The 274,241-nt window shown below is 41.1% G+C and overlaps 7 protein-coding genes and 3 long non-coding RNA genes across 23 annotated transcripts; 6 read left to right on the top strand and 4 right to left on the bottom strand.

Annotated features, from left to right (window-relative positions):
- Positions 1-33,244: 33,244 nt before the first annotated feature.
- LOC122845325 (basic proline-rich protein-like) lies at positions 33,245-35,379 on the top strand. The gene is made up of 2 exons (XM_044141530.1): positions 33,245-33,987; positions 34,077-35,379. The coding sequence occupies exons 1-2, from the start codon at positions 33,245-33,247 to the stop codon at positions 35,377-35,379; spliced, it is 2,046 nt and encodes a 681-aa protein (XP_043997465.1).
- Positions 35,380-44,794: 9,415 nt separating this feature from the next.
- Positions 44,795-67,919, top strand: fgfr4 (fibroblast growth factor receptor 4). Of its 4 annotated transcripts, none has more exons than XM_044140495.1 (21): positions 44,795-45,308; positions 50,023-50,213; positions 51,942-52,129; positions 52,223-52,373; positions 53,030-53,080; positions 54,145-54,414; positions 54,495-54,584; positions 55,054-55,220; positions 55,341-55,464; positions 55,963-56,153; positions 56,251-56,389; positions 57,294-57,487; positions 58,016-58,161; positions 58,455-58,576; positions 58,653-58,763; positions 58,888-59,078; positions 61,840-61,962; positions 62,351-62,421; positions 62,504-62,641; positions 62,994-63,099; positions 64,901-67,919. In XM_044140495.1, the coding sequence occupies exons 2-21, from the start codon at positions 50,129-50,131 to the stop codon at positions 65,075-65,077; spliced, it is 2,835 nt and encodes a 944-aa protein (XP_043996430.1). In that variant the 5' UTR covers positions 44,795-45,308; positions 50,023-50,128; the 3' UTR covers positions 65,078-67,919. The 4 variants fall into 4 exon arrangements, with proteins under 4 accessions (XP_043996430.1, XP_043996435.1, XP_043996434.1 ...); XM_044140499.1 differs by lacking the exon at positions 44,795-45,308 and adding an exon at positions 45,773-49,161; XM_044140498.1 differs by lacking the exon at positions 44,795-45,308 and adding an exon at positions 49,868-49,938.
- Positions 67,920-106,704: 38,785 nt separating this feature from the next.
- Positions 106,705-130,664, bottom strand: znf346 (zinc finger protein 346). 2 transcript variants are annotated; one of them, XM_044140491.1, is made up of 7 exons: positions 130,559-130,663; positions 127,852-127,955; positions 127,605-127,694; positions 123,956-124,103; positions 123,631-123,849; positions 119,283-119,382; positions 106,705-110,115 (listed from the first exon to the last, which is right to left on the bottom strand). In XM_044140491.1, exons 1-7 carry the CDS (start codon positions 130,614-130,616, stop codon positions 109,845-109,847), a joined length of 990 nt encoding a protein of 329 aa, XP_043996426.1. In that variant the 5' UTR covers positions 130,617-130,663; the 3' UTR covers positions 106,705-109,844. The 2 variants fall into 2 exon arrangements, with proteins under 2 accessions (XP_043996426.1, XP_043996427.1); XM_044140492.1 differs by lacking the exon at positions 119,283-119,382 and having other exon boundaries at positions 130,559-130,664.
- Positions 127,977-146,167, top strand: LOC122844755. The gene is made up of 3 exons (XR_006372930.1): positions 127,977-130,576; positions 137,175-137,259; positions 145,982-146,167. It is a non-coding gene; the product is annotated as an uncharacterized LOC122844755 (long non-coding RNA).
- On the bottom strand, positions 131,928-150,861 carry zgc:56585 (uncharacterized protein LOC393297 homolog). Of its 2 annotated transcripts, XM_044140493.1 has the most exons (7): positions 150,705-150,861; positions 146,036-146,159; positions 137,384-137,490; positions 137,187-137,283; positions 137,006-137,082; positions 133,086-133,243; positions 131,928-133,013 (listed from the first exon to the last, which is right to left on the bottom strand). In XM_044140493.1, the coding sequence occupies exons 1-7, from the start codon at positions 150,795-150,797 to the stop codon at positions 132,875-132,877; spliced, it is 795 nt and encodes a 264-aa protein (XP_043996428.1). In that variant the 5' UTR covers positions 150,798-150,861; the 3' UTR covers positions 131,928-132,874. The 2 variants fall into 2 exon arrangements, with proteins under 2 accessions (XP_043996428.1, XP_043996429.1); XM_044140494.1 differs by lacking the exons at positions 146,036-146,159; positions 150,705-150,861 and adding an exon at positions 140,471-141,228.
- Positions 150,862-158,900: 8,039 nt separating this feature from the next.
- larp1 (La ribonucleoprotein 1, translational regulator) lies at positions 158,901-192,673 on the top strand. 4 transcript variants are annotated; one of them, XM_044140480.1, is made up of 21 exons: positions 158,901-159,754; positions 171,449-171,513; positions 172,396-172,461; positions 175,753-175,824; positions 178,195-178,345; positions 179,874-180,008; positions 180,088-180,234; positions 180,993-181,155; positions 182,596-182,740; positions 183,245-183,413; positions 184,335-184,501; positions 184,855-184,950; positions 185,583-185,909; positions 187,225-187,348; positions 187,599-187,804; positions 187,875-187,981; positions 188,499-188,656; positions 188,728-188,872; positions 188,945-189,054; positions 189,582-189,709; positions 190,691-192,673. In XM_044140480.1, the coding sequence occupies exons 1-21, from the start codon at positions 158,986-158,988 to the stop codon at positions 190,910-190,912; spliced, it is 3,672 nt and encodes a 1,223-aa protein (XP_043996415.1). In that variant the 5' UTR covers positions 158,901-158,985; the 3' UTR covers positions 190,913-192,673. The 4 variants fall into 4 exon arrangements, with proteins under 4 accessions (XP_043996415.1, XP_043996414.1, XP_043996417.1 ...); XM_044140479.1 differs by having other exon boundaries at positions 158,904-159,754; positions 171,446-171,513; XM_044140482.1 differs by lacking the exon at positions 175,753-175,824 and having other exon boundaries at positions 158,908-159,754.
- An 825-nt stretch (positions 192,674-193,498) lies between these two features.
- Positions 193,499-211,616, bottom strand: faxdc2 (fatty acid hydroxylase domain containing 2). The gene is made up of 9 exons (XM_044140490.1): positions 211,506-211,616; positions 210,550-210,593; positions 203,175-203,272; positions 199,900-200,003; positions 198,744-198,865; positions 196,807-197,012; positions 195,961-196,066; positions 194,916-195,082; positions 193,499-193,756 (listed from the first exon to the last, which is right to left on the bottom strand). The coding sequence occupies exons 1-9, from the start codon at positions 211,522-211,524 to the stop codon at positions 193,600-193,602; spliced, it is 1,023 nt and encodes a 340-aa protein (XP_043996425.1). The 5' UTR covers positions 211,525-211,616; the 3' UTR covers positions 193,499-193,599.
- On the top strand, positions 211,234-214,728 carry LOC122844751. The gene is made up of 3 exons (XR_006372929.1): positions 211,234-211,273; positions 211,470-211,659; positions 214,680-214,728. It is a non-coding gene; the product is annotated as an uncharacterized LOC122844751 (long non-coding RNA).
- Positions 214,729-216,925: 2,197 nt separating this feature from the next.
- On the top strand, positions 216,926-231,796 carry LOC122844749 (core histone macro-H2A.1). Of its 6 annotated transcripts, none has more exons than XM_044140485.1 (9): positions 216,926-216,944; positions 219,587-219,787; positions 220,332-220,438; positions 220,527-220,718; positions 221,365-221,469; positions 222,847-223,018; positions 225,288-225,377; positions 229,536-229,710; positions 230,452-231,796. In XM_044140485.1, the coding sequence occupies exons 2-9, from the start codon at positions 219,616-219,618 to the stop codon at positions 230,615-230,617; spliced, it is 1,179 nt and encodes a 392-aa protein (XP_043996420.1). In that variant the 5' UTR covers positions 216,926-216,944; positions 219,587-219,615; the 3' UTR covers positions 230,618-231,796. The 6 variants fall into 6 exon arrangements, with proteins under 6 accessions (XP_043996420.1, XP_043996418.1, XP_043996423.1 ...); XM_044140483.1 differs by lacking the exon at positions 216,926-216,944 and adding an exon at positions 216,986-217,154; XM_044140486.1 differs by lacking the exon at positions 216,926-216,944 and adding an exon at positions 216,992-217,154 and having other exon boundaries at positions 222,919-223,018.
- A 13,343-nt stretch (positions 231,797-245,139) lies between these two features.
- LOC122844886 lies at positions 245,140-250,537 on the bottom strand. Its single transcript, XR_006372949.1, has 4 exons — positions 249,923-250,537; positions 249,700-249,788; positions 248,550-248,657; positions 245,140-245,543 (listed from the first exon to the last, which is right to left on the bottom strand). It is a non-coding gene; the product is annotated as an uncharacterized LOC122844886 (long non-coding RNA).
- Positions 250,538-274,241: the final 23,704 nt, after the last annotated feature.

Below are 274,241 nucleotides of genomic sequence, written 5' to 3'. Positions count from 1 at the left end.
GATCCAACAACAATGGAAGTTTTGTCCTGTTTCTGTTAAAACATTTACATGAAGACGTTCTAATTACAATCTTTGTTTACACAGTAACCGTACACATTGGAAACGTGTAATGCTCTCGCCACGCCACTAGTTGGTGCTAGGTTCTTTGACACTAAGTGCGCATGTATTTAAGAAAAAAGTTCTACTTGAAAGCACGTCGATTCACAATCCCCCATCAGGTACTGTTCCCCCATCAGGTACCGTTCTCCCATCAGGTACCGTTCCCCCATCCGGTACCGTTCCCCCATCCGGTACCGTTGCCCATCAGCTACCGTTCCCCCATCAGGTACTGTTCCCCCATCAGGTACCGTTCTCCCATCAGGTACTGTTCCCCCATCAGGTACCGTTCCCCACCTGGTACCATTCCCCCATCAGGTACCGTTCCCCCATCCGGTACCGTTGCCCATCAGCTACTGTTCCCCCATCAGGTACCGTTCCCCATCAGCTACTGTTGCCCCATCAGGTACCGTTCCCCATCTGGTACCATTCCCCCATCAGGTACCGTTCCCCCATCAGGTACCGTTCTCCCATCAGGTACCGTTCCCCCATCCGGTACCATTCCTCCATCAGGTACTGTTCCCCCATCAGGTACCGTTCCCCCATCAGGTACCGTTCCCCCATCCGGTACCGTTGCCCATCAGGTACTGTTCCCCCATCAGGTACCGTTCCCCCATCAGGTACTGTTCCCCCATCAGGTACCGTTCCCCCATCCGGTACCGTTCCCCCATCCGGTACCATTCCTCCATCAGGTACTGTTCCCCCATCAGGTACCGTTCCCCACCTGGTACCATTCCCCCATCAGGTACCGTTCCCCCATCCGGTACCGTTCCCCCATCCGGTACCGTTCCCCCATCCGGTACCGTTGCCCATCAGCTACTGTTCCCCCATCAGGTACCGTTCCCCATCAGCTACTGTTCCCCCATCAGGTACCGTTCCCCATCTGGTACCGTTCTCCCATCAGGTACTGTTCCCCCATCAGGTACCATTCCCCCATCAGGTACTGTTCCCCATCAGGTACCGTTCCCCCATCCGGTACCGTTCCGCCATCCGGTACCGTTGCCCATCAGCTACTGTTCCCCCATCAGGTACCAGTCACCCAAAAGGTACTGTTCCCCCATCAGGTACCGTTCCCCCATCAGGTACCGTTCCCCAACATGGTACTGTTCCCCATCCGATACCATTCCTCCATCAGGTACTGGTCCCCCATCCGGTACCGTTCTCCCATCATGTACCATTCCCCATCAGGTACGTTCCCCATCAGGTACTTGTTCCCCCATCAGGTACCGTTCCCCCATCCGGTACCTTTCCCCCATCAGGTACTGTTCACCCATCAGGTACTGTTCCCCCATCAGGTACCGTTCCCCCATCCGGTACCATTCCTCCATCAGGTACTGTTCCCCCATCCGGTACCGTTCCCCACCTGGTACCATTCCCCCATCAGGTACCGTTCCCCCATCAGGTACTGTTCCCCATCCGGTACCATTCCCCCATCAGGTACTGTTCCCCCATCCGGTAACATTCCCCCATCAGGTACTGTTCCCCATCCGGTACCATTCCCCCATCAGGTACTGTTCCCCCATCAGGTACCGTTCCCCCATCAGGTACCGTTCCCCCATCCGATACCATTCCTCCATCAGGTACTGTTCCCCCATCCGGTACCGTTCCCCACCTGGTACCATTCCCCCATCAGGTACCGTTCCCCCATCAGGTACTGTTCCCCCATCAGGTACTGTTCCCCATCCGGTACCATTCCCCACCTGGTACTGTTCCCCCATCAGGTACCGTTCCCCCATCCGGTACCATTCCCTCATCAGGTACTGTTCACCCATCAGGTACTGTTCCCCCATCCGGTACCGTTCTCCCATCAGGTACTGTTCCCCCATCAGGTACCGTTCCCCCATCCGGTACCGTTCCCCATCCGGTACCGTTCCCCAATCAGGTACTGTGCCCCATCAGGTACTGTTCCCCCATCATGTACCGTTCCCCCATCAGGTACTGTTCCCCATCCGGTACCATTCCCCCATGAGGTACCGTTCCCCCATCAGGTACTGTTCCCCATCCAGTACCATTCACCCATCAGGTACTGTTCCCCCATCAGGTACCGTTCCCCCATCCGGTACCGTTCCCCATCAGGTACCGTTCCCCATCAGGTACCGTTCCCCATCCGGTACCGTTCCCCCATCCGGTACCGTTCCCCATCTGGTACCATCCTCCCATCAGGTACCGTTCCCCCATCCGGTACCGTTCCCCATCAGGTACCGTTCCCCCATCCGGTACCGTTCCCCCATCAGGTAGTTCTCTAGATAAGAGCGCTGAACGACCAGGTGTGTGTTTTTGTATTTTGCCACCTGGACGGTGCGGAGCAGTGAAGAGACGCTGAGGGAACCGTATCTGATGGGGGAACACAAACTGTAGTAACAGCAGCATTGTGAGAAGTTTCTTCTTCTTCTGTGGTTTAGGAAGCAGCCGTGTTTTACGTCATGCTATGCATGAGCTAGAGATTCCCTGACAGAAAAGATCCATTTACTTTGTTTTCCAGACAACGGACACCGGTACGTTTCAGAACCAGTGCACTCTGGAACCCGTTTTCATTCTGTACCGTTTCAGAGGAAACATTTGGTGGTTTCATGTAAATGTACAGAACAAAACCAACAGAACTTCCATTGCCACCAGAAACTGTTGCCATGTAAACAGGGCCTAAATTAATGTTTTACTTGTACCTACAGGAAGTTCAGACTGAATCATTTTGTCATCTCTGCCAACATTTGGGTCTAAAATCAGCCAAAGCACTGTAAACGTCCAGCTGATTTCTGGTAATAACTTTATAATTACGATTTAAAACGTTTCAAAAAACTTCCAGATGATTCAATCAAATTTCACCAACACTAAGTCGTAACCTAACAACTCCAGCAGAGATTTCTGGTTTTACTGGAACGGTTTGAGTTTGTCCGTCTGTTAATTTTGGAGGGTCAGGGTCTGTGTTGTCCTGTCTACCCTTGATTGATCCCAGCTGTGTTCCCTTTGTCCCCTTGTGTATTTATACCCTCCTGTGTGTCTTGTTCTCTGTCAGGTCCTTGTCTAAACTGTCTGGTGTCTGGATTACTGTTTACCAGTTGCTACCAGAGATTAGCTCCTAGCTTTTGCTCCTCTGTGCTGCCTGGATTTTTGTCCTTTTTTCATCATTAAACCATCATCACCTCTCAACCACCTGGGTTCTCCGCTTTATCCTCACCATCTTCACCCCAACTTCACGACATTACCATTAAATCAGTTTCATTAAATTACATCCCAGATGTCTAAACCAGCATTTTCACTCTCCACAACTTAAGATATCAGTGTTTATCTTCTGGCTAGAATTATAATTCTAGATATCTTCAGTTATATTTCTTCCAGATATGTCAAACAATGGGTCACATAATAATTACATAGTGTGCCAGTCACAATATAATTATCTTAATTTACCATTATATCCATTTATATTCCAACTTTATAAAGCTGGAATAAAAGTGTGTTGAAGCTGATTAATCAATTATTGGAATTAGTATTAGTATTTAATTAATCATTACAGTTAACAGACAAAAATAGGTTATTTCCTGAAGGAGAAGAAATTAAACCAAAACTATAAAAAATAAAAACATTTTACATTGAAAATAATAAAAAAAATCCTCTTCCGTTGTGTTTAAATTAGTTTTACCCAGAATTCCTCTGGTGGCAGCTTTAGTTTCGTTTGGTTCAAATAAAAAAAAAATCTCCTACTTGGCTCCATTTGCTATAAAATTACTAATCAGCTCATCAATAAATAATCAATAGATCATCTCCACTCCGTGTTGATGTTAGTCCAGCAGAAAGGCCTGAACTTTTCTCACTATCAAATGTTAACTACATATTATCGTATTTTTAGAAAGAAATGTTCATTTTCTTTTTTAGAAATCCATCCATCCATCCATCCATCCATCCATCCATCCATCCATCCATCCATCCATCCATCCATCATCCATCCATCCATCATCCCTCCATCCATCCATCCATCCATCATCGTCCATCCATCCATCATCCAATCATCCATCCATCCATCCATCGTCCATCCATCCATCCATCCATCCATCCATCATCCCTCCATCCATCCATCATCCAAATCATCCATCCATCATCCATCCATCCATCATCATCCATCCATCCATCATCCATCATCCATCCATCCATCCATCCATCATCCAAATCCATCCATCCATCCAATCATCATCAAATCAATCGTTCATCAATCGTTCCGTCAAATCAATCCATCCATCATCCATCCATCTCCCATCAAATCCTCCATCAATCAATCGATCAAATCCAGATCCTCAAGATCGTCAGATCATCCATCCAAGTCAAGTCAAATCATCGTCCATCCATCCATCAATCATCAGATCCATCCATCCATCCATCCATCAGATCCAGTCCAAATCCATCAGTCAAATCCATCATCCTCATCAATCTCCATCGTCCTCATCAATCCATCCATCCATCAGATCCATCAATCAAATCATCCATCCATCCATCCATCCAAGTCCATCAGTCATCCAAGTCAAATCCGTCGATCCATCCGTCCGTCAATCCATCCATCAGGTCCATCAGTCATCCATCAGGTCCATCCGTCATCAAGTCAATCGTCCATCCAGGTCAGGTCATCAAATCAGGTCAGATCCAGTCCATCAGGTCAGATCATCAGGTCCGTCAAATCATCCATCCAGGTCATCCAGTCAGATCAAGTCCGTCCATCATCCATCCAGGTCAAGTCCAGGTTCATCCATCATCAGATCCAGGTCAGTCATCAAAGTCAAGTCATCCATCATCATCCGTCAAGTCGATCAGGTCATCTCATCCATCCGTCATCAGATCCATCAAATCGGATCAGTCAGGTCCATCAAGTCAAGTCATCCATCCGTCAGATCAAATCATCATCGTCCGTCATCCAGTCATCATCCGTCCAGTCATCCAAGTCCAGATCATCATCAGTCAAGTCAGGTCAAGTCATCCATCCATCAAGTCCATCAGATCCATCAGATCCATCAATCAGGTCAAGTCATCCATCCATCCGTCCATCCAGGTCCATCCATCATCCAGGTCAGGTCAATCATCCATCAAGTCATCATCAATCAGGTCCATCAGTCGTCAGTCCATCAGGTCAGATCCATCCAGATCAGGTCAGGTCAGATCCAGGTCAGGTCCATCATCCATCCAGGTCAATCAGGTCATCATCCATCCATCCATCCGTCATCATCCGTCCATCAATCAGGTCATCCAGGTCAAGTCATCCATCGTCCATCAGGTCCATCAAGTCCGTCGTCCATCCATCCATCCGTCCATCATCCGTCCATCCCATCCGTCATCCATCCGTCCATCCGTCAGTCCATCCATCATCCATCTCCATCAATCATCCATCCTCCATCGTCATCCATCCATCGTCCCTCCATCGTCATCCATCCATCCATCCATCCATCCATCATCCGTCCATCCGTCCATCCATCCATCATCCATCCATCCGTCCATCCGTCCATCCGTCATCATCCATCACCCTCCATCAATCCATCCATCCCTCCATCCATCCATCCATCATCCCTCATCCCACCATCCATCCATCCCTCCATCCAACCATCCATCAATACATACATCCATCCATCCATCCATCCATACATCCATTCCTCCATCCATCCATCCATCCATCCATTCCTCCATCCATCCATCCATCCATCATCCCTCCATCCATCCATCCATCCATCCCTCCATCCATCCCTCCATCCATCCATCCATCCATCCATCATCCCTCCATCCCTCCATCCATCATCCCTCCATCCATCCATCCCTCCATCCATCCATCACCCTCCATCCATCCATCCCTCCATCCATCCATCATCCCTCCATCCATCCATCCATCCCTCCATCCATCATCCCTCCATCCATCCATCCATCCATCCCTCCATCCATCATCCCTCCATCCATCCATCCATCCATCCATCCCTCTATCCATCATCCCTCCATCCATCCATTCATTTTCTGTTCACCCTTGACCCTAATGGGCTCAGGAGGGTTGCTGGTTCCTCTCCAGCTACGTTCTGGGCAAGAGGCGGGGTCATGGGGCATTTTTTAGAAATGGATTCAATTATTTGTTTGTTTGTATTTTTAATGTTTTTCTTAAGTATAAAAAGACTAAAGTGGTTATTCATCAGAATGATCGAGTTAAAAATTGTTAGCCGCAGCTCTAAATATTAATATGAGCTTTAGAAACAAGTTCTGAAACGTGACTAAAACCGTCCACAAGGGGGCAGCAGCTCGGAGGAAACGGACCGCTGCTTGTCCAGCAGAACCAGAAACTTATGTTTTCACACATTTGGACCTGAAAATCTCCAGCAGTAAAACATGAAGCTGAATCGACGCTGCAGTTCAGGCGGTTTGCTGATCTGAGCCGAAAGCTTCTCGGAGGTTTTCAGTTTGTGCAGATTGCATCACGTCCGCTTTAATAAGGTGTTTGATTAGACTTCCGGTGGAGCCGAGTGCCGTGAGAAACTAATAACTTCAAATGTGCTGAGGATCAAAAATTTTACTCAACTGCGAGTAAAAAGTATTTAGTATAAAGTTGACTAAAGTACTGAGTAAATGACCAAATTATCAATCATTCAATATTTAATACTTACATCATCGGACGGACAAAAACATAAAGTTAATGTGGAAATTTTGAACATATATATATATATATATATATATATATATATATATATATATATATATATATATATATATATATATATATATATATATATATATATATATATATATATATATATATATATATATATAATAAAATGTTTCATTTCTTTCAATAAAAAACTTGAATAAAACCTGCAGGCAGAAAACACCAGGCAGCCAAATGAATGCTTTAAAAATTATTTCTTCTGCTCAGAATTCATTACTCAGGTTATGTAATCATAATACTTTCACTTTTTAAAATTCTGCACCTAAAATGAACAAAATATAAAAAAACCCCTAAAACGAAACAATAATTAACTAATAATAAAAACTAGAAAACACACTGAAAAAAAAGAAAACTAACTAGACAATAAAATATTCCTGAACTATGAAAACTATTAAACCCTGGAACTGACTGGACTCATCATATTAATTATTATTTCAATGGTCTTCTGTATCATTTTTCTGAATTCACCTCGATGCCAAATAGTAGAAACTTAATCAGCTCCAGTCCAACAACACGAAGCAGGAAAAACGACACAAAGAAATCTAAACCTCTTCCAGTACGTGGAAAAGGTTTTTCTTTTCTCTGGCCTTTATGATGAAAACATGGAACTGTATCAGATTATTCAGATTATTCAGATTATTCACCAGGAGTTTCTAAAAAGCAAGAAAAACAAGAAACGTATCTGAGAGAATACAACCCTCCAAACCCAAACATTCATCTGTTCATCTGTCCAGCAGGGGGCGGCAGCACCACAAATGTGATGACAAAAAAACCATCAGAAATAAATGAGACGAAATATTCTGAATTACAGAAAGAGGGCCAAAGAGACTCAGTAAGAATAAAAAGTATTTAGTTAAAAGTCTACTCAAATACTGAGTAATCTACTAATCAAATTATAAAGCATTTAATATTAAAACATTACATCATCAGGTGTAATTTTTTAAATACCAAAATTAAGTGGACATTTTGGTATTTTAAGGACCAAAATGACAATAATTCATATAAGGAACAAAGAAAAGAAAATATTTATTTTCCAAATCGGTTTCTTTCAATAAAACACTTGTTAAATTTTAACAGAAGCTGCAGGTTTGAGTCTGGAGAGTTTCTGGTTAAAACATATTTGATTTTCATTCAATGGGAAGAAAATTCAGAAATTTGACTCAAGAGTAGAAATACTTTAGTATAAAGTTGACTAAAGTACTGAGTAAATGACCAAATTATCAATCATTCAATATTTAATACTTACCTCATCGGACGGACAAAAACATAAAGTTAATGTGGAAATTTTGTGGAAATTTTGAACATATATATATATATATATATATATATATATATATATATATATATATATATATATATATATATATATATATATATATATATATATATATATATATATATATATATATATATAATAAAATGTTTAATTTCTTTCAATAAAAAACTTGAATAAAACCTGCAGGCAGAAAACACCAGGCAGCCAAATGAATGCTTTAAAAATTATTTCTTCTGCTCAGAATTCATTACTCAGGTTATGTAATCATAATACTTTCACTTTTGAAAATTCTGCACCTAAAAATGAACAAAAATATAAAAAAAACCCCTAAAACGAAACAATAATTAACTAATAATAAAAACTAGAAAACACACTGAAAAAAAAGAAAACTAACTAGACAATAAAATATTCCTGAACTATGAAAACTATTAAACCCTGGAACTGACCGGACTCATCATATTAATTATTATTTCAATGGTCTTCTGTATCATTTTTCTGAATTCACCTCGATGCCAAATAGTAGAAACTTAATCAGCTCCAGTCCAACAACACGAAGCAGGAAAAACGACACAAAGAAATCTAAACCTCTTCCAGTACGTGGAAAAGGTTTTTCTTTTCTCTGGCCTTTATGATGAAAACATGGAACTGTATCAGATTATTCAGATTATTCAGATTATTCACCAGGAGTTTCTAAAAAGCAAGAAAAACAAGAAACGTATCTGAGAGAATACAACCCTCCAAACCCAAACATTCATCTGTTCATCTGTCCAGCAGGGGGCGGCAGCACCACAAATGTGATGACAAAAAAACCATCAGAAATAAATGAGACGAAATATTCTGAATTACAGAAAGAGGAGCCAAAAAGAGACTCAGTAAGAATAAAAAGTATTTAGTTAAAAGTCTACTCAAATACTGAGTAATCTACTAATCAAATTATAAAGCATTTAATATTAAAACATTACATCATCAGGTGTAATTTTTAAAATACCAAAATTAAGTGGACATTTTGGTATTTTAAGGACCAAAATGACAATAATTCATATAAGGAACAAAGAAAAGAAAATATTTATTTAAGAAAACATATTTGATTTTCATTCAATGGGAAGAAAATTCAGAAATTTGACTCAAGAGTAGAAATACTTTATAATAAAATTACTCAAGTACAGTGTGGTAAAATACTCCTGAAAGTACTTTAAAAATTACCCAAATAAATGTAATTTAGTAACTGTTACTGGTTACTACCAACTTAATCACAGACAAAACATTTACTGATTGCTACAAGCGAAAGCAACAAAATAAAATATTAAAGACATAAAATGTGTTAATAAATGAGAAACACAAGAGGAGATCATGTTTCATATCCTTAAATAAAACTAAACTATCATCAAACTTTGTTCACACGGAGAATAATATAAAGTTTTTAAATATCGGTCCGGTCCGGTCCAGTGGGTCGGTTCCAGTCGGGTCCAATGGTTCGAGTCCGGTCCGGTCCGGTCCGGTTGGGTTGGATCATTGTGTCTTTTTCCTGGATGCTTAAGCAGCGAAGCGGCCAATCAGGAAGAAGCAGGTAAACACATTTTCCTAACTGATATTTTATGATAATATTGGAAAACAGATTTGATTTCATTATGGAATATAAAACAGAGAGGATGTGAACACATTTATGTCACAGGAGATCCGGCGGCGCCTCGCGCTCCTTCCTGTTCTGGATTCCACGTTTCTCCCCCACCGCTGCCAATCTGTGACCTTTGACCTGCGGTGAGACCAGCTGTCAGCTGTCCTGGCCGGCAGTCGGAAATCTGAACGCAGCTTTTCCTGTCACATGACTCATCATGTTTAGTTATATAAAAAATTATTTTACCGGATTCAAACTGTAAAAATGGGATTGAATTTACTGAATAAACAAAATGTGGCAACTATTCATATCCTGAGATAAAAGTTAGCACACCCCAAGGTGTTTATAAAGGTGATTTATTCTGCTTCCTGTAAAAGGTTAGGATCGATCAACGGCCTAAACAAAGCCTGTCCGTCAAGCTTTTTACACTAAATCATTCTCAGATAATCAGGTTTCGGTCTGAGCTGTTTCAGGGTCTCTGTCACTTTAAATCCAAACAAGCTGCTGCTGGCCACGCCCCCAACTCAACATTTAACAAAATGGCTGCAAATGGATACACAATAATACAATTGTACATCTTTGAAAAGCATCAGTGGAGCCTCCTGCACAACCAACCAGAATGCAGCAAGTCAACAACAAAGCTTTTGACTTCCAGCAGCCATTGTACAAAGATCAAACCAGCTGATCAACCGCTGGAAATCAGCTGGGGTTGCTAGGTAACGACAAAGCATCTGCTGATTCTGGAGGTTTTTCAAATGGCTCGTTTTCCAGACACCAAAAAAAAACTGTGTTTTTTAAAACGTTTGATTTGATTTTAGAAACTCGGATAAAAGTATAAAAATGTGATAAATATGAATTTTATATCCCAGGTTTCCTTTAAATTACTGCTGGTAATTTATAAAATACCTTATATTTTATAATCAATATTTAGCTATTATTGGAAATATGCTGCTGAAAATGTTCCTGTAATTATTTATATTTTATTTCAAGTGGATTAAAATGTGGAGTAGAAACTAGACAGAAATATTTGGTCAGATTTAGTGATTTTCTGTGTTTTTCAGTGTAGTAATGTGATTCAAAGAATCAACATGATTTTCAGATTTTTATTGTTTAATATTTTAGTTGCAACTGAAATTTTTATTGAATCAGTTTTATTGTACTAAAACATTCATGGCTCAGATCAACATGTGAAGACAATCAGCAGGGAAAGTCATGCTGCCAAACCCTCTGACCATAAATATCCTCTCATTACGTCCTCATCTGCATAATCCTCGTTAATCCCACTGCAAAGTGTTCAAAAGAAAAAAATCTCTGAAACGAGATTCATTCAGGACAAAAACCTCAATTCCATCACACCTCTCTCTTTTCTCTGTTTGAGGATGCCACACACACACACACGCACACACACACACACACACACACACACACACACCCACACACACACACACACACACACTTGAGGAAAACGTGAGAGGAAAGAAGAGGAAGTGCAGAGGCCTTTGAAAACCTGATTGGGAGAAAGGAAAGACGGACAGATCTCAGAGAGAGAGAGAGAGACGCTACCGGGGGGTGCGGGGGGCCCGGGGCCCCGGGCAGCTCGGGACCCCAGGCTTAATTAGACATTCCTGGGGTTTAGAGGGGCGCAGAGGTCTCCATGTTCTCACTGCAGCCGTTTGGTTTGAGGCGGGATTTGAACCGGCGACCTCTGCAGAAACATGTCAACAGGTCGCTGAGAGCTGCACCTGCCGCCTTAACGAGGCAAAAACGTAACAACCTCATGCACCAAAATCTGTCATTAAACAAGCCAGAATTCCATCAATAATCAATGGATCCAGTTGATCAGCTCCTCTGAACCGGTTCAGTCGGTTCAGAACGGATCGGGTCCTGATCACGTCTTGCTTCGATGGTTTATTTGTTCTTCAAATTTATTTTGTGTGGTCAAAAAGTTTTTTCTCCTGGTTTAATTGCGGTTGGTGGTTGCCATGGTAACCAGTGACTGGTAGCTCCGCCCCTTTTGGGGGCTTTAGGAGCAGCTGTTTATATTTTATCTTTTATTTTAGATTAATTTAATCATATTCAGGGTTTTATTAAATAAGTTTAACCAAAGGAAGACAGAATGAAATTCCACAAACAGGCTCCCAACAACAACTGTATCAGTTATTGATCAATCTCTTGATTATTAATTAAAATAAAAACCAGACAGGTTAAATGTGCTTTTGTTAATTTTGCTGATTTTTTTATGTACGACTTTCATATAAAGTTGGAAATGCATAAAGAGGTGCAAATAAACAAATAAATTTTAAAATAAGAAAATAAAAGTCAATAACATTTAAATCCTTTTCACTTAAATAATTTTCTAACATTATGATGAAATAATAATTAAGCAGAATTAAGTCAATAATTCCTGAATATTCAGGAATTATTGACTTAAACTTGCAGAACTAGGAAGTTACTTTTTAAAAGATGATCTATGATAATTGCATTAGACAATAAACCAAACTATTTGCTCAGATTCAATGATTTTACAGTTTATCCAAACTTGGTGAATCTATTTTCCTGACAGTTAATCGTGAAGCGATCCAGAAGCAAAAGGATTCAGTTTTTTTCTGGCTAATTGGTTTGTTAGACGTGAGAGGAGGACAGAGATCCTCCTTTCTTTGCTCCAGACAGGTTAAATGTGCAGTTAAGCTCCAACAATGCGCCGCCTTTCACATGCAAAGTGGCGGTATGGAGCCGCCGGGTCCAGCCTCTGATTGAGAGGCAGCAAAGCGTAACGGTTTCCCTCCCTCCATCCTCTTTATTCTTTCCTCCATGTTTCCCTCTTGGCTCCGTCTCTCTGCCTTTCACAGCTTCATGTCCCACACAAATAATTTTATTTCAACATTTCTGCTCCACAGGTTCCAACACAGAAAGAGGACAACGCTTCAAACCTCAGATCCACCACATTAACAAAGTTACTGTAAAACATTTGGCAAACAAAACAGACACCAAGCGGACAGGACAGCAGATGATTCCGGCAAGACCAGAGGCAGAGGTTTGTGCATTTATATTAACAAAGCTTGGTGCACAGACTCTGCTACTACTGAGAGTCACTGCTCACAGAAAGTGGAGTTTTTAATGGTCAAATGCAGACCTTATTACCCATCCATCCATCTTCTTCTGCTTACCCAAGGTCGGGCTCATGACCATAGATGAAGGTGGGAACGTAGATCGACCGGTAAATCGAGAGCTTCGCTTTTTGGCTCAGCTCTCTCTTCACCACGACGGACCGGTACAGCGCCTGCTTGACGGCAGACGCTGCACCAATCCGCCTGTCGATCTCCCGCTCCCTTCTTCCCCCATTGGTGAACAAGATCCTGAGATACTTGAACTCCTCCACTTGGGGCAGGACACCCCCCCTGACCCAGAGAAGGCACTCTACCCTTTTCCGGCTCAAGACCATGGCCTCGGATTTGGAGGCACTGATCGCCATCCCAGCCGCTTCACACTCGGCAGCGAACCGCTCCAGCGAGAGCTGCAGATCACGACCCGATGAAGCCAAAAGGACCACATCATCCGCAAAAAGCAGAGATTTGATCCTAAGGCCACCAAAACGGATCCCCTCAACACCCTGGCTGGTCCAGAGATTCTGTCCATAAAAGTAATGAACAGAATCGGTGACAAAGGGCAGCCCTGGCAGAGTCCAACTCTCACCGGAAACGAGCCCGACTTACTGCCGGTAATGTGGACCAGACTCTGACACCGGTCCTACAGGGACCTGACAGCCCGTATCAAGGAGCCCGGTACCCCATACACCCGGAGAACCCCCACAGGGCTCCCCGAGGGACACGGTCGAACGCCTTCTCCAAGTCCACAGAACACATGTAGACTGGTTGGGCGAACTCCCAGAACCCTCCAGGACCTGCTGAGGGTGTAGAGCTGGTCCAGTGTTCCAGAACCAGAACCAGAACCACACTGCTCTTCCTGAATCCGAGGTTCAACAATCCAACGGACCCTCCTCTCCAGAACCCCCGAATAGACCTTGCCAAGGAGGCTTAAGAGTGTGACCCCCCTGTAATTGGAGCACACCCTCCGGTCCCCCTTTTTGAACAGGGGGACCACCACCCCAGTCTGCCAATCCAGGGGAACTGCCCCCGATGTCCATGCGATATTGAAGAGTCGCGTTAGCCAACACAACCCTACAACATCCAGAGCCTTGAGGAACTCCGGGCGGATCTCATCCACCCCCAGGGCCCTGCCACCGAGGAGCTTTTTGACCACCGAGGAACTTTTTGACCACCGAGATGCTTTTTGACCACCTCGGTGACCTTAGTTTGGTTAAGAATAATTATTGCACTGTCAATAAATGATTTCTAACAGATGTTCTATATATTCACCAGAGGAAAACAGGAACAGCTTCCTGAGCTCAGAGGGTCAAACTGATGAGTAAAGAGGACGGATGTCTCTGCTGAAATATTCCTGCCGTCTTCTATGTTCTTTCAGCAAACAGTTGAGACAGAGTTGTTTTTGGTTTCACTACCATTTACCTGACATTGAAAATATTCTTAAAAACTTGTCTGTTGTCCTGCAGCTCATGTTGCCAAACCAGCTGAAAAGTTGAAACACTCAGTTCGTCTGGTAGCTCTAGTTGGGTATCACCAAGATCACTACGTATTTTAAAAGATAGAGTCTAAATAACAGATTATTGCTGTTGATTTTTGACTGTGCAACTCGTGATGCTGCAGTTCCAATCCAAATGTTTTCCCACAATATTCTAAAGATGATTCCATGCCGTATTATTCTGTGTCTGATGTAGTTAAACTCCAACTGGCCCAAATTGCTACCTGGACGTTGTGCGCCATTAGCCGCCCTCTGCGGGGAAAGTGCAGGTTATAAAGCCGAAGTCTGACTGCGATATTCTGGGCTGGTGTCCGCTGACGCACATGCAGCTTAACGAGGTCCAATCAGCCACATCCCCCGGCTTCAACAATTACAGGCCTTCTCGGTGCAAATGCACAGTAATCGTTCACATCAGCTGGGAAACGTTCAAAAACCGTTTGAGCTTCTTCTCATTAGACCGGGGCGGTTTAAATAAAGTGTTTGCTTCTGCAGTTTGTTTGTGATCTGTTTAGGAAATCATTTGAATCAGTTCTGGCATGAAATTCAACTACAAAGTGAAGGCTAAAGGAAACCTGAGTGAAAGCTGGAGTTGTTCACTTTTCCTGAATGATTAGCAGCTGTAAGGCTTTTGGTATTCCTGGAAAACATGTCCAGCTTGTAATCTGTGACCCCGGGTCAATAATGGCACCACCGTTGATACAATTCATGCAGAAGATTTCTAATTTGTTTGAAGTCTGAATCGTCTTACAAAATAAAACGTTCAAAACAATGAATTTTCATAACCAATCTTTCATAATGAGTCGACCTGCTTCAGTTTCACTGATCATTTTTTAACAAAAAAATCATCATTTATTTCATCTGCTAACCTGATAAACATGGTGAGTCTTAAATAAATCAATCCTGCTCTCATGACTGAGACTCCATTTGAAATCTACAAGTATCTTAATAAAGCAAACATGCAAAATGCTTTTTATATTTTAGATCTGCAGAAGATGACACGTTGCTATCCTACAAAAAAAAGACTAGTTTAGTTAAAATATTTCCCATTTTCTTTATTGATGAGCAAGAAAAAAAACTGACTTCTCAACATCAGAACTAAAAGTTGCTGTCATTTCGGTTTTTTATTTTCTTGGACCATAAAAACTTTTGACACGAATAAACTTTTTGATTATAATTTTATCTTTTTAAATGTAAAATATTAGATTTAACACAAAATGTGTATGATTAATGTTTAGTGTTTCTGCTTTCATTTAGTATGACGGAAAACATACCAAATGAGATTTTAACATTTTAATGATGAACTTACTGTTCCGGCTAGCTAGCCAGCACTGTAGCATCTAGCTCTGTCATTTACCCAGGGTGCATTGCAATGTAAACAACATGGCAACGTCCATGTGGCAATATTTTATTTAAACGTATAGAAGCTAAACAAAAGTATTTTTAACAGCCTGACTTTACTGTTTTGTCTAAAACCCAGTCAAACCAGTAAAGAGTTTCCCACAGCATAAATTAGCCAGAAGCTAATTAAAAGGGAAGCACCAACAATCAGCATCAGTGAGAAAACTGCAGCGTCTGACACAAACATCCTGTTTCCTTAAAGGAATCTCTCTGCTATATTTGTCTTCCAGGAAGTGGTGGTTAGCCGGTGGAGGCGTCAGAGGCTCTTCTCTAAAACATTATTTATGAGTCCTCCATGTTCTCCCTTTGACTTTACAGCTGCGGTTCCTCTGGGCTCAGGAAGTCTCGGTTTCAGTCCAAGTCCTGGAGACACCTGCTGCTCAGAAACCAGACAAGAGCAACACACCAAGTATAACACTAATGCCAGTATCAACAGTAGGAGATAATGCTAATGTTAGCATCCACATTAGCAGCTAACACTAAAAACACTAACAGCAGCCACTACAGTAGCAGCAGATGCTAATGTTAGCATCAACAGTCCACATTTGTGAATCAGATTGGTCTAACAGCAGTTTGCACCAATTTGCACCAAGATAGAGAAAATAAATATTTTGTTGTTTATCCATGTTTATTCAGTGATTTAGCAACAGAAAAGCTTTTGGGGTTTAAAATGTTTTTATGTCAAAATGAGTTTTAATTAAAATGTGATTAATTACAATTAACTGAGTGAAAGTTCTGAATCCCAGCACTACAATATCCAGTTCTAGTTATTTCTTGACAGTAGAAGACAGATCCAGAGGTTTTATTGGAGAAGAGAAGGAACCAGCAGAATAAACCTCCGGCTCGTAGTGAGCTGCAGCTGAAGGCTCGCCGATCCCGGCAGTGAAAGAGCCACTGTCTCGCCGCCGGCCGCCTGGTTGGTGATTACAAGGACGCCGTTGGGTTTTACAGCAGAATAACACGGCCTCTGTTCGCGCTCTGCCGGAGCGGCGGGGGAGCCATTCAGATTTTAGGAAGCTGCCTGGCTGGTTCAGGGGTCAGAGGGCAAACACAGGGGATTTATTGGAGCCATAAATTAAACCCAGACGTCTCGCCCTCCGCACCACCTTCATTTAAAAATACATTCTTCTGCGGCCATTTCATCCTCAACACGAAGGATTGGATGAAAACATCACAGACCACTGAGACACTGAGGATCCACCGCAGTGGTTGTCGGTTCGAGTCCCGCTGTCCTTACAGACCCGACGTCTAAACGAGGTTTTCCTACAACATACTTTACAACTCGACTCATCGATGTGACAACGTCTCCAAGTTTCCTCCAAAACATTCACTTAGCACATGATGAGAAAATATGGAGCTAAAATTATAATATTTAGTTAAAACACAAGGATGAAGATGAGGATGAGGAGGAGGAGGAGGATGAAGAGGATGAGGAGGATGAAGAGGAGGATGATGAAGAGGATGAGGAGGATGAAGAGGAGGAGGATGAAGAGGAGGATGATGAAGAGGATGAGGAGGATGAAGAGGAAGATGATGAAGAGGAGGAGGATGAAGAGGAGGATGATGAAGAGGAGGATGATGAAGAGGAGGAGGATGAAGAGGAGGAGGATGAAGAGGAGGAGGATGAAGAGGAGGATGATGAAGAGGAGGAGGCAGACACATGGTCAGAAACGAGATCCAAAACAAACCGTCCAATCTGGAGACATTAAAACTTCTGTAATGGTCACATTGACGCAGAACACACACACACACACTGCATAGTGTGTGTGTGTGTGTGTGTGTGTGCAGTGTGTGTGTGTGTGTGTGTGTGTGTGTGTGTGTGTGTGTGTGTGTGTGTGTGTGTGTGTGTGTGTGTGTGCAGTGTGCAGTGTGTGTGTGTGTGTGTGTGTGTGTGTGTGTGTGCAGTGTGTGTGTGTGTGTGCAGTGTGTGTGTGTGTGTGTGTTCGCTCTCTGGCTGCGGTTCAGATCAGTTCGTTACAGAGCTGTAAATGGCTGGAGCAGGAAGTAGCATCTTCCTCACTTCCTGTTGGCTCCTTCCTGTTACCATCAAACACAGAACTGACCGTCTGGTTCTGGTTCTGGTTCTGGTTCTGGTTTGTCCTCCAGTGTTTGACCACACAGTCTGTCTTTTGGTTCCTTAGAGGCCCGTCAGAGAAACGAGCTGTGGACCAGTCAAAGCCCAGAAAGCCAGTGACTGGATCATGTTGTTCTGTTCCAACATATTTATTGCTGTTGGAGTTTTAGAGGAACGACCTGGCAGATTTTAACAGGTCAGGAAACGACTCTCAGAAAATAGATACCGGCGTAAACTTTGCTGAAGTTACAGTCGGCCATAAACTGCAGAAACACCGAGGCTGGTTTAGAGAAGTGCAACTAATATTTTATTAGCACTGGATTGACCTTTGACCTTTAGGCTGAAACAGTCAGTCAGTGTTTGGTCTCCTTTCTGTATCCATAACATCCACCCTCCTAAATACTCAGAGCGTATTAGTGAAACCAGATCTGTGTCAGAGGCAGAAAATGTTTCTGTGTCCAAACTGCTGGAAAGTCTCCAGGATTAAACGCCTCACTCATCAGACGGCCTCTGTTCCCAACCGGCAGCTCGATTAACGCGGCGCGGCGGCGCACACAGACCCGTGGTCAGCGCCAACACTCGGCCCTGTGTGCGCCGCCGCGCCGCGGCTCCACCGGAGGCGTTTCATCAACGTCAGGCCGCTCTGAGGCCGCCGCCCCTGGAGACCCGGCGGGTCTAAAGAGCTGCTGAAAGGACGCCTCAGTGTGGCCGGGGGACGGGGGGGGAAGGGGGGCGGGGGGGAGGGGGAGGTGGGCCTGGGAACATTTTACCTGTCAGCACGGAGCCAAAAGGAGGCAGAAACAGGCGCGATAAATCTTCTCTTATTAGCTAAACATTTAGATGAGCTTTCAGTGCTTATCAGGCTGATAATGTTTTTATTACTAAAACATGCAGAGCAAACAAGTGAAAATATTTCACATAAGCTAAATATTTTCTGAGGAATTAATGTTTATGACACCAGTTAACAGTTATGTTGTTATGTGCACACAATTGCACTGTAAAAACACAAAATCTGATCCACATCCAGATTCTAGAGCAAATGTCTTCGTCTGTCGTGAAATGAGACAAAACTTTCAACAAACATTTCAACGTTTTAAATCAATCATTTATTAATAATTATTAAAAACTTATTCAATTATTTCACAATCTTCTGCTGATGCACTGTTGCCTAGCAACCCAGCCACGCTGGGCCTGTTGCCTAGCAACGTAGATTTTTTCACTTATAGCAAAACATTTTCCACATGTTGACATGAAATAATCCGCTGGTGAAACTAAACGTTTTTCATCAAAATGAAGGGATTGTGACTTTAAACCAGTTAGTTGTAAATTAGTTTGTGTTGGTCTGAGCAGACTAAAATATTTGCACCTGGAAAGATTTGGTGTTTTTGCAGTTTAATAATGACTGTTGACTAAATGATCTGATTATAAAATGCAATGTTTACTTATTTTAACTGGATCTGTTGCTTCAAACTTGTTGGATAAACGTGTCAAAGTTAAAGGTGGTTGACAATTTATCTTAATTTTCTTATAATAAATTAGAAATCAGACCTTTAAAAACAGACTGAAGTCTTATCCTCTGACTTTTAGGATCAGATTTTGTATTGATTACTGATTGAAGCTTTCTGTGAATTTTCCACAGTTTCTATTTAAAGACGATAAAATCAGAAAAACTGACCGGTTCTGTTTGGTTCTGTTCTGTTTGGGTCGGTTTGGTTCCATCTTCCTCCTCCTCATCTTCGTCCTTGCACGCCTTCACATTTCCTCAAACTGGGATATAATTCATCTTTTACTAACAATTTATGGTTCAGTTTCTAGTCAAAGTTTCTCAGTTCATCTGAAGTGAGACGAAGCAACAACTTTCTGTGATTTGCAGTTTAATCTGCATTTTGTGTGTTTTGGGCAGGTTGAACGTTACCAGCAGCTGGATTTAGATCTTAGCTCATTTTTGTCTGCTCAGGTTGCTTCAGGCTTGAGGATTGAGTAAGCTGACGTAAAGCAGGGCTGTCAAACTCCAGTCCTCCAGGGCCCCGGTCCTCGAGGGCCCCAGTCCTGCAACTTTAAGATGTGCCTCTGCTGCACCTGAATAGAATAATTAAGTCCTGGAGAACTGATCTACACAAGGAGGAGGTAATTAAGACATTTTATTCCAGAGTTTTGTACCTGTGGCTCATCTAAAACCTGCGGCCCTCCAGGACTGGAGTTTGACAGCTGTAACGTAAAGCTTTGGTTGTTTCAGCCTTTTTTCTCTGTAGCTCAATGAAAGACCTTAAATTGTAGATTTAAGGTCTCCAGATCAGGGTGTCCAAACTTTTTACTAATAAAGTATTAGTTGCAGTAAATTACCAAATTACCAAAGCAGAAAAAGTTCCACACTGTCGCCTTATTAAAAGAAAAACAAATTCCACTTTTTTAGAGTCATCAGTTGTTCTCCATTTTGTTGAGAAAATTTTTACTGTTGTTGATTTGCCAAATGCCAAACAGAAGCATTTCAAGGGCCCCGAATGGCCCCGAATGGCCCCTGGGCCCCGAATGGCCCCAAGTGGCCCCTGGGCCCCGAATGGCCCCTGGGCCCCGAATGGCCCCTGGGCCCCGAAAGGCCCCGAATGGCCCCTGGGCCCCGAATGGCCCCAAGTGGCCCCTGGGCCCCGAAAGGCCCCGAATGGCCCCTGGGCCCCGAATGGCCCCTGGGCAACAGTTCACCTCTGCTCTAGTAACACTGCAGACGTAGTGAAGTCAGAGAACGACTTCCTTCCAGCTGAGTGAGGAGACGCCGGACGCTCACAGAGGCATCATCTTAACATCAGCCCAGGTTCATCCTCAGAGGTCAAAGGGTAACATCCCATTGGAAGTAAACACACAAACATATCTGTCCCCCTTTTCTCACTTTTGAGCGCAGCGTTCTCCATGGACTGTAAACCCAAACAACACAAACACGTTGCAAACTTTTAGAAGCATTTTGAGGAGCAGATAAAAGTTGTTATGTGACTAACCCTACCCTAACCCTAAACTTCCCAGCTCTCCTCTCTGCTAGGAACATCTGTCACTTGTTTTCAGCAAAAACAGGAAATCTCTTTCCACTTGGACAGGAAATGGAGAACAACTTAGAGCATTTATTGTGATTTCAATCTTCATAGATCTGATAAACATTTCTATCTGGCTGAAGGAAAGGCTTCAGGAGAACTAATGTTCTCCAGAAACCGTCCTGCTGCTTGGTTTTCACAGACAGGACAGTGGTACGTTTTTGTGATTCTTTCCCTCCAATATCTGAGATGTAACAATATAAAAACACCAAACTGTCAAAATAATTGCTGATTAGTAGTAATTAACATAATCAAATAATAAACTTCAAAATATCTGAAACATCTCATTCAGCTCACATTTTGGGGGGAGGGGCTAGTTGTACTATTGCTAGTTTTTACAAACATCTAAACAAAATCGGACATATTTTTCCTTCTGTATGACATAAAGCACCAATTTTATTAGGATCTCAAGAACCTATAACTTTTGACAAGCTAGCTCTGCTACTAAGCTAGCTTGAAAAGCATCTGCTAGCTTAGCAGTTTCCTTTCCTTTCTTTCTTTCTTTCTGTCATTTCCTAGCTACAGAGAAAGGATTTTGTTGAAACAGTGATTCATCTTACCGTTGCGTTTATTTTTTACTTCCTGCACTAGCCATGCTACCACTAGCTATGCTACCACTAGCCATGCTAATACTATCCATGCTACCACAAGCCATGCTACCACTAGCTATGCTTCCACTAGCCATGCTACTGTAACAAGCAACCCACAAAAACAGGTTAATTAATTTAGTATATATATATATATATATATATATATATATATATATATATATATATATATATATATATATATATATATATATATATATATATATATATATATAAGAAGTTGGGCCTAATCAGAAGATTTTAAATTCGAGAGAACCCAGGTGTGAGCAACAACAGAACACACAGTGTCTATAAGAAAAGAGCAAATATTTAATATAATAAACAATTGTGGATCCACATTTAAAACAGACAAACAAATACTGCGCGCTTTAAAAAAAAAAAATAAATAAATTGAATACTTCAGTCTCCTAGGAATCAAATGAGACTCCAATGAGTCTCAAAGTCTCTCAGCTGGTGACCAGTCGGGTCACTATCTACCCGTGCGCCTGGTCCTCTGGGCTGGGGCTCGCCATCCAGGTTCAGGAGAAGAGGGTCTTGGAATCTTTGGTCCTCCAGGCCAAAGATGTATCATACAAGCTCCATAAAAAAAAAACCTGACCGATGCTCCGACCTGTCAACGGCTATTTTTCGGGGTTCAGCTGTTTACAGGGGAAACTCTCCGAGATCTCCAGATTTGTCAATTTCTTTCTAGCTCTTTAAGGAAACAACCGTCAGCTGTTAGCTCTCAAGCCTGTCTGCTGCGCTCCGAACGAAACAACCGCCAGCTGTTGAAAGGGGCGGGACAATCAACCCCATTGGCCGACGCGAAACCAGACCGCGCCAGCCATTGGCTGCTCAAACCGCCAACAGAAGCTAACACTAAAGGCCTATTTCACTTTTTTTTTTTTTTTTTTTTTTTTGAAGATTTACGTAATTACCTTTTAGTTCTTTTGGTAGAATAAGACATTGAATCAACATCTATTTTTTTTTCTTGTGTTTTTAAACACTGGGTTACACTACCACTATCCATGCTACCACAAGCCATGCTACCACTGGCTATGCTACCACTAGCTATGCTACCACTAGCCATGCTACCACTAGCCATGCTACCACTGGCTATGCTACCACTAGCCATGCCACCACTATCCATGCTACCACTAGCTATGCTACCACTAGCTATGCTACCACTAGCCATGCTACCACTAGCCATGCTACCACTAGCCATGCTACCACTAGCTATGCTACCACTAGCCATGCCACCACTAGCTATGCCACCACTAGCCATGCTAACACTAGCTATGCTAACACTAGTTTATACCAAAACACAAACATGTAAATAAGATTTGGTCTGTGTTGTGTTACATCTACAATCACAATGAAGAACATTTGTCAGTTTTTCACCCATTCCATATTTTTTCCATTTCTTTAGCGTCTAAAGCAGGGGTCTCAAACTCCAGGCCTCGAGGGCCCCAGTCCTGCAACTTTGCTGCACCACCTGAATAGAATAATTCAGGCTCTGGAGAACTGATCTACACAAGTTGGAGGTAATTAAGACATTTCATTCCAGTGTTTTGTACCTGTGGCACATCTAAAAACTGTAGGACTGCGGCCCTGGAGGCCTGGAGTTTGAGACCCCTGATCTAAAGAAAGAAACAGTGTGGAGAGCTAATGCTAGCTTGTACATGAAGAACTTGACATGTTTCAGTTTTTTATTTCTGTCCTGTTCTGTGTTAAAGCTCACATTTATGGCTAGCACCCTTTGGTTTGTGCAGCTGCTTGTGTTGCTTCACTGTGAAGCTGTCATTTTTCTGACCCACCACAAGGCGAACCGGTTAAGGAGCCGTAGTTTGTCACAGGGAACCCACTTTTAAAGCATCAAGGCTCCTTTAAACATACTGCAGCTTTGGTTTACTCCCACATCTCACTTCCTGTGTGTCTCAAGAGCGTGATAAAGCTCGGCCAGCGCACTGGGGCCGCCGCTGCAGCCCTGATAACGGCCTGAAGGGCCACATCACAGAAACATGCGCCTTAGATAAGCCGGCCTGTTGTGGCAGCTGCAGACGCTCAGAGATCACAGGCTGGCAGCAGCTGCTGGGCTCCAAACACACACAGGGAGACATCAGCACCGCGTCTTCTGATGAGACGCTTTGCTGTCAAAAGCTGCTAAATTCAGACCTTTAATCAGTTTGTTACACTTAATGGGAAAGCTCATATTGATATAGTCTGCTTTTATCAAATAAAATGTCAGTTTTTATTAGTTTGGACTCTTTATTTGATAAATCATATATTAACTGGATAAAATATGCAACAAACTCACTACTTTTAAAACAAAATCTTAGGAAATATAGTGGAAATGTTTTTACAGACTTGAAATAAGAAACTTAACTTTCATCAAAATATAAGAGAGTATTTGGTAAGACTTTATTTTGACGGGTTGTGCATAAGACTAACATGACATGAATATTTATGACTCTTGTCCATCCATCCATTTTCTTCCTCCGATCCGGGGTCGGGTCCCGGGGCAGCAGCTTCCCCTCTGAAGGGAAATTACACTTTATTACTGTTGTCATAAAGTGTAATTTGGTAAATCATGATACTTTTAATGCAAAATTGACATTATTCAAAAAATATTTTATGACAACTTGACATTAACCAAGAATCCTCATCTGTCATAAATATGTCTTAATAATGTCATGAAGTGTTATTACACTGTGAAAAGCTTTAACAAAACAATAATTAATATTTTTCCCTACCTGAAATAAAGTGGAACAAATAGGACCAACAGTAAAGATTTCATTAAGCTTTATTATACTGTCGAATGATTTAATAACAGAGTTATTAATATTAACTCTGACCTCACACTGAACTACTAATAACTACCATCACAGCCTTAGAACCAACACTTTGTACATTGGAATAAAACAAAGGGTTCAAACAGAGGGTTTAACTTCTGGTCTCTTTATCGTAACTCTGAAATACTGATCAAAAACTAAAACAGAATCATTTATTCTTCACCTGAATAAAATCGGTTCTTCCATCAGTCCTGACAGGTTTTGCTCTGATGGTTACACTCTTCCTCTAACAGGAGATCTTCTTCTTGTCTTCGTTTACAGGAAGCAGATCTTCAAAGTGTCCAGAAATGTTCAGAAATTGTTACGGTCCGTCCAGTAAACCACAGGGACAAAGGCATAAAAAGAATACATTCTATTTATTTTCCCATTATTTCTTCAAAAAAAAGAACATCAAATTCCAAAATATGACAAAAATGGGCCCAAAAGAAAACAACTAAAGCATACCGAACTCAGGATAACAAACCAAAACTGACCTCCCACAATGAACACACAGGGGAATTTTAACACAAAGGCTAGCCTACACACACAAGAAGGGGTGGGAGATGAGACAAAGACAAACAATGTATAAACATAAACAATTAATTTAAACCAACATTTTAATTACAACACCACAACAAACACAAATCAAACCTAACATCAAAATATTTAAGGACTTATGCTATAACTAGAAAGAGGAAAGTTCTTTAACATCAGGTCTCCTGCTTCCAGCAGCCTGATGGTTTGTTCCACTTCCTGGTTTGCCTTTCAACCAGTCTTCTCCCTCAGCCAGTCCTTTCACTCAGCAAAACAAAATAGTTAATAATTACAATAAACAAAAGGTGTTTACTAAATGTGTGCACCCATAATAGTAAACAACCTAAAACAATAAACACACAAACAAATGAAATTATAAATGTATGGTATGAAACATTTAAATAAATACTAACACTGGGTTAATTGTGGAGGAACCTCCACAGAAATGATCGCTGTTCTTGCTTTGGTTGTGGTCAGTGTTAATCATGGTGAAAACCTTTTCATGAATTCAAACTTGGTGAGTCTCTTCTGGATGTTATATTCGTGTTTGATAATGACCAGGCCTCTTGTATTGCTCAGACACTTTTATTAAAGTCTCATCATGTGTCTGCTCACGCAGGTTCCTTACAGGTGTGTCACCCAAGACTAGACTCCTTCTGTTGTCCTGTTCTTTACATTTATGCATTCACATGAACTCATGATTGCCACCTAGTGGACATGAGCATAATTCAATCATCACACTGGACATTCTCATAGTGACTCAATTCAGTTCAATTGGCTTAAGAAATTTATTAAATAAATAGATTAAACACCAGTTTTTCATTTGACAACAATTACCGTAATTTCCGGACTATAAGCCGCGACTTTTGTCTCACGCTTTCGACCCCCCACAAGATGGAAGATTTCTTCTTCACCAACACACTGCACGCCTGTTCGTGCGCTGCTGCCTCTCACTGGTGGACATGGTGTACTGCACTACTTAAAACAGCCCTAAATAATGTTTCAAATGCAAAGTTCATAAGTGCTTTGCAGACATTTTGCTGTAAAACTTTAGGATCGATTAAATTAAGAAATCTAAGACATAAAGCTACATAAATTTATGAAAGATGATGATTCTTAGTTAATGTCAAATTGTCATAACAAAGACATTTTGAATCATGTCAACTTTGTATTAAAAGTGTCATTATTTACCGAATTACACTTTATGACAACAGTCATAAATATTCATGAAGACTTATTTGTGTTTCTGACAGATGTTATGTCAAATGAAGTGTTACTGATTATTTTCAGTCAATAATTTATTAATGTTGATGAAAATGTTATCACACTTATGATGTATTTCCTATTAAAGTGAAATAATCTGCTGGTAGAACTGGTACTGGGTTGCTAGGTAACGGGCGGGCTTGACGCGGGTTGCTAGGTAACGGGCGAGCTTGACGCGGGTTGCTAGGTAACAGGCGGGCTTGACGCGGGTTGCTAGGTAACGGGCGGGCTTGACGCGGGTTGCTAGGTAACGGTGCAGCGCCATAGATTGTGAAATAATCTGCCATTGTATCCAGAATTTTAAATTGATATTAAGCAACTTAAAGCAAACTCCTAAATTGTACTAACTGTAAGTTAGTTTTGTGCTATTTTAAGTGAACTAAGATATTTACAGAGAAATTTGACAAAAATATGTGGTAAGATTTAGTGTTTTTACAGTGTCCGTGTCACTCAGGGTGACTTTAACTTCAACGCAGTCTGGAAAAGTCTGGAAATGTACGTTTGTTTATGTCATTTTCCAGGCTTGCATTAAATGTGTGTCATTTCCATTTTTCAACAGAAAATTTTCACCCAATGTAAAGAGAAGGAAAAACCTTCATAGAAATATGGTCAGACTGAAATATCTGTTACTCAACCATCTGGTGAAGAAGGAAGTTGCTCTCAGAGTCTTCAGAGGTTTTTGTGTGGTTTCCTTCAGTGGTTCTTGGTGCAGCGCCCCCACAGGCCAGGAGGGGAACAGGTTGGTTTGATGGTTTGGTTGGTTCTACCAGACCATTAAGAGGAAAACATCCTGAGGGTTAGCATTTTAAAAACTTTGTATTGTTATGAAATCCTGCAGAGTGAATTAAGAAATTTTAATCCTGCTGAGTTCCTGATATAATTGTTGCTGTCAAGCAGCAAAGGCTCCTCTGGCTGTTTGCTTTGACGGATGAATTATCCTGTCAGCTTTGATCTCCTGACATCAGGAGTCTGATTGGAAAATCGAGCTGTTAGCAGGGACGCTTCAAATGTTTCATCTGATCTCCAGATCCCAGACAAACATTGTCGTCAGATAACCACAGCCTGCTAGAAACGGGCAAGTTGTCACAAAACAGACAGAGATTAATCTACCAGGAAAACCCAAAGTAGAGAAAATACAAACAAAGTCATAAACAGGCTTTGCACGTTTTAGCATTAAAATGTGAACAAATGTTGTTTTTACATAGACATATTTCTCAACCCCTCTCACTGAATATGAAGTTTGTTGGCAAAAGCTTTACATATTGTTCAGTTTAAATATTCCAACAAAAGCAACGTCACCAAGATTACTTCACCCAAACTCATCATTCTGTCATGAAACGGTGTGTATGAGGTGAGAGAGACGCAGCAGACCCAGATAAAGGGAGAAGAACGATGAGTTTAATGAGGAATAATCCAAAATACAGTCCACAAAAGCAGTCCAAAACACCTGGCAGCACGGCCGAGCAGAAGCCAGGGCTCGACGCCGGTAGCAACCGGTTACATGAAGGACTGACGGCAAACAGAGGAAACATCAGACAAGAAGTGACGTAGGACCCGACGAAGACAAAGACACACGGGTGACACTAAATACACGGGAGGTAATCAGGGAACGAGACACACCTGGGAACTAATCAAGGGGATGCAGAACAACACGGAGACTCAGAAACACAGAAAACTCGAAATAAACACACAGAGAACTCAAAAAACACAGATCACGACACATTCAGTACTTTGAATGACTACTGCTTCTCCACGTTATTTAACCTTCTACACAACTTCATAGAAACTCAAATTTGCAAATCAGGAATAATCTGATCCAAATCATCAAGTTTGTTTGAGATGGCGCGATGGAAACAGGACCTCCTTCTTAAAACATCAAATTTGCTGAGAATGTCTTTCTGTACCTATTTTCCACTTGCTTTGTGGCAGATGTTATTGGCAGGAAAGTTGAGGAAAGACGTCGCCTGAAACCCCAGCGAGCGGCGCGGCCAAGTGGAGACCTGCTGCTTATCGTCCTGCAGAGAAACACCGATAAAAATACCGACCGGTCAGGATCCTTCAGACGGATAACGGAGCGCCAGCGGAGCCAAACGTCCATCTGAAACACGGCTGGTCCTGGGAGCCTGGAACTCTCAGAACCAGGACAAACAGCACCCAGATCCAAGATTACTTTATTATTAATATGGTTTATTATTCAATAATAGCATTGCTTTGGTCCAACGCAAACGGCTCAATGAACCGCCACAACGCAAATTAACACCAGCTCAGTTTAATCTGCTCTAATCCAGCTCCTGTCCATTTTAATCCAGCTCCTGTCTGCTCTAATCCAGCTCTTTGTTTGAGATCAATCTTAAACTTTTTATTTTCTAGCAAATGTTTGTTTTTGAACTCAGAAATTCACTCTCTTTACTTTGTAATTCTAATATCTGTCCTAATTTTTGTCTGATAATGCATAAACAATTTAAACATTTCTGATTCTGAGTAACATTCCTTTTTAGTGGCACTAATTGTCAGGTTCCGTGTTTTTCTGTGTATTTATTTCAAGTTTCCTGTGTGTCTGAGTCTCCGTGTTGTCCTGTCTCCCCTTGATTAGTTCCCAGGTGTGTCTCGTTCCCTGATTACCCTCTGTGTATTTAGTGTCACCTGTGTGTCTGTGTCTTCGTCGGGTCCTACGTCTTCTAACGTCTGATGTCACTGCAGTCCCTGTCCATTCATATCACTTGTGCTACCTGTGTCGAGCCCTGGATTCAGCTCAGCAGTGCTGCCTTGTTTGTTGGACAATTGTGGATGATTTCTTTATTAAATACAATTATTCTTCAAATCCTGGTTCTCTCAAGCGTCTGCCTCACCACCTCACATCAAATTCATGACACTAATCTTCTTCCATATGCTTTTCATATCTTCATTTGAAATGGTCTAATATTAAAATTTGCTTGAATAGCAGAAACATTTATCTGCAACAAAAAAACAGAACCAGACGATTTCTGCAGATCGTAGCGAGAAACGTGAGAAAACGAGAACCTGCAGAGTCTGATAATGCATAAACAATTATCAGACAAATCCAGACGGACGGACGGACGGACGGACAGACGGAGCAAACCAAACCAAACTCCAAAGGCGCGGTTGGTGGAAAATGTCCGTCAGAGGAACTCGGTGAATGGGAGCCGCCACTGGGATGATCCATGAGGCCGGTCGTCATGGCGACAAAAACGTGTTCAGTGAACCCCCAGGAAAATGAACACGAACACCTGATCAACATCTACAGCCTCACTCGTCTCTGCTAAGGTCAAAGTTCATGTTTCAGCAAAAAGAAAGAGACTCAAATGTGACCGAAAAGCATCAATGAGCCCAAAGAGTTTTGGACAAAAATGAGAAAAGTAAAACTTTCTGCAGTTTGTTGCATCAAACAGTATTTTAAGAAACCAGCGGATATTGCAGATTTATATTATTATTGTCTGGCAAGTTTAAAATCTTTTATTTGTGGGGAACGGAGATCTGATCTGTCTAAACAGAAACCGTCCAGGACGCCGAGCGCACTCACATCTTTACCAAAAACAAACATGAAGGTAACACAGACGGTGCAACAGAAGTGAATAAATGTTAGTAAGTGTTAGTATTATAAATCCATCGTCTAAACAAAATCTGTTTCCATCAATGCGGCAGTAAAACACAGTGCTTACTTTTCTGAGCAACTTTAGAAGCTGATGAATTGTGGGAGTTTGGCGTCTTCCAATAAGGAAGAGGACAGATAGAACAGAAAATAATGGAAAAATGTCAAATAAAGAAGGTAAAACAAAGGCAGAGAACAGCTTTAACTGTTCACTGGTTTTGACCCCTGCTCCAAATAAATACTTAAAATGACCAACTACAATTAGCTAAACGGCTGACGAAAGACTCAAAAATGAAAATGTGCGGCAGGTTTATCTTTTCTGCTTCATACAGGAGGATTTCCCTCCTTATCAGTCACATCGGTGTGCTTTTTAATGAACTGAAGTATAAAATGTGCCAGACTGGATCCAGCAGGGCTGCGTCTGCCTCAGAGCCATTTCATAGGTAATTAAAGGACATAATGGCTGCTGATCCTGGGGGAAAGTGAGTCTGAACAAACCCACACATTTCTCATTCTTCCTTTTTAAATTTAAAGGTTTATAAAGACACTTCATATTCCTTGCAACCAAAATTGACAACAGTTCCTGTTTAAAGAGAAACTATTGAACCAAAGCACAAGCAATTCGCTATCACTTCCAACTTTACTATCACTTCCTGGACAAACCAGCAGGTGAACAATTTCCTCAAGCAAGATCTGCATCATGAGCCTGGAATCTGTTTGCTATGAGAAAACACGGATCAGTACGAGACAACTAGCCCTGTCACCATAGCAAATTTTACTGAACGATTAATTGTCTCAAAAATTATTGCGATAAACGATAATATTGTTTGAAGACCTTTTTACTCTGATTTAATGGAAATGACATAATAATTCATGTGATTTCCTGCCAAAGATAGATACACTTTATTTTCAAAAGAACATTTAACACTGGAACTGATAAAATAAACAATCAAACACTAAAATAAAATGGATTCTCAGTCTCCATTAACAAAAATGAATAAAAACACCAAAGTGTAAATAAATACTGGATTCAACCAAAAGAGTTCAGATTATGAAGTCTGTAAACCATATTGTCCTTCAGTAATCATTAGATTTAAATAGAGAAGATGGAACATCGACTACCTGATGCAATAGTTCACACTACGTTAGTTCACTCCTACATTTTCTTAAGACAATCTGAGAACGTTGATGTTCTCAGATTGTCTCTTGTGGTTTCATAACCGATCATCCTGTAGTGTGTGGTGTGTTACGGTAGATCGTTGTGGCGCTCCGATCTAAATCAGGGGTTTTCCCCACTGGGAGCTTAACGCAGCCTGTTGAATGTGACAGGTAGCCAATCAGAAAGCCGGATTCTCCTCCTGCTTTCTGAGGGGAAATTACAGAGGGGAATCCCAAACAGCTGACACGGAGCAACCCGAAGTCCAGCGGACATTGGAGATGATATGTGGAAACAACATTAATGTTTATAAAACATTTGGTGTAAAGAATATAGAAATGATGAGGGGAGGAGTTGGAGCCAAATTGGTACCAGTTGATGAACCCGGTAACTTTTCAGCTGTTCTTTGTTAACGTGACATAAAAAGGTTCTAATGATTTTCATTCAGTCAGGATGTTACGCTGACACTAGAGACACATGCACTGCAGGTAGATTGTAGTAAAGCATTGATTAATGCCTGGTTTTAAAATGACTTCACTGGACTTGGAGCCATTATTTTGTGCCCATTGTTGGACACCACACGGCCCGATGGAACCCGATGGAACCGTTCTACCTAGGATTTCTGTGGGCTAATGTGTGATCTCTCAGGTTTTGAAAATGGGCCGACAATCGGCCGACAGCTCTAAGATGGTGTAGTGTGAACTGGACATTACACTGAGGAAATGAGGAAGGGAGGGTCAGTGGAGAGCAGCGGAGTTGAACCTTTTTTCATTCAGTGTCATCAACAGAAAGAGAAAAAGGCTGGAAGAGACGATAATTAAAATGACCTCGATAGTTTAATTTATTGTACGATTAATTAATTTATTGTTGTTTGCGACAGACCTAGAAACAACACGGTTCATGTAAAACAACATGTAAACACTCCCATAATGACCAACTGATCCTGGTCAATCAGTTACTGAAATAATCATTCTTAGTGATCAATTCATCATACAAACTGAGAACAAGGCAGCAGCATAATTAAATTAAGCCAAAAGTTAAGGCTTAATGCCATTTTTTTTATCAGATTATTCATCAAAATTATCAACAGAATAATTGATTACCAAAGTATTGTTAAGTTGTTGATCTAGTTTAGCTGATATGTTTTCCTCAGCTGTAAAATACAAAGAGCCTATATTTATTTATTTCCAACATGATCGAAGTATAAAATCACACACATAAACATTAAATGCAAAAGACATATTTTTGTACTACAATAGTCTTAAGATGCTCAAAAAGGAGAAAGAAGAAACTAATGACCTCCTCCCTGTAAACTCAGATGAACTCTCATTATTAAATCAAATAGGTTAATTGATTCCCATTTTATCTGGGTTTACATATCTAAGTATATACATCCATACCCACACACTCATCTGCATTATCCTCAATTTACATAAACACATTAGTGCCATCACTCTTAGCCATATTTCTATATCTGGTGAAAGTAACCTCTTTATATTTCCTTTTAAATTGCATAAAATTTTGATTTGTTTTAACTTGTTCTATAATTTTACACCATGAATTGAAATACTAAATTACAGAACATTTATCTGTTTCTGTCTCCATCCGTTGAAGGCGGGTTCAACTCGTTAGCTAACGTTAGCTTCCTCTCATCTGTCAGGTCTCACTCTGGCCCAGGGGTCTTCAATCTGTGGCGCCGGGGCTGAAAGTGGTCCTTTGGAACATGCATAGTGGCTCAGCCATTGTTTTTAAATATAATACCTGTAAATTTTAACAGTTCTCAGTGAATAATCCACAGCTTTGACTCTACTAGGACCAGTAAAACTCATTTAAGATGTATTTTTTTTACATAATTTTCCACAAATAACACTTTGCAGAAAAAAACGTATTTATCCTCTTATTCCCAAATGTTTAATGTTTTTCTTTATTTGAAATAAAAATGTTGATTGTTTGGATACAAATAAGTGCAAACATTTCATTTAGACTGATAAACAGCCAAAATTCAAAAATAGTTTACTGACCCTACAGGGAAATGAAACTAAAATGTCAAACAGTTCAGATTGAACACACACACTCTATAAAATACTTATAAAAACATAAACAACATCATCTCATGTATAAAATAGAAGCCACCCTTTACTTGAATTAGACCAATAAGTCATTGCGCCATTAGGAATATTAAATATTCATTAGGTTAAATCAGTCCAAACATATTGTTTGAAGATAAATTACCTTCCTGCTCACATTAAATGCTTAAACACACAAAAGCTTAAAAGTATTCTCACTAAGTTTTATGGATTTGAGCAAATAGAAATAATTTTGTCAGTTCTAAACAAGATGTTTATTGTGATTTAACTTCAAACAGTGAGAGAATAATGTGTGTTTCATCAGCCTCCGGTTTTCTAGATTAATCAGACATTAGTTTGATGAAAACCTGAAACATTTGGTGATGAACTCCGCCCGTCCTCCGCCCGTCCTCCGCCCTCCCTCTGCCCGTCCTCCATCCTCCCTCCACCCTCCCTCCGCCCGTCCTCCGCCCGTCCTCCGCCCGTCCTCCGCCCTCCCTCTGCCCGTCCTCCATCCTCCCTCCGCCCGTCCTCCGCCCGTCCTCCGCTCCTCCCGTCCTCCGCCCTCCCTCCGCCTCCCTCCGCCCGTCCTCCGCCCTCCCTCTGCCCTTCCTCCCCCCTCCCTCCCCCCTCCCTCCGCCCGTCCTCCGCCCGTCCTCCGCCCTCCCTCCGCCCGTCCTCCCTCCTCCCTCCGCCCGTCCTCCGCCCGTCCTCCGCTCGTCCTCCGCCCGTCCTCCGCCCTCCCTCCGCCCGTCCTCCGCCCGTCCTCCGCCCTCCCTCTGCCCGTCCTCCATCCTCCCTCCACCCTCCCTCCGCCCGTCCTCCGCCTGTCCTCTGCCTGTCCTCCGCCCGTCCTCCGCCTGTCCTCTGCCTGTCCTCCGCCCGTCCTCCGTCCTCCCTCTGCCCGTCCTCCCATCCTCCCCTCCACCTCCCTCCTCCGCCCGTCCTCTGCCCGTCCTCCGCCCGTCCTCCGCCCTCCCTCCGTCCTCCCTCCGCCCGTCCTCCGCCTGTCCTCCATCCTCCCTCCGCCCTCCCTCCGCCCTCCCTCCGCCCGTCCTCCGCCTGTCCTCTGCCTGTCCTCCGCCCGTCCTCCATCCTCCCTCCGCCCTCCCTCCGCCCGTCCTCCGCGCGTCCTCCGCCCTTCCTCCGCCATCCCTCCGCCCGTCCTCCGCCCTTCCTCCGCCCGTCCTCTGCCCTCCCTCCGCCCGTCCTCAGCCCTCCCCTGTCCATCCTCCCTCCGCCCTCCCTCCGCCCGTCCTCCGCCTGTCCTCCATCCACCCTCCACCTCCCTCCACCCTCCCTCCGCCTCCTCCTCCCGTCCTCCGCCCATCCTCCCCGTCCTCCTCCGTCCTCTGCCCTCCCTCCGCCGTCCTCCGTCCTCCCTCCGCCCTCCCTCCGTCCTCCCTCCACCCTCCCTCCGCCCGTCCTCCGCCTGTCCTCTGCCTGTCCTCCGCCCGTCCTCCGCCTGTCCTCTGCCTGTCCTCCGCCCGTCCTCTGCCCTCCCTCTGTCCTCCCTCCGCCCTCCCTCCGCCTGTCCTCTGCCTGTCCTCCATCCTCCCTCCACCCTCCCTCCGCCCTCCCTCCGCCCGTCCTCCGCCCTCCCTCTGTCCTCCCTCCGCCTGTCCTCTGCCTGTCCTCCGTCCTCCCTCCGCCCTCCCTCCGCCCGTCCTCCGCCCTCCCTCCGTCCTCCCTCCTCTGTCCTCCTCCCTCCTCCCGTCCTCCGCCCTCCCTCCGTCCTCTCTGCCCTCCCTCCTCCGCCCTCCCTCCGCCTGTCCCTCCGTCCTCCATCCTCCCTCCAACCTCCCTCCGCCCTCCCTCCGCCCGTCCTCCGCCTGTCCTCTGCCCGTCCTCCGCCCGTCCTCCGCCCGTCCTCCTTCCTCCCTCCTCCCTCCCTCCGCCCGTCCTCCGCCCTCCCTCCGCCCGTCCTCCGCCCATCCTCCGCCCGTCCTCCGCCCGTCCTCCGCCCATCCTCCATCCTCCCTCCACCCTCCCTCCGCCCTCCTCCGCCCTCCCTCCGCCCGTCCCTCTGCCCTCCCCTCCGCCGTCCTCCATCCTCCCTCTGTCCTCCCTCCGCCCGTCCTCCGCCCATCCTCCATCCTCCCTCCACCCTCCCTCCGTCCTCCCTCCACCCTCCCTCCTCCCGCCCTCCGCCCTCCCTCCGCCCGTCCTCCGCCTGTCCTCCATCCTCCCTCCGCCCTCCCTCCGCCCGTCCTCCGCCTGTCCTCCATCCTCCCTCCACCCTCACTCCGCCCATCCTCCGCCCTCCCTCCCGCCCGTCCTCCTCCTCCCTCCTCCTTCCGTCCTCCGCCCGTCCTCCGCCCATCCTCCATCCTCCCTCCACCCTCCCTCCGCTTCGTCCTCCGCCCTCCGCCTCCCGCTCCCGTCCTCTCTGCCCTCCCTCCGCCCGTCCTCCGCCCTCCCTCCATCCTCCCTCCGCCCGTCCTCTGCCTGTCCTCCGCCTGTCCTCTGCCTGTCCTCCATCCTCCCTCCGCCGCGCTACGCTAGCCTCTCACCATAAACCAGTGACAAAATAGCAGCTCTAATTGTTGAGTTTAACGCCTGGTGATTACAGCGGCTTGTAAAACTTCCTCCGCTGCTCCGAGGCCACACAGGGCAGCGAGCAGCAGCTCCTTTTTAACGCTGTTTCTTTATTTTACAGCCAAAGCAGGGAGGAGAGGCCTGCTCTCATTTAGCTAACAGAGACCAATAAACTCACAGAGATTTAGATTAATTGAGCTTTTACAGCCAGAGGAGGCGGCGGCCCATCAGCTGAGCTCCACTTTGAACTTCTGGCCTCTTAATGGAAACCAAAGGCTGCCAGAGACAGCCGGCGTTTTGTTTCTGTTCATCAAAACAAGCTTTGTTGTGCCTGGCCACAGGCTGAGGTATTGCACGTTGATTAGCAGCAGAGAGCAAAACGCCTTCGGGATTTAACAGCCGGTTCCTGCCAACAATCAGGAGAAAACGCAGAAACCACAGCTTTTTATTTCAACTCTGATTTTCTCTTTTCAGATGAGATTCTACAGGATTTATGGTCCAACTTGATCATCTTGTCTGCATGAATCTGGAGGGAAGCAAAGCGTCCGTCTTCTCATTATTCTTATTGATCTGACAGAGATAAATAAATGTTCTGCAGCTGATAGAAGGATCTGCAGGCTCAGGTCAGAGGTCAGAGGTCAGCCTGAGCTCTAATTTAAACAGAATCTGACTCTGGATTCACCAGAAGCAGCTCCAACCAGATAAAGACTGGATTCAAAGGAAGTCAGTGTTTCAGCTGCTTTGCAGTTTTCTTAGTAATTGTTCCAGTTTTATCTCTGAACCAGAAACAATAAAACCACCGGAGACCCGATTGGGTCGGTTCTTGATTACACAACACTTCACTCTGAGGAAGAGGAGAAGATGAAGGAAGAAGAGGAAAAGTTTTCACAAAGTGCAGTGAACCATATGGGAGATTTCTGCAGATCCAGAGGAGAAACAATGAAGAACATCACAGGTTTTCCTCCCAATTGGATCAGAAACAAGCGGAGCTCAAGTTTGAGATGTTCAGAGTTTAGTTGGGAGTTATCAATCCAACCCTAATCTTCCTCCTCCTCCTTTCTAACTGGGATAATTTCTCATGAAGCTGCGGCTGTTGGAGCCTCATTGATGTGCTAATCAGGCACAGATGTGGAAACTCCAACTGTGGAAAATCATCCGAGCAGTTCTGACAGCAGACGCCTCTCAGGAGTTGAGGGGACTGGAACAGGGCGAGACGGGGCGAGACGGGGTGAGACGGGGTGCAAGGCGTTGGGCCTGCGGGGCGTTGGGTGTGCGGGGCGTTGGGTGTGCAAGGCGTTGGGCCTGCAGGGCGTTGGGTGTGTGGGGCGTTGGGCCTGCGGGGCGTTGGGTGTGCGGGGTTTAACCTGCAGGCGTTGGGTGTCGAGGCGTTGGTGTGCAAGCGTTGGGCCTGCAGGCGTTGGGTGTCTTGGGCGTTTGGCCTGTTGAGGCGTCTTGCAGGCGTTGGGTGTGCAGGCGTTGGGCCTGCAGGGCGTTGGGTGTGTGGGGCGTTGAGCCTATGAGGCGTTAGGTGTCGCGGGCGTTTAGCCTGCAGGCGTTATGGCGTGTGCGAGGCGTTAGTGTGCGCGTTGCTGCAGGCGTTGGGTGGCGTTGAGCCTGCGGCGTTAGGTGTGCAGATTTCAACAATCTGCTTTTTGAAATTGGGCCTCTGGAGAGTAAAAAAGGCTCAAACATGAAAAAAATCAAAGCAAATCTGCAGGTTTGATTCTGACGATGGAAAAAAATATCATAGTTTGGTTCGTTTTGTTTTATTTCAAGGGTATTGAGATATTTACACTGGAAAATAGACAGAAAAGTCTGGTTCAGATTTTGTGTTTTTACAGTGTGCAGCTTGGGAGATTATAAACACTGAATTTTAAAACGGCTCTTCGATAACTTTAGAAAAGTCTACAGGTTTCAGTGACAGACTGGGAAAAACATTCCAGTGACAAAAATGATCAATTTGCAAATCAGAAAAATATTTATATATTCCTCAGTTTATGGAAGATTTTGAAGTACATTTATTTATTTTATTTTTTTATTATTTACCAATTTGTGACTCAAGATCAGTGAATAAATTATCACTGATTTAATGGAATGGAAAATATAACTGAAAATCTGCCGTTTCTATAAAATAAAACCCAGTTTCTGCTTCTAATCCAGCCCCGTTAAATCTGGACATATTAAAGGATAAATCTGAATTTACTGTGAACTGATGCTTTTCTGTGCACCAGTGAATTGTGGGTATCTGTCTGTCATTGTTGGAACCGAAGCGAATGCCGTTTTGTCCTGGGCTCAGACCCAAAGAAAGACGTTAGCTTGATGGCACAGCGACGCTGCATTCCTCAGGGACTCTCAGTCTGTCTGGGAAAAGCAAAGAAACGTGTTAATCTCAACTCCCGGTTCACTCCCTCCATAATCTTAATCTGTGGATATTCTTAATCCCACACTCTGGAATGAAACGATGGTTTTAATCAGCAGGTTCACCAAACTGCTGATTCTGGTTATAATAAGGTGACCAGATTTCCAAAACTAAATCTGGGGACGTTTCTCGCTCGGCGATAAAGGAAAAGTAAATTTATCAAAATAAAATGAAGAAACTGGGACAGTTACAGTTTACATATTTATTAATATTTAAACATTAAAAATCAAATATAAAAGCAGGAGCGCATCTCTTCACACAGTAGTAATAATAATAACAGTAATAGAAAATTAAACCTGGAGCTATGGGGACAAACTGTGTCCATACTTTGTAAGTGAGCGTACATTAATACTTGGTATCTCTGTTGATGAACAAAAAGCACCACAGTGGTAACAGAAGTTAGTTGAAACTGACAAAAGTCGTAAAAAATTGTTTACTGACAAACTGATGAAAGTCAGATACAGATTTTAAATTGTGGCTCAATTAAAATGATGGCAGCTAAAACTTATTAGCATGTTTGTGTCTGTGACCAAAGAGCTGATGGACCTTTGGTCTCATCTCTCCCAGAACCTGTCTGGTAAATTCAGCCTCACTTTTTTATGATTTGCTTTCCTCCTTGATCATTTCACATCAAGTCCACCTTGACCTTGAAGTTCACCTTTACTTTCTGGACTTGGTTGTTCTGGACTTTTAGTAACCATTCATATCATAATTCTCTTGAATTTGTCCATTTTCTTCCTGCAGCCAGAGAGATCGACTCCAGTCCTGTGGACCTTAACTTTCAGAATAATCTGTACAACTGTAGTCATCTTGGTCTGTCATTTTATTATTCTGTTGAACCTCAATTAAAAACAATGTCTGATTTTATTGGTTAATTTTCAGTAAATTTTTATTTATTACTTTTGTTGGTTTCAGGTTGTTTCAGAGCCACTGTGGGTTTTTCAGTCATTAACAGAAGAAACCAACAACTTTGTCCACCTGTGAATGTTGTGCATGAATGGATACATAACTGTCCAAAAATACATGAGGTGTGTGTGTAAAGTTATGTAGCTGATATTTAAGGACACTGTGTGTGTTTGAGATGAGTGACCTCTGGTCAGGAAGTCCACCAACATGAGCTCATCTCTGGTTCTCCAAACCGTCCTCAGTCTGAAGAACCATCAGCCACATGATCATAGAGGTCTGGATAGAATAAGAGCAGAAAAGATTATGTGAAAAACTGAGGAACACCACATTTATGTTTAAACACTTAAAAGGCAATATATAAGATAATAAATAATAATATGTTTATATTTCATCTTTTCTTCAGCTTTGTCAGTTTTCCCATTTTCCTCATTCATTCAGTTTATCAGAATATTTTCATCAATCTGCCACTATTCTCAAACAGACAAATCACAATCACAATCTCCTCCAAAAACATTAGAATGTATATGACATACTGAAAATGTACAATTTAATAATAAATAAAATTAGATTTGTTTTCTTTTAGAATTTGGTTGTTTTGAGATGAGGAGCTGGATTCTTCCTAGTAAAGTCTTAGTAAAGGTACTGGTAATTTTATTTATATTGCACATTTTCAGCAACAAGGCAATACAAAGTGCTTTACAGGAATTAAAAGGAAATAAAACAAAATAACAAACCAGAAGAAAGAGCAAAAGAAGAAAAAGAATCTACGGGTAATAATGTTGATCTAAAATAAATAAACTAGATTCTCTTATTCAGGGTTGGTAGATAAAAATAACTAAATGTCCTCTGGTCTAATTCCTTTTCTGTGTTGGGAGAATAGGAGTCTAAAAAGTGTTTGCTAAAGGAGTTTTTCTGGGTTCCAAGTTCTAATCCCTGTTCTGTGATGCTAAATAACTGTAAGTAAGTAAGTTTCCTCTGGATTCTGGGTTGCCAGATACTGTAAATATAAGTATTCTCTGAACTTTCAAAGTGTTCTCTAAACTTGTAAAAGTAACGAGTTCTCCACAGTTTCTAAGTGATAATAAAAACTAAACGTTCCTGTTGTGGGAGAATTTTTTCTGGATTCTAAGTTTGTTGTAAATCCTTTTCTGGGTTGCAATAATAGGAGTCTTTCTGCATAATAATCTAATAAATAATCTAATATGGATCTACATAAGGAGTTCTACACTTTCTAAAATGTACTTTAAACAGTGAATAATAAACTAGAATCTGTATTCCAAGTTTGTTCTAATTCCTTTTCTGTCAGGTTAATTTGTCTCTCTAAATCCTCACTAGGTGTGTGTGTGAGTGTGTGTGTGTGAGTGTGTGTGTGTGTGTGAGTGTGTGTGTGAATGGTTGTGTGTCCTGTATGTCTCTGTGTTGCCCTGTGACAGACTGGCCACCTGTCCAGGGTGACCCCGTGACCTCGTGACCCCGCCTCTCGCCCAGAATGCAGCTGGATGCCTTGCTGCTGAAATGTGCTATACAAATAAATAAATAAAGCTGGAGAGGAACCAGCAACCCTCCTGACCCCATTAGGGACGAAGGGTGTATAGAAAATGGATGGATTTTCTATACACCCTTGTACCACCGGCAAATAACCGAAGTGGCTGACATCAGAAAGTCCTACCAATGGCTGGAAAAAGCTGGACTGAAGGACAGCACAGAGGCCCTCATCATGGCCGCCCAGGAACAGGCCCTAAACACCAGAGCAATTGAGGCCCAGATCTACCACACCAGACAAGACCCAAGGTGTAGGTTGTGCAAGGAGGCCCCTGAGACAGTCCAACACATAACAGCAGGGTGCAAGATACTGGCAGGGAAAGAATACATGGAACGACACAACCAAGTGGCAGGCATAGTGTACAGAAACATCTGTGCAGAATATGGACTGGAACCCCCAAGATCAAAGTGGGAAACACCCCCGAAGGTAGTGGAGAATGACCGAGCTAAGATCCTGTGGGACTTCCAGATCCAGACAGACAAAATGGTGAGGGCGAACCAACCAGACATAGTCGTGGTGGATAAACAACAGAGGAAAGCCGTTGTGGTGGATGTGGCAATACCAAGTGACTGCAACATCAGGAAAAAGGAGCATGAAAAACTAGAGAAATACCAGGGCCTAAGGGAGGAACTGGAGAGGGCCTGGAAGGTGAAGACCACAGTGGTGCCTGTGGTCATCAGGACCCTCGGGGCAGTCACCCCCAAACTGGAACAGTGGCTACAACAGATCCCAGGAACAACATCAGACATCTCAGTCCAGAAATGTGCAGTCCTAGGCACAGCCAAGATACTGCGCAGAACCCTCAAGCTCCCAGGCCTCTGGTAGAGGACCCGAGCTAAGAGGAAGAAGAATCACCACCCGCGGTGGGTGAGAAGGGAATTTATTTGTTTATAAATATATATATATATATATATATATATATATATATATATATATATATATATATATATATATATATATATACTGATATAAAGAGACAAACCTTGATTCACATATCTAAAGTTGTGCTTTCTTTTACTGTGGTATTTTTCTGACATCTGAAATGTGGACTTTATCCCCAAACTCCTTCTCTCGGTGCTCCAGTAATATTCCCTGACAAACACCCACCAAGGACAAAGCCTTCCCCTAAAACGCTCCTCGACAGCAACTTGTCATCATCCGTCTGGTGGAGAAAAATTTGTTTTTTGAAATTTGATGACAAAATATTGACAGCTATAAATATAAAGGTTGAGAAAAAGATGATCAGAAACATGAAAGTATAAATGAATAAAAACTCTGAAAGCATCGCCTTGGTTCCAACTGAGGCAATAAATTAACCACAATCTAAACTCCTTATTGGGTTTTACTTCAAGTGTTTCTCTGCTGAATCTGCTATACCTGTGAAGCAGAATTAATAAAATAAAAATTAAAGTTCATTAATTAGCTGTATATATTAGGATATTGTCACAATAACTGGTGGACTGCAGCATCTTGTAGCTCCAGGGAGTTTAGCCCTGAAGGTATGCGCTAAAATTTTAAATCCCTCATCGTCTAACATCCCATTGTTCTCCAAATCCAGCCGACCTTTAAAAAGAAACTTCTGTGAGCCTAGCAACAATGTGACCCGTGAGACCCCCTCCAGACAAAAACAAAGAAGATCTTCCCTCCTTCCCTCCCCCGACTCCCACTCCTCGGCTCAGTTTAAAGGTCTGATCCTCCGGGTGAGAAGCTCTTAATCAGGGGCCAAACAAAGGGCCCCGAACGGCTGCTCTCTGACAGAGGGCCTGATCTAATACGCAGCGGAGCGGTGGGCCAGGGATTACTGGGAGGATCTCCACTGGGTTACTGGGGTGGAGGAAGGGAAGACAGCGAGGAAATAAAGGTGAAGGAAAGAAATGATGCATCACCAATACAAGCAGAAATGAGAATCAAATCAGAAGCACAACAAAACTTTAAAAATAGCAACTCAAAGTCAAATTGAATAAAATAACAAATAAATAAATCTCAACCTCTGGGTTTCAGACACGTGACCCGGATGAGGCGCAAAATTCAGATGGAGCTGCAGACCTCATATTACACCAGGAGCCAGAAGAAAGTTTTCTGGAGCCTGGAGAATAAAATCATTTAGTTTTTGGGCCAAATTTAGGATCAAAACCAGCATTAAATGGCCGTCGACTTGTTTCTGCGGTAAGTAGTGAGTTGTGCTATTTTAAGTAATTATGCTAACGATGCTACCGCTAACAACAAGCTAACCCATGTTATCTCTATGAGCTCGGATCTCCTGGTAAATAACTTATTGAGCTTCTGTAAACCAAATTCATGCTGGAGTTGTACGTTAATGTTGAGTCGTTGCTGGATTCAGGTCCAATGCAGGTCAACGATCGGCTCCGATCTACAGAACCCGTGTTGGACTCGGACATGAACCGGAACAGTCACAGCTCACTGTCTGATTGGCTGGGGAGGCTACATTTCATTTATTTAGCTTTTTTAGCATCAATAAACATCATCTTTTCTGTCCGGGACTCGCCACTGAGCTAACTGCTAACAACGTTAGCGCTCCGAGCTGAGCTAACTGCTAACAACGTTAGCGCTCCGAGCTGAGCTAACTGCTAACAACGTTAGCGCTCCGAGGACAACCAGGCTAGGGCATAAAATCATATCTTACCTTACATATGAATGCTTGGCTTTCTAGGGAAGCTAACAGGAGCTAGCTACAGCCAGCCGCTAGGGAAGCTAACACCAGCTAGCTGCAGCTAGCCAAGAGGGAAGCTAACAGGAGCTAGCTGCAGCTAGCCACTACAGTAGCTAACAGGAGCTAGCTGCAGGCTCTCAGGTCGGACCCAAACACGCGGAGCCTCATGAAGATCTTATCTGGTTTATGACTTCGGTTGTTTGTGTACTTTGACTTTTGCTGTAAAGCTGCGTCGTGCCAAAGGTCAAACCTGGACTGTATTTTGCTGCTAGGATTTCAGGAGAAGAGATTTCTGGTTTTACCTCCATGAGCTGTTCACCAGTAACAGCACGCTGCAAAAAATACAATTGACCTGGACTTTTTCTCAACTTCCTGGAGTAAATATTTTCATACAAAACTGACTTACCATTAACTTTACAGAAAGAAACAGGAGTTTGTTTTAAGTAAATAATTCCTAAGTAATAATAAAAAATTCTTGTTCCACTGGCAGAGTATTCCTGTTACCTAGCAACACCCGTCAAGCCCCCCGTTACCTAGCAACCCAGTTCTGGTTGAAAAATGTTCATAACAAAACATTTTTTCATGCTATAATGACATAATCTGCCAGTGGAACCAGAACATTTCTTAATCAATTTTAAGGAATTATTGAGTTAAAAGCTGTAAAGCTTCTTTTTATTTGGTTTTGTTTTATTCTAAGTGTAGAAACTCGACCAAAATACTTGGTAAGATTTAGTTTTTGCAGTACAGATTCCCTCTCATACTTCCTGTTTCCCTTTTCACTGTAAAAACAGAGAATTGACTTTCTGAATGTATTTGGTGGCGTTAAACGAGCCGCTGACCTTCATCTGCTCTCACTGAAGAAGAAACTTTTCACCTTTCTGCTTATTTTCTTGGGATTCGCTGGCAGTTCAGCACAAAACAACCTAAAAGACAATCAATAATCATCATTTATTCTACCAAGTTTAAAATTAATTTCATAATTTGTTTTTGTCATTTTTTATTGTAAAAAAGCATTTTGGACTTCCTTGTTGCTGAAATATTGTTTGACAAAAAAACTTGATAATTGTGGGATCATAAAGGATATTTCTGTTTTGACTCTAAAAAACATGGTGGTGGTAGCATCATGCTGTGGGAAGCTTTTCACAGAAACCTGAAGCTGTAACAGCAGCAGATACGGCTCTATTATATTGATTCAGGTGGTCATTAAATGCACACCACACTTTTCAGGTTCTTGTGTTTATGTATTTATTTTGGCCTGATGAGTCGAGTCTTTTTGAAACCCAAAGACGTTTCTGGTTGTGATGTGACAGATCTTCAGAGTCAGTGAAAGGTTTGAGTTCAGACTGCAACATTTACAAACTTTGAAACGAAGTTCAGACGGTAGAAAGGATTCATCTGGACTCCAACAATGAAAACACAAAGTTTTTCTGTCCCATGAGATTCAGGCTCTTCGTTACGCTGCTGCTTTAAGGCCTGTGGTATAGTTCAAGTAACGTTTGGAGGAAGGGGAGGTTTAGAACCGTTTTAGATGGAAAAGAGAAACATTTCAGAAACTAGAAAAATATAAATTCCTAATTTAAAAAAAACCTTCAAAACAATTTTAACCTGTGAAACTGAAATTTACTCAATTTCCAAAGATCTTATTTCTGAAATATTTCAGAAAGTTTTAAATATTCAGTTTTTGAAACTCAGAAATGTTTTTTTTTTAGAGATTAATCTGTAAATGTCTGAGTGGGAGTGGATCCTTGGAGGGGGGGTACTCTTTCTCTCTGTCTCTCCCCTCCCCCCCCCCCCCCTCTCTCTCTCTCTCTCTCTCTCTCATTGTTGTTGTCATTCCGGCCAGCAGCCAGTCTTGTATCAGGTCTGCAGCCCGGAGGTCTCAGTCGTCTCTCTCTGATTCTCAGACTGACCGGATCCGCGGTTCGGCTGCAGACTGAGCTCCGACCCGGTTCCGGGAGCCGCTGATCCAGGGACGGAGCCTCCATGAGCGCTGCGTAAAGGCGCATAGTCACCAGGAGCCCAACGGATTAGTTTCTCTCCAGCTGTCCTCATATCGGAGCAGCAGGGAGGTTTTGTCCGGTTTCGGTTGCTGCTGCTTTTCTCTCCATGGATGGTTGAGCAGCCCGACACGCCGCGGACTTTGCTCCCGGGATCAGAGCTCCTTTCCCGGCCAGCAGCTCCCCGTTTCGGGAGCGTTTTTTCTTTTTCCTCTTGATTTGTCCAAAGTCGTCCGGTTGGGTTTGATTTGGATTCACGGACTCGCTTCTTGGAAGGAGATTCCCAATGAAGAGTTCACTGTTCCCCGGAGCGGATCGGGACTCGCAGTGATTTACCCCAACCCGCCTCTGCAGGGGCAAACCGGGAGCAGTGGTGGGTACAAACTGATTTCACTCCTTCATTCATTCATTCATTTTATACTAAAAGCTCATTTACCTTACATATTTATTTCTACTAACTCCTAAATCTGAGTTTTGGTTTTAGAGGAAATAACAAAAAGCTCCAGATATGGAATATTTATTAGCTAGTTTTTATTGTGAAGCGGAGAATGAAACTGGTTTTTCTACCTTAATTTACGCCAAACTGAGTCAGCTGACACTAAAACTTTTCACATGTTTGACAGAGAAGCGGAGTTTGAACTTTGTCACCACAGCTTCAAACCTGAAACAAAAACAACAAAACAGAAAATATGACTTTTTTTTTGTCTTCCCGGCGTTTCTGAGGCGATCTGATTAAAAGTTTAAAAAGGAAAACCTGAAGGTAATTCCAGAAACTCTGACTGCCTTCTGCTTTAAACTGATCACCGGACTGATCGAAGTTACTGATTGGCAGAAGCGCGCAGGTGTCACAGTGACTCCGAGTCATTTCGTTCCCGAATGTTTCCAGACTTGATCCTTTTCGTAGCTGCCAGCAAACCGCTGCGTGTAAATAAATAAGCCCCTACACACCGCTGAATTCTGGAGATAATCTTTGGATTTCGCTACAAACTATTAACGGATCACCATTGTTCTGGTTCAGTCCTATCTAATCCCGAATATGACCGAAATAAAATCATTTTTAAGCGACTTCAATATGTTTTTTTTTATTTTATTGGTGTCAAAAGCCGCGTTAAGTTACAGCAGAGGGAAGAAGAAGAGCACAAATCATGTGAACGAAGCAGGAAACTCAGAAACCAAACTGGAGGAATTAAGTTAGTAAGTCGATTTAATTATTTATAAACGAAGTGAAGAAAGTTTAACTTAACAGCAAAATAAATTACAAAAACTTTTACAATAATTTAAACTGGTAGTAGTTTTGTGATTAAGAAAAAAACATGTCTGAAATAGTAAAACAATATTTCCCTGCTCCAACAGCTAGGGTGCGCTGCTCATTCGAAAGTTTAGCTTGCTAGCAAACTTGAATTTAGCGCGTTGCTAAATTGGATTAAAAACATTTTAAATCTATTCAAAAATGTTGGAATGTAAGCTGTTAAATGAGAAGCTCGGATTGCTAGCATGTTTGAGTTTAGCTTTAGTAATACTAGCTGTCTTTATAAAAGTTTTAAAATCTACTTTATAGCTGTTGCATATAACTCTTTCTGAAAAATGACGCTAAGATTCGCCACTTATTGCAAACACTGGACCAAGGTTAACAAACTCAGCTTTGAAGCATGTTTGACTTCAGCATTATCTCTGGTGCTAATCTAGTTAAAGTTGGATGCAAGCTTTTTAAAATCTATTCCAACATGGTGGAATGTAAACCACTTCTCTTACAACAACCATCCCTTAACCACGAATACCTCGGGGATGAGGAGATTAGTTTGCTAGCAAGTTTAACTTTAGCATTAGCGCTGGAGCTAAACAAGTTAAAACTGGAGTAAAACACAAAACCTTTCCCAATCATGAGTCTTTTTTATTTTTTAGAAAGTTGATATTCATAATACAGTAGATAAATATTATTTCACAAAGTAATAAATCAGAATAACAGTTAACTGGATTAGCATCTTCTATTTTAATGTTTTAACGGGATTTATTATGATAATAAAGATGCTATTATTAGAGTTTCACCATTGTTAAATGATAATTAAAAAAACTTGGTACACTTCAGATAAATTCATTTTTTAGTGTAAGAATTGACACACGGTCGGTAAGAAATGACCAGCAGCCATAGGAAACGTTAGCTCTGGTATTTAAATAGAGGCTGACTAGTCGGGTTTATTAAGCGTGAATTATGTGGCAGAAACACGCCAGCGACGCCGCTTCCCTCCGGTTTTAGATGCGGATAATAAAAAGAAAGCAGAATACAGCGGAAGTGTTTTTGGCTCCAGCTGCATTTCAGCCGCCATCCGGAGGAATTAGCAGCAACAGGAGAAAGAGACAGACGGGGGGAAAGTTTTCCAGGCCCTAATTGAGAAAGAATACGTTTCATTCAGCAAAGCTTGTTCTCCTAGTGGCATGTGTGCGCGCCGCTTGGGTCTGGCGCCTGAGCTCAGCTGGCGCAGCATGCCGCAGAAAAACAAAAAAAAATAAAAATCCCTGCATTGCTCCGGTCTCTCCCTGACAGCCCACCGCCGGTCAGTCTGTCAGGACGATTTCACATCGCCTCGCTGCACAGCTAACAGGCTAACAGCCCCACAGCATGACACCTCCTACACCATGCCCAGCCGGAGACATGAGGAGTTTCTCCAAATATGCAACTGAGACTCAGAACTCATCTGAAGTGCTTGCTGCTGAACGATCTCAGCACAGGCCGGGCCAAGGCATACGCAAACATGGCTGCTGCTGCTACAGGCGTGCCAAACGGCATATCGTTTCCGATCTTCATTTTTAACAAAAATTGAGCAGGAAAAAAAAAAAAAAAAAAAAATCACTTTGAGCAAAAATTGACTTATTATTTTAGTAAGTTGACGATATTTTAGTATCAATCTGATGCCAAGTAAGCATAGGGCCAGTATCCCTGATTCACATACTGATATTTATTCATGACATATCATCAAATTCCAGGTGTTTTTGTGGTTATTTTTTTATTATTTTCTTCAAATATTGCATGGAACTTAGAAACAGTTTATAAAAAAATACTTTAATATCATATTAGCATTATAAACAGAACACCAGAAAAACAAAAAACTGTTTGTGTTCTCATAAAACTTTGGACACCAAATGACTAAATCAGAGAAATAAAACTTTTGACACTGAAAAAAAAATTATCGAGTATTTTGGTTCAGTTCCTAGTCCAAATATTTTAGTCCACCTTAAATAAGACAAACTAACTTACAGCAAACTTTGTATTTAGTCAATAATTAATTAATATTGACGAAAAAGGTCTAGTTCCACATGCAGATATTTTCACTAATAACTTGGGGAAAATCTCATGTTACTTCATAAAAGTATCACCTGGTGGAACCAGAACTGGGTTGCTAGGAAACGGTCCAGGCTTGGCTGGGGTTGCTAGGTAACGGCACGGTGCCTGCCAATTGTGAAATACGTGAGAGAATCTGTGTATCACTCAGGCTTGATCAATTTACTTAAACTGAGCTTTTACTTCTGCTGTAAGTTAGTTTTGTCTTATTTGAAGTGAACTAACTAGTTTGAGCTAGAAACTAAACCAAAAATACTTGGTAAGATTTTGTGTTTTTGCAGTGCACTATTTGTATTCTCACATTTATGTAATAAATAACAGTCATTTGCTTATTCGTTGAAATTAAAATCTGATCAGGGCCAAACGTTTCTCTATTTTGACTCTAATAGATTAAAATAAAACTAATAATTTAGTCAAAAAGAATATTTAAAATAAACAAAATTTCAGTCAAATTTGTGACTTTTATGGGAATTGTAAACAAAAGGATTTAAAGACATCTTCACATGTTAAAGGTGGAAACTGAGGTGGTCAATCAATAGGAAGACTCTATTGTGTTACTTTTATATTTATTCTAGTACCGTATTTTCCGGACTATAAGCCGCTACTTTTCTCCCAGGCTTTGAACCAGGCGGCTTGTAGCCCAGTGTGGCTTTTCTGTGGATTTTTCTTCCACCACCAGGGGGCTCTGTAGCCTGAAGTGAATCATTGGAAATCAAAATTGGAAATCAAAGAAGAAAAGTGCTAATTTCATTTAAAACAAGCACATGCTAGCAGTAGGCACGACGGAGAAATGTTTTCAGACCCATTTCCCCTCTTCATGGAAACCGCAGGAAGACGTTCATATGATGCAGCTTTTAAGTTGAAGGCTGCAGATGCGGCTAATTATGAGGTGAACTCTATAATCCGGAAAATACGGTATTTATTTTCTGAGTAAATAGTCCAGAGTGAGTCCGAAGACATGGCCACTGCGGCTCCCGGCTGGTTTCCAGTGTTTTCCCAGTTTGTACCGGCGGAGCGCCACCAACTGGCAAACAGGCAGAACATCACTCAGAGCTGGAACAGAAGCCAGACGGCCTGGGCTAAAAGTCCCACCACGACGTGAAACATTTCATCAGACAGAAAGTTAATCTACACTCCAAAACTAAAAAGAAGAAAGAAAAAACTTAGTGAGACAGAAACAGCCTGACGACGAAGAGGCTGGAGAATGTGAGACAGACAGGAGGACAGACAGGAGGACAGATGGACAGACAGGAGGACAGATGGACAGACAGGAGGACAGACAGGAGGACAGATGGACAGAAAGGAGGACAGATGGACAGACAGGAGGACAGATGGACAGAAAGGAGGACAGATGGACAGACAGGAGGACAGATGGACAGACAGGAGGACAGACAGGAGGACAGATGGACAGACAGGAGGACAGACAGGAGGACAGATGGACAGACAGGAGGACAGACAGGAGGACAGATGGACAGACAGGAGGACAGATGGACAGAAAGGAGGACAGATGGACAGACAGGAGGACAGATGGACAGACAGGAGGACAGATGGACAGACAGGAGGACAGACAGGAGGACAGATGGACAGACAGGAGGACAGATGGACAGACAGGAGGACATCTGTCAGGAATTTGTTTTTGACGTCTAGTTTTAAGGCGATCAGGACGGTTCGTGTCTCTCCTCAAAGCGTCTCTTTCAGAGGACAGACAGACAGACTCACTGTCTGTCCTCTGGTTGGTTTCTTCCTGCAGGATCCAGATTTAGAAACTTCCTGTGGCTTCCTGAGGTCCCGATGCGTGAGGCCCCTCGCAGGCTTCCTGCTTCTTCCCCGTGAAACTCAGGCGTTGCGTCGGGACGATGGAGCGCGGCCGCCTGCTGTGCGTCCTCCTGCTCTGCTTGGTGGACAGCGTGGCGGTCCGAAGCCCCCAGAGCAGAACCAAAGGTGAGACCAGTTTGGGTTTTATTTGGGGGTATCAGAGTAGAAAACCGTCTCCTGTTCAGTCACCATTTTGCACAACTTTGTATCAATCTATCTGTCATATAAAAATCTTAAAGTTTGTGGTTTTAATGTCATGAAACGTGGAGCGTCTGACCTCTAACGTCCTTGACAGAACTTTAGTCAAAATGTAAAATGATTGTTTACTCTGGTATATTCCATGTAGTGTATTTTTCTTGAGACTTTTCTGCCATGCTAAGAAACACGTTGTTAGTTTTTAGGTCTGATGACGAATTTGTAAGGAAACAGATGAAAAGATTTTTGAGCTTCTTACTGGAAATTTACTCCTGTTTTGTACAACGGCCCGGTTCCACCGCTGTTGACAGTCAAATAATTAAAATAAAACATCAACTAAAGCCCCTGTCTGAAATAAATGCACCTGAATTGAAGGCTGGATGCTGCTGAATTATTATTTATTAAAATCTTTATCAGAACTGTTTCCTGTCAGTCTTACTAACTCCTGAGGTTCTGGACCTTCACTGTTAAATTAAAGATTTCTTCTGTTTTCAAAGCCGGTCAGGAGCAGCGCTGAAGATCTTTATGCGCCGATGGTTGTGGTGCCGTTTCCGTGGGGACATGAAGGTCTCATTGTCCCAGCTGAGTCTCTTCCTGCCAGGCCGGCTGATTGGGCGGCTTGTTTGTGTTGCTTCTCTTGTTGTTTGCCCCCTCGCCTCTGGGTGACAATTCACACCCCACCGTAAGTTCAACTCCAGGGCAGCGGCCCGGTCTGGGCGAGTTCATTAACGCTGGGTGGTTCACATCTGAGACTTTTCAGACAGATTTGATCAGATTCTAGACGTCTGAGGAACATTCAGCAGCTTGTGTTGATCGTCTGGATCAATCAGTCTTTTCTTTGAGCTACAGGGAGCCAGTGGAGCGACTTTAAAACTGCTGTTATTGCTCTATCTTCCTGGTTTTAGTCAGCACTCGTGTGCAGGGTCGAGTTTGGTGGTTAATCCACTTCTATCCCAGACTTTTCAAAGTCTGTAGAAACCAGATGATTCTGGCTCCACTCTTCCCTTATAATTTGAACAAATGTCGTGTTTTGAATTCTTACTAAACATGCATAAAAAAACTATTTCTTTGAATGTGTTTTCCTGCATTTGACCAATCCTCCGTGTCTGATTTTCCACTTACAAGGTTGTAAACGTGTTCCTTGTTCCTGAAAGCATTACCTGCATGCACTCTGGGTGATTAGACAGAAAGGCAGCACTTCACTCCCAGAAGGGAACAGATTGCCCTTTCACTTAGTGCTCGCAGGATGCAATCAGACAGAAAATTGCTCTGGAAAATTGCTCGTCCTGAGTGAGTGAGCAGCGGCAGAGGGCTCCGGCCAGGCAGCAGATACGCTTCAGGACAAGCGGCCCCCTGTAGCTGATAGTGACACCATAGTGGCTGGGTTATCAGGGCACTCTATCACTGCTTCCTGGCAGCATTAAATGTCAGAGTTTTGTTAGCAACATGGCGCGTTTCTCTTCCTGGTAAAGGCAAATCTCCAGGTTGTCTTTTGTCACATTTTCTCTTGATGTTGGTGAGGTGATCAGTAGTCTGTAGCTGCTAATTCAGCCTGTGTTACAAACAGCCTGTCTTCAAAATCCCAACAAACTAATTAGAGCCAAAAATGTCCTCTAAATTTACTTCTGCTGTCCATTACCACCGCTTTGTGTTCTCCAGATCTTCGTGCATCCAGGCCTCTTATCATACCAGGGTATCCGGAAAACACCACAGTGGTGGTTGGTGGCCAAGTGAAACTCTTATGCAAAGTCCACAGGCCGGTATCTACCAAAGTGCAGTGGCTGAAAACAGATTCTAGCAGCTCCGGACAAACCGAAGCAGGACCGCCTCGCATCAAGGCCCTGACAGTAAGAACTCATCTACAGCAGAAGCTCTGCCATTTCATTTATAATGTTGGGCAAGAATAAAGCCCCTTCACTAAACTACCATTCCCTCTGCAGCCGCTGAAAGGTAATGGCTCCAAGGTCAGCACCCTCCATCTGCCCAATGTCACTATGGAGGATGCAGGCGAGTACGTCTGCATGGCCGAGAGCGTCCAGGGGGGGCGGACAGCTCAGGCCATGCAGTCAGCATGGTTGGAAGTCCTGCCTGGTGAGGAACTCTATCACTAAGAGCGAATTCACTCCAGATCAATCCAGTCTGCTTTTACCAAACTAGAGCTCATCTGTCTAGAAAGTCCAGCTCATTACTGAGGTGTAAATGCTAATCAAACCAAAAACTGCCCCTGGCGACGTCCTTGGAGGACCCAGAAACCTCCGTCTGTCTTCAGCTGAAGTGAACTCTTGCTTGGTTTGAATGTATATGTGAACGCCAAGCGGACCAGAGACCGCTCCAAAAGCAGGAAGTGTTCTACAGCGCAGGGCATTCTGGGTAAATCCAACCAAAGCTAACGTGTTAGCCTAGCGCTAGCAGCAGAAATGTGTCCTGGTCTTCAGCCAAAGACTAAAGAGATAAAATCTGACGCCTCCATCTTGTTTCCATCTGGTGAAGAAGGAAGTTGCTCTCAGTGTCTTCAGAGGTTTTGGTGTGGTTTCCTTCAGTGGTTGTTGGTGCAGCGCCCCCACAGGCCAGGAGGGGAACAGGTTGGTTTGGGTCAGAACCACAGCAGCTGCAGGTGGAGCAGATGTTCTGGTTCCAGTAGAACCGGGTCCATCAGAAAGGGAAACATCCTAAGTCTACATCTGGGTTCATCTACTGTTGTTTTGATGAAATTTTAATGTTTTAAATCACAGTATCTCCTTTCTTAGGTGCCATCAAATCCAAAACTGTAGAAGTGACTGCTGCTGAAGTCCAACCAGGTAACTTTTAATTTCATTTTTATTAACTGATTAGGACCAAGCTGCAGCAAGAAGGTCTTTGGTTTGAATTCTGGGTTCCTCATACGTGGAGTTTACATGTGTGGGTTCTCATTCTACAACTTCTGCATGTTGGTTAATCGGTGTCTGTAGATTGGCATGTGAGTGTATGATTGTTTGTCCTTCGTGTCTCTGTTGCCCTGGGATTGACTGGGGCGATGGTGGTATCGGTGGTAGGAGTTCATCTTGTTACCAGGTTGCCGGTTTGAGTCTTTGTGTCCTCGGGAAAAACTCTTCATCCTGCTGGTGGCGGTCAGAAGTGCTGCTGCTGCTTGGTAGCCTCGCTTGCCACCATCAGGGTGTGAATGTCTAATAACACGACAGAAAGACGATATGAAACGTCTACAGATTCCATGACTGCAGCGTTTTGTGGTCCTCTGGGCCTGATGATGAAACGCTATACAAGTACAGGCCGTGTACCATAGAGTCCTATCCAGAGTGTACTCTGCTTCTGATCCATTGGGTCAGACAGATAGGCAAATATAAAATCCTGTAAGAAATACGAGGCTAAAAAACCGACTGGCACAAACCCTTGAAAAATGATGTTTCTTGTGTCGATAGAGCGCCGGTTCTCTCTCTGTTGACTCCCTGTAACTCCACTGAAGCTTCACCAGCCCTCTCCATCCACTGTCACGTTGCAGCATGTTCATTAGCTTCAGCCGGTCCTCTTGCTTGTTTCTCTTCTTGACCTGTTTTCTGGAGTGACAAAGGGAGGGAGGAGGTTGCTGTGTTAGCCGTACGGCTCTCAGCCACCCAGTAAGTCGCTGAAGAGGAGGAGGGGCTGTGCTGAGGAGGGCCGGGTCATTAAGGCCTCGGTCTCCATGGTAGTCCCATTGTACTTATGCATATGTGGGGACAGAAAATGCTGAGGAGGTGCAAGGTCATAGCTGAGGGAATGGCTCACAGATTGAGCCAAGAGACTGGCTAATGCTGTGTGGCAGTGGATTAAAACTGTCAAAAGAAAAGTCCTGGACTGGCACTTCTAACACTTGTCTTGAATTTGACAGAGGTTCCTCAGGACCTTAGTGAGGACACCACTGAAAATCTCCTGCTGGAGCCAGGAAACATTGTGAAGCTGCGCTGCGATACGAACACCCGGCCGGGCGTGGCGCTCCACTGGTACAAGGAAGGGGTCAGGCTGCTGCCCACACCCCGCATCCAGGTGCGTGGTGTCGTCATGGAGATCACAAGTGTGACGTACGAGGATTCAGGATCGTATGCTTGTGTTCTTCGGGGAACTAAAAATCCTGTGAGGAAGTTCACAATCACTGTGGCAGGTAAGATGAAGCGACATTACAGAAAATCAGATTTGTATCCGGTCAGTGAATTCTCATATCGTCTTTCTGTCTTTTATTAGACATGCCAGGATCAGGAGACGATGATGAGGACGACGGCTTGGAGGATTCATCTGCTGAAACTGAAAAGGACCAAGTTTACTTCTCTAGAGGTGAGGAGTTGTTTTCACAATATTTGGTAAATCTAAAACAGAATGTGACTTACAGGCTTTGTTTTTGCAATCCAAGTTGTGAAAACAAAGACTTGATGGCTGACTGGGCCTCCACCTCAGTAAGGCTCAGCCCTCAGCATGGGCTTGTCCCTCAAAACCTGGGACTCAACGTAGATTAGCCCCTCAAAAACGTACAACTTATCTTGTCCCTCAAAACTTTAGATTTGAGTGGAACCTGTGCAAAAATAAGGTGTAAGCACCAGCACCCTAACCCCACATTGCATGTCCTGGTGTTTCATCAAGAACTTTGATTTAGTTCGATTCCCGGCGACGTTTGCCGCATGTCTTCCTCTCTCTCTCCCCCTTCCTGTCAGCCTGCTGTCATAAAAGGGACACTAGAGCCACAAAAGACCCCCTGCTGGGGAGGAAAAAAAAGAAAACTTTAATTTATTGGTCTTTGTCTCTGCAGGACCCTATTGGACCCACACCCATCGTATGGAGAAGAAGCTGTATGCCGTTCCTGCAGGAAACACTGTGAAGTTTCGCTGCCCTGCTATGGGGCGTCCGATGCCAGCGATCCGCTGGCTGAAAAACGGACGTGAATTCAGAGGAGAGCATCGCATCGGTGGGATTAAGGTGAGGCTTTGTGGAAGTCTTTGGTCTTCTTATGGCCAACGCTTTTATAGGGTAAGAGAGATTTAGGTTCTCTTATTCTTTTCACTCTTTATGATATTTGACGTGTTTTGTTTTGGCCAGCTAAGGCATCAGCACTGGAGCCTGGTGATGGAGAGCGTTGTGCCCTCCGACAGAGGGAACTACACCTGCCTGGTGGTGAACAGATATGGATCCATTACTCACAGCTATGTTCTGGATGTTTTGGGTAGGACATGGACGATTGCTCTTCAGATTGACCACAAAACACAGACAGGGAACAAAGTGCTGATTTATCTGGCTGATGGTACCCAGCACTAGTTAAAAGATTTAATTTGAGGGTTGAACAGAAGGTAGCCGGGGCGCCTGGGATTGACAATGACCGCCAGAACAAGGACGGTCAGGCGTCCAGTCCAGTTTTCTACCTGATTTGTGACAAGAAACTGAGGAGAGCTGCAAATCATTTGGTCACTTGTTTTGCTGGATGTTGAGCACAGGGTCAGTTTCTATCCCTGCTGACAGGAACAAGAGGTGGAAACTAACGAGAAAACTAACGAGATCAGAAAGTGACCGCAGATGAAAGAGGCCGCTGCCGGAGAGGCATGCTAATAGAACCAGTTTTGATCCTAAATTGACATTTCTCATTCTGTTCCCAACACACAAACACATTCAAAGAAGACATTTTGCTTCCTTTACTCAGTCCTTTTCCTGCTTTGTCTTCCCGCAGAGCGCTCCCCCCACAGGCCCATCCTGCAGGCTGGGCTGCCGGCCAACACCACAGCCGTGGTCGGCAACGACGTTCAGTTCCACTGCAAGGTTTACAGCGACGCCCAGCCTCACATTCAGTGGCTCAAACACGTTGAAAGGAACGGCAGCCGCTACGGTCCTGATGGGACTCCCTACGTTCAGGTCCTCAAGGTTTGGATCCACCGCTGGACGGACAGACATCAGTCACATAGGACCAAACATAGACACGGGATTTTGATGCTTCCCTTCTGTAATTCATGTCTGGTAGACTGGCAGTCTGAACATGTCTGAGGTCGAGGTGCTCTACCTGTCTAAAGTTACCCTGGAGGATGCAGGAGAATACACCTGCCTGGCCGGCAATTCAATCGGCTTTGCCTACCAGTCGGCCTGGCTCACCGTGCTGTCAGGTAACAACAGCACTAAATGGGTTTCCATTTCACTGAACTGCTCTGATTATGCTTATATAAACGGTCATCACGTGCTAATGGGGCATTGCACCAATAGAAGCAAGAAGATGCATGCTATCTTCACAATGTGGACTGCTGCAGGCCCAGCCTGGTCTTGTCCGGCCTCATGCTGGTGGAAAAGTCCTGATTGGTCCACATCCAGAACAGAAACCAGAGAAACAACTGGAGATGCTCCAAAAGCTGTTCTGTTTTGTTTTCATAAAAACCTGATGTTGGTCTTTCAACAGAGACATTAAATTGATTTTACATTTCCAGGCTACATTAAATCACGCCTCACATCACCAGAAATGATTAAATCATTAAACTGTGACAGCAGTCTGTTAGTTTGCACATCAAGTCAAAGATTTTCAGAAAATGTTTCCAAATGAGGCACCTGGCAGGACAGAAAGAGGTTCGGAGGATCAAACCTTCCTGCATAAACCACAGATGCAGCAGTTGCAGAAAACGCTGCTTTGTTTTCATTCACTTTTTTATCCTATAAGCAGAACTAACAGAGTCTTATTTACTCAAATGTTACCAACATGCTTCTGGTGCTGGGAACGTCACTGCAGTGTGGCTGTCCAGGACAAAATGAACAAGAGTCAGGTCAAAGGTCAATTTCCCAAAGAGACTCTTTCTCTATCCGAATGTAGCCAGAGGAGTCCAAACAACCAGATGTTTTATGGTCATAGTGATAACGTGTGTAGAATCCATAAAAGTCTCGTCTGCAGAGCAGATTGTTGTCATTTTACACTTTGAGAACAGGATCACCTCAGCAGCATGATGGCCTCCAGCTGGCTGAAATGACTTTCTCCACTTCATTAATTCCTCCTGCTGAAGTCCATCTATCTTCTTGTTCCTGCAGAAGAAGAAGCAGCCGAGTCCATGGAGACCCTGGAGACCAAGTACACCGACATCATCATCTACGCCTGTGGCTTCGTGGCTCTGATCATGGCCGCCATCATTGTGGTGTTGTGCCGGATGCAGGTTCACCCACGCAGGGAGCCTTTCGACGCACTTCCTGTCCAGAAGCTCTCCAAGTTCCCTCTGCGCAGACAGGTACAACGCTCCGTAATCACAGCGGAGGGAAGTCCGTCTCTACCGGTTCCAACGAGCCTGATCTGGACTTTTTATCTTTACTGGTTCAATCTGTACCGTTACTCAAATAAATAAAGAACTTGATGCATAATTAGGCTTATTAATCTTATGAACTCTGAAGGTTCATAGGGTATCCAGGGTGTCCCCTGGAAAACCTGCTAAGCCCAGTGGTAGGTGGCGCTAGAGCAGTCCTCCGTGTCTTTGTGTCAAATGTTTAATGCTACAAACATTTGGAGGAGACGGATCATAATCTGGAAATAATGTGAGGCCAACAGGCAGCGACACAATCAGCTAACCCTAGCTTAATCTGTCTTTACTGTTACTGGTGGATAAAAAATAATATCTAAACTAAACCGATGATGGTAAGTCTGGAGGGCCGCCAGGCTGATGATACACTGGGAGAAACTGGGATGTACTTGGGCTACGTCTGTAGAAACAAACGTATGATCCAAAAGGAAGGTTGTTAAACTTGAATCTGTTTTTGTAAAGTATTCAGTGGAGTCCAACTCGTCTGGAAAGTCCAGTGCATCTCTGATGAGGGTGGCTAGACTCTCGTCCGGCTGTTCGCCGATGCTAGCTGGCGTTATGGAGTTTGAGCTGCCGTACGATCCAGACTGGGAGTTCCCAAGGGAGAAGTAAGTCATCTGCACTTCTTTTCTCACGTAAAAATATTTGATATCCTGTAACAGTGAGGTGTCTGTGAAAGGTTGTGTCCTGAAATCCTAAAAGGTTTTGAGAACATTGAGGTTTCATTTGGTTTTGGGATCCAGACTCAGTAAAAGGTTTAGCTATCGAATCATGTGGGGACCTAAAATAAAAGGCCTGCAGGACATTTTTGGCTCTCTCCAACCTGTAGTTTAAGAAACCAAAGGTTCAAATTATGGATTTGTACAATTCTCATTTCAACATACTCATTTTCTCTCTCCAGCTTGACACTGGGAAAGCCTCTGGGAGAGGGCTGCTTTGGTCAGGTGGTCAGAGCCGAAGCTTTCGGCATCAACAAGGACTTCCTGGATCAGGCCACCACTGTTGCAGTCAAGATGCTCAAAGGTGAAAATAAAGGAATGAAAGTAATTGATGAGTTTTCTGCTTTCCGTCGGTGTAAACGACATGGCCTGTTCTTCAGATGACGCCACAGACAAAGACCTTGCAGACCTCATTTCAGAGATGGAGCTGATGAAAGTAATGGACAAACACAAGAACATCATCAACCTCCTGGGGGTCTGCACGCAGGACGGTGAGCTTCTAATAGTCTTCCTGCCTCCTAAAGCCTCATTTATTGTCTCAGGTTGAGTGATCCCAAACCCTGAGGCTGCAGTCACAACAAGTGGCCCTTCATCCCGTTTGATTCCTCTCCACAGGGCCCCTGTACGTGCTGGTGGAGTACGCCTCCAAAGGCAGTTTGAGGGAGTACCTGCGGGCCAGGCGGCCTCCAGGCATGGATTACACCTTTGATGTGACTAAAGTGCCTGAGGAGCAGCTCACCTTCAAAGACCTGCTGTCCTGTGCCTACCAGGTGGCCCGAGGGATGGAGTACCTGGCCTCCAAACGGGTGGGTTCAGTTGAAAGGTGGGAATGACGTCCGAGTGCTTGTAATTCCCTCAACAAGCACTTTAAGGATGCTAAACGTGAGCTATCAGGAGCTATCAGGAGCTATCAGGAGCTATCCCTGCTCCTGATTTATACTTGCATCTTTTATTTTGTTGCATATTCATAGTTTTGGTAAATTTGTGAAGACAGCCCAGCCAGCGGGTTGACTATTGTAGGAAGAACTCTCAGACTTTCAGCTTGTTTTGTTTTTCTTCAATAAGACGGTAAATCAGAAATTTAAGCTGGTTAAATGGAGGAGGAACTGTTTCCCTGCCAGGATATTGATTGACAGAATGAGCTTTGTGAGCGATTCCTGAGGTCTGTTGTTTTTCTATTTGACCTCCTGTCTAAACAGGTTTTAGCCAGTTTAGTTTTTCTGTCACTATAATCAAAGCATTGACATTATTTTGCCTAAACTTCTTGTTGTGAACATCATTTATTGATGCCACGAGGTGAAGAGACGGTGAGAGAGAGAGGTCTCTATTAAAATGACTTTAGCATGTTACATTGGCAATTAGCAACGTTAGCATTAGCAACTGAAAACATTATTCTCTGTGTGTGTATTATCTGGACTTTGTAGAGTTAGCCAACGATCCATGACAGAAAGAGGTTTGAAGATAAGAAGGATAATCCAGATTATCTTTGTGGTAATAAGTTTATTCTTCTTAAAATCTGCTGACCCTCTGATAGCTGCCTGAAAACATGACGGCAGCTAATCGTTTGCTTTTGAAAGGCTTCCTGCACACAATCTGGCTGCTAAAAACCAAAACACATTTTCTTTGTTGAGTAACAGGCTGCTGTGAGTGTAGCCTGTTAGCGCTTAGCTGTGTTAGCTACACCTGAGCTAACACTGGCCAAGGCAGGTGGAGCTAAAACGGGTCATTCTTGGGTCAGTTTCTCAGGGCATCTGTAGTTTGTTGTGGTTGTTATTCATGAGTCACAACTCTCCATGCAGTTCTAAGTTACATTTCAAAATGGCTGCTGCACAAATAACACTGCAAAAACACAAAATATTACCAAGTAACTTTAGCCTAGTTTATAGTGTCAATATCTTGAGAAACTAGAACTAAGACAGAATTAACTTTTCAGCAGGATACCAGAGTTTTACTCAAGTCAATAAAATTGATTAAAAATCTGATTATTTCACTTCTAAAAAGACATTTTCACCATGCTATAAGTGAAATAATCTGCCAAATATTTTTCATCATTAAAGAATTATTGACTTAAAATAATCTTCCACTTCTTACTGAAAACTTTCTTCTGAGTCACTTTTCTCGTATTTCAAATAAAATAAAACTCTTGTTGAGATTCAGAGTTTCTGCAGTTGGAATATTGTGAAACTTGCAAGACTCAACAGTTTTTACACAGTAATCTGATTACAATCTGTTCAATGACATTTCTCCTTCACAGTTGAACCCATAAGAAGTACATTGCTGTGGTTTGTGATGCTAACTGTGTTTAGCATCACTAATGGGTGTGAAGAGGTTTAACAGCCGATTGGTTTGCTGTTCCTTCATTAACAGATTTTGACTCTGAATCCCGCCGGCGGGACCAGCTGCTGTCCTCCCTTTCTCTTTCTACTCTTTGCCCCCTTCACCCCATTTTTTAGTTTCTTTCATTTTCCCAGCATGCACTCTGTCCGAGTGCGTCTTATCAACACGTCTCTTTGTGCCAGCCGGTTTCTCGGAGCGGCATTCCTGAGCAGCGAGCCGCCGCAGCTTCAGTCCTCTTTACTCTCCATCTGCCTGTCCCTTCGGCTTGCAGGGCTTTGTCCTTCCTAACGTCGCCATAAATCTGTTAGCAAACAGGCGAGCGGAGCAGAGCCGTCATCTGGCATCAAGTTTCTGGCTCTGCTGAATGCCAGAGTCTGAAACTAACCCACCATTATGGGGAGACCCACAAACCCAGAGCGCTTCGTTCTGCAGCTCCCCACAAATCCCATGACTATTTCCAATGAAAACCAAAATAAACTTAATGACATACGTTGAATGTGGGCAAACACTGCTTTCTTTTTTCCCCTCTTCCTGAAGGGTTGGTTTAAACTCCAGGATTTCTATATAAAGACAATTTTATTTTTGTGGAATTCACTACAATGAGGCCCTGTGAGCTGATTTTAGACGAGCAGTCTTCTCATTTGGGCAGAGAATGTGCAATTACATTTTACCGTATGCCTTGAAATAACAACCTAGATTTATCCAAAGCTTTCATGACTCTAAAAGCAGAAAGAAAAACATTTTTCTGCCTTCTTGTGAAGTCAGAACAGAATCAAAATCGGGGATTAGGCATCCCTGAATTAAGGCCTTAAAATGCCATAAATTCACAAAAAGAAAGTAAATTAGCCTTAATCCTTAATCACAGGATTTGTTTTTTGTTTTTTTTGTTAGAACAATTAAATCTAATATGTTGTAGTTTTTTTCTCATTGGACTTTTTTCAGTGACGTCTGAGAAAAGTCTGCATCGACGTCTTCATAGCATTCTGAAAGGCTACCGCTAACTAGCTGCTAATATAACCTTGCTAGCTACCTGGCTAGCTTCTTTGCATGTATCATTGGTAAGTGCAAATGTATTGCCGGTTGGCTGGACAAAGTTTATACATTTGTGTAGAAATGTAGGTCTTAAATGTTATTCAGAATGGTCTTAAGAAGTTTTCAATGTGAGCTGGTGAAACCTGCAGAACCCAGAGGCCATGAAGTCAAGTCTGTTTTCTGTCTGTGTTTTTGCAGTGCATCCACAGGGACTTGGCCGCCAGGAACGTCCTGGTGACGGGAGACAACGTGATGAAGATCGCAGACTTCGGCCTGGCCAGGGGTGTCCACCACATCGACTACTACAAGAAAACCACCAACGTGAGTTTCTGCTGCTGCATTTCTCACCAGGAAAAACTCCTGTAAGAAAAGACAGGTGGACTTGGTAAAGTTCATCGGGTTGGCTGAAAAGTTGTTGGTTATTTTGATGTGGATTCAAAGAAGCAAGTAAGAGGGAAAAAATGCAGAGATTTACTTCAATAAATTGGCTTCATTTTCCCGACACAAAAAGCAAAACAAAGGAAGGAACCTAGTTGGGATCCAAAGAAGGGAAGGCAGGAAACAAGCAAAGTCTGGATGTAGGGATGAAGGAAGGAAAGGAGAAATAAGGAGGTTTATGATGCAATATTTAGACAATGAGAGGAAAGTAAATCAGTCGTTGTAACCCTCCAAACCGATCCTGGCTGGTGAAACTGACGTGTCTCTGCAGGGCCGGCTGCCGGTGAAGTGGATGGCACCAGAAGCTTTGTTTGACAGAGTCTACACCCACCAAAGCGACGTGTGAGTTCATCTTGTCCTCTTCCAGAACCACTGGGTTCTGATGAAACCGGAGCTAATGTGGTGGTCTGACCGTCTCTCTCAGATGGTCGTTTGGCGTCCTGATGTGGGAGATTTTCACGCTGGGTGGTTCTCCGTACCCCGGCATCCCGGTGGAGGAGCTCTTCAAGCTGCTGAAGGAGGGACACCGCATGGACAAGCCGTCCAACTGCACACACGAACTGTAAGTCAGAAACTCTTCTGTCCTGACGCAACGGGGTTCCGGTCCACTAACCGACCTCTGACCTCTGACCTCTGGTCCTCCAAACCTCCGTCTGGTTCGGTTGGTCGACAAGATTTTTGCCGACAAAGTTTTTTTATTTTAGTCTTGGATGCAAAACGTTTATATCTTTTGTACTGTTTTGGGTTCATTTCTGCTCTGTGTTCTCTTAATAAAATGCCTTTTTTGACTCTTTCTACTCCAGTTATCGATGAATCGATTGCTAAATTAGTTGACAATAACATCAGTAATTAATTAATCTGGTTAACCGTTTCACTCCTAGTAATGTTGTGATGAAATGTTCCTTTCCCTGCAGCTACATGCTGATGCGTGAATGCTGGCACGCTGTTCCCACCCAGAGGCCGACGTTCAAGCAGCTGGTGGAGGAGCTGGACAAAGCGCTGCTCTCCATCTCTGACGAGGTGAGAGCCGCTACAACCTTTAACTGAGCCAATCCAAAACTCTTCAAATTATTCAGTGGTTTAAAACACTTAGGGGACTCATTTCTCACATGTAGTGGGGTGAAACCATTCAAAGTCTATGTCTGAGAACTGAAAAACACAAAAGCAGCAGAAAACTCTGCAAACTAAAAATGCTGTGATTTGGGCTGGCTGATATGCATTTAAAGTTTTATCAAGATATTTAGTAGGACTATTGTGACAACAGTAAAATTGATAAGAAAACTATTTATCACAGAAATTGCTGCAACCACAGGAAATAAAACCAAAAGGAAAAATCCTGCAAATCCATAAGAGCTCCAGACCACTAGGGGGAGTCTGGAGCATCTGATACTATCAATGTAAATATCCTGATGTTAAACAATACTGTCATAAACTGTGTGTCATATGACCAGTGATGGCATAGTTACTTTAAAAAAGTAACTTAGTTATATTACTGACAACTTGATTTGGAAAGTAACTAAGTTACATTGAAAGTAACTTTTTAGTTACTTTCAGCAGCTGCTGACAGCAACGCTGTGAAAATCACATTGATCTTTGTCAATATTTAATTGTCAGTTATTTTATAATGGTAACATCAACAATGTGTCTCCATAAGGCTGAACTGAAGAGGAGATTGTAGAAAAAACAGTACAAAAAATAAAAAACATGAGTAGTTTGTGTGGTCCACTGTTGTCTGGAAAACTCTAAGAAGGATTTTAAAGCCCCCCCCCCCCCCCCCAGCCCCCAGGTTCTGCGTTACGGCCCTGCGTTTGATGTCACAGCACACAGAGCTCCTCCTGCAGCTCCACTCAGATGGCTGCACAGATTTGTGACACTTATCTTAATATTAATAATTATAGTGGCGTTAAGTTGCCATTATAATTATTGCCAACTACGGACACGTTCATTCGTGGCTGTTTTCACGTTTATTGTGCTGTTCATATTGGTCTCGATGTTTGCAGTTTTCTGGAGCGCAACGCGAAACTCGACGTCATTCAGAGGTAATACATTAACTTGACATTAAAAACACAGCAGGACGGATCATCCAGGAAATGATGGACAGGAGAGACGGACTAAAACTACCTTAATGACGGACAAATTCTGGGATTTATTATGAGTCTCTGCTTATTTCCAAACCCAAATGAGTAACTTCATGTTCAAAAACGAGCCTAAAAAGCGCCGCTTATGAAATTTTCAAGCGACTTTTAAAAAATGAAGCCCAAAGCCGCTTATAATAATCGGACTTGTCGACAGAAACTCAAAATAGTTCCAGTTTTTCCACCAACAAAATGCGCATCTCCCTCCATTGTTTACATTTCTGTCGCATAGAGACGTCGGTCACTCGACAAGACGAGTAGAGGAAATAAGATTCAATAACAAAAGAAGATAGTAACGCAAAAATGATTTTGATAAGTAACTGTAGTCTGACTACTGGATTTGAAACAGCAACTCGTTAGATTACTGGTTACTGTAACGCGTTACATCTGTACTGTCTTCCATCGTTCCCCTGACTAAATGATCATATCCTGTCTTTACCATAAACAAATAGGATTTGTTGGTTGACTCCCCCTAGTGGTCTGGAGGACTTTTGTATTTCATAATTGGTGCATTTCCTGTTTGCAGCATTTAGTTTGAGATTTCAGGATTTTCATTTTGTTGTGTTTGCTTCTAGTTTCTGTTAGCAGTTTTTCTGTTGAGTTTATTTATTTTTTAAGTTGTGTTTTGGAATTTGCATCATTTATTGTTTATAGTTTTCACTCAGTTCTTCCTCTGACCCCCTCAGTACTTGGACCTGTCCACGCCGTTCGAACAGTACTCGCCGTCCTGTGAGGACACTTCCAGCTCCTGCTCCTCCGACAACGACTCGGTTTTTACGCACGACGCCCTGTCCACCGACCCCTGTCTCCTGGCCTACCAGGACGTCCGCTCTCGGATCGACCCCAAAGCGGCTCTCCGATAGACTCTGCTTCCCGCTGGCGCCTCACCGAAGGTGGAAGCTGCATTTCCCAACTTAAAGGTTTAATTCTCATTGGACTTTTCATGGGAGGTCTTAGATAGACGTAGGCATTTATACCCACAGAGAGCACTAAGGCCAGCTGAGGAAACGCATGTAGCGTTCAGGAGAACAAGCTGAACTCTGAAACCGGCTGCTGGCGGAGAAACAAGGCGGCGCTGCAGGAAAGACGCTGGAACTCAAAGTCATTAGCTGGACGGACAGAGACCTGCAAACCTGAAGACGGTTTAAAGAAAAATGATTATTTTGCTATGATAAAAAGTTAAGAAATTGATTGTTGATATAAATTGCTCTATATAATAATATTTTACGTTTATATTGCTTATTTAAAAAGGAAGAAGTCTTAAATCTCAGGATCTCTCACTGCTGTAGTGGCAGCAAAGTGCCTGAACTGATGATTTCCTGTGAATATATTAGAATAATAAAATATTTTATGTACATATCAGTGACAGAAAACAGCCGCCTTTCACAAATTATTCTGAATGACAGAAAAATGACATTATTGTTGGGAAAATGAGAGAAAATGTTGACCTCAAAGTGCTAAATGTAGCCAAAGTTATTTAGAAGTTGAGAAAGAAAAAAAGCTGGAGATGATTTGAGAGTTTTACTTGAGAACTCTTGAAATTAAATCTTTAATTTTTATTTTACCTGCAGCTCAAAGAAAATGGAAACATAAAAACAGTTGAGGTTTTGAGTCTTTTTGGATTTGAGATTCAGTTTAAGCAGTTACTATCTTACATGTAGCATATAACACTAGGAAACTTAATTTAGCTTTAATCCAGATTAGCTCACCTGAGGCTAAAGCTAACAGCTGACATGAGAAGGGCAGAAATAGACTGGAGTGAGTCAAAACAACTCATTTTGTGAAGATAACGTCTCGTATCCCAGGAAAAAACAGGATGATTGAAGTGGAGAATGTAGGTTGGAGGCGGTGCGCCATGACTGATCTTCCCCCGTGAAACAGTGACACCCATAAATAAATACTCATTCCTTTAGTTTGCATTTTTAATTTTGTTTAAGGCAACAACGTTCTGCTGCAAGAAGAAAGAAAATTAAAATAAAATACTTCTGACACTTCAAATGCAGTGCTCATAAATTTTAGCAGCACTGGAATCCCGTACACCCGTTAGTACAAGCAGTGGCAGCAGTCAGTCGAAATCAATCAAGTTTTCCACTTTTCTGATTGTCTGACTGATAAAAGCATAAATTGTTATGAGAAACTAAAACATTCCTGTGGTTGCAGTGGACTGTGTTTTATACATGTTTACTCTGTTCAAGTTTTGCACTAGACAATCACTCTGACAGGAAATGCTTCATTCTCAGTTTGTTTCACACAGGAAGACCAATGGTGGCGGAAACGCCTCCAGTGCAAATAATGATAAGCTACTTTCCTGCAAACATGAAGGATTTAAAGATATTTACTTGTTTTGTTTTGAGACGTCAGCTGTCTCCATCCATGTTTCACAAAGGATGATTATTGCTGGTGCACCACCTTCATCCTTCATTTTCTGTTAATTTTCAATTTCTTTGTAAACAAAAGTCCACTGTGACAAAAACACTAAATCTTACCAAGTAGTTTTGTACAGTGTCTAGCTCAAATATCATCGTTCACTTTAAATAAGTCAAAACTAACTTACAAGTTACTTCTCAGCAAGATATAGAAGCTTGTTTCAAATAAATATTTCCTTAATATTGATTAAAAAGTTTAGTTTTTAATTGTGGAAAACATGAAATAATCTGCCAGTGGAAACAGAATTAGTTTGTTTCGTTGTTTTAATTCCTTAATTCTGCTTTAAAAACCCCACCACTTCCACTGACAGATTATTTCACAATCTATGTGCGCTGCACTGTTACCTAGCAACCCCAGCTCAGCCAGTCCGTTACCTAGCAACCCAGTTCTAGTTCCACTGGCAAATTACTTCCCTTATGACGAGATATTTCTCACATTATTAGAGAAACATGAATAATGGCCAGTGGGACTAGAATTCAGCCACTACATGATGCTAAAATGTGACTTGTATGTTAGCTAGTCCATATTTTAAGTGAAGTGAGACGTCGGCACTAGAAACCAGAGCAGATCCTGGGTCAGATTTGGTGTTTTCCCAGTGAAGGAGGATGAACAGTTAACGGTGTGGGGCTCTGTGGGATCTGGCCCAAACCCACTGTCATGGCTGATGGGGGGCTGTGTGATTGATTTCAAATAGAGGAGGGGGGGGTGGGGGGGGGCTCCATTGTGTGACTGTAACCCTTCACCTGGTCCAATCTGGTTCTGAGGGCCGGCCGGGCCCACAGCCGGGCCCACAGCCGGGCCCACAGCCGGGCCGGACAATGGGGGCTTTGCCGGCTTAATGGGTGTGACCAGAGACTGAGCAGCTCTTTGCGTCGCTGGAGCTGCTGTGTAAATGAAGAGGCTCTTATTATGCTAATGTCTCCTTCAAAAGCCTCCTGTCTCTTTAAATTACAAATCTTAATTCGAAGCAGCTGTAGACATTTCTCCTGAGTCTGAAAAACAAACAGCAGAAAATAAAAATGGAAACTTTGATCCTCCCTCTTTCCACCATTTTGTTTGTTAGGATTCAACTATTTCTGGTATATTGTCTGTTTTTATCGACATTTCTCTCATATTGCCATTTAAATTCACCTGCATTTTTACATTCCTGTAAACTCTAAAGTACCAAATTTCTCCTCAAAGTCAGAGAATTATTTTAGAAATATCTAATTTATTTGTCTATTGTTTTGTTTTTATATGAAATAAAGTATAATTTAAAATAAAGCTGCTCTATCTTTCTCAGTTTGTCTGGTTTGATTATAAATCGATCAATAACTGTCAAAACTCCGTTTCCATGGTGACAAAATGGCAGAGGCTGAATGACCAGAATCCATTTTTTTTGCCAGTAAATCTGTTCACAGGTTGGAAATGATGGAAGTAAAGATGAGCAGAGCAGCAGGAGGATAAAGTTTCTGTGTTGGGCTGAACAATTAGTGACGGTTATTAATAAATCACTTTTCACAGACATCAAATCACAAAGAACTGTACAATAAAAAATAAAATAAATCAACCTTAAACTAAGCAAAAGCATAAAACAAACATAAAAGTCTGAGAAAATAAAAGTGTTTTCTGCTTTTTATCCTCCAACTTTCTGAACTATTACAGGTTAATATCAATAAAACAAACTTATAGTTTCACTGGCAGATTATTTCACTGATAACAGGAAAACGTCTTGCTAGGAGTCAAACAGTATTAAGGAATTATTGACTAAAAAGAAGTCCCGTATCTTTGTGAAACGTTACTTGGAAGTTAAGATTTGTGTTAGTTAAAATATTTGCACTAAAGATTTATTCATTAGTTGGTAAGATTTTGTGTTTTTACAGTGAAATGTAGTGAAAGTCACAAGTTTCCAAAACCAAACTTGGTTTTTGGGTGAAGCAGCTTCCCAGTCCTTGAATTCATCAGCCAGTCTGGAGAATTTCTTATTTTTATTTTCCTTTATGTAGGTGATTCAGATCCAACGTGATGATCACAGTCATCGGTCACCATGGAAACTAAAACATATACAAACATTAGAATACAAACATAAACTTATAATACAAACAACAAAACAAAACGTTCATCACTGGAGAACAACAAGTGTTGATTCCTTCATGCCAAACAATTTGACAGTTCAAGTCCTTCAGTGATTGGACCAGCTTCATAAGACCCGCCCTCATTAACTACGGCAGCCTGTGAGGTACATACAAAAAAAAACAAACATTACAAAGTGTAAATAACATTAAACGAAATATAAAACAACAACAATCAAAACAGACAAACATCCATAAACAACCTGCAATAAATTTTTATATAAAACATTCACTTTGAATAATTTACAATAAATAGTTTACAAAATATAATTATTTAGATAATTTATTTTAAACTATCCTTTATTAAATAAATCTATTCAGTTACTGTTTCTGGTAGAAAACTTTTCCTTTTTCTGTCATTTGTTCAGATTAATATTTAATCAATATTGATCCCAATCATTAGTTTGTAACTGTTTACTTGCATTTAGTGAGAAAAAGAGAATTACAACAAACCAAATGAATAAAACTACAGCAAACGACCATATAAGGACAGGAGAGGAAGATGAAAGAGACAAGAATGAAGAGAGGAGGTTAAAGGTCAAGAGGGCAGCAGTGATGTGACGGAGCGAGTCGCTGAGTGTGTCGGTGTGTGGGCTGTGAAGTTTGGACGTGTTTCCATCTCCAGGACCAACTGGGTCCGGATCCGACTCCATCAGGACGTTTGAAACGTGGTTCCACTTTACAAACATGTTAGACTCTAACTTTGGTCTCTAGGCTCGTTAATATCAGACATTTATCACAAAGAAACTAAAGTTTCAAATTATTTTCCTCCATTTAGAAAACTTCAAAACAAAACAGAGTTTAACTGCAAAAACACAAAACCTATCAGGTTAATCTGTAATTCCTCAAAATTGGTAAAAATGTCTAATTTCACTGGAAAATTATTTCACAACCAATGGGCATTGCACTGTTACCTAGCAACCCCGGCCAAGCCCGGCCCGTTACTCGGCAACCCCCAGTCACCCAGCTGGCAGATTTCATTCATAATGAGACTTTTTTCTAATGTTAGAAGTAAAATAATGCAGCAGTAGGAATCATTGACGTAAATAGATTCCTAAAACTAACTTCCAAGTTAGTTTTGTTTCACTTCAAGTGTATCAAGATATTTGAACTGGAAACCAGATAAAAATACTTTTAATATTTTGTGCTTTTGCAGTGTTCTGATTACTTCTGCTTTTTCTTAAGGTAGTATTTTCAGTTGATTGTGATTGGTTCTTTTCATAAGAGATACACTGACTGAATGAAAACGATCTGTCATCCACTGGTGGTTTATTAATTATCATTCGCCTTGCAGTTACTTGTGTGTTATCATAATTTTGTGTACAAAAGGCACATAAAACTTCACACCTTTTTGGCCTTGTTGGTGTTCCATACATAAGGAACAGGGGCCTCGAGCATAAAAGAGTGCGCAGTTTTCACACTAAACCTTGGTGTACGGAAAAATGAATAAAAATAAAAATAAAAACTTGGATGCATAAAGCTGCGACCTTTTCTTCATAAATCCTCATTTGTGGAAACAGAGCAGCTGTTGCTCCGCCCACCTCCACCCATAAATACATCTGAATGGGAATTAGCAGAAATACCCGGACGTCTGCCCCCACAGTAACCATGGCAACGTCCTGTTCGAAGAAGTGCAAGTATTAATAATGATTCTATATTTTATTTAAAAGGTGCTTTGAGGACACATAATGTCACCTCACAAAAATAAAAACACATTTTAAATAAAATAAACAGATTCTGGACGGATGTTGAACAGCAGAACCTTCAGCCGGATTTAAAAACCCATTTTATTTATTCTAAAACTGGATGATTTATGTCCACAAGGAGCATCACAGAGCGGACGGCTGGACTGAAGGAGGACTGCAGCTGGTACCGGTACCGGTACCGGTATCACATGGCTCTTCTGCTCAGAGCTCCAGGATGATCAATCTGATCGCTGATCAATCTGATCAATGGCTCCATGTTCTCCTCACCTGGATGCAGCTACTGATGGACCTGTGATTGTCTCCACACCTGATCAATAATCAAAGCTGTTGATTGGTTGGAGTTCCTGTGCTGATCATTTCTAGTGAGAACATTTCATTCCCTTCGGCGCGATGAGACAAAACCTGAGGAACCAGGTTTTCACAACCTTTTCTTTTTATTTTCTTTATTTTGTGTGCTTGTTAGCTTATTGTCTGTGGATCAAAACGGTTCAGTTTCATCGTTTACGTTTAAACAATAAAATATTAAAATTGTGAACAACATGGGGTTTGATGCTTCTTGGTCCAGATCCGTGTTTCCCAGCCCTGGCCCTCCATGTTTCAGACGTTTCTCTGCTTTAACGTCTTTAATGAATCCGACCTCAACTGGAATCAGCTGGACTGAAGCAGGAAAACACCTGAAACCTGCAGGCAGGGAGCCTGGAGGCCCAGGGTTGGAAACACTGGAATAAATATCTGAATGTCAACACATTTCAGGGATTTAGTGAGTTTTGACGCTTTGTAGTTCGATATTGTCCACAGAGAAACTTTGTGCGGCTGCTGCACATTTTCACACCGTAAAAAAGTGTGTGTGCATTTACACACACTTTGATGAAAAGTTCATTTTTATACATGCTGCCTTGTGGGTAAAATATGGCGGCGCACATTTTCTGTGCACACATCACTTCATGCATGAGGCCCCTGCAGCCTCACGGCTGATTCTTTGTTCACATCAGTTTCACTGGGAACTCAGACTGGTAATCCAAACACAGTTTGAGTAAAACTGTGTGAACAGTGAGGATGGAAACCGTCACCCCAGGAAAACTGTTGGTGTTTAACAGCCAAACCCCCCAGTGTGACAATCAGGGATCCATAAATACAGAAACAGAGAAACTTCTCTGTTTTAGAACAGATTAAAGTTTAACTCCTCTGCTGATCCCTGGACCCAGCCTGCAGAGTACAAGGCCCTCTGAATGTGTGTGTGCATGAAAAAAAGCAATATTTGTTAGTGTGTGTTATCTACTGACCTCAGGAAGTATTTGTGATTGTGTCTACACACACACGGCGTGATAAGGCCAGGAAGAGTGTGTGGACACAGGATGTTAACATGAGGGGGCTGATGGCAACAAGCTGCCACGTGGATCCAAAGTACCGACCCAGAGACCCGACACTATCTGCTTCCTGTGCCTATGTAAACACTGCAGCACCAAAATGCTGCAAAAACAACATTTTACCAACTTTGTCTGGTTTCCTCCAAGTGGCAGAACGGCCACTGAACCACAGTTTGATAGCAGCAATCTGATTAACAGCAGAGAAACTTTTTATTCCCAAGTTGACTAAAGACGTCAACGACACTTGATCATCCGACCCCCAGGAGGAGAACGAGGAACCAAACACTGAGTCATTACTGCTGCCGCTGCTTTATCTGTAAAGTTGACCTCAGGTGGACCGTGCGCGCCTCCTCTCACTCAAACTGGACACAGGCTGACCTGTGTGGATACTAGAACCTCCTGTATGTTTCTGAGTTATGTTTCTTTGGCGAACTCAAGGTAGGAGTCTAAAACCCGCCGCGTTAGCTCTGGTTGTGCAGCAATATGTGAACCGCAGGAATAACTTGCAGTCGTGCTTTCAGAGGTGAGGGTTGAGGGAGCTGAGAATGATTTATCTTTGTGAACAAAGAATTGTGTTTGGCTTTTCCATCTCAACTCGCTGCCCAGCGCCCGACTCTGTCTGTCCTGTAAAGTTCATGTCAGTGTCCCCGGTTGGTCGGAGCGTTAGCGGTTAGCGAACCAGCGCTAACCTCATCATGCAGGTTGAGCCGGTGAGGAGCTTTCGCTCGTAGTCTCGCTACACTCTGGTTTTATTATATTATTATTTTTCCGGTTACATAAAGAATCAAGCCATATTAAATGATTTGTCCACTTTGCCAGACAGAGTTAATGAAGGCTAACGGAGCCTGATGGAGCCGCTGACTTCATTTGGATTAAACAAAAGTGCAAATAATAAATATTCATTTTAATAGTATTTTGTCTTTGTGAGTTTATTTAGGTTTCTGTGTCTAATCCACCCCTGGATTGATCCCTGCTGTGTTTCCTTGTCTCGTCTGCTGCTATCAAACAGGTTGTTGAGTGAATGATGATGTTTAATATGACAAACACACTTCATGACACCTTTGTTGTTTTTAGACTAGTTGTGGGTTAAGGTTTGAATCTATGTGAAATGCTACCTCACCTGTAATTACCCAGAAATATTTTGACATCTCCTGTCAACTTAACATCTTTTAATATAAAAACACGGCAGACTGAGCAGGTTTTCTGGGGGAAACCCTGTAGATAGTAACTAGTTACTTAATTACATTTACTTGATTATTTTTTTAGAAAGATCTTTACTTTTAGGAGTATTTTTACCAAGCTGTACATTTATTCGGACGTATTTCTGGATTCACTTCATTGAATGAAGATCAAACTGGTTTCAAACAAATAAATCACCACAAACTCTCCTCCAGTTTTTGTTAAAGTTTCAAAGATTTTGTGTTAAAATGTTTCTTTTTCCTGATTTTGTTATTTTTGGCATTTAAATAAATTATTTTCATTTTGACCTTTAAAATAGCAACATTTCCACATACCTTCATATTATGATCTATTTGATGAGATAATTAAGAATATTACATACTTGATGTTTAACCAGTTATTTAATAGTTGAGACTTTTAACCAAATACTTTTTTATCCATCCATCCATCTTCTTCACTTTATCCTGGTCGGGTCGTGGGGTCAGCAGCTTCAGAATGGAGGCCCAGTCTTCCCTCTCCAGTTTCTTCTTCCAGCTCCTCCAGGAATCCCAAGGCGTTCCCAGGAATCCCAAGGCGTTCCCAGGAATCTCAAGGCGTTCCCAGGAATCCCAAGGCATTCCCAGGCCAGCAGAGAGACATCGTCCCTCCAGAGTGTCCTGGGTTTCCCCTCCTCCTGGTGGGACATGAACTCCTCACCAGGGAGGCGTCCAGGAGGCATCCTGACCAGATGCTCCTCAACTGGCCCCTCTCGATGTGAAGGAGCAGCAGCTCTACTCTGAGTCCCTCCTGGATGAATCTCAGTCATTCCTGGATGAGATTCAGGAATGACACCCTACAGAGAAAACCCATTTCGGCTGCTTGTATCCGCGATCTGGTTCTTTCGGTCATGACCCAAAGATCATGACCATAGATGAGGGTGGGAACGTAGATCAACCGGTAAATCGAGAGCTTTGCGTTTTGGCTCAGCTCTCTCTTCACCACGACGGACCGGTACAGCGCCTCTTGACAGGCGCTGCACCAATCTACCTGTTGATCTCCGCTCCTTCTTCCCAGGAATAATATATATATATATATATATATATATATATATATATATATATATATATGTATATATATATATATATATATATATATATACATATATATATATATATATATATATATATATATATATATATATTGTATTTATTTATTTTTTATGTATGTTTTGTATCTTGTGATGTTCTCTTAATTTTTCTTCTTTAAAATACATAGTATTGATCAGTTATTCTTTTGTATTGTTTTGTATTGATTACTGACAACAGCTCCAGTAGATGAATTTAGTCTTGTGATATCAGATGCTATCTAGTTCATTAAGTAGTGCTACAGATACATTTTACTTTTACTAGTTTACTATGCTGAAGTTGGACTACGATTAATTTTTAGGAGAGTCTACCCTCCTCTGTCCATCCAGACCATTTAACTACCACAGTGTGTAGTTTTACTAGTGTCCAATATTTTGCCGCTACCACAATATGAATGCCTGAACAAAACCTCCCGTTGGCTAATGAAGGAGTTAGCTAACGGTAGCATCAATAACGTCGCTAAACACATTTAGGTCACGTGTTTCCCAAAACGAAAACGGCAAAACAAAATTAAATTAAATATTTATATCCAAAGCATGCAGTTCAGAGGTTTATCCTTAAGAATGAAGCTAGCACAAAGCGCTAACAGAAGCTTAAGGCTCAATGCTGACCTAACCAATGACCGTTAGCTCTTTATTGACACTGAAAATTAATAACTGTAATTAGCTTTGCTGTCATTTTAGCGTTATTAGCAGATTACCTGTCATGAAATGCGGTACGGTGCAGGTGAGGCAGACGCTGAGACCCAGGTAAGACGAATGAACGATGATTTTAATGATGCAAAATAATCCAGAAGTCCAAACCCAAAGTCCAGGCAGCACAAAGGAGCGCAGGGCTAATGCTCACAACAGGAAGACTAGAGGAACACGACGAGGACCCGACAGGGACTCGGTGACACCAAATACACAGGAGGTAATCAGGGAACAAGACACACCTGGGAATAATCAAGGAGAGAAAGGACAAGACGAGACTCTGAGACCAAGAAATTAAAAAACAAACACACAGAAAACTCAAACTGCTGCGCCTCGTTTCCACTGGGAGAAAGAACCGACCCTCAATCAGACCAAGTCTTTGTGACCAGCAGGGGGGAACTTTTTAAACAAGATGCACCTGAACACAGAATAGTCCACAATATTTTATTGCCGGGACTCGCCACTGAGCTAACTGCTAACAACGTTAGCGCTCCGAGCTTAGCTAACTGCTAACAACGTTAGCGCTCCGAGCTGAGCTAACTGCTAACAACGTTAGCGCTCCGAGCTGAGCTAACTGCTAACAACGTTAGCGCTCCGAGCTGAGCTAACTGCTAACAACGTTAGCGCTCCGAGCTGAGCTAACTGCTAACAACGTTAGCGCTCCGAGCTGAGCTAACTGCTAACAACGTTAGCGCTCCGAGCTGAGCTAACTGCTAACAACGTTAGCGCTCCGAGCTGAGCTAACTGCTAACAACGTTAGCGCTCCGAGCTGAGCTAACTGCTAACAACGTTAGCGCTCCGAGGACAACCAGGCTAGGGCATAAAATCATATCTTACCTTACATATGAATGCTTGTCTTTCTAGGAAACTGTCCAATAAAACATCTGAAATACAATTTAAACCATGGATCGTTACCTGTTAGAAACTCGGCGCTGCAAATTCTGGCATTGTTAGTTTTCACGCCTCCTGTTTGTAGCCGTAGATTCTTGATCCTCTTTTTTCAGTAAGTTTTTTAAAATTAACTCCTTGTGACCGACTACCTTGGAAACCTAGAAATAAGGTTTATTTTTCTCTCTATTAGAACAGTTGGAACAACCGTACAGAACTCAGACTTCAGGCATTTTGATGCTGGATCAGCAGAAATAAATGGGCTGAATTTACTTCCTGCCCTCCATCTGCTCTGGGAGACGTCGGTGTTACGTTATCTGAAACCCAGCAATAGCGAATGGAGAAAACTGAACAGACTGAAAAGTATAATCCAAAAATAATATCTAAGCATCACTGGAGGAAATATATTCAGGGTTTTTTTGCACTTGTTGACAATCAATGTACAGAAAAATTATTATTTAAAGGCTGAAAAAGTGGATCTTGCATGATATGTTCCCTGTAATTCAAGTGTACTTAGATATGTGACCAAACTCTTGGTAAGATGTATTGTTTTGCAGTGTAAGGACCTGGTTATAGGTTGGTTTTCACTGCCTCAGGCTCTTCCAGGACCTGCAGTCAGGTGACGGGGTCAAAGTTTAGGCTTCTAAAATGCTTAAAGTTCAGTTAATGATTGACTGCTTCAGGGCTGCACTTTGTTCAGGGAATGATTTAGGTTTGTTTCTTCATGTACAGAAAAATATTTAATAGATGCAAAAATATTCATAACCCCTGGAACATTGTTTTTTCTTTTTTGTGTTTTCTTACTTCACAACCACAAACTTCAGGATGTTTTATTGGGGTTTTATTTGATAAAGTAAAACAAAACCGAGGGTAATTGAGAATTGGGTCAGTCTATAAGCTTTGCCACAGGCTGGACTTTGACTGGACCACTGTGGCTCTGCCATCCTGCTGGACGGCCGATCTCCATTCAGGGTTTTCTTCCATGATAACAAATGTTTCGGCCCCTGCCCAGGAAACGGATCCCCACTGGGGCTGAAACGATTACCGTAATCAGATTAATTGATTATAGATATTAATCATTAACTGGAGTGAACCAACTAAAAGAACCATTTGCTGAAAGAGTAACAACATGTTCAGAGCAGAAATCAGATCAAAACTACAAAAATAGAACCTTTTGCATAAAAACTAAACATTTCCCATATAAAACTCCTCATCAGACAGTTTTAACCTCAAATGGTTCAAATTCTATACAAATAATAAATTAAACACATTTGGTGTCCAGTTATTAATCAGTTACAGTTTTTCACAGGTTGATTTTTGGAGGATTGGTCCTCCATGTTTCAGACGTTTCTCTGCTTTAACGTCCCTGTGAATCCGACCTCAACTGGAATCAGCTGGACTGAAGCAGGAAAACACCTGAAACCTGCAGGCAGGGAGCCTGGAGGCCCAGGGTTGGAAACACTGGAATAAATATCTGAATGTCAACACATTTCAGGGATTTAGTGAGTTTTGACGCTTTGTAGTTCGATATTGTCCACAGAGAAACTTTGTGCGGCTGCCGCACATTTTCACACCGTAAAAAAGTGTGTGTGCATTTACACACACTTTGATGAAAAGTTAATTTTTATATATGCTGCCTTGTGGGTAAAATATGGCGGCGCACATTTTCTGTGCACACATCACTTCATGCATGAGGCCCCTGCAGCCTCACAGCTGATTCACAGCTGGGAGCCGTCAGGCTGGACTGACCAGAAACCCAAATAAAAACTCAAATGCTCACAGAATATGGACACTTTTACATCTGATTGGTTGCCAGAATAGTTGATTCATCACCAGATTATTAAATTAATCATCATAATAGTTGATTAATCAGCAGATGAATCGAAGAACGCTCCGTTCCGGCTCCCGTCAGCAGGACGGCGTGGAAACCCAGCAAAGCCAGAATCCCGTCGGCTTGTCTTGTTTATGGATCCGTCTTCTCTGCAGACGGACTGATGTGACTCTGAGGCGGACAGGAAGCCCAGAGGTCACAGCGCGCCGCTGAGAGGAACAGGAACATGAATCAACACCAACAAAACGCTGAACTTTGGAGAGTTTCTGGGTCAGGAAGGAGACGTGTGGAAATGATTCAACATCAAACCAAATGTCTTAATAAGATGATTTTATAGTCAAAGTAATAAAAACTGAAATAAAAACAAATAAAACGGACGAAGAAGTTCATCAATAAAACACAACGAGAGTTTTTAACAAATTAAAATAGTGAAAACATATCAATGTACAGAAAACAGACAAAACCTCCAGTCATCAGAGGTCAAAGGTCAACAGCTTAACATATGAGATCAAATCATGAGGTGCAGCTTGTCTGAACGCACATTTAGAAAAATGTGAAGTGCTTATCAATAATATCAATAATTATTTCTGCAAATGTGAGTTTATTCTCCCAGATGAATTATTATCTGATTTAAAAAGTTATAAAACTCAAGAAACAACAGCTGAGACTTTGTTTAAATGTTCTTCATGCTGATAGTTTTATCTACGAAATTATTCTAATCATTAACAGAAAGCAACATCTGTGTGTGTGTGTGTGTGTGTGTGTATCTGTGTGTGTATCTGTGTGTGTGTGTGCGTGTGTGTGTATCTGTGTGTGTATTTTGAAGGAAAACATTAAAATAATGTCGGCCTGTTCAGCTGGAATGTAAATGAAGCATAAATTACATGTAATTAGTTGTAAATGGCCTAAATCAGAACCTGAGCCAAACCAAGCAGCATTTCAATGTTTGCTTCTACAAATTACAGATCTATGTTCAGCATGTGAATCGCTGTCAGGTCAAAAGGTCAATCTAATTATCCAGAAAACGACTTTGAGGAAAAGGTCCGATCAACCAGCTGATTCTCCCTCTGGTTTCACTCAGTCGGGTCAAAGATTTAAATTCTCATATCGATCCAAAACAAACGAAACGGATTTGAAGATTTGAACCATGGAGACACATGAACATATTTTTTATCAAACAATGTCTCTACTTTTACATCAGTTTTCTTTGTTATTGTCTTTCAGTCCCTCCTTCAGTGGTGTTCTTTAAAAGGAAGTGATTCGTTCTACGGAAGCCCATTTCTGCCATGAAAGGAAAAATTAAAGCTCAAAAAGAGGCCGTAGTTATCAGCCGTAGAGTCCATTATGAGAAAAAAATCTAAATTATGAGATATAAAGTCAGAATAATGAGATTCAAATTCATAGTTATGAGATTTATTGTAGTTACTATGAGTTAAAGTCATAAATATGAAATATAAAGTCTGCTTCTCTAAGAATTCTTCTATAGAAGCTCATATCTCAAAATTATGACTTTATATCTTATTTACTTTCTATCTCATAATTTTGAGTTAGACTTTTCTTCTCATATTGAAGACTTTCTGCTGGGCTATTATTTTTTTATTTCATGGCAGTAATGGGCTTCTGTAGTTGCCACATGCTTGCTTTGGTTGTTTGATCAAATGTCATTTAAGCTAAACTGGATTCTATACAATCCGGTCTGAATCGTCTTGTAGAAAGTCATTCGTTGTGAATTAGTGTTTTCAAATATAAAATAAAGAGAATTTTACAGAAACAAAACGAGCAGCTTTTCAGATAATGCTCAGTTTTTCCATGAAGCTAGCTCTTTGGAAATGCTATGACTGCATCATTTGGAAATAAAAATGAAACTTATGGTTATGCTTTGACTTCCTTATAGAGCAACATGGCTATGCTAGCTTAAAATAGCATCTCAATGCTAGCATGTAGCAGCTAACGCTAATGTTAGCATCCACAGTCCAGATGAGCCATGACTGGTCAGAGACACAGAGATGAACTTTGCTCCAATCAGCTGAAGAACCTGAAGATCAAAAACTATAAATATTTATGATTTTTATGTCATCTGAGTTTTTATTCAATAATTTAGCTGCAAAAAGGGCTTTGGAATTGAAAATGTTGCTTATTTTGTTGATTTCAATGTGATTGGTTCATTACAGACTGACGTTTTATTTTAGCCCCAGTGCTCATGAAATGAAAAAGATTTTTTAAGAGAGAAAGTGAAAAAGTTCAAAGGATATGAACAGTTTTGCAGATCACAATAAACTCTCTTCTCTGCTTTAATAATAACAGTTATACTGCATATGAAGCAGTTTGTTTTTTAATGAATATTAAGTAAAGCTGTGCAGCAGCAGCTAGATACCAAAATCCTGCCACACATTAAACTTGTTAGTTTTTCTGGGATTTAATTGCAGCTGTAAAACAGAAAGCAAGTCTCTGCTGAAGCGCTCAGCAGTTTGGAAGGAACTGCGCCGCTAGTCACTTAGCGCTGCAGCGACCACATCACAGGCCCAGTCGTTCCTGCAGGACGCCGCCGCACAGATCGCTGCTGGGTGGCCATTTTCTTAGGCGTCGCCATGCGGGCGTGCTCCACGAATAAAACATGAGTGTGTCTCCACAGAGTCTGGAGCTGCTCTCAGGATCCCAGTGGACACTTCAGCAGAAACAAACAGCCTCGCCTCGTTCAGCCGTCTGCTGTCACTGAACAACAAGCACCGAAGTGACAGAAAATCACAGAATCAGGAGCGAAAACGTCTCGACTGTTTTATCTGCTTCTAACATTAAAGATGGAGTTTATTATAACATTATAAAAATGTTTTGACACATTTAATCAAACTGTCTTCATGGTTGTTATGACACAGATAATCTGTGAGCAGATGGACCTGCTGCATTTATTCTGAAGAAATGAACCAAACACAACCAATCAGAGCCAGGGGGCGGGGCTTGGCGCTGTCAATCAAGGAGGATGACTGACAGCTTTAAGACTGGCTCTGATTGGTTGTTTCTAGGTAGCAAGGTGAAAAAACAGAGGAGCTCGATTTGTCTCATTTTGTCTCAAACAAAATGTAGAAACACATTTTTTTATAAAAGCTACTGCAGCTTTTAGGATGTTTTCCTCCTTCGGTCCGGTCGACCCGGTTCTACTGGAACCAGAACATCTGCTCCACCTGCAGCTGCTGTGGTTCTGACCCAAACCAACCTGTTCCCCTCCTGGCCTGTGGGGGCGCTGCACCAACAACCACTGCAGGAAACGACACAAAAACCTCTGAAGACACTGAGAGCAACTTCCTTCTTCACCAGATGGAAACAAGATGGAGGCGTCAGATTTTAGTGTTGGAGGATTTCTCTTTAGTCTTTGGCTGAAGACCAGGAGACATTTCTGCTGCTAGCGCTAGGCTAGCATGTTAGCTTTGGTTGGATTTACACAGAATGCCCTGTGTTATAGTCCACTTCCTGCTTTTGGTGCAGTCTCTGGTCTGCTTGGCGTTCACATTCAAACTGAACCAGAGTTCACTTCAACCAGATGGAGGTTTGGAGGACCAGAGGTCAGAGGTCAGTTTTTTGCGAATTCACCATTAATCTTTTGGTCAAACACTGAAACTATCTTCATGTCTGCCAGGTTTCTTTTTATTCGCAGATGGATTAGAGATGATGATGTTGACTGAAAGAAAATCTAATTTAAAATGTTTAGGTAGCAGAATTGAACACGTTTAATCATCAAATATCACATTTACAGACCAAACCTGGAACAAAATCTACATAATCTTAGGGGTTTATATTTAGTACTATTCTAAATTAGTTTTTACAGGGTACATTTATTAGTCTGAACAATATCTGGCACTTCTTTCTGAGTCTCACGGGAAAAACATCTGTTTCCTCAGAAAGCCTCTTTTCCAGTCTAACTGGGTTGTTCCTTTGTTGTTTGCAGACGAAGCTGGGCCTTTAAATTTAAATGTGAGGAACAAAGACAATCTATATTTAGATTCTACAGTTTAGAGGGAAATAAAGCCATAAAGCGGAATTTGAAATTCAGCTGTATTTCCTGCTTTAACCTCCAGAAACTATTTCCTGCTTTCCAGCTGCTGCTTATAATCTACAGAATTAAATCAGCCAAAGGTGAAGGAAATACTGACCTTGATATTCAGTTTATGCCTCCAACATGGTTTCATGGTGGAAAAAATGAGCCTCACTGTCAATAAACGGTTTGAACTCTGCGTTAGTCAAACTAAACAAGCCGCCTGACTCACTCAGATTGTCCTTTAGTGGGTTTGGATTTCCTGAATGTGAAGCAAAAATCAGCCACAAACTGTTTTTGGGCTTTTCTCCCGATGTGGAAACGGCCTCCTGCGGTCGTATCGGCAAACACTGATGGATTCCCAAACGCATTTCTCTGTTTTAACATTTGTGAGAAATGTGGTGAACTCGGGCCAGCGTGTAACACAACTGCAGCAAAAACAGAGAGTTTGTGACAGAGTGGAGTTAAGAAACCGGCTCTGAGTTTCTGGACGTCAGCTGATCCCTCCGAAACATGAGGAGAAAAAGGTCGACCCCAACATGTCCGCCATCCACCGTCAAACACAGCAAAAGGTTTAAAAATGTAATTTCAATGAAAAGAGCTTCATATTAACACAATTTCAGACTGCTGTTGCAAAACGAGTTAGTTTGGACGGAGTCAAGAATGAAACGAAACATTTTCACCAAAAGGAGATTTTCAGGATGGGACAACGTTTCCACCAAAACACTCAGAAAGCTGAGCTCCTTGTAGCAGGAGCTCCTTATAGAGGAGCCATGTTGGGACCACTTCCTGGAGGCGGAGCTTAAGGAAGAGCAGGAGCTTCTTAAAGAGGCAGGAGTTAAATTTCTTTTAAGTTATGTTTTATTGGCTCGAGCAGCTTTTATTTGATAGTGATTTGACAGGAAAGAGGAAAAAGAGAGAAGGAGGAAGACATGCGGCAAAGGGAATCGAACCTGCGACAGCCGCATCAAGGACCAAGGCGTTGTGCTTAACCGCTGCACCACCACAGCACCCCAAGTCATGTCTGATATAATTAGCATTTTATATCATCTGGAAACAACATAGATGTTGATTCTACCACCAAAGGCTCAATGTGCCTGGAAAACACAGAACACTTTAAAAATCACAACGTCTTCTGGTTCCCGACGCAAATACCAAAACATGAGCAGCAGCCTGAAACTTTTGCACAGCAGGATGTTTTCTGGACATTTTGGTGGAAACGTGACGTTTGGTGTTGGATGTTTCAGGTGAAGCGGCTGCGGCTGCTATCGCTAATTATCTGATCGCCTCATTTCTTCTGCAAGAAAACAGGAAGGCAGGATTAGAGCGACGAGATCCGGAGAGCGGATGAGTCCCTGGGAGGAATGCACCGCACACACACACACACACACACGCACACACACACACACACACACGCACACACACACACACACACACACACACACACACACACACACACACAGGAGGATCCGAAACACACTGTTAACACACACTTTCTCTCCGCTTCTGCCACACACACACCCATTAAACTTATTAAGTGATCATGAGCAAACAAATGCACAAACAGCTCGAGGAAAAACTTTCAGGATTGTGAATCTAATAAAGAAAATCACGAGTTGAGGAAGACTTGGACTGAGCCAAGAAACAATAAGGAGCAGAAGCTGCAGCCAAGAAGCTGCAGCAAAGTTTACGAGCTGCATTAGGCCTCAGACTCAGTCATTATGAGGAAGAGCTACTCATTATGGCCATTTGTGGGAGGAAACAAATAGTCCTTTGAGACTACCACTTAGCAGAAATGTAAAAGTATAAAACCCCCAAAACACCAGAGTTATCTTGGACAGATATCTGTGACCTCGAAATGCGGTAATTGAGCGGAAAGAGGATGAAAAACATCCGCTGGTGGGTTTAGTGTGACTTTACACACACACACACACACACACACACACACACACACACACACACACACACACACACACACACACACAGCGCGGTGGCAGAGCCGGCTGGCCTCTGTCCGCCATTATCTCATAGCCTGAGCACTCCCGCTCTCTGCGCCGTTACGCGCATCTGCGTCGCATTATGCGGCAGATCGTGAAACGGCGCCAAGCGTCGCGGCTCGGTGAGGTTTCAACCCGGTTCGGGACGTCAGTGGTCAATTCGGTGCTGAACGGTGAAACAGGATGAAACTGGAGGATTAAATGACAAAGAACAAAACGTTTGTAGTTTCACAGCAGATGTTAAATTAATATGAATAATTTACAGAACCTGATCCAGAGCAGCGGGTTCTGTACCTCAATCTGACTGGGAATTATTAGCAACAAACACAAAACGATAAACACCAATTAAGCTGCCTGATGTTTGTTTTGTTTGTTGGTTTATATTTATAGAAGCAGAGCCCCGCCCCTTCATTACATTGTTATTTCTGAAAACGTTTTGTTGCTCCTGTTGCTTTGATTCCTTTCAGAAGCGATGGAACAATAAACTTAAATTGCACAAATGTGTCGAAGAAATGAATAAATTGATAAGTATACCTGCTACTGACGGACACAATTATACCGCTGACAGAAACAGTCCGCCTGCAGCATTCAGATTATTAATGTCAAAAATAACAAAAACAAACAATCAATGGACGTTAAGCCGAAATTGTTAAAAACAGTTAAAGCATTAACTGAAAAATTGAGCAGCCAAATATCAGAGCCTTAATCAGTTTTATATACAAACTTATCAAAAAGTCACTTTATTATAATCATAATAAAATCTAAAGTTCTGTGAGGGCGGGTGAAAACATCTCAGCAGTAAAATTAAAAATCCTCGATAAAATCACCCAAACAAGCTGAAAGTCCGTCAACTCACCGCTCAATCTATGAATGTTGAGTTTTCATGGAGTTTACAACAGCGCCCCCAGTGGCTGGATGGGTGAACCCGCTGGCCAAATGTGATCACATGATCAACAACCGCATGTTTCTACTTGCAGAAACCACGAAGAAGAAGAAGACAGGAAGTGGATGGAGTGTTTTTAAATGATTTATTACTTATCAAACTTATCCAAGTATCATTTTAATTTCATTTCTAACTTATAAGAAACATCACAAATTTTTTTAAAGTATGTTTTGTCAACATTAGTGGGATATTAACTCAGTTTGGAGCATATTTACCATGGAAACACAGCTAATGCCATGAAAGTCAGATAAACGTTGGACTGCTCAGACTGCAGACGCTCTGAAAACAATCAGGTTGATGTCAGAATTACTCCACATTTGGAAATGACAGACTAGAGATTTTTAGGGGTGAAACAATCGGAATCGTTCAGACTGCGGTGAAAAAGAGCATATTGTTGCAAATGTTTGCTTTCTGTGAATGTGGCTGAAAACATCTAAAGCGAGGCGTCACGTCCACGTTGGCTTGGTTCTCAGCTTTCAGAGCCATTTTTCAGTTTGATCTGACATGAGACCTCCGCTTCTCTCCGCTTCCTGCCGGCCGTCCCTCAGATATTTAGGTGGTGATTCAGCTCAGAAAGTTCTGCTTTAATTCAAACTGTGATTCAGTTCCTTGCAGAGGAACAGTGTGGCGGGACGCGCAGCGTGTCCCTGGTGTTAACTCGACTCGTCCTGCCATCGCTTCGATAAAACTAATTCAACTAAACAACGGAGCAACAAAATAAAACTAATTCAACTAAACAACGGAGCAACAAAATAAAACTAATTCAACTAAACAACGGAGCAACAAAATAAAACTAATTCAACTAAACAACGGAGCAACAAACATTTCTCCATGTTGGTGAAGCGAGTCGGTTTCTGCGTCTCGGCAACGCTTGTTGCCTGTTTCCTCCATGACGGTTTAATTTGGCTCGCTGAGCTGGAAGAGGGTCGCCCGCATCGCGTTCCCACAATCACCGTCGGTGTGGTAATGTGGCCTCGTTTTTCCTTTTGAGTTCAAGTTATGTTTTCTATATTTGTTGCTTAGGATTGTTGTTATGTTTTGAAGTGTTTGTTGTTGTGTTGCATGTTTTTGAGGTCGCGTGCCACGCGCACCCGGAGACGCCCACTGCATCAGCACAGGTGTTCCGCATTCTGATTAAGCAGCGTGCAGACTGGGACTGGAATAAAATCATCGATGGTGAGACATCTAGAGAGAAGAGGCAGATGGACTTGGGCTTTTTTTTGTGGAGGACGGCACGAGCAGGCTCAGGAACTAGCGACGAGAGGACGGGTTGCCAGGAAGCGCCATCCGTCGGGTTGCTGTTGGAAGCCGCGAGTTACTCGACTGGTCGCCGTTAAGAAGCGTGTGGCCGGCTGGAGGAGCCGTTGGGACCAGGGTGCGGCTGAGGTTCATCAGAGGCTGGAGCTAAGCATCTATTTTATAGACTCGTTTTGACTTGTTTGACAAGGACTGCCTGCGCCTCCTCTTTCTTTTGATTTCCTGTTTTTAAAATAAATTATTGGAACTTTTATTGGTTGTTGGAACTCTGTTCACAATCCCTGCTAGTTTATATTGGGTACTCCACTCGGGTGCCACATCTGCACACTATAAAAAATTAACTTAAGGGGTTATTACATTAACAAAAGAATATCATAAACTTTAACTAAATAATTTCATGTTTCAAACAAAAACATGATACAATCATGTTGGATAAACAAGAAATTCAACAACTTAATGTTTCTGAAATTTAATCATGTTGAGATAACATGATTCATTCTAGTCAGACTGATCTGGTGCTGAAGCCGAGTGAGATCACGTGATATCACGCGAGATAATGGGAAATCACGTGATATCACGCGAGATAATGGGAAATCACGTGATATCACGCGAAATAATGGGAAATCACGTGATATCACGCAAGTTCACGCGAGACAATCGTTTTTGTCTCAACTTGAATAGTATTCAAGTTGAGACAACGTGAACTTCCGGCAAGATGGCGATGTGGGCACACGCGCTATTCTGAGCTCCATCCGTGCAGCCCTCAACCAGTTACTTAAACTGGCCCTTTACTCATCATTTCATCCCCCAGGTGAACCCTGAACATCCACGCTCTAAAGTAAGTGAAGAAAATAAGAGTCTTATGAAAGATGTCGGCCGTTAATGAGAAAGATTTCCCTAGTCTGAAGAATGCTAACATTGCTAAGCTAAACATGCATAGCTATGCTGCCGCTGCTAGCGCTGAAACTCCGATGGAAACGTCAAGAAATACCTCCGGTACAAGACGGCAACTGAACGCAACTCCTACTAAGCTGCCACCTGCTAAAAAACAAGCCACTGAGACTGAGGTCTCCTTAGCTGCCGTCTTAGCAGCCATTAAAACTCTGGATGGCAAGGTTGATGACTTTGGAAAACAGCTAAGAGAAACTTCTGACTTGTTTGCCCGCATTACTCTCCAAGTGGAGCAGAACACAGTCGGCGTTGCTGAATGTAAATCTACGGTGGAAAACCTGGAACTGAGGTTTGCTGCAATGAATAAAGAAAACGCAGCTTTGAAAGAAAAACTCTTGGAGGCTGAAAGATACAAGCGTCGATGGAACCTGAGGCTGTCGGGCCTCAAAGAGCAAGAAGGAGAAAACCTCAGAGAAAAGGCAGAAGAACTTCTCTCAAAAATCTTACCACAGTGGGCGGACCAGATAGGAGATTTGATCGATACAATCCACCGATTAGGAAGAAAAGAAGAGGGACGGACCCGTCAGGTCATCCTGCAGTTCACCAGGAGGCGCCATCGAGACGCAGTCTGGAAAGTGACGAAGGATTCAGCGGTGTGCAAAGAGCAAGGTCTGCGTTTTGCTCAAGATTTTATCAAGGAAGATCGGCTGGCAAGAGAAGAACTGTGGCCTAAAATTACCAGGGCCAGATCCCAGGGTAAGGTGGCGTTTTACAGAGGTCACATCGCAGTGATCGACGGCAAGGTGATCAAAGCTTCAGCTCCCTTCTGAGATTACAGATTATTCTGTTTTTTTTACATCCTCCTATTACAGGGTTTAAAAAAAAAAAAATCCACACCGTTTTTTCCTTTTAATATTGAGATATATCTCTGAGTTGCCTGTCCGAGTAAAACTCTTATCTGCGCTCCAGAGGTTATTTCTGTTCTTGTTCCAATAAAAAAAGGAGCAGTTTTAAGTTTAGTGAAGGTTGTGGATGCAGGTTGTTTTTTTTTCATATCATAATGTAAAGGGTATTCTTAAACTTCCCAGGGGCTTGCCTTTAGTTCATTCTACTTTAACAAAACTTTTAGTATTAAGGTTTGTGTCTTTTATACTTATCTTTTATTTTGTTTTAATTTTTTATGTCTTTAAAATCTAATCTTAAGTTTTTGTCGTTAAATGTAAGGGGCCTGAGAGAAAATGTTAAAAGGAAGGCAATGTTTATGTATTGTAGAAACAAGAATCCACATTGTATTCTTCTGCAAGAAACTCATTCAACGGACTCTGATGAAAAATTTTGGTCAAATCAGTGGGGAGATCAGATTACTTATTCGCATGGCACTTCAAAATCTGCAGGTGTGGCTATATTACTGAATAACTTTCCAGGGAAAATAATTCATACAAAACATGATGGTGATGGCCATTGGTCTCTCTCCGTATTACATATTGAAGACTCGTTAATAATTCTAGGTAATATTTATGGTTACTGTAACATTTCGAAAAATAAAGAACTTCTTACTATTATTGAAGTAAATATCAAACAACTTAAACACAGATTTCCTACTAAATATGTTTTATTAGGTGGTGATTGGAATATGGTTATTGACGAATCTCTTGATAGATACCCAAACAAATTCGCAAATGCCCATCCAAACCGGATTCTGTCTGATTTCTGTAACAGTTTGGGTCTTATTGACTTATGGAGAGACAAACATATTAATGAAAAACAGTTTTCTTGGTTTAAGTCAGATGCTTCAAGCAGATCTAGAATAGATTTTTGGCTGGGAACAGATGATATTCTCAAACTAACATCAGACTGCAATATGTCTCCAACTCCTCTTACTGATCACTGCAGCATTAATTTATTTATTACTCCTCTTCCTGAGGGTTTGAGGCATGGAGGGTTTTGGAAATTCAATGCAAATCTCTTAAAATCTGATTTGTATTGCAAGGAAATCAAAAAACTAGTGAAAAAGATTCAGTTGGATGATTCTATAATAACCTACACCAAAAAATGGGAATACCTCAAATATAAGATACGGGCTTACTCTATCTCGTTTAGCAAAAACCTAAAAAGAAACAATGACCTGGAAGAAGTAAAGTTAGTTAAAGAGTTAAACCTTTTATGTGTTAAACAGATGTTGACTAATGCTGACAAAAATAACCTCCTGACCTTGCAAACTAAATTGGACTCAATCTATGAAAGAAAGGCCCGGGGTGCTTTTATCAGATCCAGAGCTAAGTGGATTGAGGAAGGGGAAAAAAACAGTTCATACTTTTGCAGACTGGAAAAGAGGAGGCAAGTTAAAAAACACATTCAATCCCTTATTATTAATAATAATGAATGTACGGACCAATCTCTAATTGCAAAAGAAATTAGCAACTTTTACCAAAACCTTTATTGTTCCTCTTTTTCAACCCCAGACTGCGACTTTCTGCTAAACCAAGTCAAAGACTTTGTCCCTCAAATCTCTGAGGATTTCAAGGAAATCTGCGACAAAGATATTAATATCGAAGAACTAGACAGCGCCATCATGTGCTTGAAACTGGATAAATCTCCTGGCTCTGATGGCCTTACTGCCAATTTCTATAGACACTTCTGGGATGATCTCAGAGAGTTTATATTCCAGGTTTTTATAGAGATCTTGAGTAATAATTCACTTCCACATACCATGAAGCAGGGCGTTATCATCCTTATACCCAAACCAGGAAGAGACAACAAAGTTCTCGACAATTACCGTCCGATCACCCTTCTAAACTGTGATTATAAACTATTAACGTATCTCTTTACGAATAGATTAAAGACTGGTCTTAAGGATATTATTTCTGAAACACAGACAGGTTTTATGTCCAAAAGATCTATACATGATAACATCAGGCTGGTGCAGGATTTACTAGAGTACAGTGACCTGATTGAGGATAAAGGTTTCATCCTTTTCCTAGACTTCTACAAAGCCTTCGATATGTTGGAACATCAGTTTCTTTTCAGAGTTTTACACATGTTTGGATTTGGACCAAACTTCTGCAGAATAATAAAAAGCTTTTATAACGGCACCACGAGTTCAGTCGCTCTGCCACACGGTACGTCTCCACGTTTCACCATTAATAGGGGAGTAAAACAGGGCTGCAATATTTCCCCCTTTCTCTTCATCTTGGCTGCTGAAATGATGAGTATTTTCATAAAAAACTCAAATATACCTAAATTGAATATTTTAGATGACCAAATTATAATCAGTCAACTAGCTGATGACACCACAATTTTTTTGAAGAATCTAGACCAAACCCCTAAAGTACTTGAGTTAATTAATACTTTCTCCAAAGCATCAGGATTAACATTAAACCTGCAGAAGTGTGAACTGATGGCGATTCATGGCTCTGATCTGACGGAAGCTTACAATATCCCCATTAAATCCTCAGTTAAATATCTTGGAATTTTAATAACTAAAGATGCTAAACTCAGTGAAACTGTTAACATAGAGCATAAAATACAGAACTGCAAATCTCAGTTAAATAGATGGCTCCAAAGAGATCTGACCCTGTTTGGGAGAACCTATTTAACCAAAATGGAGTCGTTGTCCCGATGCATATACCCAGCTTATTCTATGGCCATACCTAACAAATATATTAAAGCTATAAATCAGCTGAACTTCAATTTTATCTGGAAGAATCGAGTCCACTACTTAAAGAAAGCAATTATGGTTAAAGACTTTAAAGATGGAGGTTTACAAGCTATTGACTTTGAGTGTTTAAATGCGGTTTTAAAGGTAAACTGGTTGAAATCTTTTCTTATGAATGGAAATGGTATCTGGTATTGTCTCCCCAAAGGTTTGTTTAAAAAGATTGGTTGCATAGATTTTGTTCTTAGATGTGACTTTGATGTCAACAGACTTCCTGTTAAGTTATCTGCCTTTCACAAGCAGGTTTTGTTGTGTTGGAAACTAATGTACACACACAACTTTACTCCTCACCAAACTCCCATCTGGAACAACAGATATGTGTTACACAGGAATAAGTCTCTGTATTTGGATCACTGGATGGAAAAAGGTATTTGGTCCATAAGACATTTACTTAATAACAGTGGAGATTGGTTGTCTTATGACGAATTTTGCTTGTTGTACAATGTGAACTGCTTACGTACTCAATTTAACACAGTGAAGAACTCTATCCCCACTGCAGTCAAATATCTGGTTCAAAATATAAATATTCAATCAGCTAACCTTCAGTTACCATCTCTTCAACTGTTTGGAGTTAACCTTTTGGACAAAAGTAACTCTAACAAGCGGATGCGTCAGCATCTAACTAATTTTATATTTCCTGTCAAACCAAATAAAAACTCCATTTTAAATCTGTTTTCTGATTCAGAGGTTAATAAGTGGCGAACTGTTTACCTTAAATACCCTCTGAGTCCTAAAGTTAAAGAAGTTCACTTTAAAATTCTCAATAACATTTTTCCATCCAGGGAATTATTAAGACAAAGATTCAACTTTGATACCAACAGCTGTACCTTTTGTGACAATGACATTGAAACTACAGATCATCTCTTTTTCTATTGTGTGCAAACTGGAACATTTTGGAGAAACTTCCAGGACTGGATCTCATCAAAACTTTCCCTGCATTGTTCCTTAAAAAGAGAGGATATAATATTTGGAACCACCCACAGAGACAGAAGAATTGACCTCATTCTTAACAACCTGCTGATCCTCGCCAAATTCTTCATCCACTCCTGTAAATGGGGAAATAGAAATCCTGACTTTTCTGCCTTTAAAAACCTCCTTCTGGTCAACCACTTCAGAACCTTAAAACTGTTGAAAAACAAGCAGGGAATACAACTTTTGAACGCCTATATTGATCTAAATTTATTTGAGCTTTAATGCCCCTTTGTTTTGTTTTGTCTTGTTTTGTTTTTTTTTGTTTATTTCAGTCTCTGCTATCACTTTGTTTGATGTCTGACTATTTTAACTTATAATTTTATTTTACTTTCTTTATTTTTATGTTTTTTTATTTTTTATTTTTTTATTGTGTTATAATTATGTGTGCCATGAGCCTGTAGGTCTTGTTTTCTTCTTGCGTGTACATGCCTCGTGGTATTGTAAACTTGTTCAAACTGTTTAATAAAGTTAAAAAAAAAAAAAAAAAAAAAAAAAAAAAAAAAAAAAAAGTTGAGACAACGTGATTCAATTTAGTCAGATTCATTTCTCTCCCAAGACGGTCTCGTGAGATCAGGGGATCACGAGAGATTATGAGTCATCACTGTTTTGCGCCTGGGAAAACTTCAAAGCAGTTTTAGTTAGGCAAGGAAACTTTATTTCTATTGCACTTTTCAGCCGAGGACAATTCAAAGTGCTTGTACAAAAACAAGTTAAAAACAACATACAGCAAGAAGATAATAAAAAAAAGTAAATTAAAGATCAAGCAGATTAAAAATGAACAAAATAAACAATACAGTTTTGAATATAGTTAAAAAACAAACATTTCAGAATAGGCAACGTTAAATAAGAAGGTTTTAACCTCGTTTTAAATAAACTTAGTCTTACAGTGAGCAGGACATTTATTCCAGAGTGTTAAAAAACTAAAAGCTGCTTCACCGTGTTCAGTTCTGACTCTGAATAGCCAGAAGGTTTGATTCTGATGATCTTAAAGGTCTGAATGGTTTATAGGATTGAAGACGATCAGAAATGTAATCTGGGTTTCTATTATGAAGTGCTTTATAAACCATTAAGGTGATATTAAAGTCTATTCTTTGAGCAACAGGCAGCCAGTGCAGAGATCTTAGAACTGGACTGAAATGCTGATCTCTCTTTGTTTTAGTCAGGACTCTTGCAGCAGCATTCTGGAGCTGTCATTGCTTTTTTTTGATAACCCAGTAAAAATGTCTTTGCAGTAATCAAGTCTACTAAAAACAAAGATATGAAGTAATTTTTTAGAGTCGTCTAATATTAGCAATATTATTTAGATGGTAGTTTATGATGTTTTTATGATGGATTTGATTATTGATTATTGATTATTAAAGTTCAGGTCAGGATCAATGATCACCCCCAGATTCTTGGCTTCATCAGAACATTTTAATCCGATGGACTGAAGGTGGGGGATTATTTTTAATCTATGCTGTTTTGATCCAAACACTAATATTTCAGTTTTATTTTTATTTAGTTGGAGAAAATTTTGTCCCATCCAGAGATTAATCTACTTCATAGATTTAGTGAGTTTTTGAACCTGACTGTAATCTCCTGGTGAAAGACTAAAGTACAGCTGTGTGTCATCAGCATAGTTGTGGTATTCTATCTTATTATTTTGTATAATTTGAATTAATGGAAGCATATAGATATTGAAAAGAAGCGGCCCAGGATGGAGCCTTGGGGAACTCCATATGTAATTTCATTCAGTTCGGTTTTAAAGTTGTCTATGGACAGTAAAGGTTCTATTGGACAGGTAGGATTTAAACCAGCTGAGTACGGTACCAGAAATGTCAACCCAATTTTCTAATTGTGATAATAAAATGTCATGATGGACTGAATCGAATGCAGCAAAACTATACACATTAAACTATAGATATTTGTTTTTCTCTGCATGGCACTATTGGCATTTCAGCATTTAAGAACTGTAAAAAAAGTATTTTTTTAAAAAAACGTCTTTGAATTAATGTAATTAAATCATGGAAAGGATTTTCACATGATTAAATAGTTTTCTTTCAGCATGAAGCATGTTTGTTGAGCTAACTTAATGTTCATGCGTTGGATCAACTTAATAATTATTGTGAAGGTATCACTGTAACATCAGTTGGTTTCTCCAGTGTGATGTGGTGGTGCAGCGGTTTATCACACTGCACGTTTGGAGGCCTTAGTCCTTGATGCAGACGTCGCTGGTTCGACTCCTGGTAACCTTTGCCATGACCTCACCCTGTCTGCCTACTGTCTCAAAAATATATGAGCCACTAGCGCCGCAAAAACTCTGGAGAAAAAAAAAGTTGGTTTCAACTAAATTACCATTAATCTTAGTCAGTAAATTATTTGGTCCAAAGCGTTGCACATTAGTTGGGCTGGTTCTATTAAATTACATTGGATCCAACTATAGTAAATGAGTTGAATCAACCTTAATAAATGAAGTTGACCTAACGCATTTGTTTTAAATAGGAGTAACAGAATCACATGGTGCTGAAATAATAATAATAATATCCATCAATTCCCCAATTTCAACAAGATTCAATGTATCCAAACATTTCTGAACATAACCCTTTAGTCAATATTGCAGGCGGCCATCTTGTCCCTGTACCTCCAGCTGAGCTGGTGGATCCCTGCAGGAGGGAATAAAATGAATACCTTCAGAAACAGGTGGGGGCCAGGCCGGCTGCTGCAGCTGGTTGGTTTTGCCCTTCAGTTGGTTTCGTTGCTGAAGCTCAGCCGTCGTCTGCAGGTCAAAGATCTTCATCTGGACATTTTCAGGCCTTTTCCTGGCGACTGTTTTCATCGGATGGTAAAGTTTCTCTCTCCTGAGCAGCTGCTCTGAGCTCACAATCAGGAGCTATGAGCAAAACAAAACTCTGCAACAAAAATGATCATCACAGGGAAAATCTGAACATTGATGCTGAAATTCATTTCTAATTTCCTTATAATGGGAGAAACCAGAATATTTTACACAAACTAAAAATGACATCCAAAATGTTCTCCCCTTTGTTGAAAACGGAGCAAAGCAAGACAACCAGTCAACCACCAGTCAGTCAACCAGTAAAGTTCAGCCCGGTTAGCTCTGACAGTGAATCAGTTTGTTTTGACGAGTCGGGATTCTATGAATCCAGTGAACTTTTAACGGACATTAAAATAAAAGCAGAAATAAAGACACCATCAACTGTGTGTCTGGATCTACATGGTCAAATTTAGATATGTAAATAAAATACATGATTGAAATGGATAGAATATTAATAATAATATTAATAATAAAATAATAATAATAAACCTTATGAAACATTTCTCAGGCCAGTCTGTTTATTAATTATATTTCTATTCATTACGTTTCTGTTAACGTGTTTTTGTTCCTCCCATCTGATTAATTTCTCCCCAGGTCACCCAAAGGCAGCTAAACTCTGACCTTTGACCTGTGAGGAGAAGTCACATGTCTCTATAAGCTCAGGTCTGCTGAGAAGGATTTCCATGACTGAAGAAACTCGACCTTTGACCTCTGAGTTCCTAATAAAGTTGTTCACCTGTTTCTGCTGTTGGGAAACGTGACGCACTTTAGTTTTCATAATTGTTAAAAATGAGACGAGGGAACATGAAGGGTTGACATAAAACAAAGTTATGCAGAATTTAAATGTGAAAATATTTTGTTTCAAAAACACCAAAAACATCAAAGGAAAAAAAATTAATGGTCAATTTAACTTGATTTCTTTTGAAACTAGTCAAAGTTTTATAGGAATATGATTTATTCGGGACAACAAATCTGTTTATTTATATAATAGACACATTTTACCAAATATTTTTGTTTAAACTTTGGACTAAAGATCAAACAAATCACAACTCTGGAAAACAAACAACAATAAAATAAAGATTTTAATGATTTTAATTCTGTATTATTATTGTTGTTGTTGTTGTTCTCTGGGTCAGCTGCACTGTCTGATCCAGATGTGGGAACGTGAGAAATCTGTTTTCTGATTGTCTGGATGAGTTTTCTGCAGCTTCATGATGAAACCTGGAAACGTTTCCTGATGTTTCCAGGCTGGTTCTCCGTGAAACAGTTTCATCAAATCAACCAGAAAGACTGAACTTGGAGCACAACTCCAGGAATGATTTCAGTCCAGCAGAGGCGATAGAAACATTTTAACCACAATATAAAAACATCATAAAGACAAAAAGTATTTTCAAAGTTCCTCAGGGAAAAACCAGAGAGCAGATAAAAACAGATAAAAACAGAAATAGTCAGAAAAGAGCAAAAAAATGCTTTAAAAGAGAGAAAAACACTGAAAAGTAAAAAAAATAATTTTAACGTTAATGAATTAATAATAATGAATTTCACAAAATCTTCTTCATTGTCTCACATTTACGCCCACATAGCACAATCTTAAATATGCAATAATGTGAATGCTAATTGACCTCTGACCTCTGGTCCTCCAAACCTCCGTCTGGTTGGTTTGGTGTGAACACCAAGCGGACCAGAGACCGCTCCTAAAGCAGGAAGTGTTCTACATCACAGGGCATTCTGGGTAAATCCAACCAAAGCTAACATGTTAGCCTAGCGCTAGCAGCAGAAATGTCTCCTGGTCTTCAGCCAAAGACTAAAGAGAAATCCTCCAACACTAAAATCTGACGCCTCCATCTTGTTTCCATCTGGTGAAGAAGGAAGTTGCTCTCAGTGTCTTCAGAGGTTTTTGTGTGGTTTCCTTCAGTGGTTGTTGGTGCAGCGCCCCCACAGGCCAGGAGGGGAACAGGTTGGTTTGACTCAGAACCACAGCAGATGATGGAGTTCTGGTTCCAGTAGAACCGGGTCGACCGGACTGAAGGAGGAAAACATCCTGAGGTTTCAGTGAAAGACGTAATTATTCATTGAGTGAATCATGTGAATAAAAATGATTGGTGCTGTAATAAATGTTTATTGTTATTTTCGACAGAAGGAGTGTGAATGGTTGAGTTTTCCACTGTGGACTGAATAAAGCGCTGGAGGATCAGATCCTTCAGGGTTTTACTGCTGACATGGCTCCTAAAGGCCGCTAAGCTAATCTGGTTAGCCGCAGACGGACATCCGGGATTCAACACACAGGAAACCAACATGCCATGTTGCTTTTTCCCTGCATGTCCTGCCTCTCCTGTTTTCAGAGCGACCAAAAAACATCCCGACCACCTCGGCCCACTCACACAGTACCCCAACCCAGATTTTACAGCTGGATGAAGAGCATCAATGGATTCAGTGACTGAGCGCCAGACAATGGCCGCCACGTCCAGGCTGGCACGCCAGCCCAGGATTTTCTGGCTTAAACCACAATAAAAATAGAAGTTGTACATTTCCGGCTCCAGAAGGAAGAATGAGGCGCTGCTGTGAATGTTGGGTCTCTGACCGGCTAGCAGAGGCGGTCAGAGACCCAACTGCTGCTGCTTCTTTCTTTCCCTACGACATTGTGAATTACTGTAAGGGTCCGGCTGGCCGCCTGACGACAAACGACTTCAGCAAAGCAAACAGAGACAGAATGAGCAGCGGCTTCAAACGGCAGAACATCACTGACAATAAAAGCTGCGGATCAGCCGCTGCTACGTCTCTGCAGAGCCGTTATAGCGGCTCTATAACTGCTCTATAGCGGCTCTATAACGGCTCTATAGCGGCTCTATAACGGCTCTATAGCGGCTCTATAACGGCTCTATAGGGGCTCTATAACGGTTCTATAACGGCTCTATAGCGGCTCTATAACGGCTCTATAACGGCTCTATAGCGGCTCTATAACTGCTCTATAGCGGCTCTATATCGGCTCTATAGCAGCTCTATAACGGTTTATAAATAGCGTTTCTATAGCGTTTCTATAACGGTTTATAGCGTTTCTATAACGTTTCTATAGCGTTTCTATAGCGTTTCTATAACGTTTATAACGTTTCTATAACGGTTTCTATAACGTTCTATAGCGTTTATAACGTTTCTATAACGTTTCTATAGCGTTTATATCGGTTTCTATAACAACTCTATAGCGTTTATAACGGTCTATAGCGTTTCTATAACTCGTTTATATAGCGTTCTATAACTGTTCTATAGCGTTTATATCGGTTTCTATAGCAGTTTCTATAACGGTTTATAACGTTTCTATAACGGTTTCATAACGTTCTATAACGTTCTATAGCGTTTATAACGTTTCTATAACGTTTCTATAGCGTTTCATAGGGGCTCTATAACGGTTTCATAACGGTTTATAACGTTTCTATAACGTTCTATAACGTTTATAGCGTTTCTATAGCGTTTCTATAGCGTTTCTATAACGGTTTATAACGGTTTATAACGGTTCTATAACGGTTCTATAGCGGCTCTATAACGGCTCTATAACGGCTCTATAGCGGCTCTATATCGGCTCTATAACTGCTCTATAGCGGCTCTATAACGGCTCTATAGCGGCTCTATAACGGCTCTATAACGGTTCTATAACGGCTCTATAGGGGCTCTATAACGGTTCTATAATGGCTCTATAGCGGTTCTATAGCGGCTCTATAACGGCTCTATAGCGGCTCTATAACGGCTCTATAACGGTTCTATAGCGGCTCTATAGCGGCTCTATAACGGCTCTATAGCGGCTCTATAACGGCTCTATAGCGGCTCTATAACGGCTCTATAGCGGCTCTATAACGGCTCTATAACGGCTCTATAACGGCTCTATAGCGGCTCTATATCGGCTCTATAACGGTTCTATAGCGGTTCTATAACGGTTCTATAGGGGCTCTATAACGGCTCTATAGCGGCTCTATATCGGTTCTATAGCGGCTCTATAGCGGCTCTATATCGGTTCTATAGCGGCTCTATAGCGGCTCTATATCGGTTCTATAGCGGCTCTATAGCGGCTCTATATCGGTTCTATAGCGGTTCTATAACGGTTCTATAGCGGCTCTATAACGGCTCTATAGCGGCTCTATATCGGTTCTATAGCGGCTCTATAAAATAAAACCAACTTACAGGAAACTTTTCAGCAAGAAATACGAGTTTAAGTCAATAATTCCTTCATATTGATTTTTAAAATTTCTAGTTTTCCTGGCAGATTATTTCACTTACAACATTTGAAAAATATCCTGTTATCAATGAAATGATCTTTTCATGATTATTGATGATTCTCTCCTATTTCTTGCTGAAAAGTTGTTTGTAGTTTATTTAGGGTTACCCTGTTTTGTTTCAAGGGAACTAAGAGATCCAGAGCAGAACTTGATGAAAATAGGGTTAGGGTTTTTGTGTTTTTACAGTGTATGCTGCCTTTCACTGCCAGTCTAAATTAAGTGTGAAATTTGTTCCCAGAAATAGATATTTATAAATAAATAAAATGTGGCATATTTATACGACACATAAACGTATTTCTGGAATAAGCCTTTTTTGAACATTTGAGAAAATAGATTTTCTTTTTTACTCTGAAAAACAAAACAGTTGGAAAGCCAGCAAGAGAGAAACCAGTGGTGCTGAACGGAGCGGCTTCGGGTTAAATCCGGGCTTACAGGTGGCTCGCTCTCACCCGGGAGGAAAAACTCCCTCTGAGGATCAGACAGCGCTCAGTTTTGTGCTGAAGGGAAATGAGAGACGCTGGTGATTATCAGCACCAAAGGCTAAAGATCCCCTCCATCTTAAACCCACCAGAAAGATCTGAGGCCCGATTCGCTGCTTTATTCCTCCTGATCTGAAACACAAAAGCTCCTCATGAGAGGCAGAGCGCCAGACCTGGAGCGTATTGTGTGAAAAATCTTAATCTTTCCTTTAATTACTCAGAGTACAGTAGTGTGAAATCCTCCCTGTTCATTCAGCTGATGAAGGTTCCTCCACACTAAAAGGTTAAAATTGAAGCTTTACTCTTTTCTGCTGGTTACCCACATGCTAGCATCAGTGCAGCTACAGGAAGCCGATACCGTTTCTGTTTTGGCAGATCATTACTGATCTAATAAGAACATGTTGAGCTCAGATGAGGAGCAGCAGGCAGGTGAAGGAAGCACTGTGTGTTCAGGACCTCACTGACCTCTGACCTCAGGTTCTTCAGTTTGGGTCTGAACAGATTCTATAAACTGAACAGATTCCATAAACTGAACAGATTCCATAAACTGAACAGATTCCATAAACTGAACAGATTCTATAAACTGAACACTCTGACCAACACGCTTTCCAAAACACAAATAAAGGAGATGATTATTTCTGTCACCTGCTGATTATTCCCACCATTAATACGACAAAAATTGGGAACAATTTGCAGATTTTTCATTTAATCACTTAAGATAATTTAATAAGATGTTGGAAATGCATTAAAAGAGGCTAATAAACAAATAATTAAATTCTGTTTAAGTGGGAAAATAAAACATTTTGTTCCCTAAAATACAACAACATATTGCTCTCTTAGTTGTCTGTCCTCAGTAGAATCAGCATTAATTCTGGTTTGATTTGACATAAACAGCTAAATGAAATATTTATGAAACTTGTGTTTTTATAGCAACTAATTCAAACATCTTCCCAAAAAACAGAGCAGAAATACAGTTTACCTTTTCCAAGGTTAAGAACAAGGTTTTAGTGTCTGTTAAATATCAAAGGCATATAAAAACCAACCAATAAAAACCAACCAGGTAAAACCAACCAATAAAAACCAACCATTAAAAACCAACCAGGTAAAACCAACCAATAAAAACCAACCAGATAAAACCAACCAATAAAAAACAACCAGGTAAAACCAACCAATAAAAACCAACCAACAAAAACCAACCAATAAAAACCAACCAACAAAAACCAACCAATAAAAACCAACCAGGTAAAACCAACCAGGTAAAACCAACCAATAAAAACCAACCAATAAAAACCAACCAGGTAAAACCAACCAATAAAAACCAACCAATAAAAACCAACCAGGTAAAACCAACCAATAAAAACCAACCAGGTAAAACCAACCAATAAAAAACAACCAGGTAAAACCAACCAATAAAAACAAACCAACAAAAACCAACCAATAAAAACCAACCAGGTAAAACCAACCAGGTAAAGCCAACCAATAAAAACCAACCAATAAAAACCAACCAGGTAAAACCAACCAATAAAAACCAACCATTAAAAACCAACCAGGTAAAACCAACCAATAAAAACCAACCAATAAAAACCAACCAGGTAAAACCAACCAATAAAAACCAACCAATAAAAACCAACCAGGTAAAACCAACCAATAAAAACCAACCAGGTAAAACCAACCAATAAAAACCAACCAGGTAAAACCAACCAATAAAAACCAACCAGGTAAAACCAACCAATAAAAACAAACCAACAAAAACCAACCAATAAAAACCAACCAGGTAAAGCCAACCAATAAAAACCAACCAATAAAAACCAACCAGGTAAAACCAACCAATAAAAACCAACCATTAAAAACCAACCAGGTAAAACCAACCAATAAAAACCAACCATTAAAAACCAACCAGGTAAAACCAACCAATAAAAACCAACCAGGTAAAACCAACCAGGTAAAGCCAACCAATAAAAACCAACCAATAAAAACCAACCAGGTAAAACCAACCAATAAAAACCAACCATTAAAAACCAACCAGGTAAAACCAACCAATAAAAACCAACCAGGTAAAACCAACCAGGTAAAACCAACCAGGTAAAGCCAACCAATAAAAACCAATCAGGTAAAACCAACCAATAAAAACCAACCAGGTAAAACCAACCAATAAAAACCAACCAATAAAAACCAACCAGGTAAAGCCAACCAATAAAAACCAACCAATAAAAACCAACCAGGTAAAACCAACCAATAAAAACCAACCAGGTAAAACCAACCAGGTAAAACCAACCAGGTAAAGCCAACCAATAAAAACCAACCAATAAAAACCAACCAGGTAAAACCAACCAATAAAAACCAACCAATAAAAACCAACCAGGTAAAACCAACCAGGTAAAACCAACCAATAAAAACCAACCAATAAAAAACAACCATTAAAAACCAACCAGGTAAAACCAACCAATAAAAACCAACCAGGTAAAACCAACCAGGTAAAGCCAACCAATAAAAACCAACCAATAAAAACCAACCAGGTAAAACCAACCAATAAAAACCAACCATTAAAAACCAACCAGGTAAAACCAACCAATAAAAACCAACCAGGTAAAACCAACCAGGTAAAACCAACCAGGTAAAGCCAACCAATAAAAACCAATCAGGTAAAACCAACCAATAAAAACCAACCAGGTAAAACCAACCAATAAAAACCAACCAATAAAAACCAACCAGGTAAAGCCAACCAATAAAAACCAACCAATAAAAACCAACCAGGTAAAACCAACCAATAAAAACCAACCAGGTAAAACCAACCAGGTAAAACCAACCAGGTAAAGCCAACCAATAAAAACCAACCAATAAAAACCAACCAGGTAAAACCAACCAATAAAAACCAACCAATAAAAACCAACCAGGTAAAACCAACCAGGTAAAACCAACCAATAAAAACCAACCAATAAAAAACAACCAGGTAAAACCAACCAATAAAAACCAACCAATAAAAAACAACCAGGTAAAACCAACCAAAACCTGAGGTCTCCACCTGCCGTCTGTCTGATCTATGTAATCTGAAATCTGGTGGATCTCGGTGTTGCAGCTCTCTGTTCTCTCTGGGTCTGAATTCATCTCAATCAAACCTCATTTGTACTAAAACAAGAATCAAACTCAGTTTCTTCTTCTTCTTCCACCAACATTAAACATCATTTATGTCATCTTAGTAGTTTATGAGGTTTTTGCTGCTGACCGGCTGTTTCATGGACATGACGTCACACACGGCTCAACGCTTAGAACGACAGCAAACTAAAGCTACAGAAACTACAGTGCCACCTGCTGGACACTTAAATGTAAAACGTTTATGTTCTTATACAGTTTGGGGATAATTACCTCTGTGTGTGTTCTTTCAGTAAACGACGTTCAGTTTAAATACTCCAGTTCAATAATCAATGATTCAATTATTTGATGATTCTGTGGGCTGAAATTGTAACAATGTCCAAAGATTTTACAATTAAAGTCACACTTTTTTGTTTTATATATAAAATGAACAGAAATGTGATTCAGCTGGTTAAAGATGGCCGCCTGAAGTCGCTCCGCTCTCGCTCACAAATCTGAGACAGGAAACAGAAAACGGAAACATTCAGATGATCCAGCTGTTTTCTCCCATTCTGCCCTTCCTCCTCAATTTGTCTCTGTCTCGCTCAGACCCCCCAACACACACACACACACACACACACACACTAACCCCCGTGACCCCCACAAGTATCAGGTGTCCTGGCAGTGTGTGTGGGGGGGTTCAAACAGGTGTCTGCTGAGAGTCCCATACAGCGCCTGTTGGAGGCAGGTTTTACCTCACACTCACAGCTGCTCTCTCTCACACACACACACACACACACACACACACACACACACACACGCCCACGTCTACTCTCACCAAGCACCATTTGTCCATCTGTCACAAGAATTAGATGTAATCCATGGGAATTTTCAGATGTCATGGAAGGAAGAGAGAAAGTGTGTTTGTGCTTTGAGTGGAGCTGAAATGCGACACACAGCCACCTGCAGCACACACACACACACACAGAAACACACACACACACACACAGAAACACAGAAACACACACACACACACACACAGAAACACACAAACACCAACACACACACATCTGCCTGTGTGTTGGCAGTTTTTTCTTTCTTTATTCTGTTTGTTTTTTATGATTTACATTTAAACTAAATTATAAAATCTTTGCAAAATGAAATGAAAAGTTTGCTGTTGTTGTTATTGTACATCTTAAACTTAAAAAGCTTAAAACAAGAAAAAACAACATTAGCTATAATGCTAACGTTAGTAACAAAGCTATCGCTAGCATGTTGACCTCCAATGAGCTAATAAAGAATGAAGAAAATAAAGAAACTAAATAAAATCATCACATAAAAGTTTTTCAGATGATAAATGACAATAATGTAGCACAGGGATGTCCAAAGTGTGGCTCGGGGGACGTTTGTGGCTCCTTGACTGATTCTTTGTGGCCTGCAAACAACAGATGCTGCGAAAGAAGTTATGTTTTTTTTTTTGTTGATTTTTCTTTAATTAGAGCAAAATTATAACAGACAAATTAAAAATGTCTAAAAAAAAAACTAAGTTCAACATATTTTTCTTTTAATAAAATTTTTGCTTTCTCTTTAATTTTATAGTAAATGGGACCAGATTTATCTTTACATACTGAATTAAAATTAATATATGCTTAGTTTAGTTTAGAAATGATTTTGGCCTGAAAGTTCATGTGAGCTCAGAGAAAACATTTGGACTTCTAGGAGCTGAAGTGACCGAACCTCCTGGCAGAAGAAACGAACAGATTTAAATCTGTTTTAGTCTTTGGAGTTTTTCATCACAAACTAAAAGTTTCTAAAATCTTTTTCTGAAGGAATCGGTAGTTAGGCACCTGCTGCAGGTTTTTACCCGGAGCAAGGGCGCCACCGTGTGGCCACAGTGAGCCAGCATTTCAACAGGATTAATAAAAATGTGGATTTTGCTGCTGTGGCTTCCGGCGGTCATCGATCCAGCCGGACAGCTGCAGGTCTGGTTCGGCCCGGTTCGGAAAGCTATTATGTAGAAATATAGTAACATTTTACTCACCAAAAATCACACAAAATCCATCCTCCTTTCTTTCCTCAAGAAGATTTCAATTACTCTGTTGCCCAGGTTATCCGTGCGTTTCCTGACTGTGCCACAACTTTACCCAGACATTCATTTTCCACCAAAAATCGGATGATAAAACCTGCAACGTCATCGGCTCGCTTCCCACTGGTAACATCTTCAAATTTGACAAACGGCTCCTTGACCCCTGTGTCCGTCACATAACGCAGAACCAGTGCGAGCTGCGCTGCGTTACTCGCGTCTGTCGTCCCATCCACCATAACAGAGACAAACGGTGCTTCATTAACTTCCCTTCTGATCTCTTCCCCCATCACTTCAGCAATAGCAGTGATCAGGTCGTTTTGTATTTTGCCCGACGTCCCACTAAACACTTTGTTAGTGGACAGGAAGTCATGTAAATCCGTGTTGCTTTCAGCAAAGAGAAAATGAAGCTCCACAGAGTTTCCTCTGTTTTTGGATCCAGCGCTTTCATCGTGCCCCTGAAATGAAAGTTTCTACTTGCCCAAAAAAATGACAGTCTATCAGTCTTTTTAAGATTTCCCTATTTTTCTTCACCTTTTCGTTGCGCACTCAGCTGTAGATCCACTCTGGTTTCCCCAAAAGGTTTGGAAAGCACCGCTGCTTGTAAGTGTCCAGCAGTGCTTTGATGCCTCGTTGCTGCCTTGGTTAGACAAGTCAAATTTACAAATCCAGTGTGGCTCCAAACACCATGTCGATCAGGGGCAGATAACAAGCACTCCCAGCAATACAATTTGCAGCGTTCCTTGGAGCCTGTGAGCCAGGAGCACCGCTCATAGTTAGTAGACTGAAAGTGTCGGACAATTCCTTTTCCCGGTTGTGACAGGCTTGCTAGCTTCGGAGTTGCCCGACCTTGTTTAACAATGTCCAGCTTTTCTTGAAAAGTCCGTCTTGAAAATGGCTTTGACAGTAAATCTCCAACCAAATCCATTTCTTCTCCTCCTTCACCCATTGTGAGTTGACAAAACAGCTATTAAATCAACACAACAATATCTTTGCTTGTGTAGCTCGCTACAGATGCAGTTTGCTAGCTCTGGCTAGTCCACTCTGACTATCCAATCAAAGCGCGTGAATAAGCTGACGTTTCCGCACGCCTGCTAGAGGGCCTTGGTGTCGCCAACTCAAAATCTGATTGGTTGAAGCAAAAGTTTGATCGACATTTATTTTATGCTACAGGGCCCGCAGAACAGATTGTGAAGGCCTCCAGGCAGATATTTTTGACCCTGGCAACAAATCCTAGCTGAAATGTGATTCGTTAAAAGCTTAAAAATGAAAAAACACGTCAGCGCAACCGGGAGGCTAGCAGTCTGGAAGCAGCGCAACCGGGAGGCTAGCAGTCTGGAAGCAGCGCAACCGGGAGGCTAGCAGTCTGGAAGCAGCGCAACCGGGAGGCTAGCAGTCTGGAAGCAGCGCAACCGGGAGGCTAGCAGTCTGGAAGCAGCGCAACCGGGAGGCTAGCAGTCTGGAAGCAGCGCAACCGGGAGGCTAGCAGTCTGGAAGCAGCGCAACCGGGAGGCTAGCAGTCTGGAAGCAGCGCAACCGGGAGGCTAGCAGTCTGGAAGCAGCGCAACATGGAGGCTAGCAGTCTGGAAGCAGCGCAACCGGGAGGCTAGCAGTCTGGAAGCAGCGCAACCGGGAGGCTAGCAGTCTGGAAGCAGCGCAACCGGGAGGCTAGCAGTCTGGAAGCAGCGCAACCGGGAGGCTAGCAGTCTGGAAGCAGCAATGAAAGGAAGCGGACAGACCATTTGGAATTATTTGATACGTATTTATGGACAAAATATAATTAACATCAGTCTGTGATTCAGATATTTATAGGCCAGCAGAGAAGGCCCACCACTGGAATACAGCCTCCTTTAAGGTCAAAGGCCAAAGCTGTTATGAACTTTTCTGCAGAATCAAAAGTTTCTGTTTGTTTAGAAAATATTCTGAAGTCAAGCTGAGCAATAAATCAATTTGATCCATAAACCTATTTGAACTCCTTGAGTGACATCCTCCCCAGAGCCGCCATCTTGTTTATTTGGATTCTGAATTCAGGTCGACTCCACTATGAAATATGATTTATTTTCTCAAAATCAGTCTGATAACAAAGTCAAAATAATACGAGAATAAAGTTTTAATTTTACCAGAATAAATTAGTTTTCCTGGTAAATTTGCATCTTTATTCTAAATGATAAATAATATAATAAATATAATATAAATATTCTTGTAATTTAAACTATTAAAAATCTCTGCAGCCTGGCATTAATGCTGAAAACCTACAGACAGGATGATTTCTGAAAATATTTTCTGTGATTTATTTCCTTCTTAGAAAAGGAAGTTAAAACAAAAACAGGTTCAAATCTGATCTGGTGTGAAACAATTAGTTATTTTATTTTTAATTCATATCTCAGTTTCCATCTGGAGTCGTCACAGTGATAAACTTCCTGTTCAGTTTGTTCAACTATCAATATTTAAAATAAATTATAAAATCACAGCAGTTGTAACAACTGCTTTAGTTAATGATAAAAAATGTAATGAACTTTTTCAAAATAAATGAAATAATAGTTGATTTGTTTGTGTGACCTTTGACTGACCCTGCTTTCATTCATGAATCTGTTTGCATTTTTTCACATTCACTTACAAGAAAAGACTTTGTGTAAAACTCTTAAATGCTCGAGCTTTGCAGAAGTTTTTAATACATAACCAAACTGAAAGTAACTCTTAAAATCACTAACAGGATGGGAACAGAAAGGCCATTTCTCTCACACATGATCTGTACAGCACCAATAAAAAATCTTTAGACAAAAACATTCAGTACTAAAATATTTCCCGTTTTGACATCGTTTACTCTGACATCAGTCTGCTTGGTGGCGATCAGGAGCTTTTCAGGGACAAACTGAGAAATTCTTCACAACTCGGATGAAGAAAATGGACATTTAATGAGACAAACAGGAAACCTCTGCAGGACGCAGAACTGGCTGAAAACAATGTCATTTAAGATCAGCTCAGGTTTTATTGTTGCTTAAAGAAATTTCAGGGGGAAAGGTAACTCAGGATGTCTTACAGAAACATCAGGTAGAAGCCAGAAGGTAACAGAGGCTGTTGATAAAATAATCAAAACTATTAAAAAATGGTAAACATAAAAAAAAAAAAACAAAGTAAAATGATGTAAACAGCTAAAAGAAATTCAGCAGAGAGCCGGTTTGGAGAATCTCCTTCAATACATTCAGAGGAAAAGTTTCTCTGTTGGTCGCCATTACTGACATGCAGCTTTAAAGCTACGTAGATATTAGCTAACAGTGATCCGTTACGCTTGCTAGGACAGGTTAGGATCCCTCTATGGCCTAAACAAAACCTGTTCACATTTTTTACATTAAATTATTCTCAGTTAATCAGATTTCAGTCTCAGCTGTTTAGGGTCTCTGTCACTTTAAATCCAAACTAGCTGCTGCTGGCCACGCCCCCAATTCAAAACTATACAACCATACATATTTGAAAAGCAATAGTGAAGCCTCCTGCACAACTAACCAGAAAGCAGCAAGTCAACAACTAATCTTGACTTTTCTAGCAGCCATTGTACAGCAGGAAAACCAGATGATCTGCTGGGTTGCTAGGCAATAGGCAGAACTCTGCTGGGGTTGCTAGGTGACAGCGCAGCACTCGCTGAACGTGACTCATCAGCAGTTTTAGATACATAAAAGCCACAACTGTGTTGCCAGAAATCACTCAGCTGTTCTACTTTTTTAAAAGCATAAAAATATTAAAATGTGAATTCTGCATCTGCGACAGACTGGCGACCTGTTCAGGGTGTACCCCGCCTCTCGCCCGGGACGCAGCTGGAGATAGGCACCAGCGACCCTCCCGACCCCATTAGGGAAGAAGGGTGTATAGAAAATGGATGGATGGATGAATTCTGCATAACGTTTCACCACTGAAGCTGCATTAAACCGTTTTCACGGTGGGAAGTTTCCCATGGATCTTCTCCGGTCTCCAACTCGCCAAACTAAAAACTGTTCCCTCACCTTGTTTTGTCCATGCGGACCGTCGGTCTGGAGTTAACGAGTCTACGGAGGCGGAAAATGATCAGCTGCCATGAACCGGCGCGCTGAGCAGGACGTATCATTTGTGTTTCGAAAATAAATTCACTTAATAAAACGCCAATTTAGAAAAAAACTAATGCTTGGACAAAAAGTATTGTGGGGATCCAGTATGTTTTTGGTCGTATAAAATTAGTGTATTTTGCAAAACTGCAAAGGAAACTTTTCCTGTATTGCGTCACATGATCAAAAGCCGGATATTACTACTGCTGGAAACCACAAAGAAAAAAATCAGGAAGTGGTTAAGGATGATGGTGCTGCATGTTTTTAATAACTTATCAGATGAAAAACTTTTCATTTTCATTTTGTTTCTTATGTAACTGAAACAGCAGCAGTAAAATTGTGTTCTTTCAACATTAGCAGAATATCAACAAAGCTTTGCTCCTGTTTAATAAAAATACAGATGCTGGATTTGTTTACATTAATGTTGCATAGCTTAATCAAAACTCACCGATTTTGAAAAACCTCAAAGTTTTGTTGCTTGAATGAGTGGATTTTTTGGCCATATTCATTTCACAAAACTGTAATGGAAAAAAAAATTTTGCCTCACGAGTCACATGACCAACAACAGGATGTTTCTACTGCTGGAAACCTCGAAGAGGAAAACAGGAAGTGGTTGGGGGAAGATAGTGCTACGTATACTTTAATGACTTATGTGAACAAACTTATTCATGTGACTTTAATTGTGTCTCTTAGTAGAAACAATTGTAAAATATTTTTTTGGACAGTAAAATATTGACTAAACTCAGTTGCGGCCAGAACAGCGGTAGTTCACTCAGAGATCAGATATTTCAGGAAATATGGAAATATTGAACTTTCTGCTCAAACGCAGCAGCAGAATGTTTCACCAGCGCCTTTTTTTCTCAGTACTGTAAAAACTAAAATTAGATTTTAGTCCTTTGAACTGGTGAAGGTCATTCCTCTGAGTTGCAATCGCCGCTGTAATCACAGGATGAAGGGACGTTGCGTTACCATGGCGTTGCGTTACCGTGGCGTTGCGTTACCATGGCGTTACCGTGGCGTTGCATTACCGCCGCGGCTCAGCAGTGGAAACCACTTCATGTTTCACACAAAATCAAAGAAATGGTGGAAAACCTGGAGCCTCCTCTGTCTGATACAGTGTCTTCAGTCAGAGGCCTCTACAGAGCCGCTGTTAAACAGACTGCTACTGCACAGCCATCATCAACATCTACAGCCACTGAGTGATACGAGTCAAAACATTTAATTTCCCTCTGGGATCAATACAGGATGTTTGAACTGAACTGGATTTTCTTGTCAAAAACCATAAAATTAGCAAACATGTTAAAAATCCTCAGACTGGGTCTCACGGTTCCCAACAACTCAGCCTGAAAAGGAAACTTGGCTTCAAAGTCAAGATACTGACTGTTGATGAGCAAACAACAAAACCCCGCCTCAAAACATCTGAACAACCGTTTAAAACGCGGCGCTTCTTTCTGTTTGCGCGTTTCCGTCGCTGCACCTAAAATCTCGGTAGTGTCCGAACGTGGAGAGAAAACAGGAAGAAGAACTGCAGCGTCTCGGCGGCGCCGCTCTGCAGGCCCAGCAGAAATCACACATCAGAAAAACAAACAGGAAATGAAGGAGGGCACATGGGGGTCACAGTCCAGACTGGTTTACAGGAGCTAAAGTTTAATGGGAGGGACTGGGAGTGATGGTTCGTTAAAGGGGGGGCTGTTTGGAGAGTTCAATCCCAGTCCGGCCTCAAGTGTACTGGAACTGGTCCGAAAACGCAGAGAACTCCGGGGTGTACTGGTGGTTCCCAAACTGCCCGTCTCCGCCCTCGTACTGGTCGCTCCCAGAGCCGTACTGGTCGTCAGGGGCAACGTAATGGCCGTCTCCGGGGGGGTACTGGTCGTCTGCGGGCGCGCGCCGGCCATCACCCCCGGAGTACTGGTTTTCTCCTCCAGTGAACTGGTTTGACTCCACAGCTGAAGGCTGGTCGTCTCCAGACTTCTGAACAACTTTCTTGATTCTTTAAAATAAATTGAAAAAACATCATAAATTCAGAGTTCATCTCCTTATCACACAGTAAAATTAAACATTGTCATCATTTGCAGCATCTGCAGCTAAAGTAACTAGAACTGGTTGTAATGGGTTCCTGGCCCGACCCGGCAGGTTCCCACCCCTCACACAATTAAAGATTATTAATTTTATTAAAAGTTTCAGTTCTGTTACTAATACAGTTTTGATAATATTCTACAGCAGGGACAACAAAACACTACTTTTACTAAAGAAATCTTCCAATTTCAATAATTTAACGTAAAAAATACAAACCAAACTTATTTTAATGACAGATCAATCCGTTATTACCCAAAATTAATATTCATTACAATCCAAAAGAATCAGGCTGAGATAAAAATAAAACATCCTGCTCAAATGGAATATTTCAAAATAAAATATAAGAGTTAAAAAATATATATTTTCATGTTTAGTTACTGGTTTCCATGGTTTAATTACTGGTTTCCACGGTTTAGTTACTGGTTTCCATGGTTTAGTTACTGGTTTCCATGGTTTAGTTACTGGTTTCATGGTTTAGTTACTGGTTTCATGGTTTAGTTACTGGTTTCCATGGTTTAATTACTAGTGTTCATGGCTTAGTTACTGGTTTCCATGGTTTAGTTACTGGTTTCATGGTTTAGTTACTGGTTTCCATGGTTTAGTCACTAGTTTCCATGGTTTAGTTACTGGTTTCATGGTTTAGTTACTGGTTTCATGGTTTAGTTACTGGTTTCCATGGTTTAATTACTAGTGTTCATGGCTTAGTTACTGGTTTCCATGGTTTAGTTACTGGTTTCATGGTTTAGTTACTGGTTTCCATGGTTTAGTCACTAGTTTCCATGGTTTAGTTACTGGTTTCATGGCTTAGTTACTGGTTTCATGGTTTAGTTACTGGTTTCCATGGTTTAGTTACTGGTTTCCATGGTTTAGTTACTGGTTTCATGGTTTAGTTACTGGTTTCATGGTTTAGTTACTGGTTTCCATGGTTTAGTTACTGGTTTCCATGGTTTAGTCACTAGTTTCCATGGTTTAGTTACTGGTTTCATGGTTTAGTTACTGGTTTCATGGTTTAGTTACTGGTTTCCATGGTTTAGTTACTAGTTTCCATGGTTTAGTTACTGGTTTCATGGTTTAGTTACTGGTTTCATGGCTTAGTTACTGGTTTCATGGTTTAGTTACTGGTTTCCATGGTTTAGTTACTGGTTTCCATGGTTTAGTTACTGGTTTCATGGTTTAGTTACTGGTTTCCATGGTTTAATTACTAGTGTTCATGGCTTAGTTACTGGTTTCCATGGTTTAGTTACTGGTTTCATGGTTTAGTTACTGGTTTCCATGGTTTAGTCACTAGTTTCCATGGTTTAGTTACTGGTTTCATGGTTTAGTTACTGGTTTCATGGTTTAGTTACTGGTTTCCATGGTTTAATTACTAGTGTTCATGGCTTAGTTACTGGTTTCCATGGTTTAGTTACTGGTTTCATGGTTTAGTTACTGGTTTCCATGGTTTAGTCACTAGTTTCCATGGTTTAGTTACTGGTTTCATGGTTTAGTTACTGGTTTCATGGTTTAGTTACTGGTTTCCATGGTTTAGTTACTGGTTTCCACGGTTTAGTTACTGGTTTCATGGTTTAGTTACTGGTTTCCATGGTTTAGTTACTGGTTTCCATGGTTTAGTTACTGGTTTCCATGGTTTAGTCACTAGTTTCCATGGTTTAGTTACTGGTTTCATGGTTTAGTAACTAGTTTCATGGTTTAGTTACTGGTTTCATGGTTTAGTCACTAGTTTCCATGGTTTAGTTACTGGTTTCATGGTTTAGTTACTGGTTTCATGGTTTAGTTACTGGTTTCATGGTTTAGTTACTGGTTTCCATGGTTTAGTTACTGGTTTCCATGGTTTAGTTACTGGTTTCCATGGTTTAGTCACTAGTTTCCATGGTTTAGTTACTGGTTTCATGGTTTAGTTACTGGTTTCATGGTTTAGTTACTGGTTTCATGGTTTAGTTACTGGTTTCCATGGTTTAGTTACTGGTTTCCACGGTTTAGTTACTGGTTTCATGGTTTAGTTACTGGTTTCCATGGTTTAGTTACTGGTTTCCATGGTTTAGTCACTAGTTTCCATGGTTTAGTTACTGGTTTCATGGTTTAGTTACTGGTTTCATGGTTTAGTTACTGGTTTCCATGGTTTAGTTACTGGTTTCCACGGTTTAGTTACTGGTTTCATGGTTTAGTTACTGGTTTCCACGGTTTAGTTACTGGTTTCATGGTTTAGTTACTGGTTTCATGGTTTAGTTACTGGTTTCCATGGTTTAGTTACTGGTTTCCACGGTTTAGTTACTGGTTTCCATGACTTAGTTACTGGTTTCCATGGTTTAATTACTGGTTTCCATGGTTTAATTACTGGTTTCCATGGTTTAGTTACTGGTTTCATGGTTTAGTTACTGGTTTCCATGGTTTAGTTACTGGTTTCCACGGTTTAGTTACTGGTTTCCATGACTTAGTTACTGGTTTCCATGGTTTAGTTACTGGTTTCCATGGTTTAGTCACTAGTTTCCATGGTTTAGTTACTGGTTTCATGGTTTAGTTACTGGTTTCATGGTTTAGTTACTGGTTTCCATGGTTTAGTTACTGGTTTCCATGGTTTAGTTACTGGTTTCCATGGTTTAGTTACTGGTTTCATGGTTTAGTTACTGGTTTCATGGTTTAGTTACTGGTTTCCATGGTTTAGTTACTGGTTTCCATGGTTTAGTTACTGGTTTCATGGTTTAGTTACTGGTTTCCATGGTTTAGTTACTGGTTTCCATGGTTTAGTTACTGGTTTCCATGGTTTAGTTACTGGTTTCCATGGTTTAGTTACTGGTTTCCATGGTTTAGTCACTAGTTTCCATGGTTTAGTTACTGGTTTCATGGTTTAGTTACTGGTTTCCATGGTTTAGTTACTGGTTTCCACGGTTTAGTTACTGGTTTCCATGACTTAGTTACTGGTTTCCATGGTTTAATTACTGGTTTCCATGGTTTAATTACTGGTTTCCATGGTTTAGTTACTGGTTTCATGGCTTAGTTACTGGTTTCCATGGTTTAGTTACTGGTTTCCATGGTTTAGTTACTGGTTTCCATGGTTTAGTTACTGGTTTCATGGTTTAGTCACTGGTTTCCATGGTTTAGTTACTGGTTTCCATGGTTTAGTTACTGGTTTCCATGGTTTAGTTACTGGTTTCATGGTTTAGTTACTGGTTTCCATGGTTTAGTTACTGGTTTCCATGGTTTAGTTACTGGTTTCCATGGTTTAGTTACTGGTTTCATGGTTTAGTTACTGGTTTCCATGGTTTAGTTACTGGTTTCCATGGTTTAGTTACTGGTTTCCATGGTTTAGTTACTGGTTTCATGGTTTAGTTACTGGTTTCCATGGTTTAGTTACTGGTTTCCACGGTTTAGTTACTGGTTTCCATGGTTTAGTTACTGGTTTCCATGGTTTAGTTACTGGTTTCCATGGTTCAGTCACTAGTTTCCATGGTTTAGCTACTGGTTTCCATGGTTCAGTCACTAGTTTCCATGGTTTAGCTACTGGTTTCCATGGTTTAGTTACTGGTTTCCATGGTTTAGTCACTAGTTTCCACGGTTTAGTTACTAGTTTCCATGGCCTAGTTACTGGTTTCCATGGTTTAATTACTGGTTTCCATAGTTTAATTACTAGTGTTCATGGCTTAGTTACTGGTTTCCATGGTTTAGTTACTGGTTTCCACGGTTTAGTTACTGGTTTCCATGGTTTAGTTACTGGTTTCCACGGTTTAGTTACTGGTTTCCACGGTTTAGTTACTAGTTTCCATAGCTTAGTTACTGGTTTCCATGGTTAAGTTACTGGCTTCCATGGTTAAGTTACTGGTTTCCATGGTTTAGTTACTGCTTTCCGTGGTTTAGTTACTAGTTTTCATGGTTTAGTTACTGGCTTCCATGGTTAAGTTACTGGTTTCCATGGTTTAGTTACTGGTTTCCAATCAATCAATCAATCAATCAAACTTTATTTGTATAGCACATTTCAGCATCAAGGCATTTCAAAGTGCTTTACATCAAATCAAACACAAAAATACAATGCAACATAGAATCAACAATAAAAACACAACATAGTCAGATTCCATCAATAAATTTGCAATTGATTACGTTTCTAATACAACTCTAAAAAAGTGGGTTTTTAGTTGAGATTTAAAGAAAGTCAGTGTTTCAGCTGTTTTACAGTTTTCTGGAAGTTTGTTCCAGATTTGTGGTGCATAGATGCTTAATGCCGCTTCTCCTCGTTTGGTTCTGGTTCTGGGGATGCAGAGCAGAACCAGAACCAGAAGACCTGAGAGGTTCTGGAAGGTTGATACAATAACAGCAGATCTTTGATGTATTGTGGTGCTAAACCATTCAGTGATTTATAAACTAACAACAGTATTTTAAAGTCTATTCTTTGAGCTACAGGGAGCCAGTGGAGAGACTTTAAAACTGGTGTTATGTGCTCTATCTTCCTGGTTTTAGTTAGAACACGAGCAGCAGCATTCTAGATCAGCTGCAGCGGTTTGATTGATTTGTTGGACAGACCTGTGTCCCATGGTGTAGTTACTAGTTTCCATGGTTTAGTTACTGGTTTCCATGGCTTACTTACTGGTTTCCATGGTTTAGGTACTGATTTCCATGGTTTAGTTACTGGTTTCCATGGTTTAGTTACTAGTTTCCATGGCTTAGTTACTGGTTTCCATGGTTTAGTTACTAGTTTCCATGGCTTAGTTACTAGTTTCCATGGTTTAGTTACTAGTTTCCATGGCCTAGTTACTGGTTTTCATGGTTTAGTTACTGGTTTCCATGGTTTAGTTACTAGTTTCCATGACGTAGTTACTGGTTTCCATGGTTTAGTTACTGGTTTCCATGACTTAGTTACTAATTTCCATGGCTTAGTTACTGGTTTCCATGGTTTAGTTACTAGTTTCCATGGCTTAGTTACTAGTTTCCATGGTTTAATTACTAGTTTCCATGGTTTAGTTACTGGTTTCCATGGTTTAGTTACTGGTTTCCATGGTTTAGTTACTGGTTTCCACGGTTTAGTTACTGGTTTCCATGGCCTAGTTACTGGTTTCCATGGTTTAGTTACTGGTTTCCATGGTTTAGTTACTGGTTTCCATGGTTTAGTTACTAGTTTCCATGACTTAGTTACTGGTTTCCATGGTTTAATTACTAGTGTTCATGGCTTAGTTACTGGTTTCCATGGTTTAGTTACTGGTTTCCATGGTTTAGTTACTGGTTTCCATGGTTTAGTTACTGGTTTCCACGGTTTAGTTACTGGTTTCCATGGTTTAGTTACTAGTTTCCATGGCCTAGTTACTGGTTTTCATTGTTTAGTTACTGGTTTCCATGGTTTAGTTACTGGTTTCCATGACTTAGTTACTGGTTTCCATGGTTTAATTACTGGTTTCCATGGTTTAATTACTAGTGTTCATGGCTTAGTTACTGGTTTCCATGGTTTAGTTACTGGTTTCCATGGTTTAGTTACTGGTTTCCATGGTTTAATTACTAGTGTTCATGGTTTAGTTACTGGTTTCCATGGTTTAGGTTCTAGTTTCCATGGTTTAGTTACTGGTTTCCATGGTTTAGTTACTGGTTTCCATGGTTTAATTACTAGTGTTCATGGTTTAGTTACTGGTTTCCATGGTTTAGGTTCTAGTTTCCATGGTTTAGTTACTGGTTTCCATGACTTAGTTACTGGTTTCCATGGTTTAATTACTGGTTTCCATGGTTTAATTACTAGTGTTCATGGCTTAGTTACTGGTTTCCATGGTTTAGTTACTGGTTTCCATGGTTTAGTTACTGGTTTCCATGGTTTAATTACTAGTGTTCATGGTTTAGTTACTGGTTTCCATGGTTTAGGTTCTAGTTTCCATGGCTTAGTTACTGGTTTCCATGGTTTAGGTACTGGTTTCCATGGTTTAGGTACTAGTTTCCATGGTTTAATTACTAGTTTCCATGGTTTAGTTACTGGTTTCCATGACTTAGTTACTGGTTTCCATGGTTTAGTTACTGGTTTCCATGGTTTAATTACTAGTTTCCATGGCTTAGTTACTGGTTTCCATGGTTTAGTTACTGGTTTCCATGGTTTAGGTACTAGTTTCCATGGTTTAGTTACTGGTTTCCATAGTTTAATTACTAGTTTCCATGGCTTAGTTACTGGTTTCCATGGTTTAGGTACTGGTTTCCATGGTTTAGTTACTGGTTTCCATGGTTTAGTTACTAGTTCCCATGGCTTAGTTACTGGTTTCCATGGTTTAGTTACTAGTTTCCATGGCCTAGTTACTGGTTTTCATTGTTTAGTTACTGGTTTCCATGGTTTAGTTACTGGTTTCCATGACTTAGTTACTGGTTTCCATGGTTTAATTACTGGTTTCCATGGTTTAATTACTAGTGTTCATGGCTTAGTTACTGGTTTCCATGGTTTAGTTACTGGTTTCCATGGTTTAGTTACTGGTTTCCATGGCCTAGTTACTGGTTTCCATGGTTTAGTTACTGGTTTCCATGGCCTAGTTACTGGTTTCCATGGTTTAGTTACTGGTTTCCATGGTTTAGTTACTGGTTTCCATGGCCTAGTTACTGGTTTCCATGGTTTAGTTACTGGTTTCCATGGTTTAGTCACTGGTTTCCATGGTTTAGTTACTGGTTTCCATGGTTTAGTTACTGGTTTCCATGGTTTAATTACTAGTGTTCATGGCTTAGTTACTGGTTTCCATGGTTTAGTTACTGGTTTCCATGGTTTAGTTACTGGTTTCCATGGTTTAGTTACTGGTTTCCATGGTTTAGTTACTGGTTTCCACGGTTTAGTTACTGGTTTCCATGGCCTAGTTACTGGTTTCCATGGTTTAGTTACTGGTTTCCATGGTTTAGTCACTGGTTTCCATGGTTTAGTTACTAGTTTCCATGACTTAGTTACTGGTTTCCATGGTTTAATTACTAGTGTTCATGGCTTAGTTACTGGTTTCCATGGTTAAGTTACTAGTTTTCATGGTTTAGTTACTGGTTTCCATGGTTTAGTTACTGGTTTCCATGGTTAAGTTACTAGTTTTCATGGTTTAGTTACTAGTTTTCATGGTTTAGTTACTGGTTTCCATGGTTTAGTTACTAGTTTCCAATCAATCAATCAATCAATCAAACTTTATTTGTATAGCACATTTCAGCATCAAGGCATTTCAAAGTGCTTTACATCAAATCAAACACAAAAATACAATGCAACATAGAATCAACAATAAAAACACAACATAGTCAGATTCCATCAATAAATTTGCAATTGATTACGTTTTGAATGCAACTCTAAAAAAGTGGGTTTTTAGTTGAGATTTAAAGGAAGTCAGTGTTTCAGCTGTTTTACAGTTTTCTGGAAGTTTGTTCCAGATTTGTGGTGCATAGATGCTTAATGCCGCTTCTCCTCGTTTGGTTCTGGTTCTGGGGATGCAGAGCAGAACCAGAACCAGAAGACCTGAGAGGTTCTGGAAGGTTGATACAACAGCAGCAAATCTTTAATGTATTGTGGTTTACTGGTGTACTGGTGTACTGGTTTCCATGGTTTAGGTACTGGTTTCCATGGTTTAGTTACTGGTTTCCATGGTTTAATTACTGGTTTCCATGGTTTAGGTTCTAGTTTCCATGGTTTAATTACTGGTTTCCATGGTTTAGTTACTAGTTTCCATGGCTTAGTTACTGGTTTCCATGGTTTAGGTACTGGTTTCCATGGTTTAGTTACTGGTTTCCATGGTTTAGGTACTGGTTTCCATGGTTTAGTTACTGGTTTCCATAGTTTAGTTACTAGTTTCCATGGCTTAGTTACTGGTTTCCATGACTTAGTTATTGGTTTCCATGGTTTAGGTACTAGTTTCCATGGCTTAGTTACTAGTTTCCATGACTTAGTTACTGGTTTCCATGGTTTAATTACTGGTTTCCATGGTTTAGGTTCTAGTTTCCATGGTTTAATTACTGGTTTCCATGGTTTAGTTACTGGTTTCCATGGTTTAATTACTGGTTTCCATGGTTTAGGTTCTAGTTTCCATGGTTTAATTACTGGTTTCCATGGCTTAGTTACTGGTTTCCATGGTTTAGGTACTAGTTTCCATGGCTTAGTTACTGGTTTCCATGACTTAGTTACTGGTTTCCATGGTTTAGTTACTGGTTTCCATGGTTTAGTTACTGGTTTCCATGACTTAGTTACTGGTTTCCATGGTTTAATTACTGGTTTCCATGGTTTAGTTACTAGTTTCCATGGCTTAGTTACTGGTTTCCATGGTTTAGGTACTGGTTTCCATGGTTTAGTTACTGGTTTCCATGGTTTAGGTACTGGTTTCCATGGTTTAGTTACTGGTTTCCATAGTTTAGTTACTAGTTTCCATGGCTTAGTTACTGGTTTCCATGACTTAGTTACTGGTTTCCATGGTTTAGTTACTAGTTTCCATGGCTTAGTTACTGCTTTCCATGGTTTAGGTTCTAGTTTCCATGGTTTAATTACTGGTTTCCATGGTTTAGTTACTAGTTTCCATGGCTTAGTTACTGGTTTCCATGGTTTAGGTACTGGTTTCCATGGTTTAGTTACTGGTTTCCATGGTTTAATTACTGGTTTCCATGGTTTAGGTACTGGTTTCCATGGTTTAGTTACTGGTTTCCATAGTTTAGTTACTAGTTTCCATGGCTTAGTTACTGGTTTCCATGGTTTAATTACTAGTGTTCATGGCTTAGTTACTGGTTTCCATGGTTTAGTAACTAGTTTCCATGGTTTAGTTACTGGTTTCCATGGTTAAGTTTCTGGTTTCCATGGTTTAGTTACTGGTTTCCATGGTTTAATTACTGGTTTCCATGGTTTAGTTACTAGTGTTCATGGCTTAGTTACTGGTTTCCATGGTTTAGTTACTAGTTTCCATGACTTAGTTACTGGTTTCCATGGTTTAGTAACTAGTTTCCATGGTTTAGTTACTGGTTTCCATGGTTAAGTTTCTGGTTTCCATGGTTTAGTTACTGGTTTCCATGGTTTAATTACTGGTTTTCATGGTTAAGTTACTGGTTTCCATGGTTAAGTTTCTAGTTTCCATGGTTTAGTTACTGGTTCCCATGGTCTGGTTACTGGCCTGTTGAATGGTGACCTACTGGTTCTTATGCCTGGCGCCGCTGATGTGAGACTGGTACTGTTCCACGGAGTTGAGCACGATGCTGCAGACGGTGCAGGGGTAACCGTTTAGTGTTGACGCTGCAGACAAGACAGAAGTTATTTTCCCAGTGAAAAGCTGAACTTTATATTAATCAGTGGTAATCAGGTGTGGTTTGATCAGTTATCCAAACTTTACAGCTGCAGAGCTTTTCATCGGGAGTTGACTGATGTTTAATGTGACATGAGAACTTGGGCTGCCACCTTATCGTGGTGGAGGGGTTTGAGTGCTCCAATGATCCTGGGAGCTCTGCTGTCCAGGGCTTCATGCCCCTGGTAGAGTCACCCAAGGCAGACAGGTCCCAGGTGAGGGGCCAGACAAAGTGCAGCCCGAAGACCCCGATGATGGATAATAACTTTGGACTACATGTTCCCTCGCCCGGACACGAGTCACCGGGGCCCCACTCTGGAGCCAGGCCTGGAGGGGAGGCACGACGGCGAGAGTCTGGTGGCCGGGCTTTTACCCATGGAGCCCGGCCGGCCCCCTCCCATGGACCCACCACCTGTGAGAGGGGCCAACTGGGTCAGGTGCATTGTGTTATGGGCCGCAGCCGAGGGAGGGGGCCCTGGCGGTCCGATCCTCGGTTGCGGAAGCTCTTGGGACGTGGAATGTCACCTCTCTGGTGGGGAAGGAGCCGGAGCTAGTGTGTGAGGCTGAGAGGTTCCGGCTAGAAATAGTCGGTCTCACCTCAGCGCATGGCTCTGGTTCTGGAACCAGTCTCCTTGAGAGGGGCTGGACATACTTCCACTCTGGAGTTGCCCAGGGTGAGAGGCGTCGGGCAGGAGTGGGCATACTTGTTGCTCCCCATCTCGGCGCCTGTACGTTGGGGTTTACGCCAGTGAACGAGAGGGTAGCCTCCCTCCACCTACGGGTCGGGGGACGGGTCCTGACTGTCGTTTGTGCTTACGGGCCGATCTGCAGCTCAGGTTACCCACCCTTTGTGGAGTCCCTAGAGGGGGTACTGGAGAGTGCTCCACCTGGGGACTCCCTTGTTCTGCTGGGGGACTTCAACGCTCACGTGGGCAACGACAGTGAGGCCTGGAGGGGCGTGGTTGGGAGGAACTGCCCCCCCGATCTGAACTCAAGTGGTGTTCTGTTGTTGGACTTCTGTGTTCGTCATGGATTGTCCATAATGAACACCATGTTCAAGCATAAGGGTGTCCATATGTGCACTTGGCACCAGGACACCCTAGGCCACAGTTCGATGATCGACTTTGTCATCGTTTCATCGGATCTGCGGCCGTATGTCTTGGACACTCTGGTGAAGAGAGGTGCGGAGCTGTCCACTGACCACCACTTGGTGGTGAGTTGGCTCCGCTGGTGGGGGAGGATGCCGGTCAGACCTGGCAGCCCAAACGTGTTGTGAGGGTCTGCTGGGAACGTCTGGCGGAATCTCCTGTGAGACGGAGCTTTAACTCCCACCTCCGGCAGAACTTCGAACACGTCCCGGGGGAGGTGGGGGACATGGAGTCTGAGTGGACCGTGTTCCGTGCCTCCATTGTCGAGGCGGCTCATCTGAGCTGTGGCCGCAAGGTTGTCGGTGCCTGTCATGGCAGCAACCCTCGAACCCGTTGGTGGACACCTTTGGTGAGGGAAGCCGTCAGGCTGAAGAAGGAGTCCTATTGGGCCTTTTTGGCCTGTGGGACTCTGGAAGCAGCTGATGGTTACCGGCGGGCGAAGCGGCATGCGGCTCGGGTGGTTGCTGAGGCAAAAACTCGGGTGTGGGAGGAGTTTGGAGAGGCCATGGAGAAAGACTTCCATACGGCTTCGAGGCGATTCTGGTCCACCATCCGGCGTCTCAGGAGGGGGAAGCAGTGCAGCACCAACACTGTTTACAGTGGGGATGATGTGCTGCTGACCTCAACTCGGGATGTTGTGGGCCGGTGGGCAGAATACTTTGAAGACCTCCTCAATCCCACCAACATGCCTTCTATTTTGGAAGCTGAGCCTGGAGACTCTGAGTTGGGCTCTCCAATCTCTGGGGTCGAGGTCGCCGAGGTGGTCAAAAAGTTCCTCGGTGGTCAAAAAGCATCTCGGTGGTCAAAAAGCTCCTCGGTGGTCAAAAAGCTCCTCGGTGGCAGGGCCCCGGGGGTGGATGAGATCTGCCCGGAGTTCCTCAAGGCTCTGGATGTTGTAGGGTTGTGTTGGCTAACGCGACTCTTCAATATCACATGGACATCGGGGGCAGTTCCCCTGGATTGGCAGACTGGGGTGGTGGTCCCCCTGTTCAAAAAGGGGGACCGGAGGGTGTGCTCCAATTACAGGGGGGTCACACTCTTAAGCCTCCCTGGCAAGGTCTATTCGGGGGTTCTGGAGAGGAGGGTCCATCGGATTGTTGAACCTCGGATTCAGGAAGAGCAGTGTGGTTCTGGTTCTGGTTCTGGAACACTGGACCAGCTCTACACCCTCAGCAGGTCCTGGAGGGTTCTGGGAGTTCGCCCAACCAGTCTACATGTGTTTTGTGGACTTGGAGAAGGCGTTTGACCGTGTCCCTCGGGGAGCCCTGTGGGGGGTTCTCCAGGAGTATGGGGTACCGGGCTCCTTGATACGGGCTGTCAGGTCCCTGTAGGACCGGTGTCAGAGTCTGGTCCGCATTACCGGCAGTAAGTCGGGCTCGTTTCCGGTGAGAGTTGGACTCTGCCAGGGCTGCCCTTTGTCACCGATTCTGTTCATGACTTTTATGGACAGAATCTCTGGACCAGCCAAGGTGTTGAGGGGATCCATTTTGGTGGCCTTAGGATCAAATCTCTGCTTTTTGCGGATGATGTGGTCCTTTTGGCTTCATCGGGTCGTGATCTGCAGCTCTGGCTGGAGCGGTTCGCTGCCGAGTGTGAAGCGGCTGGGATGGCGATCAGTGCCTCCAAATCTGAGGCCATGGTCTTGAGCCGGAAAAGGGTAGAGTGCCTTCTCCGGGTCAGGGGGGGTGTCCTGCCCCAAGTGGAGGAGTTCAAGTATCTCAGGATCTTGTTCACGAATGGGGGAAGAAGGGAGCGGGAGATCGACAGGCGGATTGGTGCAGCGTCTGCCGTCAAGCGGGCACTGTACCGGTCCGTCGTGGTGAAGAGAGAGCTGAGCCAAAAAGCGAAGCTCTCGATTTACCGGTCGATCTACGTTCCCACCCTCATCTATGGTCATGAGCTTTGGGTCATGACCGAAAGAACGAGATCACGGATACAAGCGGCCAAAATGGGTTTTCTCCATAGGGTGTCTGGGCTCTCCATTAGAGAGAGAAGCTCAGTCATCCAGGAGGGACTCAGAGTAGAGCCGCTGCTCCTTCACGTCGAGAGGGGCCAGTTGAGGAGCATCTGGTCAGGATGCCTCCTGGACGCCTCCCTGGTGAGGAGTTCCGGGCACGTCCCACCGGGAGGAGGCCCCGGGGAAGACCCAGGACACGGTGGAGGGACTATGTCTCTCTGCTGGCCTGGGAACGCCTTGGGATTCCTCCGGAGGAGCTGGAAGAAGTGGCTGAAGAGGGAAGACTGGGCCTCCCTTCTGAAGCTGCTACCCCTGCATCCCCGACGAGGATAAGAGGAAGAAGATGGATGGATGGATGGCACTTGGTCCATTTTAACCATATTTAGTCAGTTTGCCTGGTCAACGTCCAGTTTGGTTGGTGAGTTGAAAACGCTAATCGACCTCTGACCTCTGGTCCTCTAAACCTTGGTCTGATTCGGTTTGAATGTGAACGCCAAGTGGACAAGAGACCGCTCGAAAAGCAGGAAGTGGACTATAACACAGTGCATTCTGGGTAAATCCAACCAAAGCTAACATGTTAGCCTAGCGCTAGCAGCAGAAATGTCTCCTGGTCTTCAGCCAAAGACTAAAGAGAAATCCTCCAACACTAAAATCTGACGCCTCCATCTTGTTTCCATCTGGTGAAGAAGGAAGTTGCTCTCAGTGTCTTCAGAGGTTTTTGTGTGGTTTCCTTCAGTGGTTGTTGGTGCAGCGCCCCCACAGGCCAGGAGGGGAACAGGTTGGTTTGGGTCAGAACCACAGCAGCTGCAGGTGGAGCAGATGATGGAGGTCTGGTTCCAGTAGAATCGGGTCGACCGGACTGAAGGAGCGAAATCATCTTTATATATGAATCCTTCTTTACTGCCTAAAGCAGCTGCTGCATCAGAGACGGCTGGTTGAGTTAAACAGAGCTCTGCAGCAAGAACAAACCTTCAGTATTTTTAGTTATATAAACATGTAAATGAGGCAGAAGATTTGTAGTATGCCATTAACATTAATGCAGTGAGTCTGCAGAGGATGAATGAGGGGAACCAGAACCCGAGCGGCGGTCTGACCTGGTGCGGTGGAGGGGCCGTACGTCTCCATCAGCTTTAACCTTGTCATGTGTTTTTTATGCTTCTTGCCGGCGTAGTGCTGCTGGGCCATGAGTGGGTTGTTGAACGACGCCTTGCAGGTGGAGCAGAAGCGATCTGGGTTGTTGTTGTTGTCGGCCTCAGAACCGCCGGCTGAATTGTCAACGGGTTTCTCCACCGGCTGTGAAGTCTGAGAGGCTTCTGCAGAGATTAACATACAGAGAATAAAAAGATGTGTGTAAAAAACACAAGAAATTTAAAAATAAAACGGGAGATGTGCTTTGGGTGATATGATGGAAGCAGCAACCTGGAGTCTGGGATTCGACAGCTTTCATTTTCAGCCTCTTGGCATGAAATTTGCCCTGATAGTGAGACTTGGCCATAACCGGAGATGTGAAGGTCATGTTGCACAGGTGGCACGCCTTCAGCCGGTCTGTGTCTCCGTTGTTGCAGTCCTGCAGAGAAAAGACACAAACGGCTCATCAAACATTTTACAACAAGGAAATGCCTGAATTAAAATTAGACAAAAACATTTAATTTATGGATAAAACTAATCTATTAGTTAACCATTCTGCAAATTCTTCAGTAAACCTTTATATGCACTAGACCAGGGGAGCCAAAACCTTTTGAGACCAAGATCTACTTTTTGTCTCACCAGTCGGCTGAGATCTACCTCATGACACGAAGTCATAAAATTTGTAAATTAAACTCTATTGACTTATTTTATATGTGAATATCCATCAGTTATAGCAGAAATAATGAAGTGATAGAAAACCTGATGCAGTTTCTCAGTGAGACTCTGACACTGGGAGGAGGTTACTGGTTTCTCAGTCACAAGCTGGTTGCAAACCTGAGGCCAGCAGGTGTCACGTCAGTTATGGTAGATCTGAACTTTGACCTCATTATGAGAAGCTCCAGACTGATAAGAGGAAGCAAAGAAATCTGGAAAGGTAAAGGTAAATATTCTGAAGCTGGGATATAATTCATTTAACTTCACATAACACTGCTGGGCCTTTTCTGCAGACATCAAAACATCTCTCCCAGTTTCAAATGGTTTTACTTACATTAATGCATGGAAGACTAGATCTACCTGTTCAGCATCTTTGCCATCTGTTTAATGTGTCACATAAAACTCAGTCTAATGTGCGGTATGCACGTCTGAAGCCCACGGTCAGCTGGCCTGAGAGGCCACAACGCCTCCTCAGCTTTTGGAAACATTTGGAAAACATGTAGCAATTATTGTTGACTGTTTTGAATTAGGCACAGAAAGAACCTCTAATTTAAAAACATGCACAATCCTCACCCTCCTTCCTTACTGGTATAAAACCACATGGGTGGGTTTCCTTTATTTCTAAGGGAGGAGCTGGACGTGCGTCAGACAAGCACATAACAGAAAACTGTGGCCTTCTCTCCAGTTTATTACCTGGGAACATTGGGTTAGTGGACAGAGGCTGACAGTGTAGGAACGATGTGTGCTGAGGTCAAGGGAGAGGTCAACTGGATGCTAAAGATGCTAAAGACACACGAGCTGCAGCTCAGCTCAGGATTCATGTGGAAAGAGATGATTGCATGAGGGACAAATACTAAATGTTAGTAGGTTGCTGCTTACATGTGAGGGTGAAGGTGAGCTGGTGTGTGTGTGCTGTGTGTGTGCTGCAGCTCAGTGAACACGTGTTCTAGTGTAGAACGTAATGCAAGTGAAACCTGCACATGTTAACATGAACCTGCACTGCTAATTAAAATGCAGATTGGAAAAAGATTTTCTGTGTTGATTATTTTTGAAATATTTGTGCAGTCAGTACTGTTTTATGTAAAAAAGAAGATTGTATTTGTCCATCCATCCATTTTCTAACACCTTGTCCCTAGTGGGGTCGGGAGGAGCTGCTGCCTCTCCAGCTACGTTCTGGGTGAGAGGCGGAGTCTCCATGACAGACCGGACACACAACTAGGGACAATTTAGAAAGACCGATCCGATTAACCTGACATGTTTCTGGACTGTGGGAGGAAGCCGGAGGACCCAGAGAGAACCCACCATGCACAGGGAGAAACCTGCCGGGAATCGAACCCAGGACCTTCTTGCTGCAAGGCAGCAGCTCTACCAACTGCACCACTGTGCAGCCCAAATTGTATTTGTTCCCCTCATTATTTTGTGTTCAGATGGAAGTGGCTGTTTTCACTCATTTAACAATTTAATCATTAAATGATCAAATTTAAAGATTAAATTATTAATGATTAAAACTTCATGAAACGTTTGATTCAAGCTGCATGTAAACAGGCGATGAAATGAATCACATCTTAAGTAAAAACAATTAGATTTAAAATATTTCAGGTAATAAACATGCATGTAATGAAAGATTATATTTTTAAATAAACATTTTATGTGATTAAAGTAAACAATTATATAATCAGACATTTTGCAGTAAACATTTAATATAAACAATCAAACCAGATGAAAGAGCCCATCTTTAAACATTTAATGTTTAAAGATGTGTAATTAAACATTTCATAATAAACAGTAAAGGAGACAAGTAAAAGTTATGAAATACATCAAACCTGAAGTAAATATTTGTTATATTTAACATATTTCAGGTAATAAATACACATGTAATGAAATCGATCTTGTCTGAATTTCATGTAATTGACGAATGTGACGATCATCTGAAGTAATACATTTTATAAAAATTTTAAAATATATATATATATATATATATATATATATATTTTTTTTTTTTTTTTTCCCCACCAGGGGGTCCTTTTTGTGGCTCTAGTGTCCCTTTTTTTTCATAGTAGGCTGACAGGAGAGGGGGGAAGACATGCAGCAAATGTCGTCGGGTCCAGGAATCGAACCCGCGACGGCCGCGTCGAGGACTGAGGGCCTCCAAGCGTGGGGCGTGCTACCCTCTACGCCACCGGAGCACGCCCCTTTAAAATATTTTTTAAATATAAACTTAGCTAAAAATTAAAAAATGGGTCAAAATGGAATAAAGATGAGCGGCTCATCTATCCAGGCTAGCAGAACAATTTCACTCTGATTTTAAGTCAATGACCTGACCTGCAGGCCACGGAAGAAAACATATTAATATCAAAATGATTTAAAATACTGAATATGACTTAACATTTTAATAGAGGATAGTGTGTCTCATGTAACAGCGTGAATTACCATGTTGTTGTGAGGCATTTATTTACAGGAGTGTTTGGTTGGAAACCGACGGTCCCTAAGTGAACCTCTGAGCGGCAGAGAACGGCCGGCCCAAATCAGACACCAAAAATCGGATCAACCTTGAGCTAAACGCAGTTTCCTCCACCGAGCGCCGACATCCAGCATCCAGCATGAAAACAACTTCAGCGCGTCGGTAACACAACAAAAACACCAGCAGAAAGTTTGTTCTGCGACTGAGCAGCAACGTTGGTTCCAAAATTAGAAAAACATTCAAATATAAAAATAGACAAAAAACTGAATCCTTTTCAGTAAGAAAATAAACATTTTACTGTTTAAAGGTTAATATCCTTCCATTCCTTTAGTGACATGAGAAAAGCTGAACATCAATACAGACTGGAGCTGACCTATGGATTAACTATTGATTAACTGATTAATGATCGGACACAAAATGTGCTTTCTGTCATTTGAACCAGATGGAGCTAAAACTGCCTCTGGTTCCTCTGGAGGAATTTTTGGTTGGAACAGATTTACAGAAAACGAAGGTTTTTCTTTTATGCAAAACGTTAATTTTTTTAACATTTTCAGCTTAATTATTGATCTGACTATGTTGTTCTTTCAGCACATTGTCCTTTAGTTAACAATCAATTACTAAATCAGTTGGTGATTATTTCAATAATTGATTAGTCACAATTAATCGATTCAGCCCTGCTTCTCTGACATAAAAACTGAGGTTTTTCAGTTTGCTCCACATCCTGTTGGCCTCACTTTTTTCATCTAATTGACGTTTTTCACTCACGTTGTCGGAGGTTTTGGGCTTCTTGACCGGATCGCCGTTCTCATTTTCCAGGGAAAGGAAACGCCGAACCTTGTTGGCATGTTTCTTACTCTGGAAGCAGAAAAACAGTTCTTGACTGGAAATAAAAATAATCCAGTTCTGGTTCATTGTAACAAGTTACTGAACATATTAAGGGTCCAGCAGTGTTTCACATCTTTACAGGATGTTGATGAGCTTAAAGCTTCAGCAGCGATTCTGCTGCACTGACCTGATAATGAGTCAACTTCTGAGACTGAGAAATCAGGACGGCGCTGCAGACTTTACACTGGGTGTCAGAAAACAGGTCGCCTCGCTCCCGGATCATTTTATCTACTGCAGGGAGGAGAGCGACAGAAGCACAGAGGAATCAGGATCAATCAAATGGAAATAAAATATCACCACGAATAAAACACCCGTGGCAACACCGCTGCTGCTTTCACACTTATCAAGAACAAATCAGCTCTTTGATTTACACAAACCTCCCAAACGCCTCTGATGACGCACGAGCAGAAACTCGCAAATAACGCCGCCAAAAATTTAAAGTGAAATGTTCTCAGGCTGATCTGAGTCACAGTTTAAACAGATTCACATTGGTGTCAAATTACAAAAACATAAAAATAATCTGGAGATTCAAGATGGTCAACGAAAGACTCAGTGGTTACACCAGGGGTGTCCAACATGTGGTGCGGGGGCCACTGTGGGCCAAGGAGGTATTTAGGCCACAAGCCAGTTGATGCAGGTAGACATTTTATTTATTTTACTTTATTTTATTTAAAAGAAGGCAATTTTCATAAACAGACTAATTAAAAGTCTACTTCAAATGAAAAATGTAAAGTGTGACACATTGTATTCAACTTTTATCTTTAATTTAATAGTAAATAAAAATGAAAACATCCGGAGACTTTTACTCAAACAGGAGACTCATGCTCAATTATTAGTATTATATTTTATTTTTGTTGAAATAAAAACCCAAAACATTCATGACATTGTTTTTTTCTTTCTCCAGGCAAACCTGTGAGAATGTTTCAGGTTTGCAGATCCGTCTGCTGCAGACCTTAATATCGCTTGTTGTTAAATCGCCTTATGCAAGTTTGGTTCATTTGTTTTTCTCTGATTGTAAAAGGAAAAGATGGATTGTTAATTGGAAGTTCTGACATGGAAAAAAAAGGCCAAAAATGTCAAGCACTGCACACTTTTTTATTAATAAGTATAATATCAATACAAATAAACATAAAAAAAATATTGATCTTTGCTTGGACACCTTTTCTCAATAACTTCATTATTCCCACCAAAATAACCAAAAGCTTCCTGTTTCTGGTTAATTAAGTCAGATAATTTAATAAAACACATTCCTGAAGTGCAAATTTATTTCCAGTTCCTGACTCCAGTTCACCGATTCGTCTCTAGTATTTAAAATAAAACTAAATCGAGTATTTTAGGCCAAACAGTGGCCTTCATTAGCAATTACAAAACAAAACTGCAATATAATATAATTTCCATTGCTCATACTGTGATCACATTTAACTGCAAAACGTGGAAATAATCTGCAGCTTAATCCCAGAACTTCACCATTTTTATTTTTATAATTAGTGTAAGCAAAATATCTTTATGTTTCAAGGCAGGCACAGTTTATGTGTTAAAGTTTTTAATGGTGAAAATATAAACTATACATTTAAAAACTGCTGGATAAAAATGGATCATTGTAACTAAATAGACATTTATTGTAAAACAAAGACAACTCCTCCAATATGGTTTGTTGAAGTATTTTTTAAAAACTGTTCTTTGAAGAAAGTAGTCAAGAATAGCACTACCTAAACATATTTTTACTGGAGTAAAATTAGTCGTCCAAGAAACTATTCAAGAGTAAAATGGTATGACAGAAAGGCTACACAAGTACTAACTGGTCAGAAAATCTTATTTTTGTATCTGAAAAGTTATGTGCCAATTCTGTTTATTAAAAGTAAAATAAAATAAAATAACATATAACACAATTCCAAAATAAATTTAGGCACTAGAAACTTTTAGAAATAATATTTCAATAGAAAGTTTAACGTAGTAGACATGGATTGTTTTAAGGTTCATTTGCAGCTTTTATCATAATTTGATCTCCAAATATAACATTATTAAAACAAAGTTGGTGTATGAAAAAAATGTCTCACTTTGACAGAAACCTTGTACATTTTTAATTATAATATATTCAGTGAAGTTACTCCAACTAAGGAGAGACTCCATTAATTTTATCCAAATATGAGTAGGGCTATTTCATAACATTACTCAACTAAAAGCAAAAAGGATGTTGGAGTAAATCTACTCTAAAAAGTACACTTTATTACAAACCGTTACTCAAGTAAATGTTGCTAGTTTCTACAAATTTGAAGTTTGTAATGGGCATATTACGATTGCTAATATGCCCATTTTCAGTCATTACATACATTTAATAATATAACAATTTAAATAAAATGTGCAGTTGTACACAGCTGTTTGTGATCGGTGAATAACGTGATAGATGTGGGATAAATTTAGAGCATCCTGTCAGGCTAGCGAGGCTGCGCTCCATCGCGATGTTTAACTGTGCAGTCAGTCTCGTGAGCGGCTTTCCCATCACTACGCACAACAAACTGCGTAAAAACACCTCCTCCCAACTAATTAAAACAGCTTCTATAGCGGAACACAACATGGTAATGCTCCCATTGTGTCGATCTAAACGTATTTTTCGAGAAAAGTCCGAATTAACATCGGATGCAGACCTGCTCTCGTCGACCTTGGAGCAGAAACGTTACAGCTACTTAGCTTAGCACGTTTTAGCATTAGCTTCGAAGAAGCCGCGAAAAACACCGCAAATTGTTTCAACCGCTACACCCTCCGAGACGACTGCTAGGTGCGTTGACTGTTCTCTACTAGCACATGCATGCGTTTGGAGGATCCAGATGTCATACCCTCCGCCAGTCCCGAAGGTAAGACAGGAAAACTGTCGGTCTGCATCGCCTCCGCCATGATTTTTCTACACACAGCATCGGCTTCCAACAGCGCATGCGCGGCACATAAACAGACTGGAGGCATTTAGAAAACTTGGCTTCAAAACAATTAAGTAAAAGTTTCCTTTATAACACATCGAGTAAATATGTGTTATGAAGGTGCAAGTAAGATGTTACATTATACCTTCCGAAACATATGAAGGTTCCTTAATGTTTTTGTGACTGTAGCTTTAAGAATTGACGTAGTCGTTGAAACCATCTTTGATTAAAAACACATTTAAAATGCTATCTTACAGCCCCGACATGGCTGGCTCAACATTTGGTAATCAATAAATTCGTAAAGTGGACACACAGTCGGACAGCGGAGATGATTGGAGAAGTTTCTAGAGCCGGCAACCTTTAAACGGTACAGACCCTACACCAGCCACTAGATGGAGACAAATCATTCAGTTTTTAGCTCTGTGTGTTTGCAGCGGCGCCATGACTCAAAGCATTCCAGTAGATGACTCCAAAAGGACAGGATGAACGATTTGGAGTGGCCTAGTCAAAGTCTGACAATAAATCCAAACAAAGGGCGAGTCTTCCTTCACAATGTGTAAAAGACAGCTTGTCAACACTTGCAAACAGTTTATGATCGTTGTTGCTGCCAAACTTCACAGAGGACAGAGAGTCGTAATAAATAATTTTAACTATGAATATAAAATAACATTTTACACCATCCATCCATCCATCCATTGTCTGTACACCCTTCATCCCTAATGAGGTCAGGAGGGTTGCTGGTTCCTCTCCAGCTGCATTCTGGGCGAGAGGCGGGGTCACGGGGTCACCCTGGACAGGTCGCCAGTCTGTTGCAGGGCAACACAAAAACATACAGGACACACAACCATTCACACACTCACACCTAGGGAGGATTTAGAGAGACCAGTTAACCTGACAGTCATGTTTTTGGACTGAGGGAGGAAGCTGGAGAACCCGGAGAGAACCCACCATGCACAGGGAGAACATGCAAACTCCATGCAGAAAGACCCCGGGCCGGGAATCGAACCCAGGACCTTCTTGCTGCAAGGCAACAGTGCTACCCACTGCGCCACTGTGCAGCCCCATTTTACACCAAGAAAAATATAATTTTACTGTCAGATAAAGTATCACTGCTTGAATCCACTTAACACATTATAAATAATCTCATTATTATTCTGAGTGAAATTAGTTTGTTATACGGTTCATAAACCTTTTGGATCTGAATGATTTAGTTGACAAACTAAACAATAGCGACTGATGTGTGTCATTCAGAGGAATATTTCCACTGGTGAGAGGAAAAACCATCCAAATGTAATGTGTATATAAATGTTGATTTTATTGTCCAGGTTCTGGTGACATGCATACAAAGTATGTCGATTGGTTTATAAATGACTAATGCAACATCCAGATTAAAGGAACATTTCTGCAGCAGTTGTTACGTTCTCGCCTGGCCTGAGGAGGAAAACGCTCAGCGACAGCACAGAGAAAACAACAGAAAATGTTCTGTTTACAGAAAGCTGCATGTCTGCCCTTTGGTCTGCTGTGGAAACATGAAAGCAGCTCTTAGAAAATGTCATTAAAGTTAATGACTAACAGATTTAAACCTTCTGGCTCCTTTGTCTTCAGAAGATCAAGAAATTGTTTTCAGATTTTTCATTATTCACATTTGTTGTGTTCTTACGTGGATTAGTCCAAAAATCCAAACATTCTGCTGGTGTTCCTAATATAAACTGTGTGGAACATTTTATGTGTTAATGGCTTTTTAAAACTCTTTTCTTTTAAATTTGACCTCCTTCATAGGCTTTTATTGCCCCAGAGCACCAAAGAGTCACATTAATAGGTATGAAAATGTTGTATTGTAGTGCATTTCATTTAGTTTTACATTTGAAAATAATAAAAACATTGATTAAAATGGCATTTACACGTCTGTTCTTCAGACTGTTATCTGAATTCCTTTAAAGGTGCAGTTTGTTTGGTTTAGTGATTTTTTTATTTTTTTTATAGAAGGAATTTTATGAATGTCCGAAATGTCAGTCAATAAATGCCATAGAATGATTCTTTACTGTGATGCTGTTAATTTCTTTGTTTTCTTAGCTTGGGTTTTAAACTCGGTGGTAGAAAATGTCTAGAAACAAGAGAGAAAGTAAATTACAGAAACAATGTGGTGAAAAGAGGAGCTGTAATCGTTGGTATTTAAGACCACAGCAGGTCTGAAGGGTTTTTTGCAGAACTGAATCCAGATGTTGGTTGTTGTTCGTATTATAAGGGTTTATTTTGTGTTGGATTGAATGAAGGGAACTGCATGTACGTGGCTCCACTCTGTAAGACCAGCAGGGCCTCTCCGTTCTTGGTGTCGTCTGTCAGCAGCTCCAAGGCGGCGGCGGCGACGTCAGAAACCCTGAAACCATCAGAGGAATGTCAACAAAAGGAGTTAAAAGCAGATTAAAACCATTTCAAAGCGTGCACTTACGCTATCGTCCCCATCACGTCAACCAGTTTGTGTGTTGCAGCGGCCAGGTTGGAGAACTGACCCAGCCGAACCGGGATGTTGGTCATCAGGTCGGTTTGCACGAAGCCAGGACAAACCGCGTTGAACCGAACACCGTACCCAGAAGCCTCAGAGGCAGCCTGAAAGCAAACAACACGGTTTTCCTCCAAGATCCCAAACAGAACCATCCAGATCCCAAACAGAACCATCTAGATCCCGTCCAGAACCATCCACATCCCGTCCAGAACCATCTAGATCCCAAACAGAACCATCCACATCCCGTCCAGAACCATCCACATCCCGTCCAGAACCATCTAGATCCCGTCCAGAACCATCTAGATCCCATCCAGAACCATCTAGATCCCATCCAGAACCATCCACATCCCGTCCAGAACCATCCACATCCCGTCCAGAACCATCCACATCCCGTCCAGAACCATCTAGATTCCACCCAGAACCATCTAGATCCCATCCAGAACCATCCGCATCCCGTCCAGACCCATCTAGATCCGTCCAGAACCATCTAGATCCCAAACAGAACCATCCACATCCCGTCCAGAACCATCTAGATCCCATCCAGAACCATCTAGATCCCATCCAGAACCATCTAGATCCCGTCCAGAACCATCTAGATCCCATCCAGAACCATCTATATCCCGTCCAGAACCATCTAGATCCAGTCTAGAACCATCTAGATCCCATCCAGAACCATCCACATCCCGTCCAGAACCATCCAGATCCGTCAAGAACCATCTAGATCCCGTCCAGAACCATCTAGATCCCATCCAGAACCATCTAGATCCCGTCCAGAACCATCTAGATCCCGTCCAGAACCATCTAGATCCAGTCTAGAACCATCTAGATCCCATCCAGAACCATCCACATCCCGTCCAGAACCATCTAGATCCCGTCCAGAACCATCCACATCCAGTCCAGAACCATCCACATCCCGTCCAGAACCATCCACATCCCGTCCAGAACCATCTAGATCCCATCCAGAACCCATCCAGATCCGTCCAGAACCATCTAGATCCCGTCCAGAACCATCTAGATCCCATCCAGAACCATCTAGATCCCGTCCAGAACCATCTAGATCCCGTCCAGAACCATCTAGATCCAGTCCAGAACCATCTAGATCCCATCCAGAACCATCTAGATTCCGTCCAGAACCATCCACATCCCGTCCAGAACCATCCACATCCAGTCCAGAACCATCCACATCCCGTCCAGAACCATCCACATCCCGTCCAGAACCATCCACATCCCGTCCAGAACCATCTAGATTCCGTCCAGAACCATCCACATCCCGTCCAGAACCATCCACATCCCGTCCAGAACCATCCACATCCCGTCCAGAACCATCTAGATTCCACCCAGAACCATCTAGATCCCATCCAGAACCATCCGCATCCCGTCCAGAACCATCTAGATCCGTCCAGAACCATCTATATTCCGTCCAGAACCATCCACATCCCGTCCAGAACCATCCACATCCCGTCCAGAACCATCCACATCCCGTCCAGAACCATCTAGATTCCACCCAGAACCATCTAGATCCCATCCAGAACCATCCACATCCCGTCCAGAACCATCTAGATCCCAAACAGAACCATCCACATCCCGTCCAGAACCATCTAGATCCCATCCAGAACCCATCCAGATCCGTCCAGAACCATCTAGATCCCGTCCAGAACCATCTAGATCCCATCCAGAACCATCTAGATCCCGTCCAGAACCATCTAGATCCCGTCCAGAACCATCTAGATCCAGTCTAGAACCATCTAGATCCCATCCAGAACCATCCACATCCCGTCCAGAACCATCTAGATCCCGTCCAGAACCATCCACATCCAGTCCAGAACCATCCACATCCCGTCCAGAACCATCCACATCCCGTCCAGAACCATCTAGATCCCATCCAGATCCGTCCAGAACCATCTAGATCCCGTCCAGAACCATCTAGATCCCATCCAGAACCATCTAGATCCCGTCCAGAACCATCTAGATCCCGTCCAGAACCATCTAGATCCAGTCCAGAACCATCTAGATCCCATCCAGAACCATCTAGATTCCGTCCAGAACCATCCACATCCCGTCCAGAACCATCCACATCCAGTCCAGAACCATCCACATCCCGTCCAGAACCATCCACATCCCGTCCAGAACCATCCACATCCCGTCCAGAACCATCTAGATTCCGTCCAGAACCATCCACATCCCAAACAGAACCATCTAGATCCCGTCCAGAACCATCTAGATCCCGTCCAGAACCATCCACATCCCGTCCAGAACCATCCAGATCCGTCCAGAACCCCCCAGGTCCCATCCAGAACCATAAAGAATCATCCAGAACCATACAGAACCATACAAAACACTTGGAATTTTTTTTCCAGAACAGGAACATTTAGTTTTTATTCTTTCTTAGAAACTGTGCAGTACTCATTACTTTTGCAACTTTAGAGCAACTCAGAAATACTTACTAATATTTATCTACCAACCCTGAATATCTACTTTATTTATTTTTGGATCAACATTATTATCTTTTTCTTCTTTAGCTCTTTCGTTTGGTTTGTTTTTTTTATTTGTATTTTATTTTAATAACACTGTGAATTGCCTTGTTGCTGAAAATGTGCAATATAAATAAAACGACCTTTACAGAACCATCTAGAACCAGATGTTTCTGACATGGGGACGTGTTTTTACAAATTCAAATGTTGTTCCTCCATTCTGGTCTCTACTGCTTCTAGAACACTTTAAAAACCCACCCAGCTGTTTGTGGCAATAAGTCATGATTAATTGGATTTAAAATAGGGGCAATAATTGTACAGATTTATGTGGAGATTATGTGATTCCATAAATATCATCCTGTTATTAACAGGTATGTCTGCTGGGTTTAAATCCAGAATGTGAAACCTTTTCCTAAGTCTGTGACTTATAGTTTCTATTTTTATCTATCTTATTTACTGATTTTTATTTTTTATCTGGACCCAAGTTAATGTCTTTAAAAGAGATCCATCCATCCATCCATTGTCTTACACCCTTCGTCCCTAATGGGGTCGGGAGGGTTGCTGGTTCCTCTCCAGCTGCGTTCCAGGTGAGAGGCGGGGTCACGGGGTCACCCTGGACAGGTCGCCAGTCTGTCGCAGGGCAACACAGAGACACACAACCATTCACACACACACTCACACCTAGGGAGAATTTAGAGAGACCAGTTAACCTGACAGTCATGTTTTTGGACTGTGGGAGGAAGCCGGAGAACCCGGAGAGAACCCACCATGCACAGGGAGAACATGCAAACTCCATGCAGAAAGACCCCGGGCCGGGAATCGAACCCAGGACCCTCTTGCTGCAAGACAACAGCTTTACCAACTGCACCACTGTGCAGCCCTTTAAAAGAGATATTGACTATTAATATACATTTAACGTTCATGTTTTTTGGTGTCTGGGAAATTCTTGAGTCATTCCATGGATGCTGCACCGTTGCCTAGCAACCCAAGCAGAACTCCAGCATGGTTGGTCAGCTGGTTTTACTGCTCAATGCTCTGCACTTTAAAACAAATCTTTGTTTTTTCTGATTTTTATGAAAAGTTTGGAGGATTAAAGAGAAAAAATGAAAGGCTTTTAAAATATGTAATATTCCTTTGTGTAAAATTCAGATCTGTTTATGGATTAACTGACTAATAATTGGACAGAAAAAAGAGATTAAGTGGAGATTAAACAAAAAATGTGTATATTATTGTACAGTTTTGGCTTATTTACTGCTCTGATTGTGTTGTTCTTTGAGAAAGTATTTTTTAGTCTATGCTCTAATTAACAATCGATTACTAAATTATAGCAGCAGATTATTTCAATAGCTGTTGATTAATCTGTGGTATATCATTAATGTCAGAGTGTTTCCTTACGGCCATGGCTCGGGTGAATCCCACCACTCCAAACTTGCTTGCTGTGTAAGAGGGGCAGCTCAGAAACGGGCCGATTCCTCAAAAATCAAAGATAATACACTTTATTTCTGACAAAACCAATTTAAAGACCAAATCACATGAAGTCAGATGTTTGATTTTTCCTTTCCAGGTGAACGTTTACCTGCCATGGAGGCCGTGTTGATGATGACGCCGCCGCGGCCGCCGCTCAGCCGGTTCATCTGCTCCAGAGCCACGTAGGTCCCTCTGATCACACTCATCTGAAGCACACACACACACACACACACACACACACACTGTGGAACTGATGGCGAAAGGTTCAGCCTGGTTATCAGAGAAGTATTTTTAATGTCCACTCACCAGGTTGATGGAAATGGTTTTCTCCCAGCTGGTTTCGTTCAGGATGCCGGCGTTGTTGCATAAAATGTCGATTCCCCCGAAGGTTTCTACGGTTTTCTTAAACGCAGCTGAGAAGAAAAACAGCAGTTTATGGTTTAGTTTATTGGGGCCTGCCCATAGCAATGCATAAGGAGAGCAGTGACTGACTTGCGAAGCAAGTCAGTCACTGCCTCCATGCATTGCATGGCAGGCACCTATTGTTCTACACCCAATAGAATGTCTCTTTATCGTAACTTATTCTTCCGTCACCGTGAATGCGGCTCGTACCGCTGCGAGCCCACCCACAAAAGTGGTATCAAAACGTGTGGCTCGATCCCGGGAGGTGTGCTATTACTTTTGGTGGGCTTTGGAGTTACCATGGCGACGTAAAAAGCAAAAAACGACCCCAAAATCACTAACGAGCTCACCAGGTGAAATCTAAATCAAGGGGACGAAGCAACCTCTAAATCTTAAAAATATCCTATTTTTGAGGATTTTCTGTGTCATAACTTATGTAGAAACGCCATTCAAACTTCATTTTGTAGATCGTCCGTGATCTCTTTTAAAGTGAAGACAGCACCGTCAATATGTATTATGGTTTGTCCACAACTTCTTTCTAAGACCCAAAGTTTTTGATTTTTGGAAAAATCAGAGTGTGAAGGCCGCTCCACTAGAGTGAGAGTCAGGCGACATTTTGACCCCAAATCATTTTTTAACTCGCCTCACGCCACAAATATTGCATGATTGGTATCAAACTTGGTCATGACATTGATACGCGTGCCTGCTCGGTCAAATGTTTTCAAAATTATCTAGCGCTTACAGTTTTCTCCAGGTGCTTCAGAGCAAAGTCATGGGTAGCAGACAGATCTCACTGATTCACTTCCATGTATTTCTGAAAAATTTCAGACCTTGGCACACACTTTTTTATCTCATCGCTGTTAATACTGTGAGTGAGGTAGAGATATGAATGGCGGGACTATGTGAGACGACAAATAGCCCTCTCATATGCTTCAAACGGTTTTCGAATATGTATTACGGTTCCTAACGGAAACAGTTTTTGCAATGCTTTTTTAGTCAAACTGGCTGGCTCAAACAGAGAATTGTCTCCCCTGGATGTCTCACCCACAGCTGGCAGAGAGGATTATTTACCATGGCAACGGAACCCAGAGCAGGGAGAGCTGCTGAGGACTACAACACGCATCACTGTAGTTCTAACTAGTAGTTCAGTTAAAACAGAGGAGGACTGAGCTGGCCTTTAGAACAACTTGCTGCTATGGGCTGTATATAACCATTTAACCCTGTCACTGTTACACATGGGATGAGTCTAGCCCTTTGAAATGAAGCTTACTGAAAATTTCAAAATAAAAGCCCTTGAAAATTTTTACATCAGGTCATTGCTTTTTTGAGCGTTATATGACTGATTTAATCCAATGACTGTTACACATGGGATGACTTTGACCCTTTCAAATGAAGCTAAACAAAAATTTCAAAATAAAAGCTTTGGCAATTTTTACATCATGTAATTGCTCTTTTTGGCTTTATGTGACTGGTTTATCCAAAGCACTCTTACACATTGGATTAGTGTGGGCATTTAATATGAAGCTTACTGCAAATTTCAAAATAAAAGCCTCAATATGCCCCTCTGGACAGTGCACCGCCAGAGGCGGTGCAATGATATCATTCTGCATTATCTGTTTATCCGAGGTTAGGGAACTGCCTTGCGCAGCAAGGCAGTTCATTAGCATTAGCCTTTTAGCTTAAATAAGCTATTTTCTATTTTTCAGACTTATTAGCCATGTTTAGTATACTTTATGGAGTAAGTAAATGACAGTAAACATTCTAATGATACCCCACATGCTACTGAAAGTATTTTTGCTTACATTAGCATATTTGCTCATTTTAGCTAATGCACTTGCTTTATCATACTGAATGTTGCATGTCCAGCTTACTTAACATTCTTGTGATTCTCCACATGCTATTGATTACATTGCAGCTTTCTTTAGCATTGATGCAAATTCTTAGCATCAGAACGCTGGGTCCAAACCGACGGGCACACTTTGGCAGGCCCCAGTTAAATTTCTTCAGGAATTTTCTAGTTTAGTTAATTAAAGTTTTGTTCCTTCAGTATTCAGCTAAAAACCACAGCAGTGAGTTAATGGGAGCCTTATCTGATTTAAGAACCATATTTAGGTAAAATATAAAAAAAATCAATTCAGAAACATTTCACTGATCCCAAAGGGAAATTAAATCATATTAATTGATAAAGGAAACATGGGTAGATGCTTGTCTTTCTGTATGTGGTAAATATTTAGTCAGTTTAGGGACTTCCGGTTTGAGCAGAGCCATGTGAGGACACGTTGAACTGAGCTCCGACTGGACTCACAATTTTGGCACAAATTAACTCAATTTCAGCGCTGGTCTTGCATCAGACTAAGAACATTACTTCTTAAGGGAGCAAAAAGGTAGGCATACACCAGCAAAATGCCCAAACATCGTAACCCCCAAGTCGAACCCCAAGAAGCTAATGCTAGCGGCCATGACGAAGTGCTAACTGCTATTGGTGGACTGCGCCGTGAACAGATGGCCACCGCTAAGAATTACGGCTAAGGTTCACACAGATAAACTTCAAGAATTACAATGTGCACTGGGAAAGATAGAATCCAAAATTGATGACACCATGGGCCGCGTTGCGGAACTTGAGACTGCTACTGCGACCCACTCGGATTCGATCCATGCTATGGAGGTAGACATATCGGCCATGAAACAAGAGCTAGCAACCCTGAAAATTCGCTGCGAGGACCTGGAGGCCAGGTCCCGTCGATGCAATCTGCGTATCGTGGGTGTAAAAGAGGGGCGTGAAGAGGGGAAGCTTATGTCTGGCTTTGTGGCTGAACTTCTGAAGGAGACATTACAGCTTGCTTCGACTCCACTCCTGGACCGGGCACACCGCACTCTGCGCAGTAAACCAGTCAGCGGAGACGCGCCTCCGCGAGCCATCGTGATCAAATGCCACTACTTCATCGAGAGGGAGGCTATTTTGAGGAAAGCAACAGGGGGTAAACAACTTACCACCAAGGACGGCGACAAGATCTTGGTTCTCCCTGATTATACTATGGCTGTCAGTAAACAACGTGCAGCTTTTAACGAGGTCAGGTCTCTCCTGCGGGGTCTTGAGCGTGTCCGGTATGGCCTTCTTTTTCCGGCTACGCTCAGGATCACCACCCCGGAGGGTGAAGAGCATCGCTTCAAAGACCCTTTAAAAGCAAAAGAGTTCATATTCACAAAGCTCTCTTCGGGGAAATGAGTACCGCCCGGGTCGGACGAGCATGACCGCTGCACAGTTGAGGGGTTTGGTTCTTTCTTTCAATCAATGGGGATCCAGTCGGGTCCAGGCTGTCATGGTAAGCGGATACACTTACGGGTGTAGAAACTGTAAATACCGGGACCCTGTGGGAAGCTCACACGGAGCTCCCTTCCCCCCCTTCCTGTTCTTGAGATTTAATGTTTTATTTTGGATCTGCGGGAGAGGGGTCATGAATACGTCAGTTTTTGTGTTCCAAGAGTTATGGAGTTTGAGGTTTCTGACTGTGTTCTTTGGTTTGTTTAATTCCACACATCCATTATTATATTCTGTGTATTTACTCTGTTTTATATGGTTGACTGCTTTTGTTGCGTGGGACACTGAACTGAGATTTGACAAACAAACAAGATGGCTTTACAACTCTATCAATTCAAAGAGTTATGAGTGTTTGCAATAGGTTTGAACCAGGAGTGGCATGGGTTAGCTGGAATGTGAGGGGTCTCAATAATATAATTAAAAGAAACAAAGTATTTATACATCTTGATAAGTTGAAGACCAAGATAGCATATTTGCAGGAAACGCATCTGTTAAACAAAGAACATAACAGGTTTAAGAGAGGAGGTTTCACCCAGATATATCATTCTAACTTTAACGCTAGAGGCCGGGCGGTAGCCATCCTTATGCACAGGGATGTCTCTTTTGAGGAAACTTCCGTCATCAGAGATAGGGATGGTCACTTCATTATTGTACAAGGTAATCTATTCAATATTCCTGTTGTTCTTGCTAATATTTATGCTCCAAATTGGGATGATATGCAATTCTTCAAAAACTTGTTTTCGCTTCTCCCATGTTTGGACTCGCACAATATAATCATAGGCGGGGATTTTAATTGTGTTCTGGACTCTTCTATTGACCGATCAAATCCGATACAGAGGACTGGCCAATTGAGCAACAAAGCAGCTCAGTGCATCAACTTATTCATGCAGACGTACGGCGTTGCTGATCCTTGGAGAGTCAAAAATCCAACCTTGAAAAAGTTCTCATTTTTCTCCCCCCCACACAAGTCCTATTCAAGAATCGACTACTTCTTATTGGACCAGAAACTCATGCATAAGGTGGCTTCAGTTGATTATGAAGCCATAGTCATTTCAGACCACAGCCCTGTTATAATGAAAATGCATTTTACTGGCCACATAACACCTCGAACAATCTGGAGGTTTAATGCCAGACTATTGACAGAACAAAAATTTGTGGATTACATTAACACTAACATAGATATATTTTTTGAGACTAACAGCTCTCCGGACATTAACTATGTAACACTGTGGGAAACATTTAAGGCATACATTAGAGGGCAAATTATATCTTACAGCGCAAACGACAAAAAAAATAAGCTCCAACGCATGTCTGAAATTAGTGACAGGCTTAAAATTATCGACCAGTGTCAAGCATCCGCAGCTTCAGACATCTGCTGGGAAGAGAGAGCGCTCCTTCAAGCAGAATTTGATCTCCTTATGAATGAAAAAGCAATAGAGATGCAACTAAACCTGAATCAACAACACTTTGAGCACGGTGAAAGAGCAGGTAGGATGTTAAGTCATCAGCTAAAACAAAAGTCTGCAGCAAGATCCATTTCAGCTCTCAAAGAGGAGGGAGGGGAGATAACTACGGACCAAAAGAAGATCAATATGCAGTTTGTGTCATTTTATAAAGAATTATATTCTTCGGTCAGTCCAGATCCAAACATGATACATAACTTTTTCAAGCATTTGAGGTTGCCTTCGTTGCAAGAGTCAGACAGGGCTACTATTGAAGGGGACATACAACTGGTAGAAATTGACCAGGCAATTCAGAAAATGAGAACGGGAAAATCTCCAGGCCCTGATGGCTTCCCGATCGAGTTTTACAGATGCTTCTCTGCCAAGCTTCTGCCCCACCTATGTAACGTCTATACAGAAGCCTTTAGAAAGAAGGCTCTTCCACCTACAATGACACAGGCTAATATATCCGTACTGCTCAAAAAAGATAAAGATCCACTCATATGCGAATCTTACCGTCCTATAAGCCTACTCTGTTGTGACTACAAAATACTCACTAGGACTCTGGCGGACAGATTGGAGAAAGTGCTAGATAATATTATTCACCAGGACCAAACTGGGTTCATGAAGGGCAGACAACTTTATAGTAATCTACGTCGTTTGTTCAATATAATGTATTTACCAGGCGGAGATATTGTGCCAGAGGTCATCATGTCATTAGATGCTCACAAAGCTTTTGATAGAATTGAGCATAACTACTTGGTGAAGGCTCTTGAACATTTTGGGTTTGAGCTGTGTTTTCGTTCATGGATAGAACTTGTTTATAGATCTCCACTGGCTGCAGTTCAGACAAATAATATCGTGTCAGATTATTTTCCTCTTTCTCATGGACGAGACAGGGATGCCCTTATCCCCCTGCTATTTAACGTACCTCTAGCTGTTGCACTCAGGAATGATCCAGGGGTGATGGGAATAAGTAGAGCAGGACAAATCCACACTGTTTCATTGTATGCCGATGACCTCCTTCTCTTTCTGGCTGACCCATGCAAATCCATGCCTAAAGTTATAAAGTGGAATTTGGGAAGATATCGGGATACTTGATCAATAGATCAAAATGCCTTGTTTTTCCTGTCAATGTTAGAGCGAACAAGATGCCCCAAAACTCTCTTCCGTTTACAGTGAGTTCTGACAAATTCACGTATTTAGGAGTGAATATAACCAGAAATTATAAAGATCTATTCAAACATAACTTTATTACTGCCTTCAATCAGTTTAAACAGGAAATGGAGCACTGGTCATCTCTCCCTCTGTCTCTGGCAGGAAGGATAAATTCAGTTAAAATGGTTATAATGCCTAAACTGTTATTCCTTTTTCAGGCAATTCCAATATTTATTCCTCAATCATTTTTTAAACAGCTAGACAAGATAACCTCAATGTACATTTGGAATAAAAAGATTCCTCGTATCAGAAAAGAGTTTATAGAGAGGCGACGGGAGGAGGGAGGACTGGCCATGTCGAATTATATGCACTTTTATTGGGCTGCTAATGTCTCTGAACTTTGTTTCTGGTTTAAGCCAGCAGAAAATGAGGCGGTGCCCATTTGGTCACTGATGGAACAAAACTCTTGTAAATCTGGTTCGTTGGCCTCAGTTGTTTGCTCGCCACTGCCACTTGATAAACGACTAATTACAATTAACCCAGTTACCTTGGGGGTAATTAAGATCTGGGAACAGCTTAGGATCCATTTCAAACGGAAACAAGGTCTCCTAGCAGCTCCTATATCAATGAATGCCTTGTTCCCACCTTCTCTAATTGACTCTGCTTTCCATGCCTGGGCAAATAAAGGGATAAGGACTGTGGGAGACCTGTTCAAAGATGGGCATTTTTTGTCCTTTCAACAGCTGCAGAATTCATTTAGCCTACCTTCTTCAAACTTTTTTAGGTATCTGCAGTTGCGAAGTTTTGTTAAAAAACACTTCTCACAGACGCTCCAAACTCCAGACTCCAGTTGGATTGATGGGTGCCTGGAGGTGGACCCCAAGAAGAGAGGGGCCACATCGAAGGTATACGCATTAATTCATACAGCGGCTGCACCCTCATTAGACAAAGTTAAAGAAGAGTGGCAGCTGGAGTTGAGATTGAGAATAACTGAGTTGGAGTGGCAGCAGGCAACAAGGCTTATTCATGATTCATCAATATGTATCAGACATGGTTTAATACAATTTAAGGTGGTTCATAGACTTCATTTGTCAAATAGTAAACTCGCAAAGTTGTTTCCAGGATTGGATGAAGCGTGCCCAAGATGTAAAAGCGAGAAAGGCACTCTTGGTCATATGTTTTGGGAATGCCAAAAACTGCAGACCTTCTGGAGAACTATCTTTAAGACCCTGTCGAAATCGTGGAATATTAATATTCCGCCGAATCCTGTTTCTGCAATATTTGGGGTTGTTCCTCGGACATGTTGTGTGTCCACCCGACAAGCTTCAGCTGTAGCCTTTTCCACACTGGTTGCTTGTCGACTCATACTTCTATCATGGAAAAAAGAGGCTCCCCCCTCCTATAAACAATGGATTAAGGACTTGCTTTCAAATCTCAAAGTTGAACAGCAGAGATATGCTGGGCAGGGTTCTGCGGACAAATTTTACAAAGTATGGCGACCATTCTTGTGTCACATTGAGGGACGTCCAGCCAATCAGTCAACCCAGCATGAAACTAACTAAGTCAACCTTCCTTTTTCTTTTTTTTTTTTTTTTACGGATGTGTGGATGTGAATGTTTGGGTTTGTAATCTACTTTGTTGAAAACCAATAAAAATATTCAAATAATATTTAGTCAGTTTTATTTTTTAATTTACCTGTTTAACAATCTCTGTTTTCTCGTTAATTATAATAAAAATGTTTATTTTTTTTTAAAGTTGTTTCACAAAGACAGACTCTGATTGGTCCGTTCTCACAGGTTTATATAATTACATTTCCTCTGGCAATCAAAGAAAATATCTCTTTACTTGACTAGAAATTCAAACTGTCAAATTTTGATTTCATGTTTCCGAAAAGAAAAACATAAAAAAGGTCAGTTTCTAATCTGACCTGTAGAGGGCGCTGACAGGCGCTATGAAATTCAAGAATAACTAGAGAAACTGGACAAATAAAGCAACCAGTTCAACATTAAAAATCAGAACAACATCCTGGACTATCAGAGGCATAAAGCATTAGCTTCATTAAAATAAAGTAGAAATTAAATCCCTCTTATGATTTTTGTATTTTAATATGTGAGATACCAATCATCTTTTACTTAACCAATCTTGACTCAATTTTAATACAAGGATTTAATAAAACGTTTTACCTGCTGGAGCTTTTAAAACTATTTATTTTACTGTGTTATAGCTGTACATTTATGATTTAATATTCTATGTTTCTCATGTAAAGTGTGTGTAACTGTTTTTATGATGTGGACCCCAGGAAGATTAGCTGTTGCTACGGTAACCGCTAATGGGGATCCAGCCACACAAACAGAGGAAAGCATGTCAGAGTTTGACCCTTTCCAGATGTTTCCATGTTTCCAGATGTTTCCATGTTTCCATGTTTCCAGATGTTTCCATGTTTCCATGTTTCCAGATGTTTCCATGTTCCCATGTTTCCAGATGTTTCCAGATGTTCCCATGTTCCCATGTTTCCATGTTTCCAGAGCTTGCGTTATGTAACAGAAACCTGATCCTGTTTGTCGTCTTTCTGGTTTCTGTCAGGTGTTGTGGAAAAGCTTCTGGCTTTCAGCTAAGCTTCGTGTTTTAACACGTTACCTCTGATCTGCTCCTCGGATTCAACGTCACACTTCAGGAAGATGGTCTTCTCTGCTCCGAAGTGCTGCTCCAGGGCCTGCAGGAGGCGCTCTGCCGCAGACTCATTAATGTCCAGCAGAGCCACCTGCACAGGTAGAAGATGTTAAACAGCATCGGTCGGTGTGAGTGACCAGCAGAGACCAGAACAGGATCCTGGTCTTCAAATGAACTCTGAGTTCAACCCAATGAGAGCATTTATGTAACATTCTGCTACAAAGTGGTTAAAACTACATTATTCTAATAGTCAACATATCTGTCATTTAACCAATTCAATCTAGTTATACTATATTAAAAAATAAAAATACATCCTTTAATTCCTTTTTTGAATAAGAAAAAGACACTTTATTGCCTAAATCATTTAATTCCTGTAGTGAATATTTGATCACCTGCAGCTAAAAATCCTTCAAACATCAACATGAGAAAAGTTTCTGCTGGATTAACATCAATACAGAGCAGAGATTATCTGTGGACTATTAACTAATCAATAACTGGATGTTAAAGGTGATTAATAGATTAGGGAACCAGGAGAAGCTCAAACTGACACTGATTAATAAATAATCAATTTCTACATTTGTGATTATTTCAGTAATCATCTTGATTAATGTGATTGGTTGTAACAAAAAGACATTTTTTTTATTTTTGTTATTTATTGAAACGTTTCCAGTCGAATCCATAAAGCTCATCAAACTGAAGACGTTCAATAAAAATATTGATCTCTTTTCTATTTTACATCATTTTTTCTGCTGTTTGCTCCTGTTAGAAAACTGAAACACCAAGCTGATTATTAATTGGTTTCTAACCTCCTGGTTTAACTCAAAACCTAAAATATGTCACTAAAACCTCACAGACTGAACGGATCTGAGTCACAACGTCATTTTGGATTTGAATATAATTTCCCTCTAGGATCAACAAACTCTTTTAATTTGAATTTCTTTGGCGTTATCTTTAGCTGCTGCCCGGCAGTTAAAACAGCATAACAACAGAAAACATTGTTTATTAAAAAGTGTAACTTTTATAAAAATATGTTTTTCACATGTGGGTTAAAACTGTCAGTATGACTCAGATAATCAGTGGAAAAAAATCAAACTGACGCAGTTTTAGGGACGTACCAATAAAAATATAAGAGAATTAATGTAAGAGGTCATAATATTAATAGAATAAACCTGTAATAATAATATTGTAACAATAACATAGAAATACTACCACTTTGCTCTGATAATTGTATGTTTAGTTATTTTCTCAGTGTGGCTCTGCTGCCACCTGCAGAAACTCACCGCTCAGTCAGAATCAGCCAATCAGAGAGAGGGGGAGGGTCCTAGCGCTGCCAGTCAGTTTGTGTATGCGCTGCTCATGCCCTGCTGTGGTGGAACTAGTCCACCAGCAGTGATGGGCAGCAGGAACGATGCAGCGTGTACCTGAGGTGATTGACAGCGCCATGCTCCTCCTCCTGGCCCTGATTGGTTGATCTGATGGAGAGACTGATTTTTTTTCTGTCTCATATATTTTTTTTAAATTTATTTATTTATTTTTTCCCCACCAGAGGGTCCTTTTTGTGGCTCTAGTGTCCCTTATACAACAGTGGGCTGACAGGAAAGGGGGAAGGAGAGGCAACACATGCGGCAAATGTCGTCGGGTCCGGGAATCGAACCCGCGACGGCCGTGTCGAGGACTGAAGGCCTCCAAACGTGGAGCGCGCTAACCTCTACACCACCGGAGCACGCCTCTGTCTCATATTTTTTAATAAGAGTTTCAAACTTTCTTCTCTTTTGTTTTGCTAAATGATGTTTTTACGTCTTCTTATAAAATCTTTGGAAAAATATGGCTGTGAAACAAACAGATTTTTCCGATGTTTGCAGTTTGAGTTTGAGATTTACAGCCAATAATGATTATCAGACATAATGTGATTAATTTCACTGCATTTCTGCCGACACATTTTCTCTGTAAATTAGACTATTAGACTGGACAGAATCATCAGGAAAGCTGGTTCTGTACTGGGACTAAGGCTGGAGTCCCTGGAAACTGTGGTGGAGAGGAGGACACTGAAGAAGGTTCTGTCCATCATGGACAATAAACAGAACCCTCTCCACCACAGAGTGGACAGACAGAGGAGCACCTTCTCACATAAACTGCTGCAGCTCTGCTGTCGTAGAGACAGATACAGGAAATCCTTCCTGCCACATGAAATCTCACTGTACAATAAAAGATAAATCATTGTTCTGCACTAATCAGCACAAGTTTGAACAACTGCACTGTGGCTCACTTACTGTACATACATTACATTTACATATCTGCATTTTTTAATCTCTGTAAGGACTGCTCTTAAGTTGCATTTTATATTTTACAGCACTTTATAATTTTACAATTTAATAGCATTTTATATTTATTTTATTTTATCTACAACTAGTTGTTACTTTCTATTCTGTTCTGTTCTGTTCTATTCTGTTCTATTCTATTCTATTCTATTCTGTTCTATTCTATTCTATTCTATTCTGTTCTGTTCTATTCTATTCTATTCTATTCTATTCTATTCTATTCTATTCTGTTCTATTCTATTCTATTCTATTCTGTTCTATTCTATTCTGTTCTATTCTATTCTATTCTATTCTATTCTGTTCTATTCTATTCTGTTCTATTCTATTCTATTCTATTCTGTTCTATTCTATTCTGTTCTATTCTATTCTATTCTATTCTATTCTGTTCTATTCTATTCTGTTCTATTCTATTCTATTCTGTTCTGTTCTGTTCTGTTCTGTTCTGTTCTATTATTTTCTCTAAATAACGAACCTGAAAGCTTTTGGTTCTTCAGTTCACTGATCCTGTTGGAAAATGAAAATATTTGTGTTTCTCATCCATCCATAGAAATAATTTACCAAAGATCACTCCAGGTCAGAGGTCAAACCTCATGAACTTTAACCTTTGGTCCTTTTTGGATGTTTTTTCATTGCATATTTATAAATTAAACTTTATTAGCAAAAATCAATTTTCTCCTTTTCCTTCCACTTTCATTCGGCTGTCATGATAACCTTCATCTGAAGTCGTGTCACAAGTTATCACGATAAACGATATTATTATTGTTTTAGACCATCTTCCAGTAATATGCCATGAAAAATCTCACAGGTCAATAAACTTTAATTCCTTTTGTCGAGGCCCGTTTACAGAGGCGTTTGTTTGTAAAGGCCAGGCTTTTTAACTTGGACTTCCATCTTTATAGTTCATTTTTCTACGCTGGCAAAAATTCCTCCTCCCATCAACTCAGCATGATGCTGCCACCGCCGTGTTTCACTCCCAGCTGAGCTGCTGCTTGTCTGAATAATTTACTTTAGATGTGCTGTTGAGATTTTCTCTGTGAAATTTTATCAAGATTCTTAAGATTAAAGAGGCAGAATACTAAAAGCATGCCGCACTTTTCAGAAAACAGCATCTTTCTCAGACTTTAATCTGTGACTTTTATAATCCAAAGAACTTTTTCTGCCTTCAGTTCAACTGAATAAAACAGGTTTAGAGCTGCTGAGGTTACATGACTCTCAAATGAAACTAGTTATAATTCAGAACATTTGTTAATGTTTTATCTGCAAAGTTATTTAAAAACTTTGTGTTTGTTTAAAAATGCCAGAGCATTTCTTCATGATGACATGTTTTATCCTGTAGAATGGCAGCAATTATTGATTATTAGTTAGGGTAATAATTGATGAATTTTGCTCCAATATCAATTTTATTCAGTTTTTAAGTCTTAAAACAAACAAAACATGAAAGTTTAGTAAAAAATAAGTTGAAAACATTTTCATGAAAAACGTGTAAAAAATATTACAGGGGTTTTGCTGTCTTTTGTTGCTAAAATCAGCTTTTGTTGTTTTTATCTGGACTTAAAATCGATGATTGGATCGTTAACATCGTTCTGTCTGTTGCAATAATCAATAAATCAACTAATCGCATGATTAATCAGAACAAACTCAGTCATGTTTGTTTCCTTGATTTATTGCTTTTGTCCAATGAAAGTTTTTTGTTTCTAGAGATTTCATAACTGATTTTATTTGATGTTTTATTAATTTTCTTTAAAATGTCTTCCTGACCTGGTGTCAAAGTTTAAAGGTCATTCATCTTTGAGGAGGGGTTTGCGCTGTAATGCCACTTCAGTTAGGATTCTTGAAGACTATTTGAATATTTGTATTATGATGACAAACATCCCTCTGAACATTGTTGGTTTAGTGGAAGAAAAAATGGAGGCAAAGATCAAAAGAAACATCTGATCAACAAAAACAAAGTCTGAACTATAATAAATGATGCGCAGCCTCAATCTGCTCTTTATTTCTCACGCAGGTCTATTTTTATGTCATTCTGATTTTTAGCTTCACATTTAAATTATGCAAACACAAACAAATAATTTGCCTCCTTCGTATGGAAAGTAAATATTAAAAGTGTGTCGGAGATTCTGAATCTTTTGTGAATATTTTGTGAATCTGGGTCCTCCAGAACCGACCTGGTTATGTTTTAGATCCATTTTTACTCCACCAGACCAAGATCGGCTCAGATTGGGTGATTGAGAGCTGCAGGATGGAAGAGCAACCCTGCTCTGGTTATTATCTGCTTATTATCTGCTTATTATCTGCTTATTATCTGGTTATTTCCTGACCTGGGCTCCGTTCTCCAGCAGGATCTCCGCCAAAGCTCTTCCGATCCCCATGGCCGCTCCGGTCACCACCGCGGTTTTCCCCACCAACGCCATCTCAGCCGGGCTGTGCAGCTTCAGGAAGTCTGCAAGGCGTTAAAGTCCACTTCTACAGAATCTGCTTTAACTGTCGCCGCCCACGAATTGCCTCCGCCCACAAAAGCCGGACCTGCTGAGGCCTGAAACACGGAGTTCCTCTGGTTCAGTTCACCTCAAAGGCATTAAGCTAAATGGAAAACTAACAGCCGATGATTCATTTGTAAATCCCCACATGACTCAAATCTTTCCTCTTTTTTTCCCTTGTTTCTCCGATGATTCATGAGTAAAAAAGTTCCTAATCTTCAAAAAACATCAAGATTTATTTCTGTAACAGTTTAACGGTCACGTCAACCCAACTTGATCCGGTCGTTTTGTCCCGTTTGGACCCGAGTTAAAATAACTTCACCATGAAATAAAATGGGTTTTCAGGGTTCTGCCAGATGCTGTGGCTGAGTGTGACCGCTAGATGGAGACAGAGAGCCGCCGTGAAAGAATGAAAGTTTTAACGTTTTAATCTCGGAATTCAGAGATGAAAAATCAGAATTATTTTTCCAGTGGCTCTAATCTGAGCCACTGGAAAAATATTCTTGACTCACTATCTAAAAAACAAAACGCTCTGTCACTGGGTAAACAAATAAATGGTAAATTTCAAGTTTATAACAATTTTTAAAAAATCTAGCTAAAAAATTTCAGTTGAATCTGATAAACATTTTGATCCAGTATTTATTCAACTACTGTTTTTTTTTATTATTGTAAATAAATTTACTGTATGTAAAGTATGACATGATCCGGATTGACATGGAATCATAATTTGATTTGGTGTCAAACGCCTTAAAATTTCCTTTATTTTTAATATTAGCCACTTAAATACTAAATATTACAATAAACCAGGAAAAAATCCCAACCTGTGAAAATTATTATTGATTTTATATGAAACACCAACAGATGACAACAGATAAAAAGCAAACAAAAAAATGGGCTGCATCTGTATCGGTCTGTTCTGATTGATAATATCGATACCAAAGTATCGATATTAGGTTGATACTAGCATGATCAAATAAATAGTGTAGTTTTTTTTTGTTTGTTTTGTAGTTTTTTTAATCTACCTGAAAGAAGGTTTTGTTCCTATTTGCTCTCAGTGGCATTTTTTGCACTTTATTTAGGAAAAAGGCCCATAAATCATAAAGTATTATTTGTAGACATCTATAACTTTATTCAAATTTTGTTCAAGGTATGAAGAAAATAATTCAAAGGAAAATGCACAGAACCAGCTAAAGGTCAGAGGTTTGATGATCTGTGAAATTTAGATAAAATGGATCAATATCTGTTGGCAGCATGGACATTAAAATGAACTTTTATCTGCAATTTACTGCAAAATTACAAAGTATTTTTGTTTGTTTGAATATTTAAATTCACTGGAAATAAGATGAAACTAAATTATAAAAATATGTTTTAATTCCTTAATATTGATTAAAATAGTTCCAGTTCGGGCTGCACAGTGGTGCAGTTGGTAGAGCTGCTGCCTCGCAGCACGAAGGTCCTGGGTTCGATTCCCGGCCCGGGGTCTTTCTGCATGGAGTTTGCATGTTCTCCCTGTGCATGGTGGGTTCTCTCCGGGTTCTCCGGCTTCCTCCCACAGTCCAAAAACATGACTGTCAGGTTAATTGGTCTCTAAATTCTCCCTAGGTGTGAGTGTGTGTGTGAATGGTTGTGTGTCTCTGTGTTGCCCTGCAACAGACTGGCGATCTGTCCAGGGTGACCCCGTGACCCCGCCTCTCCCCCGGAACGCAGCTGGAGAGGAACCAGCAACCCTCCCGACCCCATTAGGGAAGAAGGGTGTAAGAAAATGGATGGATGGATGGATGGATGGATGGATGGTTCCAGTTCCACGGCCAGGCCCAGCCCAGCCCGTTACCTAGCAACCCTGGCCAGGCCCAGCCCAGCCCGTTACCTAGCAACCCTGGCCAGGCCCAGCCCAGCCCGTTACCTAGCAACCCTGGCCAGGCCCAGCCCAGCCCGTTACCTAGCAACCCTGGCCAGGCCCAGCCCAGCCCGTTACCTAGCAACCCTGGCCAGGCCCAGCCCGGCCCGTTACCTAGCAACCCTGGCCAGGCCCACTGGCAGCTTATTTCCCTTATAACGTGGGGAAAATGTTTTGTTGTAACTGAAATAATCTGCCAGTGGATCTGAAAGCATTAAGGAATCATTGGTTTAAAACAGGCTCCTGTTTCTGGCTATAGCTAAAGTTGTTTATAAGTTACTTTTTCCTTCTTTTAAGTGAACTAGAATATTTGCAGTAGAAACTAGACCATAAATACTTAATAGATTTATATGTTTTTGAAGTGTGTTTGTAAGATGATAATGTGACAAATGTTTAATCTGTGAACTAAAATAAAAAAGGAAAAGAAACAAACTGAAGGTAAAAACTCAGTTCATCTATTTATTTTTTTCCCCACCAGGGGGTCTTTTTATACCACAGCAGGCTGACAGGAAAGGGGGAAGAAGAGGGGGGAAGACATGCGGCAAATGTCGTCGGGTCCGGGAATCGAACCCGCGACGGCCGCGTCGAGGACTGAAGGCCTCCAAACGTGGGGCGCGCCGCCCTCTACGCCACCAAAACTCAGTTCATCTATAAATGTATTTTTACAGTGAAATTACAAATCCAGCAGATATTCATGTGCTGCTGCTTTTTACTAATTTTTTTATTTATTTTTCTTTAAAGTGACAATCCTCAGATGAAATATAATAATCACTCTTCTGTTTTTACTTTATGACTACATTTATGACGACATAAATCAGTAAAAGTAAATCTGAGTCACTTCCTCTTTTTTATCTCTGCTATGAAACAAAAGTTTGAAACTTTGAGCTCACGGTGTTCAAACCTTTTCTGCATTTCTGAGACAAATCCTGAATGTGAACTTTGACCTCTGGTTCCTGATGAAAATGAGACTTTATTTAGCTGCACAAAGGCCCGGCGCGTCCCGCTTACGCAGCAGATCCACCGTTTAACGGCTTTCAGCCGCGATTTGCTGACCAGCTGCTGATCCGAGTTTTCTGCTTCGCTGCCGCCGGGTTCTGCTAAAGAGCCGAACAAAACACCACAAACAATCAGCTGAGCACGTTTACAGCGGCAGGGAGGAGAGTGTGTGTGTGTGTGTGTGTGTGTGTGTGTGTGTGTGTGTGTGTGTGTGTGTGTGTGTGTGTGTGTGTGTGTGTGATGGCTATAATAAAAGACAGTAGCAATGTAATTCAGATAACAAATGGTTACAAATGGTTTGTGATAAATAACCCACAAGTCAACCTCCAAACCATGAAGCTAAGACCAGCAAGGATGCCCAAAGTGCGGCTCGGGGGCCATTTAAGGCCCTCTGAAGGATTTTGTGCGGCCCTCCTGACCTCGATTCTAAAATTTTAAAAATCTGATTCACAAGTTGCTGCAGATGGATAATTTTTCAATTTTAGGGAAAAACCTTTGACAGATAAATGAAATAAAAATGAAGTCCAAAAATAGATTCCCAATGATTAACAATGTTTCTGTTTTTGTCTTGCTTTGGAGAAACCAGAATCACAAACATCGACTTTTACTTAAACATAAATCTACACCACCGTGCAGCCTGAAATGAAGTCACATTCAGAGTAAATATGAAAGGAATATGAACAACCCAAACATTCACTGTAACTTAGAAATGTAAAAACTAGCTAGCTACATTCTGACTAACAGTAGAGATGTTAAACTGGCTTCTTTGTGTATTTAGAGAAAATCTTTCAGGAAGTGAAGACTTTATCACACAACTCTGGTTCAGTTGCTTCATAATAACAATAAAACTAGCTACTAGTTAGCCTAGCTGCAGCCAGCCATTAGCAGCAAGCTACAAACTAACAGCATCTCTTCATTAGCTTAAAAAGTGGAACTAAACAGTTTAATATTTCTTTTATCACCAGATCATTTTAATGTCAGAGTTTGTTGGGAACCTGAGGAATTTAAGAAATTATTAAAAAATGTTGAGAATTTTACTTTTGAAAATCTAAATTAATAAAGAGCAAATAAAATAGCAGAAAAACAAAATGTTTATGCAGATATCCTTCAAATACCCTGCAGTTTTTAAGTCACGGCTGGTACAGAATAAGATTTTTGGGTTTTGTACTGAAAACGAAACGCAAAGTTATCTGAGCTGATGTTAAATAAATCAGCTCTGATGGGATTTGGAGATTTGCCTGCGTGGTGTTGAGGTCAGTTGAGGTCACAAAGGTCAACAGGTGGACGGCTGTCAGCCTCTTTATGAACGCCGCAGGTAACCTGTGGAGTGACTGGTTACGGCCCGGCTGGTTCTGACCGCGGTTCAGCTCAGGTTTCGCTGCGCTGGTGAACTGATTGTGTTTTGGCTCTATAGAAAAAAAACTCCTGCACTGAACTGGAAAGCGAGTCGGTTCTGCTGCAGCCGGACCGTCCAGGTGGATCTGATTGAACCTTAAACCCATAAATCACATGCATCTGTTAAAATTCAACTTTAATATGATAGCAGCGGCCTGCATTGGTGAGCAGATTATCTCATAAATGAAGATATGGAAGTGTTTGTATGACGGAACATTGCAGCCTTGCTAAGAAAAATAAAAATAAAATGATGAGAATAGTTGAAATAACGTGAGGATAAAGTTGCAGTATTTTGAGAATATAGTTTGACTAGTATATTAATAAAATCATATGAAAATTAAGTCCATATAAATATGTTGATTATTATCATATTATTAACTCATATAATATATTTAGAATACTATATTAATAAAGTCATAATGTTATATTTCTATTATATCTGAACTATATTCTCAAAATACTACGACTTTATCCTGGTAATTACATTTTTTATCTTCCTCTTATATTCTGTCATAAAGTTTGAACTTAACTTTCTCTTAATCCAAAGTTTCAGAATTATCTCAATTTTGTCAAAACATGAACTCAGAGACTTTTAAGCTGCTGCTAAACTTCCTGCATCCGTTCCTTTCACTCTAAATCCTTCAACACAAACATGGAGACGTTTTCTGGAACTTCATGACCAAACAGAGATGAGTTGAAATATTACAAGAGTTTATTTTAGTAATTTCATCCAAAACTAAACAAATATTATAGAGAATATAACATTCTCTATATTAAATATCACCCTTTGTGTGATATTTAAAACATTTTATTTCTGTAACCTTAGATCAGGGGTTTCAAACTCCAGTCCTGGAGGGCCGCAGTCCTGCAACTTTTAGATGAGCCTCTGCTGCACCTGAATAGAATAATTAAGGTTCTGGAGAACCGATCTACAGGTGGAGGTAATTAAACCATTTCATTCCAGTGTTTTGTACCTGTGGCTCATCTAAAAACTGCAGGACTGCGGCCCTCCAGGACTGGAGTTTGAGACCCCTGATATATATGATCTCAGCTAACAGCTAATAGCAAAGAAAATTCAGCTTCTCAAGATAATAAAACATTTTAGACATTTTAATAAACATCTAATGTTATTTTGTGCTATATTATGCTATGTTACATCATGTTATGCTCTGCTAAGTTATGCTATGTTGTGCTATCTAATGCTATGCTAGGAGTTATGTTATGCTATGACTTACACAATCATACACAAGTCTGTACTACACTTTTTTCTTCCACTCAACTTTCTGTTATTATACCTGAAAACAAGCCAAGTCAACTAAATGAAGTATAGAATATTTCAAAAAGCAAAAATCAGTTTGAAGGGCAAATAAAATCATTTTTCCCAGTGCACTGAAAAACAAGACTGCAACTCCAACTTTTAAAAATTAATTGGTCTGAATGAAGCTTGTCAAACTTAAGTTGATTAATTGTGAAAGATAATAATAATAATAATAATAATAATAATAATAATAATAATAATAATAATAATAATAATAATAATAATAATAATACAAAAAATATATTTCACCTATTATTATTATTCCAATGATTTTGGGGGTAAAAGGAGTAATAATGACTCTAATCTTAGAAAGCTCACACTTGCTTAATGTAATGAAAGGTTCAGTTTCTCACCTCTCTAGTGGCAGCAGATTTCTGTAAAATATGCAGAAACACATTTGTTCTAAATACATAACACATGAACATAACATTTCTGGTAAACTTGTTTCTGTTCTTGCTAAACATCCAACGCCTTCACAGACCTGTGAACAGACGGCTCAGAAAAACACAAAGTCTGACCAGCTGTTTAAACGAATTAGCTCACTTGAAATAAAACACAAACTGTCACTTTTTAGCTTTAAGTCAATAAGTCCTTGATATTCATTTAGAAGTACTGCTTCACTGGCAGATCTGTCCATGTCAGTACATTAATCTGCTTTTTAAATGAACATGAATAAATTATTGACTTAAAATAAGCTGGTATATTTTGCTGAAAAGTTACTTTTTTAATTCGGTGCTCTGAGATCTTTTCAGTAGAAACTAGATAAAACTACATGGCAGGTCTAGGGTCAGGGTCAGGGTCAGGGTCAGGTCTAGGGTCAGGGTCAGGGTCAGGGTAAGGGTCAGGTCTAGGGTCAGGGTCAGGGTCAGGGTCAGGGTCAGGGTCAGGTCTAGGGTCAGGGTCAGGGTCAGGGTCAGGGTTAGGTTCTTAAAAGTAGCCAGAAGGGATCAGGAGAAGCAGATCTGTTGCATGTGCAAACATGGCCGCAGTGTTTTTGCAAAGGCTGAGCCAACCTGCGGTCCAAATGTAACGACTGGGTCTTCACCAAGTTTAGTTTGATAATCCCAGCATTGTGCAAAAGTATTGAATCATCATTGCAGTTTTGTTTCCAAGCTGCCAGGCCGTCTATTAACACCTTGAAGTTTTAGTTTCTGAAGCCTGTTGGAGATCTTTCGATATTTCTGTTTGGCTTTTAATTCAAAGTAAACATAAATAATTGACTTTAACTTTGATCTTTCCAGTTGCCCAGCCAGGCAGACGGGATGATCTCTAAACTCTGAAAACAAATCAGCTGCTTGTAGTCCGAACATAAAACCTCACATTTAGAAAAAAAAACACAGAAAGCTTTCTGAAAGTCGGGGTTCCACGCGTGACGAGGCACGTGCAACTCATGTATGGGCACGTGTGAAGTTTAAGGGAGGGAGGTCATTTTTATTTCATCCACCTGATATTTAAAGAGACAGCAGCGCTAAGATTCAGAAGCTAACTGCTAATAACTGACATACATGACGCTGGACAAACAGACTGCTGCGGGAAAAAACGTTTTCTGAACACATGTTCTCATGAACTGACGCTGACGTTTGAACCGGCTGAAGCCTACGTCACACAAGGATCTACGGTGCGTTCACGGTCATCGGAACATTTCATAACCAGAATGTGAAAGCGTTTTATCCTCCTAATGGGCTCATTCAAGATGGGCCTTTTGATAGAAAATCAATGCCTTGCTAGTGTTAATTGTTTTTGCAAACAGAAATGGACACAGTCGTGGTAAAACGGATCCATCTAGTCTGAATTTCTCCAAGAACTGAGACGTTCAGGTTATTTACTGAAAAAAAAAAATCATTTTCAGAACAATAATTAAGCCAAAACTGCACAAAATATATATGCATTTTGCATTTAAAATAAAAACACATTTATCTCTAAATATGTTTTAGGCAAAACTCCTCAAGTGGCATAAGCTTCACCCTGTTCAGATTTACTAATGCTGTGGTTTTTCTTTTTAGGCAATAAAATGTTTATAGGAATTGAATTGAATTGTTTATTTGCATCTTTTCATGTATTTTTGATATTGTCTACAAAGACATAAATTAAAAATATCCTTCAAGGACCATAGGATCCAAAAATAATAATATGTTTTTTTTAATTCATGTATGACAGAGAAGCCACACAACCATTCTTGTAAATGTAAAATTACAAGAATAAAGTCATGCATAATATTACAGAAATAAAGGCAAAATATTATGACTTTAATTATGTTATATTTTCACCTTATTCTCAAAATACCACGGTCTATAACCTATTAAAATCATATTTTGAAAAGAAAGTTTTAATATTATGACTTTATTCTCATATGATTTCGACTTTATTTTAGTAATATTATGAATTTATTCTCGTAATTTTATGACTTTATTGTTTTAATTTCTCTTAAGAGAAACCTTTTTATTTCATCACAGTGGTGGAAATGGGTTTCCAAAGGTTTATAATTCTGCAAACATTTTGTTTCAGACAGCACCTGAATGTACCATCCCGACCTGAGCCCTGGAACGCGCTCCCGACGTTTACGTGGGTACTCCTCCTCAACTATACTGTACGTGCGCGCACCCGTCTGTCGCGTGGTGGGGATCATCCATATTGCTGCTAGTGGAGCTGATAAGGTTGTAATCCTGAGAGGCCGTCGGGCGCGTTTCTTCACGGTTTCCCCGTGTTTTCTTCTCGGTGCTGACCGCTCCGCATCCCGGGCCGAAGCGCCTTGGCTCTCGGAGCGACGGAGGAGCAGCAGGCCCCGCGGAGCAACTTCACACTTCCCCGAAATTGAAGGCGGATTCGGACTAGTAAGAGAGAGAGAGAGGAGGGGGGGAAGGAAGGGGCCGTTAAGTCCTGAGAAAGGGGAAAAGAAAGACGGCGGAGGGGAAATGGCCACTCAGGTGGAGGCCCTCCTACCCGGCAACCCGCTCGCAAAGGCGGAGGAGCACGGGAAAGTGATCCGCGGCGAGCCGGTAGAAGTGGGAGAGGAGGAGGAAGAGGAGGAGCAACAGCGGGCCAAGCGGCAGCGAGGTGCCGCCGACAGCAGCGCCGAGATGGGAGGGACCACCGGCGGCGAGGAGCAGACCTCCACACGGGCGGCGGAGCTCCAGGAGGACGGCTGTGACAGCGAGGACAAGCCGGGAGAGGAAGAGGGTAAAGGCAGGAAGGACTTTCCGGACGCTCCCCCGCCCAAGGTGAACCCGTGGACCAGGAAAATGAACGTGGTGACCGTGGTCAGCGTGAACGGACAGCCACACTCCGGTAGGTACCGCCCCATCACCGGCCTGGCATCGCTCTGCTGCGGCTGCTTAAGCATTTAGAAAATGACCTAAAAGCGGGGACAAACGGAGCTGTCAGGCTGGTTATATTTGGAGCCACCCCCCTCCGTACGGTGCAGGCTATTCTTAGGGATCATGGGTGTCTCTGCTCCAAGTGGGCACACCCTTTAAAACACTTAAAATGCTCGATCCATTGAGGCTCATGTAAACAGATGGTTCTGTTTACGTTCTTAATCACATCCCAGACCTGTAGTTTAGTGGTTTGGCTCTAAAACAGTCTTTTTGTCTTGTTGTGTCGTTAGAAAAACCGGCTTCACTTTGATCTATAATTATGAAAACATTATTTATTTTTAGCTGTTAATTATTTTTTTTGCAGTGTCATCGCTGCAGTCTGGTTGCAAACTTTCTTTCCCACTATGTTATGCAGGCTGATCAGACTCATTCTGGATTTGTCAAACATTTAAAGCAGTCTTTGTTTACATATTCGTCTTTTGGGTCGGCCAGCCACGCCGAGCATTATGCCAGTCTCTGCATCATTACAGCGGAATAAAAGCCGGGCTGTGGCTGGCTGTGTAGCAGCTTAGCCGGGGCTAACAATAGCACACACTGCCCTTGGGGCCTAATCAGTCTGCCGAGCCCGGCCCGTTAGCCCGGCTCTGCCGTGGTTACTGTCCACGTCCTCTCGGGTTCTCCATGGAGAAACATTGGCCACCATGAAAGCCTCTGCTCGTTAAATCGCTAAAAAGGAGCAGGTTTGTTATGAGACGTCACGTGTTCTCTCCACGTGTTCCCCGAGAGAAAAAGCATGGCGGCTAGCTGGCTAGGTTAGCAGCCTTTCTGCAGTGTTTTTGCGGATAAATGTCAGCTCAGGGCGTGTAGGGTGTCCAGGCCCGGGTGACTGGCCACCTGGGAGCCGGTTGTCTTGTATTGTGTTTGCTGTCAGAGTCAGGAAAGCTTCCGCATGGCTGTTCGCCCCAACTAGCTGCTGTTGGCATGTAGCTCTGAAAGCTAATCATCACTGCAGGTTCTAACAGGGGATAGGAGTCCAATTTATATCGCTCAGCGTTTTAAAAGTGCTTTAGTTTGGAATAAAAATATTCACATTGCAGTATTTTAATGAAATATCTAATTTATTATTTTACATTTCAAGTTGTTTCATTTACTAGCGAGTGGAACATTCGCATTGGTTTGAACAGTCATATTTCTGAACAAATGGTCTAGTATTGGAAGATTTTAGTCAGAACTCCAGCAGCAGCATTCTGGATCAGCTGCAGCTGTTTGATTGATTTGTTGGACAGACCTGTGAAGACGCTGTTTCAATAATCAATACGACTGAAGATAAACGCATGGATGAGTTTCTCTAGATCTGGCAGAGACATTAGTCCTTTAATCCTGGAAATGTTCTTCAGGTGATAGAAGGCCAACTTTGTAACTGTCTTTATGTGTCTCTGAAGGTTCACGTCAGAGTCCATCACTACTCCCAGGTTTCAGGCTGATCGCTGGTTTTTAGTTGTAATAACTGAAGCTGTGCACTGACTCTAGATCTATAGCTCTAGATCTATAGCTCTAGATCCTCTTTAGGTCAAAAAATAATAACTTCAGTTTTGTCTCATCCACACATTTATCTGTTCTAAGCATCTGTTCAGTGATTGGATGGGGTCAAAGGTCACCTGGTGACATCATAATGTAGAGCTGTGTGTCATCTGCATAGTTATGGTAGCTGATATTATTTCCTGTTATAACCTGAGCCAGTGGGAGCATATAGATATTGAATAAGAGGGTCCTAGGATTGAACCTTGGGGTACCCCACATGTGACCTTTGACCTCTTTGAAGAGAAGTTTCCAATTGAAACAAAGAAATCCCTGTTCTTTATGTAAGATTCAAACCAGTTAATCTCTGGACCGGAGAGTCCGATCCAACTCTCCAGTCCATTCAGTAAAATGTCCTGGTCGACACTGAGGTCCAACAGAACCAGAACCAGCACTGTGGTTCTCCCACAGTCCGTATTTATATGGATGTCATTGAACACTTTGACTAGGCCAGTCTCTGTGCTGTGGTAACCATGGAAACCAGACTGGAAGGAGTCAAAGCAGTTGGTTTAGTTAGGAAGCTGTTTAACTGTTTAAACAGCTTTTTCAATAACTTTACTGATGAATGGGAGTTTGGAGATGAATTAAAACAATGAAAAGATCATAGAAATAGGATGAATATTAAGAATACTGTATTTTAAAATGTGAGACCCAACGTTACTGTGTGGTTCAAGCGTTTTCACAACTGCAGATTGACCCTAATTTTGGGGTAATGTTTTGGATCAGTAAATTTAAAGAGCAGTTTCAGGTGGGGTGAATGTTTATAATGGAGAAGGAACTATCCAAACCAAATGGGTCTTATGGAATAAGAGACAAGTAATTGCCCCCTTATGCCACTTTTGGGGGGTAACAAACGCCATCATGTATTAGTGGTGAGAAATTAAGGCTTTTTTTCTGTTCTAAATTGTTTTAATTCAGCCATATTGAGAATTTTTGATTTGTGAAATGTCCTGCCAAAGTATCTCAGTTGGATTAAGGCCACTTTAAAACCTTCATCAATTGTTCTGAATTTTCTTTTTGAGCTGTTTAGAAGTGGTTACTGTGGATCGGCTGTTAAGCAGTCAATCACTCCACCGCCATGTTTGGTTTTAATTATGAATGGCTGCATTTGTTTTGATCAGGTCAGCAGTGTTGAGGGTCATCAAAACAGGTTTTTATTGTCAAATGTGAGATTGGCCTTTTTGTTTTATTTTATAATCCACACTGATGTTGTCCTTCAAACTTTCATGTACAATAAATATCCAGCTTGGTTTGAAGAACCTTTTTCTGCTTTTATAAGCTCAATCTTCATTTTAAATAACTTTTTTAGATTTATTCAAGTCATCTTCTATTTTAAAATGAACCTTTTCTCAAATATGAAAGTGCGACGGAAAAATCCCAGAAGAAATCTTAGTCAGTGAAAACTTTTTCAGTCTCAGACCAATGTGGACTAATTTTTGTCTCTGTGATGAAATCATGATCAGGCTTGTCACTAACAAATATTACTGGATGAAAATTATTGTGATAAATTATAACACAGTCACTTTGACACCCTTCTTAACTAGAACAACAACAACAATAATAATAATAATAATAATAATAATGCCATACTAATGCAAGTACTTGTTTAAAACTGGAATAGAGCTGCAACTAACAGTTATTTCAGTAATCGATTCAGATATTGATTATTCTGCCAATTAATTAATTCGTTAAAAAATGGCTCATTCTACAGATTTTTAATTTAGCAACTTAATACTTTATGTTACTACTGTGATAATGATTGTAAAAGCTATTCCTTTTAAGGTAACTGAGGACATTAGAATATGACTAAATATTAAATGCAGTTAATTTTTTTAGTGCATTGATATTAATTCCACTTTAAGGAAGTGAAGAAACGGATTTTAAACAGGAATGTTTTTCAAAAGGTTATTAGTGTTTGATGTGCCACGAATGCTGATTTTTGCTGATATTTTCTGATGCTATTGTGGAACAAACGGTGGAGAAAATAGCGATAAATTACATTTACAATGTGAGTTTTGGTTTTTCTTTCAAATTAAAGTTTAGATGATACATCATAAAAATCTCTTACGATAAATCACAAACGATGTGATGAATGATGACTCCTAATATTTATGCATGTTTAGTATTTTATTAATTCATTTACTGGGTTATACATTTATTCTTTGAATAAAATGTCTTTTAATAGTAAAAATAATGCGTTGGTTTAAATTTTTTGAACATGAAATTGAAATGAACATTTTGATAAATGTTTGCGATAAACGGTACAATAAATGTTTTATTGTAGAAACCATCATTCGCAGTCATGAGGCAGAATTGGTAAATTTATCATAGATATGAAACGTTAGCATAAAGCCGGTTAGCTTCTGCTTATCGACCGTCCGTCAGCTGGAGGAGTCCGTCCCTCAGCCGGCCCGCTCTCCCTATGTTTATCAGCCTCAGTGCTGAGTCTGGGTGCAGAGATAGCAGAGAAACCCGGCTGGTGCTGGGTGGAGTCCGCCAGTCCAGCATCAGAACTGAACAAACGATATCGGGTCGTTTGGTTTGTCTGCTGTTTGCTAAGCTAGTCTGACTATTGAGTTTTAGGTTTGCTAAGCTGTTTGTCCAGCATTTTGAAGTAAATGTTTCATTTTTTTTATTTTAACGGCTCTGGGGGCCTCCCTGTTTCTCCAGTTTAATTTCATTTAGTTTGTATTATTTTAAAGGTTTCTGCTGCCTTGCAGATTCGTTGCCGGTCCAGCGCCTCGGTGTCGGTTGCCGGCCCAGGTCGGGTCAGACTCTGGGTCGGTTGCCGGCACCCTGCGGTGATGTCATCGCGCTGGTCATGTGACCTTAGGCTGCGGGCGGTCTGAACAGATCTAACAGTGTTCTGCTCATGGAGGAGATGTTTTTCCTGCTGCCTTTCCTCAGCTGCTTGTTTGGAGAAACAGCAGCTTGCTCCTTATTGCAATCCTTTGTGCAACATTAACATTTCACAGTGATGAAACACTAAAAAAACACAAACCGCTTTATTCCCGGTTTAATCAAAATAAACGTCCCTGTTTCCAGAGCTGGGCAGGTTTTTTCATACCTGAGCCCATTTATTTTCCTCTCTCACTTCTTCTATAAATAAATTATAAAAATTTATTTTGAGAAAGAGGATTTTATTTCAGTCATCCTGTCTGAAGTAAAAGTTGAGAATTTTACTTTTAAAACAATTTTACCAGAAAAAATGTCTTAGAACTACAAGACGGCTGTTTTTAATGACAAAATAATGTTATTTCTGAGGTCTGTGATATTTCTATGAAACGCATTTCAGTTCTGCTGGCGGCAGAAATAATCTTTAAAGTTCTCTAAAATGGCACAATCCTCCCTTTAGTTTTACTTTCCTGATATTGTGACGTTATTCCCGTTATTAAAAAATAATCTTGGCCTGACGCCATATTTTCCTTCAGAGTGAACCAAATACATAAACAAGATGGCCGCCTATGGCGCGCTGACATCAATCTGAACTACGGGAAATATCCTGAATTTCCAAAAACTAAAATTGTTTTAAGAGTAACATTTCAGGTTATCGATGCATTTTGGATCTGGACAATTGGAGACACATAAAGACGATTTCAAAGTCAGTCTTCTGTCACCTGAAGAAAACAGAAAATTATTTCACATCCAGCAGCAACACAGCAATGAATAAATAAATCTATAATAAACTATCTGTATTTTTGCATCTACACTGGATGGCATGAGAATTTCAACCTGTCAGTTATAATTTTCTAACTAGTTCTATATTTACACTTTATTCTATTTATAGATTATTCATCAGGTTTGGGAAATCTATTCAACCGGCTGCATATTTTATTATTGTACAGATTTATCCAAGTATTGCATTTCTTGTATTAATATCTAGCCAGATGTCTAAGCAGCAGATTGTTTGATTCACTCATCAGTTTTGATTTTTGTGGAAAACTGTAAATATTAAATCTATTGTATTATTTTAAAGACGTGAATTTATTTCCAGCTGCAGCAGAAACAAAAGCCACTAGATGTGATTGTGGATTTTCTGATGAATTAAACAAAGTCAAATTTATCATTTTCATGTTGAATTTGTAGTAAATAAATGATTTTAACAGCCAGAGTGTTTATGGCTGCAGAGCCAACGTGGCACAGAGTTTATTTATAGAGCGGTGGGATTTACTGCAGCATTTGAAAGCACCATGGGAATTTCCTTTCTTCTTACAGGAGGTGTGTGTGTGTGTGTGTGTGTGTGTGTGTGTGTTTGTTTCTAATACCTTGTGGGGCCCAGGCTTCAGGCCCCACAAGGGGAAACGCTGTTTTTGGGTCAGAGGTCAGATTTAGGACTAAGGTGTGAATTGAGTTTTGGGTACAGCCTAACATACGGTTAAAGATAGCCGCACAAACACGTGTGTGTTCAGGTTTTATGAGGAAAGTCAGAAACTGAAGTTAAAGCTGCAGCTTCTGGATTAGGGGCAGAGTTTACAGAGGAAACGGTTAATGTTTGCTGAATTTAGAGCCGATTTGAAAACTAAAAACTGATCAGATTAAAAATGGAGAAACTGATGATGGTTCGCTCCACAGTACTGAGTTTCTACTGGAAAACACTCAAAGCTGCAATTTACTTCGCCTCACATTTCTTTTCAAGCAGAAGAAATGCTGGTTTGTTTATTATATTTCTCTGCTACCAGTGATTATTTTAGTAATCAGATTATAAGATGGGATCGTTCTGCAGATTTTTCAATTAATCCTTTTTTTTTTATTGCTGTGTATCTTTTATTTGTTTATCAGGAGATCATACATACGTCGATATTACATACATTTTACAAAGCTTACATGACTTCTCCGATTTTATTTTTCCTTTTTTACACACAGTTTTCTTTCCCTCTTCCCTTCCCTTTCCCCGTAGCGAACATAAATCCCCGTATTGACATAACAAAAACGAGACCAAATAAGTATAATTACGGTACATAAAAAAGAATACATCAACAACCAAAAAAATAAATAAATATTAAGAAAAAACATGGTGCTGGGTTGGAGGGGGGGGAGGCTGGACGGCATTGAGAAGCTAAAAGGCAACAACATTTCACTCAATTATTCTGTAAATTTAAGTCACATGACATGATGGGTCAGTCACATCAATCTATACATTATAAAGGCAGAGATTTTATGAATGTCATAAGAGGCGCCCACTTGTGAGTAAATTTTGCTGAATTACCTCTTACTGTCAATAGAATCTTTTCTATCCTTAAGCCTGATCTAACAGTATTAAGCCATTGAGAAGTAGATGGAGGTATAGGAGATTTCCAGCAGAGTAAAATGCAGCGTCTGGCAAGCAGAGAACAGAAAGCCAAGAGCGCCCCCTGCAGGCTGACGGATTAATTCTGGATTCCAAAAACCCCTGAGAGTGTGGAAAAGACACAGTCCCAACTCGGGCAAAAGAAAAACATACGACTTAAGTTGCAGGGAGAGGTCCGGCACCGGTCACACTGGTCCAAAATCGAAGGAAAAACTTTAGAAAGACGGGATTTTGAGAAGTGGACTCTGTTTATCACTTTAAACTGTACAAGCTGTAACCTGGCACATGGTGAGCTTTGGCGAATACTGAGAATAACTTTATCCCACCATGAGTCAGACAGTTCAACACCCAATTCACGTTCCCAAAGAGTTCTGGATTTACCCGATGAGTCGGGATCAATTCCCATAAGCTTTCCATATATATTAGAAAGGGTGATTTCAGATTGGGTTTCAAAACTAGTAGGTCGACCCATAGTGGGTCAACAGGAAGAGTTGGAAAATTTGGGAACAACGAAGAAACACAATGTCTAATTTGGAAATAGAGAAACAGATGAGAAGTAGGTAGGATAAATTTTGAGGACAACTCAGTAAAACTAAGAAATAGACCATCTTTGTAGAGATCTCTCATTGTACAGATGCCTCTCATGCCAAACTCTGTAGCCAACATTAGTGGTCGCAGGAGAAAATATAGGATTTTTCAATAACGGCATTTTATTAGAGGGAGACGTAAATTTAAAATGGGACCTAAATTGTGACCAGATCTTCAGCGTAGAGAGCACTATAGGATTTGTAGAAACAGAGGAAAGTTTAATTGGTAATGATGAATAACTGAGGCAGGTGAAAAACATGTAGATATCGATTGAATTTCAAGTTTACACAAGAACAGATTGGGTGAATTTAGCCAATAAATCAATTTATGAATATGTGAAGACCAGTAATATATTGCAAAATTGGGTAAGGAAAGGAACTGTTGCAATAGAGAAAGCCTCAATCTGGGGGCCTTATTGTTCCATAAAAATGAAGAAACCATCTGATCCAGGGACTTGAAGAACTGTTTAGGCAAGAATAAAGGGATACATTGAAGTAAAAAAAGAAATCTAGGTAGAACATTCATTTTAATAACATTAATCCTGCCAATTAGTGAAAGAGGGAGAGAGATCCATCTCCGAAAATCTGATGCAATTTGAGAGACTAGGGGGGCAAAAATCTGAGAAAACATTGAGGGCAGAGTACGAGTAATATTAATTCCCAAGTACCTAAACCCTGAAGGGCTGAGTCTAGAAGGAATGTCAGATTGCCCAAGTTCCAAAGCCAATGAATTTACTGGGTAGCATTCACTTTTAAGCAAATTTATTTTGTAGCCAGAGAACGATCCAAATTTTTCAAGAAAATCCAAAATTGGAGGAAGACTATTAGGCCTGTCACATAGCAAATTTTACTGAACGATTAATTGTCTCAAAAATTATTGCGATAAACGATAATATTGTTTGAAGACCTTTTTACTCTGATTTAATGGAAATGACATAATAATTCATGTGATTTCCTGCCAAAGATAGATACACTTTATTTTGAAAAGAACATTTAACACTGGAACTGATAAAATTAACAAAACAACCAAAAACAGAAATAAAATGGATTCTCAGTCTCCATTAACAAAAATGAATAAAAACACCAAAGTGTAAATAAATACTGGATTCAACCAAAAGAGTTCAGATTATGAAGTCTGTAAACCATATTGTCCTTCAGTAATCATTAGATTTAAATAGAGAAGATGGAACATCGACTACCTGATGCAATAGTTCACACTACACGTTAGTTCACTCCTACATTTTCCCCTTAAGACAATCTGAGAACGTTGATGTTCTCAGATTGTCTCTTAACAATTTCATAACCGATCATCCTGTAGTGTGTGGTGTGTTACGGTAGATCGTTGTGGCGCTCCGATCTAAATCAGGGGTTTTCCCCACTGGGAGCTTAACGCAGCCTGTTGAATGTGACAGGTAGCCAATCAGAAAGCCGGATTCTCCTCCTGCTTTCTGAGGGGAAATTACAGAGGGGAATCCCAAACAGCTGACACGGAGCAACCCGAAGTCCAGCGGACATTGGAGATGATATGTGGAAACAACATTAATGTTTGTAAAACATTTGGTGTAAAGAATATAGAAATGATGAGGGGAGGAGTTGGAGCCAAATTGGTACCAGTTGATGAACCCGGTAACTTTTCAGCTGTTCTTCGTTAACGTGACATAAAAAGGTTCTAATGATTTTCATTCAGTCAGGATGTTACGCTGACACTAGAGACACATGCACTGCAGGTAGATTGTAGTAAAGCATTGATTAATGCCTGGTTTTAAAATGACTTCACTGGACTTGGAGCCATTATTTTGTGCCCATTGTTGGACACCACACGGCCCGATGGAACCCGATGGAACCGTTCTACCTAGGATTTCTGTGGGCTAATGTGTGATCTCTCAGGTTTTGGAAATGGGCCGACAATCGGCCGACAGCTCTAAGATGGTGTAGTGTGAACTGGACATTACACTGAGGAAATGAGGAAGGGAGGGTCAGTGGAGAGCAGCGGAGTTGAACCTTTTTTCATTCAGTGTCATCAACAGAAAGAGAAAAAGGCTGGAAGAGACGATAATTAAAATGACCTCGATAGTTTAATTTATTGTACGATTAATCGATCTATCGTTTATCGCAACAGGCCTAAAGACTGTGTAAAGGATCCGAAACATATAAGAGAAGGTCGTCTGCATATAAGGAGAGTTTAAGTTCAACACCAGAGCGGATAATTCCATGGAAAGAAGAGAGGGATCTTAGCGCAGCAGAAAGAGGTTCAATGGCTAACGCAAACAAGAGAGGAGAAAGAGGACAACCCTGTCTAGTACCACGTCCCAACGGAAAATAATCAGATTGGACGGAGTTAGTGACAATACAAGTTTGAGGAGATGGATAAAGTAGCTTGATCCAGGCCAAAAACCTCCCTCCAAAACCAAACCTATCGAGAACGGCAGAGAGGCAGAGAGGTACTGCCATTCCACTCGATCAAAGGCTTTCTTGGCGTCAAGAGAAATGATCGCCTCCAGAGACGTGGGGGAATGAACTGAGAAAATTGCATTCAATACTGTACAAATATTAAACAAATGACGACCTTTGATGAATCCATTCTGTTCATGCGAAATAATCTGAGGAAGCACCATCTCAAGCCGAGTAGCGAGTATTTTAGCTAAAATCTTAAAATCCACATTTAAGAACGACAGGGCTGCAACTAACAATTAATTTAATATAATTGAACATTCTGCAGATTTTCATTTAACCACTTAAGATTTTTTTACAAAATGCTCCCTTGAACTTCTGAAAATTAAACTTACAAATTATTTTACCTGAAAGAAAAATTAAAGGTAATCAAAAGGAGAATATTATAATATTATCTACAGAAGTCTGCCTTCCCTGTTTGAGAAAACTAAATGAATCAACTGCAAGATTCCAACATCAGGAGTTGATTCCCTTTTACTCCATTTCTCAATGCTGAGCTGTTAAGAGTTCAAAGGTCAAGCTAATGTGGCTAGCCTGCAGAAACGCTTCATTGCTGCAGCTGAGGCAGAAAACATTCACTGAGTTCAGTTAGTCTGGAGGCAGATTCAACCAGATTAACCGGATTACGTCTGATTAAACCTGAACCCAAACATTCACCTGAGAGAATCCACACGGCGTCCAGTATGTGGACGTCCCGTTGTTAGTGACTGCATGTGTACAATTAACTGATTTTAAGGGGATCTGTTTTGCCAATTTCACATTTTGGATGTTTTAAAACTTTTATTTGTGTCTTGGCTGTGTTAAGGAAATAATTTTGATTATTATTTTATTAAGAAATTAAGCAAAGAATATAACAATGACTCCCCTGGCTGGTCCAGGGAAGAAAAGATGAAGGTACATCCACCAGCCCTCTTGCAGAGATGGGAGCAACAGGGAGAATCCCAGCGGTTTCAGTTTAATTCACAACTCTGGTATTTGACCTGCAGACTGACCTGCAGACTGACCTGCAGACTGACCTGCAGACTGACTTGGACGGTTCAAACGCTGGTCAGAAATCAGAAATACCATTTATTATGTGTTTCCAGAGAGCTGCCTCCAACATGAAAGGTGCTTTATGGCTAAAATTGATTGATTGAAATAAAACAAACTTGGACATAACGCTGCTTCTAAACAGAACAAACTCTTTAAAAACAGACGTCTTACCAATAAGTTCATGTTTTCAGAATATAACGTCACAACTGGGCTCTTGTCTAGCAACCGCAGCTGTTCTCCAGCGTTTAGTCAGCTGGTTTTCCCGCTGTACAATGGCTGCTGGAAAAGACAGAGTTTAGCTGTTGACTTGCTGCATTCTGGCTGGCTGTGCAGGAGGCTCCACTAATGCTTTTCAAAGATGTATGGTTGTATAACTGTGGATCTGTTTGCAGCCATTTTGCTGTGAGTGTAAAAGTTGAGTTGGGGGCGTGGCCAGCAGCAGCTTGTTTGGATTTAAAGCGACAGAGACCCTGAAACAGCTCAGACTGAAACCTGATTATCTGAGAATGATTTAGAGTAAAACATATGAACATGTTTTGAATAGGCCGATCCTAACCTGTTACAGGAAGCAGACTGAATCACCTTTGAGCTTTAACAAGAGAAACTGTGAAGTTTCTAAATAAATGTGTGTTTGGTGACCAATTTATATTTTCTTTTGTTGCGTTTGAATTTTATTTTGGAAAGCAGAAATCCTGTTTTAATGTCGGCCATCTTTCTTTATTTCCAGCAGAGTCGAGCGGCCCGGCCAAAGTGGTCAGAGCGGGGAATCCACCCAAAGCCAGGCGAGGAGGAAAGGTAACATTCTCAGCGTTTAGAGCGCTGCTCTCCTGAAGGCAGGAAAAATAACCAACAGTGAGAAACACGGAGCGATGGAGCGGCAGCTCGTCAGGCTGTCTGACCTCTGACCCTGCAGCCCACAGCCTGACTGCCATCGGGCTCTGGAAACGGCCCAGAAACCTCTGGAAGCCAGAGCCAGTCAGTTCCAGGAAGGAAATGATATCTGCTGCTCCACTTCCTGTTTCACTTCCTGTTCAAATGTCTGAATGCTGTCGCTTCCTTCCTTCCTTCCTTGTAAGCCGAAGCAACTCTAAGGTCAGAAACGACCGTCAGCCGTTTGTCGGCCATATTGTTTGGTGATGTCATCGGCTCAGATGGACAGAAAGCGAAGAATATTAAAATCTTTCAGGTTGAATCCAGTGTTCAGTCACTGGCTGCTGTTATCAATTAATTTAATGTTTGATTTTTGAACATTTAATTTTTCCACCAATTAACTCTTTGGGTTTCCATAGTTACAAGTGATGTCATCACACCCAGAGCCGCCATCTTGTTTTACACTTTCTGTTTATTTGGACATTGAATTTAGATCAACTCTGCTGGAATACATAGATGTTGAATATAATGTAGGGTTAGGTGAATGTTTTTATGTTTTCACCAAAATAGAGTTAAAATTTTAGGAGATCGTAATTTTATAAAAATCATTTTCCTTTTGTAATATTTAGATATTTTTCTGGTAAAATTGCATTTTTATTCTAATATTCTGAATTTGTTAAGTATTTGAACTTACTGAATCTCAGAATAAAAGCCTCTTTTTAAAATATTTTATGTTATTTTTATTTGTGTGTTATTGTAGATTTGTAAAGTTGGTGATATTTAAAATTTTTCTCGTTTTTGTTCCAGGTTGGAGATTTTGGCGACACCAACAGCTGGCCGACTCCAGGAGAGATCGCAACGAAAGACATGCAGGTAGTTCATGCTGGGGCTAGAAAGGGGCGGGGCTAGAAAGGGGCGGGGCCTATAGACCCCCTGCAGACCGTGAGTCGTACGACGGTTTGTTTGTTGTTTTGAGTTTTTCTTGGTTTGTTTAGATGAAAATAAATTGAATCTTCAATCTGAGTTTCGTCTGAAACTCAAGTTGAAGATTCCGGTTTCTCGGTTCCTCTGATTGGCCCCCGCCGGCCGGCCCTCTAATTTATAGCTAAAATTGTTTGATTGATTGAAATAAAACAAAGTTTGACATAACAGCTGCTTCAAAACAGAACAAACTCTTAAAAAAATCTGACGTTTTAGCAATAAGTTTGTGTTTTTTAATGTCTGGAAAAAAGTCATTTCATAAACCTTCAGAATATAACATCACAACTGGGCTGTTGCCTAGCAACTGCAGCTATACTCCAGTAGTTGGACAGCTGGTTTTCCTCTGTACAATGGCTGCTGGAAAACACAAGAGTTTAGTTATTGCTGCATTCTGGTTGGCTGTGCAGGAGGCTCAACTAATGCTTTTCAAAGCCATACGGCTGTATAACTGCATATGTTTGCAGCCGCCGGCCAACCTCTGATTGGCCGGCGGCTCTTTCTGCAGTCAGAGATGTGAGCGGGTCGGATAAACAGAAAGGAAAGAAAAGTTAAAATGTGAAGCGTACAGAAATGATTTTATGATCCGACCCACTGCCAGCCAGAGCACTTGAACAGTTAAAACATTAATAAAATTGTGTTTCATGAAGCAAATTGTATAATTATTTGGTAAACGAAACGCAGCTGGTGAGGATGAAGCCTGAGAAACGTTTCATGTTGGTTAGCTTCTTGCTTTAGCGTTCACTGCAAAAACACAAAACCTGACCAACTATTTCTGTCCAGTTTGTGCTGAAAATATCCTGAAATAAGATAAAACTAACTGAAGCAGAGGTGGGGAGTAACCTTGACTTTAGTAACTTTCTGGACAAAATGTACTTTCAGGAGGATTTTCACTCCGTTGTATCTTTTGTAAACTCAAACCGTCTCATTGAAAAACGTGAATTTTTACTTAAGTTAAACTTATTTTCCTGCCTGCGGTTTGAGTGATTACCTGGCCACCAGATGTCAGCTGCTGGGATTCTCCTCACCATTTCTTCCTTAGTTTGATTTACTCTGTGAACAATACGGCGCCGCGAGTAGCCATGGTAACCAGCTCTATTTTGGGCGGCCCGGTGGCGCTAACAGGCCGGATCGTGTCGTCGGTCCCAGGAATAACCTCCAGGTCCGGTGGCAGAACGGAGCGGTCGGAGGCAGGATGTCCTTCTAGGGCCGCCATAGAGACCCGGCCGGTCCGAGCCGCTGCTATTCTTAGTGCTGCCGGGCCGGGGCGTCCGTCACGTTCACCGCCGTAACTCAGAGCCCGGCGGCGGCGAGCCAACACGCCGAGACACACTGGGATGAACCCGGAGTTCTCCCTGCCGGTCTGGGATCATGGCTGACATTTTACTGCACATTTAGACGTTTTCTCAGGATGGTTCAATAAAGGAATCAAGATCTGTTTTTGGTTCTTCATTCAAACAAGTTAAATTTATTAGAGAATATTTCAGCAACACAAACGGCTTCATACAGCAACCAGTTATGAATAAACATCAGATGAACATATTGATCAGTGTTTAATTCATTTTTAATTAAAGCAGATCCAACCAGCTGGGTGTTAGTCTGGATTTAAAGGAACTCGGTGTTTCTGCTGTTTGCTCCAGATCTGTGGGTCATAGAAGCTGAAAGCTTCATCTGTGAAGACGCTGCTGCAGGAATCAAACGCCTGGATGAGTTTCTCTGGTCTCAGACTTTAGTCTCTGGTTCTGGAAAAGTTCTGCAGCAGCTAGAAGGCCCACTGTGGAACCCAGGGGTCAGAGGTCAGCCTGATCTCTGGTTTACAGCTGGAACAACTGAAGCTCTGATGACTCTAGATCTATAGCTCTAAATTGTTCCTCTTTAGGAGAGAAAATGAAAACTTTCTGAGTCCGTGGAACTTCTGCAGGGACGTTTGACGTCTCCCAGCCAGCGGCGCCGCTAACGCTAAACATGCTAACAGTGTAAACAAACCGTTAGCAGTCATCTTCACTTCCAACTGAGATAATTATTTTACTTTATTTAATGGGTTTTTTTTTAAAGTTCAGTAATAAATTGAAAAATGTTTGATCAGAGCAGAAAATGATCTCAGCAGAATAATATAATATAAAGTGTTTTATTGACCAACTCCATCACAAAACATGTTACTGGATGATAAATTGACCCAGAAATTACAATAATATCATTAGGATCCATTATCCTGTAATACAAGAACTATTTTATTATTTTTTTCCCCCACCAGGGGGTCTTTTTGTGGCTCTAGTGTCCCTTATTCCACAGTAGGCTGACAGGGAAAGGGGGGAAGACATGCAACATATGTCGTCGGGTCTGGGAATCGAACCCGCGACGGCCGCGTCGAGGACTGAGGGCCTCCAAACGTGGGGCGCGCTGACCTCTACGCCACCGGAGCACGCCCCACACAAGAACAAATTCTTAAAGATGAATGAACTTTAAATACTTGTTAAAATTTAATGTTGGAACTGGAAGACATTTTAAATATCCAAAACAAAACAGAAACAACAAATGAAATGAATTATAAAGTCTCTGGAAACAAAATTATCCTTAAACCGCACAAAGAGAAACGCTAAACCATGTAAATGTCAGTTAATGATTTTGTTTGAATTTATTGACTGATGACCTTGCGTTGACCTCTGAGCAGCAGTGGTCAGTTTCCTCACATAAAGAGGCAGCGACCTGCTGAAGGTCTTCTTTTTCTTTTCGGTTTGTCGTTATGAAGCAACAGAAGTGACTCGGCAAAACGAGTCTCTGCTTTCTGTGACTCGGCAAAACGAGTCTCTGCTTTCTGTGACTCGGCAAAACGAGTCTCTGCTTTCTGTGACTCGGCAAAACGAGTCTCTCCTCTCAGTTGGCTTTTCTTTTCAGTTAAATTCAGAGAAGCTGACTGGCTCTGATCCGGTGTGTGGAAAGTTTAGGAAGCGTTTAGTTGTTTCCTCTGGGGGATTTTAACCGTTACACCGGCAGATGCTTCTGCTCTCGGAGCTTGTGTAACTCTGACGTGGCGTTTTGGAGGAACCGTAACGCCTCCAGGTCCCATGGCGCTGAGAGTGACTTGCAGCAGCTTGCTGTGTGTGTGTGTGTGTGTGTGTGTGTGTGTGTGTGTGTGTGTGGGGTGGGGGGATCCTGTCTAAACTGCTCTTCCCTCCCTGTGTTCAGATGGAGGCAGTGGGACAGAGCGCCTCCGACCCGCCGCCTCTCAGGCCGGTCAGAGACTCGTGGAGAATCGCTGTAAGTTCAGCTTCTTAACTCCCCATAAGGCCAGAAATTAAAAATCCTGCAAGCAGGAGGAGAAGAAGCTGCTTTCTCCTGATTGTGCAACACTAAACACACACGTTGAACAAACAGAGAAAATCGATTTGGGGAACGTTGCTGTTGGCAGAGCACCGACCCAAAGAACCCGGCAGATAAAACCCATTTCAGGCCAAAGGTTCACATGCAGGCTGTTTCAATCATTGGCTTTATAATGTTTGACTCCATTTTTAGATTTTCACAGACATGCTTCTGTTTTTGTCTAAATATGAGAACTGAAATTGGAGGAAACATTTAGTTTGATTCGGTCATTTTGATTAAATCACTTTCTTCTAGAACCCTTAAGATCCAGATTTGAAAGTTTCCAGCTGGTCAGACTTTAGTTTAGTATTTGTTAAAGAAGGTCTGTTATGAAAAATTCACATTTTTGTTCCATTTGAGACTCAACAGAACAAACACGTAAAAAATACCCAGATGTTTCTGGGAAATAAATTCATGATTGTTGGTCATGGAAAAAAGGCTGCTTAAAAAAAAACTGCACTGTTGCTTAGCAACTCTAGCCCGTTGCCTAGCAACCCCAGCTATTCTCCAGCATTTGGTCAGCTGGTTTTTCGCTGTACAATGGCTGCTGGAAAAGACAAGAGTTTAGTTGTTGACTTGCTGCATTCTGGTTGGCTGTACAGGAGGCTCCACTAATGCTTTTCAAGATGTACGGATGTATAATTGTTTGTCTGTTTGCAGCCATTTTGTTGAGTGTAAACATTGAGTTGGGGGCGTGGCCAGCAGCAGCTTGTTTGGATTTAAAGCGACAGAGACCCTGAAACAGCTCAGACTGAAACCTGATTATCTGAGAATCATTTAGAGTAAAGAGTATAATTAACATGTTTGGAATAGACCATATGCTGCTCTTTTAATTTTACTGCATTAATACAACTGTAATATTATTTATAGGGACTTTAATTCAGACAAATATATAATAAAACAGGAAAAGTTAAAAATATTCAAGCAGTTTGATTATATTGCATGTAATTTTTAACAGCCTCTTAAGTCTGTGCTCTTTAAGGAAGAGAAGAGGAGATAATTTTATCTGAAAACAAAGATTATTCATATTTTTGGTCCCTCATATATTCATCAATATGAAAAATATATTTAAAAACAGGTAAAGTTGTTTGTTCAAACATTTCAGATTCAGAAAGTGTCAACAAATCTAAAGGTTGAATATTTAATCTGTCCAGCTTCATTTCCAGTGATCATGTAAATTATTAAAGGTCAAACAATTAAATCAAAAGAACAAAAGTGACTCAACAATCTTAACCTGTTTGTGAAACAGAAGTTTGGTGAAGATGCTTCTGGTTTAAAAGTTTAAAGTTTTCCCGTTTGCTGCAATCCCAGTTTTTCCAGCCGGTTCTCGACTCGTTCTTGAATGCAGCGCATGAATCCAAAGCGTTCTGGGTTGTGTGTGTGTGTGTGTGTGTGTGTGTGTGTGTGTGTGTGTGTGTGACCTCAGGCACCGTTTCCTGTCAGAACAGTCGCCATGTTTTGCTCTGCTGTAGTCAAATGTTGTGAATTCGTGCAAATCCTCTTGTTCCTCTTTAATGAAACATTTAATTCACTTTCTGCTCTTTTAGCTCCATATTTGGTCCAGATGACACAGGAAGTTCATATTACTGATTTCTTTTGTGTGTATTTGTGGAGTATTTAGAAACTATTGAAAATAAAATATTTCTGTATTTTATTTTTCTTAAGCAGATTTTACCTGGAGTTGCTGCTGAATGTTTTAGCTGCTGATTCTCTGGAAAGATTTTCTTTGTTTTATGGGAACAAATCCAGCAGCTTGTAAATCCTGTATTTTTAATATTCAGTTTATTAAAATAATCTCCAGAAAATGTCAGTAAATCCGTTTCTACCGCTGCTCTGCTCAGCGATGGCGTCTTCACGGCTGCGTGGCGTTTGAGCCGCTACAGACAGGAGGTGGGACCTTTGGAAAGATGAAACTAAATAAGAAAACAGCAACGTTTTGGTTGATTACACTGGAGTTCAGTTCTGATCCCAAAGTTTAGACGGTTTTTCCACAGGATGTCGGCTGATTGTTTTTAGAAAATCCTTTTCCATCTGGTTTATCTGCGTCGTTGTAACCGTTGCTTGGTTTGAATTTTTGCATGTGAATGAATGAAACGAGCTTTGAGTTGCTGCTGTTTTATTGCTGAAGCTTCACTTTGACTTGGAGGAGTTGGAGAAGCTGCTGCATCGTTTGGGCTCGCTGCGTTCAACACGTTTCAGTTTGAAGGTTTGGAGATTCCAGCTGTTGGACACAAAGTACTAATTCTGCAAATGGTTTCTGTTTTTAAGGGTCCCAAAAGGTCGGCGGCTAAGAAGGAGCCAAAGGACAAGAGGGAGAGCAACGAGGAGAGCAAGGAGAACCTGAAGGCCAAATCCGACGACTCGGGAGAGGAGAAGAACGGCGACGACGACCCGCAGAAGAACGGGCCAAAGAAAAAAGGTCAAATACTCAAAACACCAAAGAAAAGTTCAACATGTTAGCTGGAGCTAACGTCTTCACACAGTGGACCGATTCTCGCACTAGGAGAAGAAAAATTCCGACACAAACCCAGCTGAAGTATGGTGGTGGCAGCATCATGCTGTGGGGGTGAGGGTTATAAATTAGATGACATCATGAGGAACGAACACGATGTCGACATGAACCAGGAAGTTAAATTTGTTCTTCCAGACGGACAAAAACAAAGTTCTTCAGATTAATCTTATTTTTTGCTTTTTAAGATCCAATTTCTGGGATGAACTCTTTGGGTTTCCGTAGTTCAGTGATGTCATCGCAGCCAGAGCCGCCATCTTGTTTGACCAATTTGTTTTACATTTATTAGGCCCAGATTCTGATTATTATTTTTTAATTAATAAAGTCATAATATTAGAAGAATAAAGCAGAACCAGAAGAATCATGTTTTAACACAAACATCACTTTATTATCAGCAGGTTCTGAAACGTTGGAACATGAACTGAATCTGTTTGGAAAGAATCACATGAAATGAACTGATCATGTCTGAATTCTCACAATTAAACAATAATTATAATACTGCATAGTCCGGCTCACAGAAAGGATTTCCTGTCATTTGTTTCTGTTTTAGAAAAGAAAGTGAGAAAAACATCTGATTTCTAATCTGATTGGGTTTGAAAACATCTGATCTTATTGAGAAGCTCCAGTAAAGAGCTGGATCCAGTTAAACCAGTTCTGCCAGAAACTACTGAGAATATTTAGGAAGAAAAATTTAAATGCAATTTTACCAAATTTCAGTAATTCTGACGTTCTGTAAATAAAAATAATTCAGCTCTAACAGGAAATGTTTGATCTTTTTCTTTTGTTTTTCATCTTTTAACTGAACTTCCAGCGGCTCTCTGCTGCGCCCTGCTGGCCAGCTGAGGTACTGCAGCAGCATTCTGCATTTTGAAGAGAAACTTTCCTGTGAAAAAAGCTGCAGATGTTGAGTTTTCCTGAAATCTGATTCTCTTCTTCAGAGAATCTGTTCTCAGAGTTTTTCAGAGTTTAGGATATTGGAGAGAAAAATGTCATAAACTTGATAAGTTCTTGATTAGGATTGAAGCGATTAATCCTATTCATTATGGTTAATCAATTATTGTTGTAATGAGTAGTTAACTAGAGTTTAAAGACTCAAAAACGACCACAGGATGATAAAACACTGGGAGCAGGAAGTTTTTCTGTAAATCTGCTCCAGACTGAACTCCTCTGTAGTTTTAGCTTCACCAGGTTCAAATTCTGTGAAATGAATCCATTATTAGTCGCCTTTGAAGAATTGGTTAATTGACCACAGGAACGTCTGTCTTGATTTCTACAGATGGTCAAAGGAATGAAAGGTTGTTTAATAAATGAGTGGAATAAATATTATTGACATCTTTCTGATATTGTATAAAAAGGCTTGAAATGATGAAAGTTGTGCAGGATGTGATTTATTTCTTATTTATTGATTAATTGCTAACTAATCTTGTTTCCCCAACAGGAAACAAGCAGAAGTGGCTTCCTCTGATGATCGACGTGAAGCCTGAAGGGCCGCGGGAACGCTCGGCGTCCCGCAACAACAGCCGGCAGAACGAGCAGCCGCGGCTGGCGCCCAACGCCCGGAACGACCTCAGAGGTCAGCCGGACCGCTTAGCTGGCTCTGATGGCCACGAGAGGTCAAAGGTCACCACTGATGCGCTTGGTTTGTCCGGCAGATTGGCACAGTCAGAAGTACGAGCGGGAGTGGCGCGACGACCACGACGAGGTTTCCAGCGTGAAGAGCGAGGGGGCGCCGTTCCGCGGAGGGTTCAGAGGTCGCGGGCGGGGCCGAGGAAGGGGGCGGGGCCGAGGCGGCGGCAGAGGTACGAACACACAGCGGAGACCTGTTACAAAAAATCCCATTATTCAGGTTTTTATACTTCAGTTTGAGTCTCTTCTGCTTCCAAACATAAAAACCATTCAGACGTTTTTGTCCATAAGTTTGTTTAAAACTCCTGCAGTTTGATTTGACCTGCAGTCGGACCAATCATCCAAATAATCGTAAATATTCAGGATGTATCTGAGCGCATCCAGGTTGGAGTTTCATCAACCAAACTTCAGTCGGTTTCATGTTTCGTCACATCAGCAGATTTTACCAGTTTAGCTTGATGGTCGTATGTAAACTTATGAGCCTTTTTTACTTTCTTTGTTTTTGTGGGACAGAAAGTTCAGAAAAAGAACATGGGATGTAATATTGTCACAATGAACAATAAAAAGCAACAATGGTTTGAGAAATTTTTTTGAAAAAGTTGGAAAAAACTAAAGCTGGCCACTAACTTTATGTTTTATTAATTAGGGTGTTTATCGCTCCTGGACTTTTGTCACAGAATGAATGATCCATTTTCATTATTGTTTATGGTGAATATTCCCAGTTCCAGGGTTAAATGTTCTATTTTCATCTTTTAGAGGCTGTGCATCAATTAATTATTTTATTATTTTTAGTTGAAGATGGTTTAAAAACATTCATTGCAATAATTTCTGGATCAAAATTTCTGCTCTGCGCTGCGTTTGCCTACCAAGATGGCGCGCATCACTTCCTGTTCAGACTGGTGGGAATAAGCCCCGCCCCCTGTCTCTGCAGGTAACCATGACTACCATTACGGATACAAGGCGTTCGAGGGGAAAGACGCGCCGTACGGCCAGAAGTTCAGCAGCTCGGTCACGTATTACTACGACAACCTGAGCAGCAGCGAGCTGTACGCCGCCGACCAGGAGCTGCTGAAGGATTACATCAAGAGGCAGATGTAAGCAGATGATTATTATTATTAACAATTATTGACGATTGGTGGTGACTAATGGCTGGCGATGTGGAGCTCCTCATGTTTCACCTCTGGATGATTTTAGTGGAGAAAGAAAATTTCAGTTCTGATTGAAAAACTCTTTAGATGATTCAGTTTCATTTAAACATTAGAGGTTTAATTTTTACACTAAATTCTTCAAAATGTTTCAAACTGAACAGTTTGGTATTTAGCATTGACACCTGTAAAACATTTCTGCTGTCTGAAGTTAAATCAGATCAAATTTCTCTTATTGTAAATTATTTAGCAAAATTATTCCTATTCATTAAAATGCCAGAAATCTTGGTGGGAATAATGTTTTGGGATTTCTTTACACTATGTTCCATATTATTATGAAATTGGATTAAAGTGTCATGAAGGTCACATTTTTTGTTGTGCTATTGAATTCATAGATGGTTTTGTGTCTCAGAGCTTTTTGAGTCGCTATAATTGAAGGCAGAATGAGGAAAGTTTCTGTTTAACAGAGCAGCTGTTAAAAACAGTTATAAACAGTTATTAGAAGCTGCTGGAGCCTCAAGGTGGAGGATCCTCCAGAGGATGGAGGAGCATCAACCGACTATTGGGCCCCTAACCAGAACTCACAAGCAGAACCGGTCCCAGTGATCCCAGTGATCCCAGTGATCCCAGTGATCCCAGTGGACCCAGCCGGACAGGAAGATTCATTTTCTAACAGACTTGTTCACTGATGACTGCTGGGCAACCCTGGATGGTCCAGATGGACGCAGCAGTGGATCAGTGGTGGACGACCACCATGACCCAACACGTCAGCAAGGAGGAGGTGGAGTCATGCTGTGGGCCGACATCATGGGGGGAGGGAGGGAGGGAGGGAGAGAGAGAGAGAGGGAGGAAGCTGGTCGGCCCCTTCAGAGTCCATGAAGGTGTGAAAATGACCTCAGCAAAGTATCTGGACTTTCTGACTGATCACTTTCTGTCTTGGTTCAGAAAGAGTCGAACCTTCAGCAGTAAAATCATCTTCATCATGACGATGAACCATCTGATGCTGAAGGAAAACCACTGAGTCATCGGCTGCTGTGGGCAGAAACTCATGGTGAGGTCACCATCCTCCTCTGACCTCTGACCCCAACCCTACTGAGAACCTCTGGAGTTAGATTCTCAGTATCATCTAAATTTGATGTGGGTGAAGTCGGGTTTCTATTTTAAAATAGTTTCTCCTGCAGAAACATTTGAAGCCTCAGGCTGATCGCTGGTGGATGTCAGAGAATCTGGTCTTTAGAAGCTGAAACGTTGGACCTGCAGGTCCAAACATCAGACCGACCAAACGGGTCAGAAGGAAACGGCTGATTGTTGTGGTCGGGTTCATCCTGACCCAGATGTTGGTGTTGTGTTGGTGAAGCTGAAAGCAGATCAACGTTTCGTCTCCTGCAGAGAATATTACTTCAGCCTGGAAAACCTGCAGCGGGATTTCTTCCTGCGCAGGAAGATGGACGCCGACGGCTTCCTCCCGGTCGGACTCATCGCCGGCTTCCACAGAGTTCAGGCGCTCACCACCGACGTCTCGCTCATCCTGGAGGTCAGACTCGCATACAGACAAATTAAAACCCAAAACCCAAACATTTCTACTGATAAAAGCAGTGAACTTTCTGTATTTATGACATAAAATAAGATCATCAATGTGGGTCTTGTCCAGACTGTTGAGGCTGTTCTAAAGGCGAGTACAGGTACTGAGCTTTAGCTGAGGGAGCGGAGAGTAAGAAATATTTTTACAACTAAATATTTGTTGTATTGACAGGAGAAATTACGATATCACAACATTTTATTTCACATTTAAAAAGTTAAAAAGCATAAAATTTTTCCTCTGATAATCGGCAACAAGAGTTTAGAGAAACTGGAAAAATCAATTTTTCTTTCTCTCATTTTGTTGTGCTTCTGTGAAATAATAAATTATGTAGATTTTGGTTTCAGTTTAGGGATAAAAAGTGTGAATCTAATAAAATTGATGTTTCTTCATTTTTAGCTGAGTTAGCAGCAGAAACTCTGTTTCCAGATCTTTATGTTCTCTCTGTCTGCTCTAAAGGCTCTGAAGGACAGTAAAGAAGTGGAGGTGATCGACATGAAAATTCGCCGGAAGGACGATCCCGGGCGGTGGCCTCTTCCGGGCCTGATGGCGCCGAACCACACGGACTTTTCCCAGCTCATCAACTGTCCTGAGTTTGTTCCCAGGCAGATGGCAGAGGAGTTCAGAGGTCAGCTGAAAAAAATTCATCCAGCATCTTCGCTCCTCTTTGGTCAGATTTCTGTTGAGATATAGGTCTGAAATTTCATTTATGGTAGCCTTAAAAAGTCTTAATTTAATTTTTTTTTAAAAGCCAGTAAGTTGGCCTTAAAAATGTTTATCTGTCTTAAATTTGGTCCTGGTAGAATTATTTACTCATGTTCTATGTAGTTTTATTTTCTTGCAGTACTTTTCTGCCAGGCTAAATTTTGAATTACATTCTTTAACTGCAGGCGCTAACTAGCTGCTAATATGCCCTTGCTAACTAGCTACCCAGCTTTATTGCGTCTGTCGTAGGTATGTGTTAGTTTATCTTGTGGCTGGACAAAGTTTTTACACTTCTGTGGAGATATAGGTCTTAAATTTAATTCATAAAAGTCTTAAATTTATGCATCTAAAATCTCTTCAAATGTCTTAAACTCATTAAAAAGCTTGCCTGAATATGTCTTAATCTGTGTCTCTGCAGGATTTAGTCTCATATTCTATGTAGTTTATTTACCTGTGGCTTGATTCTGTCAGGCTAAAGTTGCGGCTAATGTACCCAAGGCAGCTAGCTTTTCTTTTTGTATGCTCTCATATATTTAATGTAGTTTGTTTTTATTAACCTTTTTTTGTTCTGTGGCTCAAGGCAGTTGAGCCACAGAACTAACTAGCTAACTAGCTGCTAATATGCCCATGCTAACTAGCAAGCTATGGACACAGAGAAGCTAACTAGCTACCTACCTTTTGTTTTATCCATAAGTGTAAATTTATTGCCGGCTGGATAAAGTTTGAGTTGGGAAAACCTGCAGAAACCTGAATTCCAGGAGTTCTTGGTGTTTAAAGTGTCTGATGGGAATGTTTAGGATGTGATATTTAAACAGCAATGTACCCGACTGTGTTTCTGCTGCAGGATCGTCCAGATCTTCCACTCCGGTGCACCAGCAGACCAAACCCGACGGAGACGTGTCCAACCTGAAGACGATGCCCAAAGGCCTCTCAGCCAGCCTGCCCGACCTCGACTCCGAGTCCTGGATCGAGGTGAAGAAGAGACCCAGAGCTTCGCCCGCCAGACCCAAGGTACCAGACATGACGGGCCCCTCCTTAACGGGCCCCTCCTTAACGGGCCCCTCCTTAACGAGCCCCTCCTCCTTAACGGGCCCCTCCTTAACGGGCCCCTCCTTAACGAGCCCCTCCTCCTTAACGGGCCCCTCCTTAACGAGCCCCTCCTCCTTAACGGGCCCCTCCTTAACGGCCCCTCCTTAACGAGCCCCTCCTCCTTAACGAGGTTCAGGACTCTCGTGCTCTAAACACATCTGTCCATTTCTTAGAGTAAAGTCAGTTATTATCAGACATGCTATGTATTATTTTTCATTATTTTCCACAAATCCAGGTGAGTTTTCCTCCTTCATCTCGTCTGCTCCATGTTTCAGGCGCCCTCGCTGCAGCAGAGGGAGAAAGACGATTTGCTGCGATCGCCGCTGCCGCCGTCCAGCTCCTCGCCGGCGCCGCTGGCTGCTGGAAACAAGGTGGGAAATGAATAACTACTGACTGGTTTTAATGGCTGAAAACTGGGAGGCGACGGCGTGAAATGGGAAAGAAAAGATTTCTCATTTTCTGAAAAAGTTTGTTAAAAAGAAAATGATTTTTCATAAACTTTGCTCAACGGCTGTAGTTATTATTTTATACTGATCTGCCTACAGATGGTTTTATTTCTATTTTTATTATTATGGGAGAGTTTTAAAAATGAGATTCTGTGCCTCAAGAAACGAATCTGCATTAATAAATCTAAAATAAAATAAATCAGATTTACTGTCTTTGATTTGAACATTCGGTTTAAAAACCATAAACGCTTCATTTCACCGTCTGGTTTGTCAGTAAATTGTTGGTAAAAATGTTTTTTCATTCAGACCAGAGTTGGATAGGAACTGGTTACATTTTTCAAAAAGTATTTTTACTGTTACTTGAGTAAAATGTGTTGAAGATATTTCTGCGTTTTCTTCCTCCTCTGAGTCGCTTCACAATAAAATTACTCAAGTAAAAGCAAAAAGTTTGTTTTCCTGAAGCTAAATGTGACGTTTTGTCTCTTTTTGCGTTTCCACATTAAATTCTGATGAAATGTATTAAAACGTTTTAATATTTTCTGTGGGCTCCGGATCAGGACGGCGCCGAGCCGGACGAGCCGGAGGAGCTGGACTTCATGTTCGACGAGGAGATGGAGCAGATGGACGGCCGGCGCAACACCTTCACCGATTGGTCGGACGAGGACTCGGACTGCGAGCTGGACGACCACGACGTCAACAAGATCCTCATCGTCACGCAGACGCCGCCGTACCTGCGGAAGCACCCGGGCGGCGACCGCACCGGCCACCACACGTCGCGCGCCAAGCTGACCAGCGAGCTGGCCAAGGTCATCAACGACGGCCTCTTCTACTACGAGCAGGACCTGTGGGACGACAAGTACGAGCCGGAGTACGCCACCATCAAGGTCAGCCGAGGTCGCCGCCGCTCCGCTCACCCAAACCACACCGAGGAAAACCGAAACGAATCGTCGTCTCGCATTTGAAACTAAAACATGCTGAATTACAGACGCAGCGTCCTTCATTCTCAGTTATTAACACATTTATTAACCATCAGTCTGACAGGAAGCTGATTTTCACTGATCAGGTTCTTAACATTTTATTTAAACATAATTACCAATCAGTGTTTACATAATCAATACTTTCACATTTTCTGCACCTAAAAATGAATGCAGAAAGACGACATCTGGATGGAAAACTTGACTGCTTATAAATTTTTTCCTGGGTTTCCATAGTTACAAGTGATGTCACACCTAGGGCAGCCATTTTGTTTAGTTGGACTTTGAATTGGAGTCGGAATATAATTATTTTATTTTAATTTTATTTACCAGAAAAAATCTCAACAATAAAGTCAAAGAATATTTCATGTCATCAGATCAAACCTGAATTTGTTTCTTAAATGAAATCAAAATGTCAGGAGAATAAAGTCGAAACAATCAAAATAAATGAACAGAATCTTAAGCCTCTTGTGAAGATCTGCTTTGGTAAAAGTTTTAAAAATGATCATTAATGCTTAGTAGACATAATTAATCTAAACACATCAGCATCAAGTTATCAGCAGCAGCAAATGATTGAGTCTGTTTGTGACATCACATCCTGCTAACTAATCTGTTTCCCTCATTGAAACTTTTCCTAATATTTTGTTTATATTTTTATGACCAAATATTTCCTGCAGCCTTAACGCTCACTGAACAGATGATTGAAATAAAAACCAGGTTTAGAAAATATTTCACACGTTTGAAGTTTCCCTTTTAGAAAAGAAAGTGAGAAATAAACCAGGTCTTTTATTTTGAAGGCGTGTCGGAGCTTTTCTGGCTCCGTGTTTCTTTTCTGTTTTTGGAGGCGTTTCTGCCGCAGACCAGAGGACTCTGTGGACTATTGGCTGAAACACAGAGCGCTGCTTTTAGTTTGTTCTGCTTTGTTGCCGCGGCGACCCATTGTTTGATTGTTGTGTGGGACCTCCACGTGTTCCCCGGCGTACGACCAGCGCCCCACGGACCACGGGTTTATAAGCCGCTGGCCGCCTGATGGAGACAAAGATGGACGCTGTGCGGCCCGGAGGCGTTCAGCTGCTGGTTCAAACGGGAAGCAGGCCGTTCAGCCGGGTCGGGTCCGGTACCGAGCGGTACCAGCGTTTCGGGTCGCTGTGGTTTACCGATGATCCTTACGGTCCGTCTGGGCTCAAAACCAACTGAAAATAATTTTTGTGTCGTATTTTTGCAGCAAGAGGTGGAAAACTTTAAGAAGGTTCATCTGATCAGCCGTGAACAGTTCGACTGCCTGACCCCTGAACCCCCGGTTGACCCCAACCAGGAAGTGCCGCCGGGGCCGCCCCGCCCCCAGCAGAGTAAGAACACAACTAGCAGGATTTTGGGTCATATTGGATTTTTCTTTATAACATTTTAGGGCCAATACAGAAAAATACATTCAGATTTTCTGTCAGCATTCCAATATCTTCCTGAGAATTGGGATTTCTCTTCTTGGAACTCAGACGGTTTTATGTTTTTTTCAGAATGTGGATTTTATTTCCAGGAATTAACGATTGAATTCAGACTGTTTTTCCAGTGACCTCACTTCCTGTTCCTCTCCGTTTCCAGTCCCCACAGACGCTCTGGCAAACAAACTGTTTGGCGTTCCCGATCCGTCCTCCACGGCGCGCTCGCTGCCCACCGCCGTGCCCGAGTCTCCGAACTACCGCAGCGCCCGCACGCCCCGCACACCGCGCACGCCCCACAGGAAGGACGCCGCCATGACGCCGCGCTTCTACCCGGTGGTGAAGGAGAGCCGGCCGGTCGACGCCAAGGCAAGACGAAGGATCTCGCGGTTTGATGAGGAAAAGTCGATGGCCGTCTTACGGGTTTCGTCTGTTTCAGACGCCGAGGAAGAGGAAGACCCGACACAGCTCCAACCCGCCTCTGGAGTGCCACGTGGGCTGGGTGATGGACTCCAGGGAGCACCGCTCGCGCACCGCCTCCGTCAGGTGAGACTCACCTGCTCAGGTACGCAGGAAGTTCTGATTTTACAGAGAGGAAACAGAAGCCGTCGGGTTTTCATGGAAAACGAGTCAAAATCCTGCAGACTGGAGTTTAAAGCCGAGGAAATCTGGCTGTGGAGGAACCTCAGAGTTTTCTGGGGTTTAGGTTGCTCCACCTGTTGCTCCAGCTGTTGCTCCACCTGTTGCTCCACCTGTTGCTCCAGGTGTTGCTCCACCTGTTGCTCCAGGTGTTGCTCCACCTGTTGCTCCACCTGTTGCTCCAGCTGTTGCTCCACCTGTTGCTCCAGGTGTTGCTCCACCTGTTGCTCCACCTGTTGCTCCACCTGTTGCTCCACCTGTTGCTCCAGGTGTTGCTCCACCTGTTGCTCCAGTTGTTGCTCCACCTGTTGCCCCACCTGTTGCCCCACCTGTTGCTCCAGGTGTTGCTCCAATTAATTAATTTACGGATCGATCGTTAACTGCAGCAGGAATAATGTTGCCGCCCGTTGCTCCGCCCCTGCAGCTCCAACGCCAGCCCGTCTGAAGGGACCCCCGCCCTCGGTGGTGTCGGCTGCACGCCGCAGTCCCTGCCGAAGTTCCAGCACCCGTCACACGAGCTGCTGAAGGAGAACGGCTTCACGCAACACGTCTACCACAAGTACCGCCGGCGCTGCCTGAACGGTAAGCCTCCCTCACTGCCGGCGCTGCCCGGCGATTAGCGACCTGATGGCTGTTTTCTCCTCCCATCGCAGAGAGGAAGCGGCTGGGAATCGGCCAATCGCAGGAGATGAACACGCTGTTCCGGTTCTGGTCGTTCTTCCTGCGGGATCACTTCAACAGGAAGATGTACGAGGAGTTCAGGCAGCTGGTGGTGGAGGACGGCAGGGAGGGCTACAGGTAGCGGTCGCTCTCCGCAGCGCCTCATTGGCTGGCGCGGCGCGGCTCGTTCTGATTGGCTGTGTGCTGCAGGTACGGTTTGGAGTGCCTGTTCCGGTACTACAGCTACGGGCTGGAGAGGAAGTTCAGACCCGACATCTTCAAGGACTTCCAGGAGGAAACCATGAAAGATTACGAAGCAGGTCAGGAATCGATTAATCACGATTAATCGATTAATTTAGTGATGGATTAATCATTAACTGGAGCAGGAATAAAAATATTTTCCACTTAAAATGAAAAAAATCTGTAAAGATTTTCTACCAAAAACTCTTCAAATGACAAATTTATTCTGTAATGAAAGATAATCTGGTAATCAGTTAATCCAATAAATAATCCCAGATAATTTCTCCACTGGACTGATGCTCACTTCAAGTTTTCACATGTAGAAATATTTTCAGATTCATCCTTTGCTACAAACATTCGCTAAATGAATATGTATCATATGTTCTATTTTATAAAATAAAATGTTTTTTATTGTATAAATAATTGAAATACTCTTAAATCTGCTAAATGTGAAAATGTTTAATCAGATTGATTGATTACTAGAATAACTGTTCAGATGTGTAAACTATAAAAACACCTGTATCATTTCCAGTGTGGCATTAAATCCCATGAAATGAACATTGCAGTTTATCTAATGCGAGTTCTGGATCCTCTGTCCGGGTCTCAGGTCAGCTCTACGGCCTGGAGAAGTTCTGGGCTTTCCTCAAATACTCCAAATCCAAGAACCTGGAGATCGAACCCAAACTGCAGCAATGCCTGAGCAAGTTCAAACGCCTGGAGGACTTCAGGATCGACGTGAGTAAACGGCAGAAGAAGAAGGTCAAAACTGCGCCAAAGATCGATTAGGAAAAATCCTTAAAGCAAATTAAATTTAGTTTAATATCATCCAGATCCAAAAGAGCAATGATGTGAAAAAATAGGAAATGTTTTCACCTTGAAAAAAGAAATGTAATAATTTACAGACATTTTCTCATATTTTTTGCTAGCATAAATGGCTACTACAGAACAGGAGCATTAATTTATCTAATTAATCATCAGAATAATTCAGAGAATACTCCATCAGCTTGTCTGAACATCCTTGATAAGTATTAAATTCATGTATTTAAAGTTAAGGCCTTAAAATGTCTTAAATCCATTTTTAAATTGTCCTTAAATGAATCATCTTAAACTTTATCAAAGCAGAACTATTTTATGCTACATTGTTGGGTTTTTTGTTCTATAACTTGAGGCCTTCTAGGCTAATGCTAACAAGCCGCTAATATACTCTTGCTAACTATTTCTTTTATGGTCTGGATAAGCAATTTTATGAATGTAATGAGCGGTTCTGTAAATTTCTGTTGTGATTTGGGTCTTAAGTTTCATTCAGTGGTCTTAAATAGTCTGTGATTTATGTTTGTAAATTAAGGCCTTGAAATGTCTTAAATTAAGAAGAAAAAGAGGTGTTGGCCTTAAATGCATAAATTACAGGTTGTAAGTTCGATTCCAGCTTCCTCCTGCCACATGTCGATGTGCCTCTGGGCAAGGCACTTAACCCCAAATTGCCTAGCGATCTACTTTGAGTCAAAATGGCTGGAAAAGTTCAGTCCATGTGCAGGTCTTAAGTGTCTCCAGCACTGTTTTGTTCTTTTGCTCTGGTTTGAGGCAGTTGATGTGACTGATTAAATCTACTTAAATCTAATTCAAAATGTTGTTAAAAAGTTTTGGATTTGAGTTGCTACAGGCGGCAGAAACCCTGAATCCTTTCTTCACTTCCTGAAGCGCTCTGTCCTCTTCCAGCCTCCGATGGACGACGGCGGACGCAGGAGACACCCGTCCAGCGGAGACGGCCGGCGCCGCCACCCGTCCCAGTCCTCCAGCCGGCCCCACAGCCAGGCCGGCGCCGCCGCCCCTCCCACACCCGTTGCTGCTGCTGCTGGCTCCTCAGCCAAAGACGTTGCCAAACCCTCCAACCAGAACCAGAGAGCCGCTGCAGAACCAGACGCTAAAACACTGAAGTAACTGCGGCACGGTTCTGCATGGACCGAGCCGAGCGGGTCCGCCTGGCGCCGGAGGGGAGGAGCGTTTCATTCGTTCACCTGATCAGTTTCAGAAAAAAAAACTGTTGAGTTTGATTTCTCTCGAGAGGTTTAAATTTGTGGATAAATCACTGAAGAACAAGTTCCCCCCCACCGCTCCGTCTGGAAGGTTCTGACTCCTCGTCCCGGACCGGATCGGACCAGACCGGTTCCTCAGATGAATCTGACTCGGCCAGATAAAAGCAGAGACTCGGTGCGTCAGGCTGTGAACGTTGCCTTATTTTGATGGATTTTCTGTGGCCTCCTCGCTGTTGCCATGGTTACCACGGTGGCCTGTTCCAGCAGTGGCCACCAGGTGGTGCTGCCGGGTTTCCCATCCGTCTGAACCGTCTTCCTTCTGTTACTGAGATTTAAAAAACAAACCAACTCAAGTGAGAATTAAAGATGGCCGCCTTCTGGCTCCTCCTTCTTCCAGTTGCCAGCAACGCTAATCCACCGGAACCGGAACCGGACCCGGATCCGATGATGTCGTCGTGTAAACATGAACAGATAAAGATCAGCAGATTCTATATTTTCTGTGTCTTTAACTCTTTCTTTTAAATTTCTTTTGTTTAATTTGCTCTGCTTTGGTTAGAACTGAGGAATTTTAACACAAAAGGGAAAATTGACTTTTTGTGATCAAATCTGATTATTTTTAGTTCCAATGTCAAAATGGGTAAAAATAACAGCAAGGCGGACTAATTATTAAATCTGTTTAGGTCATTTCTGTCTGGGAAATTCTTTAACAAAAAGTTGAGCTTTGAATTAGATATTTCTACATTTTTGTGAGAAACTTGAGAGAAACATAAAATGTTGACAAAAGGAGCAAATTAATAAATTAGATTATGATCTTTATGTCGGTAATGTGATTCTAACAGTCCAGATTCAGAACCTGCAGTGACACAGCTTAACTTTTTGTGACTCTCAGAAATTTTAAGCTTCTATTAGAACTATTTTAAATTAGCGAGTTAAAAAAGACCATTTTAAATTTTGATGTGAATTTTGTCTCCATTCACTGAATAAACAGTCCAGACTCCTCAAACTGTAGAGGAAAAATATAAATTTACTTCCCAATCAAAAGACGATTCTCCACAATTCTCAGAATTATTTTTTTTATCTGCTGCACTTTTTTCTTCCACACAACTTTCCATCAACATGCTTGCATACAGCAATCAGAATTGTTTTTAATTTGTCTTTAAATTTCCTGAGAAGCTGAATTTTTAAATTTTTTGTTTTGGTCGTGACCTTTGACATTAACCGGATTAAACAGCTGAATTTCCCTGTTTGTGTTGAAGCTGGAAAAAGCTGAGTGACTCTGTCCTGATTGGCTGCTTCCTGGTGATGAAGGTCATTCTGAAGGTCACGTTTGGCCGCGATGGTTTTTTTTTTTTGTTTGTTTGTTTTTTCCCCAATCTGCTTTGGACGTAAAAATGGAAAATCTTCCTCAGCTCATCCTCTTCCTCAGAGCCTCCCGCTAATGTGACGGGAAGAATCCATCTGCTGCTGGCTGCTGGCGGACACCAGGGGGCGCCACACGATGGGCGCCACACGATGGGCGCCGCCAGGGGGCGACACCAGGGGGGCACCACCAGGGGGGCGCCGCCCGCACAGGCAGGTGTGAGAACAGAAAGACTTGAGATCCGGATGGAAAACTTGGCTGCTTATGAGATTGAAAAGGACAAAAGTTTCCATGAAGCCATAAGAATAAGAACTACCTGAACCATCTAACATTTCCTTTGGCTTGTTGTGAGGAAAAAAAAAGATGAAAATGAGGATAAAAGGAACAAAAAAAATATATAAAGTGGAAAAAAATGTAAAATACTTGAATGAGAGCTTGTATTATAACATTTAATATTCATAATATCTGCTTTGTAGGCTGATGTGATTCGCTATTAGTGTTATTTGTAATTTGTAGTAATTATGCTTTATTCTTTAATAAAGAAAAAAAAAAACTGAAAACAGACAAAAAACCTGAAAGTGGAGCTGGAGAGTGATTAATGACGGAGCAGGAAGTTCCTCTGTGATTGTTCAGGGCTCAGCGGGTTTCCTGTGGCTTCCTCTTCCTCTTCCTCTTCCTCAGTGCTGTTAAATCCATATCTTTGCTTCATCAACTTGTAGATTTTTGGGAAAAAAAATTCACAGATGAAATCTCTGGGTTTCCATATTTCAGAGAAGAACTGAAATATTCTCCTCAGTTCTGATCATAAAGTCTGAATATTACAAAATTAAAGTCATATAAGATGCAAAATAACAAAAACAAAGTAGTAATATTACCAGAATACAGAACACAAAAAGTCGCAATGAAACCAAAATAAATGAACAAAAAAAGGTTTATTACCTGCATTATTTTAAACAAAACTGTTATTTCAGTCTTAAAGATTTAAATTCTCCACTTCAGAAACAAAAGGATGAAAATGTCTGCAGTGACACTGAAACATTTTAATGTTCCTGTGAAAATATTCTGCATGTTCTGGATCCGAAGTAGAAAATGGAACCGATCAACTGGATTCATGACAAAGTTACAGCCGGAGATGGTCAACATTTCCTTTATCAAATAATTAACATGCTAACAAATCAAAGGTTAAGGCTCCCACAATGACCGGGACCGCTGAGTGGGGAGGTCAGAGGTCATCACTGGCCCTTCTTGGGGGTTTCGGGGATGCTGTGGGTGAGCGGGGTCAGGCTGGTGAGCAAGGTGTGCCGCTCGTACTGCTTCGTCTGCCGGAACCGGGAGTCGGTGCCGTGCAGCCGGTCCAGAACGCCGAACACGCCGAAGCACTGGTTGAACCTGGAACCAGGAGAGGCACAGATCAACCACCGGGCCGGGGGCCAAACACGGGCCGGGGGCCAAACACGGGCCGGGGGCCAAACACGGGCCGGGGGCCAAACGCGGGCCGGGGGCCAAACACGGGCCGGGGGCCAAACACGGGCCGTGTGGCCCTCCAGCCTGCAGAACTCACCAATCAATCACAGTCTACGGGTGTCTGCATTTTTCACGCTAACGCATTTATGAGTTTATTCCAGATTTTCTGTAGAAATGGGCAAAAACATTGAATGATACTAATTCCCACCAGCAGGGGGCAGCATTACTGCTGTCTCACCCTGACTTCACTTATCCTCATATGAGCACAAACATTACAAAATGTCGCAAATATTTCTAAATTATCTTCACAAAAATGGATTTTGATTGAATTCTGGAGAGACCAACATGAAAAGAAGTTTAATATTTGAATTTGTTATTGAAACCAGAGACGGATGTTAATGTTTCATCCCTACATCTGCGATGATTGTGAATGAACACATGAGTGAAGGGAACGGTTCGGGTCGTGGGATCGGTTCGGGTCGTGGGATCGGGTCGTGGGATCTGTTCGGGTCGTGGGATCGGTTCGGGTCGTGGGATCGGGTCGTGGGATCGGGTCGTGGGATCTGTTCGGGTCGTGGGTTCGGTTCAGGTCGTGGGATCGGTTCGGGTCGTGGGTTCGGTTCGGGTCGTGGGATCGGTTCGGGTCGTGGGATCGGTTCGGGTCGTGGGTTCGGTTCGGGTCGTGGGATCGGTTCAGGTCGTGGGATCGGGTCGTGGGATCGGGTCGTGGGATCTGTTCGGGTCGTGGGATCGGTTCGGGTCGTGGGATCGGGTCGTGGGATCTGTTCGGGTCGTGGGATCGGTTCGGGTCGTGGGATCGGGTCGTGGGATCGGGTCGTGGGATCTGTTCGGGTCGTGGGTTCGGTTCAGGTCGTGGGATCGGTTCGGGTCGTGGGATCGGTTCGGGTCGTGGGTTCGGTTCGGGTCGTGGGATCGGGTCGGGTCGTGGGATCGGTTCGGGTCGTGGGTTCGGTTCGGGTCGTGGGATCGGGTCGGGTCGTGGGATCGGGTCGGGTCGTGGGTTCGGTTCGGGTCGTGGGATCGGTTCGGGTCGTGGGATCGGGTCGGACGGAGTCAGACTGACCGCAGGTGGTGGAAGTCGTGGAACTCGGGCGAAGGCAGGAAGGGCAGGTGGTACCCGCAGTGGGAGATGGTGGTGCTGACCAGAGCCAGGCAGTACCACACACTGGTGGTGGTGATGTGGGACCCCAGCAGGACGGGTCCGATCACCACTGGCAGCATGTTGGAGATCTGAGGGACACGCAAACATGCAAAACATTTTGTTACATTAAAATACAGATGAACCTCCTGATGGACCGGTCGACCCGGTTCTACTGGAACCAGAACATCTGCTCCAGCTCCAGCTGCTGTGGTTCTCTGAGTCAAACTGACCAAACCCTCAGAGCAACCTGTGGCTGAAAAACATGTTTCTATATCAGTCGATATTGATAATTGATTAATTTTTTGTTTTAAATATCTGAAATCTTGTCAAACTGGAGATGACATTTTCCAGTTTTCACTTCCTGCTGGTTATTTTTAAGAAGTTATCTAAGAATAAACCTGAAACTGCAAGTTATTGAACAGGTTGTTGCTAGGTAACCAAAGAGCAAAAGGTCAGCAGCTAAAGTCTTTTCCTACATCTCCCAGAATGCTTTGTGGTTCTGGATTGGAGTTCAGTTCAAATGTATTTTCTATTGATCATGGATCTATCATGTATTATTTCTCCGGTCCTAGCATTAGCCTAGCAGCAGCATTAGCCTAGCAGCAGCATTAGCCTAGCAGCAGCATTAGCCTAGCAGCAGCATTAGCCTAGCAGCAGCATTAGCCTAGCAGCAGAAAAAACTTGTGGTCTTCAGCCAAAAACACTAAAATCTGACGCCTCCATCTTGTTTCCATCTGGTGAAGAAGGAAGTTGCTCTCAGTGTCTTCAGAGGTTTTTGTGTGGTTTCCTTCAGTGGTTGTTGGTGCAGCGCCCCCACAGGCCAGGAGGGGAACAGGCTGGTTTGACTCAGAACCACAGCAGATGATGGAGTTCTGGTTCCAGTAGAACCGGGTCGACCGGACTGAAGGAGGAAAATCATCCTGAGTCAATCTACTAGCAGTAAACAAAGAGAAAATGGCGGCTGTACCACATGCTCCAGAGGATGAGCGTAGATGGAGATGACACCGATGGGAGCGGTCCACTCATGGTGCTGCTTGTGGAAATGCTTGTAGAGGCTGGGATGGTGGAACAACCTGAGGAACCACAGACTGATCAGCAAACGAACTGGTTCCCAGTATATCCCCTGTATATCCCAGCAGGCGCTGGGGGGCGTTTGCTGCCCACAGAGTCAGCCGCGTCCCCCTGGACTGGAAGCTGTTGGGTGTTTTTTAAAGTGTTCAATAACTGTTATTCTCTATCGGTTTGATACAGTAGCAGCTTCTGCACTTCCCATATCTGAGACTTCTGTCACTTTTTCAGCCATTAAAACTGTTTAACCACAAAACGCAAAGAACTTTGCACAGTTTTTCTCCTAAATTAACCGAATGAGTTGAGTAAAGCTGCTTGATGCAGGTAATGTTAGCTAAAAGATGACTAGCTAATGTTAGCTAGAGGATGACTAGCTAATGTTAGCTAGAGGATGACTAGCTAACACCAATACAGCACCTTAAGCTTGTTAACTTGTAGCTTTTAGGTTACTGATGTTGTTTATGTTCAAAAATGGGTTTTACTTGTTATATTGAGTAACTTTTTTTATACTGAGTAGTTTTACTGCACTGTACCTTTTTCTTTTACTTGAGTTATATTATTATTGCAATGTATTCATTTAGTCCCCCAAAATAAGCCGATGTTCCCCGTGTTAAACTCGTCTGGAGCCAGGCCTGTATCCCAGTAGCTGGTCCCAGTATATCCCAGTAGCTGGTCCCAGTATATCCCAGTAGCTGGTCCCAGTATATCCCAGTAGCTGGTCCCAGTATATCCCAGTATATCCTGCCTGTGTGAGTAGTAGAACAGGATCTCCTCCAGCATGGAGAACACGGCGAGCTCCATCAGGCCGCGGTGGAAGGTGGGCAGCTCCGGGCCGCAGGGCCGGCCGGTCCGGCTGGCCAGCAGGTAGACCAGAACCACCATGGGCCCGGAGATCATCACCTGGTTGAACAGGACGGTCCGAACCGCCTGCCGCAGCTTGGCCGGGTCCACCTGCAGGAACAGACATTGGTCACGATTTGCTGCTAAATGCAGCTTTTTCTACTTTTATTCACATTCCAAATGATTTTCTATGTAATAAATAAATTTTATTAAAACAAATTGGTCTCAGCAACAAGAACAATCTGGATTATTTTCCTTAAAACTATTTTCCTGCATCGACTGATTGTGATGTAAAATCAGATCCATAATGTTGGTGAATTTCAGTCAGAATTATTTTTTTTCATTTAAAAACTTGAATTAAAGTAACAGTTAACTGCTTTTGAGGTTCTTAGTTTCTCATTAATAGGGTCAAAACTTTGCCCATATTCTGATCATGTTTCCATTAAATAATAAACTAAATTAAAATCACATGAATAAATTTGTTCACATAAGTCATAACAAAAATACGCAGCATCATCACTTCCTGCCTTCTTCTTTGTGGTCTCCAGCAGTAGTAACTTCCTGTTTGTGAAAATTGTTTCTGTTGCACTGTAGGGAAATGGAGAGTTCAAAACCTTTTTATTGAAAAACTTGAACTTTTTAAATTGAACATTTTAATTCAGGAAATGTAAAATCCAATCAGGTGACTGGAAACGCAGCGGCAGACATTTTGTTTCCTCAGTGTCTGTAAATATAAAACCTGCAGCTGGAGTCAGGGAGTGAACTTCCTGTTCAGCGTGTTCTGGACCTAATCGCTGATCAATAATCACTCTTGTTTATCTGTGAGTCAGACCGACGAACCGATGATGTCCTTTCTGATCATCTGAGGACATTATCGTTTAATTCTGCCGCGCGTCAAGGCTGATCGGGTCGGTAGAACGCCGAGTTGCTCCAATCTAGAATCTGAAGTCTAGAATGGGGATTATTCAGCATGTTGGATCGTTTTGGATTATCACATCCTGTGGTTTTTTCCCCAGAAGGAGTGAGAGCGCCGCCTGCTGGATGTGACAGCAGCCAATCAGGAAGCAGAGCCCCAAACAGGACAGTTACCATGGTAACCCAGAGATCAGAGACCAAATGTGGAAAAGTTTATTCAAGGAACATCGGCAGAAACGAGTTAATAAATCCAGTAACTTGTCAGATTCATTAGCAAACGATAACCAACAGCTTCTTCATAAAAGTGTGAATTTTCTTCCACTAACGGCTGTTTTTAGATAAATGTAATGGATTTTGCACTCAAGTCGCTAAATGTTTTTATGAGCTAAAAAAATCTTCACAGGGCCGCACAGCGTTCATCCAAGGGCCACAAACGGCCCCCGGGCCGCACTTTGAGCACCCCTGAGGTAGACTGTAGCTCTGACTAGTAAAACATTCACTGATGTTTGGTTCAAACGCCGAGATTTAAAATTAGTGGCTTTTTCTGTCATTTTCTGCTCATTAATTTCAGTGGAATCAGAAAAACAGAAAAGATTGAATCATAATTAAATTTGAAACAAAAATGAACAGAAAATCATTTTAATTCAACAGATCGACTCTCATCCCGTCACTCGTTAGTCCAGAACTTTCTCCGTTTGTTTTGTCGTTTCCAATTGAATCCGAACCGTCGCTGCGGCTTCTGCATCGTCGGCCATGTTTGTTTACTCGAACGTTTTACTGGACTTTCTGTCTGGACTCCGACGCTGCCGAGTGAAACCGGTTGGTGCGGCTGGACGCCTCAAGCGGACGGCTCTGGGTTTTTAATGGGATTCTGTGCGGTCGCTCAGGTTTAGAAAATCAGTCGATTAGTCCAGAACCTGAACCTACCGGATCGTTCCTGCCCTCCTGGATCCGGTACCGGGTGATGAAGGACGGTTTCCCAGACGTGTCCACCAGCAGCAGCAGGCCGTTCAGCAACCAGAACATCAAGGTCGGGGCCAGCATGGTTCCTGTCCCAGATGAAACAAACCGGGTCCAAAACGTGGTGAAACAATAAACTTCATTAAATTTGATTTAAATCAACCAAATATTCAGATTTCTGTTGAAAATAGATCTTTGAATCATTGTAGATATTATTATCAGGTCCAAAGAGTTTGGGATTATTTCCTGGAGATGCTTTATGTTTGAGGAAATGTCGATGTTCCAGGTTCTAGTTTCTCTAAAGTCGAGATGAAAAGAGAATTATTGGGAATCTATTTTTGCACCTCATTATTATTTCATTTATCTATAAAAATTATTTCTGTCAAAGATGGAAAATGATCCACAACTTGTGCATCAGATTTCCTCCAGACTAGAACTGAAGTCAGGAGGGCCGCATACGGTCCCTCAGCGGGCCGCCATCGGCCCCCGGGCCGCACTTTGGGCATCACTGGTTTACAACATTTAAGAAAAACCAACAAAAATAAATTGATAAGGATTCAGATCCTGTAAGTTATCAGAAAACAGGTTTAGTTACTAAAATAAACTTTTCAATAATATTCCAATTTATTAAATATTCCTAGATATGAGTTTCACTTTTTAAATTAAATTGTAAACTGAATTAATTTTAAATCTGTGCAGCTGGTCAAGTTTCTGGAGCTGACGCAATAAAATACAAAAATCCATATAAAATATTGGATTATTATTACTAAGATTTGCTTAACAATAATTAACTGCTTACAAGGAAATATGAGTTGAATATTCAATCCAGAAAGTTTTTGGGTCTGACCTTTGACCCAGCTGACATCTGAATGAACCGGTTCATGAAGCTGCAGCGACCTTTGACCTTTCCCTTTTCTCAGTCTTTGACCCGCAGTAATCTAATCCTCATTTACAACTCCTGGGATTAAATTACGTTTGTTTCCGTCATAAATCTGACGGACGCAGATCGATAGAGATTCTCCAACCTCACAGTTTCACAAACTGACGGTAAAAATATTCATTTCACCCTGAGATCAGTGACCTTTGACCTGGAATGTAGATTCTCTAGCATTAATTTTCTTACCTAAGAAGAACAAAGCAGCATCATGACCTTCAAACTGCAGGTAAACCTTCGTCCACAAATTCTGCCAGAAATCTCCTGAAGCTCCCCAGAATCTCTGAAGATGCCTGGAGCCAGAGGTCAGAGGTCAGAGGTCACCATTCACACACACACTCACCCCTAGGGAGAATTTAGAGAGACCAGTTAACCTGACAGTCATGTTTTTGGACTGTGGGAGGAAGCTGGAGAACCCGGAGAGAACCCACCATGCACAGGGAGAACATGCAAACTCCATGCAGAAAGACCCCGGGCCGGGAATCGAACCCAGGACCTTCTTGCTGCAAGGCAACAGCTCTACCCACTGAACCACTGTGCAGCCCATGCACAAACATAATGTTTAATATTTAATATCTGTAATTTAAATATTGTTTCAATCTGGATGTGAGAAAAACATTTTATTAACTGTGAGGGGAAATTTATTACCAGCAGAAAAACAGAAAACCTGTTCATTAGTGATGCTGATTATAATATAAATCTATTTTGTTCATGTTAAATAAAAAGGATTGAAGACATTCATACAATAATTATCCTTTATTTCAGTTTTTACAGTGAAAAATTCTTAGTCCAAACCAGAGGTGGCGCTAGACTTCTTTGTTCTGCCTCATTTTGATGGACAGCATCAAAAATCCGTCATGTTCTGTTTTTATATATGATATAAATGTGGCATTTTGATGCAGTTCAGTTCATTTTCACCTGGTTGAACCTGAATCCAGATCCCGTCACACAGCTAACATTTTCTCCGCAGTGACACAAACAAATCCATCCTGCAGCTGCGGCTGCAGCTGGTCCAGAATGCTGCTGCTGGAGTTCTGACTAAAACCAGGAAGTTGGACCAAAGCAGCGTTCTGGACAAGAACCAGGAAGATGGAGCACATCGCACCAGATCTCCAGCGCTGGTAGCACTGTGGCTCTAATTAACTTCTGCACTTTCATTTATTTCCTCAAGATAAACTCTGGGCTCCTCTGATTGGACTATGAACGGATTAACACAACGTTTCATCTCTTTAGTTTCTCTGGTCTGGAATTAAAGGGTTAACATTAAATGATTGATCATTTGATCAGTTACTCAGTTCTTGAGTCGACTTTTTACCAAATACCTTTTACTTTTATTTGAGCAATTTTTTGTATTCTTCATCCTCCTCTGGTCTAATTGTAATGAATAATATTAATTATTTACATGAAAATGTGACAGTTTTAAGCCTGTGGCTAATTTCCATCTCCTGTGAATTTATTGTTACTACTACTAATAATAATAATAATTATTATTACAGTAATCCCTCGTTTATCGCGGGGGTTACGTTCCGAAAATGACCCGCGATAAGTGAAATCCGCGAAATAGAAAACTTTTTTTTTTTTTTTTACAATTAGCAACTATTACATGTATACAAATACAGTGACTGACGTGTAGGCCGTTTCACTGCTCTTCAGACTGGGCCGCTGCATCCTGACTGCGCTCTGCAGTGTTCTCTTCTTCTGAAGCCCGCGGTGCAGGTGTGTTTGTTCGGGAGAAGAACATAGTGATAAGCAGCTGTTGTCGCTCTTTTTTATTCTTTGCAAAAAGATCCTTGTACACCGACATGCCACCATCGATTACGTTGGAGAACTGTAATGAACGGCTCATCAAAGGGTCCCATTCCTCAGCTACTCGCTTAAGTTCAGTGGCCATTCGCACCATGGTTGCTAAGCGACCAAGCGTTAGTCCTTCCAGTAATTCGTAGCATGTTTTGATACAAGAAGCGGGAGTGAGTTTTTAGCGAATCAGAATGCAGAGCACAATGCACCAAAAAAAAAAAAAAAAAAAAAAAAAAAGCATTATTAAAATCCGCGAAATAGCGAATCCGCGATAAGTGAACCGCGAAGTGGCGAGGGATCACTGTATTATTATTATTATTATTAGTAGTAGTAGTATTATTATTGTTATTGCTATTACTATTATTGCTATTGTTATTGCCTCAAAAGGTGCTGTGATGCTGTAGTTAGCCTTGTTAGCTGTTAGCTAGGTGCTGTGATGGTCGCAGTTAGCCTGGTTAGTTGTTAGCTAGGTGTTGTGATGGTCGTAGTTAGCCTGGTTAGCTGTTACCTAGGTGCTGTGATGGTCGTAGTTAGCCTGGTTAGCTGTTAGCTTGGTGCTGTGATGGTCGTAGTTAGCCTGGTTAGTTGTTAGCTAGGTGTTGTGATGGTCGTAGTTAGCCTGGTTAGCTGTTAGCTAGGTGCTGTGATGGTCGTAGTTAGCCTGGTTAGCTGTTAGCTAGGTGCTGTGATGGTCGTAGTTAGCCTGGTTAGCTGTTAGCTTGGTGCTGTGATTGTCGTAGTTAGCCTGGTTAGTTGTTAGCTTGCTGGTGTGATGGTCGTAGTTAGCCTGGTTAGTTGTTAGCTAGGTGCTGTGATGGTCGTAGTTAGCCTGGTTAGTTGTCAGCTAGGTTTTGTGATGGTCGTAGTTAGCCTGGTTAGCTGTTAGCTAGGTGCTGTGATGGTCGTAGTTAGCCTGGTTAGCTGTTAGCTTGGTGCTGTGATGGTCATAATTAGCCTGGTTAGCTGTTAGCTAGGTGCTGTGATGGTCGTAGTTAGCTTGGTTAGCTGTTAGCTTGGTGCTGTGATGGTTGTAGTTAGCCTGGTTAGCTGTTAGCTAGGTGCTGTGATGGTCGTAGTTAGCCTGGTTAGTTGTTAGCTTGCTGGTGTGATGGTCGTAGTTAGCCTGGTTAGTTGTTAGCTAGGTGCTGTGATGGTCGTAGTTAGCCTGGTTAGTTGTCAGCTAGGTTTTGTGATGGTCGTAGTTAGCCTGGTTAGCTGTTAGCTAGGTGCTGTGATGGTCGTAGTTAGCCTGGTTAGCTGTTAGCTTGGTGCTGTGATGGTCATAATTAGCCTGGTTAGCTGTTAGCTAGGTGCTGTGATGGTCGTAGTTAGCTTGGTTAGCTGTTAGCTTGGTGCTGTGATGGTTGTAGTTAGCCTGGTTAGCTGTTAGCTAGGTGCTGTGATGGTCGTAGTTAGCCTGGTTAGCTGTTAGCTTGGTGCTGTGATGGTTGTAGTTAGCCTGGTTAGCTGTTAGCTAGGTTTTGTGATGGTCGTAGTTAGCCTGGTTAGCTGTTAGCTTGGTGCTATGATGGTCGTAGTTAGCCTGGTTAGCTGTTAGCTTGGTGCTGTGATGGACGTAGTTAGCCTTGTTAGCTGTTAGCTTGGTGCTATGATGGTTGTAGTTAGCCTGGTTAGCTGTTAGCTTGGTGGGTTAGGGTTAGGGTTACCAGGTCAGTGAGTTTCCAAAAGCAGCCAGGAACAGGATTCCAGATCCGATGACAAAAGCAGCCTTCTTCACAGAATCCCACAGTCCTCCTGCTGATTCCTGGAAAACAAACCAGCGCCGTGAACAACAAAGCAGCGTCAGCGTTCACCGGGCAAACAAAACACCAAATATCCAACCAGAAATTCTGCTATAGATTACAGAGCAAACATGTCTTAGTTCCCTGGAAATAAAAACAACCTACAAATAACAGCAAGAGCTTAACTTAATAATTCCTTAGTATTGATGAAAAAGTTTCAGTTCCACTGACAAATTATTTCATTCGTAGCAAGATATTTTTCTCTTTTAAAGTGAAATAATCTGCCAATGACACCATAACTTTTTCACCAAAATTAATAAGTTATTAACTTTAAAAAGCTTCTGTATCTTGCTGAAAAGTAACAGTTTTGTTTTATTTCAAGTGAGGCAGACCAAACCTACTTGGTCAGACCTTATGTTTTTACAGTGCATAACGGTGACAAATAAACTGTAAAACAAGTGGCTGCCAACAGTTGGTCCAGCGGTGCATTCAAAGACAGTACGACATTCTCCTTCTCGGCAGTGGGAGGCGTCCAGTCAGCAGGGATTAAATTCCAGTCGCATTCCTCAGGCTTTCACCTCGGCCACCTCTACTGTAACCATGGCAACTGCGGGAACAGCGCCGCCTGCAATGTCTCGGGTGTTTCTGCGTTTCCTCTCGGTTCGAACAGAACAAGTTCTGGTTTCATTTTCACCAAATTAAACCATAAACTTTAAGTTCATCATTACACTGTAAACAATCATCATTCATTCTCTGCTTCCTGCTTCACCGATGAAAACACTTTAAAATGTTACTAGTCAGATTGAGCTTGTTGTTATGTAACAAACTCAATAAAATAAATATGAAGGTCTTAATAATCAGAAGGTTTTTGGAGTTCCAGGTTTTTATTACAGCTTAGTTTTATTTTGGTGTGACTTTCTGTTTTATTCTGTTTTAATTAGTTAAATATTATTTAGTTTTAGTTGTTTTTTTCATACTTTGGTTCATTTTTAGGTGCAGAATTTAAAAAGCTCAAAGTATTGTGATTATGTAAACATTGATTGGGTTACGAATATTCAACAGAAGAAACTGTTTTAATAAAAATATATTTAATTATTGTTGAATTCTGGAGTTTTCTAGCAACTTTTGTGACCAGTGAATGTAATTTACTGACGCTTGTTGGAGGGAATAAAAACTAATTTCACATCAGTTTGAAATGCTAATAAATAGATTCATAAACACCAAAACAAAGGATAATATTTCTATAATTTCAGTATGTTTTATAAATGCATGACAATAGTTCTAGTTAGTTTTTTCTCCATTAACAATCACATTTTTATTTATTTAGTTAATAAAAATGTTTTTCTCTATTTCAGTTTTCTTTATTTCATTAGTTTTAATAACTATAATAACTTTGGTGAATAGTGATGATATAATATTGTATATAAATACCGTTGATAATTTACCTCCAATTTAGCTCAAAAGGAAGTTTTTCAATATAGTAAGTTTTATAAAGATTATTAATAAATTATGACAAGGCAGAAATGAAGATGGCATGTCACAAACTGAACTTTTAAAGCTGCCGAAACAAAACAAACCTAATAGATGAACCTTAAATATTTCAGCTGGTATTTTTATAGAAAACTAAAGTTTTATTAAAACCAAATGATTATGAAAACAATCTAAAGACAAAAGGCAAAGAAATAAAAATAAGAGGTCAGGTTAATGACTCGGCCTTTTGTGAAACTGACAATCTGCTTCTTAACTTGTTACATAACTGAAGATTGTTTTCTGACAGAAACCGAAATTTATTTCACTAAATTCATCCAACAGTCAGAAATATTAAAATAGATGTGAGCACAAAGCAGCACAAACCACACAGATTATATACATCACTAAAATAATTGACATTAAATTAATTATCACCACAGTTAGCAAACTGTTGCCTAGCAGTTTGCTAACTGCAGGTTGAGCTTGTTGTTATGTAACAAACTCAATAAAATAAATATGAAGCAGTTTTTCAAGCAGCTAGCTTGAAAAATTAACCAGTGAACCGAACGCTACAGAGCCAAAAGTTAAAAATCTACTATTCTGAGTAAATTAGTAACAACATTTTTATCATTTCTACTAAATTTAACATTTTTATTCTACACTGCAAAAATTCAAAATCTCACCAAGTAGTTTTGGTTTAGATTAGTGTGAATATCTTAAAACACTACAAATAAAACTAAACTTTTCAGCTTATATTGACAAAAAATGACTAATATAAGTGAAATAATCTACACTGTTAGACTTTTTATTGTAATTTTACAGTACCTTACTGGCAACACTGTTGCCAGTAAGTTACTGTAGAATGGTAATTACAGTAACTTACTGGCAACAGTGTTGCCAGTAAGTTGCCAGCAAGGTACTGTAATTACCATTCTACAGTACCTTACTGGCAACAGTGTTGCCAGTAAGGTACTGTAATCACCATTCTACAGTAACTTACTGGCGACTTACTGGCAACAGTGTTGCCAGTAAGTTACTGTAATCACCATTCTACGGTAACTTACTGGCAACTTACTGGCAACAGTGTTGCCAGTAAGTTACTGTAATCACCATTCTACAGTAACTTGCTGGCAACTTACTGGCAACAGTGTTGCCAGTAAGTTACTGTAATCACCATTCTACGGTAACTTACTGGCAACAGTGTTGCCAGTAAGTTACTGTAATCACCATTCTACAGTACCTTTACTGTTACGATATTTCACAGTTAATTTTTACTGAGTGTGATTTACAGTTATAACTGCTTTACTGTAAATGTAGTTTATAGCATAAAACTGTAAATGTATTTTATAGTAAAGCTGGTCTACTGTAAACTTGTTTCACAACATAATGTCAGTTTTACTGTAAATTAAAGTTTACATTTTTTAATACAAGAATATTTTACCATAAACTGAAAAGTTTCACAAAAGAAATTTTAGTCCAAGTACTGTGAATAAAAACAGGTATTTATTTTCAGCAGATTTGTTGAAATAAAATCCATTTATATATTCGCAATGTCATAAAGAACAAAGTCACAATATAATATACAATGTGCTATAAAACAACAAAACCATAGAACACACTACAGGTCATGTCAATATTTTTATGGCACATGTATGTAGCAACATGAACGTGTGCATCAAGTACCAGCCATAAACTATTAAAAGACTGACTTTTAAAAAATGTATAGAATATACTTAACTTCATTTAAAAAACCAGCAGAGGCTGCATTGTCAGAAAGCAGTTAACAGTAGCTTAAATGTGCTCTGTTACACAATACATCACAGTAACAGTGCAAGTGCGATAATGTACTATATGGTAGGCATTCATATCAATAAATATTGTTATATCAGATGCATTTCCTACATTAGAAGAACTTTTATTCCATTTGTCAAACAAAATCAGTGGGATCCATCTTGTGGAAGCTGAACTGTAAAGAATAAGACAGAAAATGTGGGAGGTCATGAGATGGTCAGGAAGTTATCTACATTTTCAAATCAACAGGAAGGCTGACAAATTAAACTGAAGTGACAATGTCCAAATGCATAAAACCATTGGCATAAAGCAGCATTAAGTTGATAATTTCTTTAAAAAAAAAATCAATTACACTGAAGTGATAATAGAAGCTGCATAAAGAATGAGCAGGACTGGCTTCACTTCAGGTTTTTGGATTGTTTATGGCAAAAGCAGTCAGTCAGTCTTCACTAATTCAAACGATTGCGTACTGTATTGAGACCCTGCAAATGTCCCCAAGGAGACGATGAAGTACAACATGTCATAACAATCTTTTTAGTCATTTTGTTGGTGCTGATGGATTACTGCAAAGGCGTGCCTAATAAACTGAAAACTGCATAGTATAAAAAAAACACCTCAATTAAACGACTACACACTTAAACATTTCTGTGATTTAGTAAGAGATGCAGCGACATCCACTTTTCCCACGGACACAGAAAAGATGCAGGCTACTCTAAAGGGCTATTGTGTAGGAATCACATGCCATTTATAAATAATCATTAAAATCATATTAAAAAGGCTAAAGTAAAGTCAGAACATGCAAGATAGGAGGAAAAGACAATAAAATAATAAACATTTGGTAAAATGCTTACCTAGTTGGAAGTCCTCTATTCAAATTCAGCGAGTCGTTTGAGGAAGGTGTTGATCCGGGAGTTGACACTGACTACTTTCCTCTTGACAAGACTTCCCATCTTGCAGCTTGTGCTGACTTTGGCTGTGCATTTGGTATCAACATCTGGATTGATCCTCACAAAGAATCTTTTAACAGAAATAAAATATATTAATTGTATTTTTTAAAATGAAGACATACAATACAGCAATCAGCTATGGTTCTTCATCATCAGTCAAACTGTCATTAAATTTTATTCATAAATGGCTTGGTGTAAAGTACTTACAGTTGTATCATCTCCAGCGTGGTGGATGCTGACTCCTGATACTCCAGATTGAAGTCATAATATGACCCAAAAAAGACAGCAAGGACACTGGCAAAGTCATGTAGTTGCTCAGGTTCGAAAAATACCTTCTCCTCCATACTGACCATCCACCAGGTTGCAGACATCAAGCTATTTCCTAAAATAGACAAACCCTTGTCAAGCTAATGCTAGTGAGTAAAAGTACAGACTACCATAACTATTACATACATTGCTACAAAAAAATTATAGTGATAGAAAATATTCCTCTTACCAAGCATGATTACCCTTGGTGTTGTAGGTAAGGTCATTTCCATCTCAACAGACATCTTGGTGGAAGATACCTTTGAAACATAAAAGGAAAACTCTTAATTATGAATTACTGGTAGTAATTTATATTTAAAGGGCCAGTTCACCCAGATTATAACAGGTTTTTGAGAACCTCACCCCAGAGACTAGACTAGACTTTACCCCTACATCCTGCTACCACTCTGAAACAACGGATGTGAATGACAGTTTGTGAGGCTAAATGAATTTTTTAAAGCATTACATTCCACAAATACAGTATCTGAATGGCTAAGTACAATATGGGTTAACAAAATGTTTGTAATTTGGGTGAATTGATCCCTTTAACAAATTAATTGAACAATTCTGATTTAAGATGTGTGTTTTAAGTTAAGAGTCGATATAAAATTACATCAACCAAGATGAAGATTGAGTCCTCTTTTTCTTCTAAATGTTATATTTTTCTCTGACGGAAGTAGGACATTGCTCTATTCCACAACGAACCGATAATTAGCTGTGTGTTGATGTTTCTTCACATGAGTACAAAATTCTCTAAATTCTGAAGTACAAATGCTGCAGAATTTACACCTGTACATAGTTGCACCTGTTAGTACTGACTTAACTTTAAATTTGTAAGAGCATGGTTTAAACAGGTGAACAGTCCTTATATGTAACCAGGGTTGGAAATTAACTTTTTTGTCCACCTGCCACTGTGGCTGAACCAACTCAAAAATAACAGAAACCACTTGAATGTTTTCCACCTTTGTCCTCATTTACAGACTCTTATACACTATGTTGGAGATGTAATGATACTTTAGCAGGCTAACTAGCTGTAGCAAGCTCAAAGTTATAGATTAGGTTAGCTGCTCCTCTACATTTCCAGATTATTTTGTGGCTTCAAATATGTTTGAAGAGCTGTCTTTTTACCTGTTGTCTTGTCTTTTCAAGAGTTGAAACTATGTTAGCACTCAGCAGGACAAAACTGCACAGCCACTTGGAGGGAAAAAGCTTGGGAGTTAAAAAAGTCATCTGACAAAAGAAAAAAAAGAACAACGTTAGAATTCATCCTTGTTGACCTAGCTAATCTGCACTCTTAACATTTGCAAGGTCATGGTTTAAACAAATGAACAGTTAGATGTATTTTAAAAAAAAGGGGGGGGGGGGGGATCAATTATCAGTTAACGTTATATTGTTCGACAAAGGATGTAACAACAATGCTAACAGACACTCATCACTGAGCTTATCTCAACCCAAAGCTAGTCGCTCGAGGAAGATTTAGCGGCAAAAGCCAAGCTAAAACCTTCGGTAAAATTAGCACCTTAGCTAACGTTAATTCGAACCAGCTCAAACAATAACACCATCATATTTTTCTATCTTTCACCTCATGCTAAGTTATAGCATTATAGCATGATGCTATAAGTTACGTTAGCTCCATCTAAAATATACATTGGCTTCAAACAGTTTTCTAAGTGTTTTTTTTACCTGTCTTGCGAAGAGCTGAAGCAGTGTGAGCCCACAGCGACAGAGCTGCACTTGCACTTGGACGGAAAAAGCTTCGGAGTTTAAAACAAACGTCATCAGAAAAACGTTGGAAGCCACCCTTGATGACGTAGCTAGATAAACTGCATATTAATGTTAGCTAGGATGTGAAAAAAACAAAAATACATGCTCTCTTTCTGCCTTAAAATATGTTAACCACTAAAGGAGTAAAAATACAGAAACAGAGAACCACGATGAAACATCTATGATGACCGTTGGAAATCAAATAGAATTCTTACATGGCCAGCGCAAAGACATTATTAGTACAGTACCACTACTGTAATGTGTAAACAGTAAATTACAACTTCAAAACATACAGTAAGTTACTGTAATGCTATGTACTATACCCATAATGCAATGCAAATTACAGTAACTAATTGTAAAGATGTTTTATGTTAGTTTACGCATTTTATGTATTTAGCTGTAAAAAATACAGTAAAGGCTAACAGTGCAAGATATTATAAATACAGTACCACTACTGCAATGTGTAAACAGTAAATTACTGCAACTTCAAAACATACAGTAAGTTACTGTAATACTATGTCCTTTACCCATAATGCAATGCAAATTACAGTAACTAATTGTAAAGATGTTTTATGTTAGTTTTACTGGGCATTTTGCGGTATTTAGCTGTAGAAAATACAGCAAAGGCTAACAGTGTACCGGTAGAACAATATAACTTATAATATGGGAAAAATGTTTTGCTTCACTGGGAGATTATTTCACTTATAACTAAAAGTTTTTCAGCAATATTAAGGAAATACTGACTTGAAACAAGCTCATCTCTGGCTAAAGTTACTTATAAGTGAGTTTCATTGTATTTCAAGTGAACTAAGATATTCAAACTAGAAACTAAAGCAAAAATACTTGGTTAGATTTTGTGTTTTTGCAGTGTACTTTCATCAAACTATAAACTATAACACCGTAATAAAGCATTTTATCAGCAGCAGTAATAATAATAGCTGTTGTTGTGTTTTAAATGAACTCTGTGTGTTAAACATTAAACTTGTGGTTTTACTCAGGACTTTGCGGCGATGCGCTCTCACCTGTTGGCCGCTGCCTGCTGAGCTCTTCTCAGCTCTCCCCGTCTCTGCAGACAAACAGAGACAGTGTTTCAAACTGGGTCAGTTTCACAACAGCATGAATGTAGGGGTCAGGGTCAGCGTCTCCACAGGAAACCAAAAGAAGAAGGTCTGCAGCCGCAACATGGCCGACAGCAGAGGACTGAAGGATTATTCTTAAGGTTTGAACTTAAAATGACCAAAAACATGTTGGAGTTTATGGTTTTATTGCCATTCTCCTGGTGAAGTTTAGGAGAATAAAAATACAGTTGCAGTAGTTGCTACACCCAAAGACTACCTGTTATTTTCACACAAGCATGTGACTCCTCAAATATCTGTTTTAATCTATTCATGGTACAATAATCATCTGAGTGCTGTCTGGAAAAAAATCTGAGCTGCAGGATTACACATAATCCTATTATAATCCATCTTTACAGTGAATGTGCATTTTTCCATCACATTAAATCAGCTAATGATTATTTTTAACAACAAATCTATTAAATAATTATTATCTCAAACATCAACTACCACTGAAAAACAAACCACTGTCTTTCTCCACCACAACAGTTTTATTTCAACGCTTCAAAATAATCAAAAATAAATATTTATTTTCCACATAAGGAACACAATAAAACAGTCATAACTGTGACGCATTTCCAGGCTTCATTTCTGCTGTAAACATTAATCCAACAGGAAACTCAAATGTCAGGTAAACTGGATTACACCTATTAAACCAAATGAAATGTATTTTTATTGTGAGTGGAAGGTTTTTAAATGTATTTTTAATGTTACAGAAAACAGAAGCACGGGGCGAAATGTTTGATTCTGTTTCTATGAGAACAGAATGATAGAAATCCATAAAGAAGCCAATAAACGGCGTTGAGTTTTTATTAAATGACTTTCAGACGGATATTATGACGGCAGGTTGGACAGAAACTCACCGCGGCTCTCCGTCTCCATGTTTCCCTGCGGTTTTTCCTCTCTGCTCCTCCTGCAGCAACCTGACACATGAACTCACAGCCGCAGTTTATTTACTTCTGAAGGACGCTCCTGATTGGCTGCTCCCTGGTCAGCTGACAAAGGCCGAACCCGGAAGTAAGCTCCCGCCTCTCCCTGTGTGTGTGTGTGTGTGTGTGTGTGTGTGTGTGTGTGTGTGTGTGTGTGTGTGTGTGTGTGTGTGTGTGTGTGTGTGTTTTCCTAGAGGTCAAAGGTTAAAGGTTGAGCTGCTCACTGTCTATAAATGATTGTAGGGGTCAAAGGTAATGAAAAACAACGCTTTAATCATTTTAATAAATACCAATTTTCACACTTAAACTACAAGGACTTACAATATGCAATAGAGGGAAATAATTATTCGGTCTTCTGCAGACTCAAACAAATTATCTTATGATTTTTTTATTCAATTTCATTTAATGAAGCAGATATTCTGTCTCTAAAAGTGAAAGATTTTTAACATTAGAGAACAAATCATAAGTGAACTGCTACAACTTGCAGCATATTTTGACAAATGGTATAAAATAAAGATATGAGCCATCTCTTTAGAATTACTTTTGGGATTGCTTCATTTAAACAAAATTGTGGGGAAAAGAAAGAAAATATCATTTTGTTCTTTAGAAACTGAACTACTGAAATTTTTAACAAAATGTTATTAACTAATAAAAACAGTTATCATAAATATCAGAAAAGGGTAAACTTCCTACCAACTGACATAAAAAACCGACAGCAGTTTTTGTTACTAAACTGAATCTGATTGAACTGAACTAGCTAGTTAGCTAACTACTTAGTTATATCAATAAAGCAAGCCTTAGTTTTGTAACGTGCATTGTGGCAAAGATGTTGCTGTATAAATAAAGATTATAAAATTACATAACTTATTAAACCATTCAGTTAATAAAATCTTTCAGAATCATTTTTATTTTCCTTCAACATTTTTTGGTCTTTTTCTATAAAATGTGTTTTTGTGAGCTGCTGACTTTGGCCAAAATATGGAAGTATTTATAGCCTTTAGCAGGCAGCCAGTCGGAGACGTGAGGCGTTGATGTTGCCGTTGTGTCTGAACTATCAGCTGCCGCTCCTCAATGTGCTGAACTTCATGTCCGGTGCTGCAAACACACGTGATTCTATTATCAGTCATAATCACTGTACTATCTTTAATTGCTAACAGAAATCTGGAAATTGTTTTTGAAAACAATTTCAAAAACATCTTTAAACAGGCCTGCAGAGAGCTGAGCTTAACTTTTCACAACAAAATTCATTTTCACGGGTTAGATTTAAAATCCCAGCAGTCAGATCATTTCTGAAAACTTTTATTACTCTTGTGCTGCACATGTGGCCCCTAAATGATGAAAGAACAACGTGTTAGATCAACATCACTGACTGATACTTTAACTGTTTACCTTCACTCCTCTGATCAGATAATAGAATATTTCCTCCAGCAAGACAATGAGCCAAAACACACCTGGTCACCTTATTGCTTGGCCTAGTCAAAGTTTGGACTGAAATCCCATTGAGAGGCTTTTTAATTACCTCAAGGAAACTTTGTGATGAAACTAGAAAATCTTCTGGTTTGACTGAAGATTCGACCAAATTCCTCCACACTGATGAAAAACATCGACTGTCAGTTTCTGCTCAAACACAAAACACAAAACACACCGGTGAGGTTTCATTATTATTATTATTATTATTATTATTATTATTATTATTATTATTATTATTATTATTATTATTATTATTAATTATATTATTTTTATTATTATTATTATTATTATTATTATTATTATTATTATATTATTATTATTATTAATTATATTATTATTATTATTATTATTATTATTATTATTATTATTATTAATTATATTATTATTATTATTATTATTATTATTATTATTAATTATATTATTATTATTATTATTATTATTATTATTATTATTATTATTATTATTATTATTATTATTATTATTAGATAGCTTTTTCTATTGGCTGATAGTTTATTTAGTTAGGTAACATGAAACATTCAAGCATGAAAATGTTCAGTTATTCTCAAATAGTTAAAACTTCAGCATTTTGCTTTAAATTCTTGCATAATAAGTTTTCCTCTTATCAACACAGATTTATTCTGTCTATAATATTTCTGTTTCTTATATTTTAATTTCTTTAGCTTCTGTTCCTCACACTGCAGGTCAAACTATCATCTGAGGTCATCAGTCAGTTTTGACTCCAGGTTAAAGTCCAATTCTGATATAATCCCAGTCGTGTCATTCCTGCCGTACGCCTCACCACCGTCTCACTGAACCTTATATGAACCTTAAAATTGTCCAAATTGAAATTACAAAAATAAATGTGCTTAATGAAAAGACGCCAATTTAAAAATAAACTCCAGTTTTGTGATAAAAAAGTTTTTGTGAGGATTTTTCAGATATATGGAAATAGATTTATGAGTCATATGATCACTATCTGGATGTTACTACTGGCAGAAACGCAGAAGAAAACGAGAGGACATGGAAGCAGGATGAGGTTTTTTTTTCTTTTGTAGCTGGCTCCACCATAACTCTATAATCTATCATTTTTCTATAAAATGGCCGACTACACTTTCCTGAAAACGCTGCAGTCACTCCCAAGTAGGCGGGGCTTGTGGCCAACTCTGATTGGCTGATCGATAATGAGCGCTAGATGCTGAATTATAAATATATTTCATGTAAATGTTTACATCCCTGATTTTTAATGTCTTATTGTGTGAACAAGCTTATTCATGTGTGATTTTGATTTAATTTCTTAATTATTGGAAACTGTTGTTTTTTGACATTAACTGAATGCATAAGCTTGAAATGGAACCGCAGCTGTTGTGTTGGTCCTGCATATAATTCTGCTGATATTTCAATAAATTTATGTAGTTCTTGAACGTGTTCAAAACAAACACATCAGGCCTTTTCCTGAAACCATCGTCTGATCATCAGGTTCACAGTTACACCTGCAATTAGGTTTAACTACAAGATATATAAACTAGTTTGTGTGTTTCCATAGCAAGCAGAACATCTTTTGCTTGTAATCAGATCTGATTGATAACTTCTGACATTACAGAGGATTCTGAATGCTGAAACTGTTTATTTCAATCCCAGCAGATCTTCAGGACGGATGGCTGTCAACACGCCGCTTTCTTCTGACCAGGTGGAGATAAACAAGAAATATATTCTGTTCATAGGTCTAATATTTTGGTAAAAATATTGTTCAGTTAATTTTGTTTAACTATCTATGATGTTTTTCTTTCTTTTTTGTAATTCTTTTGTCAAGTTGGATGCTTTCTGCAAACCTAACTTTTAGTCGGGGTTGAATCATTTTAGCTGCATGTGTATTTCCCAATAGTTGCTATAGCAACCATGTTGTGAACTGATAGACCAACCACGTTAGTTTACAGTATTTTTATCTAAAGTTGTATTTTGTGTGGTGTGTAGTTGATGCGCCAGCAGAAGACTGGAGTTAAATACACAGCTCAGCTGAGACCCCTGGTGGACATCTGGTGTCACTACACCCGGAATGCTGAGTTGTTATGCAAAGGGAGAGTTGCTGTTTTTTATTTTAAGATTTAATTATGTCTTTTGAAATTAAATTCTTTAGGATATATTTAGGTAATTACAGATCTGATAAGCTAAATCTGCATTTAGTAATGACTTTTACAGTTAAATGTAATATTTAAACCTTTTCCTGATTCCAATTAGTCAACAAATGAGCTGTATGTTGCTTCTTTACTATTATTATTATTTTAGAAATATTTTTGGTTTTGCTAGTGTTGGCTAATGACACTTTCCCAAACCTGTCCAGATATTTTTTGGCAGGCTGAAATGTGTTCTTTTTACATTTTAAATTTGACGTAAAGATTACATGTGGAGTTCCTCAAGGTCTATTCTGGGGCCACTCTTACTGAACATCTGTATGCTCTGCTAATTCAGACAATGGAGTATTACAACATCTCTTATGATAACAGCTGCTATGATAAGTAACTTTATGACCACTGTCCTGTAAGAAGAAGATTTTATCCCAATTTAATGCAGAAAATACAGAAATAATTGATTTTGGTAAAAGAAAACTGCAACATTAGAGATCAGCATTCAACCACAGGCTTGATGTGGCTCAAGACCAGCTAGCATGCTAGAACATTAGGGCTGTTCTGATCTCAATACCAATAAAATAACATCCAGTTACAGTCGATTAGTGAATGATCCTGCTGCCATCTTTAAATATTAGCATAGCTGCTAAAAATGGTTTAGAACACAGGAAACATTTTTAAGACAAATCTTTTCAAATATTGATGCCAAAAAAGTCGGGCAAAATGAGTCCTAAAAGCTGTAAACCACAGGTGTCAACCTCCAGTCCTCCAGTCTGTCCTGCAGGTTTTAGATGAGCCTCAGGTACAAAACCCTGGAATGAAACGGCTTCATCCTCTCTAGATCGGTTCTCAGAGCCTTAATGAGCTCGTTATTCTGTTCAGGTGGAGCAGCAGAGGCTCATCAGGACTGGAGTTTGACAGAACCATGAAAGTCTCTAAAACATGAAAGTCATAATTATTTTGGATGGATGGATGGATGGATGGATGGATGGATGGATGGATGGATGGATGGATGGATGGATGGATGGATGGATGGATGGATGGATGGATGGATGGATGGATGGATGGATGGATGGATGGATGGATGGATGGATGGATGGATGGATGGATGGATGGATGGATGGATGGATGGAATTTTATTCAATATAACAAACTATCCAGTGGCAGCAGCATTAAAGCATCTGAAGTTCTCTTTACGAACCACTTAGGGACAGAAAACGTTGCTCTGACTTTTAACTTTGAACAGGGAAAGTTGAATTAGATAGAAATCAGCCATCAGAGAAAATTCCTGCAGGAAAATGAAATCTATATTTCCATAAAGGTTCGTTTGGTTCAGACTTAACTATGACGGCTCCAGGCTCAGTCCACCCTGACCTTTGAACTGTCTTAGCTTTTGTGGGTATCCCTGATGCTTCTTTCTTCCTTCCACTCAACTTTCCAGTCTGTGGAGCTATTTTCCTGAGCACTGACCCTTTGAGGTTTACCTCCTATGGCTGTCAGCTGGACCGCTGTCACTGAACTGGTTCTGTTGGATTTTTCTGGGTCTGAACTTGGAAATTCTCCTCCGTACGTCCAGAGAACCAGTGACTAGTGCAGTGTGTCCAGATATCATCTCTCCCAAAGGTCATCAGGTTGGGAGTTGTTTTTGTTTTACCAGATGAATGTTACTCTGATGATTACATTTCATTGCCCTGATAAGCAGCGGAGTGGAGGAGAAACTTTCCCACACTTGAGACCTTAAATGTAGAATTTGACAACATTATGGACAGACACTGAGTAGGTGGGTTGAAGCTGTGTGTTTTGTTTCAAAGTGAAGGTATAAAGGGTTAAACGTTGAGCTTTCGCAGCTCCGGTCGGGCTCCGCGGGCAGCGCTGGCTGCCTCCGATATTCCGGCTCGCTGTGGATTGTGGGAGTCGGTGGGGAACACTGCCCAGGCTGGTTACCGGGAGAACTGGGAGCGGATTTGTTTTTACCCCGCTACCTTGCTTTGTAAGTACCCCTTCGTGTCGCCATGCTTTGTGTCTTTTATCGTCCCCTGTCGTCGGGTGAGCGGGAATCTGCGCACCGAGCAGAGCCGCTGAGGCTGCCATGTTTTTTCCTCTTCCCCCTCGCGCTGCCATGGAGGCCGAGAGCGGAGCCCGGGCTGCCGGAGCTGACAGGCAGGAAGGGGAGGGAAGGCGGAGCGGGGCAGCCGCCGCCGCTCTCCGCCGACCTGTAGCGGGGAAAATCCCGCTTTAATCGGCTGACAGCGGCGGTTATGCGACGAGCTGCGGCGCTGACGCCGAGTCGGGGCTTTAAAACGGCTTTTCGGAGCCGCCGGGCTGGCTGTTGACATGCGGAAATGGATGTCAGCGGGGAGAGAAATGCCCACCGTGGCGGAGAGAAACCCACCTTCACCTGGCAGCAGGAAGAAATGCCGCAGATATTCTCAACCAGCATATGGGGGATTTTTATATCTCCGCTGAAACTGACCACCGTTACGCTAACCGTGTTTGATTCAGAGCAGAATAAAAAAATAACATAAAAAAAGAAAGAAGAAGAAGAAGCGTGGCCTATGTGGCGGTAATTGATTCCCAGTGACAGACGAGATAATTGGAGTCTACATCTGGTGCAGAAACATTAAGTTATTTCGCATTTCATGACATAATAAACGCGCTAAACTTTGATTAAGTTTGTTCCTAATTTAAAATGCATAAAATTATTCTTTAATGAACGAGCATTCCGGGGTCCATAATTCCATCTGTCATGAATAAAACATCTCTTTGCACAGGGGAGCTTATGGTAATTAACATCTTCCTGCACAGTGAGAGTGACATTTAGGTTACTTTTTAGCATGATATTAACAGGATGTATGTTGAGTAATGGCCTGGGATCAGCAGCAGGTTGTTCTCCTGTCACCTGGGGTTTTCTAACAGATTTCATGTGGAAACACATCATTTGCTTTGTTTTTAGTCAGAGGCTGGATTCAACCGCCACGTTTATTTACATAATGTCTTAGAATATGAGTGTATGTTTCTGTAAAAGGTTTAGCTCAATAATCCACAAATAAATCAGTAGAACACATTAAACATCTGCTAAGATTACATTTAGTTAACATGACAAGGTAAAAGTTGAGGCGAAAGCTCAATAAGTTGTCCCATAAATGTTGTTAATATGAAATACCAGATTGTTGAATATTATTTTAGGTAAAAATGATTTTTCTTCTAGAACTAAAATCAACAAAGTAGTTTCTTACTACTTTTGCCATATTAAAAAAATAAAGTTCTACCTACCATTGAATCATTTACAGAAACTTCCTCTGTCAGAAAAACTTTAATAAGTAACACGTTAATTAATTAATAAATGACAGAGTATCTCCTTTTCTCACTTGCTAGACAATCAATAAGATTTATTTAGTATTTTCTGTCTTTCTACACACCTGGAAGAGAAGAATTGCACTAAATCTGCAGACAAAGATTAATGTTGAGAGGAAACAGCTCAGATTTCCTGCAGTGTGTTTATACTGGAACCAAATGATTTATCGGTGTGGAGCCGCCGCCGTTACAGCCAGACAGGATTTCACTTGTAATTAAGAACAAACAAACATCTTAGCATCTTATTTTAGCATTTAGCATGGTTAGCATTAAAGTCTGTTCTGGGTTTCTTCAAGGGAACAAACCAGAACAACTTTTTCAGAGCAAGTTTATCTGAAATGTCAGTTTAAAAGCAGCAGCCGACACGTCTTCATAGAAAACTGTTTTCTAGAAGTGTTTTGTGTTTCTTCTGAGTTTATTTTTCAAACATTTAATTGATACTGAAAAGCAGAGTCTTCAGTCAGTGACAACTCCCACACTGATCAGTGAAACCTAAAGGACTCGGTGCGATGCATTCACTGATCAGAAAAAAACATGGTATTTTTAGCTTCCAATCACCAGCAAGGATCAATGAAGTGCTGAATCCTGTCACCGGGTTAGGGTTAGGGTAACCAGAGCTGGGCAGTAATTAGTTACATTTACAGAGTAAAGTTTGTCTGTTTAGCAGTATTTTTACTACGCTGTACTTTTTAATTTTATGTGAGTCAAATTTCTGGATTTTCTTCCCACTGAATGAAACTCAAACATGTTTAAACCAGAAACCAGAAACAGACTCAAACCTGCAGCTTCTCTTAAAGTTTAACAAGATTTTTATTGAAAGAAACTCATTTGGAAAAATATTTGGTTATTTTTTTGTTACCTATATAAATTATTGTGATTTTTGTCCCTAAAATACCAAAATTTCCACTCAACTTTATCTTTTGGTCCATCTGATGATGTAATTTTTAAATATGAAATGATTGATAATTTGGTCAGTTACTCAGCACTTGGAATACTTTTCTCCTCTATGATCTATGATCCTCCTCTGTGTGTAACAAGAGGCTCGTTTTTCCCGCTTTTCCTCTGCAGAACCCAACGCCGGTGGCACTTGGAGCGCCATGTCGAGCCGAGGAGGAAAGAAAAAGACGACCAAGACGTCCCGGTCCACCAAGGCCGGCGTCATCTTCCCCGTGGGGCGCATGCTGCGCTACATCAAGAGGGGGCTGCCGAAATACCGCATCGGCGTGGGAGCGCCGGTCTACCTGGCCGCCGTCCTCGAGTACCTGACCGGTGAGCTGCGCTGCTGAAGAGGAAAGCATGGAAACGAGGGGTTCACCGATTTATCGGCCAGGCGATTTATCGGCCAGGGGATTTATCGGCCAGGCGATTTATCGGCCAGGGGATTTATCGGCCAGGGGACTGCCTTAATTTTCGATCGATACTTATATGTGAAGTGGATCTTATCTAAAATCAGCCGCTGACATCAGCTCATGTCCAAACCTTTGTGGTCATCAATAGTTGTCCCGCTGTTACCAACACAGCAACTTTCTTGCTCTATTTAGCAACATTTCAGACAAAACAAACTGCTATCTGCCAGAATCAGGATCAGCAGATCAGGCTTTTTAAAGGTTGGTGATCGGCCAGGAAACTGCATTGAGAGCACTTTTAATCACTGCTCTCAATGTGTTACAGTCTTTTTTTGAGTTTGTTCAGTCCAGTTATCAATTAATCGATTACTAAATTAGTTGAGGATTATTTTAACTATCAATTAATGGCGGTTAATCATTTCAGTTCTACTGAAAATGTATGTTTCTTCTTATGTTTCTGTATTTAGCTGAGATCTTGGAGCTGGCTGGCAATGCAGCGAGAGACAACAAAAAGGGCCGAGTGACGCCGCGGCACATCCTGCTGGCCATCGCCAACGACGAGGAGCTCAACCAGGTGAGCTGCAGCTAAACTGCGCTGGACAGTTTGGGCTCCTCCTCTCAGCACCACGGCTGAAACCGTAGAGTTTGTCCTTCTGTGGCAGTTGCTGAAAGGCGTGACCATCGCAGCAGGCGGAGTTCTGCCCAACATCCACCCGGAGCTGCTGGCTAAGAAGCGAGGCGCCAAGGGGAAGCTGGAGACGCCGGTGTCACCGGCGCCAGAGAAGAAACCCAAGACGGTGAAGAAGACTGCAGCGAAGAAACTGGGTGGGAAAAAGGCTGGAGGGAAAACCAAGGTGAGCCTGAAGCCGGCTGGGTTTTCAGCCGCTGCGTTCCCATTGGCTGCGTTCCCATTGGCTGCGTTCCCATTGGCTGCGTTCCCATTGGCTGCAGGAAAGTGGAACAGAAACACACCAGTTTCTGTTTTTATTTTTTGGTTGAATCGATGTTGGTGTATTTAGCAAAACTGCAACAGAAACATTTTATCACATCATGAGTCACATGATCAACAGGAAGTTACTGCTGGCAGAAACCTTGAAGAAGAAGACAGGAAGTGTCTTCTTCTTCATGGATGATGATGGCGCTGCTTGTTTTTTGCTGATTTATCACATGAACAAACTTATTCACACGATTCTAATTTAGTTTCTTATTCAATGGAAACACAGAAACTAATAAATAGTTTGTTTGTTTTTACATTAGGAGAATATTGACTGAAAGTTTTGAGCATGTTTGCTCCAGTCGCTGCACTCGGTCATCTCCATTTTACTCATTATGTGACTGATGGCACCACTTGGCTGGACCTCTGTTGAATTAGGTCAGCCCCTTTTAACGCAGTCACTTATTTTATCTGAAATATTTTTGCAGAAATTAGCTTTGATCTTGAATTTAAAGTGAGTAAATAGTTTGTTAAAACATATTGTTAATTAGATCTGGTCTCTGCAGAGAGGCGAGGTGAGCAAGTCGGCGTCGGCCGACAGCACAACGGAGGGATCTCTGGCCGACAGCTTCACCGTTCTCTCCACCAAGAGTCTCTTCCTGGGTCAAAAGGTCAGAAACCTGCTCCACTTACACAGCATCAATGAAGCACTTAACCATGACGAGTTGTTAATATTTTAGCATTTTTCTTGATATGTTTTACAAATATTGATATAGAGTTGTTAACAACTCATTATTAATTCATATATTGTTTTGTTGCTAAAGGGAAGTTCAGAGAATATTTCTGCTAGATCAGAATCACATTATTTTTCCTCTTTGCTTCGGTTCCTGTAATAGTTTCACAAACTGAGTATAATTTGCTCTGACATAAATTATTACAAAGTTTTCTAAATGAAACCAGTTAATTTAGAAAACTTTGAGTCTTCCTCTGTCCTGTTGACGTCTGTCTCTTGCAGGTGATTTTCCTTCCTATGATCAGACGTTTTGTTGGTGACATAAAATCTTTAATCTCCGCTGATCTGCGCTGATTTGGTGTTACGGCTGGAAATCTTTCAGGAATAACTTGAGATTTTGGTCCCATAAAAACGATGAAAATGCCAGCATGGTATTAATTTTAAGCAGATTTTCATCTGAAAGGAACTTTTAAACGTGTAAAGTTTGATTCACACTGAACATTAAATTAACATACGTATTTGAGTTAAATGCTTTATGTCCCATCATGCATCAGGATTTGTTTTGGTAAAACGTTTGGGGTTTAATTTAATGCACATAGCTTTAGTTTCATATATGCTAAGCTAACAGTTAGCGGTCAGATCATTTATGATGATGAAAATGAAAGATGAGAATGAGGGAAATGTGGATTAATCCTAATTTAGAGACCTAATCTGAGCTGATCCTTTATGTTACGGATCTCAGTTCAAAATAAACTGAAATCAGCAGAAATGATTAAAAAATGGATTATTTTGATGATTAATCAGAGGAAAAGTTGGCACATTCTGCAGATTTTTCTTTGAACATTTAATATTAGAAATGTATTAAAAATGCAAATAAATAGTTTTATTCTTTTTAAAATGATAATAATACACATTTTATTGTCTAGAAGTGAATAATCTTTTATTCTTTAACTTTTAATATTTGATTATTTGTAGTTAGAAAATTGCTCAAACATCAACATGAGACAAACTGTCCATTACAGGGCAGAGCTGATCTGATGATTATTGATTAACTGATTAATCGTTACACAGAGAACAGTGTTGAATGTGAGATAAAACAGTTTTTGGTCAAATGTTCCAGTTTCACCTCCAGATTTCTGCCTCATTATTTCAGTAAGATGCTTCGCTGATCGGTTACTAATCTAGTTGAATGATCTGATTAATCGTTTTCATCCTAATCTCAGCTGGTTCATGCTTGGTATTATCAATGAAGGTTATTGATCAGTGATCGGTTTGGGCTGGCTCCAGAACTTCAAGGTATTCCTGTGATCTGCAGAGTGCGTCTGGCGCTAACGCTCTGCCTCTTCGTCGTTCTGCTCCTCTTCCTCCTGTGCATGCGCCTCCACAGCTCAACCTCATCCACAGCGAGGTCAGTAACTTGGCTGGCTTTGACGTGGACGGGGTCATCAACCCCACCAACGCCGACCTTGAGCTAAAAGATGACCTAGGTGAGACCCCCGCCCCCCACCGGCCGATGTCAAACGGAGATCCTTGAACGTCCAGCAGATCGGCCTAGTCCAATCACGAGTGTCCACTGTTTAAAACATTCGTCAGTTGATTTTTAACTGAAGCATCAAAGGAAAATCTGAGTTTCTGAGTGAAAAGTTTGAAGTTTTAGAAAAATATGATCATCCAACCGTCATCCATCCATGGATAAACATTTATTTTTGTTAGTTTTTCACATGAAATGTGTAAAAATAAACATTAATATGAAAATCAATAGTTGTAAAACAGAAGCTGAGAAATTGATCAGATTATTAATCTGGTTTTAATGGAGAAAAATCTCCTGAAATATCAAAAGCTGCATTTCCACCTTCAAGGATCTCCGTGGCGCCGTTGGTCTGCGTCCTGCTGAGCTGCGGTCCGGTCCGGTCCGGTCCGGTCCAGATGCTGGTCCCGTCAGTCGGTGCTGCCGCGTCGCTCTCAGCTCCTTAAAACGCCGTTTTTCAGAATAAAATCCAGTAAATTTGAATTAGCTGCAGCCTGATTGTCGGACCTCTCACCTGGAGCGCCATCGTTACGTCCAGGATTCACAGTTGGACAGAAAACTGGATTTTCCTAATTAAAACTCAAACATAAAGATCCTATTTGGGGTTTTGGTCGTCAACTTCCTGTTGTACTCTGATCCAGCTGTGGCTCCTGCTTCCTGTTTCGTCTCTAACCTGTCTCTCCTCAGCCAATCAGGAGCGCTCACCTGTCCGTCTGTCCTCCTCTCATCACTCTGCTCATCCCGTTGCCGGTTGCTCACTGTGTTCTTACCTCCATGTTGTTGCCTGTTGTCTGTCACCGTTGTCATTTGTAGTTGCAAGTTGTCCAAGCCGACATTTCCGCAGTGGAGAGCGACGCAGTCGTTCACCCGACCAACTCGACCCTGTACTCAGGTGGTGAAGTAGGTAAAGGAAACCGACTGTCAGCTGCTGCTGCTGCAGTCGCTGCTGCTGCTGCAGTCGCTGTTGCTGCAGTCACTGTTGCTGCAGTCACTGTTGCTGCAGTCGCTGTTGCTGCAGTCGCTGTTGCTGCAGTCGCAGCTGCTGCTGCAGCAGTCGCTGTTGCTGCAGTCGCTGCTGCTGCTGCAGTCGCTGCTGCTGCAGTCGCTGCTGCTGCTGCTGCAGTCGCTGCAGTCACTGTTGCTGCAGTCGCTGCTGCTGCTGCTGCAGTCGCTGCTGCTGCTGCTGCAGTCGCTGCTGCTGCAGTCACTGCTGCTTGTCTTGTTCCCCATGACTGCAGCATCGACGTCCTGAGCTGTCTCACCTCCTGTGACCTTTGACCTCTTCGGCCCGGCTGCCAGCAGGCAGACACCCACAGCGTCTCATGAACAGTTTTAGTTTCTCTGAAGATTCAAAGCGTCTCCATCACTTTGTTTCCAGTCGCTGAATTTAAAGAGATTTTTTCTAACTACATTTTATTACAAAAATGAGATCAAACCATTTTTAACATTTTAACTGAATTGTTAAATGTCTTGCCAAAAATGTTCCCATTCTCGTCTTTTACTGGGTGTGTGACGTTGAAACTGCAGTGGGTTTTCTGACAGACCAACAGCAGCACGTCGCCGCAAACTGGGAGAAAAATAAAACTTCATTTGTGACGTTTTTTCTGAAAAGTGTGGCAGGAATTAGTCTTTCTTCTGTGTCTTGGAGACACAGAAATGCTCGTCTCTAGTTCTGATTGGGTTAAGATCCGGGCTTTGACTGGACCGTTCTGATGGATAATACTCTTTGAGAAAGCCTCTCATTCAGGATTGACTGGAAACAAACATCAAGAAGGAAAGATAAAAATAATAATGAACAGTTTGATTTCTACAAATCGATGCTCTAACAAACTGAAAGCAGCTGCATTTTATTTATAGGTATCAGAGTAATGGGGTCTAAAACAAAAATGTATATTTTACAATTTTGCACTGATTTTTGTTAATTACATAACATCTCCAAAACTTTCCCTGGAATTTGTGATGGAGTTAAAACATTTTAAATCGTCTGATTTTAGTTTCAGTTTCAGTAAATCTGAAACAACTCAGTTAAAAAAATAAAACTGACCTTTTATTCCCTAACTGAACCTTCTGGACTTTGACTTAAATTTTTGTTAAAGTGACGCTGCTGAGTTTCTGCCTCCCTCATGTCGTCCTGCCCGCCTGTCTGTCTGCATGACCTTTGACCCTCCGCCTGGCTTCCTGCCGTCCGTCTTTTTATCCAGGATTTATTCTCTGCTTTCCGCCTGCAGGCTCCGCTCTGGAGAAGAAAGGAGGGAAGGAGTTCACCGAGGCGCTGCAGGAGCTGAAAAAGAAGAACGGCCCCCTGGAGGTGGCTGGAGGTAATGCAGCGACTTTATTCATTTTCTCCCAATCATCTGAAATTTTGACAAGAATCTCAAAAATTTTCTGAAAAAACAAAAAAACAATGACATTTCTGTTTGAAAAGTCAAAAATTAGCTGGAAAGATTTCTGAAAGTAATTTCTAAATTTATGAGTTTCAGAACTTAATCTCAAATTTTCAAAAAAACAAAAAAGAAAAAGAGAGATCAGCTTGAAAAAAACCCCTCAGACGTTTACTAGAAAAAAACTCAGAAATTTGTGATTTTGTTTTTTTCATTTTATTTTTGGTGGAAATTTACTCATTTTTTTCTGTTTCCAATGACTAACAGACTGTAGACTTTAGTTCAGCTTTGCTTTTTCCAGATAAAATTAATCAGCTGTTTGTTGTTTTACCTTTAAAAAATAACATTTGTAGTTTACTGGCTTTTTTTCTTTCTTAATGTTAAAGGAGCAGAACAAATTAAACCCAAGAATCTGAAACTGGTTTTGGACCTGAAACTGGTTTGGATCTGAAACTGGTTTGGATCTGAAACTGGTTTGGATCTGAAACTGGTTTGGATCTGAAACTGGTTTAGGATCTGAAACTGGTTTGGATCTGAAACTGGTTTTGGACCTGAAACTGGTTTTGGACCTGAAACTGGTTTGGATCTGAAACTGGTTTGGATCTGAAACTGGTTTTGGATCTGAAACTGGTTTTGGACCTGAAACTGGTTTTGGATCTGAAACTGGTTTTGGATCTGAAACTGGTTTTGGATCTGAAACTGGTTTTGGATTCATGTCTGAACTGGGCTGAAAAATCAAATCTGATATTTTTCAAATCAGATTTGATTTTTGATTTCAATCTTTTTTTTCTCTGAAAAGAAATAACGAATAAAAGAAAATATTTTCAAAAGTGTTTTTGTTTTAATCATCCCTTCTGCGGATCATCGGGGCCGGACTGATCCAGTCCCAGTTCCACCAGTTCAGCCCAGAATCCCAGTCCAACCCCCAGTGTGACCTCTTGACCTCTGCTCAGCCACAGATGTGCTGAGAAACGATCATGAACTTCGCCTGGATGTTCAGAATAATTGATCAGCTCAGACATTTCCTGGGATTCTTAATTATGGAAACTGGATTATTCCAAGTTATTTTCAGCGTCCCTGTTGCGTATTTAGCCGCCCCGTTAAGTTCTGGAGAACCTTCGTCCTTTGTGAGGCTGATCCAGTGAATCCCTCTGGACTGTGTTGGAGGGAGGCCGTGTTTCTCTCCAGAGATGTCGGCTGTAGGTCCAAACTCTTTTTCAGTCCGTCTGATCCTGGCAGACGGTTTCACCTCGTTACCTCGCTGAAATCAGCTGCTGGAGATGCTAATGACGGGATTTCTGCTGCTACGCTGCCTCTCCTCATGGCTCCAACTGTCCTGGCTCTCTGCTTCTCCCCATGCTGATGTACGGGAGGGAAAAGCTGCCAAAAAGTTTATAGTCTTCCCTTTGATAGGAGGATTTGGCTCCTTTTCTGGTTCCTTTTGGCAAGGCAGTAATGGACCTCTTAATGAGGACTGGCTTCAGTCCAATGTCTGCTTCAGAGACCAGAAGGAGCCGTTTTAGGGCGTCGTGCATGCAAGATCCCGCCCCCGGCTTCCTGTTGGAGGGCAGAAAGCTGCTTGCTAACAATGGCTAGCTTTGGTTTTAGCTGTCAAGTTGTCAACATAAAGCACTAAATCTTAAACGTACGGCTGATATGTTAGATAAATACGGATGGAGTGCTTTGCTACTAATTGTCAATAATACAACAATTAAATAAGGTTTGGAAAAAGTTTAGATTTAAAAAATAGCGAGGGTGGGAAGTAGGTCAGCTATGCTAGCTTGACTATGATAACTAACATTTAGATGTGCTGCAGAATTCTGTGCGTTTCAGTTCAGCTAAAACATAAACACCAACCCTGACAGAGTATCAGAAGAGAAGGTGTTTAAATTAGCAAATCTACCAGTGCTGTGTTAGCTTAGCTACTAGCAGTGGTAGCTAGTCTGCCACAGCGGTCATTATTAATAATCACTAATTAAACATGGAGCCTGAAAACATAAAACTGGATCAGACTGAACGTTCAGCTCTCTGTCTTTAAATGTTTTTTGGTGCTGAATCCTGAAACATGAAGTGATCTTGTTATCAGTTGCTATGGAAACAAGTCTGTGTGTAGCATAGCTGACAGAGTGTGAGACAAAAGTGGAATGCTAGTGGTTATAGCTGTTTTCTTTTCCATTTTTTCTCTGAAGAGTTTTTGCGGCGCTAGTGGCTCGTATTTTTGTGACAGTAGGCGGACAGGAAGGAGGGTGAAGAGAGGGGGGCAAAGGTCGTCGGGACCAGGACTCGAACCTGCGGTGTCCGCATTGAGGATTAAGGCCTCCAAATGTGGGGTGTGCTAACCCGCTGCGCCACCACAGCACGCCCCAGGTTATAGCTCTTCTGTTGCTCTAATTTTCCCCGTTGTGGCTCACTGAACTGATTTAATAACAGCTTCATCTCCAGGTTGATTTAACGGTTCTACTGCGACTGAAATGTTGTGGATGGAAAGGAAAAAAATCGTCTTTTCGCGGTCCAGCGTTGGGCGCATGCTGTAAATTTCTGGATACAAACAATAAGATTGTGCAGATCTACAGGCTCTATGTGACACATCTTAAAACTTAAAACGTTTTTATACTTTAGTATTCTAAAATGTTCGAGGCAGACGTGTGCAGAATTATTTGTATTTTCTCTGAGAAACAGTAAAGTGACAGAACGCTGAAGTGACTTTTAGCTTTTGCAGCTTTTAGAGGAAATGTGTTTTCTCTGAGCAGAGCGAAGTGAAGCTGTTAAAGTGACAGAAGGAGAATCGCTGGACCACACACTCAGACCCGCTGCTGGGTGAAGCGTCTCCGTCTTCTCTGGGTTTTTACCATCTGGAAATGAGCTGCGGCTCGGCGCCGCCTGCAGATCCTCACACACGTTCTGCTGCCTAATGAACTCCGACTGAAGCCTCTCGCTGCAGAGTGTCCGGCTCTGAATGAGCTTCACGGTTTGCAGCTGCTGCACTGATGGAGGCCTTCACTCCTTTCTTCCTCCCCATCCTCAGATCCCTGGAGAGCAGACTGTAACGCTTTGGGCCAACCAGCTTAAGCTGCTGCAGATTTCCTACTTATTTTCATTCCAAAGAAAAGTTCTCATTTAGCGCCTAACGTCTCCAAACTGGATGAGATAATGAGGCTTTTAAATCTGAGGAACAAAAATGGAGCTGAATCGTTACAGATGTGAGAAAGTTTCTGCAAACATTTAAAAAGGTTTTTAACCAACATGTCCGCTGAAAATATAATAATAATAATAATAATAATGTTAGTAATAGTAACAATATTAATAATAATAATAGTAATATTCTGTTTATCTGCTATTTGTAGGAGCTTATAGATTCCAGGTCATCTACAGTTAAAGTTATACTAAAACCCTTCCAGGTGATTTATCCTGCTTCCTGTAGCAGGTCAGTCTCTGGCCTAAACAAAACCTGTTCATCACATGTTTAACACTAAATCCTTTCAGCTGTTTCAGGGTCTCTGTCACTTTAAATCCTAACCAGCTGCTGCTGGCCACGCCCCCAACTCAACGGTAACGCTCACACAAGAAAATGGCTGCAAACAAATGTAAAATTATAAAACTGTACACCTTTGAAGAGCATTAGTGGAGCCTCCTGCAAAACCAACCAGAATCCAGCAAGTCAACAATAAAACTTGTCTTTGCCAGCAGTCGTTGTACAGCGAGAAAACCAGCTGACCAAATGGTGGAGCTCAGTTGGGGTTGCTAGGCAGCGGGCTGGCGTTGCTAGGTAACAGCGTAGCTGCTGATTGCAACTCGAACGTTTGGTTTTTGAATCGGCTCGTTTTTCAGACACAACAAAACATGAAGTTGCTGCCAAAAAGCAGTTGAATGATTTTTTATTATATTTTAATTATTTAGTTTGTTTTTAGAAACGGTTCAAACCCAAACAGAAAAACAAATCATGCAAAGTGTGAATTTAGCATATCAGTTCCCCTTAAATAATCTTTTACTTTGGTGTTTTGATCTCCAGTTTGAACTGGGAACCAATTCATTCGAGTCAAACTGTGTCGGCGTTTCGCTGCAGTTGTAACTTCCTGTGTCTGGTTCTCCTCTCAGCCCTTCTGACCGGCGGATTCGGTCTGCCCGCCAAGTACGTGATCCACTGCAACAGTCCAGGCTGGGGCTCCGAGAAATGTGAGGAGATGCTGGAGAAGACGGTGAAGAACTGCCTGGCGCTGGCCGACGAGAAGAAACTCAAGTCTGTGGCCTTCCCCTCCATCGGCAGCGGACGGTAGGAACCCTGAGAGCATGATGCTGCAGGAAGCTGCATGATGCTGCAGGAAGCTGCATGATGCTGCAGGAAGCTGCATGATGCTGCATGATGCTGCAGGAAGCTGCATGATGCTGCATGATGCTGCAGGAAGCTGCATGATGCTGCAGGAAGCTGCATGATGCTGCAGGAAGCTGCAGGAAGCTGCATGATTCTGCATGATGCTGCATGATGCTGCAGGAAGCTGCATGATGCTGCATGATGCTGCAGGAAGCTGCATGATGCTGCAGGAAGCTGCATGATGCTGCAGGAAGCTGCATGATGCTGCAGGAAGCTGCATGATGCTGCAGGAAGCTGCATGATGCTGCAGGAAGCTGCATGATGCTGCAGGAAGCTGCATGATGCTGCATGATGCTGCAGGAAGCTGCATAAATGTTTTTAGATATGAAATGATAATCTGATCAGTTACTCGTTACATTAATACATTAATATTCTTATTCAATATGTTGAAGTATTTCTACTTTACTAGAATATAATTTTTGATTACTGCCTCTATGTGTGTTTATGGTTCATTGTAAACAGACCTGAGATGATGATGATGATGATGATGGTTATCTAACATCAAACAGCAGATTAAACTGTAGATAAAGCTCTAATCCTAAAGCCTGTCCATTAGTTTGTTTATTTGCAGTCTTCATTTTATTGATGTTCGTTTTGTTTGGAATATTTCCTCTGCAGTTTGATGTTGTGATTTTCCTGCAGGAACGGTTTCCCCAAGCAGACGGCCGCCCAGCTGATCCTCAAGGCCATCTCCAGCTACTTCGTGGCCACCATGTCTTCCACCATCAAGACGGTCTACTTTGTTCTGTTCGACAGCGAGAGCATCGGCATCTACGTCCAGGAAATGGCCAAACTGGAAACCAGTTAGAGGACTGGCCGCTCGCTCTGCTCGTCCCTCTGCTTTCTGTTTTCTGTTGGAGAGAGGAAATGAAGAAAATCACTAGAAGAAGAAGAAGAAGAAGAAGTGTAAAGGCCGGGAACTTGGTTTTTGCATCCTGTTTGTATGTTTACTCTATAGTTTAATTCCTTATTTACTCGTCACCTCTGGTGTTTAACTGTAGATGTGCGCTTTGTTTTTTCTAAAATCTTTTTACTCAAACAATGCAGCACAAAACTAAACCAACAATTTCCATTTAGTTTTCAGAATATATATCTATAAATCCAGTAAAATCTGAGCGGTGCTGCGCCGTGCGGGCGGTTTGGACGATACGGGTCGGTGCATGTCAGGCAGTAAAAACGGCTCTTCCTGTTGAGCTCGGTTCACTTTAACTGTGTCGTAGTTTTGGGTTTGGAGCGTCTGTCGTACTGTAAAAAGAAAACGGTAAAGATTAGTTCCGTCTTTAGGAGACTCCAGTATCGTGTTCTAGAACCAGTTCTTGTGTTGTGTGTTGCTAATTTCACTTTTCTTGCCTTTTGTTTAGACAGGCAAAGTATTTTCTCTGTGCACTGCAAAAACGTAGAAAAGTTGTTCCAAGCAGCGTAAATTCATCCGTGTCTGGCTGAAAACTGGAGGTTTTTGCAGAACGCCTTTTGTTTCTCTTCGTGTTCCTATAAGTGTTCATATAGATAGGAGTGTTTGTGAAACATTATGGACAAATATTAAACTGTAATAGAATTTTATTTGTTTTAATTTCCCGTGATTATAAAATGGCACAAAGAGTTGGAAGAAAAAAAGTCGTGTAAGATTGTTTTGTGTGTGTGTTCCTCTTTTTGTTTGTTTTTGTTAAGCCATAAAAGATATTAGTGCTGGAAGCGGAGGCTGCTGCTGTTGGCTCGGCCGCCGCCAGGGGGCGCTCTGTCACCAGACATGGCCCCGGCCTGTCAGCCATGTTTGCCTCAGCAGCGCAGATGGATCAGATTTGAGCGGATTGGGAGCGAAGGACATCAGACATGCAGGTCTGCATTTGGACTTTTCAGCAGCTCGACTTTCTTATGAGAAGATAAAAATTGTTAAACGCTTTCTAAAGAATTGCTACAGTCTGATTATACAAAGAGATTTAAAAAGGTCTGTATTCACTCCAGTAATAAAAACCCTTTAAAAACGTCACAGAATTCGTCAAATTATTTTGTGAATTATTCATGGACGGAGGAGAAATCATGAACTTAAACGTGTTTAATAATTGAAATGAATCTGATCAAAGATCCAAAAGGTTTTTATTTCCAGTCCTCAGACCAGAGGACAGTCAACAAATCAAGTTTACGACAGATTATTGACTTTAGGTTCATATTTTTCTCCATAAAACTTACAGATTAAAATAATTAGTTCAGATTCTGACAAACTTTCTGTTTTTCACCTTTGAAAAGAGGCTAAAATAGATTTTAAAATCTGTTCATTTTAATTCACAGGTAAATTAATCACAGACTTTCTGCTAGTTTTATTTCTTCCACTGTGGCTTAAATGAACTGTTTCTGTATTCACAGGTTTCCTTTATTTGCTCAGACAGGAAACAGGGTGATGAGACAGAGGAAGACCTGGGTCAAAGGTCATCAGGCAGGGAATCAAACCTGTGACCGGTTTGGACTCCAGATGTGTTTCAGCCGCCACTGCGGCCCCTTGTTCCAGATCTGTGGTGCATAGAAGCTGAATGCTTCTGGTTCTGATGCTGAGCAGAACCAGAACCTGAAAGGCCTGAAGGTTGATCCAGCAGCAGATCTGTGACGTATATATCTACAGAGAAACTTCTGGAACAACTGGAGCTGTGTGTCGACTCTAGATCTATATATCTAGATCTGTAGCTATAGAGCCAGATCTATAGATATATAACTCTAGATCATTCCTCTTTGAGGTTTTGTCTCATCCACATGTCCATCTGTTCTCAGATTCTGTCCAGCGTCTGGATGGGGTCAAAGGTCACCTGGTGACAACATAATGTGGAGGTGTGTGTCATCTGTGTCGTCATGGTAACTTGGATATTAAACAGAAAAGGAAAGAATATTTTAAAATGATTTAAAATTAAAGTTAAGAGTAGTAACTTCAACATAATTTTACTAAAATAAAAGTAAAAAGTATCCAATGAGTCAACTAAAAGTTTTTGGTGAAAAAGTTTCTCAAGTGCTGAATGACTGATCAAATTATCATTTAATATTTAAAAATCACATCATCAGATGGAACAAAATATAAACCTAAGTGGAAATGTTGATATTTAAAGAACCAAAATGACAATAATTCATATAAATAACAAAAAATAAAACCAGGCAAAATAAAATGTTTCCAAATCAGTTTAATTGACTAAAAAACTTTAAAGTTTAACAGAAGCTGCAGGTTAGGGGTCTGCCGAGTTTCTGGTTAAAACATCTTTGATTTTCATTCAGGGAGAAGAAAATCCAGAAATGTAACTCAAGTAAAAGTAAAAAGTACAGCGTAGTAAAAATACTATTTTCAAAAAAGTTACTCGGGTAAATGTAACGAGTTACTACCGAACACTGATACTTAATGAAAGGTCCAAACGGAAGCCTCGTTGTTTCAGAGAAGTCATTTTCTCTGCTCCAGTTTAGACTGGAACCAGTTCGGTAGTGGACCAGCAGGCGGAACCAAAGGCTGAAGAGAAGGTAAACCGCTCAGTGTCTTCTTCAGAGGTTTTTGTGGCTGTTGGCGCAGCGCCCCCACAGGCGGGGAGGAGAACAGGTTTGGATCTGCCGGAGCCGGGGTGGCGAGCACTGCGGCCACCAGACCACATCATCAATAACACGCGGGAACATCGGGTCAGTTATTAATTTGAACATAATTACAATTTAAATTAAGAATCAGCAAAAAAGAGTTAATAATTATTTTTAAGTAAATAATTCCTTACTATTGATTTTTTAAAAAGTGCTAATTTCACTGGCAGATTATCTCACCTTTGTAACAAAACAATTTTTACGTGAGGGTTAAATAATCTGCGAACTAGACTTGGGTTGCTAGGTAACGGGCTGGGTTTGGCTCGAGTTGCTAGGTAACGGGTCAGTTCTCTGAAATAATCTGCCAGTGGAACAAGAACGTTTTCATTGGGAATTATTACCACAAACAGATTTCTTGCTGAAATGTTTGCTGACTTTATCTGTAAGTTTTGTCTTATTTCAAAGTGTAATATGTAGAAACTAAACCCTAAGATTTGGTGATTTTGCTGAGAACATTAAAAGTGTCTGATAAAGATGAAGTTTCTGTTGAGTCGTCCTGATGTGGTCAGGCGCTGCAGGAACAGGGAGGACCACAGAGTCAGATGGGGGTCAGTTTCCCAGCCGTGCAGGGAGGCCGGGACCCCAGACCTCCTCTGAGGGCCCATCTGACGCCTAATCCCAGGAAATACAGGCAGGTTTCACGGCCCTACCCACCGGCCCGCGAACAGGCAGAAAAGCCCAGCAAATTCAAAGCATCTGTACGGGCAGGGGCCAATCCGAGGGCCGGCTTTCCCAGAGCCCGCGCAGATGAAATTTTATTCTTTGCACGAAAAACTGAGAGGGGGCGGCGGGTGGAAAAACAGAAATTAAAGCAAAGCAAACAAAGTGGAGAGATGAAGGAGGAGAGGAGCCGGTCGGCAGAGATCAGCGCTGCTTCTCATAAGGACGGGATTTTCTGTTGGTTATGGATCTGATTCTGACTGGAGCCTGAACCAGAGCTTTGTGCTGAAAACACACAACATGAAGGAAGGAGGAAAGTTTTCACCCAAAGGGTTAAATCTTTCAAAGTTTCACAAATCTTCACTTGACGTACAGTGAATAGGTTAGCATCAGTCTATGGCCTAAACAAAACCTGCTCATCACATGTTTTACTCTAAATGATTCTTAGATAATCAGATTTCAGTCTGAGCCGTTTTAGGGTCTCTGTCTCTTTAAATCCAAACAAGCTGCTGCTGGCCATGCCCCCAACTCAACCCGAAACAAAATGACTGCAAACAGATATGCAATTATACAACAGTGTGTCTTTGAAAAGCATTAGTGGAGCCTCCTGCACAGCCAACCAGAATCCAGCAAGTCAACAACTAAACTCTTGTCTTTTCCAGCAGCCATTGTACAGTGGGAAAACCAGCTGACCAAACATGCTGGGACTCATTTTGGGTTGCTAGGTAACAGGTGGAACTCTGCTGGCGTTGCTAGGCAACAGATCAGTATGACTCAGTCGTGAGGTTTTTAAACGGCTCTTTTTCCAGACACAAAAAATGTGAACATATTGTGAAAAAAACAGCTGAATGTTTTTTAAACTATTTTTATAAACAGTTCAAACCCAAATGTGCAAAAAATGAATTTTATGTAATAAATCCCCTAAATGTTGCTGAATTAAAGTGAATCTGTGAAGAAGTGGGTCGTACGTGACGTTTTATTTGATTTCAGTGGAGAAAATTGCAGAGAACTGAAAACAGAAGAAAGAATAAAACAGAGAGAAAATGTTTATTAAAGCTGCAGCTGCTAATTCAAGTTTCCACCAAAAACATTCATTTTTAATAAAACATTTTAATCTCCATTCAACAGGATAAGAAACAGTTTTTTGTCTGTTCAGCAGATTTTCTCCAACATTTTTCACCTTCAGCCAAATGAATAATTAGATTATCATGAAAGTCAATAAAACATGAACTTTATTTCAACAACATGCAGAGAAACTGTTCATGAATCAAGTTTCATATTTTAGGAGAAATGTTTCATTCTGTTTGTCACAAATGTTTTGAAGATTCACAAAATGCAGGATGAATCTGCAGCAAGAGAAGAAAATAACTGCAGTCCTGATGGTTTGTTTTGGGTCAAAATATGAAAAATGTTCTAAAGATTAAAACTCTGAATGTAATAAGAAAATGTAGAAATAAGTTGATTGTAGCAGATGATACTTTTAATATCTTGAATATGAAATCTGACATAATAAACAGCTCAGCATCATGAAGACCAACTCTGCAAAAACACCAAATATTAAAAATATTTTGTTTAATTTGTAATGCAAATATTTTAGTTCACCTGAAATATTTTACTGAAACGTTTCTTGCAAATTAATTTGATCTTATTTCAAGTGAACTAAGATATTTGCACAAGAAACTAGACCAAAATTATTTGGTAAGATTTTGATTTTGGTTTTTGCAGTGAAGGAGAACAGATGAGCTTATGGAACAATATTTCATAACCGGTAAGCGTCCCATCATGGCCGCCACCAAACCCGGCGGGCCGGAAATCAAATCCATCAGGAGAATCAAACGTCACTGAACTTTATGGATAAAAACCGTTCCAAGAAAATCAGCCGCAGTTTGTCTGCAGAAACATGGAAACATGAAAAATGACTTCTGGTTGTTTTCATGCAAATAACTGAAAATGAATCTGAACAGCTGAAACACGGTGGTGACAGCATCATGCTGTGGGGAGGGAAAAGGAAACTGATCAAAGGATCCAGACAGAGACAGAAAAACATCAGACTGGGAAGAAGGACGGAGAAAACAATCAGCTACTGGATGAATGAATGAATGAATGAATGAATGAATGAATGAATGAATGAATGAATGAATGAATGAATGAATGAATGAATGAATGTATTTTATTAAACCCAGATGGAAATTCAGATGTGGCAAAATGTGCAGCTCAAAATGCAGCAAAAGGTCTTAATACAAAGTTTTTCCTGAGGAATTGAACGTCCAATCAGAAGCTGCTTTTCCGTTCACTATAAAACCGATCAGTTTGAGATTTTATAAATAAATCAGCTTTCATTTAATAAACAAATACATTTCATTACATAGTTTTTGCTAGTAATGAGTTGGTTAAAACTACTGAAATCAGTTTGTTTCAGAAACAGAAACAGCTTGTTGGCAAGATAAGTCACATGATCAGCAGCAGGAAGTTACTACTGCTGGAAACCACAAAGAAGAATAAAACAGGAAGTGGTAGGATACAGATACTGCATGTTTTTTATAATATGAACAAATTTATTCCCGTCTGATTGTAATTGTTTCTTACTGAACAAAGTCGTGTTTTTGTTTCCCGTCAGTAACGGCGGAGCAGCGGCTGGCGGTCTGCATTGCTGTTGCTGCCTCTGATGCCGCCTGCCACCTTGAAAGGGTTAAATCTGGATCCAAGCTGGGATCACGCTGCTGGCCCGTTTGGAGCAGGAAACCTGATATTTTGGTTCCTTTTGATGGCCTGATTCCCAGGCTTTAGAGAATAAATTAAATGCAATCCCTTCCTCGGCCTCAGCTGCAGCGGCAGGGCATGCTGATTTAGGATTTTCATCTGGGGAGCTTTTCCCTCCCTTCCTGCTCTCCTCGTCCGCAGCCCCCTTCTTTCATCAATCTCACTGAGAAAAAAAATGGTAAATATGTTTTAAAATGCGGCTTTTGGGAGGCAATAATAAAGGCTGAGCGCAGCTGTCAGTCACAGGGAGCAGAGGAAGGTTGCAGAGGGGACAGCGATGGGAACGAGTCACCAGGTGGCTCAGGAACCAAAATATTCCGTCCTGATCCTGAACGCCCCGCTGCTGCTTCAGCAGAGCTCTGAGCATCAGCAGCAGAGAGGGACAAAGCCGCTAATCTGCCTTCAGACGCTCATCTGGGAGTCAATGTGGCCTGGATCCTCCGCCTGGATTTACAGGAAAACCCAACAACAGCGACACGGCAGCCGCAGCGGACGGAGGATCTGCTCAGGCAGCTCTGCTGTAATCGCTGAGCGACGCTCAGATACGCTTTGATGGATGATGGAGTTCAGCGACAGCGTGACACCAAGATGGCTCCTCAAACAGAGAGTCATGTGTTCCCCGCTACCTGCAGAGTTCTGATCGAAAACAACTAAACTCTCTGAGAAAACTGCAAAAACTCTGAAAACCAAACCACCTTTTCATGGCAGAACGACCAAAACAAAACTCTGGCCTTTTCCAGCAGCCATTGTACAGCAGGAGATCAGCTGGGGTTGCTAGGTAACAAAGTGACTCATCAATCAGGAAGTGTTTAAAAATGGCTCGATTTCTAGACACCAGAAACAAAACTGAGTGTTTTTAAAAGCCTGGTTTGGTTTTTAGAAGCCGAAATGGAAATATAAAAGAATATGAAAAATCTGAATTTTACCAAACAGTTTTCTTTAAATCTGTTCACACTCATACAAGCAGGTTATTGTAACGGCTTCCAGTTTCCTCTTTGCTCTGTTTAGGATTGAATTATGCGACATGGTGGACAAAGACGGTGAGTTCTGCTGGGAGAAGGTCAGCAGGTCAGCAACGCCTCACCGGTCGCTCGTAAACGGCTTTATTGGTTTGGTCAGGGTCTGGAGGTCACACAGAGGTCGTCAGAAGAGCCGTGATAATCTGAGGCCCAGGTCAAAGGTCGAGCCCAGCTGATAAACTCCAGCTCTGTTTCTGTAAATCATTAAGCTCAGTGATTGGCTGCAGCGCTGCCCCAGAGGATTCTGGGACAGAAAGGCAGACAGTTTGTCAGAGGTGAAACTCAAGGTGACCTTCAGCTCTGACAGAGAAACAAACTCACACATTTAGCATCAACAGGGAGAGTCCAGTTATGATCATCTGATTGTCATGACAACAGGAAGTGACATCACAATCAGACAAAGACTGAAGGATCCTCCAGGAATCTGAGTCTCTTTGGGTTCAAACATCTGGACTCATCCGCTCCAGGATTCAGCTTTTTAAACTTAGAAATAAAAATGGAGGATTCATGAAATCAGTTTGGTGAAACTTTGACTTTCAGTTATGAAGCAAATAGTGACAGAAAAATAAAAAATACTGAGAAAACAAAAAAATGTGAAACAAAGAGACTAAATGAAACAAAGAGATAAACAGACGACCAAATCTACTCATCCAAAGAAGAAGAAAAATAAAGCCATTAAAACTGGAAATCAGATTTGGAACAAAAAAAATCTGATATTTTATTTGTAGGTGGGAATGTGGTGCAGCACCACAACACTGTGTTCTCCAGCAGCCATTGTACAGCAAATAGAGCAGGAAATCTGCCGGGGTTGCTAGGTAACAGGCTGGCGCTCTGCCGGGGTTGCTAGGTAACGAGCTGGTGAAACGGTTTCATCTAAACCTGCTGCAGCTCCCCAGCAGTTGAATTACTCAGCCGGTCTCGACAGGTGAATTTAGCATTTTATTTTTCTTTGATTCTGATCATCATGATCATCATGATCACCGTGAAAACTAAAACATATACAGATATTAGAAGACAAACATAAACTTACAATACAGACAGAACAAAACAAAACGCTCCTCGTTGCTGGGGACACTCAGTGTTGGTTTCTTGTGTTTTGACAGTTCAAGTCATTCATTGGTACAGTGATTGAACCAGCTCTTATAGGCCTGCCCTCATTGGCTACGGCAGCCTGTGAGGCACATACAAAAAAAACCATTGCAAAGTGCAAATACCACTAAACAAAACAACATAAAAACCACCATCAATGCTAACATCCATAAACAATCTGCAACATTTTTAATTTAGAAAATTCAATTTAAATAATTTACAATAAATAGTTCACAAATATAAAATATTTGGGCAACTTATTTTAAATAGCTCACTATCCATTACACCTGAAGATGAAAACTCTTCAGAAAATCTCCCTGATCCTCTGCTGGTTCTGCAAACACGGACCTGGTAGCAGGAATCCTTTTGATGAGCTGAATGTCTGCAGGCTGTGCTGGGCAGAAAACGTTCCAGGAGGAAGAAATGAGCTGCAGCTTGTTGCTGCTTGAGTCACAATACATGTCCAACAGAGCAGCCAGCAGCTGAATGGGAACATGTCATCAGCTCTGACAGGCTAAATGAAGGGCATCAAAGCATGGAGGAGGTCCAGAAGAGAAAAGAGACGGGACTGAGTCAGAGGAAGGAGGAGAAGAAGAAGAAGAAGAATGAGTGAGTTTAATGAAAAGAGCCGTGATGCTCTGCAGCGTCAGCACACCGAGCTAAAACAACAAAACTTCATTCATTCAAAATAAACTCTTGGGATTGATGATCCATTTTTAGACAAGCTGATGGGAGAGAGAGGATGCAATAGACAGAAGGTAAACTTCATTCTGGTTCTGATGCAGAACCAGAACCAGACGAGGAGAAGCAGCTTTCAGCTTCTATGCATCACAAATCTGGAACCAACTTCCAGAAAACTGTAAAACAGCTGAAACACTGAGATCCTTTAAATCCAGACTAAAACCAGCTGTTAGTGTTTTATTAGAAACGTAATCAATAATCAATTTAACGATGGAAGTCGACTTGATGTCATGTTTGATTGTTGATTCTTTGTGTTTCTATGATGTAAAGCTCTTTGAAAAGCCTTGCTGCTGAAATGTGCTCTACAGATTACATTTGATTGATTGATTGATTGATTGACTGATTGACTGACTGACTGACTGATTGATTGATTGATTGATTGATTGAAGAGACGCAGCGCCTGTTTGACAAACTGACCAGAAAAACAGAAAAAGTCTCCAGATTCTTGCCTTCATCAGGAAGACGTTAGCTTCTGGCTACCTGAGACGTTAGCTTCTGGCTACCTGAGACGTTAGCTTCTGGCTAACTGAGACGTTAGCTTCTGGCTACCTGAGACGTTAGCTTCTGGCTAACTGAGACGTTAGCTTCTGGCTACCTGAGACGGCTACCTTGCTTCTGTCTACCTGAGACGTTAGCTTCTGGCTAACTGAGATGTTAGCCTCTGTGAAAGGATGGAACGGTCTGTCCATGTTGTTGCCATGGCGACCGTTACCCTGAGGCTGAGCTCTGGCAGCGTGACTTGAGTTCACCTCAGAGTGTCTTTGACCCGGCTTGTGAATGTGTGTTCAAACACATTCCTGTGGCGGCATGCCGGCGTGGCGGTGCGTGTCTGAGCGCAGATCGCCGCTGATTCCCACGGAGGCGTGTGAATGCGGCGTGACGCTCTGCAGCGTTAGCACACTGAGCTAAAACAACATTCACAAGAACTCCATTCACAGCACACATTTACTGGTGGCTTTTTTATTCTACTGACACAGACAGCAGTTACATCACATGTCAAACTGAAGGCCCGAGGGCCAAATCTGGCCCGCCACAGCTGCTTCTGTGGCCCTTGAGACTCAAAAGGCCACGTTACAATCATGGAAATTCTTGCTAAAGCAGGATTTGAATTAATTGAGAATTGTTTTGAGCAAACATGGTTGGCATCAGTTTACGTGATGCTGACTCCCTCCTGTAGGTGGCAGTATTTCTTATTTTTACGGCTGTCTCAGCCTAACTTGATGTCAAATTATTGTCTGATTCATGAAACAAAAAGTTACATTTAATGTTGTATAAAAACACAAATATTCCTAAATTCCTCACAAGTATTTCTAAACTGATTCTGATCACTGAACAATTGTGAAATTCTGGAGATTTACTTTTCTTGTCTGACCTCTGACCTCTGGGGCTCCAAACCTCCGTCTGGGTTCGATTTGAATGTGAACGCCAAGCGGACCACAGACTGCACCAAAAGCAGGAAGTGGACTACAGCGCAGGGCATTCTGTGTAAATCCAACCAAAGCTAACATGTTAGCCTAGCGCTAGCAGCAGAAATGTCTCCTGGTCTTCAGCCAAAGACTAAAGAGAAATCCTCCAACACTAAAATCTGACGCCTCCATCTTGTTTCCATCTGGTGAAAAAGGAAGTTGCTCTCAGTGTCTTCAGAGGTTTTTGTGTGGTTTCCTTCAGTGGTTGTTGGTGCAGCGCCCCCACAGGCCAGGAGGGGAACAGGTTGGTTTGACTCAGAACCACAGCAGCTGCAGCAGATGATGGAGTTCTGGTTCCAGTAGAACCAAAACGGACCATCTGAAGACAAACAGCCTCTTTAGATTTTTCTTTGTAAGGAAATTTAAAAAATGTTCATTTTTCTTTGTGATTCTCTGAACATGGAGTTCGTCTGAATGTGTCTGCAGGAACTTTTCCCGCCACATGCTGACATTTTATGGTCTGGTTGCATCACACTGTTTCACTGGTGCAGCACCATTGTTCAGGTTGCTATGGAAACCAGGTATCTTGCTCTGTCCTGTAGCAGCTTGTCGTATTAATGACTGTGTGCGTCATTGTGTTGAGGAACATTCATTCATTCATCGTTCCTCAGCAGGTCACTTCCTTCTTCATGTCATCGTTTGTTTCTGTTCAGGATTATTTATCCTCTGATTGAATCACATCATAAATCAAAAGTTTTTACGGCTGAATTCAGCCGGAAGCTGCAAATACAAACAGGAAATGATGCGATCTTCACCAAACTGCTTGGAAATGTCTCACTCAATATTTCATTGCATTAACATCACAACAACAACGAGACTTATTCCACCAATATGACATTCATGAAAGCTTTAAAAGTTTCCTGAATCTCGTCAAACAGCAGACAGACGGACGGACAGACAGATGTCTTCATTTAAAAACATATTTTCTCCATTTTAGTTTATGAGTCTTTTAATGTCTATATTTTTAGTGTGTTCATCACTTTGGCATTCATTGTAAACACTAAAATGAAAAAGTCTTTTGAACATTTTGCATCTGAAGCGTCGTTATGCAGACATTCGGCTCCTCCAGGTAAGAAAACACCTTTTAGGAAGAAAAGGAGCAGATCAGAGCGTCACAGGACGGATTAAACCCGACTGGGTCGGATGAGGTTCCAGGGGTTGTGTGTGTGGGCGTGTGTGTGTGTGATGTTCTCAGGCCACACATGTTCTCCTTTGTGTATTTTGGGTGTCAGGGTCTTGACACTTTAAGTCTCGTCCTTTTGTATCATCAGGACCTGAGGCTTTCCCTCACACACACACACACACACACACACTCACACACACACACACACACACACAGCAGCCTGGGTGTCATCTGTAACCCTCAGAGTTCAAAGTCCAGCAGAACAATGAGACACAATTAGCAGCTTACAGTCGGATCAGAACTTTTCTCTGCTGCTTTATTTCCTCTTTGCCTGTTTCTCCAGATCTTTTCTCTCGTTCTGAGAACGAGGTGATCACAGAGTTTCGTTATGAGGAGTGCTGCTCAGGACTCGTCACTCTGATGAAACAGATTCTCTGCTTGTTCAAAACTTCACCTCTTAGATGTTTCTACATGTTTTCATTTCTCTGGATTCAATGTAGATGCAGCTTTGTAAAGATCAAGATATTTAGTTTTTATATTTGCCACAAATAAAAAATAAAACCATTTTATTATTTGGCATCAACTGTCCAGATCTTCACATGAATGAAAGAACAGGAAGTAACACCTGAAGCAGCGACTCATATTTTAATATCCGGCGTTTTTATTCCAGTTCATTGAGTCCAGTCGTTCACAAACATTTCAACTTCTGCAGCACAAACGGAGCAAAACGAGAGTTTGGATGCGTTTGGTTTCAATCTCTCCTGAAGATTCTAATTTATCATTTAGTTCATAGTTTCAGGGAAAATAAATGAAGTCTAAACTTGCAGCTGCTTCATCCTGCATTCAACTCAAAAAGAAACAACCAAACCTGAAGTACTAGTTTTACAATATCCTATCAATATCCTATTGATAGGATATTGATAGGATATCAGAATGTCAATATTTCTCGACAGTCAGTGAATCCCAGGTCTAATGTTGAAATCCTTTGGAAAGTTTCATGTAAAATATTATGAGATCAATAAATTTGATGATCACAACAATTTATATGATTCAAGATTTCAGGGAGAAATTCTGCAGATCCTAAAATTAAAGGGACAGTACGTTTTTTAAAGTGGGGCTCTGTGGAGCCATTATCAGCAGTCAATATCTTAACAGCAGAAAAATGTGACGCAAAACAGGAAGATATCCATTTTCAAAATAAAAGAATGGTAAATGTGCGGAATGAAATTATTATATTTTCATCATTGGAGCCGAATTCAAATAATGTGGTTACTTTAAACCTGATTAATAAATCAAACCAATAAAAGTTTGACTTGTTTTTACAGAAGAGGATCAAAAAATCTCATTTAATTTTTCTCAGATGATTGAAGTCAGAATTAGTTTTTTTGACCCTACTCTCCTTCCGTAGCTTTGATCTGTTCCATGATTTAATATCCAATAATTTACCACCAGAAGGTGAAACAGTAGCTGGACTCAGAGCCTCTGCAGCAGCGGCGGCTCCTTCACCGTGTCCCTCTGTCACTGTGAGCGTCCACTGCAACTGGAGACCAGTCTAGACTGGCTGGCTGCGGCCGCTAATCCCCTGAAACACGCAGCTGAATCCATCTGAAACCAGAGAGGCGGCTCTCGGCCTGTTAGCGCCGCAGCAGCACAAACACAGAGCAAAACATACTGCAGGTAAAACCTGCGGCAGGTATTACCAGCAGATGTTACCGCTGGAATGAAACTAAAAAGCACGGAGAAGGTTTTCAGCTAGGAGTCCGTCCACAGCCGGACCCCGAGGGATGATGGAGGACGGGCAGATGGAGTGACCATCAGACATGGCGGACGGCGGTGAAGCGACTCGTCTGTCTTCAGAGTTTCGTCTCTGCGGAGATAAATGTGCTACTGAGGACGATGTGTAACTGAGACGTCAGAGCTACACGCTGCGTGACGGATAGCAGAGCAACTGTATGAGTTCATGACAAGGTCAGGAGAAGGTCACTGAAAAACCAAAGTCTGCAGTTCGATTTTGAACTTCAGTGGCGCTGCTGCAGGAGAACCGGTACCAGAATGAAACCTGGAGATGAAGCTGGTGAAAAGAACGCAGAAAAATCATTACAGAATAACTCAAAACCACTTCTATTTTTCTTTTTTCTTGCTCTCTGTCGGCTACGTTACGCACAAACTTGTTGCCATAGCAACCGACAAACATATTAAGATTCAGCGCCAAAAACACTCAAACATTTCCACAGACAGAACTGCTCAGTCTGTAACAGGTTTATGTTTTCAGGCTTGATATTTATTTTGTGATTATTAATAAGTGATCGCTGTGGTCGATTAGCTACCGCTGCTAATAGCAACACAGCTATTAGTCGTGTTGCTATTAGCTAACACAGCGCTGGCAGATTAGCTCATTTAAACTCTGCTCTGCTGTCGGTCCGGTCCGGTCCGGTCCGGTCCGGTCCGTCATTCCAGCCTGTTTTCAGCTGTTTGTGGACGGTCCGGACGTTGTTGACTCTTGGTGAATGTTTACCTCGTTGCGTTTTGTTGCCACAGGAATCCAACGGCGCTTCTTATCAGGCCGTCGTGTCAAACGGCTCGGCTGTCCAATCAGAGGCCGGCGCCGTTGTCATTAGCAACATTAGCAGGTTATTGATCAGCTTAATGAGCAACATGCCAGCAGAGGGATTTAATCATTAATGCGTTGTGATAAATTGTTTTAAACGGATTAAATGAAGCTTTTTGATGTTTTTGTTGTTGAGTGTTTATAGATTTTAGTTTTTAGGAGATTAAAGGAACATTTTTGTTTTGAATTTTTATTTTGTCTTTTCAAACCATTTTCATTGTGTTGAAGAAATATGGCCCAAATCTGCGAAAGGAAAATGATTTATTAAATGTTGAGTTTTCATCTTGTTTTAAAGAAAGTTGTAAGAATAAATGTATTTCTTTATCCTTCTCTACTGAGATCATTCAAACACTGAATTCAGGTTTTGTTCTCTATAATATTTGTGTTTTCCTGAGCTGAGCTGCTTCCGTCTGTTTGTGGCGTCGCCTCGGTGTTTTCACAGGAAGGTTCTGGGCTCGTCGGGTCAGAGGAAGCCGCTGCGTCCGCCCAGATCCTCCCTCAGGTGATGAGAAGAAGCCGACATGTTGGAGTGACAGCAGAGGCGTCAGGCAGGGAACCGGCGCCGCGGGGCGTCCGGCGGCCGCCCGCTCCCAAACCTGAAGGCAGCAGCTCACGTTGAGTCTTTGTTCAGGGAGACAGACGGGACGATGAAATGTGAGCGTGAGAAAAACCTGCAGTTTGGAAATGTGAAAATGACACGTGGAAAAACAACTGAGACGTTGGATTTTTGTACAAACTTTATTAACAAGATGTCTGTTTGTTGGTTCACACAAAAATAAAACCAAATAACCACATAACACACTGAAAAAAACTGAATCAAATCAAGTCCATTTCTAGTGCAAATATCTTAGTTCACATAAAACAAGACAAAACTAACTAGCAGATTATTTCACCTATAATGTAAAATGTTTGGTTAGAGAAATTACTAGAACTGGGTTGCTGGGCAACGGGCTGGGTTTGGCTGTGGTTGCTAGGTAACCGCATGAAATAAGTTGGTAACTCTGCTGCCTTGGTTACGTTCACTAAAAAAACCCAATTAAAAACAATTAATGAGGTGAAACAACACATTATTTTATACACTATCAGAAATAATAAAAAATAAATAATTTGAATCTTTTTTTAACATGGAAAAGGTTTTATTCCCTAAAAGTTGAACTTTTTAGTCCTTTAGTGAACCAAACAAAAATCTGCAGATAAAATCCTAAAAACATCAAGAAGAGAAAAAGATTCTTATTAATGTCTGTTTTTATGATGCTTTATGGATCATATGGAAACTAAATCCAGTGAAGAGCAGAAAACATTGTTTTGAGTGTAAAGTTTAAGTAAATATGTTCTGAATATTAAATTGGTGGAACATTAATAATGAAATAAACTGAATCTGTTTGTTGAAATGAGTTTCATGTGAACTGAAATAAAGCCAACTGAACATGAAAAATAAAGTTAGTGATAAAACTTGTCAGTTATTCACTCACTGTGGGAATATTTCTATATTTATAGAATAAAAAAGTGTCTCTGAAAATCATATTTCTGATTTTAAAGTGAGATAATGGCCCTGATGTTCTCCCGTATGCGTTAGATAACAAGGTTTGAAATGTTGCAGGTTGAATCGTTTTCATCTTCATCAGAGGAAGCTGAAGATGATTTATTGTTTTGGTCTGATTTCCCTCAGCAGGGAGGAACGGCAACATCCTGCAGAGTTTTCATCTGATGGGATCTTTATGAATTTATCCTCATATCATAATATATCATGATAATACTACACTGCAAAAAACACAAAATCTTACCAAGTATTTTTGCTCTGATTTCTACTAAAATCTCTAAATATGACATAAAGAACTGAGAGGTAACGTTTCAGCAAAATATAAGAGTTTGTTTTATTCCAGCCTGTTGCCTAGCAACCAGGTTCGAGTTCCACAGACAGATTATTTCTTTTATAACAAAACATGTTTTCATTATTGACTCAGAAGAACTTTTCAGGAAGATTATTTTGATTATTTTTGTGGCTCTAGTGTCCCTTATATGACAGCAGGCTGACAGGAAAGAAGAGAGACTTGCAGCAAATGTCACTGGGTCCGGGAATCGAACCCACGACCACCGCGTTGAGGACTGAGGGCCTCCAAGCATGGGTCGCGCTGTCCCCTTCGCCACCGCAGCACGCCCCACAGGAGATCATTTTAAATTAGTTTTGTCTTATTTGGAGTTTACTGTGATATTTGCACCACAAACTAGACTAAAATACTTGGTAATACTTGATGTTTTGCAGTGTAGCTGAATCCGAATATCTGGTGTTTGTTGAATTATTTCAGGTTCTGGTTTTAGCATGAAGCTTCCTCTGCATGTTTCTATCAAATCAATAAGTTGACATCAAAACAAGTTGAAACCTGAACAGATTTTCATCGGAATGAATTTTTAAAGACAAAAACTCAGCAGCTGCTGTGAAAACAGTGAAAATGAAAACTTGATTTCTTTCAGTGAATTGAAGGTTTAAAATGTTTGGAGGACTCAGGAGGTCAGAGGTCAGCTGCTCTGTCTGCAGATTCAGAGTCCAGTCTGAACTGGTGGGAGACGTTCAGGTTTCCATAGAAACAGCACATTGATTCAGTTTGAATGAAATATCAAAAGGGATTTAAAATCTGAGAGAAAGAAGATCCTGCAGGTTTTTTTCTCTAAACTCAGCAGTTCTTCAAACGATGTACAGAATCGAAGCAGGAAGATCAGACAGATTTAAACTTTCGGGTTGCATCTAAACTAGACGCTTTGGGAAAAAATAAAACCCCATCCAGAAGATTCAACAGATTTTATTGGGAAGTTTTTCTACAAGTAAAAATCTGAAAAGTATGATGAGGATTTGAAATATGAATAAAACCCAGTGGAATCTGTAATCTGCAGTTAATCTCTGTAATTTGAATATTAATGAGCAGCTTTCAGCTTCTATGATCCACAAATCTGGAACAAACATATAGAAAACTGTAAAGCAGCAGAAACCCTGATTTGAAACCAGCTGGTTTTGGTTCATAATAACTGGAACATTGATCCATAATTCTGATGGATCAATATATATGAATGATTTTAATGACGACATTTGACCAAATATCAGTTTCATAATTTATTGTTTTATGTTTTTATGATATAAAGCAGGTTGATCTGCCGGGTCACTGAAATAATTATGGAAATACTCTTGATTGAACACAAAGTTATGTTCTAAATAAATCCATCATCTGAACACAGAGTACACTGTAAACACAATAAATCTGAATTTTAAAGAGTTTTAATCCAGTTTTTAGTGTAAAAATCTTGATTCATTTGAAATAAAACTAAACTAATTTACTGGTACATTTTCATCAACAAATAGGAATTTGTTTTAAATCAATAAGTTCTTAATATTGACAATAAACTTTTAGTTTGTCTGGAAGATTATTTAAGTTATCAAAAGACATTTTTTCATGTTGTAAATGAAATATTCAGCCAGTGGAACCAGAACATAATAAAATATTTTCTCTAGAAACTGGACAAAAAGGTTTTGTGTTTTAGCAGTGAAGCAAATATAATAATAATAAAAACAACGTATAATTTCTGTTCCGCTTCACTGTTTTGTTTCTGTCAGTCCATCTTATAAAACTGTTAGCATAAAATAAAATAAAAATGAAATATGAACAGAACACTGCAGCAGTGATCACCTGAGTCTGGAAGGTGGAGGGCCGAGGGATGAAGGCCGGCCTCCTCCTCTTCCTCCTCTTCCTCCTCGTTAGTTAGGAATTTGTTTACCCTCCGTCTGAAGCTGTGACCTGTAATGGAGCACCAAGCCTCTGGTCAACACTGGATTACCCAACAGCCTCTCCACACACACACGCACACGCACACGCACACGCACACACACACACACACACACACGCACACACACACACACACGCACACACACACACACACACACACACACGCACACGCACACGCACACACACGCACACGCACACACACACACACACACACTAGAACAGAGTGGAGCGCTTCCTGTGAATACACAACGTTTCTTTAGAAAACAAAGATCTGGATTTAACTTTTCAAACTGAAGAGAGAAAACAGGAAATAAAAGTAAAAGTATTTCTTTCAAAAAGTTACTCAACTAAGTGGAACTAGTTACTATCTGCCTTTACTTGTTATAAATAAAATAATCTGCGAGTCGAACTAGAACTGGGTTGCTAGGTAACGGGCTGGCTTGGCTGGGGTTGCTAGGCAACAGCACAATGCCTGAAAAACCGGGCCTTTTTTATTAATATTAACGAAGTATTACTGATTATAACTAACTTAAATCTATTGCTTTAAGTTAGTTAGTTCAAGAAACAACAAGAGGTTTATAGTTTAAACCACAAAGCAAATCATCATTAAATAAAGATGATCAGTGATCCGACGTTCTGCTGAGTTTCTCCTCAGAGACGGCAGAACCGAGTCGTCCTCCACGGAGCTGCTTCTGGACCCGACCTGAGCCGAGAACAGAAGTTTCTGCCTGTTTGCTCTGCAGCAAAAACGTCCTGGTCGATGGGAGAATCAGAACAAAAGGCTCAGTCAGTTCAAACAGGATGGATTTCATATTTCTGCTGATTTTAAAGGAAACCTGTTAAACAAAATTCACATTTTGCTCATTTTTGTTCTTCTATTTGGATCTGCACTGTTTCAAAACCCCAAACCGGTTCAAAGTTCAGTTCAGCTTTTCTAGTGTTCCACCTGTTACCTAGCAACCCCAGCTGTGTTCCACCATTTGGTCAGCTGGTTTTCTCGCTGCACGGGATGTACAATGGCTGCTGGAAAAGACCAGATTTATTGTCAACTCACCATCCAGAAACCACTTGCTGCATTCTGGCTGGTTGTGCAGGAGGCTCCACTAATGCTTTTCAAAGCTGTACAGTTGTATAGTTATGAATCTGTAAACGTGTAATATTGTTTCATTCCAAGAAGTCCTTATCCTTATTTATTAATATTTTAGCAGCTTGTTAACGGGTCTTATGTCCTGGTGCATCTCAAGAATGCACCAGGACCCTTTGAGAACATTCCTGACCTTGATCTGATCCAAAATGAAATGAGCTTGATGGATGCAGGTGGATGTAAAGCAGAACTGAAAGGTGCGGCTGCAGAGGAGTGGGCGGAGCCAAGCGACGAAGCGCAGAGCAGCTGATGAATTATGGGACTTCTGGCACGAAGACGGGTCGTACGGTTGCACAAAGTCAACTTCTGAGGAGGGAGTTTCCTCCAAAACGTCGCTCAGTGGAAAAACACGGCGGCTCTGAAACAAAGAGCAAACAGACGAGGATGAATAGTCGACCTCCCTGAGCGACTGAGGAGTGGCGAGAGAAAAGCAAAGAGAAATATTCGCTCTGGCATTTTCTACTGTGGCAAAGTTTACTGTCCTTCAGAGGCAGCAGGTGAGACCAACGGACGGGACCGGCTCACGTTTTCACCCACAGCGCCTGAAGGCAGCAGGACGAGGAGGAACACTGCAAAACACTAAATGTTACGTCAACATGGCGCAAATATCCGAGTAAAATGAGACAAAAATAATTTACAAGGAACGTTTCAGTAAATATAAGAGCTCGTTTAAAGTCAATAATTCCTTATTACTAATAAAAACTACTTCACGATATTTTCCCTTGTTATAATGAAATAATCAACTAAAACTTTTTCTCACTATTAAACTTTTGACTTTATTTTGCTGAAAAGTTACTTGTAAATTATTTTGTCCTATTTCAAGTCTGTGAAGAAATTTGCTGTAAAAACTAAACATAAAATATTTGTTACATGAACTGAAGACTGAGTGATAAAAGTTGAGTTTAATGTGAAAGTTTAGATAAAAGTGAAACGTTTCCAGCTTCAGCGGCCCGTTGATTAAAGAACCACGTCGTCGCTCTGTCAACGTGACTCCACCTGTCGGCCGCCTTATTTATTTGGCTGTTTCCATGACAACAGGCAGGCGGCCATGATGCGCAGGGCGGCATCTTTCTCCACCGTGACGTCGGGAGGAGGATCTGTTAGAAACATGGAGGTTTCTAATGCAGAAAACTTTCACACCAAAAGAGCCGAAACCCTGAAAATTAAACTTTAATTCATTTAAAATAATCTTCAATAAACACTGACACATTAGAGACAAATTTGAGTATCTATTTTTGTTTTTAACAGGAAAAACACTAAATCTTACCAGGGACTTTTAGTATGATTTCTATTGAAAATATTTCAGTACACTTTAAATAAGACAAAATTAACTTAAAGTAAATTTTAAGGAGGAAATATCAACTTGTTTTAAGTCAATAATTCCTTAAACATTGTAAAAAACATTTTAAAATCTCACTCTTCATGTTTAACGTTTCACATCCAGGCAAATCGTTTCCATCCATCACTCAGAAAATGTGGATGAGTTTTGGAAGGAAGCTAAAGATTTCTTTAAAGATATGAATATTTTTACTTTCTCCTCAAAACCTGGACTTACAGATGAATTATACGGCCGAGATAACGAATATAAGTTTGCTAAAAAACAGTGGGACTTACCGTGACCAAACTTAGCTGCAGCAACCGCCGTATGGACCTTACCAAGCTCCGCCCACAACCGACCCACGTGACCGCAAGTCTCACAAGCAAAGCCTCTTAACGCATTGTTTCTATGTAAACATGACTCCATTAGTGCATCATTTCTACCTGATTTTCACAATATATCAGCTACTACAATGGACAGAGGAAATAACAAGTTCATGTCATCGTCTGGGAGGAGGTTACTGGTTTCTCAGTCACAAGCTGGTTGCAAACCTGAGGCCAGCAGGTGTCAGTCGGTCAGTTACGGTAGATCTGAAATTTGGTTTGATGACCTCAATATGAGAAGCTACAGACTGATAAGAGGAACCAAAGAGCTCTGTTACGGTAAAGAAGCCATTTGTTTGTTAAAATTTTATGAAATATATTTGTTCTATTTGATGTTTATTGTGAATGACGTATACTCACAAACGAACGACGTAATTAGTCCAACCTTTAGAAACTACAGCGGCTGTAATGAGCCACAGCAAAGGTAAACAAAAGTAAAATAACCCGAACAGGTGATAAACCCAAAACCACTCGTACCTTTTTACTCTCTCTCTCTCTTTGTAGTTTAAGCACACCTGTTACCGTATCAACCGCCTGCGCCCCGCAAGACGAGCAAAGATTACGTTAAAAACAGAACATTCAGTCCGTTACCATATCAAGTTTCCAGGCTTGATATTTATTTCTGGATTATTAATCAGCGCTTCCCTGAACACAGCGATGGTTGATTGACCAGCTGTACTTGGTGCTAGAGAGGCTAACACGAGGAACAGTTTAGTCCAAAGCCCTTTCTGCTAAAATAAAATCTTTAGTGTGTGTCAATTACAGCACACATTGCATATTGATCTGTTTAGCTAACGTTAGACTGTGTAGCAGACAGGCTTCAAGGTGTAGAAGTTGTATCAGAACTGCTATTATGCTGTACTTAGCTAACGAGAAGCGTGTGTTTGTGAGACGGCCACCCACGTGACAAAGTAGAATGTGCATCAGCCAATGAAAAGTGGCCCCTCTGGTAAGGTCCATAGTTGACAGTTTGGCGCTTCTTTCAAACACGTCGTCACTCGTCAGTGTCCAATGCGCATGTGCGTTCAACGAGCGCTGCCGAATGATGCCGAGTTTTTTGCTGGTTATGCAGATGCGTTTTGCTCACTCATAACTCCAAGTTCGGGTTACTTGCTGCTGATGAGTTTGATTACTTGCCTCAGTAGAAAGTTGTCTTATTTTATGGTCAATAGAAACATGACAACTTCTGGTTTTGATTGTGTGAAAGAACAGCAGAGAAAAGCATGAGTTTAATGATCAGAGGAAAGTGTTTCAGTGGAACCACAGAACCAGAACCGGCTTCAGATCTGCAGCGTAGACATTCAGGTTCCAGATCCGACCCAAAGCGCTGCGGCGCTTCGATCGCTGAGATTCATGGAGCAGAGAAAGCTTTGATGTGGCCCAAAACGGCTTGTAAACCGGGGGATCCTGCACTTAACGTGTTACTGATGCTGTCCAGACACCAGAGAGAGAGAGAGAGAGAGAGAGTGAGAGAGTGTGTGTGTGTGTGTGTGTGTGTGTGTGCGTGTGTGTGTGTGTGTGTGTGTGTGTGTGTGTGTGTGTGTGTGTGCGCGCGCGCGCAGACCACTGGGACTGTAGACGGTTCATGTCTGTCAGCCCAGTGTTATAAAAAGTGATGTAAACATTGAAGGAGTCTGGAGGAACAGACTCGGCTCTGTGAGGAGATTTATTCACACATTCACTCAATCCAGACAATTTTCAAGTTTTTTTTGTTTTTCAAACTTTTTACACAAACCAACTTCCATCACATCAGTTTTTCATTTGTACATTTTCCCTCTGTGCTAATTTGATATAAACTGGACATAGATATATAAAAGATAGATATTTTTTCTCTGTCAGATGGAAATCAGATCAGACATTTCCCGTTCTGCGTCAGTCAGGAAAAATATTCATATAAAAAACAACTTTCTTGTTATTTTCAGATCAAATGAATGCGCTAACTAACATAACTGTCCCTTTAAAGGATTTGGGGAAGCCCGGATGATGGTGATGTCAGAGCTTTGTGAACTCCTGATTGGTTAAATCACAACATTTGAGTTTATTCTATTATTTATAAACATGAATCTTCCTGTCATAAATCCAAAGACATCAGAAAAGATTTCAGGAAGGGAATCGTAGAGTCGCGGTTATAATAACCATAAAACATTAATCATCAACAGGAGATTTATTTCTGTGGCACAACAACAACATGGTGTTTAGCAGAAGCTAATGCTAGCATGCTAACGTCAACCATGTTGACATCCACCATTTAATCACACAACATGTGTAAAACCGTAATGTGTCACGCTAAGCAGGATCAGTTTTACCTCGCAATGCATTCTGGGTAAAGAACAAACCAACATAAGAAAACAGGAAGGTTGAGTTAAAAGTCTTCCCCCACTTCAAAATAAGAGCATGAATATTAAACTACTGATGACGTGGAGATTTCTTAGCAGTCAACAACCAAATCTTCAACACAAAACTTCATTCAGCTAAAAGTTTTAGAAGCAGCCAAGTTCAATTATTGTTATTTTTTAATTAAAGTAAAGAAGCTAAGAGCGCTAAATCATTTCAAATTTAGCAAAAATTTGATTGGCTAATAGCAGATTGGAGGAAATGTTGCCATCACTGGTTTCCTTGAATCTGGTTCCTATTCATATACGGAGAAACAAAAGTGCCATTTGTCCAAATGTTTTGCAGGTTTAAACACCATGGAGACGTTCGGCCATCTTGAACAGGTTCTGGTGCTGAATGTGTGAATCAAACCCAGAACTAAAGAGCCGGTTCTGATCCACAGTGAGAGTCCGATATCTACTGAAGGACCAATCAGCAGACAGGATGCAACAGAAACATGAAAACACAGTTTGGAAATGTCACCTCGAGATTTTATTCTGAGCTGTGATCAAACTGAAAATCTGAAGGAAACATTGGGAAGATGCCATTTTGCAAATAAAATGTAATCTAAACAACATTTAAATAAAAACGTGCTTGAAGAGTTTTTTTTTCTAAATGGTCAGAAAATCATCAAGAAATCAGATCAAAGTGAGTTAAAAAGATTTAAACTTCAATCATTTTTAGTGCGACTCACAAACATCCGATCTCTGTGAAACGCAAATAATCTGAAATCTGACTCAAATAAAATCTGAAGCTAGACATTAGGGTGATGACTAGGAGGCTTTCCAATCCTAAAGACTTGGTGCCAAAAACCCAGTTTGACCCAATAAACGTAATTTATAATGAAAAGCTGTAAATAAAAACACTTTTTATGTTATTTTGTTATCTTTTGAAAGAAGCCTGCCTCAGTTTCTTTTAAAACTAAACTCACAGCTTCCTGTTTTCTCCGTATGTTTGGAGAAAGAAGATCAGAAGCAGAATAAAAAACATCCAGAAAAACGAGACAAACTTTCTAAAACTCTGTAAATTTAAGGGAAAAAAGCCGCAGACTGAAGCAGAATGTTGAATAAAAAACTTCCTCAGCAAAGCCAAATATGTAAAATAAATATTTTCAAACTGTGCTGGATATAAATATATATAACATTTGATCTAAAATGCTTCATTAATGCATCATTTTACAGTGAACTGTAAAAAATGGAAACTGAAACTTTAAACTCTGAAGCTTCATTAAAGCAATGCTGTGCTGAAAACAAGAATTTGTAAAATAACTAGAAGCTTATTTAAGTATTTCAGTTTGTTTAAGTGAAACATTTTTATTTTTAATTTGGGTTTTAGCTACAAACTAAGTTCTAATAATGAGCCGTTTCAAAAACCTCTGGAATAAAACGTCACAAACCAGCAGGAAACACCCGTTACCTAGCAACCACAGCCCAGCCTGTTACCTAGCAACCACAGCTGACCTCCAGCACATTTGGTCAGCTGGTTTTCCTCCTGCTGTACAATGGCTGCTGGAAAATACAAGAGTTTTGTTGATGACTCACCATCCAGAAACCACTTGCTGCATTCTGGTTGGCTGTGCAGTGATCTCCACTGATGCTTTTCAAAGATGTGCAGTTGTATAATGGAGCATCTGTTTGTAATTATTTTCATGCTGAGTTGGGGGCGTGGCCAGCAGCAGCTCTTTTGGATTTAAAGGGACAGAGACCCTAAAACAGCTCAGAACAGGCAGAACTGATCAGACTGGAATCTGACCATCTAAGAAAATGTGATGAACATGTTTTGTTTAGGCCACAGATCGATCCTAACCTGTTGCAGGAAACAGAGTCGGTGGCCTTTCAGAGACAGAAAGACGTTGGAAAAATGGGATGTTTCTGGGGATTTGTGTTTGCACTTCCTGCAGGCAAAGCGACACGTTGAGCGATGATTCTGATGGATGCTCCAATGCTTAAGCTAATGGCTATCATGCTAAATTATACGCTGAGTGTGTGTCAAACACACCGGGGAATCCTTCATCTGAGCAATCAGCTCAACACAGATAAAGAGTTGTTACTGCAGGCATAAAACTCCTCATTAAAAAGGGAGTCGCTCTGCCGCAGCTCACCGGCCTCTTCTCAGATCCTCAGGTGAAAATTATTGATTCACACATGATAACAGGCCTGCGGACGGAGAGAGCAGAAGCAGAGCGAGTCGAGAGACTGGAGACGGATTGCTGGGAGTTTGGTGTACTTTGGCAGGGAGCCGCGCCGGAGCCGGGCTGCAGAGCGTAGATCACCGAGGTCAGGGCCAGTGCAGCTCACTCTGACGCTGATTGTCAGCATCCATCTGACCACTTTATAACTCTTGGCTGTTCCTGCTAAAGGTCCTAATGCATTCTCTTTGACCTCTGAGGCGTAAATCAAATATCTGGCCTCAGATCTCACCAAGCTGAGATTCTGAGACGGAGCGCAAACCTGAGAGAGTCGGGAGAAAAAAAGGATCAAATTAAACCTGAACGGTTCTTGTGTAGAAGAACCAAACAGCCGGGAAGAGGAAGGCCTGGAACCGGACCGGACCGGACCTGACCTGACCGGGTCAGGAGGAACCAGGACAAAACGCAGATTATTACAGCTTTTATTTCAGCCAGTGAAAACAGATGATTGATTCCCCCTGCTGGGAGGAAGAGGTTTCCCTCCACTGTCGCCTCATGCTTGATTAGAAAACAATAAACATCTGCAGGTTTTCTAAGATCTAAAACTTTAAACCAGTCAGTAGATTATAATCTATCAGTTTAAACGTTACTGCAGAATAATGAGACTCAGCTAAATGAAGTGGATCTGTTGGATTATTGAAATGCATTCAGATTACATTTACTGGTGCAAGCTAATCTAATCTAATCTAAACTGAATTGAATTAGAATAATCTGAACTAAATTCAAATGACTGAATTAAATTTGAATGTAATAAAAGTGAAATGGATGGAAAACAAAGTTCTGCATTATTTTAACTAAAGTCAAATTAATTCATAGAGAATTTTGTTTCAAAATAAATGTCAGTTTGTTAAAATGAACTGAATTTAATTTTGATTTAAACTAAATTTTCTTGAATTAAATTGAGGTGAAATTAACTAATATAAATGAAACAAACTGAAATGAATAGAACTCAACAGAACTGGAACCTGAACTGTAAATAAAACTCAACAGTCTATTAAACTGAAATTAACTGAACAGAATATTATTTTATCAACCTAATTGAACTGAAATTAATGAAATTGATGACAATGTAAATAAAACTGCATCTTTTACTGAACTGAATCATAATTGAATCACTTTGTTATGAACTGAACTGTAAAAAAGAACCTGAAGGGAAACATGACATCCATTTTTCTTTACTGCTGGAAAAACAAAAACAATTTAAAACTCATCCATAAAAGAAAGAAAATCAACTTGAAGCTAAACATTTTCATAAATGATGAGATTATGTCAAGAAAAACACAGATTAAGATGTGAATCCTAATCTGTGTTCACTTTGTAGTAAATCTCATAAAGCTCATGGTTTTATCATTTTAACGTGACGCGGTCAGCAGGAAGCAGCACAAGCTGCAGAAGCTGCAGCGCGGCGTGTTTTTACAGTGCAGCTGCAGATTTATTCTCTCCTGGACAAACATGGCGTCCAGGATCCTCCCGCCTGAAATACAGCAGGAAGGCCGCAGCAAATCCATCACAACAACACCGAGGTAGAACGAGATAAATAATAATCATAATGGAGGCGGCCTGCTCCGCTCTCTGGATGCTCCGTGTCGTCGTGCCGTGATTCCCAGAAACTCCGCTCTCAGCATTCCCAGCATTCCCATGCAGCTCTTGACCCCTGACAGCCTTAAATTATTAACATTCCCATATGGGATAAATCCCCTGATCGCCGCTCGCAGCAACGTTTTCATGTGTTTCTCATTCCAACCAGGAGAGAAATATCTGATTTCTAATCTGAGTCTGTGTCTGCGCTAAAAGTCCCCGAATGCATCACAAATATAAAACAAGCTTCCAATTCAGACAGAGGCTCTCCTAGCGCAGCGAGGCCAACAGGGGGCAGTAGTTCACCTCGCTGTGCTGCAGCTCTGACAGCATTCAGCAGTATTAGCACAAAGCGTTATGAATGGGCCCCAATTCATCTCAATGAATCGGAGGGCCCGACCCATTAGCTGTCAGGCGCTGGACGGACGGCTCAGAGCGCAGACAGGTGAGGGACCTGCAGGTCCAGCAACGCCCTCCATGTGACTCCACATCCATCCATCCGCTGGCCAGCCTTTCTGGACGCTTTAAGCATTTAAAGTCAAATTTCAAAACAAAATCTTTTCTCTAGAAAATGAACAAACTCCTGTTGGAGACGGAGGATTGAAAAGTTGAGAGTAAATTTAAAACATTTCTCCACACCAGTCCAGTTCAGGCCGAATCCAGTCCGTTTTTCTAGAAAGTCCGGTTTATGCAAAAACACAAAGTAATTTTCTAGTTCAAATATCTTAGTTCACTTCCAAAGAAACGAACAATGGAAAATGAAAACTAATTTAATCAATATTAAGGAATTATTGATGTAAAACGAGCTCTTACATCTTACCAAAAAGTTACTTATGAGTTAGTTTTGTTTTATTTTATGTTTAGTAAGATATAATCACTAGAATTACTTGGTAAAATTTTGCATTTTTGCAGTGTGTCAACGCCAATCGACCTCTGACCTCTGGTCCTCCAAACATCCGTCTGGGTTCGGTTTCAACCGCTCCTAAAGCAGGAAGTGGACTACAGAGCATTCTGGGTAAATCCAACCAAAGCTAGCATGTTAGCCTAGCGCTAGCAGCAGAAATGTCTCCTGGTGTGGTTTCCTTCAGTGGTTGTTGGTGCAGCGCCCCCACAGGCCAGGAGGGGAACAGGTTGGTTTGACTCAGAACCACAGCAGCTGGAGGTGGAGCAGATGTTCTGGTTCCAGTAGAACCGGGTCGACCGGACCGAAGGAGGAAAACAGACCAAATACTCAGAATTAAACAATAAATAAAAGATTGAAGGAGGATTATAAACATTTAAGTGTTGAGTTTTAACACTTAAATCCTTGAGTCAAAATGTTCATATTAACTCTAAAGTTAAAGCTCAAATTGTGAATTTAACACATTTTCTTATTACTTGGTAGAATTGTCTTTCCTGACAGAACAGGCTGTTAGAGTTTATTTCCTCTGAAGATGTTTCTGTAAAACTTTCATTTAGTTTAATTAATATCTGTGATTTGGTGGAACATGAAGGAATATTTTTCTACTAAACTTTAACTTCCAGATGCTGCTTCAGTATTTCAACATGATGTTTTTCCTCTATGATGATCTCTATACATACATAGATCTGGAAGTTAGCTTGTTTTATTTCAAGTGAATTCAGACATTTGCACTAAAGTCAAACCATAAAACTTGGTAAGATTCTGTGTTTTTGCAGTGTAGACATTTCCTCCCCCTCACTTCTCTGACTGTAATCAATCTGATGATTAATATTTTCTATATTCAAAGTACAGGATAAAAATATTCAAATGTCTGTGGCTGCTTTCATGCCGACTGTTAAATAAAAGCAATTTTCTGCGCGTGAGAACAAAGGTCAAAGTTCAAAAGTGTTCAGACACCGACGTTGTCCAGAGGATTTGAATATTTCTGCCACCAGCGGAGAATTTATTTTTAAGTGGGATGAATTTGTCTGAGAAGCATTCAAATTGTTTTTTCATTTCCATACTGACGTGTTTGAGTTTCATGTTGGCGAGGCTTTTCCTGGTTCTGGATGGAACGTTTCCCGCTCTCTGTTCGGAGCCGGTTCTGAAACAACTTCGGACTCTAAAATCCTCTTCAAACAGAAGAAAATCTCTTCTTCTCATCCTCCTCTCCTTTCTTCTCACGTTCTGCTCTGCCATCTCAAACAGCTCCTAATGATTTCTGCTGGATCACGCCGCGGTTTCAGCGGCACCGCCAAGCCAAACGCAGCGCGGCTCCTGAAGTCGCCTCGACCCAAACAGACACCTAATCCTGCTGCTGCAGCAGCCGGGCCGCAGCGATCAGCTGCAGCAGGCAAAAAGCAGAAGAGGAGGGGGGGCAAAGGTCAAATCTACACAAGGATTTGAGGCTTCATCATTATCACGACACAGCACTGAAAAAACTCATTAAATCTTCTTCATCACGTCTGAATTTTTCACTTTTATTTAAATAAACAATAATTCTATCAAAAGGGGAAACAGAAACTTGTGTGGGATTTAAATGACAATCTGGTCCAAACAACCAGATTATTGTTACAATAAATGCAGATTAATCTGGAGCAAACTGTAAAGCAGCTCAAACACTATAAAAAATCGCCTGGTTAGAGTTTCTCTTGTACCATAAAAATGAAACTAACCAACATTTTGAAGTGTAACGACTTGGAAAAAATATAAAATTTCAATTTCTGATTTTTTGATTTCTTTATGATGTAAAGCATTTAAATGCATTGTTGCTGGAATTTTCAATACTAATAAACTTGATTGATTGATCAGCTGTTTCATTCAGATCCACACTCTGAATGCTCGCTGGGTTTTCCCATTTGGAGGAAATGAGTCGCCTATAAACAGGAAGTGATGGAGTATGGAATAAAATTAATATTTTATGTTAATGATGCCAACAATGATCTATTTTTTTATTACTATGGGATTTTTCCACCTTGGTCCCAAAATGCTAAAAACTCAAATTAAAGGTTGTTTATGGTTAATTAAGAATTAATTTTATTGTATTTTACTAATTCTGTAGTAAAAAATGTTAACATTGCTGACAGAGTTGATATGAGTTATTTTAATATTCAGATTTCTGATAAATTGAAGAAAGAATCTGACTCCCAGAAATAATCCTCACATAAACACAAACATTTAAATGAGACTTGAAAACATTCAGAACAAAATGAAAAAGGGTTTGAAAGAGTCACTCCTAGAAATAAAATAAATCTGGTTTTAATTTCTTAGTTTTAGTTAAAAAGTGGAAAATGAAGCTGCTGTTGCTGGTGAGGCCAGCTGGCTGCTGAACTGCAGAAAAATCATTTATTAATGATGATTTGTCTCCTTTGGACTTGGATCCGGTTCTGCTTTGCTCTGTTTCTGGGCCTTCCGGGTCCAGCAGGAAATGCTAAATGTTCCCGGCAGAAAGAATGAAACTAAATGTTACAAATCTACATCTTTATGTTGCTGCTCTGAGGAAAGCTGTTGGATTATCTCTGGATTATTTTGTTGCTTTACCAACAGATCATCTAGTTCTGGTTTCAGATCTTTACTGAATCAGTTTAATGATTTTCTTCAGCCGTGTTACCCAGCAGGAAGCAGAAGGTTTGTTTCTGTCAGGATCAGATATGAAGGAGCACAAACCCTTTAGGGTTAACTAAACTAAACTAAACTAAACTAAACTAAACTAAACTAAACTAAACTAAACAAAACGTTTCCATCAGAACCGAAATGAAAAGTTAGCAGGTCCTCTGCACTTCTTCATGACCGGCTGGGATGACGTGTTTTTTATGTTTTTTATGTTTGTTTTTTTTTGTTTTTTTTTGATGAGTTTAAAAGTTTTAAAGCTTTAAATCGTTTTCACATCAGACTGATTTCTTCCGGGAAAAATACTTTACTTTGCATTAATTTGTGGGAACCTGAAACATCCATAAATTAAAATGCATCGTGTTTGGAAAACAGAAAATGCTTCAAGTTTGAGTTCAGTGTAACTTTCATGTGCTCATTAGAAAGAGAAGTTTTGGTAACTTGTTTTGTGTTGAGAAAGGGAGAATTCCTCCAGAACATATTTCATATTTTTACTCCACCTCGCATTAAAATACTTTAATCATCAAAACATGAGGAACAAAAAGTAAATCCTGCAGAGATTAATTTTTTTCTTCTTGGTGACAGCGAATTGCGGCCAAGCTGCTGCGCAACATGTGCACAAATTTGATGAAAACTGCGCAGCCAGGCCGACCGCAGAGACAAGCCGAGAAGGAGCCGAGAATCCCGCAGCAACAGGCGCAGTTAGCGGCGGCCGTCCTACCGCCTGCTGCAGCGCAGTGTGTGTGTGTGTGTGGGCGTGTGTGTGTGTGTGTGTGTGTGTTTGTGTGTGTGTGTGTGTGTGTGTGTGTGTGTGTGTGTGTGTGTGTGTGTTCTCTGCAGCTCACGGCTTTATTATCAGAAACAACAAAAATCTCGATCTGAAATTACATTCAACTATTAATTTTTACACAAATCGGTCAAAAGTTCTGGTTTTTTATCTATTATTTTCTAATAAAACTACAGAACAAGAAATGTTCAACTAACAAAAGTTTCCGGTTTTAAAATAGAAACATTTTAGAAAATAATCAGAGAGTCTGAGATTAAAACTGATTTAAGAAGAAAAGCGGGAAACCGTGAAACCAAGGCAGCAAAAACAAGTTATTAAAAACATGTTACTTAAAATAAATAAAAACAGATCCGAGAATTAAATTCATCTTTCTCATTTATTTAGCCTTTATGTTTTATAAGTGTTTATTCCCAGGAATGCTGGTTTTAGTTTTCATATTTATTTATTATATTTTCAGTGTGAAACAAGTTATATTACATACAGATAATAATTGTATTATAATGACAAATTATTACACAATAATTATAACAATATGATATACAAATACATTATATTATGTTATTTACTTTGTTGGTACAAATTCATGTTATATTTTAATCTAATCCTTAAATTTTAAATCATAATCCTAAAAATATCATAATAATAACAATATTAATAAAACTGCCTAAAATAATAAATATTTACTTGTTTTAATGATTTTATTATATTAGTAACTCTGAGCTGAAATTGTTTAAGATTTCACAGCAAAGTAAATAATTTAATAATGACAGCTTAAAGTGTGGAAATGTTTTATTATTATTTTTAAAATCATAATAAGAGTTCAATATAAAATGGACAATAATGACGTCAAAGATGAAAGCGTTTCTCTGCTTTGGTTCCCATGGCGACAGCAGAGAAGGCGGGAACGGATCAGAAAAATTTCAGCAGAGATGAAATGTGATCTGATTTCAGGAGGACAGAGTCCAGACTGCGGCCCCCTGACGGGGCCCTGACTGCGGCCGACTGCGGCCCTGACGGGGCCCTGAACCATCCATCATGGCGGCGCTACACGTCACCTGCTGATGTCATCATTCCTCACGTGAACCAAATTGTTCAGGAATCCTTCATCATATTTATTATTATTTATCTGAATGATCTAAAATACAAGAAAACAATTTATATATTTGATATTTTCTCCTGTTAAATCAACAAAACTCAAAATTAAATGTTTTATTTATATTTATATGTGTGAAACTATAATTTAAGACAAAATGTGAAAAAGCTTACACACACGTAGCCCTGGTGACGTCACACTTCAATCAATCAATCAATCAAACTTTATTGTCTGACTTTTCAGACAGTCAGGTTAAAAATAGAAATATAGAAAGAATAAAATTATCAAAACAACCAAATCAAGAACTTATTAGATAAAAAATGAGAAATTAAAATAGTAAAATAAATCAGTTAGAACAGGAACACTGGATCAGTTTTTCTCCATTTCAATATTAAATGTAATTCCTCTCTGTTATAATTGCTTTTAGATTCAGATTAACTTCTTTGTCTCTGAAGGGCCTTTTCTTTTACAGCAAGTAAAAAAAACAACAAAATATAAAAAATAAGAGGCATTAAAAATCTGAAAGGGAGAGATATTAGATTAACATGAAAGTTATCATCTGATTCAGCTCTAACAATTGGCTTGGAAGTAAAATGATTGTTCAAACATGCATCTGGAATGTAGCTCATTTATTCATTAAATAAGATTAAATATGCAAGAAAGACAGTTTATGCTTCTTAAACTGGGTTTCTGTGTTTTTTGTGGTTCATTAATTAGTAAAAAATAAAGCGCTGCACAGTAAGGGCGGATTTTGTTTCGTCAAGTTTTTGTTACAAACTGATTTAATGTAGAACAAAATGTTCAGAAAAACTCCAGGCTGCCGTTGGAAAATCTGATCCAAAACGACAATGTTCAAATCTGAGAAGCTGTTTTTCTTCATTACCCAGCTGGTTTTTATGTGGCCGTTCATTCATTAGCAAAAAAAAGGTTAGCAGAAATGTTTATTTTTTATAGTTGGACCTCAATCCAATCCACATTTGACGCTGATTGCCCTTTAGTTCGGTACAGAAAGTTCCAGCACACGCAGATAAAAAGCTTTGTTGGGTCTCTGAGCGAAAGCTGGAAGCTTTGAAAGCGCCTGAATAAAACAATTTTATTGGAAACAAGTTCAGGAAACACTTTTCAGATCTGGAGCAACAAAAACACGATAAACAAATAAAACAATTAGCGACTGTCATGTGGAGTCTCCAGGAGAGACGGCGCTGCCGCTCCCGGCTAGCAGGGCAGCAAGCTAGCAGGCTAGCAGGCTAGTGTTAAGGGTTTTAGAAACGCTGGCAGGAACACACACACACACACACACACACACACACACACACACACACCCACACACACACACACACACACACACACACACACACACACACACGGCCCCTCCGGTTCGCTCAGTGAGTGTGTTTAGCAGATGTGGGGTCACCGCTCGCACTGAGCCGGGCTGATCTTTACAGCGTCGCCTCAATCCTTAATTGGTCTCCTATTAAAGCAGCAATTATCCACTGAACAGGAAGGTCTTAATGAGATTAATGGAAAAGCTCTAAATATTAGCCGAGGTTCTTTACTTTCTGACAGAAAGAAGGCGGACATGTAGTGGAGATTTAAAGAACTTAATGCACTTTACTTGAGTTGCTCGCTTTAGGTGAAAGGATACAGATCAAATTTCTTCACACAGCCATAAAACTACAAACTTATCCTCAGCTGAAAATTTTTAAAGAGCTTTTCTAGCAATTTTTGGACACAACAACTAAGTATTTCGAATGCGGATTCATAAAGACAAAAAAAATTCCCCATTTAGATATTATTTAATGGCTGATAAATATCTAATCTCTATAAATCTGCTGCCACCACATGCTCTGGGACTTGCCCCGCATTAGGTTGCTTTGTTCAGCAGGTCTGCATGTTTCTGCTCCTCCGACTGAAATCAGGAGGTAAAGTTCTGACTGCAGGCACTCAGACGCTGCAGGGAAGCTAAAGCTGCTAAAGAGGCTAATTTAAATGTAATCCTGTGATGAAGCATTGTCTCAGGGAGATAACAGAGCTGCTAATGAGGGGGGGAGGAAAAACTGGCAGCTGAATGGATCAGGGCTAAGCAGAGACAAAACGGTCATTCAGAGCTTTTAAACTATGGTTTAAATCTGCAGTACAACAAAAAACATGTTTTTACATATTTGTTGAAATTGTCACCGTGCCATGACAATTTGTGATGAGAAAAAGATCTCCTCCCTGATCTCTGCAGAAATTAACCAGAAACAACCAATTACGGCCAGGAGGTGGGGCTTAGCGCTGTCAATCACACTCATGTACTCTCTGTGTCATGTACTAATGAGGGAGAACCAACAAGGAAACTGTTTATCAGCCATCATCAGCATTCCTAAAAGGCTGAGAGCAAGAGGAGGCCAGAAGGAGTTGTAAAGGTTTGAGCAGCATGCACAAAGCCATGATTGACAGCTGTAAGACCCGCCTCCTGACTCTGATTGGTTGCTTCTCGTTAGCATTGACAAGCATGAGGGAGATTCATTTTTCACAGATTTTCTGTCTCATAAACTGTCCGAACCGGCAAGAGTTTGAACAAATATGTTGAAGCTTTTATAAAGATTCAAATGTGCTAAACCGATTTTTTAAGACAAAAATCTTACTTTACCTTTCAAGTACCAGCTGGACCAAAATTAGTGTATTTCACAAAGAGAACCGATCATTAATAAAAATATTACTCAAGAAAAGGTAAAAAGCACATTGCAGTGAAATTACTCCTAAAATAACATTTTGTCCAGTTTCTGAAGTAAATGTAAATATTTACTCTCCATCTCTACTTTTAAATTATTTGCAGTAGAAACTGGACAGAAATAGTTGGTCAGACTTTGTGTCTTTGAAATGAACGCTAAAGCAAGAAGCTAACCAACATTCATGAGCCGCCATCTTGGGACTGAAATGTTCCTCAGGCTGAAACTCATAGCTGTGTTTATATTGAACAAATAAACGTACAAACTGCAATTTAAATAAATATTGCTTAATGGAAACACTGCTACTTTGTAGAATTAGTTTTTTGTATAAAAAAGTTTTTATGCTATTATTAGGAGGTTTTTCAGTCGTATTGAAATTACGACAGACACTTATTTTTCTCATCATGAGTCACATGACCAACAACAGGAAGTAACTACTGGCAGAAACCACAAAGAACCTAGCAAGAAGACAGGAAGTGGTCGGATGAAGTTTTTTAACTGAACAAATGTATTCATGTGTGGTTTGAATTGTGTTTTTCATTAAATAGAAATCTATTTTTTCAGCAGTGATAAAGTTTTGTGAACATTTGAAACGCAGCTGCTGCTAACTTAAAGTTGTTTCAGTCAAGGTTAAAAGTCATTCAGTTCAGATTACTATAAGGGTTTGTGTTTAAAAGAAAAAAGTAAATATTCCCTAAATCAGTCCAATAATGGGATGTGCTGCGGTGGTGCAGAGGTTCAGCACAACCCACATAAGGAGGCCTTAGTCCTCAACGCGGCCGTCGCAGGTTCGATTCCCAGCCTGGCAACCTTTGCCGCATTACCCCTTCTCTCATTACCCACTTTCCTGTCAATTAACTATCAAATAAAGGCCACTAGAGCCACTAAAACCTTTAAAAAAAAATCAGTCCAATAAGCTCAGACTGCTGACGGCGTTTGGCCTGCAGAGCTTTGCTTCGACTTCGACTCGTTTTAATTATCAACTTCAGTCAGAAGTGGATTAAGATCTTAAATCTCTTATTGAATAAGTTCAGTTGTCAGTTTAAAACCTCAGATTAGCATGTCCCGCTAACTCTCCTTGCGTTTTGTTTTCTTCCATCAGTTTTCATCCTGAGCAGGTAAATGTGACCGACTGCAGCCACTTTGACTGTTTCTATCTGAGAAACTTTTCAGTTCCAGCCGTTATATTCCAACTCGCAAAGGAAAAAAAGGCCTCTTTAAATCTGAGTAAAATGCCTTAAAACATGTAACCTTAGCTGGGTAATCATCCTGGGAGTGCTTACAGGCGCAGCACTGTACAATCAGGAGAAATTTGTAGGAGCGGAAAGCCCTGGCAGGGCCGGGCCCCTGAGATCATGTCTGTTTTATTGAGGGATAAATGTTGCCATTGACTCTGTGGATGAAGGGGGGCTGCGCCAGGCTCTAATTGGCTGCATTAGCGTCAGCGTTGCTAAAGCCTGCCCCCCCACGCTGCCTGCGTCCGATTGGCTGTCTGGCATTCCACTGCGATCTGCAGCAACCTCAGGAAGCGACTCGCTCTCTGCCAACGAGAAGCAGCCGCCGGGCAAGAAGCACCCTGAAAAAAACGCCCTGAGCAAATCTGTCTGGATTCCAGAGCAAAAGTCCAAAAGTAAGACAAAACCTGTCAATAACTCCTTAATAGTGAAAAAAACATCGTTTCACCTGCAACAAAACATTTTTCACGTGTTATAAGTGAAACAATTTACCAGCGGGAGTAGTACTGGTTGCTAGGAGACAGGCTAGGGTTGCTAGGTAACCAGGTGGAACTAGAACTTTTTCTTCCCCACGAGTCTGAACAGGAAGTGATCGGCGCCATCTTGGTAGGCAAACGCAGCGCAGAGCACAGCAGACCCGAAGCTTCAAGACCAACAGAAAGAGACACGAACAAAATGGCTGCTGTCAGGATCGACTGGCGCTCAGGTTGCTAGGTGACGGCAATCTGCCAGTGGACCTAAAACTTTTTCACCGTTAAGGAATTATTCACTTGAATAAGCTGCTATATTTTGCTAAAAAGCTCATTTAGGATATTTGCAATAGAAACTGGACCAAAAATAGTTCATATTGTGTGTTTTTGCAGTGTCGATGTGTGTGTGGGTGTGTGTGTCTGGTGGATGTTTGCTGAGAGCAGAAGCCCATCGGAATGAAACCAAAGGATGTGAGACAGGATTGGAGAAGCTCAGCGGAGCAGCAAACCAAGCGATGATTCGCTGCTGGACTGTAAGCTGATAAACGGTGGAAGAACGAGAATCTGCAGCTGAGTCAATACGGCTGGACCAACGCAGCCGATAACACGGAGGCTCACTGCTGCTCGCAAACAGGCAACAAAAGGATTTATTGTTCAGGAATCTGTAGAAAAAATGTTCTGACAGAAAAGAGACGAGTGGCTTTACATCTTCACTGTAAAAAAACAAAAAATCTTACCAACTATTTTGTCTGGATTTTGAAATAATATGAAAAATGACATCAAATTAACTTTTCAGTAAAATGTCGTAGCTAGTTTTAAGTCAATCAATCTTAAGAATAAAAAAATAGTTATTCTGGCAGATGATTTAATTTTCCAGTTTTTAGTGAAAATATTTGAATATTTGAACTAGAATCATTATTTTTACTGACTTAAAACAAGATTATTTATCTAGCAGAAAAGTTATATCTGTCTGATTTCAAGATATTTGCATTAGAAACCAGACCAAAATACTTGGTGCTTTAGTCATATTTGACCTGACCTTTGACCTTCATATGCCGTCATTTAGAAAATGTTAAAGTTCTCTAACGGTAAACTTTGGAAATCTGATTCTGATCTTGTTCATCACGGCAGAAACAGAAAGTCACTGAAATAAAAAATAAAATTCTCCAGTTGTAATCTGGAGTTATTGGTGATTTTATTAAGAATAACTTAGAACTAATGTCAGATTTTTCAGATTCTGTTAAAACTCGGACCTTCAGTTTTAGTTTTTGCTGTTTCTTTCAGTTCTCCATTTTGTTGGCTGATGCAAATGAGTGGAAAGCGTGGAAACAGAGAGGCGTTTGTTGGTGTGTGTGTGTGTGGGATCACGTTGATGTCATTACTTTAGGCTGAAGTGCAAACAGTCTCTGGTTCGGTGAAAACCTGCTGCCTGTTTTTAGCCACTTCGGCTTTTTGTCTGCAGGCCAAATAAATATTCCTTCAGAAAAGCTACATTTGGATTTCTCCTGCTGCTCACATTCTTGATGTTTGTAAGTGGTGATCAGAGTTTGGTCCAGACTCGGTTTCCCAAGCCGCTGTGAGTGTGACAGATGGTTTCCATGGTGACGGCGGTCCTGCTGAGTCAGCGCCTCCATTAAAGGATTAGGAAGATTTCTGCTGCTGCAGATCAAAGCTGCTGCAAAGAGCCCCGGCGGCTCCTGAACGCCACCTGTCCTCATCACCGGGTTACACTTCATAATCCAGCCGGCCTTAACTCTGCCTGACCTCATGGCTAAGATTCATCAAAACTTTACATATTTTATATTCTCTTTCAGAAATGAATGCACATAACATGTTATTGGGATTTTATGTGATGAACTGGAATAAAAACTATTTCATTCAGATAGTAAATAGAGTCTGCATGTTTGTAATTTAATCTAAATTTAAATCATGTAATTTCTGTTAGCAAGCGTTAGCTTAGCTGCAGCAGGTCCAGGTTTTTCACGTCAGTCTGAACGGCCCGGTTCTGATCTATTCACGCCCCAACAAAATCAGATCTGTACCACTTCCACATGTGAAAACAAATCAGATTGTTTCCAAAGTGTCTGCAGTCTGAGCGGTCAAAGTCGGATTTCATCCCAATTTTACGTGAGAAATGAACCTGAATCCAGAATTAATGTTTTTCAGTGTCAGGAAAACAAGCCCTTTCAGAAAACGACTAGTTACTGAGTCTACCTAGCAACCAAACCCAGTCTGTTGCCTAGAAATCCCAGAAGAGTTCCAGCATGTTTGGTCAGCTGGTTTTTATGTACTCTACAATGGCTGCTGGAAAAGACGAGAGTTTTTTGCTGACTCACCATCCAGGAACCATTTTCTGTGTTCTGGTTTGGATTTAAAGTGACAGAAACTCTAAAACAGCTCAGAACGGATCAGACTGAAATCTCATTATCTAGGAGTGATTCAACGGAAAGATGTTTTGTCACCTTTAACTCGGAGAATCCCCATAGCGACTATGGAGGAGCTGCAGCTCCATGGCTCAGGTCATTCACTTCACAACTCTTTACTGGAAAGGAGGAAAACTATTTTTAAAAAGTTCCTGCTAATGCAGCTGCATTTCCCCTATAAATGTGAGCAGAACTTTCATCTTCCACTAATATTGGAAAAACAATTGAGCAATTTCTGTTTCCAGTAAATAAGAAATTCAGCTAAAATGCCGTGAATAAGTTCGTTCACTCGATAAGCGCCATCTTCCTCCTGCCACTTCCTGTTTTCTTCTTCTTTGTCTTTTCCACCAGTAGTGACTTCCTGTTGTTGATCACATGACCTGTAATGTGAATAAAGAAATGATCTACTCTTCATAAAAGCGCCGGTTCAACCTTTATTTAACCAGATCCAATTCCTGGAGTCCTGACACCTCAACCCACTGCAAAACAAAAACTTTTCTTTTAATTCATGTTTCCATTAAGCACATTTATTTTCATAATTCAAATTTACACAATTTTAAAAGTCAATGGATTGGCCCAGTCAAAGCCCAGACCATAAACCAACAGTAACAGGACTTCAAATCATTTCTTCAGAAAATCTCGCTTTGAGACGTTTTGCTCAGAAACTTATTTTCTAGGTTGAAAACCTTTCGGATTTCAGAAAAAGCTGATATTACTCATTTATTACGCTACAACTGCACACTGATTTATTCATCGTGACAGAATGTGGAAATGTTCAGGTTATGTAAACACGTTTTGTGCTCGTTGAGCCTGATGGGTCAGAGTGTCCGAAACCAACGCTGAGTCAGGGAGGATTAACCTGTCTGCCTCCAGCCTCGCCTTTCACCTCTAACCATGACAAACTTAACCCTTTCTGCTGCATGTCTGTCTCAGTGCTGCCCCTTTCTGTGAATGTGTGTACTGCAGGCGGCCCTGTTTCCTGGCTGCTGCAACTAAAACCAAGGAAGAGCTGCCCCTTCCTTTAATCTTTGGATTTAAATTTGATTGACGCTTTGAGACTGCGTACCACACACACACACACACACACACACACACACACACACACACACACACACACACACACACACACACACACTCCAAACCTCAGATGTAGCCACAAGGACAAGCAGATACTAGCCTCAGAGAGAAACCACAGCCACACACACACACCGCTGTGTTTGCAACGTTCCCACCACGCCGCTGTATGGCAACACACAATAGAGCAGGAAATAACGCCCAGACAACACACACCTTCATCCTGTACTTGGTCTGAACAAACACTGACTGAGAATGGGAAGATTAATGGATGAAAGGTTTGCACAACAACAATAAACGTCTGACAATGAAGCCGCCAAGCATGAAAACTCCACATCAAATTAGCAGCACTGTAATTATATTTCTTTTAGTTTTAGGGTTTTGAATGAATCAGGTATGCATTTCCATCCAGTCTGATTAAATGTTAGTTTTTTGTGGCGCTTGCAGAAAAAAAATCTGTTTTGTTTTGAGCAGCCGCCGCCGGTGTGACTGACAGCTTCATGTTGAAACGATTCCTGAGATGCTGTGAAGAAAACGCCATGATGGTCTGATTCACTTGATGGATGGAGGCTGTTATCAGTCAGCAGGCTGCCATCATCTGACACGTTTCACTGTTGGCACGACTTCAGAAATATCCCTACAGACCATGAGAGGAACCCGGCTGGTGGGAACGGCTGAGGCAACGCAGCAGCGACTGACGGGAATCGACCCATCAACCTCATCACTGAAGAGGCTGCATGAAAGTCTAGTCAAAGCCCGACTCTGGTTCCTCTGGCTGGACGAGGAGCGGCAGAGGGAGGCGGCCAGACGTCAGCTGAAACGATTAATCGTGATTAATCCTCGAGTCAAATAAGCATCAACTAATTTAGTGATTGATTAATCGTTAACTGGAGAATTCAGGCTTTCAAAAAACACGTGCTGCAAAAGATAACAACATATTCAATTAAGTCATAACTAAACACAAATGATTCACATTTAAAATAAAACTATTTTGTCTGTTAATAAATTTTAGCTAAAACTCAGTAAATTGTAATTTTTATTCTCATATTTAATAAAGAAATGCTGTTATTGAGTTTTAGGCAAAAATGTTAAATAATAGAAAATGTATTTTTATGATCAATTTAAAATATTTCAAAGATTAAATGTTTGAACTTAACCTGTTTAAATTATAATTATTGATTATACTTAGGTTAAATTCTGAATGTGAAATGTTTAAATTAACAAATTTAAATCCAAACATTATACAATCTAATTAATAATATTAGTTGTAATGTGTTGCCTTAGTTTTACTGGGCAGATTTGTTGGATTCTTTTTTACAGTGTAGTTTAAGGTTCAGATGTTTTTGAGTTTCAGGTGAATCTGGATGGAAACTTTAACCTGGACGATCAATACCTGATCAACTTAATTAAACAGGATTTAAATGAAGGGAAACCTTAAAAAGTGTTTAATAATGCATAAAAATCACAGTTTCATTAAATCACAGGTTTTATTGCAGTGATGGTTCCTGTTGTGGGTTAGCAGGTGAAATCCAGTGAAATCCAGTGAAATCCAGTGAAGACGTTTGCGGCGGCAGATTAAAGGATTTAACCGCCTCGGCTCACGTTGTGTCCGTCTGCAGGACGGAGCGGCAGGAAGTGAAGCCGTTGAACGGTGCGACCTGCTCTGCTGCCTCAGGAAAACTCCATCAGATCCGACTAATTCTCTCCACAGAAACAAAACCAGACGTTTGCAGATCAGACATTTATTCACTTTCAGGTTATTCAGCTAGAAGCCGTTTAAACAGGGAGGAAGTTCCATATTTGGTATTTCACAGAAACAATAACCATAAACTGAGGCGTGACAATCTGTGGTTTCATCATCTCTGCTTGGAAACAATGAAACATTAAAGCAAAGCAGATACTTTCAGAGTTTCACATCAACAACTACAAACTGTTTTTTATTCTCTGATGAATTAATCCTGAGTTGAAATGAGAAACTACTAATAAAAGCTCTGAGCCGTTTCACTCCTTCAGGTTTTGCAGTTTTATCTGTTTTCTAAAGCAGCTCAGACTTTGAGAACAAAACTGGACAAAAGTTTTTGGTCACTTCTCATTTTTCTCACTTGTTGCTTCTGAGAAGGCAGATTCTCACTGAAAGGTGATTTATTCTGCTTCCTGTCACAGGTTAGGATCTGGTTGGCCTAAACAAAACATGTTCATCACATTTTTACACCAAATCATTTTTAGATAATCAGGTTTCAGTCTGAGCCTTTTCAGGGTCTCTGTCGCTTTAAATCCAAACAAGCTGCTGCTGGCCACGCCCCCAACTCAACGCTTACGCTCACACCAACCTGGCTGAAACAGATGCATTAGTGGAAAAGCATTAGTGGAGCCTCCTGCACAGCCAATCAGAGTGCAGCAAGTCAACAACTAAACTCTTGTCTTTTCCAGCAGCCATTGTACAGAGCATAAAAACCAGCTGACCAACTGCCAGAGATCAGCCGGGGTTGCTAGGTAACGGGGCAGTTCCTGCTGATTTGTGCAGGTTTTTCAAACGACTTGATTTCCAGACAAACATGAACTTACTGCTAGAAAAACGGCCAGATGGTGTTTGGTTTGGTTTTTAGAAGCAGAGAAATTCACATTGACAAACAAAAATGTTCAAACTTTGAACCAGAAGTTCTTTAATCCAAACAAATGTTCCATCTACTCCAACTCTTTCAACTGGAAGCATCCCAAACCTCCATGTCACTGAAAGCCATCAGTCAGAGCATTAAGCTGCCAGGCAGCAGGCGGACACGCCCTGGGGTTTGGCCTCTGAAGGAATCCGCCACAAAGCGTTTGTCATTCCAGCGCCTCTCTGTGTAATCAAATGATGAAGATTAATGGCTGCAGCCATGGAGAGCGTCTGTCCGCCCAGAACCTGCAGAACCTTTCATCTGCCGTTCCAACCGGCGCTCTCCTTCTGACCATGAGGAGAAATAACAGCAACCTTTCATGTTTTAATGCATCCTGGTGTATTTTGTTCCAAATGCATTTCAGTAAAACGTGCTGAGCAGAAAGTGGAGCGGCGACGCCCCCAATCCTCCCAGGTGTTTAGATCAACCTGCAGCGCTGCCAGGATTAGCAGAGTTTATCTGCATCGTCACGCCTGGAAGACAAACTGAAACCTCAAAACGCTTCAGCTGCCTGGAAGCTGTGGCTCACTCACCGTCTGGACCCAAACATGAGATGAGATCGGGTCGGATCACATCTGTTGGTCTGATCCCAGCCAGAAGAGACTGAAA

The sequence above is a fragment of the Gambusia affinis genome, linkage group LG15, assembly GCF_019740435.1.
Source record: "Gambusia affinis linkage group LG15, SWU_Gaff_1.0, whole genome shotgun sequence".
NCBI lineage: Eukaryota > Metazoa > Chordata > Actinopteri > Cyprinodontiformes > Poeciliidae > Gambusia > Gambusia affinis.
Note: the sequence above shows the minus strand (reverse complement) of the source record. Positions and strands in the feature narration are given on the sequence as shown.

Bases quoted from the DNA above. Each gene is read 5' to 3' on its own strand.
- znf346 (XM_044140491.1), bottom strand. From the start codon at position 130,616: ATGGCGGAGGCGATGCAGACCGACAGTTTTCCTGTCTTACCTTCGGGA. The intron at 127,695-127,851 runs GTCAGTGCAGCA...TTCTGCTTCCAG, and splicing joins AGAAGTTGACTCATTATCAG to AGTAAGAAACATGCCAACAA. The intron at 110,116-119,282 runs GTAGGTCACCAT...TTTATTTTAAAG, and splicing joins GGCGCCAGGCATAAGAACCA to AATCAAGAAAGTTGTTCAGA.
- fgfr4 (XM_044140495.1), top strand. From the start codon at position 50,129: ATGGAGCGCGGCCGCCTGCTGTGCGTCCTCCTGCTCTGCTTGGTGGAC. The intron at 56,390-57,293 runs GTAACAACAGCA...TTGTTCCTGCAG, and splicing joins CTGGCTCACCGTGCTGTCAG to AAGAAGAAGCAGCCGAGTCC. The intron at 62,422-62,503 runs GTGAGTTCATCT...CGTCTCTCTCAG, and splicing joins TACACCCACCAAAGCGACGT to ATGGTCGTTTGGCGTCCTGA.
- LOC122844749 (XM_044140485.1), top strand. From the start codon at position 219,616: ATGTCGAGCCGAGGAGGAAAGAAAAAGACGACCAAGACGTCCCGGTCC. The intron at 221,470-222,846 runs GTCAGAAACCTG...TGTGATCTGCAG, and splicing joins GTCTCTTCCTGGGTCAAAAG to AGTGCGTCTGGCGCTAACGC. The intron at 229,711-230,451 runs GTAGGAACCCTG...ATTTTCCTGCAG, and splicing joins CCCTCCATCGGCAGCGGACG to GAACGGTTTCCCCAAGCAGA.
- zgc:56585 (XM_044140493.1), bottom strand. From the start codon at position 150,797: ATGGCGTTGGTGGGGAAAACCGCGGTGGTGACCGGAGCGGCCATGGGG. The intron at 137,491-146,035 runs GTAACGTGTTAA...TTTTCTTCTCAG, and splicing joins ATCCGAGGAGCAGATCAGAG to CTGCGTTTAAGAAAACCGTA. The intron at 133,014-133,085 runs GTAAGTGCACGC...TGATGGTTTCAG, and splicing joins GACGTGATGGGGACGATAGC to GGTTTCTGACGTCGCCGCCG.
- larp1 (XM_044140479.1), top strand. From the start codon at position 158,986: ATGTACCATCCCGACCTGAGCCCTGGAACGCGCTCCCGACGTTTACGT. The intron at 182,741-183,244 runs GTCAGACTCGCA...TCTGCTCTAAAG, and splicing joins ACGTCTCGCTCATCCTGGAG to GCTCTGAAGGACAGTAAAGA. The intron at 187,349-187,598 runs GTAAGAACACAA...CTCCGTTTCCAG, and splicing joins GCCGCCCCGCCCCCAGCAGA to TCCCCACAGACGCTCTGGCA.
- LOC122845325 (XM_044141530.1), top strand. From the start codon at position 33,245: ATGAACTCCGCCCGTCCTCCGCCCGTCCTCCGCCCTCCCTCTGCCCGT. The intron at 33,988-34,076 runs GCGCGTCCTCCG...GCCCGTCCTCAG, and splicing joins CCTCCCTCCGCCCGTCCTCC to CCCTCCCCTGTCCATCCTCC.
- faxdc2 (XM_044140490.1), bottom strand. The intron at 200,004-203,174 runs GTAACCCTAACC...CTCTGGCTCCAG, and splicing joins TTTGGAAACTCACTGACCTG to GCATCTTCAGAGATTCTGGG. The intron at 196,067-196,806 runs GCAGGATATACT...GTGGTTCCTCAG, and splicing joins CTGTTCTACTACTCACACAG to GTTGTTCCACCATCCCAGCC.